General features: G+C 30.8%; 1 protein-coding gene across 1 annotated transcript; it reads left to right on the forward strand.

The window, feature by feature from the left end:
- The first annotated feature begins 16,925 nt into the window (after positions 1-16,925).
- On the forward strand, positions 16,926-176,301 carry LOC142334231 (diacylglycerol kinase theta). The gene is made up of 19 exons (XM_075382083.1): positions 16,926-17,324; positions 45,028-45,107; positions 74,120-74,222; positions 80,162-80,382; positions 81,657-81,813; positions 100,893-100,997; positions 103,110-103,244; positions 113,486-113,603; positions 115,003-115,196; positions 117,386-117,598; positions 120,907-121,041; positions 123,778-123,952; positions 127,643-127,791; positions 130,328-130,516; positions 135,838-135,973; positions 137,714-137,869; positions 157,025-157,181; positions 162,080-162,187; positions 173,956-176,301. Exons 1-19 carry the CDS (start codon positions 17,192-17,194, stop codon positions 174,073-174,075), a joined length of 2,784 nt encoding a protein of 927 aa, XP_075238198.1. The 5' UTR covers positions 16,926-17,191; the 3' UTR covers positions 174,076-176,301.
- The last annotated feature ends 26,653 nt before the right edge of the window (positions 176,302-202,954 follow it).

Genomic DNA, 202,954 nt, shown 5'->3' on the forward strand with positions numbered 1-202,954 from the left:
TGCAGCTTGTTGGTTTAATTTTATAATTACATTTATGGTAGTTTTTATTATTTATTTTTAATTGTGTTGTTTTTTAGTAACTGTGTATTTTTAAAATGGAAGTCTAGGTTTGTTTGTTAAATATTTTTAATGTATTTTGGACATAAAGGATTTCAAATCCACATTATGTAAAGGGAAAACTTCACAGCCAAGCCCAGAAAATTATATAGAAAGTTAATAAGTTGATATTGAAAAAAAATAATTTTGAAAGAATTGCTGTGAATGAACAATTACAGAAATCAAATAATATATGTTTTGGTGTTTCATTAAGCTAATACTCTTTTGTATTGGTTTTTCCTGTTTTAAGTTAAATGATTAGTATTATGACATATATCTCAAAAAACTGCTGTATAACCTTTCTGGCTGAAGCAATGACTTTGGCTTTTTTTAAGTTCTCCACAAGCTTTTATTTTTTATTTTGACTATTCTTTGTTTTCTGGTATGAAATATGAAGATTTGTTTATTGGTGATTATGATTTGAAGCAAAGATTCGCTTAAATTACGAACAGCTTTAAGCAATACTTAGAAGTCACATAATTTTTTTCACTAATTATGAGCAAACACAATACCCATCTCTATGAATGGCTTTTTTATACACAAATGTTCGCATAAGATATTGCGTATACATTCATTGGACATTTTTCATTTTCTTCTAAAATGATATAGATTTTTTGAATGATTTCTGATTTTATCTCATTTGGATATCCAGTGTGTGGTTTGTCTTTTGTGCAATTACATTTGAATTCATTGAAATCAAAATAAATGTTTGGTTTCAATTTTGTAGAATCTCTAAAATCGTTATTGAATTCTGTAATGATCCAGTTGTTAAGCCTTTCAGAAAGAAATACCTAACTGCTGCATGATACTTGTTTTTCGTTTTTAATAAATCAATAGTTATTCATCAAATGCCCCTAATTCAATTTTTTTAACAATAAAGTAATTAATATAATGTTATGAAGTTTTGATAGGAATTGAAATATGTATTGATCAGTATTATCATATTAGCTATTTGTGTTGCCATCCCGTTTGTGTTTATTAGTGTTGCAATTTCAGATAATTATTAAAGGATGATATTGCAATTTTTAGGTTCAAATGGAAGGTAGTAGTAGCTACTGATGAGAGAAATATTAACTGAAAATGTTGAATAAACAAATAAATGAATTACTGATTTTAAATTATTACTTGAACAGAGTTAAAAATGCAGATTAATATTATTAAAATCATTGTTATGTTCTTTCTTCTTATGTAATGCAAAAAGGATGTGTGGACAACAAAAGATTAGAAAATCAACAGAGGAAAGATAGCAACTATTATTCATACAGGAAATGGCAAGGGATTTGTTCCAGACACTTTGTTGATTTGAAAAGCAAGCACTACTTTCTGCAGCTGCTATCAGTTGAACCATGATAACTTCATAAAGTGAATTCTTAATTTCCCATCTTAATTCTTAATTTCCTGTCTGATTCAGGAAATTGAATTAGTTAAATTGTTAACTACAGTAGCTGTAATTAACAATGCATCCTACCATAATGTGGAAGAAAGTAAAGTACTGATTCAATAAGCAAAAGAAAAAAAATAGTTAAGTGACTGTGAAATCTATTCCTTAGAACTTTTAGATGTTAAAACCAGAACTTAGACATGATGATGGGGATAAAAAACTTTAATTTGATTTGCTAATAAAACAGTATGTACATGTTTTTGGACTACCTCATCTACAAGTGAATTACACAGCCCAAAAAAAATTATGGAAAATATAGATGGTATAATAAAAATATTTTTACAAAAAATAATAGATAAACATGTATAATATGGTTATAGATACAGAAAAAGAATATTATAAAAATGCATTAGTTACTGACAAAGTAAGTTATTATTGGTGGCAGTACTGAAGATGAATATAATTCAGAATGTGACACTGAAGAAAACAAGCTTCAAGAAATTTTAACTACACAATTCTAATGATTACATAACTAAAATATATAAATAACTATTCCTTTCACTGAAACTTACAAACTATCAAAAAATTTAATTATTCATAGCATGTTTATTCGTTTTTTTTTTTGTTTTTTTTAATGGCAGTGATATATGCTACATTTTGGCTGTAGGAAAATAAAATTGAAGTAGATTTAAGTATTTAATCAGTAAAAATGATTGTGGGGAAAGAATTTTTAGGATAGGTATTATATAATTTTATTCTCCACTTGTATGTTATGTGTAGGTCTAAATGTGGTGAGAAGAGTGGTAGTGCAAGGTTTTATTTTGGGTATTGAACCACAATTGTATTACAGTAAAGTACATACTGTAGGGGCATTGTTATTTTATAATTATTTGTATAAATTTTAATTCAGGTAACCAAGCCCTAATACACATGCACGTGTGTGTGTGTGTTTGTAAATACATATGTACCATAAGTATGTGTGTTTGTAAATACATATGTACCTTAAGTATATGTATTTATTGTATAGTAACATTTTTGTTTTAGAAGGATTAGCAGGCCCAGCTTTACCTGATGTAAGCCAGTTATTTCAGCCATTAAATTCACCTAACTGGATAGGATACTCACCTCCCAAGTCAGTCAATAGGCAGTCCCTATCATATACCAAGGATGCACTGGCTCTTCAGTCCTGGCATTCTCAGCATGGATGTTCTGGTAAGATCAGACCTACACCACAGAATTGATAGTGGAGAAGAAAGGACCAAAGTTAAGGAAAAGGGTTCAGTTTTAAAGTTAGCCGTCAAGTTAGTTTACTATTTTACCCAAGATCTTTCTTTTTATTAAAATAACCTTTATTATAATTTTATTTATTTATTTCTCTTCATATAGTGTAAGACCTTTATTGGTTTCTTTTAAATAGGAACAACAAAACTTTTTTTAAAGTATATTACAGTCTATTTTAATACAAAATTTGTAAAAGTATTCACAAGTAGTTTCTCAAAACATTTCAAATGAACATTAAAGGATATTTTATGTGAGCTTTTAATATTTTATAAAAAGTCTTATTCACATTCAGTTTTGTTTTTTTGGAGTGATGAATTAATTCACCAAAGAAGCTTGTATTTGTTGTAGTATTTTCACACAAAAAATTGGATAAAACTTGTCAGTGCTTCTATAATTCTGAAAGACTTGTTCTACTTATATAATTTATAGGTGCACTTGTGTAGATAATGTAATCTTTGTGTTTATAAAATCAAATAAAAACAACTTCAATGGAATTCAATCACAAAATTGAATATCTTGAACGGTAATGGTAATTATAGTGAACAATATTCACTGGATCTGTCATCAAGTAATAAATTATGAAGCACTGAATATAAAAGTTCTCAAACAAGACTACAAAGTGAAAGATAGAGTGAGAGCTATGTTCATGATTAATCCATGGCTCTTTTTCAAATGTACCATAAAATGGTTAAAAATAAATTTTTTTCAGTATTTCTTTAATATCTCCTTGATTGTTCTGCCTCTTTATAATATAACTTTTTCCAGAACTGCAATAAAAAAAATTATAATTACTTAATTTTTTTTTTTTTTTTAATGAATTAATTCATTAATTCACCACAAAAGCTTAGAACACAGGAATATGGAAATGGAATTTTGTAGCAAATGAAAATGTCATGCCTGACCAGAAATTGAACCTGGGACTCCCAGATGAAAGGGTGAGATGCTAACACTCCACCATGGAAATTGGTAATTGTAAAATAATCTGCCAAACCAAAAATGAATTAAATAAATCTGTATTCTGTTCCAATACATATCTTATTCCAACAGTTCAAAGAACATCAGCGTGGCTTAGAAATTTCTTTTCTGGAAACTGTCTTCTTCTTAGATGTTGTATGCTGCTGCCCTTCACTTCTGAACTTTTTTTAATTTTTTCCATAATTTAGTATCGAATTATCTTTTTTCTACTCATTCCAATTGTCATCTGATGTTTTCTTTAACCTGCAACAAAAGTAATTACAAACATATCTGTAGTGTAAGTCACTATACAGTCTTATTTTTTAATTGATATTGTGCTGTGACATAACAAAATATACATTATTAACTGTAATTAATACAAATTATTAAAAAAAAAACAAAAAAAAAATATATATCTATAATTTTTATCAAGCTATACATATAGCTTTTACTGTGCAATTTTGTTGCATAGTCTGAAAGTTTTGATGTATTCTCATTATGAAGAACTGTTCACTACAATTGTTGTCATTTATGATCTTTCATTTATATATATGTATGTGTGTATGTATTTTGTTAATAATATGTGATGACTAAATGAGGAACTGTACAGTATTGCTGTTATCCTTAAAGTTTAAATGATTGTATTATAAAATAATAAAGCAATTGTTTATTGAAAGAAGTTATTGTTTATTGTTAACTGAAAAAAAACACTGAATAGCTGAGAGAACTATTCTTTTCATATTTAAGCCTTATAATCTGAATTTAATGATATTCCATGATTAAATGAAAAAATAGATCAAAGATTTTACTGTAGATTCAGTTTTGAGTAATAAAAAATTATTCTTCCATTTTGATGTCATAGATTATCATATTAATTTAGAGGCCTATAGAATTGTAAGTATATTAGATTTTGTAACATAAGTTTAGAATTTAATTGTATTTCTGTAATTATTTTAATTTTTTTTTCAATTCTGTTATCGAACACTATATATATATATATATATATATATAGTATTAATGGCTGTTAATTAACAATTGTATTTTAAAATATGTATTTATAATAATACATATATACCTTTGTTGTTCTTTTGTGGAAAAATTATTTTTGTTGTGTAATTAATAGGTAATTTTATATTTTGTCGTGTTGAATATTTAAAATGTTTATGTCAGTGTTGTATTTATTAATTTATCTCAACATTTTATTTAAAAAATAATAGTAATAAAATTAAATTATAGTAATTATTTTTATGGTATTTGTATTATTTTTCCTTTGCAGATACTCACTAGTGGAAATGTGCCTGTACTGTAGTAGATTATCTAAGGAAAGAAACTATTCAAACTCTGAGTAGTCTTCTTTTTTCTTAATTTTTCTGTTTCTTACTCCCTAACATCAATATCTGTTGTTCCTTTGTTCGTAAGAATCTAATAAATTTAAACATGTAGTTAAGAATTTAATTTTTGGTGTAGCCTTTCATGTATTCTGTTAGTAATATACAGCTCAAAAAATTTTGTTTTGGAAACTTCTATTGGAGAAAAAAGTTCTTGGTGCTCTGATTACATAACAACTAACTGAAATCAAGTCAAATGAACCTGTTATTAAATGCATCGATTTTTCTTTTATTGATGTGATTTTAATTCATACAACTTACACTCTGAAAGATTAAGGTAATATTTGGAATTGATTTGAAATTTTAGTTTATTCAGGATATTACTGTAGCTGAAACTGTTCATTGATTGATTCCGATGATATATTGGAAGTCACAGCTATCACATATCTAAATTCTGTAAATATACTCGCAGAATTTTGTAGTAAATATACTTGCAATTTATTACATTCCTGGATTGTCAGGTCAAAATTTATACTTAAAACATAACAGTTAAATGGTAGTTATTGGATAATATCAAAGAGTAGGCAGCATTAAAATATAATTGATATGGCTGTGTCTTAAGTTTTGTGCACTTTCCAATTATGAAGGCAGTGCTCATATGAAGAACTGTAACAGTAACCTGTTACAGTTGCTACCTATTTAATGATGTCTTAAACTAGATTAACCTATTATTCTTTTCATGTCTCAAAAAAGGATTATCATTAACTTTCCTACAGAAAACAACTTATTTTACTTAACTATTAGCTTTTAACTCAGAAGAACTCTCAGTCTGTATTAATTTGAAAAACTTATTAGATTTCAGAGAAGACTAACAGGATGTAGACGTAAAAAAATGATTGCCTGTATATACAGATGTTTATATGTGCCATAAACTTCTTTTAATAACACTTATGAATATCTCCTAAAATGTATTAATACTAATTTGTATTTTTGTAACCTAAGAAATACATCTATAAGGAATTATATGTAATTAACACCAAACTCTTACATTTACTATACTTTGTCAGTTGTTTACATCGTCATTTAATTAATTTCATGTTTTTTTTTCTATTGATTTCCTTTCTATTCTCTTCCAGACTCAATAGACTGCCATGACATGGAGATACCTCTTGCATCATTCTCAGTTAACTTATATATTATAACAAACCACCTTTTTATACAGAATTCTTCTGTAATAAACACCATATCTCAAAAGCTAATACAAACTGAGTGGTTTGAGTTAGCAAGAGAATCAAAGCAAGGGTGCAGCTTATCCTAAATCTTGTTAACATTTATGTTAAATATATAATCAAAAATGATCTAGAAGAGAATGAAGGGTTCAACACAAAAAGGAAAATAAAATAAATTGCCTAAGGTTCACAGATGACCTTGTTGTTTTTAAGAAATGCAGCACAGGGGATTCAGCTGATAATTATGACAGAATGTGGAATAAAATGAGTATTAAAATACAAAAGTAATAAAAATAGAAGCTGATAAATATCTATACAAAATAATGAAGAATTGAACATGTAAAACAGTACAGGTATTCTGATTTGATATTAACAGAAGATTGTAGAAGTGAAAATTATAAAAAAACTAGAAAAACAATGGCTAAGAATGCAATATCATTTTATATGAAAGTGAAACCTGATCACTAAGAAAAATGGCTGAAAACCTTTGTGAAATGTGGGAATGGAAGAAGAGATTAGAGTAAATAAAACTTATTTTGAGGAAAGTGATCAACAATGTAAGCTTAATCAAAACAATTCAAAATAGAGAAGCTACTTGGCTGGGACAACATGAGAAGAGCATGATTAATTCAATGCTAGAAATATCCAGTAAAAGTTTCAAAGAAGATAGACCTGAAAATATTAAAAATTATGGTCAGTACAAAACAAAATGAAGCTATTAAAAATTAAAATGTTTAACTAGAAATGAACATGATGCGAAGGACCTGCCACAAGACAGATATCTTTATGGTGATGAAATAACAAAATTCTGTGACTTCTTGTCTATTGTGTTCTCCTTATTTAATAATTAATTCCTCATTGTTTTCCTTTTTATTGCAAATTTATCTTTGTTTTACTTATCCTAATTTGAAACTGAATTTCTGAGTTCTTTTGTAAAGTTTAACTCAAACATAATTTCATCCAAAATAAGATATATCCAGTGAATCGTAAAAATTAAATTTTTTACTCTTACTCTTTAACTTGTACTGTTTTTCATATACCAATTAAAAAATCCCTTTCAGCTTGCCAGAAGGCGGAGGCAGATTTCACCAGTGCTAAGTAGGGGATAAAAAAGATTTCCGCCTTAAAGTTGAGAAAAACTTCAAATTTACTCAATACGACAAAGGTGACATGTGAAAAAATTTTTCACATGTTTAGCATACGATACCCCTTACAATATCTTCTTACAATTCCAGCAACATTTTGGTCATCCCTTGCCGTAAGGGTTGGTCATATCAAAAATTGTTTCTGGCAAAAGTTTTAGGTAATGTAGAGAACTAACGACCACTCTAAACCGATTCGATACTGTACCTATTAAGGGAGGTATGATCATTTTTTGTCTTTGAAACCCCATTTTTTCCACCCCCTGAGCCAATGGTTGGTGATATCAAAAAACTTTACTTACTAAGTTTTAGGCTCTTATCCAAAGAATAGTAGGAACTTTAAATGAATTCAATATTTTACTTAATAAGAAAGTTATATCAATCTTTTGTTTTTTTGAAAATCACCCATCCCCATTTCCACCCCCAGACTCTGTGAGTTTCATCACAGCTTCTTAAGAGCTTTGACAACATTAGGCAGGCATTCCTCAGTATAGTACTTGTGTAACTGTCTTCTGAGTTTCCAACACAACTTACTCTGAACTGCTCTCACACTAAAAAAATATGGTCATAATTCTTCACTAATCTGGATTTTCAAACAGCCATGGAGTCTCCTCATCTTCAAACACCCACACTTTGTACTGAATCTTGGTCAGGACATCATAATACAGCCAAGTTATATTACCTGTCATAATACTGTTCACAAAGAGAGATCTCCCATTTTCAGACTTTTTTAGTATTTTACGACAACATAAAACAATTGCCATCTGATTGTCAATCATGTGGCACCCAAAGATTAAAAAGCTTTCTAACTTGAAGATGATCTCTCAGAATATCATGAATTGCTGGTGCATTAATACCCAAGGACACTTCTATTTGGTAGTAGGTCACACACCTGTTCTATCTCAAGCATTTTTCATACTGCAGCAATGTTTCCCTCAATCATAGACAAAGATGGTCAACCTGACCTTAGAATGTCTTTAAGGCCAAAATTTCCTCTTTCAAACTCTCAGTATCACGTAAATATTGTTGTATGATGAGGACAATCTGCTCCAATTAGAGGAGTCATTTCCCTCTAAACACTGACCAACACTCAACCCACATGCAAAACTTGCCCAGAATTCAGTTTTCAACCACATACCTCTTACATATATACATATATATATATATATATATATATATATATATATATATATATATATATATATATAACATCACTACCTCTTTTCAGTAACATATAGTTAAAAAGCGAATGACACTGAGACAGTGACTAAAGCGGCTACAGTGCAGGTTGGGACCTATCTAAATATGACACAGTCATTAACTTATAACTGCCTGTAATGAGCTGTTCCATAATATTGCAAACTTCTCTAATGCCCTTTATGTTGTGAAATCCTTTAAATTTCTCGATCTCTGCCACCTTTTGGTTCTACTCTCTTTTTAATACTTATTTTAACATACATATTATATTATAGTTTCATTTTGTTTTTAATATATTTTCTTTTTTTATTAATTTTCACTTTATACCCCATTCTCGTTGATACAATTGTTTACCTTCATCTTCTGCATTTTTATATGTTATATATTTATCATTCAGTGCAATCATATTTTTTATCCAAGGTTTTCTACTACTGTTATCTTTCCATCTTTAACCTTTCTTCTCATGTTTTAATTATTTTGTCTTTCAAATTTACAAAATTTAAATGTCTCACATTTACAAAATTACAGTAATAGGTAATGTCTGCTCCTCTTACGGGTTGTAGACCAAAATCTTGTTTTTAAATCTGTGCTTAACCATTATGTAGTTAATCTGTTACCTTTCTTACTTCCGGGCCTCACCTATCTGTATCTTTTTTTAAATGGATTTTTGTTTATGTTTGGTACAGAATTCTGAAAATGTAGTTCCTCTTTCATTTCTTTAACATAGCAGCCCATATTCCTCAACTGCTTTTCCTTTTGTCATTCCAGATTCATATAACAAACTGCCACCTCCTCCTCCTCCTCCTGCCACTCCATTTTATTTAATTGGATCACCTAGTTTTTCATCTAATTTTTATCTCTTCATCTTCTGTAGTAGGGTTGGCATACACAATGGCCTTTTATTGTAGGCTTGTCTTTGAATATACCCTGAACAATTTTTTTTTTTTTTTTTGCTTGTAATACATTGTCATAATACACACTCATTGTCACACCTCTCATACTCTCACTTTACCTCACTCATTCTACAACAGAATACTTTAACTTATCCATGTATTTTTTTTAATTTTCTTACATGCCATTCATACTTAAATTTCTGACATTCAGACACACTTTGACTCAAATAATGTCATAAGTATTATAAATATTTATAACCTTTTGAGTAGTTCTCTACCAGAAATTCAGTCAGGGGACTGTTTTACTTCTGAAATTCTTTACTCAAAATGACACCGTCATATTAATAATAATTAATGAAAAATAAATATTTCTATGGAAAATGCAGGTATAGTTTTCCACTGCTTTCAGTCACAAAGTAGTCATACCTAATACCCTTGCAGGTTTTGTTATTAAAGCCACACTTACACTTGCTCATTTGCGTACATACACTTGCTCATTTGTTCTCATTTTTCCAGTACATTTGAGACAACCATTGATCCTAAGTGTCAATAATCTGCACTGTATAAAACCAAGCTGTATGTAAGAACTCCCATAACCATTAGAAATCCTTTCAACCATTACAGAGATTGTTGATATTTAACTGTGTTAAAAAAAGGGTGAATATGAATGGTGTTGTCACAATAGATCATCACTTATAATATTTGGTTTTAAAAGTTGATAAGAATAATGAGACATGATTCTACTGTACAGAAAATATTCGTTTACTTGATACAGTGAAATATATTTTCCCCATACTATTTAATTATTATGTTTCTGAAGTTAGCCTCTTTTAAATCTGAAATTAATGAAGTCCACAAACATAACTTCATCAGTCAGATCTAAGAAAAATGTTAAATGAATTTTAAAGTTGCGGGTTTTTAAATTAAATAAATGCTTTGTTTTTACAAGATCATGTGCTTCAAACAAAACTTTTACTTATTTTGCAGGAAATAATTCTTCTAACTAAATTTTCATGTAGTCAAATTTTCTCAGTGGAATTGAATCTCAAATGAAATGCAAATATTTTGTAAAAGTAATTGCTAGATCAGTATTGATTTTCAATTCTGTAACATTAAGGTTGCAACTTAAAAAATACTTTTAAAATAATTATTCCCTTTGAAACGTTAACATACTCATTTGTAAGTAGATACATATAATTAATTTAAGATTTTGAAACTGGCAATGTGTTCTCAAATAATTATTGAAAAATATACTTGTCTTAGATTATTATTAAGGAACAAACAATTACAGTGGTGACAATGTTAGTTAAAAATGCTATTCATTATTCAAGTTTTGTAGGAAACACAATTATGAGTCTAAATACGATGAGTAACCATAAGACTATAATTATAAGTGGTAAGTAATCATATAGAGCGGGTGAATCTGCAACAGGTTGCTAGTTTATTTATATATATATATATAATGGAATGAAAACTAAATATGGTCTAAGAACTGCTTGAATTTCATTTTTTAGACGGGTGAGCAAATACTAATTAATATTTTATCATGAGGTGAAAAAATTATAGTACCGAAATCAAATGCACTTGTCCTCTTTGTTAGAAACAGAAAGAAATAAAATTTTTGTCTTATCTTCAAGTCATCATAATTTTTTTAGCCCAACTTCACTAATATAATGAATCATTAAGAATATGCTACAAGTTTACTAAAGAAATGGGCATGAGAATCTACAAATTCCTGATAGATAATGACAAAAAAGGAATTGTGTTTGTGTAGAGTTAGGATTAAAAATGCCCTACCATTGTATGAGGAGTGCTCAGTGATTTATTATTCTTTTTTTTCTGGTAAGATCATCATAATTTTTATATTGAGTGCAATTATCTGTTTTTCTTAGCTTCATCGTGATTAAATCACATGTTGATATGTTTCAGATATATTTAATTTTCAAAATTTTTGGAATACAGCAAATTTTGGAACATATATAAAACATGTCAAAATGTGATTTAATTATGACAAAACTCAGTGTTTTTATTAGAGAATCCACTGACATAAAGCAAACTTACTTTTGCTTCTTAATAACAAGGAAGAAGGATCAGAATAATTATGTAAAAATGACATACAATCTTTATCTAGGAAACTGTCTCCATCCTTCAAAGTTTTAACAATAAAACTAGATTCATTGAAAGAGCAAGCACAAATAAATTGACTTTTAAGGATAATAACAGAAATTCAAAGTGCAAAGAACAAGTTCATTTAACTTATTTATTACAATCATAAAAGACTAGAGGTAACATACATCAGCCATAGCAATACATTCCCTGGAAACTGGTCACAAAATTAATCAGACTAAGGTTTTAAAATAAGTAGGAAATGAATACTTGGGAAATTTACTTTATTTAAAATTCAGAAACTTTATTTTTGAATAACAATAGCTACTAGTATTCTTATTATCTACATTTAGAATGAGTCAAATGCTCCTTTGTTATGTTTATATCTTTCATTTATTTTCCCTTTTGTACTAAATTGTTAATACTATAGCATTTTAAAAATAATAACACAAAAAAAAGAAGTAATAATAATAATCATCATTTAATAGTCTTTCACAATTCTAAATGTATTAGAACTCTTGAAAGTTTCTATCATATACTAAATGGTTATTCTTCCATTCAATTTTGTTGAAGGAAGAGGGTATATCTTTGATTAGTTAAACGTTAATACCGTTTTTGTTTTTCTAAACATAATCTCTATCTTAGCTGTAATTTTTATTATTTAGCATAGTAAAGGATAAGTATTAAGCTTGGTAGGAAATTTTAGTTGGAAGTTTAAAGTGTTTTATAAAAAAGCATTCAATTTCAGGTGTGATTTTTGTTGAAATACATTATACTTCATTGTTCTTAGTCAATTTTAGTGATTTTTATTTTTAAATATGGATAGAAATAATGCATTTTTAGAGTTTTTTTAAAGTATTTGTATTTTTTTTTTAAATTTATTATTATTCACCCTCGCTCTCTCTCTCTCTCTCTTTTTCCTGTTTAGCCTCTGGTAACTACCGTTCAGATAATACTTCAGAGGATGAATGAGGATAATATGTATGAGTGTAAATGAAGTGTAGTCTTGTACATTCTCAGTTCGACCGTTCCTGAGATGTGTGGTTAATTGAAACCCAACCACCAAAGAACACTGGTATCCACGATCTAGTATTCAAATCCGTGTAAAAATAACTGGCTTTACTAGGACTTGAACGCTGGAACTCTCGACTTTCCAAATCAGCTGATTTGGGAAGACGCATTCACCACTAGACCAACCCGGTGGGATATTATTATTCACCCTATAATTATATTATACCACCCTATAATATTATATTACTACCCTATATCACCCTATTATATTATTATTTCACCCTATAATAATAATTAATAATTATTTCATCCTTATTATTATTATTTCCTTTATTTATATAAATTTTTTTTTTTTTAATTTTTATTTCTCATTATCTACTGTTGATGATTGTTTAACAATCTTAATGGCCATTAGTTTCAGATTTAATTTTTCTTTTGCTAATTTTTGTAAATTTTTCTTTTTGAGTGTTCTCTGTTTAAATGCTTTTTTAATAACTGTTCTTTGCATTCATTTTTACTGCTACCAATTCTAAACCATTCTTTCTAAAACCAGATTATATCCGACACTCTTTATTTTAAAAGAAATTCAAAATTTCAATAATTTTGTTCAACTTTCATTATTAATTTGTTTCAATTTTTCATGATTGTTAAGCGTAGTAACAAGTAAAGCAGAATGTTATGCCCTTCAAACCAAAGGGCATAATCTGTTTGATTCTATTAAAACGAAATCTGTAGAAAGCATTACTGCTTCGTTACTATTTAACAGAACAAATTTTATTCAGTTTATGAGTTTTATTCAGACATTATAACAACAGTTAAATGTGTAATTAAATCTCGTAATGTTTCATAAGTGTGAAAGTGAATTAGAGATTTCTGCTTTAGATGCTCTGAATTTACTATAAAATCATTTAAGAGAAATGCTCTGTAATAAATTACAGCTACATCTTAACCTAAAATTTAAAATTTTTACTCTGACTAAACTAGATAATCTAACCCACCGGAATGAAAGTTGCAACATTCAAATCCTAGTAAAGGCAGTTACTGTTCATTTGAATACTAGATCGTGGATACTGGTGTTCTTTGTTGGTTCGGTTTCAATTAACCACACATCTCAGAAATGGTTGACCTGAGACTGTACAAGACTACACTTCATTTACACTCATACATATCATCTTCTGAAGTAATACCTAATGGTGATTCCCGGATGCTAAACAGGAAAAAACTAGATAATCTAAATAAAAATATACTTCTCATAAAATAACTTTAAGTGATCATTATTTTTAGTTAACTGTTGTGTCAGGAATCCCTGATAAATCTAAGCATACTGTTCATTATCATACGCAGTTGTGTCTTTTCTTCATTTGAAGCCCTTTAAGTTCCTGACATAATTAAAACTTGTTCTCAGAAAACAGTTGTAAGAAACTGAACATTGGAATATAAGAAAATAATAATTTTGAATTACACTCCACCATATTATATCATAAGGTGAATCAAAAGACTTTAAAAGGGTTATAAAGTTATTAAAAATCAAACTGAATTTTTAAAATTACTATTACAAGATTAGAATATTTTTTGTAAAAATATAAATCTGAACTTCTTTAGAAGCTAACAAATGGAAGAGTCATGAATTCATGATTGATTCTTATTGTGAAATATTACATAATGAACCTTGTGAACATTTCCACCACAAAATTTAAGTAATAGAAATCATTACAAATGTAAGTAGAGAGTTAATGTGTTAGCATCAATCTTGGATATGCCTGAGGTAGCTTATAAAAGTTGAAGTCCTAACAATAATTGTTTGAGAAAATACCAATTAGGTATTTACCAAACATCTGGGATTGGACCAAACAGTCCTAGATTTGTAATCACATTTGGCACTCCAAAATCTTCTGAAAAAAATTTAGGATTTTTAAATGAGTGGTTACAGAAATTAAAAGAGTAAATTATTAATGTATGAAATGTACTAATACTTTAATGAGAATAGAGAGTAATTTTGCTTAAAATTAGGCTATTTTTGGTATCTTGGTTACTTTATTAGCATATATTAGCCATTCTGGTCAGCGGAGCTTTTCAATTATGTTATTTGAAATGATTTTAATTTGTGTATTTATTGGTGCTTATATGTTTACGGCCTCATGCCGTATTAAACGAACCACCATGAAGAGGCGGTACGAGAGTCAAAAAATGACTAACCAGGCTTAGGAGCCTCTATATTGCGTAACTTATAAATGGAAACCGCACAAAAATTCCGGCCATGAAAGTGACTGTTTTCGCAATTAAATTTTGTTAAAACTATAAAAAGCTAGACATCACCCCACACCGTCCCACAAAGAGACCACAATTTTATTTAGTCAGCATATGCGACTCCCTCCGGAGAATGGGGTGCATTTCTCCCTCCAATTAACCAGAGCTTCGGTAAGCGCACTCCTGCTAGCCCATAGGTGCTGGTACTGAAAGTACTTCAGCGGATGGACTGAAGGGGAATCACGCCAGGATTACTAGGCTCAAAAGCTTAGTCTATCACGGTAAGAACCAGTAAATAAATTACACCATGGTCCATACGGATAGGAACACAAATTACCTAATCTGTCCATAAATAAAACTTAAAATTTATAACTGCCACTAAATAACTGATGAAATCCGCCCGATAATAGAAAGATACAGCAACAAAGGACACTGTCCAGGCTCTGCGATCTGTATGGAGAAATAATGAAACTACCGCCATTCTTGCGTTCTGTTCTGTTATATGGTTAGTGATTATTAGTAATGCTCCTTGTGCATTCAAATTTTGTGTGAAAAAGAAAAATCATTTATAGCTTTATATTTGGCTCAGTGAAAAAGGTAATGAGATAAATCACTTTACTTCTCACTTCTTTAAGTCTGGGAGGGATGATTATTAAGAACTATGTTATTTTCCTGTGTGACTTGTGCCCCATGTGCAGTTGATACAGCCATTAACTAATGGCACTTAACATAAGATTTTATAGTTTTTACATTCTTTTTTTCCATAGAAAAGGAGAAAAGTATAATTTCAGTAAAAAGTTGAGTATATGTTTTTAAAAAATTGTTATGACAGTCCACCTTTTTATTATGTAAATTATTTCTTGTTTAATAGAGACATCTTAGTTACGTAGAAGGAAAGTGGCGATAAAGAAAAAAGTGCTATATAAAGACAAAAGTGTATGATGTTTCATCCTCAAATAACACTACTTATTCTAAACCGAAAGATACTGTTGATTATGACTTAAGAAATGCTGCCATGAATAACTATATTTAGTTGTCATTCTGCAATGCAAGAAATTTAATTTAAGGCAGACTTATAAAACTCAGTTCATTAGAAAGATATTTCAAGTATCCGGCCTGAATTGTCTTTCTCAAATAGTATATTTATAGTACTAATACAAATGTATGTGCTTGAATAATATACAACTACCTCAAACAGTAATTTTAATGATTTGAAATATGCAATTTTTTACTTTTATTTAACAGTAATAGAAAAAATGTATTAACAGTTTATTATTTCAAACTATGCTTTTAATGAGCAAGTACTATGTTTTTAAAATTTTATAAGCTATGTTTAATTTAATAAGTACTATGTTTTCAAAACTTATTTCATATATGTTCAGTTAGTTTTGACTGGATATTCAGTAACTTTTGATGCTCTCACTCTGGTATCAATTTATGTTATTGCTGGTAGCATTTATTAATTAGGCAGATATAAACTTAGCAAATCGGCGAAAAGTATGTTGGATTTAATCTGTGACTTTGCATTTACTATACTGCTGTTGAATGTTTAAATATTTCATAATGTCTGAGTATTAAAGATCTGATCTTTTTTTGTGTATGTGTTGAATATCAAGATTGTTGTCAATGCTGGTGGATTTATGTCTATGATTGGCAAACATTTATTTTACAATGCTAAGTAGGGTTTTTAAGTATTCATTGTATTTTATTTGAACGTGCATCTTGTTTAATGCTAGGATATCAAAATTGGAAAAGTATTAGTCATAGGCAGTTTCTGTAGGGTGATCATTTCATTTGTTTAACTTCCTTTTTCCTTTATTTATTTGAATTAAATTTATTACGTTTTCTAATATTTCGAAATTTGTTAAGTGGCGTTCATTTAATGGATGTGTTAACTATAATTATATAACAGCTATAAAAACCGTTTATAAATAATCAAAAGTACCGCCAAAACGCGCGAAGGTTCTAAATCTTGCCACCGGGTTATATTTATTCCCAGAGCAGCACGGGACGGTTGGAGTTATCCAGAGAGTGCTGCTGTTTTGTCGTACTCATCTTTTGATCATGACCGATCCGGTGCAGTGCAGCTATTCAACGCTGCGCGTCGTAGATGCGCGAGGTGATTCCTGCCAGTGATGGTCAGCTGTGAAAGAGAAGGTGTATAGAAATGCGCCTTAGGCATGTAACTCTGAATTTCAGGGATACCCTACGGCATCACAATGTTCGTGTACGGTTCCGAGATAACGTAGAAATGTAATATGAGTGTGCAAAGTGTGATTTCACGGTGAAAATCTGGCGTGAAAAGTGCCGCGGTGGGTCGGGGATCATGGCGTCGTCGGCAGAAACCCCAGCTAGCCACGGGCACAGCTTTACAAAGAAAACCTTTCATAAGCCGACCTACTGCCACCATTGCACTGATATGCTATGGGGCCTGATCCAGCAGGGGTACATCTGCGAAGGTGGGTTTACATTACTTTTCAAATTTAAAATCTAGTTTGCGAAATGCAGCCCGGGCTGTTTTGTTCTTATCGGACCCCCCTCCATCACTCCTGTTACTGTGAACCCTGCGTCTGCAAATTTGCTCTGATCGCCCATTCAATTTATTTTAAAATTAATATTATTTATACGATTTTGCGTTATTTATTACACATTACGCTCTTAAGATAAAGTTCAGGAGTATTTGCTTACACTGTAACCGTCTACTTCTTAATCAGTATAGTTAAAAAATTATTAAATAAAAAAAGAAAAAAATAAGTCGATAACTACATAGTTAATCTAATCTTGTAATCAAACTTGCATTTCTAAAATATTAATTAAATAATGAAGGTTTTAATATTTAAGGTTCTGATATTTTCCTGTATAGATATTTTATTTTATTACTGTAATTTTTTATGTAAACAATTTTGTATGTATTTTATATTAGCTATCGCATTATTATTTTATAAAGCCCCTATAGGCGTAGCAGTTAGTAGTGCATGTTAAATGTTACCAGTTTTGTAATTTTTCATTCATATCCTTGGATACTACAATGTTTTGCCGATGATAATGACTAGATATAATTCAGTAAACTGTTTAAGCAGTTGCTTTCAGGGTTAATAGCAAAGTTAGGATAATGCAACTACTTATATTTCTTAATTGCTTTGAATATTATTGTTTCCCTGTTTATGAACTTTGCTAATATTGTTTTGAGTTGCAATTATTCTAATGGTTAAATCTTATTAAGAGTTAACTTAATTTAATTGATTTATAATTTTCATATAGTTTAGCCATTCTTTCATTACTACTTTTTTGCTGTTGTAATCTGTTAATTATACAGTTCTGAAGTAATAAATAAAAAATAAAGTTTTGTAAAATTGATTTCTAAATGAGCAGACTTTCGGTTAGTAATGCCCAAGTAGTACCATTTTTGAATGCTGTAGATTAAATAGTTTAAATTTTAATATTTGATTGTATCTTGAATAGTAGTTTGGATAGTGATAAATTATGAAAATAATTTTTACTTATAAGCTGGATTATATTTAACCATATTTTTTTAAAATGTATTTTGTGAGTAGCCTTCACATTGCTGCAGGCCTGAATTTTTGATAGCGAATTAATTGATGGTTGTTTTGTATAAATTTTAGGCACATATAAAGGTTTCAAAATTTATAATGACCATGTTAGAGACCAAGGCTAAATTTTAAGTTGTTTACTTTTTATTTTGACTTATAACGCATTTGCCACTTTTCACAATAAGTTGATGTTGCTAAATTTGTACGTCTGTGAAAAAGGCCTGATACTTGCAGAAATAATATCTTATACTGAATTATTAGTTATTGAGAGTACTCAATAACTAATAATTTGGTATAAGGTATTATTTCTGTAAATTAAATTGAATACTTCCCTCCAATTTAATACAATAGTACTCTATTGTATTAAATGGGATGGAAGTATTCAATTTAATTTTCTCATATTATTGAAAATTTATTACCAAAGACTTAAAACAAATCTCTTTTTAATCATTTTCAATCATCAGGATTTGTAATTGTATTTGTTTAATAGTACATTAACATTGTTTAACAATAGTTGAGTATTAATTTACAATGTTCAAATAATAAAAACCTGCACTTCCTTAATCAACCTAGTTCCTTAACCAACTAAATGTCATTGCCCAAAAAGTCTATTTGAAAAGTTCATAATATGAGTGTTTGTAACAATGAACATTATATGTGAATGACTAATAGATAATATAGAAAAGGAAATTTATATTTATGGTTACTTACTATGTAATGTGGTTAGACTAAGAAAGGTTATATATTTTTATTTATAACGATCAATTACCGCATTACTAACTAATGTAAAGTTGCTGACACCCAAAAATCATTTCAATTCTGTTTTGTTTTCTGAAATAAAAGAAGTTAATTTTGTTTCATCATAAATTGCCTAAATTTAGCACATTTCAAAAATGTTTCAAAAGATGACAATAAAAAACGATGAAGAGATGTTACAGAAGACAGATCTGATGTGATTATAGTCGTGTTTAAATGCATAACATTACATATTGGAAAGGATTTGCAGTTAAGTATATACTGTCAAAAGTAAAAAAATTTGTTTACAAAAACCATCAATAGCAACATTACTCAATATGATTTATATCCAGCTGTCGAATGGACATCTAAAGTCTTTCTATTTTAGAATTTATAAGCTATTTTTAATCCTTAATAAAGTTATATAAATACATTGGACAGAAGTTGGTTAATGGAATGATCAGTTAAAAATTGACTAATGAGAGACTGTTATACAACTTTAGTAGTATTAGCTTATATCAGTTTGAAATATCTTTTAAACTATTTCGAGAACTACTTTCATTGTACTTTCTTATTATACAAATATTTTAATAAATACACTCAGACCTTAACTTGATTGTGATTAAATTTAGTTCTAGTACAGTGATAGAGGATTGTGAAGTAAAACAGCTGTCATATAAAATAAGTATGACTGATTTTTTTTTTTCTGTTGCAAATTAATAATTTATGTATTATAGACAAAATAATAATATTTATATTATTTCTTGTAAATACAAAAGAAAATTGGTTATACGTGATAAACATTGGATGTAAGCAGTAATTTTTTTCAGTTGTTTCTAATGGTAGTTTAATTATGGTACTGTTTAATATTTTTGAAATTATGTTTTGTTCTTGCATTTGTTAATTTATAAAAAGGGCAACATTATATCCAGCAGATGAAATTTATTCTTGTGATCAGTTACCCTTTTTATTTAGTTTATTGTAATATATGTACTTTTACAATTGAATCTTTTATTGAAACATACATATAGGTATGGTATAGGCCAGTGGTTGCCAAACTTTTCCGATTCGCGGTGCTCTTTTTCAATTAAAATTTTTCCATGGCACCCTACCTACCCTAAGTAAAAGTATGACTACTCATAAGTAAAAATTAAAAATAAATAAAACTTGTGTATCTTCATTATTTTTTTACTTTATTAACATTAAATTAATAATTTTATATATATATATATATATATATACTGGATTGTATAAAAAAAAAAAAATAATGTAAAATAAAACTACTCTGAGACATTAGGTTGTCATATAAAACTAGGTTGATCCATTTTTCTTGGTGAATAGTCGTGTTAGTGTCTGCTACATTTCATATTCCCAGGGTCATTACTTATGATTATTTGGATAATTTTTAGGCATATTTTCACAAAAATATGAATAAAAAGTAGTTATGAAAAGAATTTCTTGTCCTGTGTATGTCAGATTCTCATACTAATTTTACAACAGAACTGTTATTATGATAATTATCATGCCTTCTAGGATCATGAAAATAGACTGTTATATTTAACGCAATACCGTGTAACATATTGTAACTATCTAGCTTCATTTTGTCAGGCCTTTTTATAATTCGAATTCATTTTTTTAGAAGACAAAATTTTTGTTTTTGGTTTGTACCATATTGATTTCATACTTTGACTGCCAGTCTTACTTCAAAAAAAAAAAAAAAAAAAACTGCACTAGAAGATGAAAACAGCCAGGAAAAGTACAGAAATTGTAGAAAATTAAAAATGAAATGGTAGCTATCAGGATCTTAAAAGTCTAGTTACGTTTGGAAAAGAGAAGAATGGAGACTGATATGGTGTAAAGGATCTGCCTCAGGACAGATAATCATGTGAATGATGATGGTTATTGACAATAAAACTGTACAGAAGCTAATGTTAGAGACTTTAAAGTACGGTATTGTATAAGCATATTGAAAAATTTATCAGTTAAAGAAGAGAATGTAAAAAATGAAGAGCCTAGTATGTCAGGTATTGAGGTACTGTAGATACTCAGTATTTGTAGGTTTATTTGGATTGATATGTTGAGGAAAAAACATTAAGAGAAACAGAGATTGAAATTTGTATAGCAAATAAATAATATTATTTAAAATATAAGGAATGTGGTAACTTTAAAAAAGTTGTGTGAAAAATAGAAATAAATTTTTTTTGTCAAAGTATCGTGAGTCCTATTTACTATCATATCTGTTGATATCAGATTTCCTATTAATTCCAGATAAAATCTGTTAAAATGAAAGTAGATATCGGATGGGAATTTTTGCCATTGCTTTCAGTTTGTATATTAGGTGTAAGAAAGGTAAGTAGAAAGAAATCTTTGGTCTGTAGTTGTCATCAGGATCAATCGATTTAGTGTTTACCCTAACCGGCTTGTTTAAACATCGTTTGTACTATTTGTTTCATTACTGCTAACAGAAGACGTGCGGATGATAATGTACGAGTTTCATTTTAATTAAGTTCTTATGTTTTAATATAAGTTCATGTAGCTGGCAGTGGATTATTCAAAAGATATTACGGGTTGCCAGTCAGGCAGTTACTGTTTTAGGACATCATATTAATTGTGTTTTGCTTTTGGTTACCTAATTTTATCTTTTATCTTTAAAATTTTTCCTAATATAAAAAAAATGTTTCTCAAAATATGCTTGACAGGCCTCTTCAGAAAAATCTTCTTCCTCATGTTAGTTTTTTTAGCTTATGCATTTTACTTTTAAGTTATCTGATGAAGCCCTGTTTTCTCTTAGAAATGTCTTACAGACTAACCTTTTCAATTTTTTATTTTTTTTTATTTATTAAATAGAAGTAAATTGTCATTTTGAGAAAAGTGATTATTGATGTTAAGAATGTGGAGTCAAGTCATGTTTCTGTTCTAACTACGGCATCACATAGTTAGCTATTAGTCTTAATATACTATTCCCTTATTTAGTCTTGAAGTGTTGCCGTTAAGTTTCTGATGATTTGAAAAGGTACTGGAATTAAAATCTTGTATGTTTAAAACTTGCATATTTAAATTTTTTTATTTATTTGTATATAAGTTGCAGAGTAGAAATTTTTTGGAGAATTTCTGGTGGACCCTTCATACAATATAATCATGCTGTGTCACTGTTACGCTGCAGTTTATGAGTTTTATTTTAGTTCTGCTATTATCTTAATGCTTTGATCTTTTCTCTATTTCTACAAAATAATTGTAATCGGTTTCTCATGAATTGAACATTATTTTAAACAACGTATGATTTTTTTTATAAGCGTTTGGATTTTAGCCTCCTATTTGTATTTTATTGTTCAAAATTTTGACAAACTAAAATTTTTTTAAAACTGTTTACATCTTGAGTGGATTTTGTAAATTCCACTATTTAATTTTTTTTTTTTACTATAATTGTTTGACAGTTAGTTACTGTTAGTCTTTGTATTGGGAAATTATTACTGCATATGACTGCTGAACCTTATGACAATAAAGAGATGCAACGTTTAGACAGAACAGTAATTTAGAACAGACTGTTAACGATTATTATAGGTGAACTCAAAGTAGCCATTTTTTTTTGTTTTATCCCTAATTCAAGCTTTTTAGTTCTACAAAATTTACCTTTTTTCAGCTAGAAAGTTTTTTGCTATTTTCCATTTTAATTATATTTTATAAAAAAATTAAGGATAAAAGTATCTTAAATAATAATTGTAAATAAATTAAATATAGTTGTCGTTAACTTAGAACAACATTTATTTAAAACATTTCTTGTTACAATTTTTTTGCTAGTTATTTGTTATCCCGCTTGTGTATAGGATATGCGTAACACCTGTTAGTCTAAATGTCATTATAACCGTTTAAACACATGTATAGAAAGAGGAAATAAAAGTATTATGAAAGTAAACTAACTGGGATATAATGATTTCTGATATTAGGATTCTACTGATCTATAAGTGCAAACTTACTGATTATTCAAATTATTGTGAAAAGAATCTTTTGTAATTCGTTGAAATTTAAGAAAATCGTTAGAAATCTGGATCAGCGGTTTTGGTTTTTAAAATACGTTATTATCTGAACGGTAATTACCGGAGGCTAAACAGGAAAAAGAAAGTTTTTAAATTAGGTAATTATTTTTTTCCATTTTAGAACTCTTGAGACTGTAATTTGTTGCAGTTCATAAGTTACTGCCTTATAGAGTATTGGTTTTGTGTGTCAGTTGACCTACGAAAGTTGTTTAACTTTTGAACATATATATTAACAATGGACTTCCAACTAAAATATTACTGTAAAGTTCATAAATTCATTAGAAATTGCGGATGAATTAAATCATAGTTATTTTTTTCATTGTAGCAATTAAAGTTCGATAAAAAATTAATGTACATCTGTGAGTTTTTCATCTTACTTGTAAGCAATATTGCAAAAAAAAACCGGTTGGATGATGTCGATAAGAGCTTCCATAAAGGTACGAGCCTTCGAACTCTTCTACGTTGGCGAGAATATCAGGATAATATATTTAAATTTTAACATAGATTTTTTTTCTTGCGTGCGCGCAAGCGTATAGAATCGATGTTATAATAAATTGTAAAATATTTATTTAAAATTTTCTTACATAATCGATCTGTCGTATTGCTCGCTTTCATTACACAAATATCTAAATATTATCTATATTACACCTATGTATCTATATCGATATCTATCTACACATTGCATTTTCTAAAACTGGTTTTCTTAATTATTTTTTCAACATGTTCGTCACCAGCGAAGTTGCAGGCCTTGTGTTAACGTATTTGTGTTTATTTTCGTGAATGTTCCGAAAACATTACTAAGGGTCTCCGAAAATACTACTATTCGGATTTTCGAATCTGAAGTTCTTGATCTGCATAATCTTTTTATGTATGTTTTATTTCATTTTCAAAATAGAAAAAATGATGTAATCCCAGTGAATTTTTCAAGAAAATGTATAATAAATTGAAATCTAATAAAGAATTGTTAAGAAATTTCACTTTTAGAAATAACGAAAATAAAATTGGAAGAGTTTACACTCGGACATCGTGGAATATTATTTACAAATTAAATACAAAGTATTATTCGATAAAATATGTACGGTTTAAACTTGGTCGACGTCGAGTTGGTTGGTGAACCTCCAGTTGATTTTTTCTTTCTACTTTTTTTTTTTAATTAGATCTGATGTAAACTGGTTTTTTGAATTGCAAGTGTGGAAGGTTGATATCAGACGAAGAGATTTTTAACGATTTCGGTAGTGCAAGTTGCGATTAAAGTACGTTATACGGTCTTCCTTTCCCCAGTAACCAAGTTTCTGTAATAAAGTAATGCCATAAGGTCAACAGGTTGTATTCTGTCGTATCACCCTAACATCGCGCTGCTCCTCCACTGAAGTGTACTACATGTAGAATGAGCCGTTCGGTACCTAACGATCGCTCAGTTGTTAATAAAAACTTTTAGCCTTTGTACGAAACAGATAGTATCTGTCTAGTTCAATCTAGATTGTTGTAACCCTTCCGTTTAATTTTGATCTAAATTTCTATGTTTTGAGAGCGTACTATTTGTGCGGTAAATTTAAACCAACTTAATATTTTCGTTCAAAAAACTGGGAAGTCGACTTTATAAACTTCTGAAAATAAATTATAAACCTTAGAAGTTTTGTTTCATGAAGAGTTGGAAATTTAATATTTTCCGATCGTTTTAATTCACTACATTAAAACTGATGTTTTTTTTTTCAGGAAAAATATACGATAAAGTTTAATGTTCTAAATAAATAATTTTTTTAAGGAATTATGAACGACGAACGTTTTAAATCCGGATTATATTTCGCAACTCTTGTCAAAAGACTTGTCGACCTAGATTAGGGATATTTACGAGTAATATAAGTTCAGTTCAAAATTTATTTATATGTTTTCCTAAAATTGCAACACGTTCACTTAATTTACATTTGCTCTTTCCGTACGCTTTTGGAAAACCTGCATCAAGCTAAATGCTTGTTAAACATTTATATCGTAATTAGAGAAAAAAACCGTATTAGGTGAGGAAATCTTTTCCCCCGACTATTCCGATAGGATAATAGTGTTTGATTTGTATGTTATACGTAATTTGGAACCGTTACTCTAGTAGGGATCCATCGATATTCATGAAGTAGGCGTTAAGAATCGTCTAGATCGTAGGAATGACGCTGGGTGTATGAGATTTGAAGAAAACAATGTAGCGAACAGTAGATGCGATGTTTTCCCAGAAAATAATTTTTGAAACTTGACTGAGAGTTACGAGTGAAAAGTGATTATAGGAGTTCAAAATTTGTGCGCCATTACAAACAAATATAATCACGAATATTAGAAATAAAATAAATTTGTTAGTTTGATCGATATGAAAATTATAAATTAAATTGAACAGCTGGAAATTGTCTAATAAATGATTTACTTCGAAATTTCACTACAAAAAACCAAAAGTTAAAATACCCCTTGTATTAACTTAAGGTTTGAATATTGATTCTACAACGTTTAATAGATTTTGAATTCTCAGCACGACACTGGGTAGAAAAAACTACATTAAAAATTTTTTTTAAATAAATATTGTTAATTTCTGTCCAGTCCCTGCAGCCGTTTCAGAGTTAAAGAATCTTGCCATCAGGAATCGTATAATATTTAAATAATGTAAAAATGGGAAGGACAAATTCTAGGTCATCCGTCTCCACCGGGTTTGGTGCGGTATGTGTGATCTTCTCGTGCGAGGCTAGACGAGCACCTCGGGAAGCTCGCGCAGACTTTTCAAAAAGCGTTAAGAAAGACTTCGCGCTAGCCTGCAGCGCGCGCAGGCTTTCTTTTCAGTATTTTTTGTTTCGATAAAAAACTGATTTTTAAAGGTTTTTATGTACTTTTTATTGGCTTTATTTACATCAATTTTCTCAGAATTAAGTTCTCTACAAGTTTTATTATTAAATCTTCCGCATTTACGATATTAGTCATTTAACAAAGCTTTTGTATTACTAACCTGAAAAAAAAAATGTTTTTCGACACCAAATTTTGTGTTTTTACGTCGGATATCTTAAAACCTACTGGAGTTAACAGTTTTGGAACCTCCTTTATCCTATTTTCCAACTCAAATTACATAAGAAACCACCAAAATTTACTTCTTAATTTGGGCCCAAAAAATTACAGTAGGGCTTCTTTTTATTAGAATAACCGAAATCTGGGCGAAATATTTCGCTAGTCGTAACTCGAAAACAAAGCGTTTCCAGACCTACGTTTATATGAAATTTTTTCATTATTTTCACCAGTAGAACATATTCTGAAAGTTTCTCTGTTTCTTCGTGGGATACCTATATATATATAGATATGTGTGTGTGTGTGTGTGTGTGTGAGTGAGTGAGTGAATCCAAATTGCACGCCAGTCTCTCGGAAGATGATTCTATATCCAAATATAAACATAGGTTAGAAAACGGTTCTTTAGCAAGTTAGTAAAAACATTTAGCCATCCTTTCTGCTCCCTCTGTAAAATTAAACCGTACTAAAATTCTTGGGGTTCAAATCGAGGGGTTAATTAGGTGCTTCCTTACGGTTTTTGATCTAAGAAATTAAGTAGAGGTGGTCCCGGACCTCTATCATACTTAAGTTTTAAGAAAAACGGGGTAAAACACGAAAATATTTTGTCGGAAATTCACTTTTTTAGGTTCGGAATAAAATAAGCTTGTCAATTTATCAATAACAAACAAAAATTTCTAGTTAACTTTATAGAGAATTTAATTGTGAGAAGATCGATGTAAATAATTCTATTGAAATTAAACACTATTAAATTTGAGAAGTTCAACTTTAATTGGATTCAACACGCACAAACTGAATCGGAAAAATAGTTTCCGATCCATTGTTTTGTTTCAACATCTTATGTACAAATGCTAAAAATTATAAAAATAAATTTGAAATACATCCTTCTAAAACATATTAATTATTTTTTCATAGGTTGGTAATAACAGCTGATCAATAATTAAGTTTAATGTCTAGCATTTGAGTATTCATTTGAGCGGTATTGTGCTGTTATTGTTCGGTTAGTCATTCACAATGAGTGATACCATAAATTTGTTTTCATTTGGAGAGTTGAAGGATGTGTTAATTTATGGAAAGTAAATAAAAATGGATTGGCTGCTATGCGTGAATACCGGTAAAATTATCCGTATCGAAGAGCTCGAGACCGTAAAACATTTCTGGCTTTGGAGAGGCGAGTTCGAGGAACAGGTTTGCTTAAACCACAACGATTCTATGCTAGTCGTGAATATTTTGTAAAATACGCCAACGCTGAAGAAGCAAAATATTGAATGCTAATTGCGGCACAATTATTTCCCACTTCAAGCACCAGAAGGTTGTCACATCGCTTTCTAGTTTCGCAATCGAGTGTCTGGCGAACGTTAACAGTAGCAACAATTATATTATTCCATACAACACGTATACAAGAGTTATTACCATCTGATTTTGATAAGCGGATGAAATTCTGACGGCTAATTAGAAAATTTGAACATCATACCCGTTTCCTAAGTAATATTCTATTACTGATGAATCCTATTTTACAAGAAATGCCATTGCAAATTATCGAAACGCTGAAACTTGGGCAGAAGAAAATACCTGAGGCTGTTACAAGTCATTTCCAACGCACTTTTTCGTTTAATATGTGGTGTGGTTTTGGTGATAATCTCATAGGCCCTCTTTTCTTACCTCCAAGGAAGCCTCAGTGGAAAGCGGTATTTGAATTTTTTGCAAAAATTAATCTTATGGAACTCTACGAAGATATTCGAAGATTAAGTGTAGATAAATTGTAGATGTAGTTTTTCAATAATGGCGCACCTGCTTGCGTGCTCAATAATGAGCACCTGCTCAAATCTATGAACCGATGATTTAAATGAATCATTTAAATCAGTGGTTCACAAACTTTTCCGAGTCGCGGTGCCCTTTTTCAATTAAAATCTTTCCATGGCGTCCTACCGTAAGAAAAAGTATGACTACTCGTAAGAGGTAAAAATTAATAAAACTCGTGTATATTCATTATTTTTTTACGTTATTAACATTAAATTAATAATTATAAATATCTTGGTTCAATTAATTATAAAGCTTTTACAATATTTCGCGGCGCACAGTTTGGAATCACTGATTTAAATAATGCACTTAGTTAACAGTGGATTGGTCGAAACGGACCAGTAAAATGGCCACTACGATCTCACGACAGCGGACTTTTTCCTTTGGGGTTGGATAAAGTGAGACTATTCCTCTCGTATTGATGCACATCAAGAATTTGAGACAACGTATAATAGAAGCTGGAGCTACTATTAGGAATAATAATGATGCTATCAGACGTCCCCGGCTAGCGTGGATTATTCGCCGACCTGAACTATGTTTTGAACAGAATGGCGGCCTCATTGAACAATTACTTTGAAGAAATGTTTGAGCTTTATCAGAGACTGCGAGCGACTACAATTGCCTCTTTCATTAGTACGATTATGAGAGAGAGCCCACCGGGCTGGTCTAGTGGTTAACTCGTCATAGCAAATCGGCTGATTTCGAAGTCGAGAATTCTAAGGTTCAAATCCTAGTAAAGGTTTTACTTTTATACGAATTTGATCGTGGATAATGGTGTTCTTTGGTGGTTGGGTTTCTTCAATTAACCACACCTCTCAGGAGTGGTCGACCTAAGACTGTACAGTACTACACTTCAATCGCATTCGTACATATCATTCTCATTCATCCTCTGAAGTAATACCTTTCGGTAGTTCCGGAGGCTAAACAGAAAAAGAGAGTATGATTAGAGAGACTGGGGTCTTCACAGGCTAGTTCGCACGACTGTCAGTTGGCGTTTGTACAAAGCTTACATATTATTTATAGTATCGATGTGTATTTTTATTTTTGTTTACCTACTTTTCGAATATAAGTACGGCATTGCTTTTGGTGCATGGTGGGAGTAGTGGGTGAAAGTGAATGTTTATTACGTTTTAAGATTTGAGAAGTACGAAAGTAATAATTTTTGTTAATTTTAAAATTAATTAATAATTTTTAGAACAAACCTGAGTGTGTAATCTTTATTTTGTTAAATTATTTTTTATTCATTTTTTTGTTATCGATAAGTTTTCATTTACATTATGTTTTTCAAACGTTCATGAAAATTGTTCTGAAAAAAATCATATAAATTTTACGATAAGTTTGTTTATTTTGTTTCCAATTAAAGGTTTAACTTCTCAGATTTGTGTTTAATTTTAATAGATGTTATTTACATAGATTTTATCAGAATTAAATTCTCTACAAAGTTAACTGGAAATATTTATTTATTGTTGATAAATTAACAAACTTATTTTATTCCAACCTAAAAAAGTGTATTTTCGACAAAACGTTTTCGTGTTTTACCCCGTTTTTCTTAAAACCTAAGTGAGATAGAGATCTGGGACCACTTTTATTGAATTTCTTGGATCAAAGCACCAAATTATCCCCCTCGAATTTTACCGCAAGAAGTTTTGTACGGTTTAATTTCACTGAGAGAGCACAAAGCAGGGCTAAATGTTTCAGAGCCGAAATTCGTTAACGAACCATTTTGTGATCTATGTTTATATGTACTTTTTTTCTTATTTTTGGCTATAGAATTGTCTCCCGAGAGATTGCCGTGCAATTTTGAACCTGTGCGTATATATATGGAACGGAACGCAAAAGTGGCGGGAGTTTCACAAATTCTCCCTTCGAATCGCAGAGCCTGGACAGTGTCCCTTCCTGCTGTATGATTCTGTAATCGGTTGTGTTTCAAGGGTTTATTTTAATGTCGGGTCTAAGTTTCAAGTTTTGTTACATTTTATGGACGGAATATATATATATTTCTTTTTTAATTCACAAACACTAAATAAACGTGGGTTTACTACGACAGGTCGAATCTGATTAATTTCAGGGGTAATGATTTCTTTCAAAACCAAAACTTTCATAGCTATTATTAGTTCTGAAATTGTTTAGGCTATTGCTGAAAATTAGCAGAACGTTATTATTTAACACTTAAGAGTATTTTAACGGATATGAGAGTCAGTGTGTAGAAAGTATCGCCTCTAAATTTGAGTGATTTCACGTTGCTTCTGAATTTGTCTAATTTTAACTGTAAACAAATTAAGAAGTGAGCCCCACTGGAACCGGTGAAAAGAAACAAAAAAAGTGATTGAGAAAATATGATAAATCGTACCAAAAAATCGGTTTATTAGGCATTAGGTTGGACGAATCTTTAAAATGTATCCTCTTAAGTGAAGAATGCTAACGAGATTGTCCTTTCTGGGATATTGTTACCACCAAGACGTGGGGACTCCAGCAAAAAAGATATTGCCACTAGAGTTTGTTGCTAGGGCTCCACTTCGATTGTGAGGTTTGTTGAAGCGACGACAACCTTTATTAGTTTGAGTAAATTGATTTTCCTTCTGTTTATATTAATTATTTTACCCCTACCGTTTTATTTACAGCTAATCTCATGTTAGGTACTGATATGAATTTATTAATCATTTATCGCTTACTTCATATAACAGTTAGATTCATCTTCTGTTTCTGTACTTAGCATCATATTGTTCCTTAGAAAGGAAATTCTTATTCTACTGAAAAATTTAGTCTGTTTTCTAATATTTTATCAAACTATTTGTGTTTATTCCATTATAAATATTAATTTATCAACCAGAACGTGAAAGTCGGCTTGGAATTTGCAGAAAACCAGATATCTGTAACGTGTTTAATAACTTTTTGTTGACGGAACTTGTAGGATAATTAATTAGCCTGCAACGAAAGTCCGTGATTATCCTACTGTATATCCGTGAAGCGAGTGCCTCGTAGTTCTTCAGACAAAGTTAAGATTTTTATTAGAAACTGACAAACGGTGGTTACTGGAAAGGTGCTAAAAACTCTTACTGATAGGCTTGGCTTCTTAAATGTAGAGACATTCCACACGGAAGGGATGTTTATTTAATCCCTATTCTTTCAGAAATAAGGTTTAGCAGTACGTTTTTAATATTCATTAAAGTAAGTGCTTAGTCTGTACTAAGATAACTTTATTTTGTTCTCGATTCAGTTTTATTATCAAACCATCCTAGAATAAGAATTTTTTGATTGCGTATCGGTTTTGTTTATTATATTCTCTTGAGTAAGGTGAAGCACAAACCAACACAGGAATCATCAATTGTTTACGATCTATTTCAGCATATATTGTAATTGTGTAATTCCGTACGTAATCGCTTTCCTGTTCAACTTCGTCAAATTAGTTCAGTAATCCGTTTTTGCTTTGGAATTAATAAATAACATTTTCCTTGTTAATAGTTGAGAACCGTACATCGAAATTTTGGAGTTAATTTTACTTTAACAGTTAAAAGAAAGTATAACTGAATGAATCGGGACACGTTTAATGTAAAAAAAATTAACGTAATTTAGGTAAAAAGCAAAGAATTCACGCTATTAAAGAGCTTGTATATTCATTATTAGCTACTTCCGTGGCGGTAATTTTAGTTCCAGAAGCCACACAAACTGTTTAAGTAGTGAAACAAACTGTTTAAGTAGTAAATTCGCATGATTGTATGTTGATTGACATACATTCACATCACTTTCAGAATAATTTTTTTTATTGTTGCGTTTTGTTGGATTTAAAAAAAATTGTAACAGTTAACTTCGAACGACCAAACACAAATAAACTAATCTACAGTATATTTGATAAAAAATTAAAAACTTATGTTAATTATCCAGTATGTTCTTTAATTTAACGAAATTTAGGCTAGTACAACTGATGAGCTGCTCCGGTTCGATATTTATGTTAGACGGTTGTAGAATGTGTCGAATAGGTGAGAATATGTGTTTGTGAGAGAGAAAGAGAGATCGTCAAGCAGTGAAAAAGTTCTAGAATTTATTGCCGAATTAAAACTGGACTTCTGCCAATTAGGCGTAGATTCAGACTTAATTTTGAGAGTGATTATAAAGTCTTTTTATGTGGTTATCGTAATCTGTAATTAATGGATAATTTACCTCGTGCAGTGAAAGTGTCGTAAGGTATTTTTGATATTTTTGTCTTAAGAAAATCAGTTCTATTAATGAATTGCACATAGAAAAAACTCGTGTAACTATTAACATTAATTAAATAGGTGGTAGAAGTGAAATGCGTAAAAATACTGCGAGCTGCCGCGTGTAAATGTGAGGAAAGATAGCGATTCAGTAAAGTTTTACGTCTAAACTTACTGCCTTTACAGTAGCACCTCGCCCTAAGTTGTGTTTAGTAGGCGTTTGCGGTTACTACTTCACTGCGACGATGACGAATTTTGATTTTAACGATACTAACAGGATAGTGTACAACCAACATTACGGAAAAGTGCATCGTATAAGAAATTGAAACTGTTATCGCCAGCTTGGTAGATAACAAATTTTTATTTTTACCGAATTGAGTAGTTGCGGAAATTCTAAAATAGCTAACTTGTGAAAGTTGCTGGTAGTCCTTGTAATCAAGATTTTACACGCTGTATTTTTACGGCATATGGGGACTGTAAAGACCATATTCGTTGCAGCTTTTTTCGCGAGTTCAAATTATAGAAACAGATGAACATATTGCAACAAGAACGGGTTTGTCGAAAAGCGAATACGCGACAATATCTTCATCAAATTTTCACGCGCATCAGTCCATAGCTGGAGATTTACAGACGTAGTTTAAAAGTTCTTAATTATCTCCTTCGAAAATATTTAAGTACGGGTTAGGGTACAGTTTCTTTTTAAATTCTTTCGGTTTTGGTATAGTGTGTGTTTAAAAAAATTTAAGAGAAAGAATTAAAGTTCAAAAATTAGGAAACACTTTTATCGTACAGATTTCTTAAAATTTTGACCGAAGCTATCGAAATTTAAAGTTAAATTTTAGTAAAACGGTCATCAAAATTTCTCATTTGGCATATTATTCTTGTCAAGATTTCATATCGTTAATAATAAGGTTGAAGTTTACATCTGACAAAAGGAGCGTTCTAATCTAATGTATAAATGCCAAAGTTTGTGGCGGTTCTGTCCGTTTGCAACAGTACCACGCGGGAATCAACCGACCAATCGCTTTCAGATTTTCATTCGCGTTATCCCACGGAAGGTTTTAAACGATAGATCGAGGCCTTAGCCGCTTGGAGTGAAGTTGTGAATTTTTTCTCTTTGACTACGACCTGATACAGTTTTTGATTTCGTTTTTCGACGTAAAATAAATATACTACGCTTTCTGTAACATATCCGTTTTTCAGCCGTCGATGGTGATCGCTTCCTTAGATATAGGGTATTGTAGGATTAACCACACATCTCAGGAATGGTCGAACTGAGAATGTACAAGACTACACTTCATTCACACTCATACATATCATCCTCTGAAGTATTATCTAAACGGTAGTTACCGGAGGCTAAACAGGAAGGGTATTGTAGGATAATGGAAAATGCAATGATAATCATGTACAGCAGGAGCGTATCAGAACTTCTATGTCAAGGAGGAAGGTAACGTTGGAGGAAAGAGAGCTTTACAGTCTTTAATTTCTATTTATCAGTATTATTCTCACGAGGATAACGAACACAGTGGGGATCCAGGGGCGGAGCCCCCGGCTAGTATAATTATAATTCATCGGTTTGATCTCTAACAGTAATGAAGACATAAAAAATCATCAGTAAAGTAATAAAAAGTAGTGAACTGTTTATCTTGTGTTTATTTAGAGGAATTTATAATCTATGCCTGATAAACTATGAAATCCAGGATTAGAAACTAGAACTGTAGTTGTTTAATGATTGGGAAGTAGTGCTGGAAGTGGTAATTTCCTTTCCTCGCCAGTGAATCACACTTCTGAAAATATTTTGTAACTTCTCTGAAAAGATTTTATAACTTTCATCTAATTATAGCTGCAAACAATTAATACCTTCACTTCAGGGTATAAGATTCAGCTACCGCAAGGATTTATAATACGCAATAGTTACCCGCGTTACCTTCTGTTAACCTCAAGAAAAGTGTTTTCGTGTAGGTTGCAAAAAAATGTCTAGTAAAGAAAGAGGTGGAATAATTACATGACCTTATTATATAGTGCACATTTTATTATCCTAACAGAGTTTTTGTGCGCAGACATGTTTTGCAAATATGAGTCTAATGAAATTTTCGCTGTCTATAAGAATCTACTGAAATCAATTCCGTCGCAGTTACTTCTTATTGAACTAATGGAATTAAAAGACAAACGAAAAAACATTAATTTTTAACTATGTTTATTTTAAAGTTTGTTAATTATTAATTTCTTATTTTGTGTTTTTCTTTATTGAAGTCTTTCGGTTTTTTTTTTATTAGTTTTTATGGAGTTATAATCTGCCTGCTTATATAATAGATTCAAATATTTTTCTAAGATTTCGTATATTGTTATTTTTCTACGTCTGTTGTCTTCGTAAACTATACTTTTTGGTATTTCCTTTTTCTTACTGTTCACTTGCGCATTTTTTATTTTTTACTTTGATACTGCTTATATTACATTCCGTCTTTGTATTTGTAGTTTTGTCTCCCGTTAACCAGTTTATTTTCATCTTTTGCGTTAAACTTTCGGAAATTTAGCTATCTTTCTTATTAATAGTACGACCTAAAGAGAAAGACAGAAAATATTATTGTTTATTTTTTTTTTATCTGTCGTAGGATTTTATTTTGAGAATTGAGTATTGAGTTTTATAATGAATTCGGAATTTGTATACGCCTGACTTCGGATTATAGGTCGTCTAAAATGATTTGACGACATATAGATTTTGATAATTTCTTTTATGCGGTTACAAAGAATTAAATTGTGTTGTGTGTTGTCTGATGCGCTAATTTTGGGGTATTTATCGGATAATATTTTTTGTTTGTGGTGGGGGGGATATTATTTACGCATAATCCTTTAGGAGCTCGAGGATGATTTCGTTTATTTAATTTTAAGATCGTTCATATTTAGTAAGAACACGGCTGAAGATGCTTTCCTAACGCAGGAGATAAATTTGTAAAAATGTTATGTAATTGGGGATGCTAACTGATGAGGAAGGGTGCAGGAGAGAAAGGAGGGACGAGGGCGGTCGGCACCTGGATGCTGTGTGGCGGGGAAATGGGGAGGGGTGGCTCTGGGCATTGATCGGGCGACTGTCTGACGTCACAGCTTGCTCTTCTACGCTACATATCCTCTCAAAACAGAATCTCTTTCTCTCTCTCTTCTTCTTTATCAGGTCACGCTGACAAATTTGGGACAGTCTGTATTTATCCCCATCCCTTCATTTATTTGTGGGCTTTCTTAGTAATTTGCTACGATAATATTTACGGTTTTAACATTTCGTTGTATCTGTTAGGTCACTATTATTGGCGTGATATACAAAAATTCATGGTATAATTAACATTTGGATTATGAATACTTAATGCAAGAAAATAATATTTTTATCATCGGTAGATAGTCGACGGTATAAAACGCTAGAATACTAAACAAAATAAGTTTGTTTGACCTATTTGACATTTCATAAATATTTGAATCTGAAATTAATTAACCGGTTAAATCGCGTTTGAAATCGTCGGTGTATTTCTATTTTTTAATTAGTTTGTTTTTATGAAGAAGAAAAGGTTTTGGCGAGTTTGCGTTAAAATTTTACTGTCACTTGTTTTTATATAAATTTTATACGGTTTAAAATTACCAAAAATTAATTTCATAATTTCGAACTGCTCTGTTATAAATTTTTTTATTGTTATTTAACTCGTGCGATAAAACTTATAACAAAAACTGCAAAAATGTAAAAAAAGTATTTGAATTAACTAATTAAAAAACGTTACGGCAGTTTACGGAGAGTAGGAAGAAGCATGTTCACCGAATGGTTTCTGTTTTTTAAAGCAAGAGATTTTTAGCGTATCCGTCAAACATATTTTGTAAAATAGTGTTTTTTTTTGTTTATTATTATTACTGTTTAATTCGAAATGTGTTTGCAGTGTTCTCGGCTAAGAAGATTGTTTTTGTTTTTCACATTTCATAAATAACTAGTTAGTTGTAGAAAAACAGTGTAGTCGGTGAAGACATTAAAAAAGCTTTTTTTGTCAAAAGTTCGAAACGTCTTGAAATTTGACATTCTTAAATCTTTTTTTTTCTTAGATATTGTGCCAAGTTTTCAAGGGTAAAAGGAGAAAAAACACGGGAAGATATATGTTCCTCGGTTTTCGAATGTAAGCACTGATAGTATAGAACGCTCCTTTTTGTGTAGGAAATAGTCATTTTAGAAACGATTTTTTTTTTGCAGAGAATTTAGTACAGGTATTTTTCGTAGTGAGCTAAAATGAAACCAAAGCGATATATTCCTTGGTTTTCCAGTTATACAAGTCTGGCGTTTGTAACACCTATTTTCAAAACTTTTCGACGCTGCTTATATCTACCCCTCGGCCAGACAAACTTACCGTATAAAATATGAGTAAAATGAATGGATTTGCGACAGTGGATTCTTGTTCAAAAATCACGTATTCAGATTTTTCTCTAAAAAAATTAATTTTACACACAAACGTATGCCTTTTTAGGAAGTGATCTCTTTTAGTTAAGAACTTCTTCTGATCGATCAAATAAATTCGAACGACTTTACAGTAGCTTCTTCTAATTTTCCGTTTGGAGAGAAGTGTGTGTTAAGTGGTTACGGTACCAGAAAAAAATTGCCTGAACGGTAAAAATTTCATCCTCCATTTCGATAACTATTATATTATTTTCGAAATCTTCCAGTTATATTTACTAATACCTTATATACAGATCATTTTATATAGTGTTTCTTGTTCACGGTACAAATTTATACAATAAATAAGTAATCTTATTTTGACGGTACATATATCAGTGGAAATGGAAAACTCGTTCTCTAAATAATTGAAAATTATGTAACATTTAGAATAAATAAATGAAGATATGAGACGAAAATTTACATGTACTTATTGTTTATCATGTAGAGATTAGAAGTTAATAGAGACGACAAATATATTAATTATTGAACTGAGATTAGTTGTGAACGCTTATGCTAATGAGAGAAATGTGGATGGATGTAATTACAGATTGGGTGTTGAAAATCCCCGCTGACATATCCTCGTGGATGTTTGAGTGCGCGGATTTTTACATTTCTTAAATACGTGTATTTGTTAAATTCAAAATTTTGTCATCAGGATTTAAGTTTGTTACAGATTCAGATGGTTCCACGCAGTCGAAGGCTCTCAACTGGGTCGAAGAGAACGAGATTGATTGATCACTTAATTGATCGAATAAATGATTTAGTTATAATGGCAAAGGCAGTTAATACAAACTTATTTAATAGTTTTTTTTTTTTTTTAATTAAGAATTTCTACAATTAATATATTTAAAAAATATCAAATTTCTAAACGTACGTAGAAGTACCTCAAGTTTTGTTATATTATGCAATCTGCAGAAAACCAACACTTTTAGAAGGAATTTTATTTTTTTAAGAGTTATTAGTGTAATTATTTTTATGGTTTCATTAAGATTAATTTCTGAGAGGTTTTCTCTAAAGTAAAGACTGCTTCATTGTAAAAAAAATTATTCTGAAAACTTCATAAATATTTACTACATAAATATTGTACTACTTCTGTATATTATCGCCACATGAATTAAGACACTTATTGTATCGATGTGTCGGCTTCAGTGTACCCTCGTCGTATTCTTCTGCCGCCAGTCCATTTAGTCACTGATTAACAGCATTTTTAAGTTGATTGTCATTTGCAAATTGCTTACCACTCAAAAATTCTTTCAATTTACCCAAGCAAATGGTAATCAGAAGGAGCTAAGTTCGGACTACATGGTGATCGTAAATTTCCCATCCAAATGTTCTCAGTAAATCACCTGTCGGACCCGCAACATGTGGACGTGCATTATCGTGCAGCAGGACGACGCCGTCGGTCAGCCGCCCACGTCGCCGATTTTGAATGGCGCGCCGTAACTTACGTAGAGTTTCGCAGTAGGCTTTTGCATTTATACTTGTTCCATGTGGCATGAAATTAATCAGCAGTATGCCAAACCGATCCCAAAAGACTGTGGCCATCAGTTTCCGTCCAATTGGCTGAGGTTTGACCTTTGTTGGTCTGCTTGGTGATCGCGGTTGACGCCTATCACTTGACTGCCGTTTTCGTTCTGGCGTGTAATACGAAATCCGTATTTCATCGCCGGTAACAATTTGATTAAGGAAGTTATCATTTTTTTCTGTCTAGCGCATCAAAACTTCCAAAGCATATCCCATTCTTTTTGTGACGTTTCGTTAAGACGTGCGGCATCCTACGTGCACAAACCTTTCTGAAGCCTAAATGGTCGTGAACGATGCGACCAAATAACAGCTCTTACAACATAAGGTAAACGAAGGGTCAGATCGAAAATAGTTGAGCGACGATCGTTTCTGATTTCATCATCGACGGGTTTCAACAAGTCTTTGGTGATTATCGAGGGCCTCCCATATCGTTCTTCATCACGCACATTAATTTTATTTCTAAACCTTTCACACCATTTTCGGATTTTTCTTTCATTCATTACATTATCACCGTACACAGCAACCAACCGCCTATGAATTTCAGCCGGATTAACGTTTTGATGGTTTAAAAAACGTATTTCACAGTCTGCGGAAACATCGATTTTCCTTCGATATTCATTTTATAACGTAATCAAAGATGCTACAACGTGACTACTTACAGACAACAATGCAGTGCGTACATTACTAGCGTGGCCATGAACGACACAGATTCGCTCACCTTAAGGAGAGAAATTTCCTAGCGGTCTTTACTTTAGCGATATCATTCGTAAATAAACGTGGAACTTGTTGAATTGTCACATCTTATATCTTATTAAAATTTCTCATTATAAAAGAGTTTTAAAATTACGGAATCCAGTAATATTTTTTTCAACAGCATCTCTTGCAATTTGATTGATAATTCTAGTTGAAGTAAAATGAAAAGTTTTATTTTAAAATTCGGTTTTACGTTTAGGTGCTTACATTAATAAAGACGAGGGAGAAGCTGATTTGCAGGAACCGGTGAATATCCCTTAATTTATTTTATTTCCTAACAAAAGTATTTATTTTCTTTATTCGTCAGTGTGGGGAATAAGTTGTGCCAGTAGATATTCTATTCGCTTTCCCATCTACGATTTCCTCGGCTGCTTATATGAAGGAGTAATATACATATACATATTGAGATAATTAGTCGATACATTTCGTACTCTTTGCAATGGAATTTGATCAGAAGACCGAGCCTGAGATCAGAATTTCAGGCCTGAACTAATAAAACTAGGTCTATTATGAACGGAAAAGATTAGGGTGACCGAAGAGGGCTTTTTGAGCCTTACTTTCCGGTTATACTTACGAATTCTCTTTTTTTACAGATCTGGAATTGCTAGAATAAAGGTAGACTACACTATTATCAACAAAGTAGACGTAAGAAAGTGAATGGCATTACCGGAGTGTGTTGTTTGCGGATATTGTGTAGATTACAGGTCCGACAACCGCTGTAGGACCTGTAAGCATCAGAAAAGATATTCTGTAATTTTGTAAAAATTCTTCCCCTTATTAAATTAGAATTCAACCGATCGTGTTTCTTCCTGTCGGTATCATACATCTTTCTGTACCATACTTCTGCAGCTTACTTGGTTTAAAAGCATATTAGACCCTAAAGTGTAAAGGACATTTTACTCCAAAAAGTGTACGTACCCCTCCTGTGAGTAAACAAATCGGAGAATCTGCAGATACCTTTCTCATCCTTCTCGATGCCACCAAGTATGGATTTCATGAAACGTAAGACGGGATTGACCATGTATCTTAGCTTTGGAAACCAAATTGTTTTTAAAGTTTTAATTAAACGAAAAAGTTATTCCTTCATAAAAACCATTTAATTCACCAGAAAAGTCGACTCAGATACTCCACTGGCATCTTAAATTAAAGCAAGAGGTCTGAAATTGAGTTTCGTCGATTGCCTTTTTTGTAAGTAGGAAATACAAAAAAAACTTTTGGAATTTATTTAGATTTACCTGTTGTAAGAAGTATTTTATCTGATGAGGTTTCAGCAACAGATTGCGCGCAAGATTTTAAACCTTATATAAATTTCTAATAGTTCCGAGTTCAATTTTGGTTTTACGTTATGTATTTCTAGTGAATTAGTCGGAAATAAAGCAGCAGAATTCTGACACAATATTTAAAAAAATATCATGATTATTAACAGTCAGGAAAAAATTACTTCCGGAAATACCTGCATAAATCGCGACAGGCTTTTTGTTTTACTGATAGGATATTTTACTGGTTTTTTCTTTGGGCTATCAACTTTAAATTTTCGCATAGCAAAGATAAAAGAAGTTTGAAATGTCATGAAAGCATTTTTTTATTATAACCCTGCCTTCCATAAATTACTGTTTGAACATAATTTAAAATATTTATTAAGAAAACAGACGAAGAAGACCACCAAATACTTTGATGCCAGCCAGAATTCATTTTACCCGACCACGCCTATAGGAGGAGTGGTAATGTATTTAACTTTAATGAAAAACAAACACCTTTTGCTGATAAATTTTTTCGAAAAATCATCATTTTCGAGATATAAGCGGAAAATGTGTTCGTCAAAAGGAAGCAGGAATGCATCGTGGCTAGCATATACATGCGTTACATGCATGTGCTTTAACATTCAAATTTGTTTTTAAATAGCATAAAGTTTCTAAAAAAACAAAAAATTATACCAGTATCATATCTACATGATTAGTATACTGCACGGTAAATATATGGAAACAACAGAAAAGCGCTAAATAAAATAATTAAAAAAAAAAACAAAAAAATCCTACTTCTAATTGTACACTTCTACGTAGAATAATTATGAAAAACGAACAAAAACCAATTCCTTTCTTTTCTTACGGGCATATTTTTGAGACACAATAAGTTAGTCAGCTATTTGAAATTTAATATTACTTCTACGTTTTATGTTGTTGTCGGGTACCTGTGTTGGCTATGTGAGTTAGTGACTTAAATCGCCTCCACCTTATGGAGACTAACAGGCACCCGAATACAACATAAAATGTAGAAGTAATATTAAATTTCACTCGCTTATTAACTTATTGTATTCTGGAAAAATGTCTGTAACAAAAGAAAGAAAAACTTGTTAAACGTTTTTTGTTCGTTTTTCATAATTATTGTAAGTAGATATGTACAATTAGTAATCTAGTTTTTTGTTTTTTAATAATTATTTTATTACTGAAAGTGCTTACAGTAGCGTAATGAATACTAAATCTTAATTTAAAGATTCTTTCTTTCGAATCTGTGATACCCGTGACACTCTCAGGATTGAGATAAAGAATTGGATTACGATACATGAAAATCAGTGCTGTCGTTTTACTTATGCTCCCACCAATATATATATATATATATATTTGCAATTTTGTTTTGGCGTTTTATGATATTTGTTGTTTAACCCTTAACACATCATCTCCTTCTAGAATCTGATAAAAAGCTATTAATTCTCGTCAGTAATATGAGTACTAATAATGAATATTTAACAGATTGTATTAATGAATGTTTAACAATTAATGAACACTTACCACGTTTTTTTACGGTATTGATTTTTGCTTATTTTATCTTAGGAAAACATTTTACACAAAATTCCCTATCACTAAGTCGTTACGATAACGTTTCTTATTATAATGACAATCATATAATGAATTATTATAATATAAAGTAGATTAACAAAAGTAAACGTAATTCATTACCGAAAAGCCTGAAATTTAAATAAAATAAAAATAAAACTACTCATTAATCCGAGTAACGACATTGTGCTTTTGGCATTTTAGATTAATAAACATTGACTGATATAGACATTACTAGTACTTCTGTTAAGCGACGCTTAACATTTATTTTTACGTAAATAAATGTAAAAAACGCAGCGATTGTGGAATTTGCTATAGAGTAATATTTGTTACAGCCGAGTCACCGTGTTGTACGGTACCGAGTGGACTATCTTTACATTTTTCCCTACTACTCGTAAGCCACTTTTGGCCGTGGCGTAAAAATCTCCTTGTACGGATTTATAATCCTGGGGGGACACGATTCGGTTTGTTTGGAAACATTTTAATCAGCTGATTTCAATGAACGCTTCATTCTACGCAGTCATCCGAAGATTTATTTGTTCAAGCCTGTTGATAGGTTGCGATATCCTTTGTTTCGGTGCTTCCTATAGATTGTAGTGCGGTAAACTCAGACCGGTGTCGAAGAAGTAAAAGCCTTTGGAGATGATGATCTCTTAGCTACAGGGGTACAGTATAATGTTTTAGTAGAACTAACCGTAATTGAATTTTGCTTCTGTGAGTCGATCGTGAAATTCATTTCAAATAAACTCATTATTAACAATCTCCTCAAAGATGATAGAACTCACAGTACAACTTTATATAGCCTTACCCAGACTCCAATTTTTTTATCAGGTAACATTACTTTAAAGCGGGTTGAAAATTTTCCTCATTATCGCTATATGTTTGAACCGGTAAGAGTAAATACTCGGGATTTAGTTCAAACTCTTCGTGTGAAGATGTCGGCGGTTTGCTGGGATTCTGCGCTATCCAGATATACAATTCTAATTTTTGGAAATTTTAAAATCTTAAGCTACCTTCTACATCTTATATTCGCAAAAATATTTGTTTCATATACTTATTCCTTTTTAGTTTTGCATCGTGCAGCTTCTCTCAAAACTAAATTAACGTACCCGAAACACTTTGGCTCATCAAGGTTTTTTTGTTTTAAAAGGTACTGAAAACTTGTTTCTTCGGTAGTACCGTAAACCCTGTTATTTCGTTTGTTACGTAACAATATAATAAATATATTTATGCTAACATCTTTATCGTTTGTCTAAAATATTACATTACCTTGGTTTCTCTGGCATTCCTATTGCGAGTTATAAAACGTGGAGATATTCAAAACAGACTCCTCTGCTTGAAAACTTTCTTGCCTTATATCTAGGAGGTAGCATACGGCGATTGATTGATTTGATTTTTAATGTTACTATCTAGATTCTGCCAGTTTTGTTCTTTAATTTTATTTAGCTCTAATCTTCCTTATTGCTGCTTTTCTTGTTGAATGTATCCTTGTCTCGCTTCTGTCTTCGTTGCAGTTTTCCTTTGTCTTTTTTCTTTGTCTTCTACTCGATTACTCGAGGACCATTCAGAATTTTAATTGTTAATTGCTATGAAATCTTTTCTTTTGGGGAGTCTTTAGGGAGACCAAGGTAAAGAGTACATGATGAATGCGGCCTTGAGGAGGTGTGTAAGCAGTTCCCAGCCGATTTCCGTTTATTGTGTCGGTTAATCATGTGTTGTGAGTTGTCCTGCTACAGAATTCTAATTTTACCCGTTTCTTTTTTCAACGCTTTCGAATGGATGAGCTCTTGATTACGGACGACTGCAACATATTGCGATTTTGATGATTGTTTTTGACTGATACAACGGGGTATCGACAAGTTCCTTTTCCTAAAACACAATTATGGGGAACTCTACCCGGTGGATTTGAAAAGTTTCCCTCGCTGGTGATTCTAGCACCAATTTCATTAGGATTAAAAGCTATTAGAATAAAAACTTCGTCTGTTATTTTTTCTTCACAAACATAAAATTCGAAACTTCTGATTTCTCTAAAATTCGATTTCGAAGCCGATATCGAATCAGATACCAACCAACTTCTTAGGTACCTATCTCGGGTAACGTTTTTCTGTAATTCCTAGTTTTAATTTTAAAATGATTACTGACATTTACAGATATAGTTTCTTTAACACTTGCACAACAGTGTTAAAATTATGAAGCGCAACAGGGAGTAACTTTGTGGTTTTCATTTCTACTACTTTTTTAGGTAAATGTTCTTTTTAAAACTTCAGCGAGCGTCTTATATTTTAAACGTTTGTTTGAATTATGCGAATACTATATAGATTTTATGTTTTTTCCTGCCTGTTGACCCGTAGAGAGAGAAGGTGAATGTTATTTTTGAAGTCATGACTCGATGTAGTATATCTATCGTGTATCGATGTAATCGTTTTTGTAACCTGATAATCACCGTTTAACTATTACTGTATGTATAGAGTCTTCAAAGGAAGAAATAATTTAATAAATTGCTGTAATTTGAAACGTCACGTTGCGGATCTTCAGTATGTTGTAGATAAGAGAATCTGTTTTCATAGGTCGATCTCTATAACGGGCTGGTCCAACTTTTTTTAAAATTGAAAAATATTTTAATATAATAAATTGAAATCGGGAGTTTTAATACCGATCTTGTTATTAAGTAATCGGTTTATTAAATTTACTCGTTACTGAAGTTTTCTATCGGATTAGTAAATAGCATACGGAGCTATCCTCGTAAAAATCGTGCACTCCACACTCTTACGGTTAGCAGTTCTTTCGGTTACAATTTTAAAACGTGTACAGACATCAATTATGGAATTAACACAAAATTAACACACAGAATTAACACAAACACAAAATATAAATCGTTATTTGAAATTTAGTTGACTTAAATTATACTTCCATACTGGATATTTTTCTCCTACTTGAACGTATAACCAGTAGCATTCTTTTTTTAAGAACTGAAATTACCGGTCACCAAATTGTAAGCCGTTCGCCAGAACATATCGTTTACACGATTTAAAATAATTTACGTGTTCCATTTTATGTTTGATATAGTATTAAATAATCTGGAATCGGATTTTTTTTAACGGGTTCGTTCGAAAAGAACTATTCTTCGTATCAAACTCGCTTTTAGATCAAAGATTTAATTTTTATTTTAATTAGTAAAAGATTTTTGAAGTTATTTATATTAATGAATCGTAATACTTCAAATAGAACTTAATGTGTGCTTTTTTTATTTTACAGTATGCAACTTCGTAGTGCACGACCGATGCCTGAAGACCGTCATATCCCCATGTTCAAGCATAGCCGCCAGTCTCATCAAGGTAAAGTATAAACATTTTGATTTATTTATTCGCGTTTGTGTTTTTGAGAATAATGAACATTTAATAAGTAAAAATTAAAATAGGTGAACGAAGTTCTGTTGTAGTAACTCAAAGTACTGTTAAGGTTATTAACTCCTCGATTATGATAAGTTAGATAACAGTATATTAAATAGGGATACAGTTTTAAACACCGTACTGTAATATCTTCTGGAAATTACTGGATTTTATTCAATTATCGATCTAAATAATTGTCAAAGTGTAAAATATATTTAATACTATGTAAGTATTAAATCGTCTTTGTATAAAACGTCTGTGTATAGGGATTTTGTGCTGTTTTGATATTTTATTCCATCAATTTTATACAATTACTGTGCATTTTACAGTTTTATCTTAAAAGGCATTTTAATTGCAGAACAGGATTCGCCAATATCGCGTATACATTTTTATCATCTACCGTCATTTGTACTTTTTTTAATTAATCACGATCGCCCAAGTAAATCCATTTTCATTGTTAAAAATTTGGATTTCTTCAGTATCGTATCTTTTCTTACATCAGAAACGGAAATTATATCGGTTTTTCATTTTATTTTAATTTTTAATTAATGCTTTCCGCAGTCGGTCCGTCCACCGTTGTTTCTTACAGCTATAACGCATGTATCGCGTCTGTGATACAAACGACGATAGTTAACAGAAGCTTTATTCATTGCGAGGGGAGTGAAGGTGTCACTTCTACATAGTACTGAATACAGACTTGATTTTTGTGGGCGGCGTGCTGATACGCGACAGAAAATATTCGGGTAGTAGAAGAAGGCGACGAGAACCGTTTCCTCCTCTTTTCCTTCATAAGTCTAGCGTAGAATGTTTTTTTATTTTTTTGATTGGCTATGCCGTTTTCGTGAGCGACTTGTGTCTCGTTTCAGATCGCTTACGATCGTTGGGTTACAGTATCCGGCATAGGTAAAGATGAACGAGGCTTTTAGACGATGTAATTTTACGTTACGCACAGGAGTACGTTTTGGATAACAGTTTGTTCGCTTGTATGACAAATATTTTGATAGATTATTTTTTTCTGTAACGACTATTCTAACGTCTTTTCATTTTGATTTTTCGGGGATAATGTTTTTGACAACGTGCCGATTTCGAACATTCAAAATCTAATTACGAGGCTTTGAAACCGTGTATGACATCTTTGCGATTAGAAAGTTATTCTTCATATTACATTTTGTCTTTGTGTTAAGGTAATTTCGGAGATTAACGTCGTGCGGTTGTTAGTGCCACATATTATGTTGCAGTACTTATCGGAACGAGCGAAAAACTGAATCTTGTTTTACAGAGTTAAGTTTGAAGATTAGCCTATTCGGCCAGAATTCACTAGTTTGACGTAAAGTGTGTGTGTATGTAAAATATTTCTCTCTTCTGTCGATACGGAAATTTTTTATGGGGGAAAATCCAGTATTCGCTCAATTTAACGCTAAACTTTTTTATACTCGTACAATCCTTGCCGTTGTTCGATCGCACTCGCTCGCTTTTTTCCACACAAAGTTCAATGTTTATTTTTTCTCTGTTTAACTTAATGATCTTTTATTTATAATCAAATATTTATAAACTACTTAAGTTTTCACCTGTGACTATAAGGGCAAATCCTCAGACAAAAATGCTTCTGTTTTAGTTTTATTGCTCAAAAACTACGATTAAAATTTGGTTTGTAAGCTCCGAATCAAATCCATTGTTGTAGCTATGTTGTCTACACGTCACTAGCGGGTTTTCCCCGTAAAGGTAGAACCTGTTGGAAAACTTTATCAGCGTAAGATAATACAGAAGTAGGTAGAGAAGAAAGAACACACCGGGTTGGTCTAGTGGTTAACGCGTCTTCCCAAATCAGCTTATTTGGAAGTCGAGAGTTACAACGTTCAAGTCCTAGTAAAGCCAGTTATTTTTACACGGATTTGAATACTAGATCGTGGATACCGGTGTTCTTTGGTGGTTGGGTTGATTAACCACACATCTCAGGAATGGTCGAACTGAGAATGTACATGACTACACTTCATTTACACTCATTACACTACATATCATCCTCATTCATCCTCTGAAGAATTATCTAAACGGTAGTTACCGGAGGCTAAACAGGAAAAAGAAAGAAAAGGTAGAGAAGAAAGAACATTTTTAAAGGGAACGTGTTTTTCATTTCTTTCATCTATAATGAAACTTCAGCAAGATAATAATCGGTGTTCAGTAATCGCATTAATAAATATTTTTGCGTATGCAGTATCACATTAGTTTGGCCTTGTTTACTCGCGTTATTTCGGTGTTAATATACATATTTGTCAATAGGCAGCGTTTTAAAAATATTACGACTAACGTATTTAAAGAAGTATGAAATTTATGACTATTTTGATGAACAACTTATTGTAAATACTGTTGAATCCCGTAAAATGTGTTTGGTTTCAGTCACATTATCGATATATATGCACTGCACCAGAAGCAGTAAGTTCATTTAACCCTACGGCCAGTATAATACTCGTATATCATCTGTTACATTTTATTCAATTGTACGGTTTGTGATGTCAATATGAAAATATACTCGACCGTTTCAATCGGCCATTGTTTCCTCTTAAGTAGTCAATCTAGGATGTTCTTATCCTCATCTTTGAATTCGTCATCGTCATCACGTAACCCTCCGATTTCGGATCGATTACCATCACCCAGACTATCGGAAATGTTTTTATCAACCGGTAAATTTTAATCGATCCGTAACAAACATCAACTATTAAACGATAATTAAGTAAACTTTGTTTCCAAACGATCCCTTAAAATTAATGTACGGAAAATATTTAACCCGTCTGAAATTTTCAGCATGGTGTGAATTTACACCATGCTGTAATCGAACTTATCGAATGTAAAGTTCGATAAGTTATTTAAAGAAGAAAATGTAAATAAACAACGTACTTAAATACGTCACTCGTAATATTAACAATACCCGCAAAGAAAATAGACGCTCTACGTGAACACACAGTGTACTTTGCCTCGCTATGAGGCCGATTGATTTCAGTGAGGCTTACCTAAACTGTTATTGTAGATGCCTTCATCGTAGGAGAAACATGTAGGAAGTTTTTTAATTTTGAAAAACTGTGACTCGACGTTTTTATGTATTCAGTTAATTTTCCTAGCGTATTCATCCCGTTCGTGCAGTAACAAATGCGGTCGGTCTAAAACCGAATGATTCGATGGTTTTTTAAAAACGGTTCTAAGTCTTAGCTATTTCTTGTAGTAGTTTTAAGGACAAGAAGTTACACGATTCCCGTTTTAAATCTTTCGCTAAGCGTATTTTTAATGTTGAGATTGTGTAAGGCCTGCCGATAACAGAATAAAATTGGTGACATTATAATTATAAAAATATGCGTATTCGGTTTTCATAAATACTCAGATGTACAGTCATCTGCTGACAAGTCTGCTTCAAGCCGGTTTTGTGACAGCTGAAGTGTTGCCGTGCTAATGAAACTACCGGTTTCATTATTCGGTTCTGTGTGCGAGGCGTGCGAGAGGTGGCGCCTGTTCGTTTACCGCGCACGCGTTGCGATTACTAAATGTAGTGCAGGGGGTGTGCATACATTTAGTAACAGCCTTCTCGGGACCCGGGCTCTGACGACGTCCGTTCATGATGGACTTGCGCAGCAACAGATTAATCCGCATTTAAAAACATTGGTAAATTTAAAAGAGAATGAATAAAATCTTATAATATTACGCGATTTTTATGGAAGTAACCGTATTGTGTTATTATTTCACGCTTTTATGGCTGACGATGAAAATATTATTTCTTGTCCTGAAACCAAATCGAAATATAAGCTTGCTTTTTCCTCTTTGCACATATTATTAGATTACCGGATATCTGTGCTAATGTATGGTAGCTCAGCTGTTAAAAATAATTCTATCGTATTTTTTACTGAAAAAAAAGATTATAAAAATAAAATTTCCCTTAAAAAAATCGAAAAAAATTCTTAATTTTGTCAAAAATTATCGAGAATATTTTTCTTATCTTTTCTCCTTTTTTGATGAATGTTTTCAAATACTTAACTTATGGCCGCTCGTTGCTCACCGACCGTTTATTATTGAATCGTTTGGGAAGAGCAAGAGTCTTCTAATTTAGTCGATAATATATGTAAAGTAGAAAGGGTAACAAGTCGTTGTCTCTTTTTTTTACGAGAGGAAAGTTGTGGCTTGACTGGAAAAATAGTAAGGTGCCCCATCTGAAGCCATTTTTTTTACAATAATCGCCACGAAAACTTAAGAGCCTCAAGTTATGCACAGTATTTCAGAAGGTTTCTGTAAAATCTCACCGGTGTATTCCTAGGATTAAAATAATAAATCATGTGCCAAATAGCCGAGGATTGTCAAATATGAACATGTCTGCGAAACACTCCCTCCCCTGTTTTTTTGCCTGAAAGGTAAAAAAGTGGAATACTACACTTACCCGAATGCTGTTTATAACGTTGAATGTATGATTTTTTTATGTAATTTTTTCCCCCAAAAAAATTGGTCCCGATGTTGTGTGTCGATTATTTGAGTACTAATCCTGTAAAATATCGTAAAAAATCACCCAAAATACAACTTTTTCACATCTTTGTGAAACATATAAAAATTGGAGGACACTGCCAAACGTTTTGTCAAATATTCAATGCTAAATTAATTCCTTTAAAACTTTCAAGAGTAAATATTCCACAAAAGTAAATAGGTTGTATTTTCATTAAAAACTGTGATACAGTAAAATTACACTAATTTTGGTGTTGGAACCAAAATCAGTTACCAACATTTATATAAAAAAGATACATTAAAACGAAACGAGTGATATTATTATTTCATTATTACTCTACAAAATTCTATTTTTATATCAACTGTACGAATTTTTGACCAACAGCCTGAACGGTTGGCCGGTTACAGATGAAATTGGATTCTCCAACATTCTCGGATTGTTATTGAATTCTTCATCGGCGATCTTGATTCTTTGCGAACTGAATTACATTCTCCGACTTGAACGTACGTAAACGCTTTCGTATGTCCCCACAAAAAGAATTGGAGAGGATTCATATCATATGATATGAGGGCCGACCGTGCTTGATTCATCTCTTGTCAATCCACCGGTTGAGAAATTCTTTATTCAGTGATGACCGATAGGGAGATGAAAATGAACCGGTACTCCAATATGTTTGAAATACGTACATCGTTTAGTCATTATGTCCTTTAAAAATCGTGGTAGTTCATTTTTATCGCAGTATTCTTTAACGTTATTTTATTTTTGTTATATTAACGCCCCTGAAATAAATATTACACGTTATTAGGCTATATTTAATCGAGTGAGGAAATGTAAGGTATCGTTAGTTGTCCTCTCCCGTTAAATGTGTATTTTATTATACTCGTATATTTAAGAAATAAACTACATAATTGTTCACCTACATAGGTTCGTCGCTTAAATAAAAAATCCCACTTGTCAAAGGTGAATCGTTTAACTCGTTCGAGAATATAAAACGGATTAAGGAAAAACTTGTTTTAGTAAATGTAATATACAAAGCACATTGCACAGGAACCGATCGAAACGACTACCGCAAATTAGTATAAAAATTACTATTTAAAGTACGCATATGAAGTATCGACCCAGAATTAGAACATACAGATATTATATATCTTTACTAAAAACAGTATATATTTACTGAACGATATGCAAGTAACCGGAAGCTCGAAAGATATATAAATAAATAAACAGGGATGTTTAAATAGATATGTAAGGAAAGTTATTGTGATAGGTGTGAAAAGAGTTCCTGTTTAAACAAGAAATTAAAATGTGTAAGAAAATTTGTACCCTTCGTAACTGTTATCTTGCTTACATGAAATCTTCAGACACCTTGTCTATAGATTCTTTAAAATCGGTTATTTTTGCGAAAATAAATTTCCTGCCATAAATTCACCCAAAATTGTTGAACGAAATTAATGAACCGAGTCGGAGCGAGTGTTGTGAGGTGGCATCTTATCCTTGTAAATAGATGCGACAGAAAAAATCGATCGATTGCAGATAATCATCACCTGCTTTGATTTATTTGCACAGTTGGAACTAATTTATGGCGTTTGTTTTACAAATACGTCATCGTAAAATTTTATTAAGAACTGTTTCTTGATTTTCTGTTCTTAATCATTAACAACATATATTTTCGGTCGTTGCGTCTTACATTTTTTCAGTTGTATTTAATCTTTTTAATGACAAAGTATTATTCAATGAAATTTCAATACCTTACATTAATTTATCGTTCTTGTGCGGGTGAGTCTATGAACTTTAGATTATATTCGAACGATTCGTAATAAAGTGTGTTATATTTATAATATCACGAAAATATGACTCACAAATTTAGGTTCCAGTATTGTTATCACACTCGTTTTATAATTTTTTTTCTGTTTGTCCTTTTTTTTCCTGGTTAGCCTCCGGTAACTACCGTTTAGATAATTCTTCAGAGGATGAATGAGGATGATATGTATGAGTGTAAATGAAGTGTAGTCTTGTACATTCTCAGTTCGACCATTCCTGAGATGTGTGGTTAATTGAAACCCAACCACCAAAGAACACCGGTATCCACGATCTAGTATTCAAATCCGTGTAAAAATAACTGGCTTTACTAGGACTTGAACACTGTAACTCTCGACTCTCTGTTTGTCCTGTTATTCTTAAAACAATCTGATATTTGATCGTTTAAAATTACATAATTATTTTTTTAACCTTTCTTTTTTCTTTTTAATACTGATTTTTGATCGTTTAAAATAGTTTTTTTTAACCTATACGTCGTAAGCGAAAAGCAAATCGCATTAAATCTTTTTTTGTTGCCGTTACGATAAGTTTATTGACGTACTTAACTATTTTATGTACTGGAAATAAAATTTTGTCGTTTAAATACCAGATATTGAAATTATATATCTACGCCTTCTCAAAAGAAAAATACGCAGGTTAATATATTTTCTTTGTCGCTTGGCTTTTGAAAATTTAAATCCATAATTTTTTCTTGTTTAAAGACAAAAAAAATTAATTGTGCTTATCCGAAGTGTAAGTCCTTGTACTCACGTCACTATTTACATTCCTCCCGATGTTCTTCGTCTTTAAATAATCAATTTATTTTTTAATCTTTGTTTTCTTTAATAATGCCGAATATGAAAGGAAGAGAAGCTTATTTTCGATATATTTACTTCAGAGAATTCTTGGCTGACAGTAAGAAATTCAGTTTTCTTACAGTTTTGTAAGAACAATTTTGGCTAGTTCGAAGGAACGCGTCGTCTCACAAAGAAGGAGGAAAAACAAAAGTTTTTTGAAGAGAAGGAAAACTTTTGTAATAGTAATGTTTTATTCGACTATATTTATGGAGGCGGTAGCTACTACTAACATAATTATACGTATTCATGAATATATTGTTTATCAAAGTCTACTAAGTTTTATAGTACGACTATGATATTGTAGTAATGCAAGCACACGTAGTAAGAGGATAACGCACTTTTATACCTCGTTCGCCCATTCCGTATCGCGAAAGAGCTTGGACACGGACCTACACTCATATTATTCGAAAAGGTATGTTCATTCTTCTATTTCGTTATTATCTTTTTATTAAATGAGATCGATCGGTCTTTAATTTAATTTTCTGCTAAAACTTATGTTTGGAACTTGTTGACTTCTATGACGTCGCCTACGATACCTTTTTAAAAGGTATTCGACTCCCTGTAAGATTTCAGTACATAACTACATCTTTAAAAATTATCGTCGTAATTTTTTAAGTTTTTTTTAAATATATTTGTACATGGAGTTAAGCGTCTTATTATTTTTTATACTTATTCTTCAGTTTTTTAAATTAATAAAAAAAATTAATGTTATTTCGGTTTACGATCTCTTAACATAGCATGCGGTCATAAATTCGTTGCATCTTAACGGTCTTATGTGCTCGTTGAGTTAAAATACTTAATTCGATCGATGAGTTAATGACCGTAATTCTATTTTCACTCTCCGACTAGAGACGAGTTTTAATATTACCGCAAACATATAATGTATATTCGTATTCGAGATTTGAAACTGTTATTCGCTTCAAATTTGCCTAAATCGTGGGATATACTCGTCGACAATTCTTCGGTCCTGAACTCGATATTAAAAAGTGAATCCGAGTTATTGGTTACCTTTGGCATTTAACGACCGACCATCTAAGTCAGCGTTTCTCGACCTGGAGATCACGCTGATATGAAAGGGGGTTGCGAAATTAGCCTACAACTTTACGTAAACAATAATGAAGTGATTTAATAAGACAAAAAAAATCATTTATATAAACATTTTACTTACATTTATAAGTACACGTGTTAAAAAATTAAATTAATCAGATGGTCGCGTTTGTTTTTTATTTCAAAGTTTCTTCATTTAAAAGTTCCTCCATAGGTGGATTTATGTTTGAATCGCACAAAAGCAAATTGTTTTCAAGCAATAAAAGACGATTCCTACTTTTAGTTTCTAGCCCAATCATAGACAAGAAACCCTTTTTACTGCGGTAAGACGGTGTGAAATGGATTAATATTTTCAACGCTTATGCGACTAAATTTTCAATTCACTTCGACGAACAAGCCAAAACGTATCTAAATCTTCAGATGTGAAATATAGTTCTATCGTTTTATCGGCAGACATTTCATCGAGCGGGTCTTGAATCTCATTTCAACTGGTAACGTAGCAGCTGCAACAAAGTTTTCATTGATCGGATTCGGTATTCATATTTTCAAGAATAATTTTTATCTTTCGGGAATTACTCCGCCAACTGTATTTTTAGCTGGCGCAAATGCATCTTCATGCTATCCAAACTGTGGCAAATAATAGTGTCTTCCGTCCAAAATATTTTCAATAAAGTCGGTGGAAACATATCAAAATTTTTGCTTTGAAGGCTATTCGCCTTCAATCCAGATCCAGATATCAAGCTTCTTAATGAAAGTGTGAGCTTTTTCATTAATAAAATGTTTTTATTACGTTCTTAGAAATTCACATTCGAACGGTTTAAATGCAAAAATACATCGGCCAATTAATATAAGTAAGCCAACTAAAAGTAAATTAATATAAGTAAGCAATATATACTCATTATTCTGTAAAAAAAATTGAGACTGGCGTTTGTTTATTCTGGAAACTTATTATTAATTCATCTCGCAATTCCAATAACCGGGTTAACACCTTCCCCTGCGATAACTGTCTGACTACTGTGTGGAAAAGAAGAGATATATTTTCTCCTATTCATCGCATAATTTAGCAAACAGCCTGTTCTGTAAAGGTCGACGTTTAATAGAATTAATTTTTTACAGCTTTACGAAAATTTGTTTTGAGATTTTCCGGCATAATTTTTGTGACAAGAGCATGTCTGTGAAGGAAGCAGTGTGTCCATTCCGCCCTTGGTGTAAGACTGAGGCACAATCACTCTACATACTGCGATACATTTTGTCCGATCTATGTTATAGTTTTCAGTAGCTTTATAAAAAAAATATAAAAATGACATTATCCTGTCGCTTGACCAAGTATCGATTGAAAAACAAGATATTTTCGTTGATTGATTTGTCCCTAACGCATTCATATCTCACAAAACATAAGAACTGAGAAATATTCCTTCTTCCACGCGTATTAAAACATTGACCGTATCGTTTGCAGCAAGCAGAATGAAGTTTTCTGTGATCGTATGGGGTTTGGACGTCTTAGCTACTCTTACTGCTACGAGATAAGTCGCTTACTTTTATCAGTAACGCTTGATTTACAAATAAAAGCTTGTTGACTTCTCAAATTATGTAATTTTCTTTGGAAAAGTATAAGATTTCTTTTACGCTCCGGATGTTTTGTTTCCAAATGTCGAATTAATTTTGACGGCTGGAAAAAATAATTCGACATTTTTGTTTTATCATCGGCTTGTACAACGCACTGTGGCTTTTCATTCAACGAGGTAAAACCGTAATTTAAATAACTATCGTTATACTATCTTGACTTTTTACCGATCGATACACTGGATGTAGATGGCTAACTTCGTTTTTCACAAATTTACCCGTTTTGTATAAGAATCTAATTTAAAAAAATAATAATTTTGGTGTGCGGTCAAGCAGTTACACCGTTTGACCGCATACAAAAAAACCGAAATCTCGATTTTTATTGTTTTCAATGAAACTACGCTTTAAAAACTTAAAGACATCAGACGCACGCTTTTCATTCGAAACTAAACCGACGTTCTGCAATCCCTTACGCCCCTTTTATACTGCTGAGAGCACGATGTGTTAAAACGTATCTTATGCGTGTTTGAAAATGACACTCTCACAGCGAATATTATGCAAGCAGACCAAATTACATGGAGCATGCGTACATATCAAGTCGGAACCTGTAAATCGTAAGTGTTCGTGTACACTTCATACATGCATGTTCATACCCGTCGCTATTAAGGCAGTTAAATAATTTTAAGTCGTGTTCTGGTTGGAGGGGTCGTGAAATATTCATTATATTTTTTTACGTTTTGGGGATAGTGGAGCTAAAAAGGTTGAGAATCACCTTTCTAGGGTATGCGACAGACCTTTCTCCGTCGTGTGATTAACCTAATCTTTACGAAGAGTTTCTATTATCAGACGCATCAATAAATAAACGCTTATTCACTTCACGTTGTTCGATACTCGATAATCATCTTGCTCAATAATGTATAGTGCAAGTATACTGTGCAGTGCGCACAGTGTGTTTTTACTTATTTCTATGTTCTTCGAGTTAATGTGTCATGACTTTTACGATGTCGTAATTCTGATACGTCTGATTATGGAACTTAAGATCCGAAATATATAATTTCAATTAATTTCGTGAAACTTTCAAAAGGATAAAAAAAGGTTTGACTTTTAATAACGTGATGCGATTAGAAAGCCGTAAACTAAAATATTTACTAAAATGCATTTTTACTTTTACCAGTACCGTTATTATTGATCGGTCGTTTGGCTAACTTATCGGCTAGTTGTATCGGATTAAAAGTAATGAGAAAAATGTAGGTAGATCGTATTTCAGGGTTATAATTCTTTTCATAATTCTGCATTCATTTGTATCAAAATCGATGAACCTGGTTTTTTTGTATAATCGGCTTACAGATCTTAAAAATCATTAATAAAGATAGAGTTTCATAGTTTACGTATGCGATTCAAAATATTTGAACCTAAAAATATTTATTTCTTGCTTGTTCTAAATTTTTTCTATTGTACCGAGTGAATACATATTTTTTTGTTATACAAATCTTTTATTATTTAATATCTAGTTTCTCTTGTTAGAAATTAATATGCTGTATAGATTCTTCAAATTTTAGTCCTTTAAATTATATATTTAACATGTTGAATTTATTTGATACTTTTATGCGAAAAAAATGTGCTTGTTTTTTATTATAACTAACATTGTAACTAATATATCCCAACAAAATTTTACAGACGCAATAACTTTACATTGATGTTGGTAAGGTCAAAATCTAAATACGAGAATGATCGGGTCTTTCGAACGTTGTTGAAAGAGCAAGAAATTAAACGTTATAATTTTATTTAAACTTGTTTTTTATCCAATAATTTATTGTTAGTGCCTTTTTTTTTACAGATTTTCAAATCTTAAAGAGGAAGCCGTCTTTTTATTCACACACTGATGTTTTAGGTATACTCGAGCGTTAGATAATGTAATTATCGCGTAAATAACTTTGTTGCTTTAATAGCGTTAAAGGAGTATTTAAATCTTTGGAAGACGATGGCCGTTGAGCGTGTGGTGTTTAGTCGGTGGATAAAAATGGAGTGCGCCTAATAGGAGAAATTAACCGTGAAACAAGACAAATTATTTGGGCGTAAGATGTCAGTACGTTTTATTTTATCTTCCCTAGCCCGATTGTACGTTTTCGGAATTTTTTCATAAGTTATAAAATTGAATTGTTTTTCCTCTGCTCTAGCTTCAAACTTTTGCGGCGAATTATATTCCGCAATATCGAACTTGTCTTATTCTGTCTTAAAAACGTACGGTTTGTTTTTTGTAATTTTCTGCTGCGATTTCTTTTATGTTAAATGCGGTGCATTCGAGGTAAAGGAAACCTAGTGAGGCCGCCGTAAACTGTCTTGTCGTTCGAACTAAAAGCTAATAAAACTGTAATGCTCGCCTATTCTTTCACACTCCGGCTATCAGGCGTACTCTATATAAGCTGTCTTTTCTACCCGGATAAGGCGCTTTTCGGCAAAACACTAATCGTGATGATACAGTAATTATTCCTTCTTATCGGATAGTTAAATAATTAACAGTTTCTCGTTGCCGATCTATTGAATATTGAGTATTAGTTAAATTAAAACTGACAGTATACAATTTAAAGGTTAGCGTTTGTTTCAGTAAAATGTAATTAGTAATAATACATAAGTAGGAATAATTAATTAATTTAGTCGTTTGTAGATTAATCTTAATCGATTGTTAGTATTCATTAATAATAATGACGTTTACGATAATTATTTTTAACCTATTTACTAGTTTGCTTCAGCGATATACAAAGAGGTTACTTGTCCTCTTCGGTAGGCTCACTCTCTCCCTTACGCTCATTTTTCCTCTCTCCTTCCCTTTAAAATGATACGCGGAATCGTTGATTCTATTCACAAAAAAGAGATATGTCAAACGTAGTTTCCACTTCTGTCTAACTAAATTTTCAACATATCCTGTTGAGTGCGATCGGAGAAACAATGCTACCTTCTGATAATGAAATCGGTAAGATTTCTTAAAAGCAGTAAATTATTTTTATTCTTAAATATTACGTCTCTCTTTAAAAAATCGGTTAAAAAGTAAATTTTAAATTCAAATAATACGCTTTTATTCAACGTTTATAAAAATACATTAAAAAATGTGTATTCGTATTAAAACTAATATATCTTTTATAAAACTAATGTAATGAATATATTTTATAAAATAATATAGAAGATAAGCTCTTTTCCGGTAAAATCAGTGGTTTGGCGTGTTATTTTTAGCGGTCGGCAAAAAGATAACAGGAGCCGCTTCGTTAATCGCCAAGAAAGCAAATTAAACTGCGAAATTAAAAATAATAGTAGGAATTTGTTTAACTCTACAAAAATTATTTATTCGTAAATTATTATTAACGTCGTACATTTTATTTAAATAAATTCTAATCGTATCGGATACTGCTAGTTTAAACAGAAATCGAATATTCAATCGATTAGCTACAATTTACGTATTTGATATAAAGGAATACAATTATAGAAGTATCATTAAATGTATTTCTGAAAAATGTTCTTAGGCGAATTTAAGGGGCCGTTTATAATGCGCCGCTAGGCGATACTTTAATAATACGAAAATATTTTAAAAGTAAAGAATGTACCTTTATTTTCGTTTCGTTTAAGTAACATGAAAGTGATAGTGAAGTTATGGCCGCCCCAGTAAGTATTTTCTGTTCTCTAATCGTTGTTTTAAAATAATTATACTAGTCTTTATACCTTTACAGTGAATTTAAATTATAATTTGCTTCGTGATCTCCCGCACGGCTACAGTGAAAAATCGAGAGGGATATATTTTACTTCCCGGTACTTCCTCTATCGATCTCTCAAAATTTTATTTCATTTCTAAATTTGTCGCCAAAAACCGGGTTAAACCGCACAAACGTCCCTTTTTTATTAATTATAACCTAACTCGACTCGCCCGTGTAGAACGCATAAAAAATCTAAAAGTAAAGTAACTAATCGCATAACGAATTTCTCATTCTCTTTTCTCGGTTTCGATATACGGTAATCGTTATCCAATCAATAATAATGGTGGCACTTCGTTCAGGAAGAACGGTAATAATTTTTGGAAAGAAATGTTTGTGTTCGTTATCACGGCACGTACAATGAAATGTGTGTGATTTAGTAATTATAAAGATCACTATTACGAAGGAAAACACCGATGTACGGTGTGTTTAATGTTTGAATTATTACGTTAGTATTTTTTGTCACTTCTTAGTGAGATCTTTATTTTTATAACCTTTATTATCGAGTCTTATTTACTTTCTTCATTATTAGAATTTTTCCCGGGTTGTGAAATGTTGTCACTTCATTTATTTCAGGTTAATCGATATATATTTGAATCGGAATTTCCTTTTTATTTACAGTTTTTTTCACAAGAAAATTGTTTATTTATTATACAATACTATTTTTATGATAATAGTAATAGTGTTGTAATTTGTAAGTTTGTAATGTAAGTTATTAACAGTTTGTTTCATTCTGTATTAAAAATCCACGTAACCATTAATTTAAGTCGATAAGTAAAGATTTAGCTTGATGCTGATGATTGTTTTGCAGTTCTGATTATAGAAACACAGGGGGCGAATAATTAATTATACGCATTAACTTAAATTGCGAATTTTGTAGTTTCTATCTGGCGTAGTTTTATTTCTTATCGATTTCTTTGTCTTCATAGCGTGGTTTTATTTCGTTTCGCCTTCATTGTCTAGCGTTGTTTATAATGCGCTGCTAGACAAAGTGCATCGATGCATAACATCGATTTGTTATTTAGATTCTGTCGTATTCTTTTTATTAATACGTATTCGGGGTTGTGATGAGAGTAACAGTAATGATGCTCTGTGATGAACAGAGTGAAGTTGTCACCTGTAGGGCTGAATATCATTTACCGCTTAACCACCGGCCTGATTTCGGTGGGCTTGACTGCCGAGGTGCAGTAATGTGTATTCGGTTCAAAAAGCCGCTTTCCCTTCATATTTTAATTCGTATGGCTGGCACGGGATGCTTGCTAATCTTGAGCTGTGTCATTTCGGCACTAGATTATGTCTGGCTGGCTACGACTGTTGAATTATGGGATCTAACATTAATTTTGTGCTTAATTAAATCATTGTAGATTCGATCGGAATCATGTATCTATGTTTACTAATATTTTTTTTTTTTTTAACGTTCCGGTAAAGAAATGTACTTTCAAAGATGTCCGTGATTGTTTTTTAGGCAAGTCGCACTTGTTTTGGTTAGTTTTATTGACATTTCTGATTGTTTTCGTGGAAGTCGCTGCTTAAACGTCGACTGAATAGGCCGTATGGTGGTGCCGTTTAAATACTCGTACTTAGCGAAAAGTATTATTATTTAAAAATATATGTATATCGTTGGTTTGGGTTAAATCGCAAGAAAAACAGGAATAGTGACCGGACTAAACGGTAAGGTGTGCCGTAGGTTGGTTATTAATAGCTAAAATTTGGGTACTGTTCGGGCGGTAGCGGTGGTGTTTGTGAGATCGGGTGGTGGACCCCTCCCTACTCTTCATCCTCGCTACTTGCCACCGAACGCCACATCGATCTGATGTACGCGACAGCTCCTTCGCTTGCAGTGTTGCTATGACGACACGCACACCCTGTATCCTTATCACAGACCCTCTCAGATGATCACGTTATGTTCGCCGTGCGGCGCGGCAGCAGACCGGATACACCTTCTGCGTGTAATAGCATTTATTAAATGCTTGTATTATTGACCTTTTTTTTGTATACGTATTACTACAAGTAACCAAATAAATTTACAAATATATGTCTATGAATTTGTATTACGCTTACTTATTTGAATCATTTATCTTCACGGCCGAATATTTTTCCTTTACGTCTTAAGTAGAAGTCGTGTAACATTAAAAATGTCTTTTCTGCATAAACTCAAATAATTTGACACTTTTTGTGTGTATAGCAAAATTTTATTTCAGATTCTATCTTAAAATATTCCTTTTTAATACTTATAATAGACAAGATAAACTCCCAAATTCCGTATTTGCCTATTGAATGCTATGTGTGTGTGTGTGTGCGCGCGCGCCTATTTTTTTAGCTGCGTGTGAACATGCACACTCACCTTCATTGCATATATTTATGTATTTTTAATTTTATGATTATGTCTGTATAGTGTATTCAATTAATTGTGAACAACAATAATGAAATTGAATTTTATTTAATTCCATATTTAGTTTTTTAATGGCATTAAATAAGTTAAATATTGAAACCGAAGTAATTGAACGTAAAAAAATATAACTCATTTTAATTTGAAAAAATTTGGATCGTTTTGAAATTCTTTAAATTTCTGTTTAAGTATTTAGTAGCGCTAGGCACTTGAAAAGTATATTTTTTTAATTTTTATGCGTTCTATTAAAATATTAAAGAAATTGATTCCTCACAAATTGGATAAAAAGATAAAGCAGAAGTGCTACTAGAATATTAAATAACTAGAGCTCTAGAAATAAAAAGTTATTAAATTTAATCTGTGCCCTTAAAAAAAAACGAATCTATTGGCCATTCAACCTATTGATTTTATTATTGATCATTTTATGTTTGTGTGAACACATACACACGCGCGCGTGTATACATATGTAATGCTTACTCTTTAAATTCACATGTATGTAAAGTTTGTTTTAGAGGAACCTAAATAAATTTATATATATATATATATATGTATGTGTGTGTGTGTGTGTGTGTGTGTGTGTGTGTACACACACACACTTATAGTTTATCTTGACAACTATTTTGGTGTTATTATTTTAAACTTGTAATTTCAAAACTTCACATAAATGCATAATAGGTTACATTATTGCTTATAAGAAAGTTAAGAAATTGTGCATACAGTTAGAATTTCTTTTATTCTAGTAGTAAAATTATGCAATCAATTAATACTTGTTTTGAAGTATTGAATTTTAATATGTTAGTTAAATTTAGCAATACAACTTAGTTTCGATTACACTATTAAAATTTTTTTGAATTTCAAAAATATGCATGTAATTTACTTACTTTATGTTAGGTATGACTCTTTGGAATATGTCGAGGATTTTACAGTTAAATTTTCCATTTTATTCTTTGATGAATGCTTATATTATTGTATTGTATTCTTTCATTTTCAATACTTGTTAGCTTAAAGCTTCGTTTGAAAAGCTTGAACTGTAGTTTTGGTTTAGAGGAAAGATCGTGCTTAGTTGGTTATTGATTATAGGAGAGCGAATAGAAATAAAAGTCTTAAAATTATCAGATTTAAAATAAAATGTGTAGATGAAAAAAATAGAATTGCCTAATAAAAATATCTGATGTGGACAAACATGACTTCCTTGTACGTCTATTAAATTACATTTTCACATTTTTTTTAAAATGAAAAGTACATAGAATTTTATTTCATTAAAAAGTATATATTTTTCATACTTTTTTTAAAATTATTATTCATCATAAAAATTTGTTTACAATGAGAGGTTAATATTAATAAATCGATATGATTAAATAAAAAAAATTAAAAAAAGGAGATGAAGTCTGATTTGAGCCGATGAGCCTTTCCCTAACATCCAAATATTTCATTAATTAAAATTTTACTTGGCTATAACTCTGGAACCAATGAAAATAAGCACTCTTATGATGTACCGTTGAACAGCTCTCAATGAAGGCTTTGGATTTTGGGCTTTTTTTAACACTTTTGGTTCAATTGATTGCAATCAAAAGCGGAGGTGCACAACTAGATGTTACAACAGTCCTAAATCTAAAATTTCAACATCCTATGGCTAATCATTTTTTAGTTATGTACATACAGACGTCATGCTGAAACTAATCAAAATGGATTCAGGGATGATCAAAATGGATATTTTGGTTGAAATCTGAAAACCGAAATTTTTCATGAACACAGTACTTCCTTGTACTTCATACAAGGAAGTAAAAACAAACATACTGTGTGTAACATATGGTCCTAATGTAATCCTTTTTTACAAAGTCTTTTTCTGTATATTTTTGTTTTTATTCTAATTATTGTTATAAATCTCATTTACTAAATATTTTGTGAATAAATTTATTTTGTACGCAGTGTATTAATTTTCACCTTATTTCATTGTATTAAGTATTAAGAAATAGTTTTTTTGTAGTAATGTACTTTTCTTACTTAAGAGTATAATAAAAGTCAGCTACCCCTACAGTGGTTGGCATAGCCGACTTTTTCTATTAGAAGCAAATACATTTTTTACAGCCCTTGAGTATTCTCTATTATTCCAAAAATTATCCTAATCGCAGTTGATTCTCCATTCTCCAATAAACCATAGTTGAAAAAAAAGCATTCTTATAAATCTTTTATCTTCTGAAGTTGCAAATTTAATTTTATGATCAGCAGAGAAAGAGTTGTACTCTCTTTGAAAGGAAACAAGTTTATTGTACCAATTACAAAGCATTCAGTCAGTATGAATGCATGTGGATATGTGCAGTTATTGAATTTGTTTATAAAAAGAAATGTAAATAAAAATGTGAGAAACCCCTTTATACTGTAATTACAGTTTGATATAAGTAATGTTCAGATGAATTACTGCAAATAACTAAAAAAACATTAATCATACTCATTGGTAGTGCAGCCTGGGTTTAAATTTCAGGCCAAACAAATTTTAATCCAACAAAATTTTTTCATTGTTTTTTACATTTTGTAACTATTAGAGAAAACTTTCTAAAATAATGAATAAAGGTTTGAGAATTGCCCCGTAATTTTTGTTATGACAATTTTCTTAAAATTATAATTGTGTTGAATTAGTCATGTTTGTAAGAAGTTGTGTATTTATTTCTTTGTATTTTATTAATTTTCTCAGTTAATATAGAAAACTGTAACCCTTTTTTGGACATAAAATTTCTTTCTGGTCATCCTAAAAAAGTACTTTATATGTAAAAGTATTTGATGTTTGCTTTTTATTGTAAATTTTCTTATTGAAGGATAAATAAATCTCAGTTATTAAATAAATCTCAATAGTTCTTATTCTTAAAAACTATTTATCCACTTTTAATGTAATATGAAACTTTTTTAGAAGTTTGTAAATTAACTACAGTATGTTATTTTAAAGTGAACTTTTTAAAAGATTTACCTATGTCTGAGGTAGCTTTTACACTCTTACATTATAACCTTCTTCAGAGACTAGAAACACTGAGTGTTGGAGTACTGTTGATTATAGCTGAAACTCTGTCTATAAAAAAGCTTAACATAAAGTTAATTTGAAGGTGAATAAAGTTTTCTAGTGTTCATCTTAAAATCAATTGTAATTGGTTTTAAAAACTTTTTGTTACTTAAAATGCTGTTCATTGTTTTTGACAAAATTCAAACATGATTTGAAAATTGTCAAGCATTGATCAGCATTCAGCCGTAGAACCTACTGTTTTACCAGTGAGGTCATAAGCCGCCGGTGGTGAAATTCCTCAGTATTATTTATGTAGCAACTTTTTTTTGACATACATGGAAATGTGTAAAATTAGTTTTCAAATTCTAATCTGTTTGTTTTGTTGTTTTAAGTCTGTGTGAGTATAGTAATATTCTTTCAAATTAAATTGTAATAATTTGATTTTATATCATTGGTTATTTTTAATTTATTGCAGTTTTCTGTACTAAATATGCGTATAAGTTTCTTGTTTATTTTAAGTAATTTTTTCTAGTCTGACCAATTTTACTAAACTTCTCCAGTTATATACTGTCCTGTGAACTTCAAGTTTTTCTGTTGGAATAGATTTATTTCAGCATAACATTCTTTGTAATTTGTTGTCAGTTCAGGAGCATACAATTGTATTTATTTTGTTGAATATGTTGCTAAGAATCTTTGACATAATATTGATAAAACAGAAGATATAGACCACATTTTCTTTTCCTTTTGAGGATTTAGTTTCCTTTTTTTGTTTCTTTGATCAGATACTTGACCATTGTATTTTTTAACCGTTGGCTATATATTTCATTGTGTTTAATTTTCCTTTGTGGTTATTAATTTAATAACTGTAAATTAACATTGAGATTTATGGTTATTAATCTATTAATTGAGAAATTATATGGTGTAATTTTCTGAGAGCAGGATGTTGAACAATCAACAAAAAGGCTAAGGGAGATAAATTATATTTTTATGTTATATTTTTTGGATGTTACTGTAATAAAATACTACAGAATTCAAATTCAAAATATTGAGAAAATAAACAACAGTAGACAATATTACTCATGCTCTCTTTTCCCTGTTTAGCGGTAACTACCGTTTAGATAATACTTCAGAGGATGAATGAGGATGATATGTATGAGTGTAAATGAAGTGTAGTCTTGTACATTCTCAGTTCGACTATTCCTGAGATGTGTGGTTAATTGAAACCCAACCACCAAAGAACACCATGATCTAGTATTCAAATCCGTGTAAAAATATCTGGCTTTACTAGGACTTGAACGCTGGAACTCTCGGCTTCCAAATCAGCTGATTTGGGAAGACACGTTCACCACTAGACCAACCCGGTGGGTAATATTACTCATACTGACTTGACATAACCTTACTTCTCAAAAAATGGTAGCATGCAATAGTTTTATTCAAATTGTTGGTACTAAATCAAATTAAATTTGTTGCTTAATTTTGAAGAGACTGATTCAAAACTAATAATATATATGCAAAAATAAAAAAAGTAAGTAAGTATATATATATATATTATTATAAAAATTACCCCAGGAAAACTATTGAGAAATTTAAAACAGCAAATGAGGTTAATTTTGAAATGAAAAAAATGATTAATTATAAAAACAATTAAAATTGTAACAGAATAACTGGAGGAAAAGCATAGGCATTAAAAAAAAATTGCCTGAAGATATGGAATGTGTTTTACAAAGAGGAAAATATATTTAAAAAGAGGGAATGAGTACATTGAGGAACTATACAGATCCAAAGGAAACAAATGATCTTTCCATAAAGATCAGGTTGAAATGAAAGAGAATGAAATAGGAGTTTCAATTCTAAATTTGAAGTAATAAAAACAACAAAAGATATGAAGAGTGGAAAAGCTCTAGGGATAAATTTGCTTCCAGTAAAGCAATTAAATATCTAATTAGTAAGGATTACAGGGTTAAGAGGAGGTGATGAAATTGTGTAATGTGATTTATATTAATGGGATATAATCTAAAGATTTTCTTAAAGTAATCGTGATTGTATCTCCAAATATAAAAGCTTAATCTGATATTTCTGGAAGGAAAGCTTTCTTGCCGGGTTGTATGAGACTGATTAAAATCAGTCTCATTAAAATCAATGGGAGAATCATTTGTAAGTGAAAAAAAAAGCTAGAAAAGAGTAATAAGAATTATATAAAATGTAGAAGGAAATGGGAAGAACTTAAAACGTTAGCTGGAAATAGAAGAATGGAAGTGGATGTAGTGCTAGGAACTTGACCAGATATTGTAATGTGATGGTTAAAATTAAATGTCTGTTTAACAACTAGATAAAATTCCATTCTGACCACTCTACAATGCATCCTTATAATATAGCCAGATCATTGTTCTGTTGTCATTTGTAAGGTATATATCTATAATATTGCTTATGTAATAGTTTAGCGTATCTTAGATTTTTTGGTGTTAATATGTTTTGAGAACCTTCATGATACACTAATTCTGATTCATCTGATGATGGAACTTATGTTTCAAAAAGTATCATTGTAATGTCCATTTAATCAAAAAGTCACAATACAGATGAAAAATGTTATATAAAAATATTTTATAAATACAATTGTGGTGTATCATGAATATCGTATTTTAAGTCTTATTTGATATTTGATTTGGCAAGTTGATCAGTGCCACTTTTCTCCTGTAGATGGTAAGAAGAAAAATATCAACTTTATTTAGCGAAGTATTAACTACTGTATTTAAAACAAAAAGTCATTACCATTATATCATTATTTAGTAATATCTATAGCTGAGGTATACTAAGTTTCTTCCACGGTAGCCAGTTGTACAACTTTTCTTTTGTCTTTATCATTCTGACCCTTTACTTTCAGCATTTTCTTCTCTCAGTCGGTCCATCCACCTTTCATAATCTTTTTCTGGGTCCTGTCCTCTTCAGTTTTTTTAATTATATTCTTGCTATTCTGCTGCAATCTAACAATTTTCATGATTATTTTTCAGGACGTAGTAATTTTTTTCATTTTGTGGTTGTTTTTGTTTTGTATCTTGACCTGTCATTCCTTACTATGTTATATATTGTCTTTTGAACCATTGTTTTCATGAACTTCATTTCTGTACTTTGTATTCTGCTTTCTGCTTTTTCTTGGAGGTCATACAAGATTCTAGGCTGTAAGTTTGTAAGTTATTATTAGTACAGAGTATCATCTTTGTTTTTCTGTAATATCCAGTTAACTATGGGAGATGTTCATTCTCGTGATAGAAGTGAGGATCTTTATAAACTTTATTAACTGAGCAAAGTGGGGTTCCGTTTTAATTCAACCTTATAGCATTTCATGTGTTAGTGATGTAGTTACAGCCGATAAGACTCCTCACTATTAAGTGTATAATATGTGAAACAATTTTTCATAAAAGTTTTAATCTCAAAACTGTGATTAACATCTTTCTTAGATAGAGGTGTCAGAGGAGAAGATCCATCATCACTTCTCCTAACCTATTGAACAAATAGTCTCCCAACTTATTTTGACATAATTTATTCCTAATGCCCCACATTGTTTCCAGATCGTTTCTTAGTGGCTATATGTTGTATATTTCACAGTTTAACATTTTACAACTAATTATCGTTACGTTTATTTATTTTTTCTACTGCAGTAAAGAAGTATCCCTTTCTCAATATTAAAATTCATAATCTTATTTTTTAGTTTCCAGTAAACTTATTTTTTATCACTTTCTCCTCGAATGCTTTGTTACAAAAAAAAATTAAAAACATAGTCATAGGGATTTAGTGGAAATACAGATGATTCAAAGAAACGGGAAATTTTGAAAGTTGTGTTGGTAGCCGTGAGCGATTTTTACCACTTTATAAGTGGCGCCAGCCTCTCTAACCTAACCTGCCATTTAGTTGTCATGGATCCTTGGAGTGGTGCGCGACGTGCATTTGCTATCAAAGCGTTTTACAAAAACAATGACTGTGTGGAGGGAACGCGTAGAGAATTTCGCCGTCATTTTAATCTGGGACGGCACGACCGTGTTCCATCAGCAAATGCAATTAAAACATGGATATCTAATTTTGAGGAAACTGGTTCGGCAATGAAAAAGAAACCTCCAGGCCGTGAGCGAACCATCCGTACACCAAAGAATGTTCAAGCTTTACTAGATGCTGTCACACAAAGTCCACATCGGTCAATCCGTCGTCTCTCAGCATCTTTACAATTGCATAGTTCAAGTGTTCGAAGAACGTTAGTGAAGGACTTGCAATTCCATCCGTACAAGTTGCAGATCATCCAGGAACTGAAACCGAACGATGCAGTTGTGCGAGCACAATTCTGTAATGTAATGCTTCAGAAGATAAATGATAACGAAGAGTTTGTTCACGAACTGTAGATGTCAGACGAAGCGCATTTCCACCTTAGTGGATTTGTTAACAAGCAAAATTTCAGATACTGGGCACAAGAAAATCCTACGCAGCTACACCAGTGTTCGTTGCTCAGCCAGAAAGTGACCGTGTGGTGAGCTATGTCATCTTACGGTGTTATAGGCCCTTATTTTTTTGAGAATGACAATGGTCTGGCGATTACCGTGACGTCGGCTCGTTACGTAGCCATGTTTGAAACCTTTGTTATGGAACAACAAAAGAGATTTCCACCAATTCTTAACACAGCCTGGTTTCAACAAGACGGAGCAACGTCACATACTGCACGAATATCGATGGCAGCTGTACGCCGATTGTTTGGACAACGTGTCATTTCACGAAATGGTGACATTAGATGGCCTCCCAGATCGCCTGATCTCTCAGCTTGCGATTACTTTTTGTGGGGTCACCTTAAAAGCAAAGTGTTCCACAGTAGACCTGCTACAACGGAAGAACTGAAGGCAAAGATCCGAGAAGCAAAAGCGGAAATTCCAGTTGAGATGTTACGTCAAACTACGAACAATTTAACGAAGAGACTTCATGAGTGTTTACGTAGAAGAGGAGGTCACCTGCAAGATGTCATCTTTACAAAATAAACTAAAATGTATGTATCCTAAAATGGCAACATTTGTACAATTACATGAAATAAAATTCATTTTCTAAAAAAATTTTTTCCTTAACGTTATTTAATTTTTAAAATTTCCCGTTTCTTTGAATTAACCTGTACTTCTTCAATAGTCATCAGTATTGATCTCTGGTGTCTGAAACTACTGTTTACAAATTTGTAATACAGTATGATTATCTTTGACATTTGCTAAACCTTCCACAATTAAATATGACGATTCTGCTGTGTAATTTATTTTAATCTTCACTTAAATTTTATTTTTTTTTATGAAACCAAACTTGTAAAATCAGTATAAAATGAGCGATTGTCTACTGCTCATAGAAATACTAGTAATATCTTGATGAAATGGTTTGTCTTTGATGATAATATTCTCAAAGTACATAAGATGGTCTACTTCTTTCAGTTTTGTCCATTTTGTATAGGTTCTTTATTTTGTTTTTATTTTTTATTTACTGTTTTTGAAGTGAACAATAGTGAATTTTAGATATTCAGAACCTTTTGTGCCTCGTGATTCTATCCTGCTGAGAATACTAAATAATCTCCAAAGGTTTCTGTGCAAGCTCTTGTGTATCAATGATTTGGATATTTTATTTTGTTCAATGGAAAATAATGGTAATAGTTTACTGCCGTGCTGCACACACTTCTTAATAATAAACACTAATTTCTGTGCAATTTTAATAATACTTGTCTATTTTTTTTTTTTTTTGTTGCTTGGTTCATTATTCAGTCACTTTTCTAGGAGACTCTCCAAGATGTTATTTCTCCTGATTCTTTCAAATGATGGTTCAATGTTTAGGAACATAAATATTTTATTTAAGAGCAAGAGTATTGCCTCTTTCTTCCCAGTGTTTTTCAGCTTGTGTTGTGTTATGATCAGACGTGTAATAGGTCTACAGATTCTGAATCCACACTGCTCCTGTCTAGTTGTGAATAACCCCCTTTTTTATATTTTTTCATTTACCTTTTGGCCATGCAGCCATAAAGTTACCCTGTAAAATAGTCTTTATTTCTACTTACTTTCCTTCTAAATGTTGGATTAATGACTTGCTGTGTTGGCACCTGGGATTTTCCAAATGGTATTTAGTATTTTATTAATCCATTAATAAATACCTGTTGCTTTGACCTTGTTTCCATTAAAATCATTTTGCATTAAACTATCATTATCAAACATATTTTCATGGAATCTGCCCTGTTTAAGTTAATAATAACTGATCCAACATTTTGCATGCTTAATTTATTAGATTTATTAAATTAATTTAAAGATAGAATCATTTTATTAAATGTGAAGAATAGTTTACAATAACTAGGAAACAATTTTTAAAATTAGTTATTAAATGCAGTTATTCAAATAAACTTAATAGAATTTTCTGCTTCTGGTTATCCTTGTTTTTATCTTACAAATTAAATTAAACATTATTATCTTAAAATGGGTGCTGAGTACCTGTTTTAGATAGATGTTAGATAAAACAGATGTACAGCACCTGTTTCAAGGTTGATAAGCAGTTTTTATTATCACTTTTCTCATGAAATGTTTTAATGATATAAGGTATCACAAGACCATCATGTTGTTTATTGTGTTTTACTCTTTATTAGTTATAAGTTTTATAACATTTGCTGTCAAAAAAAAAAAATAATAAAAGTTAAAAATGTAATATTAAGCTGTTCTTACTTACATGTGTTTGTGGGTAGTGACTGATAGAAGAATTTAAATGCTACATGTTAATTGATTATAATTCTGTGCGAGTGCATGAATGAAGCTTGTTACTTTTTCTTTCATTTTGTTGTAGAGGATAAAGCCCAAAAATAGTATTTCTGTGCTGGATTCAGAAATATTTTATTTCATTTCCTCAAAGAAAAGAAATTATTTCCTTTAAGAGAGAAAGTTAAAGCTATTCTAAAGTAATTTTCTCATTCTGTTTTCAAATGAAGTGATTTAAAGTATATTAATTGTCAAAACAGTTCACTATTTGTGAATTACATGTGTTTTATGGATTTTGTAACTACACACATTTAGTATATCAGTTTTTGAGATTTTTCTGTTATATTAAATTTAAATGTGAGTAGGCATACATACAGACATAGATACATATGTTGTATATCTTTATGAAATGAATTAAAATTTTTTTTAATTACCAGAAAAATTAATTATATAAAAAAGCTCTGTCATACCTAAATGTTAGATGATTAATTCTTTCTCACATTTGTTGTTCCTTGTCTGAGATATTGAACTGGTTTTTTAGCTGTTAAAATATCATTGTACATGTCTGTAGAATTGTATTACTTATTAATGTTATTAGGTGTAAATCTGAGGAAAATATATAAAATTATTTAATTTTTAATCGAGTGAAAAGTAATAAAAATATATGAAGAAAAAAATGTTTCCAAACATCTATATTTATATTTATTTCTTTAACCATTTCACTTATATAAAACACTTAATTCTGGTGAAAATATTAAATTATCTGATTAGAGGCAGTCTGTCTGAAAGTTGGCTGTCACCTTCTTACATTAATTCTCCCTTTTCTTATACTTCATCCCTTTCTTCTTTGGGTAGGTACTAAGGGAATTGTATGAGGACTGTTGTTTTGTTTGTGATACCAAGCCAAAATATTTCTTTAGTCGTTAGGGCAGTTCTTTATTGGTGCACAGTAGGGTGGCAACTCTGCATGGGACTGTCTAAGTTCTGTTTCTTATGAAGGGGAGTTGAAAATAAAGCTAAATTATTCGCTGATGTGCATATCAGGTTTTCAAACCTACTGTTCTTTCTAAAATGTAATACATTCTATGTTAAAGATGATTTGTAATAATTGTTATTAAAGGACGCAAAGAAAATTATGAATTATAAATAGTATTTATAGTTTAGTTTTGTTTCATCGTATTTTATCACATTCAAGGTTGAAGTAAGTTTTGCATTTTAAGATAGGAAAATTACTGTTTTGATCGTCTTTTGAAGTAATGTTTTCAGAAATTTCAATAAATTGAAAATGTTTTCAGAATCAAATAAGTGCTTAACTTAAACCTATTGGTTGTTTGTTTTTCTGTATTCTTTATTATTAACCTTCATTAAATATGAACAGTATTTAAAATATTTTAGTCTTGTACGTAAATGAACTATTTTTAAGGGTTATACAGGTTATTAAAAAATTTTCAAACATAATTTAGAAGAGTTAAAATAAATCAAGTAAGTTTTTAGGAATTTATTTTTCTCTTTTAACTTCACCAATCATGAATTGATTGAAGGTCTTGGAGTGTGCTTCCATTTTGAAGGAAAAACACAGTATGCCCAAAAATGTATGTTTGCATTATTTTGCATGTTAACAAATAAGTATATATAAAGAACATTTGTTCTCACTGACTGGCTCTTTTTAATAACTCTTTGATAATATTGCATAATAACTAATGATAATATTGAACAACCCACTTTATAAATCTGGTAAGGATCTTTGTACAGAAATCAACATAATTTTTTATTTTATTAAACTTCATCCATTTAAAAATGCCAACAGATGCAGCTTACTGCATCTGTTGCCATTTTTAATTATTATGTATCTAAACTGTACATTCTGTTTCTTTTATTAAATGTTGCAAGTTCTGCTTTTTGTCAGGATTCAATAAGCCAGTTGGTTTCCTGTCAAATTTTGATAATCTAATTAGGATCATCTTAATCCCAAAAAGCATTATAAATGATATTGGTTTCAGAAGCTGTATGTTGAAAATTAAAACAGTTTATGATGGCTGTGTTTCAAATAAATACCTGAATCACTTGAGAAATTCAATCATTGTGAAGACAGAAAATCATGTTTCTTGCCAGCAGCCATGGTCACATTCTGCAGAAACTGCTCTTAGAGAAACTATAATTCTGACATGTTGAAAACTTTTTAATGTCAAACAGAAAATTAGAATCAATTTCGGAATTTGCTAAGTAGTTTTTATAAAAAAAAGTAAAAAAGACAAATTCATTTTATGTGTGTTTGGGGTAAAAACAATATCAAGTACGCAACTCAGTTTCAACTTATTATAAGCAATATTATTAAGCTTTGATATAAGCAATGTTATTAACAAACTGTCTTATGTAAGAGTTATGTTTTCTACATTGGCATACAGATTCTTGGATTAAATAATAATGTTATGAATCTAATAATAACAATAATGATAAAATTCCAAATAATTCACCAGCATTTAATAAATAGACATAAATAAATATTTGTGTTGGAAGCGCAAGTTTACTATGAACTGCATATGCAAAAGTTGGGAATTTATCTGCCCAGAGATCTAATTTTAAAAATTTATTAATAATATTAAGTTATTAACAGATAGCATTGATGTAACCGTTGTTGTAACTTTTAATACAACTATTATATATTAATAATTGTACCTATTACTACAATTACTTAGTGATTTCTAAATGAAGGTGATCAAAATAATTATGCTATTTAACAGTAAGTATATTAATAGCAATAGATTTACTGGGATTTACAACTGTGATGTAGGGGTATAATGATGACAGCAATCCTGCATGCTAATCTAAAATTAATTTAAATGTCAGTATTTTTGTTAATGAATTATTCTTTAAAAAGAGTAGATTTATTTGATGGCATTTAAACTGATTGTGATTTTGAGCAGTTTAAAATACGATTAATATTATAATTAAAATATATTACAGTTTTATAATTATATATTAAAATAAAGAGGTAAATTATTAAACTAGATAATATTTATGTTAGAAGTGAATGATCTAAAGTCTTTACAGTTTTTTCAGTTTTGTTTGAACTGTTTAACATAAATATATATTGAAGTAGGAAAATGTAATAATACAAATGAAACATTAATATTATTATTTAATGCAATATAATTATACTGCTGAATTAGGTTAATTTTTAAGCCTAAGAGATATTTTTTTTACGTATTTGTTATTTTTTCATTTATATTATTAGTGTTAAAAGATATGACATATTATAAAAATTTACTGTTAATTTATTAAAAAATTGTGTTTAAAGGTTGTTCAATTTTAAAACATTTTGATTTCTACCACAAAAATAACTTTTTTTCTTGTTATAGAACCCCGTAGCCCACTGCTGGTCCGAGCAAACTCACCACAAACGGAAGTTTTGCAATGTCTGCCGCAAGAGACTTGAGGATAGCCTAGCCACTCACTGTGAAAGTGAGTAATATATTTAAGACTATGAAATATATATGTTTATTTAAAGATTGCCATTTGAATGTGGTAAGTAGGAAGATAGTTATGGCTATGCTGTGTGTGTGTATGTATGTTCACGCACATGTGTGAATGCATGCATGTATAAAGAGAGAGGGTAGATTTTGAATAGACTCATCTTAGTAAATAACTAAGGAAAACATATTTTTGCTACCAGTTGTTCTATTGACTGCCTATAATCCATCAATATAGTTTCCAAATTAGATATGAGTAAATGTTATTATTTATGTTTATTAATAGCTATTCTTAAATGTTACTGTAGAATGATACTGCATTAGTAATATTAACTTGTTTTAATGTTATGGGTGTGAAAATTAAAATGAAGTGGATGAGAGAACGAGTGTAATATGTAAATTTAATTTGGAGGTATATAAATGCATAATGTATAAAATTACTATTTGCATTTTAAGTTGTTTGAAAGGTATATAAATGCTGAATAAGGTAAAATTAAATTTTTGGTGTGGAACAGCTTGCACTAGGCTCATTCCAAGAGGTTCTTTTGTTGAGAATGCTTCATTTTTTAAGGTGAACTCTCAAGGCAAAGAAAATTCTCATTACCTAAAAAAATCAGTGTTAATAAAATCCAGTTCATTTTTTTCAAAATAAATTTAAAAGAAACGTAGTAAAAAACCATAAAAACTTAAAATTCTTATGTAGTTATATAAAATGGTGTCGCTTGTTCGTGTCTTGATCAGGATATTGAGAGAATGACAATTGAAAATGTTTATATAATTACAATTTATTAGTTTAAATAAAATAAGATAAATCAATAATTATAATGATGATAATAGTAATAATGATAATAATAATAATAATAGTAATAATAATAATAATAAACGACAATAATAAACAACTCACAATAATAATCAGAATAATATCAATAACGACAACAGCAAACTATTATAATAATATAAATTATTATAATAAACAATTATTAATCACAACCACAATAATAATAACACACAGTGATTACTTACAACAGAATTTAAAGTAATCGTTAGGATTTATTCACCGGTAGTTAAATATTGAAAAGCAGAATTCAGTCTCATGACCGCTAGTCTTAACATTTTTAACTACTAGTCTTTGTATTAACAACAATAGTACAATAGATTAGACAGGGATAAAGTTCTTTCACTATAAATACTTTTGCTGTTCACAAATAAAACTACCCTAACAATTTATGAATAAAATTTTGTACATTATCTTACTTATAGTCTAAGAGTAACTCACCAAACTCACCATTTCTTGTTTTTGTGCACTGAAATTACTCGTGACATACCTGCACATCAGAAATTTGTCCTTCACTGATCTCCTCACAGAATACTCTCACTTCAAACTCGCATAATAACTCCTCTATTGTAGCACCCTTTTGCAGACTCACATCTCGCAGACTGACATCATAACATCTCACTTTTTTAAATAAATTACCACCCTTAGTTTTAAATAAATTACGCTTCAAAAAAAATTAAGGGAAAATATATTTAAGATCTGTAAAATTTATAATTTTGCATACGTTAGAATGATTTCGCTGATGCTTTTCTTTTATAAATAGCCTCAGGCACTTTGGAAATTAATGTCCAACAGTGATCAGCTAGCATGTTAGTATTCCATTTCCCTTTTTAGTAGCTTTCCATCACCGAAATGTCTTGGTGGAAACGTTCACCGTGTTCGTCACTTACGTTTTTGAGGTTGTCCAGGAAAAAATCCAGATGTGAGTGGAGGAAATGTATTTTCAAAGAGATATTTCGTCCCATAGCTCTGTATGAAGTAAGAAGTTGATTAACAATATTGTGGTAATTGTTGGATTTTTGTTTACCGAGAAATTTTTTGCAAACATTTTTAAATGAACCCCAAGCTGCACTTTCTAAATTATTTAACTATGAGTTAAATACATCATCTTTGACTACTAACTCTTATTTGAGGACCAACAAGTATTCCTTCTTCAATTTTTCCTTCACTTACATTCAGAAATTCCTGCCTGATGTACAAAAATCTGGGACTATTCTTCTTCATTGCTTTTACAAAATTTTTTATTAGTGCTAGCTTGATATGGAGAGGGGGTAAAAATATTTTTTTGGGCTCAACTAAGGGCTCATGAATAATATTTTTCCCATTTGGAGTTAAGTTGTCTCGTTTCTTTCACTCTTTGGTAACATAATATCTATCCCTAGCTCGGTTGTCCCATTTGCAAAGAAAACATATGTACTTAGTATAGCCTAACTGCATGCCTAACAAAATAGCTATAAGTTCCAAATCACCACATATATTCCAGCTATGTTTTTTATAATTTATTTTTTCAAGAATGTCTTTCATCACATCGTGTGTCTCTTTCAAATTAATACCATAAGTGATTGGCATCGAAGGATATTTGTTACCATTGTGCAGTAGAACCACTTTTAAACTATACTTGGATGAATCTATGAAAAGGCGCCAGTCCTCAGGTTTATGAACTTGTCTTAAGTGCAACATAAGCTCATCAATATTTGTGCAATGAACCAGATTATTTTCATCAATAAAGTACTTAGAAAGTTCTCTTTGTCGACTTCAAAAGCCCAAAATGTTTTTATTTTTTTTAAGTAAATTCCAACCTTGCAGTCTTGATCCTAACAGTTCACCTTGATTTTTTGATAAATTTAATCCCTAACCAAGTCATTTAATTTACCTTGTGATATAAGATATGGTTTATTGGAAGATAATTCAAAATCAAAATCATTGTTGTCTTCTTCAGTATTGCCTGATTCTTCATTGCTGCTTTCAAAACGTACATTCAGAGGTGGCTCAGGAAATGGAATAATTTAACTGTGAGGTACAGCCCTGACTGCAGATTGTAATGAAGGAATTTTTACAGTATGTTTAGATTTTTTAGAAATTCCAGACACATTTGTTAAACAAAAGTAACAATCAGTTACATGATTCTTTGGTTCACACCAAACCACAAGTACACCAAATGGCAAAGCCTTCCGTGTACCTTTCAGCCATCCTGTTTAATATATAGAACAATTATTGCATACTATATGAGGAGCCCACGTCTTATCCTGATCACCAATTTTACCCTGAAAGTACAAATGATATGCTTTTTTAATTAAAGGTGTAATGTTTCTTTATTTGATTTTATGGTAAACTCACCACATACATAACAAAAGGCATCCACATCATTTACACAATTTCGATGCATTATGACACTGCACTGCTAAACTTAAGACAGCAAGAAGCCTGAAGAAAATCAATTCATTCCTAAATCCAGTGCTTAATACAAACAACACAGTTGTGTTTTCAGCTACATGTTTTGAACAAACGTGATTAATCTTGTCCATGAAGCCTCATTCTTCAGTATTAGATATGATGTCATAATATGTGACTATGATATGATTTAATTCATTGTCTAGTATTTTTATTTATAGCTTACAAATTATGTTTGCACAGTTAAACAATAAAAATTGAGCTAACAAAATACAATATAGGAGCTTAAAATGCTAACTATACGTTGAAAAATGAAAAAAATCCTTTAATTAAAATTAAAAAATTTACAAAAATGTTGGGTGATAGAAAGATTGTGAGTTTATATTCGTTTTCAGCATCAAAAAACAAATAAAATCATGTATTGCATGTTAGAAAACAAAAATTATGTTTGTCAGTATTTTCTACTGGTCTTCCCCAGAGTATTTGTACTCCTGTCTTCTCTACCTGCAGGACCAGACCCCAGTTGAGCATGAGAACAATCGACTGAGCTCTTTCATTCTCATGAATTCCTTCCCTTGTCCGGTAACTCTTCTCACGAAACAACATCTGTTAAGGTGTGTCAGTAGGCAGTAATACAAAGCACGATAGTTAAACAGACCTGTTACCTGTACTAAAAGGGTTTCTTTTAGCCTTTCTGGATTCCTCCCATTATCTTATTTTCTATTACTTTCTTCTTAACTGACATGAATCTGTTACTCAGGTCTGTTATACCAATCTTATTACAATAGATAATTATAAATAGATGTTATAAAATAGGTAGTCAGTTTTATTATAGATAAACTTCAATTTTTACCATCGAGTATGATACCTTAATATAACACCTAACTAAGTTTTAGGAGGAAAGAAATTCATCAATTGAATAGAACGTTTTATTATATAAAAATATTTTTTCAATGGTTTTCCTTATAAAATGATTTTCATTTAGAAAAATTTTTCTCTCTTTAAAAATTGTTAAATTAATTTAGCCTTTGTATGTAAATGGGATCTTTAGAAATATATTGTTTTATTTGATGATTATCTTTAAATTTCTTGTATTATGATCATGAAATTTTTATTTTTTTAAGGTTAAAGCTTTTTTAATATGTGTTTAAACATCTACATCCTAAAAATCTTTCCCTAAGACACGCAGAACCTGTTGTGCTTTTTTACCATGTAAATCAGTGTCATATTAATTTCCAGGCTAATATTTACCAGCAGTAATTACTGAAAATTTACGGGTAATGTTTCATTTTATTACTTTATTGTTATTTTCGTTTATAATATCTATTCTAATATTCAATAAAACTTATTGATTTATTTCTACATAGATATTCATGAACTGAGTGTAAATCTATCTTAAAATTTTTATGAAGGAATTGAACTTTTATCATATAAATGAAATATTAACTAACTACAGTTGTACCTCATTGTACAAGGTATTGTCAGACATGAACATTTATTTGGGAACAGATTTTCCGCTGGGTACATAGATTTTTATTTATGTCACACAGTTAAAATTAGTAATAACATAAAAACGTAAAAAATAGTAAAATAATTTGATAGCACTAAATACCTTATTCTATAGTACTACTCTTAAGTTCAAATTTACTGGATATAAGAATAAAGGTCATATTTCAATACTGTAATTATTTTTTCAATTAATGATAACATTAAATTATCGCTGCTATTTTGTCACTGCTATGACAAAAGAGTGGATGTTAATCAAAGTAGTATGTTCTGCTATACTGCTCTTTGCTCTGCATGAAGCTTCAGTTATCAATTGCTTTAATATAACATACAGATAACAAATAAAATGTGAAGAAGCAGATGTACAATCTGCTTCTGTTCCGTGTCGCAAAGCATTGCACAACCACAATTCGCCAGACAGCACTTTTTTTGGTTCCTTATAAATTAGCATCAATCACCCATCTGGTACCACAACTACTTAATCTTAAGTTGTGGAATGCTACTTAAGGAAATATGCTTGTCAGAACATTGAAGTTAATTACCTTTGTAAAATAAATTCCTATCCTGTAAGTAGTCATTCCATTTTTTTAAACTGACTGCTGCAGAGCTGGTCATAGAAGCCAGACAACATTCAAATTTGTGTCTGAACAGCATAAAATCACTGCTGTTTTTCAGTTGTTGTTCCGGTCAATACTGGCCAAGCAAATGAGTGGCCAGACATCACTGTTTTCTATATAGACCAACCCAGTTATAGTACAGTTGAAACAGTGCACTCATTATTATTCATTACATTTTTGAGTAATCTTTTTTTAACCATTTTAATTGTAGTGTATTCCTTATAAGAAATACACAATTTTTATTGTGTATGTAGCTATGATTTTCCAAAATGAACATTTTTTTTTTAATATTAATCAAAAAGTATTGATGATTGTGCATTTCCTTTTTACTATCAAATTTTAATTAGTGCAGTGAGATGGTTTATTTGATATGTGATTATTTCTGGAGATAATATTGACTGATGAATTTAGATTGTGATATTATACTGTTACACTTCAAGGATTACTCTTGCCCTCAGAAAAGGTGAATGGCTTTAACGGTGACAATAGTTATGGGAGTTCTGTTTTTTTGTTGATTTTGGTGTCTAAATTTATAAAATTTTATCTTTAATCACTTATTTACATTTGTTTTTTTCTTTTCAGTTTGTGAATATTTTGTACACGGAGACTGCCAAGACTTTGCAGTTGCAGATTGTAAAGAGAATGCTACATACATTCCTGGCAAAGAGCTTTCTCTAGTTCATCATGAGCACCATTGGCGTGAAGGGAATCTCCCATCTAATTCAAAGTGTGCTGTTTGTAAGAAAACATGTTGGTCTGCTGAATGTCTGGCTGGATATCGATGTGAATGGTGTGGCATCACGGTGAGCATAGTAATTGATCAATATTTATAATTTTTGAACAAAAGCTGTGTTAATTAAAAATTTATTGAAATGATTTTTGAAGTTCTGTAAAATAACACTGTAGAAAATTTCTGTGTAACCGATTAATGAGCCGGTTTAAAACAAACTTTCATTAATCATAATATGACAGCACCAGTGATTTTGATATTTTTTTCATCATTTTTTTCTTTCTGTTTGTTGAAACAAAACTGGTAAAGATTATATTGTTTATGTGTACATGTTTTGCTAGCTATAACTATTAAATGTGCTGGCTAGCTGTAACAGCTGTTGACAGTAGTTTTCCTACTGTCCGATATGCTGATTTCTTTTTTTATTGTCTTTAATGTTCATTTGCTAACATAACTGTTTTTGCTGACCTCATATGTTAAACTGCTGGCAGTTTAAACTGCCAGTATTTTAAAAATTAATAGCGTTTTATAAAATTCATCCATCATTTCATAAAATCTATTATTATTATTGGCATTGTTGATATAGAGAATCAGTTCAAATTCAGATCGTGTTAATTTAAAAAAAAAAATAATAGAAAAAACAATGGATATTGCTTGAAAATATAGCCATTGGATGTTGGCTTCCAATTACAACTTACAAGATTATTTTTGGATTCACTTAGTTATTTACTATTTTGAAAAAATGTAGTTACATTAGTTTAATAAAAAAAAAATCTGTTCTCACTGAGTTAGGAAACAAATGTTAACATCAACAAATATAATAGTAATCATTATTTTGAATAGTATAGAAATTTACGCATTGTCTTTCTTTAAGAAAGACAATGAGTAAATTACAATTTGGAAGAAGAAAAATCACTATTTGAAACATCAAGCTGATGTATTATTTTAAATATTTTAGACTTTAATTCATTACTTTATCCTTCTCATTCAGGTCCATAATTTTTATACTTCTATTTCAACCTGCAATTAGAAGTTTACTATTCATTGTTGAAAAATTTAACCATGTTGGGAAAAAATTAAGTTGCTATGAAACATTTTTCAGTTTTAGAAACTCACATTTTGTGAGGTGAGTTTATGAGTTTATAAGGTGAGAAATTTTAGAAACCCTCTTTTACTACCTATATACCTTATAAAACATCCTGCTTAGATTCTAATTTCCAGTTTCTGGGAACTGTTGGTTTGGGTATTAAATTTTATAATCAATAATCAGTATTTTGTTTGTTAGGAATGAACACAATACCAATATTTAAAATGGTTATTACTAATATGAAAGTTTTTTTTGTTTAGTCGCATGCAGGATGTCGGAAACAAATTCCAAATGAATGCAATTTTGGGGTGCTAGAACCAATCTACCTTCCTCCTCATGCAGTCAGCATTCCAAGGACAGAAGTGCCAATGGAAGCCATAATTGGAGTACAAGTCCGTCGAAAAGAAACTATGTCTCGTAAGTAATTTGTAAATATCAGAAGCTTTTAAGTAATTCTTTGAAAATTTGTTTTTGTTGTATTTTATACGGTGAGTATTTCTAGGATAAAGTAGTCTTATTTGATAGTTTTTCTTTATGAATGCTCTGTGTTGTGGCGTATTCCTACTTTGTAGAATTTTTTCTTACATTATGGTGATGAAATATTTATTTATGCGTTTTGTTTTTAATTGAATCTTAAAATATAATACTTGCACATTACCTATTGTGTTCCTTTTCTATAGTCAAAAATTGCTTAACTAAATAGTTAACGGTTAACAGTCAACTTCATTGATCAAAAACCACCTGTGTGGGTTTTGAACACATTTATCTGCCGTTACAAAATTATACAGACAAAATAACCAAGTTGTTTGAACTAAGCTCTGGATTAGAACTTCTATTAGATTCTTTCAAGTTTAAGACTGATGTATTGATGGCGATTCCTAACTGCTGATGGATGTTTTAGAACAGTACAGTCTAATAACCTACATGAATTTATCAGTACTTTCATATTAAAAAAAAAACACGAGATTAAAAAAAAATCATGATTTTTACCCCCAGTTGTTTGTGTGCACTTCAAGATTGGTGGGAGAGTTAAAACAAAATTTCCAAATCTTTGAAGATAATGTCTTAAGTAAAGTGAATCAAATCAATAATTCACTCCTGCAGGAATGCAGGAATAAGGTTTGCTCATTCTCATATAAAACAGAAATATGCAATATCACATTAAGTTTAAATGATTAAAATTACACAAATTGCACAACAGCATAAGATCCCTCTGAAGTGTTTTAAAAGTCCTAAATAAATTGAATTGCAAAAACTTTACATATTTTATGCATTTCAAAAAGTAGATAAATACTTTTTTAAGAAACAAAATTAAAAAGGGATCAAGATTGGAACTGGGAAATCAGAATAACTTTTAAAGTACTTAGATTTTGTGTTTTTAAACAGGAGGAATTGTGCCTGTTACTAGTAGAGTAATTTAAAAATTAAAACAGGTGTATGTAAAAACATTATTGTATAACTGAATTTACAATTATGTAGACTTTCATATCAAGTATTATGAAGAAATTAAGTTTAAATGGTATCTACCCTCCTTTTTCTAGGATGCTTGTTATATCCATAAATGATTGGTTACATTAGATCAATCTTAGGGGAAACCAAACTGAAACTGAGCTTCCGAAACCCAGTGGTGAATACAAATAAAATCTAATATACAAGATCCTAATAGATGCTTTGGTGCAATATTTAATATAGATAACAGGCATTAATTAGTAATCAACTTTCCAATTACAGCTTTATAGCTTCGGTCCACTTAGATATTTCCCATTTATGTAGAACTGGTACTCTTTGGAGATAAATTATAAATATTAAGTAGCAAAAAACATTAAATATTAAAAAAGAAAAAACAAAAAAAACTAGTTTGAGTAAGCAGTCATTGGCTGTGAAATATTGTGCAGAGTTTTCTGGGTTTTAATCTCTGGTTTGGAAGTTTGACTTCTTGAAGTGAAAGTTATTGATTTGTTTAATACATAACTAAATTAGAAAATCAGTTCTATATATAGTGAAATTAGCCTGTGAATTAATCTATTTTTAGATTATTATAGAATCTTCATAATAAGGTTGAATTCGCTTACGTTGACAAAATTCAGAACATTTTCATATTTTGAAAAAATTTACCAGTATTATTAGTTTTAGAACAATGTTGCTCTTGAAAACTAATTTTTAGAAAGCTTAATATTGAAATATCTTTATGTCCTAAGTTATAATACATTTTGTTAACCAATGTATATTTCTTAGAACTTGTTTTTATTGTTAATATATTTTATTAATTCAATATTCCTTTTTAATTTGTATGATGCTAAGTTTATATTAATATTTTCCATGGTACATTTTAAGAAACTGGGAGAGTTGTTACAATGCTTTTTTTTCTACATGTCTACAAGAGCTTACAATTAAATTCCTTCCCAGAAATAAATAAGTAAAGATTATTTTTACTCTTACACTGTTAATTATTTTTTAATTTTTATCTAAAAAAAAATTTAAATCTTGATCCACTTATTAAAACCAATTAAGTTCATGAAAATGTTCACAGATTCAATTCTGTTAAGGAATACTATCTTAAAAAACCTTTCACTGTCATAACTGTCTTTCACATTACAAAACCTCACCTCCAATAATAATATCTTGGGCTGTAATAAATATATTCAATCACTTTTAAAAGAATTGAAAAATTTATCTTCACTGATAAGTGTTGAAATGTTTTCCCACCCGGATAACTCCTTATCAGCTCTTTATATCTTTAAAATATCACCCTTCTTCAGTGCCTCCCTGCTTTGAATTTGGTAATTTTAAAAATGTTTAAGAATCAATCTTCTGAATACACAAGGTACTACAGAAAATTTTAGTAATCTGCTAAATGAAGTTCCTAAGAATACATTACAACTTTTATTCTCAAATCTGTATCTACAAAATTTTGAACCAAGATTTAATATATTTGGATTCAGAAGACCCCCAGATATCAAGAAGTACAAGAATCTGAGGGTTCAGTGTGGGTTTTACAGAAGATATAATATATTTCTGTTAATATAAGCCTGAAAAGTAAAGTGAGTAAATTAAAATTTTAGATTTTTGTTATTTACTTCAAACTATGGAACTATTTATTTTCTACAAGATAAATGCACTTCTTGAACATAATGATAGAAAAATATTTATTTAAAGAGAAGAAAATAGAACAGATATGCAAGAGCATTTATGTATGTGTAGAGATATTAAATATAAACTGATATAGTTTAAGTAGCAGATATGCTTGGACTTATCAAATATTCAATAATAGTCAGTCGTATAACAGTTTTAAAGGATAAGTACATAAAAAATGTTGGTTTTCCATTTTTTCACCTTTTTAAAAGAGTTTCTTTAGACAAGACAAACCACTTTTGGGAGACCTTTTTAAAAATTTATATTACATGAAATTTAAAAATATAATATGGAATTTCATATTTCATAATTTTTCTGATGGTTATTAGATTAAACTGATTGTCATGTTGCTAAAAAGATGCAAAAAAAATGCAGGTTACAAAATAATGCAGATAATTAAATTTGGTGTGTGCATGAAGACCATATGATTAGCAAATTTTACAAATGTAAATTTTTATATACCTTATTATATGTATTTTTGAATAAAAGTTTTGTATAAATGGGTTATTCCATATCAGATCAACTAGCCTCACAATTTGGCAATCACCAATTTCAACAACTTTCACAGGATTGATCATATCTATGAAGTGATTTTTCAGTCACTCACTTTTTTTTGTGTAGGACCCCATAATAAAGAGAAAAAAATATATAAAAAGCAAGGTTCAGGTAATTACAAAAAATTATTTTCTTAGCTCCTATGAGCTCAATTTGGTATCATTTTAAAGCTCTTAGAATGGGCTTTCATGTGATATATCATGTGGCAAGAGTTTGTGGCATTAATAGTTCAAGCTACCCAAACATTTTATTTGACCTTGAATGTATTCAGAAGTATATTTTTTAAATTGAAAAAAAAATTTTTTTGCTTCGTAATGTGTTGTACATGTGGTAAACATTTTATTATGGGATTGCAATGAGATCATTGTGAAATAAAATAATGAACTTGTACATATTCAACACTTAACTGCAATTCATATAGCTTTCAAAGATATTTACAGTAGAATTGCATGTACACTTCTTTTACAACTTCTAGTTAGCATTATCCACTTCTTGCTTTGAGAGGTTACAAACTCTTCCTGTTGAATTTATCCTGGCATCTACTTTTGAAATAACATCAAAAAACCTATGTACATTAAGAACATCCTCAAAGTCTGGGTAGTGGAAGGAAGGTGAAGGTGAAGGTGAAGGTCCATGTGGGATGTAAAGCCTTCATCTTCACTGATTTTTTTTCATTTGATTCTAGAACACACCCCAACCATTAGTGTCAATCATATCTGCAGAGATCAAGAACCCAGTCATTTCTGTTTTTTAGATCATCCTCAATATTTGTTCTGCTTGCTGCTGTTGAGTTGTTACCCTTACTTACACCTGATTTTTGTTCATTGGAACAAAATAGTGGAGCTTCTGAGTATAATTCTTGCTGTGGTTACCTTACTCTTCTTTATGCTGTTAAATTTTACTGTAATGGAAATTTATCAACTCAAAATTTATCAAGTGTCCATTTGCCCAGTCATATAACTGTTGTAGAATCATGATCTGGTCATTGTAGGCCATTTGAAGACTTGCTCTAACTGCATATCTTTTAACAGTCTCCCTCACACAATTACATTCACTTTTGCCATGAGATGTGGCAAAAAAAATGCCACTTTGCTTTGATCCCAAAGTCTGATTCATGATAATAGAGGTTGAGAAAATTGAGTCTTTTTTGTACTGAGAGGCAGCACCATCACTGTAGTAATAGATCAGGCTTGGTTTTGTGGTAAAATGAGACTACATAAAACCAATTAAATATTTCTGAAAAAGGTACACTGCTATTGTGTCATGTGTGAGACAGTCAGAAATTATGACAAGAGATGTATGCATCAATGTTTTTGTTGTTGGATCATGGAAATAAGATTATGAAGGGGTGAGCTGTTGCCTGTGCATTGTTCCAGTGGAAACCTTGGGCTGCATCCTGGAGAATGCTCTCATCCACAAGAGATGCTCTTTTTTCAATCTGTATCCACTGTTTATAGGTGATTTTTTAATGCAGTTGAGCTCAAAAGCTTCCTCAATCCTTCCATTTACTTGTTCAAACCCAGGACAATTTTTGCAATTTCCAAAGTAGCAAGCTTCAGTTGGATTAGCACACACTACATACGTCATATTTTTGTAAGATTTAATTGGTCTATTACCTTCTATCAGTTCTTTCATTTTACAATGCATAATCATAATTTTTGCATTTTGGTGTGTTGTACATACACAAACACTGACGGTTCCACTTGCACCTGCAAGAACACAGTACTTAGGCCTGAATTCACAGAACTTTGCAAATCCTATTTTCAGCAATTGATATCTCTGTTTAAACAGTGCAAAAGCTTCACTGAGATTACACACAAATTTTTTCTGAACATGCTCTCGTCTACCATTTATCTTACGAAAAATAAAATCTCTTCTGGGAATCATTCGATTTATTTCCTCACTCTTATACAGATCAGTTACTTTTTCTGCTGTTTCAAAATCTAAAGTTCTACCAGGTTTAGGATCAGGACATGATGTGACACCTTTTTCTTTAATCAGACTCAGCTTTCCTTGCAGTATAGTCTGATACTCCAAATTCATCTTTTGTCTTTAAAGGCCAGCTTTTAGGGACCGTTGTCAATATTTGCATCTTCATGCTCTTATCTGAAGTATTAAATAAATTTATCCTTCATATAGTATTTTCTCACAGTCGTTTTTTCTTAATAGGTGATTCATTTAAAACAATCAAACTTTTGTTCAGAGTATTTACAACCATCTTTTTCTGGATAACACAAAGGATCTAATTGTTGACATTCTTCATCAGAAGTAAATTCCTCAGCATTATTTTGTAGCAGATACTTCTATTTGTTTGCAGCAAGTATCACAAATTTTGTAACCTTGTTTAAAAAAAGTTAATTTTGCATCAAGTTGTTACTCAGGTTTTTTATACAGGAATTATGACTTGACTTTCAAACGGATTGCAACAGTACATTTTACTTGAGCTGTAGAAGTTGATGGTTTCATATTGGTCACTGTATTTTGGTCCAAGGCTGTGATGAATTAGTCATAAAACTCCAAAGCTGTAGAGAAAGGCAAGCTCAGTTAACAAAGTACTGAAAAATCTGAAAAAAAAAAGTTTGCTTCACTTTATGGATATGATCAATCTTTTTGGGGAGAACACCACTGAATCTTCTGTTTCAAGAGATGGCCCAGACTGAATATTAATTTACTTGTCTCAACAGGATGAATCATATACATTCTTTTGCTGGCACTAGGAGTGCATGTCGTTCGGAGTGCAAATGTGTCAGTCTAATAGCATTCACAGTCATGCCAACTATTCTAAGTACTTTAAATTAAATAAAATGCTTTGATTCACTTGTTCAAATGATTTAAACAATCATTGTTTAGCTTTTTAGATATTTAATTATATTTTATATATTTTTACATTGTTGTGTTGTGTTTTTAATTAATGATATGAGATGAACATGGGTAGTTATGAAATACAATACTATTAAATTAATGCATATACTAACATCAGCTGTACTTAGGCTAACTAAATGTACAGCTGTAAAAAAGAAGAAAACAAGACTGTACCAAAATACATCATTAATATAAATAAATAACATATGAAGTTGAACATATTGCCTGCCAAAAAATCAATAATGATTTTTTTTCTTAATATTATAATAAAATATAAGTAACAACAGTTTTTGATCTATAATCTCACAATTATACAAGAAAATAAATAATATAATTTTACATTAATAGTAACAATTACAATTGTGCAAAGAACATATAATTTTACAATAATAATTATTAAACATAAGTTACAAAATAAATTAATAGTAATGCACGTGTAATTCATTGTAATGCAGGTGAACACTAGAACAATTCAAATACTAATAACTATTGCATTGAGTTATGATCAGCAGTGCAGTACATACCATTGAATGAATATACATAATATAATATTAATAAATAATTATGTTCAGTTACATAAAAATTGGTTTTGTTCCTGGGGCTCAACTAGAGTGAAGATGAATTCAATGGCCAAACTAAGTGTGGTGCTATTGACGATATGTACCTAGGATGACATGGATCTAGGATTTCTTTTAAAAGCTTTGTTCCTGGGGCTCAACTAGTATGAAGGTGAATTCAATGCCATGAATAATCGTGATCCATTGATGATCTGTACCTAGTATTACTTGGATCTAGGATTTCTCTTAAAAGTGTTGCTCATGAAATTCTATTGGAGTGTGTTCAATGGCCAAACTAAGCGTGATGCCATTGAATGTAAAAGTGTATGAGTAATGTCATGGGAACTTAGCCACATGACTTTGTGAACAAATCATCTAGGTGCATTAAAAATATTCTAGTATATATATATATATATATATATATATTTATATACGTGATATGTTTGTGTATGTACATGTTAGACATGTATGTATGTATTGTTTGTGTATGTGCCTGTGTATAGTGTGCATGTACCTGTAATACACTAGTAGTCTGTAAAGAGTTATAAGAGCAATATGACAATGTTATAATTACAACATAAATACATGTTATACAAAGCATACAATAATCAGAACATAATACATTAAGAGATTACAATGTACTGAAGTTACAATAACAATTGATCACAAAGGTAACAAATTAAATGAAATATAAATTTTATTATGACTAAAAAATATCTAAATAAATATTAAATAACTTAAATCATTGGAAATCAGTCTTCTGATTTGCCCTTTAGCAGAATTTAAATGCACAACCCTTACCAATTTGTCAGTACCTGGATGAACCTGGGTAACAATTCTGTGCTTCCAAAGCATGGGAGCAGAATCCTCGGTGATCAAAACTAAATCTATCAAAAGATTAGAGGAAGGAAAATGCCATTTATTGTGTTATTGTAGATAATGTAGACAATCTGTTACAAATTGAGTGAATACATTTTTTAATAAGTTGCCAGCAGCCTAAACAATTAACCTTAACCTGGGCATCCAATTAGAAAATGTCCTAAGAGAGAGGTTCTATATTCTTATGATCTGTGGAAACAGAGAACATAGAAAATTCAGAATTTTCTTTCCTATACATGATGTAAATGAAATTTTATGCTTTTATTGTGCTCTCCCATAAACCACCAAAATGGGGAGATATGGATGGTATAAATGACTCTTGTTTAGTTGAAAATGAATGTATGTCTGATTTAAATTTATCTGATTTTACGAGTTTATATAGATTGTAGAGGATATTTCTAGTGCAGCGAAAGTTAGAGGCATTTTCAGAAAAGATTTGAGTAGGAATACCTCTGAGATATAAATCTCTAAGACCGCAATAAATGCTTGTGGTGTGAAATCAGTCACAAGTTTTAAATGTTTGCTCTTAGTACTAAGGCAAATGAAAAGAGTGATATAAGCCTTGCCAAAGGACTTAGATCTCTGCCTGCCATAATGTGTTACCAGACCACTATTATCTACTGCACAAGCAAAGAAAGGTTGAGAAGATTTTGTAATTTTCTATAATATGGTAATATGGTAGTAGACAAAGTTGTTGAATTTGTGTTGATGCAGTAAACTTAAAGCAAGTTTAACATTTACTAATGACTGATGAAATAATTCTTTTAGCATTTAGTGTCCAATACCTCTGACGCAACGAATGGTGGGTTAACTGACTACCAGCATGTAGAAGTCTTAAATGTTCAGCAATAATAATTAATCTGGTGATATTAGCACCTGGATGCTTTGCATGGTAATATAATAGAGAATGTTGTAGCCTACCTCCTACATGTATAGTAAGCCCAATTGTTCAAAAAATGTGTCAAGAGAAATAAGTTTACTTTGTTGAACAATAGTTTGATTTATTATTATGCCAAAAAATCTCCATCAATGGATAATTTAAAAAATCCTTACAAGCATACAAATGATGATTATAATTACAAAGTAGACATTTATTGTGATTAGATTTTGAATAACGTTTAAGAGTATTTCTCTTATGTTGTTTATTAATATTTGAAGTGAATCCTTTAGTAATGGATTTGGTTGGATTGTTACAACATTGTCCTTTAGCGACAATGTTTGTTATATTATCTTGGTTTAATTGACGTACTTGGGTTGATATTTTCAAGAATTTGACGTCTTGAATCGAGAAATGCTAGGAAGTCTTGAAAGATCGGAGACTGTTAAGTTCATAGTTTCTCTTTCCATTTTTTAGAAGTGTTGTAATTAATTTTGTAGTTAAGAATTGAATTACAATGAATTTATGTTTGTTAATTGGAATTGGCAATGCATCTAAAGCATTTACATAAGAAGAGATTTCAATAATAAATTTGGGCAACATATCTTTGGACATGTTGCCCAAATTTGATCAAATCAAAAATGTGAAATCCCTTTAAAGAATTTAATTTTAAAATTCATTTGGCATTATGAAAAGCGATTATATATGTATTATCAAATCGCTTCTTCAATAGCTCTAGTGCTATAATATAATTGTCATTTGTAATGAACAAATTCTTAACAACTGTCAATGCATCGTCCTTCAATGAAGAATGTAGGTAATGCAATTTTTGTAGGTTAGTCAAATCTATTACTATGAACCAGATCATTGAAAATACTATAGTAATGTTGCCAATCTAATACATTGCCTTTAAATATTTGTGTATTAGTTGGCTGCAATTGTAGTCTGTTAATTTCTGTATTTATATTGGCTTCTCTAATTACTGTACTTTAGATACAGACCTAGAATCAGAATATTGAATCAGATATTGTAATCTGCATTCAATGTAACATAACTTTTCTTCAACTTGAGTATGGTCTGATGAAAGATCATAGTCATCATCAAATTCCTTTTCAAGGTGAGATTGTATAATTTCATATTTATTCTGTAAATCAAGAAAATTCTCAATTTGATTTGAAGGGTGTAAGTATTATCCATTGTAACATCAAAATTATCAATGTGTGTATTAATTCTTGTAACACAGATTTAATAGTCCATCTCTGTTTTAATAATTGTTCTTTATCCATTATAATGAAATTTTTAATGTAAATTAAGTAAAAATAAATAAAATAATATGTAAATCCAGGATAAATAAGATTTTTTTTAAATACTTTTATTTATAGTCGCATCAACAATTAAAGTCATTAGTGACTAAATAAGATGTTATAACCTCAATTCCAGTAGAATACAGCAAGTTAATCAAATCCTTTTTTATTTATTACACTGGATCCAATTGAAGATTAAGTGTAATTGTAATTTGAAGAACACTTTTAAATTTGCACTGTCACAAATAAATTTTCAAATCCGCAGAGGAGGACCAAAAAATGTTCACAAATGTCTTCGTCGAATAGCACCTGCAGTCATGCCCACTATTCTAAATACTACTACAATCCATATAATGAACATTAAATAAAATGCATTGATTCACTTGTTCAAATGACATTTAAAGTTTTGTGTTTAGCTTTTTACATATTTAATTATATTATATTTTATATATTTTTACATTCTGGTGTTGTGTTTTTATTTTTAATTAATGAGATGAGATGAACATGTGTAGTTATGAAAATACAATACTATTAATTAATGCATATATTAACATCTGCTGTACTTAGGCTAACTAAATATACAGCTGTAAAAAAGAAGAAAACAAGACTGTACCAAAATACATCATAAATATAATAAATAAATAACATATGAAGCTGAACACTAACTACTCTTCTGCCTCATCAAGTGACCTAGTCTGGAAGACTGGAAGGGGAGGGTTTTCATTGATTGAATCTCAATTAGCAATTGCCACATAGGGGGAACAATTGGAATATTCTGCTGTACTTAATTATTTACAAAATTATTTTTTAACATGATACCATTATTAAATGTTTACCACATGTACAAAACATTAGGAAGCAAAAAATATATATTTTTTCAAATCTAAAAAATACACGTTTGGATATATAGAAGATCAAATATGTTTGGTGACTTTGATCTACTAATATCACAAAACCTTGCCAAGTGTTATTATATGTGTATTATATGAAAGCCAATTCATTCCAACATCTTTAAAATGGCACCAAAATGAGCCCTCTATCTCTTATTGGAGTTGAGAAATTTATTATTTTGTAATTACCCAAACCTTGCTTTTGCAATTTTTTACTTTTCTACAGGGTCCTACACAAAAAACTAAGTGAAACCTGTAAAACAGCCAAACCTGTAAATTATTTGAGTTACTCTGAGAAGTGTATTTATTTTTGTTAATTTGTTGGGGAATAATCCATTATGTGACACATACGCATATATATATATATATTTTTTTTTTTTTATTTGCCAGGCTGGCTTTTGTAAAATAGTTAATATTTTTTATGAGTTTGTGTTTATTTTATTGCCTTATAGTCATTGTAGTTAGTCAAAATATATGGTTACATAATAATGCAATAGACATATTCTATGCCGGTCTGCGTGGTGCAAGTGGTAGCATCTTGGCCTTTCATCCAGAGGTCCCGGGTTCAAATCTTGGTCAGCATGACATTTTCACACACTACAAAAATTGTCATTCATCTCATTCTCTGAAGCAATACCTAGTGGTGGTCCCAGAGGTTAATAAAAAGATGTTCCACATTTGCTTTAAGCTTTCAATATTTTATTTATAAAAAATTTCAAAACATTCTTCATTACTGTATTTTTAATCATGAATCTCAATCAATTTAAACTTATTAGATTATTAGTAATTTATATACTTTGAATAAGTAGTTTTGATTTTGTTTATTAGTTGATTTCAGAGTGAGTTTTGTCATAATCTGCAAGTATAATATTAGCAGATAAATTAATATTTTTTAGTGTGTTAACATGTACATAAATATATAAATAATTTTAACAGTATGTCTCAATTAAATAATCCATGATTGTAAATTTTTAACTAGATAAATCCCTGCTACACTTCAGAGAGCTGTCTATTAATAAATCTAGTTACTCTTTAAAAAGAAAATTAATTATTAAATAGTTTTAATGGAAATTTTTAATAACAGATTTTTTTTATTTGCAGTAATGATAATTTCTTGTTTCCCAAAAATTAAAACCAACACAAGTGCAGGTGCTTGTGTTTATGGTTCAGCATTCATGAATTGTTGGCCATGCCTCACATCACCTGCTTACATCAGTCTGCCTCTCAAACATTGCATTATCATGAAATAAACGTTTTTGGTTGACTATTTGATCTGTGGGACAAATCCCTTATGAGTGACACCCTTTTTCATCAGTAAAGCATTTAACATGACTATGAGGTTAACATGACTTAGTCTTACTTTTTTTTCTGTTTGATAAAGGTTTTTTAAAACTGCTTTTAAATCATCATTTACAAACTTTGCTTCTACAACAATTTTGTAATGAGTAATGCCTTGGGTCTTAGTATAAATTTTTCTGTCCATTGGATTCAATAAAATTTCTAACGTGGAGTTGTTTTACAAGTCTCCTTTGCTTTTGCATTAGCAATATCCTATTCAGCTACAGCTATAAGCTTTAAGCTTGAGGAAATGTTTAGTTTTAGATTTTGAAATACTTCAAATTTTTAATTATTTTCTTCCCTTTGGTTTCATAGACTGTCTTTTCTTTTACCTCCTTTCTAATTTTTCAGAATTATTTAATTAGTTATGAATGAGTATTAGCAAATTCATAATAATTTTTTTATGATTTCTTAATTTAAAATTTGCATTTTAATGGTTCAATTTACTTCTTAAATTTATTTTGTTTTATTAATTTAATATACAATGAAAATGTTCACCCACTAAACTATAGCTGTCCATAGTAATTTAGTAATATAACATAATTATATTGACTATAGGGTAGCATGGTACACACAACTGCATGCCAGTCCTGCTATCTAATTTATTTAAAAATTTTGTTTATTGCCATTTTGTCATATTCATCAGTAGTATATGGTATTATTTGAATAAAACATATTAATTTGTTCTAAAAATTCTAATGCTCGTGTAATAAGCTGAATCTACTTTAAACACAATTAGAAATCTATTAAATAGTGAGTATTATATACATATGCATATTTAATAATTAATTTTAGGGGTACCATGAAAAAACATCAAGCAGAAATTGTTCTGCTTACATGTTGCATATTAAGTGGATTAAACTGGATTTACTGTTCCTGTGGATAGCAAAATGTGATTATCTACTATAAAGATGTATTTTTAAAATGGTGAACTTTGCGTTATAAGCGTTTTTTAATTAATTTTTTTTTATCAAATTTTTCATAATATAAGTATAGATTTTACTTATATATTTTGCATATTTATTAGTTAGTGATGTAAGTCATTTTTTTCTTGTTAAGCAAACTGGTTTTTGTTTTTTTTTGTGATATTAAGGTTTGAGATATAATTTTATTTCAAGTGTTCATTTTTCTGTTAGTTATTTTGTAAGCATTTTATTTTCACTTATTTTTATTTATTTGTGCATGCTGCATGATATTTTAGATGTGTTACAAAAGATGTCTGCCGCAGCCACATTTGCTTTTTATTGTGTAGATATGTGTGTCTGTCTTTGTATACTCTTGCTTTGCCTTCGCTCTGGTACTGGGGCAGTCATAGAGAAAAGCTGAATACAACATTCAAGTTATTCAAGGTAAAATAATATAAACTTAATGTTAAATTTTATACAGTAGTGATTGCAGTAAACGTGTTTATTCTATACCTTATCTGTCTGAGATATATTTTTAGTTTTTAATCACTATGGTTTGAGTTACCAACAGATATTTCTTGCAAATTAAATGCTTGATTTTGCAGTTAAAAGTTTGCAATGATACTTTTATAGAGTGGTTGTAAGTGTTTGTGTGTTTTTGGCTATCTAGAAACAGGAACTGGTAGAAAAATAAATAGTATTAAGAAAAATTGTTCACAAATCTTTGTATGCAAGTTATTATGTTAATTTGCAATTAAAATCTTTTCATGTTATGGTGAATTAATTTTTAGTGATGCCAAAATAAGGAAGTAGATGCCTGTGTTTTCACATTGGTTTACCCACTTTATTAATTGCCATAGTTAAACAACTCCTTTCTACAATTTTAAATTCCTTCCCTTTTTCCATATCATACAGTTTATTTCTGCATATATGTTCTCTTATGCATAAACTGACAGAGAGTAAGCATTTATTAGCTACATATTTTAATTGCCACAGTTTTCTTGTGAGAAAAATTTAAAAGGCCCAGTTTAAACCAGTATGATTCAGAATGCATCTGCTTCATTCATAGATTGCTTTTAATATTACAATAATGTCCTTCCAACCTTATAAAAGTTATAAATGTACTAATGAATTTTTGTCTTTAAGATAGTATTCAAGAAAATTCAAAGCGGTACCCATTAATTTATTTTCTGTCATATATCTTACAATAGACTTACCAAACAATACGGAAAATTTAATTATTGTATAAAGTCAATACAGTTTACTTTTTGTAAATTTTTATACACAGTCTAATGCTGATTAGATTTAGGAAGATAAAAAGTTATTTGAATAAAATAGAAAAATTGCTAATTGCCTATGATGGGTAATTTTTATTTGTTTTAGTTTAATAAAGATCGGTAAGTGCTGCATGAAGTACTCAGTTTTAGAATTTCTTTAATTTAGACTTTGAATTTTTTTAATTTTGAAATTTATACTTTGTACTTAAATTAGGTTTTGAAATTATTCAACCTCAATAAATCTCAATTTCAATTTTTATATGTGAATTTTTTAATGGAAAATTAAGTTTACAGAAACAAAAATTCATAATGGAACAAAAAAATTTCAACATGACACTTTGCTTGTATAATTTTGAAGATTATGAATGAGCAAGATTTTATAATTTAGATCTGGTGTTTCAGTATTGCATGTGTTGTTTTTTTTAAATCTAAATTCATTTTAATTTTAAAAATATTTTCTAGCAGCTTTGTTACTGTTTATTCGAAATAGTTTGTTTATATGCCTCATTCTTCAACAGTCGTGTCTACTTAAATTTAAACTAACAATAAATGTCAAACATATAAGGGAGTTTTTTTGTTATTGCATATAGAAATTCAAAGTGACCAAGACTTTGATATTCTTTGAGAATTACAATAAAAAATAGGATTAATTGAATCTGATGGATAAGACATAGGTCAAATTCATGATTGTAGAGACAGAGGAACTGCCCAAATGGTGGAAGCATACTTGTTTATCTAGTAATCCAGAAAACATTCAAATAGACACTATTAAACTGAAAAATGATGGCTACTATTATTTGAGAACATCGGGGAATTTTACTCGTAGATGTTGTGAAAACTGGAACCTAAATAACTCTGTAGATTATTGTAAAACATTAAAGAATCTTCAGAGGTTAATGACCTTCAGAGAAGTTAAAAAAAAAAAAAAATGGTGTGGAACACTCACGAAGATTACTACTCTTTTTCTAAGTGAAAATATACACCTTTTTCTGCAGGTTAGTGATATTCAGCATGGACTTCAGGGCCAAGTTACTAAGACCTCTTTATCAGTATGAAATTCTACGAGGGATATCTCTACAGTAAAGACTGCTGGGAAATATCTCTCCTTAAGGTTGGCGAACCTGTATCATTCATGGCCACACTAGTAATATACACACTGCATTGTCTGTAAGTTGTTGCATTGTAGTACCTTTCATTGTGTGTGAGTTATTACGTTATAAAATGAATAGGAAAATTGATGTTGCCGCCAACTGTGAAGTACGTGGAGTCATATGTTCTTAAACCATCAAAATGTTAAGCCAGCTGAAATTCACAGGCAGTAGGTTGCTGTGTACAGTAATAATGTAATGAACGAAAGAAGTGTTTGAAAATGGTGTGAAAGTTTTAGAAATAACAGAATTAATGTGAACAATGAAGCATATTCGAGGAGGCCCTCGATATTCACGAGGAGTTGTTGAAAAGCATTGATGAGGAAATCAGAAAAAATCATTGCTCAATGATTTCTAACCTGGCCCTTCTTGTTCCTGATGTTTCAAGAGCTGTTATTGGTGGCATTGTTCATGACCATTTCAGCTTCAGAAAGGTTTGTGCACGTTGGGCGCTGCACGTCTTAACGGAACGTCACAAAAAAATCCGAATGGGATCTGCTTTGAAATTTTTGATGCGCTACACAGAAAAAGGTGATGATTTCCTTAATCCAATTGTTACCAGCAATGAAACATTGATTTCGTATTACACGCTAGAGAGAAGACGGCAGTCAAGTAATAGGGTCTTCTGCAATCACCAACTATACCAACAAAGGTCAAGTCTCGGCCATTTGGACACAAACTGATGGCCACAGTCTTTTGAGATTAGTTTGGCATACTGTTAATTGATTTCATGCCACGTGGAATGAGTATAAATCCAGAAGCCTACTGCGAAACTCTACATAAGTTATGGCGCCATCCAAAATCTGTGACATCGGCAGTTGACCGATGGCGTCTTCCTGCTGCATGATAATGCACATCCACATGTTGCGGATCTGACAAGTGATTTACTGAGAACATTTGGGTAGGAAATTTATGATCACCCACCATGTAGTCCGGAATTAGCTCCTTTTGATTACCATTTGTTTGTGAAATTGAAAGAACTTTTTTGTGATAAGCGATTCTCGGGTGACCATAAACTTAAAAATGTTGTTAATCAGTGACGAAATGGACTGGTGGCAGAACAAGGGTGTGCTGGTGAACTACTGCGATAAATGTCTTAATTCATGTGGCGATTATTTAGAGAAGTAGTATAAGGTAAGTAGTTTAAAAGAAATAAAAAATATAAAGTTTTCAAAATAAAATTTTTTTTAATGAAATGGCCTTTATTTTAGAGATAACCTCTTGTAAGTTCAGTGCTTAGAACTTTGTAGTATTAATTGATTTAAATAACAAACATAATCTGTTACAATAATAATTGGTAATAAGATGATAAGATACATTTCAAAAAAAATTTTTTTTTATTGATTTTAAAATTACAAAATACATTTGGCATGTTTTTGCTTTTGAGTCATGTTTCTAAACTTTTAACTGCAAAGTCTACTCAAAATGGTAGTGAGGTTTTACATAAAATTGTGTTTTTAACTGGTTGAATTCAGTTTGCAAGTGATAATGAAACATACTCACCTCTCCTGCTCATTCTTAACCTCTGAATCTATTATTGTATTTTTATTGGTTTTTTTTACATCATCTTTTCCTCAATACTGTTGAAGAAATATGTTTTTGATTGTCTGTTATAAAACTGTTTACAATGAAAAAATACTTCTTATGAGTAAGAAATATTTCATTCCTTTCTGATTTTATTTTATATATTTTTTTGTTGCCACCATGTCAATACAGAATATTAGCTAATTACTGTTTTAATTTTAGTCCTGTTGATTTTTAGTACATTTGAGGTGTAAAAAATTCATTCTTTGCTGATATCACTACATACAGGTGTTTCTTCAGTTAAATGCTCATTTGTAAATATTTCTAAATAGAAGTAAAATTTTCACTCCGTTTGATATTTATTAATATTTGATATTTATTTAAAATAAAAATAGGTGCTAACATTGTGCCAGTTGTTATGTTATCAAACTGGTCATTTAACCATTTGTATTGATTAATCACTGATGTCTGTGATTTTCATTATCATTTTTTTTTTTTTTTAAAGATTAGTTTTGGAATAATATACAAAGATTATGTTGAACCTGTCTTGAGCATTTAAGTTTTGAAATATTTTAAATTAAGTAAGTTCAGGGAAAGAAATCTTAGATTTTTTTAAAAAAGCTGGTTATATTTCTTGCCAGTTTTGTTTCATGCTGCCTAATACATTGTGAATATCTGCATGGCTTTTAACAGAGTCGTAGTGCTACTTTTTTATTTCATTGAAATTATTTTCATTTTATTATTTATTTTTTTATTATTTTTTATTTTATTAAAGTATGAGCAATATAATTGTTCATACTTTTTTATTTGGTTTTTTTTTTGTTACATGTCATTTTTTCTTTCCACATTTTGTTTTAGTTACAGTTCAATGCAGCAGTAATATAATATCATTGTAATGATGGAAAAAGTGAGCATGAAATGTCAGTTGCGATTAAGGATTTTGATTTTACGTAAATGAAAATAGTTTGGTGAATAAAAAGCAATGAGATTATTAACTAAGAATAATTTTTTAATTACTCCCTCTCAAAGACAAGAAAATTTAATTCTAAATGTTAAAATTTCCAAAGATTTTATAATAATAATTTTGATTTATAATAAACTGTGAAATCAAGTAGAGCAGTGAGCTCTCCTTGATTGAGCTAATAATGAATGTAAATATTAAGACTGGGTGAAAATCATTCTTCTGTTTAGAAACATTTGCAAATGAGCATTAACTGAAGAAACCCTTGTACTTTCAGTGATATCATCAAAGGATGATTTTTTTTTTATTTTAGCTTAAATGAAATAATGATGTGATCTGTCTGGTGGGAAGGAAAGAGAGCTTGTTGAATTTTTTATCTAAATTCAACTAGTTTAATTTAGATGAAAGACAAAAGTAACTGTTTTGAAAAAGTAGATTAGAAAGCGCTAGAGGAAGACATGATCAATCATTTGGAGGTTGTTAATAGTAATGAAAGGAGCACGTACAGTCTTAAGTCACATTGCCTCTAAATTCTGTTATGTAAATGAAGACAATTAAAACTTTTACAAGTGCAAATAAATGTTGAAACGTTTTGTAGGAATGTTTAATTTAGATAGATATTAGATATATTTCCTAAATCAAAAACATTTTTTTGACCAAATCAAGTATATAATTTCATCAGTAGAAATAAAGAAAAAATACCAAACTTGTTTATTGTGTCTAATTTCTTTGATTGCCTTAATTAATATTAAATCTTGTCCTATTGAAAATAAAAATATCATGTTTAATATGTAACTATATGAACTTTTGCTATATTAGTCATTAGTTGCCCTATTTATTATTTCATTTCCTATAATTTCATGAGTTTTAACATTTAATCTATTTTTTTGGAGACACTTCATGTAGGTTTTCATACTTTTTATCACAGTTTTCCAGATTTTCTGTCATAGCAAGTTTTTATTAACAACAATGTAATTTTGTCTAATTTAGTACGAGATTAGTTGCCTCACCAGAATTTTTCTTTCTTTCCTTAAACTAATGAATTAATTGTGTTTATTTAAATTACATTTTTATATTTAAAACCTTTTTAGCTGCATTGCTGTTGTATACTGAAATTTTTTATTACTGCACTATAAAAACAGGAATTGTCATTAGTAAATTTTCTATCTCTGTGCGTCTATATATTTTATGTTTTTATGTTACTATATAATTATTGTGATTTTTAAAATTAGTAAACAATTTCTTGGCACTTTTTTTAGTTTTATTGTGCATTTGTAACTGTTTCAGCTCGCAGCATTTCTGAAGAGTTTAGTAGTGGAGACAAAAGCCATAAAGAAAAAGATGAAATGTCGTTGGGTAAAGAAAAAAGAGATAAAGAAGATAAGGATGAAGGTAATTGTGATGAAGTTATGCATTGTCATGTCCTCAATGATAATCTTTCTTAAGAGCAGCACGAGAGTTGTGGGGAGGATATGCAGTGACCCAGTGTAGCTCCTGCTGCGCAATTTATGCACTCAAGTTTGATAATTATATCACTAATTAAAAATGTATTTACACTCTTAAAGATGAGAATAATTTAAAGCAAGCATTTTTATTACAGATTTAAAATTATTTCTATTGAGTTGCTGCAGCAGCATAGCTCTGAAGAGAAAGTATAGTAATTGTCCAAAGTGTTGGTTATTGAGGTTTTTGCAAACATCAACATTTCAAGATCCCCTTAGTTAAATAACCACAAAAATATTTATCAAATTTCTAGATGATAAAATATGTACTTTTGTTGGCTTGTATATTGATTAATACCTTTAGGAATGTCTCAACATAAATACTTCAAAAAATATCTATATTGGTAATTGATACAGTTAAATTTTGGACAAAGTTAAAAAAGAGGAGGTATTGTTCACAATTTTTAATTTCTGACTTTTTGTACAGTGGTCATAGAGAATTGAGCTTTAGTTGTTAAAAAAAAAAGTTTTAAATTAATTGAATTTATGGACGACACTGGATATTCAACATTACTTAGAAATAGCTTTTGCCTTATATCTTGAAAATCTGTGAACCAAAAAAGTTGAAATTTGGCATAGATATTTGATTATATATATATATATATATATTTATACCAAAAAGCTTTAGCCTAATTTTCGAACCCAACATTGCACCTATTTGGGCAGAGATATTGAAGCAAACAATTACTCCAGTAAGTGAACTTTAAAGTCATAAAAAGGGTGGACTGAATTAAACCTGCATTTAAAATACATCTTTTTTTAACTTTAAAGATTTACATGATAGAAAATCCAACTGAACCTACTAATATAAGTGAAAATGATAGTGAAACTTTTTAGAAAAAGCGATACTCATGAGTCCCGACATAAAAATGAAAAATATTTAATAATTTTTTATACTTTTTCTGTTTTTTCATGTTGTGGGTTTATGAAAAATGATGCTAATGAGATAGCAGTCAATCAAGAACTCAAATTGAACCCAATTTTTTTGATAATTATATTCTAAATACACTATAATTTTTGATGATAAAAACATCATTTGGTCAAGGGAATCAGTTAGAGCCCAAAATTTTTTTACTAAGAATTTTTACTTATTTCTCAGTAATGCTTTTAATAGAGTATTATTTTTAAGTTAAAAACATCATTTGATCAAGGGAGTCAAGTCAGCCCCAAATTTTTTTTATTGATAATTCAATATTTTTCACAGTTCTCTAAATAGTCATTAAGTATTTAATATTTAAAAATATTGTGGTATATTTGAAATAAAAAGTTGTCGGTGGCAAAGTCAGAAAAGTTATGCAACCTTTTGCTGGCTTTTTTTTATTTTTATTAGCATATTTAAATTCTAATAAGTTTTATTACAAGACAATTGAAACCAGAGGTCATTTGGCACATGTTTTGATTTTTTAAATATGAAATTGTTTTTATTGTAAACTAACGGACCTGTGCTGCTTTGCAGCATCAATAAATAAATTAACTTGAGTTATAATAGATAATTTACTTTGTGGTTCATAAGATTTCCTTCTAGACAAAATTATCTGTATGTCGACCCTTAGGTTTCATCATCACTTTCACATCATTATTTAACTATTTAGTTAAATTTCTATTTCTTAGTATTTTGTTTTTATTTATCTTAATTGATATAATAATAACCAGTTGGAAAGGAAATAGTCAAAGAAAAACAGATACTAGGTACTAGGAAAAGAGGAAGCAAAAGATGATATTAAAGAGCTGTACCAAGATGCTTTATGGGAAATACAACCTAGGCTATGGGGTAATAAGAATAAAAGAGAATGGAAGCATCATTTCCCCATTTACAATTTTGTGCAAGAATAAATTTAAATAAAAGTGATGGTAGCATAATTATGAGTACTAAACAGATTAAAAGAATTAGTAAGGAATCACAAAAAATTAACAAAAGTGGTATGATGTCAAATTTATCATGGCCTTTACAGTAATTTTTATGATTAGCTTAATATTTAGACAATTGTAATTATTTTTACAGAAGTAATAAAAGTATATGATGGAAATAGCTCTTTAAGAAGAAGAATATTCCGTGTAATCACAGTTTCACGACTTGCTAGCACTGAGCATATTTTGATGACTGCATTACATGCATTTCATATTACCAAAGGTTTAAGTATGTATTTAATCATTTACTTCACTTACAAGTAATATTTTATTTATATATATATATATATATATATATATATATATATATATATATATATGTATGTGTGTGTGTATGTGTGTATGTGTGTTTATGCATGGATGTGCATATGTGTGTGTATATGTATGTACACAATCTGTCCAATGGAAAAGGTGACTGACTGACTGACTGAGTCTTCATGTAACTAGCAACACCATTTATGAATATGTTATATAACATATTTGAGCTTTTTACCACAAAAAAAAAACAAGGTGTTAGCATCTTTTGTTTAGTTGTAATGACATAACATTACATTTCAAGTATCGGTAGAAAAAACAACAATGGAACAATGCACCAACATTAAGTTTTGTTATAAGTTAGGTAAAAGTGTCAAATAATATTCCGCCTTGGTGCAATACCTTGGTTAAATTTAATTATTCAAAATATTTTATTATTCCCTGGTTCATTCAAATAAATATAAGTCTTTATTTTGTTTAATATAAAATATTTTTATTATAGTCTTTGAACTACTTGTAATTCATATATATAACATTATTGTATTAATTAATTATAATATGTAATAAACACATGTTGAGTCTTTGAAGGATGGAACAAGACTGTGTAACAATAGAGCATTAGACAAATTAATTTAATAAGAGTAACAAATAAAATGAGAATTTATAGACTAAAAGAAAGAGAGAATTTATAAAGAGTAAGAAAAAAGCGAAAAATTTTAATTTTACAAATAAAAAAGGAGGAAATGAAACCTGAGTCTTAACATAACTGCCCGCCAAAATTTATATGATTTTTTTTTAAAGATTTTAAAAATGAAACTGTACAAACAATAACATGAATCATATGATTTTTGCAATTATATTAAGTTACATACACAATACAATTCATAAGTTGCATTTCAACAGAATAACAAACAAGTTTAATTATGAATAAATGAACAATAATATAATTAATTATTTATAATTATGTTTAGTTGAAATGGTATTTACATTCATTTGTGATATAATATTAATAATACTCACATAAATGTATTTTAAATTAATTAAAAATAAAAAGCTCATTACAGTTTTTTGAATAATAATAATAATAATTAGCATATTGCTTAAATAAATAATAATACAATTGAATATTTTAATTTATAGTACTTTGAAATTACATTCACATAAATCTTAAATAATAAATAAATCTAGGGAACCATAATCCTCAAGGTCAATAAATTATTACTGGTTTCTTATTGCACCTAATATATAAATCAATTTATAATCATGTTATGTATAATATAGATGGGGAATCATAATTATATTAATACAAATGTGTAAATTAGGTTATAACTACTAATATTATACTTATGAGCACGTAAACAGTCATATTATAAGAATATAAATCAAATGAAATTACAAGAAAAATTGTATGAAAATAATTAGATCAATAAAAAATATTATTTAAATCAATCATTTGAGATTGGTAATAGGCATAATTTATATACAGGTCTTCTTAATGGTCCAGTTACTGTATATAAATCAACAATCCTCACTAGGTTGTCAGAGCCCGAGTAAACCTGGATGATAATGTCATGTTTCCATTGCATGGGTGAAGAATTTTCATTGGTAACTAATACTAAATCTCTAAGATTACGGGATGGAAATCACCATTTATTACATTGCTGTAAATAATGTAAATAGTCCTTAGACCATCATCTCCAAATAGACTTATAAATTTTTGGAGTAACTGGCAATGGCCTAATCGATTGATTTTAATCTTTTGGTAATTGGGTTCAGGTAAGGAAGTGAGTGAACATCCTATGAGAAATCGTCCTGGAGATAGAGATTCTGGATCTCTGATCTGTTGAAATAGTGAAGATAGGACAGGAATTGAGACAGGTTTCAATTTGTGTTAAAACTGTATATAATTCCTCAAAATTAAGGATCATTTGTCCAACTACACGATGCATATGAAATTTAATGCGTTTAATTGCACTTTCCCGTAAACCACCAAAATGGGGTGAAGCGGGAGAAATAAATGACCAGGTTATACCTTATGTAGTTGTGAATGCTTGAATGTCTGATTTTAGTTTTTCTGATATTAAAAATTGATACAAATTATAAAGTATATTTTTGGCATAATGGAAGTTGGAACCATTATCAGAAAAGACTCGAGTGGGAATACTCCTATGTGATATAAATCTTTTAAATGCTGCAATAACGACTGTGAAGTCAGATCAGAAACTAATTCTAAATGAATAGCTTTAGTATTGAGACATATGAAAAGTGCTATTTAAGATCTACGTAAGGTCTTAGACCTCTGCCCACCATGACAAATCATAATTGGACCACTGTAGTCTACTGCCCATATAGAGAATAATCGGGAAGGAATAACTCTGGAAGATGATAACTGAACAAGCTGTACCTGGCTTTTTGCATTATATCAAAACCATATCATACATTTACAAATGATAAAAGAAATAATTCTCTTATTTATAATTCAATATTTCTGATGTAAAGAATGATGTGTGTTAATTGAACACCCGAATGCAAAAGATGCAAATGCTCAGCATTAATAATCAGTTTTGTAATATTTACATTTGGATGTAAAATAAGAGGATGTTTAACATGGTAATGTAATACAGAGTGTTGTAATCTGACTACTACACGAAGTAAGCGTAAATTATCCAGCAATGGATAGTGATGTAAGTTTACTATGATTAGAAATAGTTTGATTGTTTTTAAGATTATTTATTTTGTTACTAAAATGCATGTGTTAGGGTTGTTGAATAAAAAAAGTAAAGAATATGATTCCTTGTAGTTCCTTTGTAGTTAGGGAACCAATGATTCATTTAATCGATTTAGCATTATGAAAAAATCTAAAACGAAAACTAAATGTGTGAATTAAAGTGTGTAGCGAAGAAAATCATTCTGTGTAATTGAATACAACAGTAGATACAATTGGTGTTACTATATTTTTGTGTTTTTCTATTAAACATTCAGAATTCATATTACAGTTATTAAAGTAACATTATCTTTTGGCCAATGGAAAGAAGATTGTGAAAGCCATTGAGGACCATGCCACCAAAGTGACATGTCAAGTAATTTACTTAGTGTACAACCTCTACACAATACGTCTACTGGATTATCAAAGGATTTGATGTAATGCCAATTATCATTTGAAGTATTTTTCTGAATTTCAGAAATTCTATTGTGGACAAATATTTCCCAATTAGTTGGTTGTCCATGAACCCAATGTAGTGCTATTGTAGAATCTTTGTATATCTCATCAAAATGTATATTTAAGGCAGTACCTACCTTTGTTAATAAACCAATAAGTAGTAAACAACCTCAAAGTTCAAGTCTTGGTAGTGTAATTTGTTTTAAGGGTGCTAATTTTGATTTAGAACAAAGTAAACTGGAAGAAATTGTATAGTTGGCGTATACAGTTTTTATGTAAATGCAACGGCCATAGGCTTTTATAATTCCTTTTATAGAGGCATAGGAGAATCCATGTATTTGAATAGAATTAATTCTATTATCAATGTTAGGTTTGGTGGAATGATTTATTTTAATTGATTCAATCAAATGGAACTGGTTGTATAGATTGAGCAACAATTGTGTTAGTAACGTGTTGGGTAATATTCCATCCCAATTAATTTTAAGTTGCCACAACAATTGCATAAGATGTTTATGTGAGAAAACAATAGGCCTAATGAGTCCTAAAGGTTCAAACACACTTACTATAATGGACAGAATATTTCTTTTAGTGTGTTTTTTATAATTATTAGAATGATTGAATCATTTTAGAATTTAAAAGTAGCATGTGTGAAGAATTATTCCAAACAACTCCTAAAGTACGTAAATTCTGTTCTTGATTTGAAGGAATGGAAGAATTATGTTCAGAAGAATAAATGGTACTATTATTGGAAAACTATATTGTAATAATTTAGAAATATCAATTTTCAATTGAATAACTTCATTTAAGTTATCTGAACCTATTATGAGATCATCAACATAAAAATCATTTCGAATGACTTTAGAGGCTTGTGGAAAATCATTCTCATTTTCATTAGCTATTTGAATTAGACATCTAGTGGCTAAATATGGTGCACAAACGGTCCCATACATTACAGTTGGTAATGCGAAGTGTTTTATTTCTTGATCTCTAGAATCATGCCAAAGAATATGTTGTAAATTGGAATCACTAGGTTTAACTAATACCCTGACGATTTTAGCTATGTCAGACATAATGACGTAATTATGAATTCTGAATCTAAGCAATATGGAAAATAGGTCTTGTTGGACAACAAGTCTGACTAATAAAATATCATTAAGGGATAGGCCATTAGTGGTTTTAGCTGAACTGTCAGACAACTCTCATTTTAGTAGTTGGACTAGAAAGCTTGAATACTTGATGGTGGGGTAAATAGCCCATATTTGATTTGTTAATTAACAAATCATTGGAATTGAGTAATGATATATGACCTAATTCTAAATATTCCTGAATGAAAGCAGAGTAGTGCTTTCTAAGGTTGGCATTTTTGATTAGTTTTCTTTTTAAAGATAAGAATCTATTTTTAGCATTAACAAAAGAATCACCTATTTGAATGTTATTTGTCTTTACATGGTAATGAAATGACAAATTTGCCTTGATTATTTCGAGTAGTGTTGGATTGAAAATGTTTTTCATGTGTAGAGAAAAACATTAACTGAAGCATCAATATTAATTTCTTCAATTTTCTAGAAATTCTCGAATATATTCAAGAGATTTTTATGAGTGTTACGAGCAAGAAAAGATGTGACGATATTGTTGCCCTTAACGGTATTAGGAAGGCGACCACTAAGTATGTATCCTAATTTAGTTTCCTGAATAATAGGATATCTACAATTTTAAATGAATTTCCCAGGCAAGATAAGACTCAAATAGAATTGAGCTCCAATCAGTATGTCAATGTTACTTGCTCTGTTGAACTTGGGATCTGCTAGAAATATATTATGAGGAAGATTAAGATTAGAAATATCAAATGTGGTTGATGGAAGACTGTCTGATATATCAGATAAAACAGCACATTGCACTCTAATGAAAAGTTCTTATATAGAGGGTGTAATGTAAGGGTAACACTGTATTTAGATTTAGATGAGTTATTTATGCCTGAAATGGGGAGATCATTTTTAATAAGTTTAAGTCCTAATTTTCGGGCAAATTTATATGTGCAAAAATTTGCCTGGCTACCAGACTCTAATAAGATTCTACATGAAGGGTAATTACCATATATATCATTGGTGTTACATATGGCTGTTGATAAAAGTATATTTTCGTTTGACTGATAATTAAATAAACAATAGGTATTACCTTCAGGCTTATTGCCATCTAAATTAGAATGATTAATTTTGTCATATGAACAAATGTATGTGTGTTGTTCAGTACAAATCATACATAAATGTTTTGAGTAACACTCATTAATAAAATGGTCTTTAAACAAATAAAACAACAATTATTGTGCCCCAAAATGACACTGTGTTCATTGATGGACAAATTTAAAAATTCTTTACGTTGTAAATGATGGTTTGAATTACAAAATAAATATTGCTTAGACTTAAATCTTGAATAAGATCTGACATTATTTCATTATTTATTGCTCGTTATGATTTAAGGGAAAGCGTTTATTAAAAGCTTTGGTTGAGTTATGATGTCCTTTTGTTTAATTTTCTGTTTTCACTTGCATGTTTGAAGTGAATGCATTAATATTTTCTAGATGTCATTTGGAATTAAGAAATTTGATAAAGCCTTTAAAGGTGGGAAACCTTTTACAACCTTTCTTTCCATAATCTTGAAGTATTGTAGTCCAATATTGATGTTAGAAATTGGACGACAATAAATTCATATGTCTTTACAGAAAGTTCTATTGCTTCAAGCAAATTCACATGAGGAAATTTCATTAATAAATTTGGGTAAAGTATCTATGGATTCCCTTTTTATAGAATCTGACCTTAAAATGTGTTCAGCATTATGAAATGCAATTATATATTTGTTATCAAATCGTGTTTTTAATAATTCTAGAGCATTAACATTATTTCCATTTGTTATTGGTAGATTTTTAAAGATAGCTAAGGCTTCAGCCTTCAAAGAGGATTTTAATAGTGTAATTTTTTAATATCAGATAAAATATTTCTATTATCTACTAAATCAATATATATATATTAAAATAGTGCTGCCACTCTAACACTTACTTCAAAATAAAGGTATATTAATGGGTTGTAGTTTGTTTAAATGTTGCATTTGAACTGAATTCTTGATTAGATGATTTTTTTAATATTATTTATTAAATATTGCAATTTGGACTCTATAGTACACAAGTCTTCTTCGACTTGTATATGATCCGAAGCTAAAACCTTATCAAAATATTCCAATTCAATTTCTGAGTGAATAGTGTTCAATTCAAGAAGATTCATTTTAATTTGTAAGGTGGGAATATCACCCTGTGAAGGTTTATAATTGTGAGTCAATGTGCCAGTCCTAGTTATAGCAACCTTTACTAATGTCGTGTTGTCTAATTAATTATTCCCTATCCATAATAATAGTAATAACTTAAACTAACAATGTGAATTATTAACCAAGTAGATTAAGTATGAAATAAATCAAATGATATTACATAAGTGATGAGAATGTAAATTAGATGTGATAATAAATTTTTAAAAATTACATAAATGATGTAGAGCAAATTGCTGGGAGCCCTTTTATTGTAGTAATTTATTGAACATTAAGATTCTTGAAAATTTCATATTATATCCACGATTCTGGAAGATAAAATGATGATTCTTCAAATTTTCAGATTTTATCCGCAGTTCTGGAAGACCAAAAATGATGATTCTTCAAATTTGCAGATTGTATCTGTGGCCGGAAGATCAAAAATGTTGAATAATATGTCACCTTGGTTTAATACTTTGGTTAGGTTTAATTATTCTAAATATTTAAATTTCATTACTTCATTCAAATAAATAAAAGTTCTTGTTTCGTTTATAATATAAATTATTTTTATTATAATCTTTGAACTTGTAATTCATATATATAACTTCATTGTATTAATTATACATTCGTAATAAACACATGGTGAGTCTTTGAAGGATGGAACAAGACTGTGCAGCAATAGAGCATTAGACAAATACATTTAATAAGAGTAACAAAAAAAGTGAGAATTTATAGAGTAAGAAAAAAGTGAAAAATTTATTTTTACAAATAATGGATGAAGTGAAACCTGAGTTTTAACAAAAGTGCTATAGAAACTTTTGAAATGATCCAGACTGTTTTTGGTAGTCAGGCAATGAGTCATAAGAACATTTTCAAGTGGTTTGCAAGATTTTGTGCAGCAGAATGAGCATTGAAGATGATCCACAGCCAGGTCCATCAATAACAGTTCAAACTGAAGAAAATGTTCAAAAAGTAGCTGAAATTTTTTGAAATGATCGTTGTTTGTCTGCGAGACTCAACAAAGCGCTCACTGGTATTTTGAATTCCACTGTTCCATCTTAATTTAAAAGAAAATTTAGGAAAACAAAAGGTCTGTGCTCGCTTTGTACCGGATACACTAACTGTCGATCAAAAAGATTACAGAGTGGAGCACTGCAAAGCTATGAAAAGAATGGCTGATATGGATCCAGACTTCATGTCAATAATCATAACATGCGATGAAACATGGTGATTTCAATATGAACCATTTACAAAATGTCAGAGCTGAGAATGGAAGAGTCCAGAAGAGTCCAAACTGAAGAAAGTGTGAATTCAAAAGAACTAAATCAAGACTTTTCTCACAGTTTTCTTTGATTCCAAAGGAATTATCCATAGGAATTTGTACCAGAAGGTCAAACAGTGAACTGTGAGTATTACTTCAGCATTATGAATTGTTTATGAGCCAGGATTTTTCAAGTTCAGCCCGAATACTGGGAGCAAGGGCCATGGTTTTTGTTGCATGACAATGTACCAGCACACAAATGCAACATTGTACACGATTTTTGGGGTAAAAAAAGAAGGTATTGTGGGGCTTGATCATCCCCCATATTCACCTGATTTGGCTCCATGCGACTTCTGGTTCTTCCCAGAACTGAAAGTAAGGTGTTTTGACATGATTTCAGATATCCAGAAGGCTTTAATTGCGGTTTTGAAGGTGATTTCTATAATTGCATAACAGAAATGCTTTGAACAATTTTATAATTTCCAGCATTGTATTGTCTCCGAAGGAGTCTATTTTAAATAAAGAAATAATGAAAATTAAAAATAAATATCACATCCTGTATTTTATTTTATTTCGCAGTGGTCACCTTTTCCATTGGACAAACTGTGTATATACAAGAAAAAAATGACTGTTACAACATCAGTTTCTCATACACAGAAGATATTCACTAGAATAATTTACAGCTGAATAGAACAAATGATAAAAGGTTTATTAGATTAAGATCAGTTCAGTTTCAGAAAGAGCATGAAGAAAATTTGACTTAAAACAATAGTAGGAAGGTCATTAAAATATAAACTGGAATTTGTTTAAATAGCTTTATTGATATTAGATAAAATTACAAATTCTAATAGTTTCCTTGAACAGAAATATATATATATTTCTCCACTGGATACGTAGCTTCCTGATCCCCTCATCAAAAAAAAAAAAGATAGCTCTCCCAACAACCAATTGCAGACATAATGCTCGACTATGGCATCGTCTTTGAATCTTTCCCCTTCTAAAGCTTCTTTCAGCAAGCCAAACATGTGGAAATTACATGGTAACAAGTCTGGTTTGTACGATGGATATACAAGAGGAGTCCAATGAATTTTAGTGAGTATATTGTGAGTCTGAGCTGCTGATGCAGCCATGCTTTGTCGTTGTGAAAATGGACTTTAAGAATTGGTTGCTGGCATCGTTTATTGTGATAAGCAGCACTGACATCATCCAACAACTGACAGTAGTATTCAGCATTTACCATCCTTCATTCTTGCAGGAAATCAATCAACAGCACACCATTTGAGTCCCAAAACACAGTTGCCAGAACTTTTCCAGCCGACAAGTATTTCTTGGCCTTGATTGGTGCCCCCTCCCCAGTTTTCCTTCACACGATACTTGTCTGTTGCTTTGCAGTTTATAGTGGTGGACTCGCATTTTGTCACAGGTCACAATACGGTCCAAAAGTCCTCTCCTTCTTCCCCAAAGCGATACAGAAGCCACTGACAGATGATTTCCAGACATTTCTCCGTTCCTCAACAAGAAGATGTGGAACCCAACTTGTCAACACTGCTGTATCCAGCATTGTCTGACAACATTGTTTGCATACTCCCAACACCTATGCCCATCTCTAATGTAATTTCACCCACAGTTATGTGATGGTTACCTTTCACAAGGTCAAGAACAGCTTGAATGTTATCATCATTGACACTGTTCTGTGAACAACATTCATGACACATTCTCCACAGCATTACAGCTTGTTAAAAATTTTTGAAATAATTTTTTATATATAATACTCCTACAAATAATAAAATTAATTATTCTCTCTCAAAACCTAACACGGATTTTTCCAAAGTAAATATATAAAATAGTATTTCAAATTATTTTATTATTGATTAAAAAACTGATGTGGACACCACATGACTTTCTTGTACACCTATTAAATTACATATATTATTTATTAAATTTTTTTTTTATTTTGAATTATTTATTGTAAAACTTTTTTTTTAATGTAAACTGATTTTATAATATTGATTTATTAATAAATCAATATATTGTACTTCATACAAGGAAACCAGTATTTTTACTTTCTTGTATTTTGTACAAGGAAGATTCCAATTTTCAGGGGGGTAAAAATGGGAGGTAAAAAACAAGCAACACGCTTAGGTATTATAAGTATAGGCTCGAGGCATACACTTCCATGCACTGATTGGTTTGATGGAACTGTGAATTTTATATTTTGTTGGCTAACGTATTTGCAGCTTTGATTTTGTTATATAGCTTCTGAAAGTTAAATTTTCTTGTAATTTACTTTTGTATTATTCTTATACTATATATTTATTCTTAAGTCAGACAAGTGTGAATTTATTAAGGAAATTAATATGTTAAGTTATTAATAACCACATCTTGAACATTTTACTTTGATGATCTTTTAAGTTGCTGAGTACTGATGATTATGTTTGTTGTGTAAAAAACTAATTTAATTTATTATTTTTACAAAACTTTTGTTTAATTAATTTTATTTTAGATAACTTTTATCTGACGGATTTATATGCACCAGAGGAGACTAGATTATGTGACCCCTGTCCTGTAATGAATCTTCATCGAAAAGAGGGCAAACGCCCTGCAGTTTTTCTTCGTTTCAAGTAAGTTATGTGCTACAGTAATAGTGGTTGGAAACTCGTGATAAGTAATTTGTTTATCTAGTGTACAGATCTTAATGAATATTTATTGTGGATATGAAGTTAATTTTTGAGGCATGCCTTAAGGCCTGCCATGAATCATTTCAGATAGACTATGACAGAATTACTTGTTCATATTTTTGATAACACTGTTAATGATAGTTTGCACCATTGTTTTATTCAATTAGAGAATAGAAGAGTAGAATTTGTTTGAATATGATATGTTTTTATATTGATATTGCCAATCCAAATCTTGCTGAATGTTAAAATTTATTCTGCAACATGTTTTTTAAATGCAAAAGTGAATCCTTGATAGAAATTGACAGTCAAATCATGTATATAATGATATGAACTGTCATAGTCTAATAGAGTGTTCCCTAAGGCAATAATAAATTTTTTTATAAACATTATGCATTTTCATAGTTAAACAAAATTTAAAAAAGTAAATTATTATTCCTTTGTTTATGTTTAGGATACTAAACAAAAAATCAAGTTAATTTTAAAAGGTCCTTTTAAAATTATTTTATTGTACACAAATATATTATTATTCATCATTAAAAATGATATGTCACAATAGTTTCATTGCAATACTTAAAACAGCTTTTTTCAATAATTGCATTTCTTTTGAATTAATAAAAAGAAATTCAGCATGTTAGTTTTGATATCAATTAAAATAAATAAAAAATGTTTTAACATTTGTAGTTTATTGTAGTATTTGCTTTCCTACCTGCTTTAAATATGTATTGTGCAATTCTTGAACACTGTTAACACTGTTAACTGTTAACATACATATAATCCTTCTCTATCTTTACAGCTGAAATTAGCATATGTTTTGTGGCACATACTAACATTTATTGTTATATTTTACTTAAGAAATGAGAATTAGTGTAAATTTGTTATGTAATCTTGGTTAATATCAGTTGTCTTGTGACATCTGGAGAAAAGGTAGAAATACAAATGACTATTATTCTTTTAGATATTTTTCAATTATGATGAGTGATTAATTGATAAATGATTAGTAAGCATCAAAATTGTTTTTGAACTGTTTATTTTTTGTAACTACAGTTCAGATACATCATTCATTTATTGATGTAACATCTGAATTATGAGTTAACATAATGTAAGAAGTGAGAGTTTTTCTTGAGTTTGCAAAACTGATTTGTAATCTAAATGATAAATTTATAAAATTAAAAATGATTTCTTAATGTATTTTGTATAAAATAATTCTAATATGTGCATTTTTCAGTAGTTTAAAGGTCTCATATAATTTAACAAGTCAACAGACTTTATTTTTAAATTTGTTTTTTTTAAAGTAATGATTTTTTTCGTAAGGCTGATTAATAATTTTTAGTTATGCTTACAGGGATCGTGATAATGAGAGTGGAGAAGTTCGTGTTTACCCAGGAAAACTGCAGGTTCCAATTCCTTTCTGTACTGTACAAGTTAATGGTGAGACAACTATTGATGACCTCATTCGAGAGGCTCTTAAGGCTTTTGGTTTAGAAAATTTGAGAAGTGAAGATTTTCGTTTGAGTGAAATTCTGCTGGATAGGGGAGGTATGTCATTCAGCCAGGTTATGGGAAGTTTGCTGTTGTTAACCATGTACATAGAATATTAAAACATTATTTTTATGTGAATTATATTATATTGGCTTGAAATTTAATTTATTCAAAAAATTATAACTATATAATTTCTTAAAAATAAGTTATTTAAGTTACAGTTTATCCATCTTTAATTATATGTTTGATTTGTGGTGCAGGTAGAACAACTAATCAAACGTTTTTGAACATTAAAAGACCTTTAATGGTAAAATCTACCCACCGCTTAGGTTATGTTTGTGCCGTGTGAAATCTCAAGAGCTGTGTTTCTAAAATATCTCTGAGTAATTACATTCTGTTTTCTTGGAATTATAAAATACTTGCAGTCAAAAACCAAGTTTCCATTCAGGAGAGTGCTTTGAAAATGTTATTATTAGAGATAGAAGTAAAACATAAAAGTGTACTGAATAAAGATTTTAGCATAATAGAGGTATATATATGAATTTTATACGAGGGCAATTCAGAAATTAACTTCTGGTCCTCGGTGTTGCGTGAAGGAGTGGGGATAGTAATACTGTCTTTGCACAGTTGAATAGCCTGGTTCAGTGTTGTTGTAGTAGTGTTATTGAAAATATCACTCGCTTCTTTGTTCCTGTAAAACTCTTCAAAATGGGTACTGTTATAGAAAATTCCGCCGACTGTGAAGTGCTTGCCATCACACAAAATCTTGTCGGCAGCTGAAATTCATTGTGAACTTTGTGCAGTATATGAAGGGAATATCATGAGTGATATTGCAGTAAGACAATGCTGCTATATGTTTTGGGAAGGTCAAACAAACATTCATGAAAATGAAAAAAGTGGTCGACCCTCAGTTGTCACAGATGTCCCCTTGTTGCAAATGTCAATATGAAAATTTGAGAACATTGTCAATTCACAATAACAGAAATATCCTAATTTTTTCCTCAGATATCGCAAATAGTGCTGTAGGAAATTGTAATCGATAGGTTAGACTTCCACAAATTTTGTGCTTGCTGGGTGCTTAAGTTTGTTGTTTCTGACGAACACACAAAATAGAGGTTGGTATCAACATTAACCTTCCTTCACTATTACCTTAATGAGAAGAATGAATTCCTTGATCACATTAATAGGCGATAATATATGGTTTACTCATAAATTTGTTAACATGAAACAAAAGCTCAATCAATAGAATGGGGGCACACCAGTTCTCCTCGGAACCCCATAAAGGCTCGTCAAACACAAGAAGCTGATGGCATCGGTTTTTGGGACTGTAAAGGTGTGATCTAGGTTGATTTTATAGAAAGAGGCATGACAATTAACTCTGAAACTTACTGTGTGATGTTGAAGAAATTGAGAAGGTCCATATAAAACAAGTGATACAGCATGCTGAATTAAGGTATCACTCTTCTTCATTACAATGCTTGTCTGCATACTGCGGTATGCACTCAATGCCAAATTGACAGTTTCAAATGGGGGTTGTTGAACCATCCTCCATACATCCCTGATTTGGCTCCCAGTAATTATCACTTTTTCCAAACATGAAGAAATGGTTAGCGATGCAACATTTTGAAAATGAAAGGCTGTTTAAAAATGGTGTTACTACCTGACTTAATTCACAGGTAGAGTTTATGAGGTATTCAAAAATTTGTTTACAGATATGACAAGAGCCTTGGTTGACAGTTATGTTGAAAGGTAAAATAATTTACCTTATACTAATGAGGAGTATAATAATAATACCAACTTATAATAATTTTTCTTTTATAATAATTTACCAATTTATTATATAAGGTGTATGTAATAAATTGTTTTTTATCAATTGGTTTTTTTAAATAACAAATCTGAAGTTTCTTTCTGAATAGCTCTCATATACATATAGGGAAACAGAGTGTGAAATTTGAGAGTTGATATAGTGTTGATAAATAAATAACATTCATATGCCAAATAAGTTTGGTTTTTATTTAAATTAGATCCATGTGAAGAAGCTATCTTTTTCACTTTGTCTACTCTTTAGAGAATAATTTTAATGCAGTTGTTTTAAGTATTGAAGTAACTAATTTCATCTGAAAATTTAATTTTTGAATGTTATGATTTCTGAGTGTGGTTGGTTGTTAGGTACTTTAATTGTATTAATATTTGATAATTTATCCATTGATTGTAGTATTTAAGCAATTCTTAAATTATGATTACAGTAACAGAGTGTGTGTTAGATCGCAAGGAAAAACCATGGGAAATTGTTAAACAGTTAGGAGCAGAATCTATTAGACAGATGGAATTAATGAGGTTCTATCTACAATTAAAGCAGGATCCACATGGTCCAAATTTAGCTCTTTTTGTTGGTAATCTTCCAACTGGCCTCTCTGAACGTAATTATGAAAATGTTCTCACTGCATTCCTTGGAAAAGGTATTTATTTAAATTAGTTTTCTGTTTGCTTTATGATAAGTTGTATTTAGTGAAAGTAATGAATCTATTTAATTCTAAGTAAGATGTTTGATATACCATATCAATGATAGTTAATTACTGATTTTTTTTTTATTCGTAGAATGACTTGCTGCTAATTATTGTAGAGTTGTTTTTTCAATGCTTGTTTTTTCATTTATTCAAACACACTCAAAAGCATAGTGTATATAAAATTTGATGATTTTTATTGAAGGTCGTTGTAATAAAAATAATAAAATAGAAATTGTCTTTGTAGAAAGCTTTTTTTATGTAGGTCTTAGTTTTTTAATTTTGTGCAAGTTATTTTTAGCAAATTTTAAACTTAATGCGCAGAAATTTGGCTTTTACAAAAACCATTAAAAACTAGATTTCTTAAACAATTCTGTTTTTGATCTAACTGATCAAAAACTTCTTTTTGTAAAATAAGTCATGAAATGAGTTAAATTTCCATTTTGTCTTAATCTTACTGGTCTACTATGATTCCTTATTAACGTGGCATGACTTTTCTAAGTATTATTCTCATTATATTCATTCCTTTTTCTCTTCAAAACATTTTGTTGACAAATGTTACTAATTATATTTTCATTATCTGTGTAATTGTCTTCACGTACAACTATTTCATGATGTAGTAGGCAAAAGATTGGGTTATAGTTGAAGTAATTCCTGCTTCCATATTTTTAAACAACGTTCAAGTATGTATAAATGTTACATCAGTCAGCTCAGAAGATCTCAACTTACGTGTGCAAATATAAGCAAATTTATGTAGAAATTATGTAAATAAAAATGACCATATGAAATTTAGGAAAAATTATTTTTTATGAGAAATTGTTTATGAAAAAAAAAAGTTAATAGCTGATTAAATAAAATTTCAAAATAATGATAAATGTAATCCATAGAATAAATGTGGAATTTATTTAAAGTTAATGATTTATATATAATTTAATATATGTATTTAAAAAAAGTAAAAATTAGTATTAGAATTTTTTTAAATTAAAGATATGGATTACAAAAAATTAAGTAGCTAAACTTAAGAGATAAATTAAAAAAACAGCCAGATAGTGTTTTTAATAAATAATTTTGTAAACTTACAAAACTTATATTTAGGTGTTATAGATTAAAAAAAAAATACATATAAATAAATCTCTCTAACATTAAATCTGTTAATAAAATGAAAATAAATAGGTCTTAAAGAATCAATAAAAAAAATTATAGTACATTGTAAGAAGGCCTTAACAAAGCAACAAAAGTAGAAGTAATAATTAACAGATTGTTACAGTATGTTACAAGCAACCATGACAATATCTGCTGTAAGTTTTAGAGAGAAAACTTAATGATTAGAGTTCTAAGTTTTTGTATACTGTAAAACCATGTAAAAATAAAAATTATGTAAATCAGTTTGAGTGATCATATTGTAATTCTTGGTGGTACTAACAGTATTGAGGGCGAGTGTTAGATATTTTATTCTTGTGAATAAACATTGAGTTAGGCTTATTTTCATATGGTAAAAAAACAACAAAATTAATCAAATAAATTAGGTTCTACATATGTAGAAAAAAAGATTTAAAAATAAAAAAATTAGAAGATTTAAGATAAATTTCATTAATGTAAGGCTCAACTCCCAGAATAACACTTATGATGCATTTAAACAAATCTGGCAAATATATTTGATGTGAAAGGTTAGTGTCATTGAAATAAGCAGTCTCCCATGTAAATCTACTACTAAGAACTTTTTCAACAAAGTGGCTAAATATGTGAAAAAACATAAGCTGTGCTGTGCTATAATCTTCATTCATTGAACAGATATAGTATGCAGTTGCATTTCACACCAACCAGTTTCAGACGAGGGAAGTTATTCAGTAGCAGGAAATAAAAAATTCACTAATTCTTCTCTGTGTATGCAGTTAACACATCCAATTCAATGAATGCAGTGAACTAGATAAAATTGACATTTTATTAAAGATGCCATTTATTGTAGGTTTCACAGAGCATTTACTAAAAACTGAAAAAATTTAATATTAAAAGTTAAAATGTATAATTTAGGATATTATAAAATAGCAGAGGCTTATTGACATTAATTTAAAAGTAGAAGAATTTTACCCTCTTTTTAGGATAAAATTCAAGTTAACTGCTCTGAAAAAGATATTGAAGCAAATATTTCACGTTAGATAGGCTTCTGAGCTTCTTGAGTAGTAGCATTCTGAACTGGCTTTTTGGATTTGTAACTTTTAGGTAGCTGAGATAGCTTTACAAATAATCTGTTCATGATTTTAGAAAAAAAGTAATTCATATGAACATGTATTGTTCTTTTGAACACCTGCAGTCACTAATTTATTTGCAAAATTACTCTGTGATCTTGTACGTGATTTTTATTAAAGCCTCTGCTTTATTTAATGAATGCTCAGAATTTGGATAAAATTCCCAGCAAAGTAAAATTACAAAAAAATAAAGCATATTGGTAAGAAAAATCTGAAATCAATAATTACAGACCAGTCAGTGTTCTGTAATGACTTTGTAACATTTTCCCCTCATTTGTAGAAAATGCAGTTAAAAGTTTAGCCAGTAGAAATATTTTCTATATTTTTAGATTTTACTAAAACATTTGACTTGACAAATTTTGATATGAAAGATACATTAAGAGTAGTTGGGGGTTGAAGATAATGAAGTTAAGTGGTTTGAATCCTAACTTAAGTAATATTTATCAAAAAAAGATTAATCAAATTTGTTTGGTATTTAATTTTTACCATTACTTTTATTCATTAAGAATAATTTTTTTTATAGTCCTGCTAAGGAAGTCAACAAAACAGAATTAGCAGTTAAGTTAGTTAATTGTAGATAGTTAAGAAACAACCCACCGGGTTGGTCTAGTGGTGAACGCGTATTCCCAAATCAGCTGATTTGGAAGTCGAGAGTTCCAGCGTTCAAGTCCTAGTAAAGCCAGTTATTTTTACACGGACTTGAATACTAGATCGTGGATACCGGTGTTCTTTGGTGGTTGGGTTTCAATTAACCACACATCTCAGGTATGGTCGAACTGAGAATGTACAAGACTACACTTCATTCACACTCATACATATCATCCTCATTCATCCTCTGAAGTATTATCTAAACGGTAGTTACCGGAGGCTAAACAGAAAAAAAAAATATATAAGAAACAATTTTTGTATTGTAAGATTTCTGTTTTCATTCTTAATATATATTGTTTTATATAGTAAGTTTTCTACAGTGATTTTTTTTTTTAAATGTAATTCTGAGTTGTATTTTTGTCATTATAGAAAATAGATTCTCATCAATTGGTCCAATATATTATGAGTATGGCTCAATGGTTATCACATATGAAGACTCAACCACAGCTGTTAAAGCATTGTATAAATTAAGGGAATCATCATATGAAGATAAGCATCTTTTAGGTAATGCTGTTAATTTTATGCAAAAGCTGTTTGATATTTTTGGGTGCTCACTTCGCTTATATTAGTTAAAATATAAATTCATTTCCTGGAATATACAGAGTTTAGGAAAATATATTTTATTCGAAAAAGAAAAAAAATAATGAAAACAATAAAAACCATCTTTGGAAACCGATCATTTATTAATAGTTTTTAAACATGTAGGCCACCATTTTCAAACTTTTCAGCATCTCTATTTTTATATGTCCTTCTCCATCCAGCTAATTATTACTAATTGTGATATAACTGGGTTTTTTTTTACAGTTGCCACACTTTTCAGTCATTTTATTCAGTTATGTTTAAAAATGAAGAACTGAAAAATGGTTTTTCTCAGTGTTACAAATATTACCTTTTGTGATTTAACTTAGAATGAAAAATTTGTCTCTAGTATTTTTATTAATTTAAATTATCATTATCATTTGCTTTAAAATGTAACTAAAACAAATTACAGATGAAATCACAAAAACAGTGAAAAGGTACTGCAAAGAAAATGCACTTCAATATCTCGAATCACTAGTTTTTGTTATATTTAATAATTTGCAATCAATGAGGAGGTCTTTGAGGACTAATTTATTTTAATGTAAAATTAATTAAATATACTGGATTTATGCTCAGACTTAAGCAGTATGAATAGTTATATTCATTTACTTAGCCTCAGACTTAGGCTTCACCATGTTAAAAATTTCATTCTGATATCAAGATGTGAACAATTTTGATCTCAAAGACTATTATATGATACCATCAATTAAAAAAACTGATGACGTGGCTGAAATTTACTGTAAAGTATCGTAGGGAAAATATCACATGTTAAGAAATAATGTTAAAACATTTTGCACGATATAAGTTGATATGTGTTATATCCATAATTAGCATGAGCCAGTATGTAAAGCTTTGCGTTTAAATAATACTCATTAAGATTTTTCCTCCAGACTCAACTTTTACTATTCAATTGCATCAACTGTTTGAAATCTAATTTCAGATAACATCACTTGTTTTCAAAACAAAAAATCCCTCATGTTGACTAGTTAAGAGATTTTTTTATTTAATTAATATTATAACCTCGGATATATTTCTTAATATGTATTTTAATGAATTGGTATAATAATGTATAGCTTGATATATTCAAAATATTTTTGTCTGAAAATTTTTAAAAAGATAATTTGTAAAACTAGAATTAAAAAATGATATACATTTCAGAGAACCCTCACACTCATTAATAATACTGTAACATTATTTCTGTGCATTCCTTTTCTTATTTCTACTAAGATAGGTTCCTTGCCTTTGCTTTGGCATTTTTCATACAGGAGATGGTTTTTTTTTGTTCACCACTTACGTTTTAAATAAAATAATCTTTAAGAAAATTGAAGTTACTTGAAATGAACACTTTTTGTAATGGAAAATAATTCTTTAAATTTCAAATAGTTTAAGTTTACATGAAATTAAGCGTTAGTAACTTACCTGTTAACAGGGTAGGGGCAGCCTGCTTTTTCATTTAGCTATCGGTCAATAATATTTATTAGTTTAATTTGATATATTTACTTATTATGTTGTATAATAGTTAATGTTGCTGGTGGCCAGAAAGTTGCCTACTTTAAAACCTAGCCACCCTGTTTATGTGGCTATGGACACTTTTTGCATGTAACTATTCAAGTCAATTGTGATGGCTGTACTCATCTTCAGTAGTGATTAATCACTGCAACAGTATATGAATCTTATGGTGGTAATAAAACAAATTTGTGAATTCAGAAACCAGTTATTGATATGCATGTTAACTTTTATCTGATACTCGCATAAATAACAGCACCACTGCATGTGATCACCATAACATAATTTAATGTTACAGCCCTTCACACATAAACTAATTGTTAGTAAAACATCATTTTCTTTGATATCTGGCAAACTCTAAATATTCATTTTTAACTATTTACTAATAACATTGTTTGCATTCAGTTGCGATGGTTATGTGGAATAGAATGAACAAACACATTTTAGATTTGGAATTTGAAATAGCATTCATTAACATTCAATCATTTTTTTTTTCAATTTTCATGTACAAGCAGTTTTATTATCATTGTGTTCTTTTAGTTTACAGTAGGGTGAAATTAAGAAGCACATAAAGGTTGGTGAATTGTACTGCAATGGAGATAATGAAACCAATGGCATTGTTAGTGAAATGCAAAAAAGAATCTTGTGATTAAGGCAGGAAACAATTAGAGTTTCTAATAAACAAATGTTAAACAAAGCATTATTTACTAATAAACAATAAATAAAGTTGTTAATAGTGTGCATTTAATCTGGTACTGACTTCAAAATTATGAGATTTAAAATAGATTGAAAGTCATAATTCTTATTTTATATGTATTTTAGTCTTTATTATTATTTTTTAAAGATAATTATTATTCTCAGAATTGAATCATCATCACTAAATAGGATGTACTAATTATCTAATTACATTTTTGAAAAAAAGAAAATGACAAGATTTCACTGCTAATTATTTATACATAATTTGGGGGTGACAGAATTATGAGTTAATTGTTAAAAGATGTATGAAGAAGAGTGGGCATGTGCTTAGTATATGTACACTGTTCGATTGAAATTTCCAGTAAGTTATTTTCAATTATTGGGATGACAAATTATCACATGCTACATTTTGAAGTTAAATATATCATATGTGTTAAGGAAATGTTTATTTATTTTCAGTTATGCTGCTGCCAAATGTAGAGCCTAGTATGGTACCTGCTGGTGTGCAACCATTACTAGTTTTTGTTAATGTTAAATCTGGTGGTTGTCAGGGCCTTGAGCTGATTTCAAATTTTCGTAAATTGCTTAACCCATACCAAGTGTTCGACCTCGACAATGGCGGACCTCTACCTGGGTAAGATGATAGTTTGTTGCCTAACTTGTTAATTATTTGAGGAATTTTGTTAATATTTATAATTTTAGAGTACGTAAATAAACACACCCTTAGAATTAAGCAGCTTTTCTTATTTTAATATCATAAGAGGTTTTTGCTTTTTATTTGTTGCTTTTGATTTTGATTGTTGTGAAGAAACCACAGGTGGTGGTATAAAACAGTCTCTTCAAGCAAAGTGGCAAGGTGACTGGATGGCTACCATTGATAACAAATTCTGGCACATTAAAGATTTTGTGTTGCCATGGGACTCCTCATGCAGAAAAATTTGTCATTAGGAAGTGGTTCTCTGTCGATTGTGTTTAGGACATACCAGAGTCACACACAAGTATCTGATGTCAGCAGGAAATGTACCACTATGCACATGATGTAACTGCCCCATGACTGTGTGCTACATACTTGTGGATTGCATATTATGTGGTGCTATGTCGTAAATTTAAATTATGTTGAAACATTCATCAAATTCTGGGCAATAATAAGGAAGTTTTAGACCAGGTGTTGCTATTTTTATGATGTTAATATGTTTCACACAATTTAAAATTATGGTATATATTTTTTATTGCAGTGCTGAAGAATTATTTTAACATGTTTTTCTGTTCATTTAATTATGATTTTCGTATTTTTTTATTCTGTATCTGAGAAGGGATCTTTTGCACCCCTCTCTGATTTTGTTGAATTATTGATGTGTATTAAAATTTTATATATTTTTTTACTGTTTCCTTTTAAATAAATTTTGCTGTATTAAGTTTCCCACGGTGATATTAGGTTTAAGTTTTTTAGTGATATTTTATCTGTGTTGTTAAGTTTTAGCATTTGTCTTCCCATTATCCGAGTTGGGCCCTTTACACACTTCTTGGATTTTATTAAACTCTTTTTACTTTTATTTAAATTAAAAATTTTTAGTTTTACACTTATTTTTAATTTTAGTTTTACATCTCTGATATTAGTTTTAAGTGTTTTTTTTTTTTAAAGAAACTTTTAGCTATGATATTAGTTATAAGTTTTTGTTAATTTTTTTAGTTTTTAAGGTAGTTCTAGTTTTTATTTATTTTTTTTATTTTTACTATTTATTTTCTTTTACAATATTTTATTCCAGGAAGTGATAACACCAAAGTGTTTTTTCCATAAAAAATATAACAAAATTGTGAATAATAATTGACTTACCCTCATATAATGATAACAATCATACTGGTAGCACAGATATAACTGAATTCAAATGCAAGATACAAGGGTGGTTCAGAAAGTAACCTCCATTTGGCTATAATTAAAAAACCTGCCTAAATCAAGATATTTTATTATTATATACAACTTAAAACTACAGCTTTTAACTATTTTTCAACATAGTCTCCATTTAAATTTAAGAATTTGTCATAGTGTTTCACTAATTTACAAATATCTTCTTTATAAAGTTCAGCCACCTGAATACCTAACCAGTCTTTCAAGGCATTTTAAAATTCATCGTCGTCATCAAAGTACACATTTGTTCATGTTAGTGACGAGTTGAAAATCACGTTGCACCAAGTCTGGACTGTAAGAAGATAATCAGAAATGTCCCATTGGAATTGATTCAGAAGTTCTTCAGTTCTTTGAGCACTCTGAGGACGAGCAAAATGTTGTGCAAAAAGACAACACCAGATGACAACGTACCACAAAGTTTGTTCTGAATGGCTCCCCTAACTATCTTCAAGGTTTCACAGTAGATTGCTGAAGTAATCATTGCACAATGTTCACAAACTTGACTAGAAGAACTCCCTTGACCTCAAAAAACAGTAGTTATAACCTTCCTCACTGACAAAGTTTGGCATGCTTTCTTTAGCTTACATGGTGAAATGGTACAAGCCCGGCCCAGGCCATCGACTTGTTTCGTTTCGGCATTCATGTACGCCACTCAAGTTTCATCCCCAGTGACAATTCTCTTCAAAAAACTTTCTCCTTGTGCATCATAGTGTGAAAGGAAGTCTAAGGGCAGAGTCCATTCATTTGGTTTGATGAATGTCTATAAGCATTTTTGGAACTCATCAAGCACAGAACTTCCAGTAGCCTAATTTATTGGTGACAGTCTTGTACAAAACTATACAAGAAATTTGCGGAAATTGTTCGGAAAGTTCAGAAATGGTGAATCTTTGATTTTCATGCACTTTTTCGTCAATTTCACTGACAGTATCATTACTCACAAAGAAGGCCTACCATTCTTCTTTTCTTCATGGATGTTTGTCCTTCCATTTTTAAAAAAACCAACCCATTGTCGCACTACACCGTCACTGTTTGGGCCATACACAGTACTCAATTGACGATGGATGTCTGCTGTCAAAATATTTTGTGCCTAAAGAAATCTTATGAGAATACACATCTCGCATTTTGTAGGATTTTCTGTTGCAGCACTCATACATTGAGTGCTGCAGGTTGAGAGTTTTTAGGTTATAAAAAACAAATGGACTAACGTATGTGGCTCACACTGACATAGCTGAAAGTGCACTAATTCAGAGAATACACCGATGTGTTAATGGCGGTGCTAATAATGCTGTGCTACTACTGTTATTTTGCTTTCTACTTCAAAGTATATGTAGAAATTTCAATCTACCACAAGCATAGATGTGCTCACAGAAATATTTTCAGGAATATGTTTTTCAATTTGGCTACTAAAATGTTTGCAATCTGTTGCTTTATATTCAAATTTTTTGATGTTCATAAATTGTTCTAGTAGACTCATAATGTTGCCAGTCAACACATATTAGTTTTCAAATCTTGGATGATTGTGTTGCACTTTTGCTTCTGCTTAGTAACAACCACTATTAAAACAAGATGAGTTGGGGTGGTGAGTCAGTCATTAAATTTTGCTTATTGCTTTTGTGTTCGTAAAATCAGTGTTGTAGGTTCAAGTTTAAGCTTGTTCAGATTTGTGAAATGATGTGCTTTCCATATATATATGGCAGATGATAGGTCCAGTGCATACTACTAAACAATCAGCCAAAGACCAGTTTTTAAGCGATAAAGTGATTTTTTTTTTTTTTTTTTTTTTTTGGTTTTTTAATATCTGTTCCATGAATTCTTTGGATTTAGTACATTGAAAAAGATATAACCAGACTTCACTTGTTGAGATAAAAAGGATTGAGCCCTGGCACTAACACTCTAAAAGCTATGAACATAATAGGCATTTATTTTAATCAGGTTCACTAAATTCGTGAATTTAGTGGTAATATAATCCAATAAGCTTGGGTAATATAACCCAATAGTTGTTAGGTAAGTCACTCACAAAATGATTGACTCATTGTCAATAATAAAAAGTTTTCATACATTGTTTTGATGGTATTATGAATGCAGAATCCAATAATTGCCTTGTAAGTTCACTTTTATCTTCCCATGTACGCTGAGAGTTCTTGAGCTAGTATTTATATAAATCTATTTTACCATAGTTTCTTTTTTTTTTTTTTTTTTTTTACCTCCATGACCACCGTTATGTATTGCTTCAGAGGATGAGATGAATGACATTGTAGTGTGTGAAAATGTTATGCCTGGCCAGGATTCAAACCCAGGACCTCCAGATGAAAGACCGAGATGCTACCACTTGTGCCATGGAGGCCGGCATTTTATCATAGATTAAACTTGATTAATATCACTACATAGTTATTAATATAATATTGTCTTATATTTTAGGTTGTATGTATTTCGACACATCAAAGATTATAAAATCTTGGTGTGTGGTGGAGATGGAACTGTAGGTTGGGTGCTTCAATGTCTGGACAATGTGGGCCAGGATAGCGAATGCTCATCCCCACCATGTGCTATTGTTCCATTGGGCACAGGTAATTATAACGGTGTAAAATTTCACTGATTTTATGCATATTTTTTTTTATGTCACATTGTTCAAGTTAACTTTACTAAGAAGTTAAGTGATATTCTGTTGCCTTCTTTACTGACCTGAACATACTGATGTATATCAACACCAACCTCACTGAAATGCAGGTAATAGTTGACTCTACAAGTGATATCTTGACTCAGTTCACCATATATACTGCACAATGAATATTGTTGCTCTCTCAGAAAGCTAATCTGACAATGCCACTTGCTCCTCAGATGTTTTACTTATACACCATGGAGTTTTTCAAGTTTTTTCTTTTGTTAAAAAAGTAAACTAATAGTTTCTTTTGTAGATGGTGTGATTACATGTAAAAAATTTTATTGCAATAAAATGTGTAATTATAATAGTATTCCGTTTTACCTGCAAAGCTGAAAAAACATTGACATAGTTCTAAATTCAAGCATTACAGCAGAAAACAGTGCTGCAACTTGTCTTTTGAAAGAGGCTTCTTTAGAGATATATTGATATAAATTGGTAGTTTGACTTGAGTTTAAGGCTTAATATCTCATAAATAGCTTGATAGGTCTTAACTATACAAGTCTATAAATAAAGTAACGAGACTGGTTCAGAAAAACTTTTTATTTACAATCCAATTATACATGGACTCTATGACCTTCAAAATAATTCCCTTGGGAAGCCACGCAATGCTTCAAATGGTTTTCCCACTCTTCATAGCAGTGCTGCAACTCAGAAACCGGAATATTCTTCAGATGGTTGGTTACATTTTTTTTTTTTTTCTACTGTTCCAAAATGATGTCCTTTGAGATGTTTTTTAAAGTTGGGAACAGGAAAAAGTCATAGGGGCTCAAGTCAGGTGAATAAGGTGGTTGAGGAAGTAGAAGAATGTTTTTCTTTGCTAAAAACTCATTAATTGAGAGTGCAGTGTGACAAGGTGCATTGCCATGATGCAGCATCCCGTTTTCTTTGATGGCTGGTTTCATGTGGGCAACTCTTTTCTGCAGTCTTTCAAGAATTTCTCGGTAAAGTAAACATATTGATTTACAGTCTGTTCTGTAGGCAAAAACTACTTATGAACAATGGCATTACCATCGAAAAAACAAATTAGCGTGGTTTTGATTTGCTCTATTTGGCTTTTTTGGGATGTAGTGAGTTTGAAGTGTGCCAATCTTTGCTCTGGCGTTTTGTTTCTGGATCGTAGTCAAATAGCTAAGATTCATCACCAATATGAACATTTTTTTCGAAAATCAGGATCAGTTTCAATTCACCCTAGAAAATCACGACAAACTTCACCTTGTTGTTTTTCTGTTCCAACAGTGAAGTTTTTTGGGATCAATTTTGCATAAACTTTTTTCATGTCCAATTCGTTTGTCAAAATTTGGTGGACTGTTGTAAGGTTCAAATTCAATTGTTCTGCAATCATTCTGACATTTAATCACCGGTTGTACTGTATCAAGTCTCTCATTTGCTCAACATTATTGTCACTTTTTGACGTTAACAGTCTTCCAGAGCATGGATTGTCCACAACTGATTGCCAGTCATCTGAAAATGCTTTAAACCACCTAAAAACTTGGGCTCTTGACAGAGCATCATCTAGATATACCTTTTTCAATTTTGAAAAAGTTTCTGTAGGATTCTCAATGAGCTAAACACAAAACTTGATTGCACAACATTGCTCATAATTAGTATCACTCATTTTTGTAATGCACAACAAAAACTCATTTCACAAAACATTTGTTTACGTCTCATGTGACAACAATAGACTAAAAATATTAATACCTAATGTAAATCAGCTTTTATATAACCATATGTTTACGAGTAACGTTTTTACAGTGCTGCCAGTTTGGCTGCCAAAAAAATCTAGTCTCATTACTTTATTTACCGATCTTGTATTTAAAAGTTTTTGCTGGTCAATTCCACTTTGTTTGATAACAGTAAAAAATATTTACGGTTGTTGTAAAAGTATTATTTTATTGCTGTGTATAAAAATGGACAATTTTTTGAACTCTGATTGGAAAGTATCCCTTTTTCAGCCTACATCTCACCAATACAGTTTACAAGTAATGATGCAGTCCCAAAAATACAATGGTTTCAAACTCTTTATTTCTTTAATGACATTAACTGCTGTCAAAAGCCACTAAATTTTAGCCTAAATCTGAAGAGTGGCTGACTTCCATTGCTATTTTTTCCTCTGATATATAATACTAATTTATTCATTGCTGCCTCTACAGTAAGCATTAAATCCTTACTTCTGGTTCTTTTATTTTTAAGATGCTTCTCTGGTTCATAATTGTGGAACTGTTTACCTGCAAGGGGATGCAGTTAACGGTTTTGCACAGGATATCCACTCTTCCATATTTCATTTTAAAATTTTATAAACTATGCTCACCGTATTAAGGAATTTAGTTGATGTTATTCTAATAATTACAATTAAAAGACTTTAGTAATACAGTATTTTAATTATATAATAATTAGAAAAATAGATTGCTTTCTATACAATTACCATTATGTAATTTGTTTAGGTAATGACTTGGCAAGAGTGCTACGTTGGGGTCCTGGGTATACAGGTGGGGAAGATCCTCTTAATCTGTTACGTGATGTAATTGATGCTGAAGAAATTAGACTGGATCGATGGACAGTTGTATTCCACCCTGAAGACAAGGGTGACAAAACTGATCCCAATACACAAGTTGCTAATGCTACTGGACAAGGTAGTAACTTAACTACTTTTATAACATATTTTCATTTTCATTTTGCCAGTTTACATAAAATATTATTGCTGGATGTTATTGAACGTTTATTATTGCTGGAAATATACATTTGGAATGAAAATATTATTCAATAAATGATTAATATTATTATTTGTATAATATAATGTAATATTATTATGAATAATAATAGAATTTGTTTGTTATAAAAAATTAACACAAATGTACTAAATTAATATACTAAATTCCAATAACACTGATACTCAATTTTTGTTTCTTAACATGTGATACATGAAACGAATCTGTTTTTTAATACTGAAAATGAATCTGAAGTCAGAATTTTTCCATCACCTATGTTTTTGAAAAATTGCAAAATTTAAATTTTGAAAATTGTTGATATTATACGATAACATGAATATACATGTATGCTTTTATTGTATATGATTACTGTATGTGATCATTATATATTTTTAGCTCTGTTATAATCAGTTCTTAACTATGAACACAAGCATCACAAATCACAATTTCATATTACTATTATCATTTGCTCTTCAAGGTATCATATAGATATCATTTGCTATTGAACCATACATTGATTCAGCATGTTAATGAACAATTCAAAAACCACAAAGCTTTTTGGCTTTGTTAGCCTACTGCTTCCAGGAGTATAACCTCAGTGTAAAAACTGTATTGAGTGACGGTGAAGTCTTGTAATGCATTATATGTGTGTAAATGATTCAAAGAGTATTTGTTACTGTGTGGCAGCGAATTCTCTATAAAATCACACAAAAAAAATATTACACCTTTAATTAAAAAAAAAATGATAAATTGCACTTTGACCGTAAAATTGAAGGATAAGACATGGGCTTCTCATGTAAGAGGATGACTTAAAGGCACTTGAAAGCCCTTGCCATTTGGTGTCCCTATGCTTTGGTATAAACCAAACTATCACTTAACTAATTGTTATTTCTGTTAAACTAAATGTCAGGAATTTTTAAGAAGTCTAAACATACTGTACTCTCTTCTTCATTGCCAACTGCACAGTGATGTATACCTCACAGTGAATCCATTCCAGTTCCCAAGGTTCTTAAACTTGTTTTGTGAAACAGTGATGAAGAAGTGACATTGTGGATGAAGTCAGTCATAATTCAAACTTTGAATTACAATCCAGTGAGCCTCATTTTATATTACAAGGTGATCTAAATATCTTTGTAAGAGATTTAAACTCAAGAAAAAATCAAGCTTAACTTCTAGGCTGAAGATAGCAAAATTGGAATTTACTTGAAAAAAATACAAAAATCTCTGGCTATCAAACTGGAAGATTTTTCTCATTACTTTCTTGAAGAAAATTTTTTAGTTTACTGTAAAGATATTGATGAACTTATGTTACAGTTAGGGCGAGTTCAAGAACCTGAGGAGTGACTCCTTTCCATTGATTCCTCTCAAGTATAGCTTAAAAGCAGTTTTTTGCTTCATAATTATAATGAATATCCTTTTGTTTCAATTTGTTATGAAATTAATATCAAAGAGACAGATGATATTATAAAAACTATAATTGAAAAAGTAAATAATAAAAACCATAGTTGAAACACATTATAGAGATTTAAAAGTAATAGCTCTTTTATTAGGTGTGCAGTTAAGGTATACAAAATAGTGTTATTTGTTAATCAGACAGCCAAGCTAGGAATCACCATTATGTAGTAAATCAGTGGAAAAAATTGAGTACCTAACTCCTGGTGAAAAAAAAAAAACTACTCATGTTTATCTAGTCGAACCAGAAAAAATAATTTTACCACTCCTTCATATCAAACTGGGATTAATAAAAAATTCTGTAAAAGTTATAAAGAAGGAAAGTCAAAGAATCTTGACATGAGGCAGAAATCCTCAAAACTAAAGAAGGGATTTTTATTGGCCCACAAATAAAGGAACTGATCAGAGACGAAATGTTAACTCTGTATTGACCAATGTAGAATTTATTGCTTGAACAGCATTTAAAAACACCTGCAAAAATTTTCTGTGTATCCATAAATCACAAAATTACCAGGATATTATAGATAAAGTGAAAAATATATATAGAACTATGAGATGTAATGTGTCACTAAAAGTCCATTTCCTGCATTCACATCTGAATTTCTTCTCACTAAACTTTGGAATATTAAGTTACGAGCATAATGAACATTTCCACCAATTCAGTGTTGGAAAACCATTACAAAGGCAAGTGGAGTGTTAGCTAGCCGATTACTGTTCGGCTTTGAGATGTAACTGAAGCTACTTAGAAAAGAAAATCTGCTAAGAAGTTTTAATGCAAGTATATGGCATCCCAATAATATTAGTTAAACTAACTTTTATAGATCTTAAATGTGCCATTTTTATTAAACTGAGGGTAATAGAAACATTTTATTACAGATCTGTAATTTATGCAAAAAAACAATGCAGAGATAGGTATCACACTTAGAAAAGAGAAGAATTTATTTTGTATATCAGTATTACTAAATCATTATTAATTGTTTGAGAAAACTGTGATTAATAATTACATGTGTTAATTCTATTATCCTAACTTTGCCGTGTTTCCTACTATTTTCAATGGATATGAACAGTTGTTAGTTATAAAATTGCTATACATAACAGTGTATTTCACTATGAGTTTGAATGTTATTAAAATAGAGACTCCAGTAGATATAAATCCATAACAACAAATGTTAACCAGTTTCAAGTAAAAACAAGCAAACTTTCATTGTACTTGTTCATTGTAAATTTAAAAAAAATATTTTCCACTTTATGGTGAAATGTTAAAAATACATTACCAATTCAATCAAATAAAGGAGATAGATTTGTTGCTTATTAATTGATATTCTGTAATTTATGTGCAACAGCTCGTAAGAGTAGATTTAGAAATGCTTGTGCAAATCTTTTTTACTAATCCTTTGAATCTGTTAGAAATCCTGCGTAGAAATCTGTTAGAATGATTTATTATTGAATTGTATGCATTCCCATGTTAAAAATTCTAGACGTGGGCAAGAATTCTCGTTAAGGAAGTCTGAACTTGTTGCATGGCTTAGTATCTGAAGGAAGTCAGTTTTCTTCATTGTGTGCTTTACCCAATAACCACAAAATCATTGAACCGTATATTTTTTCTCACTCTGGATAAAGCTACCCCAAAGCCTCAGGGATTTTAGGTGAGATAAATGTTCACTTTTGGTCAGTGTCTTAAGGCTCTTTCTTGTTTTATGGTCCCTCTGTGGGTAGATTTTTCTTTCTTACTGTCCACTCTTTCTTTCATTCTTAATTCCTTCCTCTCCATTGTGTTCTGCCTGTGGATTTTGTCTAGATGCTCACTGCATCTGTGCCAAGATTGTAAGAATTTGTTTAAATTACTACATCCTTTGTGTTTGTGTGGTTTGCTGACAGTTGTATTTGAGTCTGTAAAAACTCAACCCATAAGTCTAGAGATTATTGGGTATAGCTATTTTTCCTATCCTTCCTATACATATAGACTGACCAGGTAGATGATTTTTATTTTATTTTCTCATCATTAAATTTTATTAAACTCGCTGTAAGAAACTTCATATTATACTAAGCTCTTGTGTTAAGTGCTGCACAATAATTTTGACCAAATGGTCAAGAAAATGAACTTTCCATTTTATCCATCAGCTGTTTTTATTGTGTGTTGTAGGATTTATTAACAGACAGTTATACATGAGTAATAATTAATTTTTCATGTTCTTATTAATTTATTTTATTCTTAGTAATTTTTTTACTTTGTAGCTTTTGATTTTTAGCTTATTTAACTTTTTGATTTTTAATTTCTTTGATAGTTAATCGGTGATTTTAAATTTATAAATTGTTACTAAATGTTGGTATAATCAGAGAAAAACTCTGATTATAAGAAAAATAATTGTAAAAGGTTTCACTATTAACAACTTCTTATTTGACCACAATTTTTCTTATTAAAAGCCGAAAGTGTTAAGCATTAACATAAGTGCAGTTAAGTTTCTTTTAGCCTTTTAATTGGTGGAACTAAATATAAAATTCAATTAATACTTAAAAACTTAATTTTTATGCAGAAGCAAGTTGTAAATAATCACAAAATATTACCGTGGTTTTTGTAATAGTTGTGAAAACCTAAATCTTGATTAACTTAAATCATGGACTTGAGAAGAAAATCGCTGATGATTCATGATGTACAGAAAATTTAGATAAATTTCCTTTTAGATAGCAATAATGAGTACAGAAAAACTTTATGAAAACCCATATGATATAATCATTACAACATACCCCAAGTTGATGTATTGCTTTTTAAGGCATCAAACATCATCCAATTAAGCATAGTTTTAACCGAACTTAATTCCTGGACTGAATTGTAATATTTATACAGGCCCTTTTAGTCAAATTGCCCTTTACTTTATTCTCAGTGTATATCAATTTGTTTTACTGTACGTTGGAAGTAATTTCATACCTAACTCGTATGTTTTTCCTCTACTCCACCACTGACTTTTGTGTCAGTTCTTTGACTGCCTAAAACAAGAACTGCTGAAGATAGGAATTCAGAAAGAATTTCTTATTATAATTCAGTCTTCACATAAAATCATGGTAAAACAAAACATTTCCTGATGTTACTTCATTTCTTATCAAACAGAAATCTTTTATCTGTAGAAGAAGCAGTATTTGAGAAGTCATTACATTTTCTCTTTTCATGTAGTAAGATTCTCATTTTTAATCGGTCGGTTCATAAGATTGATCATGCTACTTTTGTAATTGTTTGTTTCAAGAACTGAATATTTTCTTATGAAACTACTTTCAGACTAAATATTTTTCATTATATAGTGAACTATTCTTACACTATATTCCCGTGTACAAGCTTCAAGTTTTTATTATGATACCATAGTGAAGTATGTAGGCAGAGACTAAATAGAATTTATTTTCTACTTCGTTTTCTAAAATTTATATTACGTATGAAAAATATCTACAAGAAAATTTTCAAATTAGGAGTATCTTAAAACTTTGTTTTCAGAATAACATTTTTAATTTTAAGATATAATGCCATCAATAGTTTATAGTTTTGCTATTTATTGTCTTGTGAAAATAATGTGTTCAGACAAAAAATAAATGTGTTCATTAATTTTTATATATTTTTTTTGCGTAAAAAAGTACTTGTAATTTAGTGCTGTATTTTTTCTTATTTCCTAAAATATATGACAATATTTTTGCTTCTTGTGAAAATGTTCTATTAAATGCTTTTCCAACAGTAACAGTCATGCGTAGAATTACAGATTTCATTCGTTGCACTGATGTTAGTAATATTAAATTATGTCAAATTTTTACAGCTGCAACTGGAACTACAAATGAAGACAATTCTCACATTATGGTGATGAATAACTACTTTGGCATTGGAATTGATGCAGACCTCTGCTTAGACTTTCATAATGCCAGAGTTGAAAACCCAGACAAGTTCAATAGCAGGTACTGTTAAATTCAGATATAATCGAATTCTCTTTGTATTTGTACTTTCATGACTACTTTTTTTTATCTTAGGTTGAAATTAAGGGATGATATTACCTTCAAAAGTTGCTTAAAAGACAAGTTAGCTATTGGTTTCTTTACTTCCCTCTTCCAGTCTTTTAATTTGATAATCTAAAGATAATTTGATAAACTTTGTAAAGATTTGTATTTTTATTATTGATATTAAAATTATTCTCTGTGTAATTTTTCTTGTATTGCTATTTTACCTCATAACCAGAAGTAAAGAAAAGTGTTGGAAATTTCAGTCATCCTGCCACGTGTTTAGTTCTGAAAGCTTATTTTAGTAGGCTATAACAACGGGAGACTGTATGCAATGCCAAAAGACAAGCGATTTAATTGTTGTGTCAGAATATTTGCTGCAATATATTTGAAAGATTTCCATTTATCTTTTCTTTTATGTTAACAAGTAAATAATTCACTTGAAAAGTTTTGTAATATTATTGTTTTTGTGTTTCTACGGTGACAAAGTGAAGGTGTAAGTTGTAGGGTTGGACCCTATATTTCAGGGGGCTTGCATGCTTTCAATACAGCTGTATACTCAGCTCACTGAAGAAGGGGATTAGAAAACTCTTCACACCTCATTTCTTTGTTAACCAAGCATGGTAACTTGTTATTCTTGAAAGTGACTGCCATTTTTGGAAGTTAGTGGCTTCTTGTGTCAGATTGCTAAAAACCATTGCAGTTGAAGCACCTATTATTTAAAAATAAAAGAAAGAAAAAAATATTTAATTTTTCCTTGATTTTTAAAGATGAAATAATTTTTTTTGAATATAATGAAACTCAATTTAAATGAATTTCTGGTTTATTTAGATCATTACAAAACTTACAGAAAATAAATAATTATGTATTTATACTGATTGCAGTCCTAAACCTTTTTGTTAGTATATAATTTCAATTTAAACATCTAGTTTTGTAGTTTTTGTAACTGTTAATTTTATTTAACAGTTCACTTTTGTTGAAGATTCTGAAAGGAAGCCATTTGATATAATTTTCTGAAAGTATGCTAAATTCTATTGAATTGTGACCCCAAATTCTTTTCCTGAACTTCATACAAGATTCATGCTAGAATTAAGAATAGATATCTTTAAAATGTTAATTTTTTGTGGATATAAAATTTAGCTAGAGAAATTTTCATCAGATCTATCAGACTGCTCTATCACTATCAGATTGAACATAACATATACCATTTTTGTCTTCATAGCATTTTATAAATTCTTCATACATTAGGTTGATGTGATTCACTTCTGTATTCTTTTCTATTGTGTGTTAATCTTGGCTTCAACTTCTGCAATCTTTTAAAATAGAGATCTGCTATTAAAAAATAACAAATAATTTTTTTTTTAAAATGCAGGCTAAATGCATATAACAATAAAAATTCTTATTTATAGATAAGGATATTTTATGGTATTCTATTTTAAAATAGTATTTTAATTGAACTTCATCAAAGAACTAATTCCAAATATTCTTCAGTAGATCTTAGCATATTTTAGAAGTGTTATCTCAGATAAATAGTTAAATGAATTAGATGTTACGTTATAGTGCAAATATTTGGTAACATCACAAAATGTTATGGATGATAAAATATATTGAGATACAGAATAGTTTTATGATCTCTTTAAGTTTTTGTGCATTAGCATTTTTCTTTATTGTATTATTCTTAACCATTATTTTTTCTTACAGGCTTCATAATAAGAGTGTTTATGTTCGTATGGGTCTTAAGAAAATGGTTGGCCATAAACTTTGTAAAGATTTGCATCGTGAAGTTAGATTAGAGGTTGATGGAAAACCTGTTGAATTACCCCCTGTTGAAGGCATTATTATACTCAACATACTCAGGTAAAATTAATTAACAGATTATTATTGTATATAATCAGTTGATAATATTTATTAATATTAAGAAAAGTTGTGAAGTTTATTTTATTTGGGAACATCCTAAATAAGCATTTTTGATCACAAGTTAATACCTAGCCCAATAATTTTACTATTACTACTCAACTGAATTCTGTCTTTGATATAGAACTATCTCCTTCCCCAAGTCTAAATTAGAGGATACATATGGAGTTTAGAATTTCCCAATTAATGTTAAATAATTTAATAATAATTTTAAATTTAGCTTAATACTAAATTATAATTTTCCTTTTTCAATTATATTCTAATGCATATAAATATATTGTAACAAAACCAGTATAGCGGACCTAAATAACGAATTCCTACCAATTAAGAAGAAAATATAATAATAGGAGAAATCTAGAAAGGGAATAAAAGGAACCCTTTAAGTAAAGGTAACATGTTTGTTTAATAACGGTCCTTTGTAATACTGCCTACTGACACCCGAAACACATGTCATTCCATGAGAAGAGTTACTGGACCAGGTTTGGAATTTCATGAGAAAATGAGAGGGTGGTCGATCATTCTCACACTTCAAGTTGGGTCCGGTCCAGCAGGTAAAGAAAATAGGAGTTTAAATACTCTGGGGAAGACCAGTAAAAAGTCATGTCAGTGAGGAGAGGCTACAAGATGTCAGTCAGTGAGAGCATTCTGCTAGGAGGACAGTGAAGGAGCGAATTTACAGTGTTAATTAACTTCGATAGAACTGAGGTGACGCCACGAGTAATTCCAAGTACACAAATACAATTAATGAAAAATAGTAAATACACAAATATATGGAATCATAGTGATCACACCCAAAATAATAATTAGAATAATGACATTATGGCAACAGTAAACAATAATAATATTGCATGTTTATATCAAACAAATAATCATAAATGTCAATAAACAGAGATTATATACAAAACAGAATTTAGAGTAATCATCCGGATTTATTCACAGGTAGATAAATAATGTAAACCAGAATTCAATTCCATTGACAAAAGGTGTAGCATGACTGCTAGTCCTAACACTTGTAACTGCTATTCTTGTAATAATAACAATAGTACAATAGATAGACAAGTATAAAGTTCTTTCACTGCAACTATCTTTGCTATATAAATAAAACTACCCTAACAGTTTATGAATGAAATTTAGTACATTATCTCTTTCACTTATAGTCTTACAGTAACTCACCAAACCATTTCATGTTAATGTAATTCCAAGTACTTGGAATTACTTGCATCACTTCAGTTATATCAAACTTAATTCACACACTGGAAATTCACTCCTTCACTGTCCTCCTCGCAGAATGCTCTTGCTGACTGGCATCTTACAGACTTATATTGCAGCCTCTCTTCACTGAACTGAATTTTAACTGGTCTTCCCTGGAGTATTTATACTTCTATCTTCTTTACCTGCCAGACCAGACCCAACTTGAAGCATGAGAATGATCGACTGCTCTCTCATTTTCTCATGAAATTCCAAACTCTTCCAGTTCCAGTAACTCTTCTCACAGAACGACATGTGTTTAGTGTGTCAGTAGGTAGTATTAAAAAGGACTATTGTTAAATGAACCTGTTACCATTACTAAAAGGGTTCCTTTTAGTCCCTTTCTGGATTCCTTCCATTATATTTTGTACAACTTTCTTAATAATTGGCAGGAATCCATTACAGGTCCACTATACCAGTCTTGTTACAAAATTTAACTAATTCTAAAATTTGTTTTAAAACTAACAGAAAATAAGATAAAATAATAACATATCTAATTATAATATGTAGGAGTTTATAAATTAGAATGCAGAAAGTAATATTGAACTAACTGGTTCTTAAATATTTAAGTGTAATTGTGGAAGTTAAAATAGTTACAAACTACTGTGCGCTGTTAGTAGTGGAAATGATATTAAAAAAGATTGAAAAAGGTTTGATGTCGTATTGTATAAATCTAATTGAAATCACTAGGTTATTTAGGTTCTAGTATTTTTAAGTTAAGTGAAAGTTTGCATGTTAAATAGAAAATAAAAAGAGAGGATGAGTTTATCAACAATTTGAGTTTTAAATGATTAGGAAGGCTCTTTAAGGGATATAGGTTTATACCTTTTTTTGTCCCTTTGTACCGAAAAAGACAGAATACGTATCAGTGTGTAGTAATCTGTGTAGTATTTGGTTATACTAATCTGTGTAGTAATTGGTTTATACTAATCTGTATTCTAATATTTAATTTTCGTTTTATGTTGTTATTAAGGGACCCTTGCTGCTCTGCAGCATCAGTAAATAAATTAGTTTAAATTATAATAGATAATTTACTTTGTGGTTCATAAGACTTCCTTCCAAACAACGTTAGCTGTACATAGACCTGTAGGTTTCATCTCCACTTTCACATTTTTAAAAGATTTAGCTCATGAAAGGGCAACGCACAATGTTTCTGTAGCTAAAAACTGATTTAGAGAGGTAGATTCCTACTCAGTCCAGAGTTTGCCTTGTGCCTTTTTGATGGACGTGCAAAATGGTTCCATGTAGAAATTGTCTTTGTTCAAAAAAAAAAATGGGACAGTAGTGTCAGATGTCATTAAATCAACTCAAGATAGAAGTACCTGTCGTCCAACATTCACAGCTGTTATAATTTCCATGTCTAAACTCTTGTCATACATTTTTCTGACTATCAGTCTTGTTCCATTTAATAATCTGTTCACTGGATTTAAATTTCACAGCAACATTACAATGAATGGTATCTTCTTTTAAAGTCAACAACATGTGGGATACCAAACCACTCATTTCGAGGATATTTAAAAATTCAGTGGAAAACTGCAGCAGTTCACTCTCTTCCTCTCTTATCAGTGTATATACACTCATATAAGTTCTCAATGCTTCTGGAATAAAATTTGAAACCTTGCTGTTGATTTTGTTCAATGCTCATTTTTCTGGTGCAAGAATTTCAATAGTTGAAAGATTTGAAGTGTCTGGGAAATAAGAAGAATTTCTGCCATATATTTCAATAACAATATCTGTGTTTGAAATTAGGAGATAGGCAAGACAATTAAGTCTTCATTGTTGGAATTATATTCATCATTTTCGATTTTTAAGAGAAAGTTTGCAAATTCCATTCATCTACCTTGGACCGCATAGTTTGAATACTTTAAAAAGTGGCTACAAAGGCAAAAATCTAATCAAGTTCTCAACTGTAGCAGCTCTTGATGCATGAGGTACAATATGTAATATGTGTCAAAAATCTTTTCTTAAGATAATCTTCTCACCAAATGACATATCAGTACTCATTATATCTTTCAGTAGGCTATTTATGCGCATCAGAAAATTTTTATATGCTATGGGTGCTTCATCCCATATGACCAACTTAGTGGAATGAATAACATCAGGTTCTTTACTGTTTACCTTTAAACTTGATACAGAATGTTCATGTAAATTTAATGGTATTTTGAAGCCACTATGAAGTAACTGTTTGATCATGAGGGAGCAAAATTGTAGCAATTCCAGTCCACGCTGCAGAAACAACTTGCTGTTCTTAACCAAGTACAATTGTGGGTTAAACAATGATAAACAAATGTTTTCCCTGTACCACCAGGACCATCTAAGAAATATGCATTGCTAACACTTAATTTGGTGAATCAAGTTGAGGATGTCATCAATAACGGCATGTTCTGGATTGACATTAGTCATCAACTGCATTTGATCCATGATTTGAATTTCTTCTTTATTCACAGTGAACATAATTTGTGGTAATGATCGAATCTGTGGCAGGTAAATCAAAAGATGGAAGAGAGAAACCATGAAGTTTTGAGTGTTTGTGAAATATCTTGAAGAGCTAATTGGAAGGCTTTTTCAGTGCCTAATAGATATAAACTATTCAATGCTATATGCATGATGTTCAATGCTTATTAGTTCTGAAAAAATCTTCAGACATTGATCTATATAGAGATTCCATAAATTCAAAGCATCAGATAGCAATCAAAATATACATATTAATACAAGTAATTTTTGAAGACATTTGAAAAAGAGAGGCTCTTCCGAACAATGTTCCCATTCAATATCATGTAATATTAGCCCTCGTACCCCATGGCTGCTGCTTTGAAGGTAGAATATGTAGCATTTTTATAAGTCCTCATATCCTCAAAACTGGTTGCATCTATACATGAAGAAATAATATGTGCAAATGATACTGCTCTGGATCCAATATAAAGACTTTGTAGCTGAATTGTTGTTCAACTTGAAACCAGGCAACTTTTTGTGTATTACTTACTCAGCTTTAATTAGTGCAACCTTAAGAGAATCATTTTTGAAGAACACATTTTGATAATCAGACAAGCAAACTACAGTGTAATAGAGTACTACAGTAGTAATAGAGTAAGCAAACATCCTCCATGCAGTTTCAGTTGGACAAACTTATTTATCTGGCATTCGAGAATAAATTGATTTCATCATGTTCAATCCTATTACCTTTGTAACTTTGGCTGTAACTTCCACATTGCAGCAGCACCTTTGTGCACCTTTATACCCATATTTATGAATGTATTGATAGAATATACACTTAACAGATTTCCACATTTATTAGGGCATGAAAGTAAAGTAGAAGGAAATTATTATAGGAAACAATGAACTGATTACTTATTTTAACGCTCTCTCCTTGAATATGTTTAGTTATAATTCTACTATAATTTCTCTGTCTGTATAGTGGATATCCATTCACATTTTCTTTTGCTTTCTCAATAAACAATTGGGGAATTTTCTTTTTTACTTAGGCCATCTTCCATACAAACCAAGAAGGATTGAGTTGACTGCATGGTCTATGTACCATATGAACCTTAATTAGTTCAGAAAATGTTTCATTAGAAAGGTCAGAGATTTAAGCAGATACAATTTTATCATTATCATCTGAATTTCTAAATTTACAGTTATCCACCAATGTTAACAGCAAATGAAGGTAGGGAAAACCACATTTTTGGAATTCCAATGTATACAGAATGCCTTTTCAAATATACCTTTCCAAATATTTCTACTGCAAAAATTATTCATTTTAGTTCATTCTTGCTTGGAAAACTCGTATTTCATATCTGGTCTTTTATTAGCTATCTTCTAAGGATGATTACTGTTCACTATATCTGGCTACCCATCATGCATAATTAATAGAAATCAGGTTTCCCAAACTTTCAAACTAATGTCATAGTACAAGGATGAATCAAATATGAACGGTAATTTTTTTTAATCGATTTATTGATAAATATTATACACAACAAATACCTTCATCATTTTTCTATACAGTCTCCTGCATGATCTGTACACTTTTGCCAACAATTTGGAAGCTTGAATATTTCTTGTTCATAAAAAGTTTGAGGACAATTCGTCAGTTGTCAACCAATTGTGCACGTGCTCCTTGACATCTTCATTGTCTTTGAGTTGTTCCCCTCCAAACGATTCTTTCAAGGACACAAACAAAAAATTGTTACAGGGGGGATAAATCTGGACTGCAGGGAGGGTGGTCAAGGGTTTCCCAGAGCATTTTTTCCAATTTATCCCTTGTCAAAATTGCAGTGTGCGCCTGGTGTTGTCATGGAGAAGGATGACATCGCTGATGGACATACCCCGTCTTTTGTTTTGGTAGGTTTTTTTGTTGACTGTAGCAGCTGGCAATAGTAAGCCACCTTAAGGTTTCATTGATTGTAGAGAAAATCAATGAGTAAAAAAAAAAAATCGTTATAAGAACTTTTCCAGGTGACAGACAGGTTTTGGCCTTCACTGGGCATCCTTCCTTTGTCACTTTTTACTCACCATTTTTGGGAGTGTAATGATAGACCTATGTCTCATCACATGTGATGATGCACCTCAAAAAATTGTCCCCTTCTTGCCGAAATCAATTCAGAATTCCAGATCTCCAACCTGACCTGTTTTTGATTTTCAGTCAGCAACCTTGGAACCCATAGAGTATTAATTTTTCTAAAGCCAAGATGATCAGTGATAATGACTTAAGCACTCCCATAGGCGATACCCACTTCTGACACGATTTCTTCAACAGTGAACCGGTGATCACCATCAACAAGCTCTTGAGTGTATGGATGTTGTGAGCTGTGAGACGTGACCTTGGATGTCGATCATGATTTTCATATTCTACACTTTCTCTCTTTCCCTTAAATTGTCTAGCCCTTATATACACTTGGTTCTCGGACAGTGTAGCATCCCCAAACTGTACCTTTAAACAAGTTAAAATTTCCGCGATCTTCATTAGTTAAAAACTTTATGATTATATGTTGTCCAACAGATGACAGAACCTCTTGCTCACTCATGGCTGTATTGACAACAGAACAGAGTGGAGGAGCTAACCAAGCTGGTTCCCCCTCTCTAATACACCAAACCTTAACCCCCCACTCCACCATCCAACTTGGAACTGCTTGCTGCGTAGAATAGCAGAATTACCAATTAAATTTGATTCACCCTCGCACCTTGATAGTATCATCATATTTCTCAGATTACCAATAAAAGAAGATGGTAAATCAACTATTTGACCAACTATAAGATTTTCTTGCTCAGCCTTGACACATAATGCATTCACTAAACCTACAAAGGTTTCTACATGCAGTTTAATTTGTTCTCTAAAGATACTCTCTCTCCTTTGTCTAACGACAGCCAGTCAGAGTAGAATTTCACTTGGACATATGCCTATCATTACTGTTTGCTAGCAGGATTTCATCTCCTTTGTTAATTTCTGTTTCATCCACCCCTTGTGGTTCATTTACCTCATTTAAGACATCATAACGCCCATTAAAACCATCTCCAGCCTATAATAAAGAGAAACAGTATTTTCCTCTACCTCCTCATTTCATAAATACTGCACGCCATTATTTGTAAAAACTTTTATATTCACCAAGTAGATGTGAGTAACCACATCTAATTCAATATGACTACTGTAGGTTCCATATTTCAACATATAATTTTCATACTTAGCCACGAAGTTGATCTAAATATCATATGACCAGTATTTCTAATAATGAAAGTTGAATAATGAACCCAATTCTGTTTAACGTACGACCACTATTTGTTACTTTACTAAAATAGGATTGATTTTTGTATGTAAAAAATGACTATGCTCGGAACATTCATTTCGTTCAGTTTTCATATTTACCACAGAATGAGATATGTTGAAGTGAATTCAAATACTTATTTCCTCACTAAAGTGCTTTTTATTTTTGAAAAGTCAATATTCTTAGCAAATTCTTTTTTGCAATTTGAACATAACTTCAATATTTTCAGTCATGGAAGTGATTCCCTTTTTAAGATGTCAGTATTTGTATTATAAGAAATTGTCTCGATTTTGTTTTTGCAATTTGAACTTCTTCTGTTGTAGGTAGCATAAATTTACATGTAACCATATCAGATTTATTGATCCTGATTGAGGAGAATTTTTCATGAATTCCTTGATTGGACTTGTCACTAAAGTACTTGCAATATTTACTGGTTTTCTTTTTTTAAATATTTTATTAGCTTTTTGCATTTTTCTACAGAGAGCCATTTTAAAGTTCTAATAAATATTAATAGAAAATTTGTAAAAATAAAATTAAATCACCATTTTCAACAGAAAACTTTGCTCGACAATGGCAAGATCGCTCCTGAAAAGGCATGTCACTAACAGTCATAATTACCTTCAGAATGGAAAATTTTAGAATGGTGTAATCAATACAACTAATTAGAGAAAACATGGGATTAACAGTAAATGCTTAAATGCTAACTCGCTACTAACAGTGGTAGACAAGCTACATGTTTTAGCCATCATTATTCAGATTTCTTGCTTCGCCAACAACTCAGCCTTTCATATCCTTCAATTCCAATGTTAGATAGTATCATTAAAAGGTAAATAAAAAGCTAACTTCATCTAATCTACCAATAGACTGCCTAATTTTAGATATTCTTGACATTATTGGGAGACAAAACTGCGAGATCCTCTTGGAGAGCAGATTTAGAATTCAAAAGTAATACTACTTTGTAATTTCAGATCTGGCCAGCAGCTGGTTTAAAGCAAAGATAATTGCCTTTAGATCAATCAAAATGAGTGTGATGTCATGCAGATAAATGAAAATTGAAAAAAGAACCAAAGATACAAACTCCAGTGTACCCTCCATCCTCCATCAAAGACCTGTCAGTATAAATATGATACCATTCTGGCTCGGGATAGTGATTTTGTATAAATTTTTGCACGATGACTTTCAATAGTATCCCATCAGTATTCGATTTCCTCAATGGCTCACCTAAGTTCAGTCTAGCTTCAGTGTTCAATGTACATATTGGACATTCTAGAAGTTTAAAATTTTCTATCTTGCAAGGAGGAACAAACTCATGCTTTATCTCCTTAACCTGCTGTATATACAACCCTTTTTATGTTTTTAAACAATGTTTATGTGGGACATATCTGTGCCAGTGGTTGTAAAAAGACAGTGTAGTTGCTAATCATTCTATTTCTACTGCCAGTGGCAGATTATTCATAGTAGCTTGCAATGCCAGGATCGGTGTTGCTTTCACAGCCCCAGTAAGTCGCATGGCGTGGTTCTGCACCCATTCCATCTTGGTCAAGTTTGCTGATGTCAGCACCTCACACCCATACAGCAAAAGAAGTTTAATATAAACATTGTATGTTAAGTTCTATATTGATAAAGAGTATGTTTCCCAGCCAGTCTTTTAAGTATATTTAGTCTATTCCTTACTTTTCACTCAAGACATCTTTTCAGCATGTTTCTTTCCCGTCATCTTTGTATCCAGAAACAGACCAAGGCACTTGAAATTACCACACTTCTGGTATTGCTCGCCCTCATACACTAAATTAATCTCTGGAAGAGAGAAATATGTTGCAAAAGGTCTTCCCTGTACTAACCATCATGCCATTCTCATAGGATCAGTTGGTAGAATTGTAAGGGATGCAATTTTGGTAGATAGTTTATTTATTTTGCTTTTCAGTAATGAAACCCACATATCAAAGGTCATCTGCATAAAATGCTGTCCTGATGTTCTCTATTTTATGTAGGGCAATTGGCAAGTCATTGAACATGGCCGGGCTCCCTGAGGAACACCAACATTTTGTTTCCTAAAACCTGATAATAGTCTGTTGACCCTTGTAGCACAGAACCATTAGTTAATGAGCAAATAAAATCAACTTAACATATTCCACCTAATATTACAGTTGTATAGCCTTTTGTATATCTTCATTCTCTATATAGAATCATATCTGCACCTTTCTAAATCCACAAAACCTGCCAGGATCATATCAGATTTATCCAGAGAGTCCTTAATTTCCTGGATAAACCATAAAAGTTGTTGGTCAGTTGATATTTCATGAAGCCTTTCTATTCCTGAAATAATGTTCCTGCTTACCAGGAAACAGGTGAACCGAGAATTCACCATTCTCTGTAGCTTTACCCAAAATCCTGGTCAGAGAAATTGGACAGAAGCTGGAGAGTGGGTCAGAAGATTTTTTGGGTTTCAGAATTGGTACTATTTGTAGCCTTCCTCCAGGGTGCCTTGGACATTTGATTAAATATTAGTGATAGTAGCATTCACAATACAATCGGCCGAGGGTTTTGGAAGAATTCGGTTACTATCATATTGCAACTAGGTATCTTTTTGTTCTTCAGGAAGTGGATGGCCCTTTCAACCTCCTGCACAGTGAACTCATCATTGAAGATGTCTCAAAATTTGTCATTACAAGCACCTAATGTTTGTTGCTTTATATATTTCTCCTTCCCCATGAGTTCTTTTGGCAGCTGTGTGTGCTTTGTAAAGTATTAATGACTGGGTGCTTATATGATTCTCAACTACCATCCAAGGAAGATATAAATTTGGAGACTTTGCTTGACTTCTGTAGTTTAGAGTACCCAGAAAGTTGGAAAAGCTTCCTTTTATGATATAATCACCTAGTCCCATTACTGCTGCCATGATGTTTGCCTCCACTCAACCCCATCCTGCCACGATTTGGTTCTCCCTACCCTTTTATTGGCTTCCTCTCTTTTAGTCCTGATTATTGACAAGAACTCAGTCCAGAAGGGCTTATTATTGCAGACCTTACTCTTGGGTGTATGCTGTGCAGCTGCCTTCAGTATAAGGCAGCATAGTTTTTGTGCATTGTTATCAGCAGATGCTGTATGAAATCAAAGTTGTCTTGCGGCTAGCTTTTCTTCCAGTTCTGTCTTAAATTTTTTCCAGTTTGCTTTCTTGAAATTCCAGTTGCACTTAGTTTCTCTGATATATGTCGTGTTCTCTTCCTCCTATCAACCCGTAATCATGTAACTATCTTGCAATGATCGCAACCCATTCTTCCAGTGATTTTTCTTTCTGCACTCCAATGGACATCACTACAGACCAAAGTTAAATCCAGATTTGTTGTTGATACATTGTAGTGCAAGTACTATGTTGGTGTATCTGTGAACTCTTGAATTGTCTTGCCAGCACTGTTAGTATCTTGGTATCCAATGTGCATTGAAATCACCTACAATTAAAGCTATCATCTAAATTTATAAAATTGGTGTTTGGCACATTGTTTGGTGGTGGGTTGTGATACCATCTATATTTTTAATAATAAACTCATTTACTAATCCTCTTTGTACACCAATTAGGATTCCACTGGCTACTTGAGGAGATTTTGGGAGAAGGAACATCTGGTAGTTACTGAGGATAAAATGTTTTAATGTGTCATCTGTAATGTTAGCTTCTAGGTAAATACAGAATGTGTATTTATTATAAATACAAATGTGTCTCTTATAATGTTTTCTGCAATTCTGTCTTTCTAAAGCGCATGTACCTTAAGCATGTTGTAGTGTGTCCTTGGTTCAACCAGCATATTGAAAGACTAATAAACTAAAAGTTTCTCATAAATAATTATCCTAAAGACATACAAACTAAATAATAATGACAGTAAATAGGTATAACATACGTACAGTAGTAATTCAAATAAGGACAACAATTATTTAGCAATAGTTAAATTATAAAAACCAGAATACAGTCCAATTTACTATAAACATTACAATGACCGCTAGAACCTAATATTGCATTAACATCAAGATAACACTAGAAAAGGCCAAAGTTCATACAGTTCAACTTTTGCAAGTATTATTTATTACCTTTACTATTAATAAAAGAATTACTGCACACTTTAAATGAATGTAATAATGCTGTCACTTTCACTACTGTTTACAAAAACTCTGCTAACAAATTCCTCCATTCACGCACTGTCCTTGCTGAAATACTCTTGACGTATTCTTCATTTATCACTTGATTACTGATCGCCATCATTGCAACTGTCGAATTCAGGCTTGCAAAACTATTCTGTTATCGCTTGTTACCATGACTACATCAAACACGGCCTCGCAGAACTGCTGACTGTTTCCATTGGTCCTTGGCAGTAGTTATATCCCCTAACCTGCAGAACCGGTACCCACCTCATAATACCTTTAATTATTGAAGTGTACAAATTTTCATTGACTGCGCCTTTACATTTTTCTATAAATTCTTATTCCGGTCCAAGTAACCTTTCTGGTCAAACAACAGCTATTGGAGGTGCCATTATCTGTATTACAAAGAATAGATTGTTAAACAGACCCTTTACTCTGAAAAAAGATCCCGTTTTGTTCCTTCTGGATTCTTTACATTATTACTTTCTCTTTCTTCTTACTTGGAAGAAATCTGTTAACCTTTGCGAGTTATACAGCTAGTGAAAGATTTTGCTTGGATTTCAGCTACCCTGGTGAAATTAGGTAGTTCTGACATTTTTTGGTAGTAATTAAGAGGCGGAGTAAGTGATTTCTTATGTTTTTTGACCTGAAAGATCGAATTCAATAGGTCCCAGAACGGTATATCTGCAGTTTTGTTTGAGAAATCTGAAATGAAAAGAGGGGTAATAAACCCTCTTTTTTATGTTTGACATACAATAACTGTGTTAAATGGGTAATAAACAAACACATAAAACATTTAAACCAAACTAGTAGAGAATTTAATTCTGAACAAAAAGGTGGAAGATAAATTGAATAAAACATAAACACATTTTAAAAATTTGAATTTTATTTAGAAACAGTACACTAGACCAAAGTGCATTATATGTACCAGCTTATATAATAAATGTTCAGAAATGAGCTCGCCATTTTCAACACATTTCTTGACACATTTTTGTTGTTTTTCTTAGTTCTTCAGGGCTGTTCTTAAGTTGCTCAGCCACATCCATAACGCAAACAATTAATTCCTTAGAAGAATGTATTTTTGTTTTGTATTATATATTTTTCATCCATCCCCAGATGCAAAAATCTAAAGCTGTTAGATTAGGTGATCTTCTTGGCCAAGAATTTGGACCTCCATGACTGATCAATTTCTCAGAGAAATGATGATTTAAGTGAGTGGAAATAGCACAAGAGATCTGGAAGTATACTTTGCGTCTCGGTGCTAAAGGAACATATTCAAAGAAGCCATAACAATATTTCTTAAAGAAAGTGCAAGTAGACCTGACCAAACTTGTTTTGTTTGTCCTTCTAACCATCAATTGTGAAATTCCAGTCCCATTAGAAAGATGTGACACCTGGAATGCGCTGAACTGCGTTGATAATAATTTCATTAATAACAGTGCCGTGTTGGACAGATCGTTTGTAGCTGGTATGAATGCTAGGTAGTGAACCTGATTCCCAAAGATTGCAGAAAGTCACACTAATTGTTTTGTGATCTGGAATCCTGCAATTCAGAAAACGTATTTCATATTCAATTGCAACAGCTGTAATGGCATTGCCATTACACATACCCAAAAAGAATTCCATATCACCTTATTCCTCTGTTGTAAATAAGTATGGCATTACTTCAATGGCAAACCAACCACGTTAAAACTAAAATTCACAGAAAACCTTCGCTAATGACAGCACAGTTCGCAGTACCCAACATACGTAATGTACCTTATAAAATTATTTAAACACTAATGTATTTTGTGCATTGCTGATCAGGTGTTGTTATTTTATTATCAACTTTGAAATAATAGTTTTTCAAATAGTTTATTATATTTACCATTAATAAAAAAATTATTATCTAATTGATTTTTATTTTACATTTGTTGTGTAATTTCCAATTTTTTCTTAATATTTCAACAGCAATTTTCAACAGTAAATTTTGTTTTAAAAAATTTTTCACATCAGCATAATGAATAATTGGTTTTTGTTTATATTAAATAAGTACTTTTCTGACAAATTTAGTAATGTTCTGTTTTTAAATAAAATTCTAATTTTTCTTTGTTGTAATCAACTTATCTTACACTATTTTGTTCAGAATTAAATTTTCTACAAGTTTGTTTTAAAAATGTTATGTGTTGATTGTAATTTAACAAAGTTAATTGAACATCAAACATAAAAAACAGGGTTTTTTACTTCAGTTTGTGTCTCTTCCAGATTTCTCAAAAAGTACTGCAGGTATGATTCTGGTACGATTTTATTCAATATTTCAGATAAAAAACCATAAGAAATCACTAATTTTGCCCCTCAATTAAATCCTAAAAATTTCAGTCTGACCTCAGTTCACCGGAGTAGCTGAAATTCAAGTAAAATCTTTCACTAGCCATAACTCAGATGAAGCATTTTAGGACATATATTTATTTATAGAACATTTCCATTATTTTCATAAGTAGAACAGCTTAAGAAAGTCCCGGGAGAACTTTGTGACACACCTGTACATATATATATTTATTTATTTTATTAGATCAAACAGAATAAATAATTTTTTTTTTTTTGTTGCTTGTGGGCGAAAAACGCCTGGGTGTTATCATCGCCCGGTAGTTATTATTAAAAGGGTAAAATAACCCCAAAATAATAAACCATACAAGGTGTAAACATAATATTAATCATATAATAAAAATTTACTAAAACAAACCAAGAAGGCAAAATAAAACCCAAAACTAATATCACAGCTAAAGTTGATAAAATATAAAAGATAAAATAATAGAATAAAGTAAGTATAAAAACTTACCTGACTCCGATGGGTTGTCCAAAACTCCTCTCCCCGGATATTAAAATTAAACACATAGAACTAAAAAATCAAATCGAAAATAAAGGTTAAAATTATTTAAAAAACTCTCTTTACAGAAAAACATATATGAGTATATTAAATCCTTTGCAGTAACCCAGTACTATGCAAAAAGAGAAACATCCGTTCCAAAATCCCGCCATCATTGGACAAGATATCACGAATGCTGCTGGGTATATTAAACTGACACCGCAACGCCGCATAACATATGCAGTCCACGAGAATATGGTGTACAGTCGTGCGGCAGTTGCATCGTGTGCACAGGGGGTGGGTCTTCTCCTGACATTAAATATTCGTGTGTGATCCTCGTACGCCCCAACCGTAACCGGCAGAGGACCACTTCCTCACGACGAGAGTTCCTGCAAGAGGAGCCCCATGGCAACACTGAATTTTTAATCCGTCGAAGTTTATTATCAATGGCAGCCGTCCAGCCACTTTGCCACCTTGCTCGCAGTGATTGTTTTATATGATTGATAAAATCAAAGGTAGTAACTCGGGTGGTGAAAGGAGGCTGAATACACGCTTCTTTCGCAGCAGAATCTGCCCTCTCGTTACTTAGAATTCCACATGGCTAGGGATCCAGCAAAAACCTATCCCCCTGTTTCGTTTATCTAACTCAGCGATTTTATCATAAATGCCCACGACGACAGGATGTCCGGAATAAAGGTTTTCCAACACCTGGAGAGCCCTGTACGAGTCATTGCAAATAAGAATGCTCCTATATTTAGGGCCAACGATACTTAGAGCCCTATCCACAGCGGGTAGTTCCGCAGTGAACACACTCGTAACACCGGGTAGGCCAAACAAATAAGTGTTCATTGAAAACAAAAGCGCAACCAACGTTACCGTCATGTTTCGACCCATCAGTGTATACCACCACGTCTGGGTTCGACTTGGTGATGAGAAACTGAAACATCTGCTGGAAAACAATAAATAGGTGGCGTTGATTGTTTATCATACGTTGTAAGATCAAACGTAAAATTTACATGGTTTATTCTCCATGGGAGATTCGAGCACAGACATGATGGAAAGAACGAGGGAGTGCCAACATTCATACGCTGCAGCAGACGTCGTGTATGGACATCCACAGGCGCATTACAACGTGGACGGTCCTCATACTTCCTCAAATTAGGGTTCTTAAGAACTGGGTCAAAAGCTGGGTGATTCGGCTGTCCATTGAGACGGGCAAAATAAGACAACAAAAGCTGGTCTCGTCTATCCCAAAGTGATGGCCGCCACTGTCCACAAGTAAGCTTGCGATAGGGCTCGATCTAAACGCACCCGTGGCAAGCCGAAGAAAAGAATGATGCACACCGTCCAGCATCTTAAGTACAGTTTGATGAGTTAGGCGACACAAGCATAATCCAAACGGGAACGAGCAAGGGAGTAGTAAAAACGTAACATACATGACCGATCGGCCCTCCAGTTGGTGTTACTAAGGACCCGCATCATATCCAAAAGTTTGGAACACTTTGTCCTCAAATCCCTCATATGTGTGACCCAAGTAAGACGGCTATCAAAAAGTAAACCCAGAAACCTGACGCTAGTAGAGTAGAGACAGCAATAAGCTCTCTGTTCAGAAAAACCCGCAGATTAGAAGGGTTCCATAGCCGAGAAAAGACTACACATTTCGTCTTGTCGGGTGAAAATGTGAAACCAGTAGTCCCTGACCAAACCTCAAGGCAAAATATAGTGTTCTGTATCAGTCGCTCTGCAGTGGGTGTAGAGCGGCTCGCAACGTAAATAACAAAATCATCAATGAAAAGACAACAAGAGACAGGAGCCTGTACACAATTGGTAATGCTGTTTATGGCCACAGAAAACAAGGTGGCACTTGATACACTACCTTGAGGTACCCCATTTTCTGAGATGACACTGTCTGAAAGTGAATCGTCTACACGAACACGAAACGTCCGGTGATTCAAGAATCCCCGGATTAAAGCAAGCATATTGCCAGTGATCCCCCACCTCCTAAGGGTGTTAAGAATCCCACGTCGCCAGGCCATGTCGTGCGCCTTTTTTATATCGAAGAAGATAGCAACGAGGTGTTGGCGGTTCAGGAAGGCGTTTTGTATGGCTGTCTCCATCGACACCAAATGGTCAATGGAAGATCTCCCCTGTCAGAAACCACACTGTTCCGAAGACAGAAAGCCATGTTTCTCCAAGTACCATGCAATCCTGCGGTTCACCATCCTCTCCGTTACTTTACACAATACGCTTGTCAAAGAAATAGGGCGGTAGCTCAAGGGATCGGTTTTCTCTTTGTCAGGCTTTAGCACTGGTATAATAAATGCTTCTGACCAGCTGGGCGGAAAGACTTGTCCGGAGAATAAACCATTGTAAATACTCAAAAGATGTTGTAGTGCTGAGTCAGGAAGGTGCGAAAGCATACAAAGGCGAATCCGGTCCAGGGGAAGTGTCACGTGAGTTCCCAAGTGCGTGCAACAATTCGTTAAGTAAGAATGGAGTGTTCAATTCACCAACCGAAACACCAATATTCAACGCCAATACTTCCATCCGTGCTTTGTACCTCTGAAAGTCGTTACTATATGACGAAGTGAGAGACACCGAGCGGAAAGATTTCGCTAAAGTATTTGCTACAGCCGAAGATGACGTAAGGAGTTCTCCCTCATCGACGAGACCGAGAATAGATTGCCCTGGCGACCTGAAAATTGCATGGATTTTTCTCCACACAGTAGACGTGGGAGTAGTACATAAGATGGAGTTCACATACTCCGTCCATGAATTCCTCTTAGCGGTCAAGAAGACCCGACGGCACACCGCTCTAGCCCTGCGGTACATATCTAGATCTTCAGTTGTAGGTCTATTATTGAATTTGCGTAGTGCTCACCGTCGATTCCAAATAGCATACTTGCATCCATCATTCCACCACGGAACAGAAAGACGTTTAGGATTACCCGATGTTTGTGGGACATTTGCTGGCAGTTTCAAGTATTTTGGACGTAAGAGAGGAAAGTTGCTCAAGGATGTTCGCACCGACGTCACATTGCGATTGAAAGGCCATACGATATCCATCCCAATTCGCTTTTTCAACAATCCACCTTCATGGCCTTCTCCGAATCTCGTGGTCCACACCGAAACAAAGAACAATTGGTTTATGGTCGCTGCCATGAAAATCATCACAAACAGACCAATCAAAACGAGGGAGTAAAGCCGGCAAGCACATGGAGAGATCGATATTAGACACAGTACCAGATGATAAAGATATGAATGTATGAGATCCATCATTCAGCAAACAAAGGTCCAAGTCCTGTCTCACATTGTATAATAAATAAAGTAGGATGACTTATCTTTTTCTACTATATTTGCAGAAACACTTTCGCAATTTACTCGCATCATCAGATGCATTATATATTTATCTCAAATTAAATTACAAACTTTGTAAAATATAATATCATGCATTTATTAATTTTATTTAACATTTAAAACCTTTAATCTTTTAATTTTAAACTTTATTCAGTTAAACTAAAAAATTAAAACAAAATTTAAAAATATGAAAAATTAATTAAAATTAACATTAAAAATTAAATACATACATAAAAATTTCACAATTTAATTTTGTATTATAATTTGAGATGAATATATAATGCAGCTGATGATGCAAGTAAATCACGAAAGCGCTCCTGCATATATAGTGGAATAAGGTAAGTCATCCCACTTTATTTATTCTGTACTTTCGTTGATCTAATAAAATAAATATATTTGTTTATAATACAGAGAAGTATGATTCTTAAAAGAATTGATTTTTAAAAAATTACATATATATATATATATATATATATATATATATATATATATGTAATTTTTTTTAAATTACAATAATTAGGTATATATATTACCACATGTATGCCTAATTTAATATTGGTGGGAAATAATGGTAGCAATGATGTGAGCAAGCGCACAGTATACCGACGCTCTCATACAAGCATTACTCCCACTGCGCACTTCTCTCACCATAGCGGCACTGCAGCCCCACCACTCTCAGGCTCCTATAAAATAGCGTGCATGATAGTGAATTAGCAATTCATTGTTGACCACCACCTGAAGAAGAAGTTGGAAGACGGAAGAAGTTCCATGGCCAGCTCAACGTGGGACCTTCTGGCAGATGCCAACATCCCTGCCGGGCTCAGAAGCAAGAGCCGGCCCAGTGTGAGATCACTCGGGGAGAACCGCCTTGGCTGTGCCGGTGAAAGACGACTGACGCCGAACTGACACTACAGGGTTCTGGGGGCCACCACTGCCACACTGTAGTGGAGACCCAACTGCCACTGAGGGAAAGCCCAGTCGGACTTCAATGGACGAGCCACAACTCTCCTTCTTCACCAGAAACCAGCTTCTGGACCCAACAGCTCTTCTCAGAGCTAATGCAAAAACGGCCCCTTTCAGGGCCACCGCAAGATTATAAATTACGTACCTTCGAAGCCATTCGGCGACAATATATATATATATATATATATTCAATTGATGGGATTTGTTGTGGTGAGTGTTCAAACAAACTCTGTATCTTAATTAATAACTGAGGTATTTCAGTTTGAATGCTATTTAGGTAAGGCTTTGAGTATGAGGAAAACTGTTCTCTTAAAACCCTCACGTAACAATTGAGTGAGTGTAGTTGTTGCTTGCTGGTTATCTGTAGGCTGATGTAATGAGTGTTTTAAGACTCCAAAAAAGTCTGTAACTAAATTAGTTATTGAGTAATTGCAGAAGGACTAAATCTGTTTAGTTTGTTTACCAAATTTTTTTAATGTATAGATGTTGATCAAGATTATGTTACAAATCAAATAGAAGAACTTTACTGTATTTTGCTAATGGTAATCATACATTTTCAGTTTTCAGATTTATGCAAGATTTTTTTTTTTCAAATGATGTAGCTTGTATTTTTTTTAGATGGTTGATGTTTTTAGGGCTAAGTTTATTTATAAATTAGATAATCGTGTATGACAGCAGAAAAACAGTAAATTTTCTCCACTTTTGTAGAAGAACAATAGTTACTTTCTTTAAAGAAGTCTTTTGTAAAGACTTAGTTTACATTTTAATCAAATTAGATTTTTTTTTTTACTATTATAGTTGGGGATCTGGAGCAAATCCATGGGGTCCAGAAAAGGAAGATCAATTTTCTAAACCCAATCACTGGGATGGTATGTTGGAAGTAGTTGGTGTGACTGGTGTTGTGCATCTAGGTCAGATTCAGTCTGGCATACGATCAGCTATGCGCATAGCTCAGGTGAATGATATAGCAATTTTGACTATTTAGTGTTATTGTTAAACTTTAGTATAAAATGATGGTTTACTTTGATTACTGTTGTACAAATTGATTGTAATAGCAACAGTGTAATTTTTATAAATTTCAGAGAATATAATTCGTAGTATAATTAAATGGAAAAACTGTTGCAGGTCATTTGAAAATTTAATTTTTAGTTTTATATATTTCAGTTTTTCAAATCATCATATTTACCATACATAATCAAAAAGTAGATTTTATAAGAATCTATGCAGACAAATACATACATCATATTCAAAACATTGTAGTAGTTATGTTATGTATGAATTCTAAGGTGTGTTTTTGATATGCTCTTTATATAATTATATTAAGACAATTTGTAGGTAAAGAATTTAAACTGCATGCAATGCTGTTTAAATAGTGTTCATATGAAATCCTGGTTGGCTGATTTAACTTAAAAAGGCCCCATCATTCAGTAGTTTATACTGAATGCATATTTTTGTTAAAAGGCATATATTGTGATATAGGTAAAATAATATAGATATTGGTATGACTGGAGCTGGAGCGGGAAGAACTGTTTATTGCTTGCACATTTGAGTATTGCCAGGCTGTGTCAACCACATGAATTTGCAGTCTCATGTTTTGTGTTGTCAAAAATTCAAGGAGAAATTTGAAAAGGAAAAACTGCTGAAAAGTGTTATTCAGAAGTTAGTTAAAAAATTTTGTGAAACAGGTTCTGTTGTCAGAAATGTGTCCAACACAGGTTGTTCAGGACATTGAAGAGGCAGTTACAAAATCTCCTCATAAATCTGTGTGAAGACTAAGCCGGGAAAAGAACATTTCATAGGTTCAGCCCATACTGCAGTGAGGAAAATGATGAAATGCTAACCATACAAAATGCAAGTTTTCCTTGAGCTAACTAATGCTGATTAAAGTTGATACTGTTAATATTTAAAAAACTTCATTAGAGGCAACATTGGCATTTTAGATCAAGTGGTTTTTTACAGATGAAATGTGGTTTCACCTTAAACCACCTTGTACTTAAAAGAAATTTTTTATAGGAGCAATCTACAGACCCTGCAAGAATTGAAGACAAACATTACCAGTGCAATCCAGGAAATAGACAGGTAGCAAAGAACATGGTCAAACATGTTGACTAGTGCATAGAAGTGGACAGACATAATTTTCAACACCGTCTGTAAATTATTACCTAAGTGTTTGCCAATAAACTATTATTTATAGTCTAAACTAAGTTATGGGGCCTATTTTAAGTTGAATATCCTATAGTTTCTTATTGTGCAAAAAAAAAGGTTATGTTTTTAAATTGTTTTATTGGAATTTAATGACAGATGACATGTCTAAAGTGACTGCAGATTTTTGTAGAAATGAAAGCACTCCATTTTCCTTGATTCATTTTTAAAGTACTCATATGTCTGTGATAATCATATTGCTGTATCTTGCTTTATATAGAACCATCTCGTGCTCAAGAAATCTTATTCACTTCTAGTATATTAGGGTGAATCAAATATAAACTGGAATTTTTGTTGTCATTGACACATGACTAATGGAGAGGGGTGTGACTTCTCAGTATTGTACGTAGGGATGCATGGAGGGGATCCCACTCTTAGAAAGCCAGCTCACTACTTTTTCCTAGTCAATATCACAGGGTCAGAGTAGGAGGTATCATCATATGTTGCACAACGTATTATTAAATTTCTTATGGTAAAGGATGTGAAACCATCCAAAATTTTGAGAAGACTTCAAGCACAGTTTGGGAACAACACACTTAAAACGACTCAAGTGTATGATTGAAATAAGCAGTTTTCAGTAGAACGAGAACTAGAAAATGGCAGGTCACCAATGTCGCCCAAGGACAATTGCTTCTGAGGTTGAAATAAGGTATGGTAGGGCGTAGGCAATCATTATTGGTGATCTCGCACCCATTGTGTGGCAGCACAATGGGTCTCATCTTCTCACCGAAAATCAGAAGCTGTATCGGCTAGAGGTGTGCCAGCAGTTGTTGAGTCGTTACCAAGCTGAAGGAAAATTTTTTTTTTCATCAAATCCTGTGATGAAACTTCGGTGCACCATTGCACCCCAGAATCAAAACAGGCAAGTATGGAGAAGCGAAAAAAGGGAGAAACTGCATCCATTAAAGTCAAAACTCAACTATCAGCTGGAAAGGTTCTGGCCACAGTATTTTTTGATTTCAAAGGAGTTTTGCATGTTGATTTTCTCCATGAATGTCATACAGTGAATTCTGCATACTACTGCCAACTTTCAGACAGAGCAGAACTCGCAGAGTATATCATCAAAAAAGAAGTTATTTTCAATCCAAGACGTCATTCTGCTTCACAACAACACTCAGCCCAGCTCTCAGAGTTTGAGTCAATATTGACTCAAACTCAAGAAAAAATTGCATCCTTATTCTGGACTACACTGGAGCACCTTCCATACAGTTTGAACTTATCGCCCTGTTTATCATTTGTTTCATCAGTTAAACTTATCATTTGTTTGGGCCACTAAAAGAAGCACTTGAAGGACAGAAATTTGAAGACGATGCTGCTGTTGAAGCGTTTGTGCACAATTGGTTTATGTCACACTTACCTTCATTTTATGATAGTGAGATCAAAAAGCTACCTACCGCTGGGAAAAATGTGTTGCCAAAAGAGGAAGTTATGTAGAAAAATAATGTTGTATGTACTTTTATTATCCTTCAATAAATAATTATAAAACAAAAATTCTGGTTTATATTTGTTTACCCTTGTATATAGAAATGATTCATTTCTAACATGTGATTATCTTGAACACCGTAATATCATCTAACCACCAACACTTCTTCACGATATATTGATATCTAACCATTTTTTTAAAGTAAACAAAATCTTGTATCTTAATCAATATTTATGATGCAGTTACCTTTATCCAGTTTTTCTACTAAAAGTTTCCTTTTACTACAACATTGTCTTAATTTTAAACAATGCTCTTCAAAATTCTGATTGATGATCTTTCACCCCAAGTAAAATGAATTCTATCTTTTATGGTAGGAAGTAATTTTTGAGCAGTTGAATATACTGATTGTATTATATAGAATTCTTGGCTATAATTTGAGAAATGCATTTACCAAAAACATCTGCTCACTTCTTCCTGTTACAAATTGTTACTTTCTCCTTCTTTCCTGAAATAGATCTTTTCTAAGCTGGTTTCTTATTTAATTTAGCTTCTTTTATTAATTTTAATTAATTTTAATAATTTTTTTCTTTTATTAATTTTTTCTGACATTTGATAGTAATTGCAACTTTTTTATAACATGTTTTAATGGTTAATTTAAGGTGTTTTACATCACTTCTCAATTACTATTCTAATTAAAGTTCTTGCATTGTGTGCAGAAAACATTTCTGCAGATTAATCTGAACCTTTTTTTAAGCCTCTAAATAATATGATTATTAGACATATGAAATAACCACAAAATTAAAATCGCAACAGTAGTAGTTATTCACATCTAATAACTACAAAAAGAAAAAGGAATGGCTAAGTACTTGGAAACATACAAAAGCATTTGACAGCAATACAAGGCAACTCACAGAGTGCACTTTCGTATATCATTAATCAAACATTCACAAATTTTTAGAATATTAGTAGTACTAGTATAGGTAGTTTGTCAAAATTGTTTATCTTGCCCAATCCCTTATTCTACATAACTCAGAGCTTGGACTTTGGCAATTCTCACTAACTACTCACAAGACAATGTGAATATCTATTAACATAAACAAAATAAACCATATAAATATAAACACAATAAAAAAATCTTTTTGGTCACACCATCACAAAAAGCAATCATCAGAAATATCTTTCAAAATATATAGAAAAGTAAAAATGTCAAATAAATCACCCAAACTTTGGACTATCTAGTTGTAGATGTACGATCCCCAGACTAGTCAGTACACACATCATAAAAAAACCACTAATAAGAATGAAACAATATACTACCTAGTACATACAAACAGATGTAACAGTGTACTCATAAACATACTCATAAATAAATAAAAATAAAAACAACGATAAACAAAACAAAACAAAATTGTATTTATATACATAAACAAAGCTTTAGAGAAATTAACTAATACATTTTTTTTTTTTAAATCTTAACCCAATTTAGCCTTTAAAACAAATCATTTTGTACAGAACACTACTGACTAAGCAAACATAACATCTGTGAAATACACAAACTGAAGTACTTCAACCCCACAATGCTCTACAATGGTGAAATCAGACTCATCTTCTAAGATACATTAAACACGTTTTTAACAATAAAAATTTAAAGCACCTCAAACAATCAAAATATAAGGGAACCAACAACCCTCCATAGTAACATACTCAATGTTTGCAGCTACATAAAACCAGATCACAAATACACAGACTTTGATATTAGTCTTGATATTATATATATACAAAAATAGTGCCACATTAAAATCACTAGAGCACTATGAAATTTATGTAAATACACAACAGTGTACTGACTGCACAGAAAAATTTCAAAAAAATAAATGCACTTTTCTACCATGTTCTAAATACATGTCTGCCTTACGCAAAGAAACCATTATTAATGGCCTCAACTGATGTCAGGTAGGAACAACAGCCACCAGTTACGAAGGTGATATAAGAGTGACTGTAAATGTTGTACTTGTTAAATCTGGTCCTGTTTATCTTTTTAACAAGTAAGTAGTTTTAAATAAGAAAAATTGTATAGCAGGATACAATCAAGGATTTGTTAATCTAGAAAATAAAATGCTTATTCATAGTTCCTTTAAAAAAGTTATATTATTGTTGGCAGTGTTAGTATATATTTTGCAAATTTAATTTTCTAATTTGATTTTTTAAATTTAATACAAAAATTGCAGGGTGGTCACATCAAAATATATCTCCATGCAGATATTCCAGTGCAAGTTGATGGTGAGCCATGGATTCAGGGTGCTGGCAATATAGTTGTACTTAAATCTGCATTAAAGGTGAGTTATTAGCAAAGTAAGATTAATGTGTTTTAAATGATATAAACTAATAACTGATGATTTCTGATAAAAATACTGATACACAAAATACAGCAATTTCCTTTGTGTGGTCTGTTTGTAGATTTTGATTGTTTATTAATAAAAAAATAAATTTTTTTGACTTTCTTCCTTTAAAAGAATTAGTATTATATGTATTTTTTTTTAATTTGTGAGAAGAATAGTTCCTACTTTCTGTAAGTCTTTAAGCAGTGATAATTTTTATTATTAATTGTAAACAATAAATTTCTTCCATGCTGCTTTGTTTTGCATCAGTTGGCCTAGAATATAATTCCATTTGGCAGTGAATAAAATATTGACTGTAGTAAACATGTCAGCGCTTGATTTCTTTGTAAACTGTTTTTCAGTTTTGATAATTATATTTTTATACAATAGAACTATGCATTCTCCATCAGTTTTTAAAAGCAATTTTTATAAAAATGTAAAAACGTTTTTTCAGAATTATGTTGAATCCTCTTTTTTGCCATGATTATTTTCTTAAAATAATTATTTCCCTTAGATAATTTTTTTTAAAGATTTGAGAAAAGAATGAAGATCCAAACTGAGGTGCACAACATTAGACTTCCATGCATAATCAAATTTTATAAATATATTTAATTCTATTAATATAAACCACCTAGTTCAGAATATTGAGATAAGACGTATGCTATCTTACCTGATATGTTATCTGACCAACTTGACCTGAATATATCATTCCATCTGCTGCCTGTCATAAGAGAGGCACTTGGCAGGCTGTTCTCAGGGTGCCTAAGCTGGGGCTGCTTCCCAACTTCTTGGAAAGTGTCTTTGGTGAGGGTGCTCTTAAAACCAGGAAAGGATCTTAGTGAGGTCGGCAGTTATCGACCCACCAGCCTCTTGCCGGTAATCAGCAAATTGCTTGACAGGCTGTTTGTGGAACTGTTCTGGGAAAGCATTGAGATGAACTGTTTTCTAAATCGAGACCAGTATGGCTTCACAAAAGGAGTTGACACTGAGGATTGCATCTTAAATGCTCTTGCCAAGGTGGAAAGTGCCAACTGTAAATATGTTTTGGCAATTTTTATAGATATAGAGGCAGCATTTCCTTCCTTGTGTTGGAGTTCTGTCCTCTATGAGTTGGAACGCCGCAGTGTTCCCGTAGCCTTCCAGGCCGTGGTACATGACTGTTTGTCTTACCGTATGGTTCTGTTTAAGGATGCGCACCTAGTTGTGGAAAAATCCGTCACCAGAGGAAGTTCGCAGGGTTTCGTTCTCGATCCCCTGCTGTGGAACCTGGTATTCGACGGATTTCTGGGATTGACATTTCCAGAAGGGGTCATGGCCCAGACTTTCGCCGATGACTGTCTCCTTTTAGTTCGTAGTAATTTACAACCACAGCTAGAAGACCATGTGCAGGTGTCCTTGTCAACCGCAGAGAGCTGGATGAACATTCAAAATTTAAAGATTTCTGTGCCCAAGATGAAGTTCATGCTTCTTAAGGGCGTAGACAAATTATTGTACAGTCGTAACCCCCATATTGAATATAAAGGCTGTGTAATCAGCCGAGTTAGAGTTCATAAGTACCTAGGTGTTTTGTTTGATGAAAAGTTGCTGTTTAGCAACCATATTAGGCAAGTAGTGGTGGACGCCATCTCAATGATGCACAAATTTACGAGGATTGCTCAGAAAGACTATGGGTTGTCAGGCCATCAAATGTATATGGTGTATCGAGGTGTCTTCAAAACCATGACCTCTTACATGGCGCCCATTTGAGTGCGTAGGTTGGATATGAATAGAGCACTTCAAAATGTAAGAGGGCCCAGTGCTTAATTGTATGCACTGATATTTTTAAAACAACCTCCTGTAATGCTACCACTGTATTGGGAAAGGCTCTTCCAATCGATTTAGTGGTGAAAGTTTGGGCAGCCATATCGAGATTGCGAAGAGGCCGGGAGGCTGAGGTATTTGGGATGTGGTTTTGAGCCAAGCCAGTACCAGAACAGAATGGCGATCACAATGCACCAGATCTAAATTTTGTTCAGTTGCCCATCTCCCACCTGCGAAAGAGGCTGCAGAGCCTTGCGATGGAAGTATGGCAGCTGGAATGGGACACCATGGCTAAGGAAAGATCCTTGTATAAGTTTATACAGGATTTGGGGGGATGGTATGCCTCAAGCTTGTTTTTAAGTGCAACTTGTGCCCGGGTGCTCACAAACCACGCTAATTTGAACCAATATCTGTTTTGGTTCCGCCTAGTAGCTGATGAGCTGTGCGTCTGTGGGCTGATGTTTGACTGCTCTGCTCTTAGGGGGGCCAGAGACCGGGGCCATCCTGGAACGTAGAGGTCAAGGGGAAAATTGGCCACTCATAAGCGGCGAGTCAATGTGGCGAGAGCCGCATTGTATGGGAGTTCCTAGATGCGGTTACTTTGTTCAACCGGCATTCGTAGTTTGTTTAAGGGAAAGACACTTACCGCATTGCCATGGGAAGCTAACCCTGAGTATGGCTGGTCACCAGCCAATTATTATGGCTCCAAGCGCTATAAAATGGTGGACAGGTATGTGCTGGCATTCAGTGACCTAGGCATGGCAGCAAATTGCTGGCTAGACAAAATAAATTTTATTATGGATGTCATATATATTTTAAGTAGTTGACGGGGTGCGCCTACCCATTTTAGCAAATATATGACAAGTGAGCGGTAGGGATACATAAGCCGATGGCATATGGCACCAAGCTTAGTCCACTCGTGCTGTTAGGTAAGCTCTAGGAGCTATATTAGCATACTGTTCGCTAAACTGTTCGAGGCTCAGTTGCCGTTTGTGGCACAGACATTTGGTCTTATGCTTTAGGGCGACCGAATGGGTTGATGGCTGGAGAAATGCCAATGAAACCAGTATGTTATCTTAATTTTACCATGAAAGTACTTTCGCAGAATCCTGCATCCTCAGTCATTGTTGAAATATCTAATTAAACTGAAGTTTAATTAAATGTTTAAGACTGAAATAGATGTTAAGTTTAAGATTGATATTTAATTAAATATTTCAATTAAGTTAATTATTTTATTTAAATATTTCAATCGTGACAGGATGCGGGATCCCATGAAAGTATTTTCTTGTTAAAATTAAGGTAAGATATGTGTTATCTCATTATTCTGTATTAGGTGATTATATTAATATAATTTAACAGTACATAGGAATAATATGAATATTAAAAAGATAAATTTCAATAAAATAATATTATATATATTTAATATTATATGAAATACAAACCACCGAAACATAATAATTAGATAAGTTAAACTTACCATATTAATTTCCAAGAATCAATTTTCACAGTATCCCACACTTTCAGTTCGTATTGAATTATTTAATTACATTATATACAGAGTGAGTTAAAGGTATGGAAACCCTTCAACAATGTTAAAACCATTCCACATAGAATACTGTAACTTTCAGGATTGGTATCAATCAGTCAACTACTTTACCTTTTGACAAGAAATAGAATTTCAACCCCTTCTTGGAGGGGTGGCCCAGGGGTTGCAATTATGTATTTTAAATGGTAACATCCTTGTTGTGATAATCATTTTAAAGGTCTCTTTTAGTCAAGAAAAATAATATAAATTAAAAGTTTTTATGATGTTTGTACTCAAAGTGGCAGCAGGATAAAGTTCAGATTTTGAAAATTACTAAATTTAGTTAGTAAGTTAAGATAATAAAATGAAATAAAAAGAACTTAAACTGAATTAAATAAAAATTTTATCTAATTTAATTATAATGCATTTTAAAGTTAAATATAAATTTAAAAAACTTTAATTTTTAATACAAAAAATTGTTTTTGTTCCAATTTAATGAGTAAATAAATAAAAATATTGTTACCCAATCATGCTGATCACCTATTCATTAATGAATGGTCTCTTAACATTGCTGCAAAAATGAAGCTTACTTCATCATGGTGTAACATTCCATTTAGAGTGTTTCATTACTACACTGTTAGTTTCTTATGAGAATTTATTATGATCAGTTTTTGTAGTAGTTATACAAAATCAGTAATTGATTTTGTTTAATTTTACCACATCTGTAAGTTACTTTTTGTTATTTATACTTTTTTTTACCTTTTTTGTTTTGTTTTTTTTTAATAATTAATTTTTTCTGTGCTACTTGCTAACATTGCTGTCAATATGTCACTTAGTGAACAGGAGAGGGGTCTCTTCTAATGATGAGGGGCTTTGGCGATAGAGGTAGATTGTATAATGAAATTGTGAGTTATTCAACACATTATTTAATAATTGTAACCCTATTTCAAAAGGGGTGCAATGTCAAAAACCATCAAAACAATTTGAAGAAACAGAGAGCATTAATAATAGGGGAAGACTAGGGAGGCCTAAATCTTCAACAAATAATAAAAAATTGTTAGAGATTATGCAAGAATTTATTGAGAATCCTCACTTCTCGACTCGAACAGCAACAAAAGAACATAACATTAGCCAAAGTGCAGTAAGTCAAGCATTAAAAAGTGAAAATTTCAACCCTTAAAAATTCTTTGCAAGAACTTAATGAAGATGACTATGATTAAAGATTTAAGTTCTGCAAAATTATGATGAACAATATTTGTGCAGATCCTAATTTATTAAATAACATAGTTTTTAGAGATGAGGCCACTTTTTTTTTAAATGGCTACGTAAATTGCCATGATTGTTGATAGTGAACTGATATTAATCCACACTGGTATGAGGCGCATACACAGTATCTAGTCAAAGTAACTATGGGCAGGTATGTTATTGAAAGACTGATAAGACTTATATTTATTGATGGAAATTTTAACATAGTGAAATATGGTGCTTTGCTTTTTGACCATATTTCAAACAATCAAGATATTGTTGGCCCCAATTTCCAAAACATTTGGTTTCAACAAGATGGTGCCCCGCCTCATTTCAGTATTCAGGTACGTGAAATTTTAAATGAATTTTTCCTGATAGATGGATTAGCCGAGGTGAGGGTCAAATAGAATGGCCAACGAGATCACCAACTTGTCATCATTGCATGGGACCACTTTAAAAGTATTGTTTTTCATAATAACTCCCATGATATCAAGAATTTACGAAATAGAATTTGAGAATCGCCCAAAATATCACTAGGGATTTATTGAATAATGAAGTATCATCCTTTTACAACCGACTGGCGTATTTTCAAACATCAGAAGAAGGACATTTCAAACATGCAATAAAATGAAGTGTAAATAAATAAGCAAATGTTATGCTTAATAAATTTTGATAACATCCATTTAATCAAATTTTTATAAATCTTTATTTGTGATAACAGTTTCTTAAATTATCAATGTAATTTTTTACAAATTCCAAACTTTATCCTGTCTTCATTTTGGATACAGACAACGTACTAACTTTTTATTTTACCACTTTTCTTGTTTAAAAGAAACATTTAAAATGATATATCACACAAAGGGTGTTACCATTTGAAATATATGAGTTACAGTCTCTGGGCCACCCTCCAAGAAGGGGTTGAAATTATGCTTCTCGTCAAAAGGTAAAGTAGTTGATTGATACTGTATCCTGAAAGTTACATATTCTATCTGGTACGATTTTTAAGTTGTTGAGGGGTTTTCATATTTTTGTCTCGCTCCATATAATCCTTTTAAACTGTTTGCTATTTTAGATTGTTCTCTTTTTTAAAAAACAAAATTTAAGAAAAAATTATATGTAGTGTAATTATAGAATTTAATACCAACTGATGATGTGGGATCCTGCAAGAATTGATTCTTGGAAATAATATGGTAAGTTTAACTTACCTAATACTGTGTTTTGGTAGTTGTCATGTAATATTAAATTTTATTAACACAGTGATCAATACGTTAATAAATTATTTAAATTTTCAACAAACAAAAATATATATATATATTTATATTCTAACCAATCAGGGCGCATCGTGATTTCAGTACAGATGGACAGACAACAAAATTTCAGCATTATATATAAGATTTGGACATGTGTGTATATTATATATATGTATTTATATATTAATATACATATATATATATATATATATATATATATATATATATATATATACATACACACACACACATACACACACACACACACACATACACCTACATTCAAATCTTATGTATATTAGGGACTCATTTTACAAGAATCTTTTGTAACTTGGATATTTAACTTAAACTGCAGTTTAATTCTATAATGAATACATTCTATAATCAATACATAGAAGAATATAAGTTCTACACCATACTTCAGATTCATTATTTTTTCATTCTTTGCAGATAGGTACTATCCTTTTTTTGTATTTTATTTAAATGCATCATTTATTAGAATTAAGATCAACAAAGAAGTCACAAATTTTTGGAGAGGCTAAATTTTGATTTTATGATATTAAAAAATAAGAATTAATTAGTACAATATTATATAATTAACAGCCACATTAATTTTAATTCATTAAAAAGTAATATCCTGTGAAAAGAAAAATGTATTTGCTAAAAGCAGATTACTTAATTATCAGCTGAAATATTTTTATCTAATAAACCTAACATTTGTTTGTCAAGCACAGTATGTTTTCACAAAATGTCTTAAATTGAGAAATTGTAATAATAGCTAAATTTAAACTCTTATAACCATCTAAAGCCTTATAAAAAAAATAGTAATAATAAAGTTTGTTTATTATAGGAATGGAAATAAAATTTGTCAGGCTTGTATTTCATGATAGATCATAAATTAATAGATTTTAAATGAGTAGCAATAAATTACATATTTTAATTGCATTAAAAAGTGTGCTTTATACAAAGAAATTGCAGTAATATGTAAATTGAACTTTACTGCATATTATTAATCCACAACAGAGTTCAGTCAATCTAAAAAGTAAAGTTATGAACTTAATTTTTATCACATGTAAAGAAACATTATTTTGTGTATCGATATAATACTAAAAATAAAATGACCCCATTTCATAGTTTTTATAAAGTATCTATTCAATAGTACTACAACAGTATTCATATTATGAATAATTATGTTTTGTGTAGTATTATTTTGACTAAATCCTGAAGTCTGAAAATATAATTTTATTTTATTCCAACATATCTCATCTTATATATTATCTATCACGTATCTTACGTGATAATTGTAAACAAAATAGATCTACAGTAGTCATAGATATGTTGCTGCAAATAACCAGTCATCTTCATGCAGCCTTTGTAAAAGTCACAACAAAGTACATAAACTTGTTATAATGCTGATGTGTTACACGGTTTAAGAATGTACTTTTGTGTCTCAATTTCAGAATTTAATTATAATTTTTAAGTTTTATTTAATTTTTTTTATCGCTCACTCTTTTTGTTTGCAATATTTGTGAAATTGTCCTTTTTTTATCCATGTTCTAAAGTGAATTAAATTTCAATCAAAATGTTGTTTCTTTTAAGTTTAGAGCTGTTTTTTTCTTTTAAGGCTTTATCTTTAACTTACTATTTATCCTTATGAATTTTATAAAAACTTTGATCTTATTTTAGTTGTTTATCATCAATCTGTTTTCATCTGTTTGCTTTACATGTTGTAAATATGTTATCTCCCTGATTACAAATGACGACTTCTGAAATTGTTAAACAGGGTGTAATACTGTTAAAGAGTTTTTTATATGTATTAACTTTTTTTATTAATTCAGTGATGTTGGCCTTGTTTATAACAATTTCCATAAGATCATGCGCACTAAAATTAAATAATATTAAGCATGTGGAGATATTATATTGATTTATTTGAGGCAAAATATTACATCATTTGCTCCTGGCATGGACTATAGTATAAAACCTTAAAATACTGCTAAAATAATCCTTTATATCTTAGCCCAAAATAACAGGTAAATTGGTCATTAGAGAGAAAGCGTAAATTTATTTAAATTACTCTTAAAATTGAATGACTGATTTGATTTTAGATATTAACTTTTAGGTGGTTGAAGATTTTTTCCAGTATTTGCACACTTCTTTATAAAATCTTTGCATCATATTGCTTAATCCGTATAAAACTAAATAAAAGGTAAAACATTCATTCCTTTGTAATGTGTTAAGCCAGAATGGCTTGAGTAAGATAATTTGGTTGTGAAAGGTTATATTATAGTTGAAAAATTATATCAGAGAAGTGATTTAAATAAATAATTTTAATTTAAATTTGGTGAACAAATGACTTAAATGTAAGATTTCATTTGTCATATACCATCACTTCTGTACTTCACACATTTCTTCCATACAGTAATAAATCTTTTTCTCAAAATCTAATCAAACACTAATCTTTTCACACTAATCTTTTATTTTATCAAATGATTAGCCTGGCAAAATAACTTAACAAAGTATTAAAAAACCTGTTAACAAAATTATGACCGGTAAATAAATTGTTAATTTTTAGTTTCTGAACCATTGAAAATGAATGTAAATAAATATTGTTCAATACTTTACTACTACCTGATAGTTTTAAATTGGTTGTCATATTGACCGATTTTGGATTCTCTGATGTTTTGTTTGCTTGAAGTATTATTAGTCATCTTAGTGAGTGATGGTCAAATTCATTTTACATGTTAGGAGCACATAAAGATTGTTTTAGTGATTATGCCCTTTTATGAAGACACACCTCCATAAAATGCTCCACATGCTGTTATATGAATTAATAAATTTGAGGAGGGCATGCCTAGTATTAATGATGTTACACTTTCTAATTACTCAAACAGATGTTTATTTAATCAATCTGTCTTACACTTGCATCCTACACAAATGGGCAGATACAATCTTTTATTAATTTTGAGCTACTATGTTTAATAATTTGGACGAGTATTAATGTTCAAGAAAACTCTTGAGTCATCTACTAATTATCCCTTAGTTCACCCACAATGTGTGCTGTCTGCTCTAACCAATGAATTTTTTCTGACTATTCAGAAATTTTATACTTTTTACTTGTGTTTGTTTGTGTGTGTGTGTGTGTTTATAAAAATCCCCAAAATAATGAAAATAGTAGTTAAGGATTTAAGTAAGCTGAATTAGCTCATAATTTGAAATTTATTCAGTATCATTAACACATTTGTTTCCTTCAAAACTGATATTTTACATTTATTATTTAATGATATAATAATTTGATTGTAGTATGAATAAATTTGTAAAAAAGTGACAAGTATCGGGATGTTCCCTCGCAGGCAACCATGCTGAAGAAAAATAAGATCAAGCGCCGGAATACGGAGCCAAACATCTTACCTGCTAACGGGGAGGGGGGCAAGAACGACGACTAACCTCACATACCTGATTTGCAAGCACTTAGTCATTAGTGAGGCTTCACTTGCATGTGCTCTGCACGAATGACAGAAAGTATTAGGGGTCCATGAATGTCACAGAATACATCTGGTCCCGTAGGAACTTTTAATCATTTCATTTGTAAAAATTTTAGTATGTAGGATATAGCCCCGCTTTTCTGCATGATTCAGATTGCTTTATCCAGCTAATTTTTTTTAATTTATTTACATTAACACATTTTATATAGCTTACGTTTTGAAGAGGGCAATAATTAATTGAATAATGATTATTTTGAGAAAAATTTTTAAAATAATAAATTATTCTGCTCAGTCTAAAGTCATGTTGCTTTCTCATTTATTGTATTAAATAAACAAAATTTGAAAATTTAATTATTTCATCCGTATACTTAGAGCAACAATTTTAAATTGATTAAATACATTTAATATGATTCAAATATCAAATAATTTCAAATCTTCCTTATTAGTACTTTTTCAAAATTTACTTAAGGTGTATCATTGTTGTTTATTTTTAATATATAACATTTAAGACCTCTGTAACAATTCTTTAGTAGCATTTATGATGAGAAATCATTGAACTAATTTTTGTTATAAATGAAGATTCTGAGTAAGACTAGAAAAGTCCAAGTAGAATTAAAAATAAAAGATTTGTTTAATATTTCTCTTAAAAGGAACATTATGTTAAGTTTCAATCATTTTTAAAGCTGTAATTTATTAAATCACTAATATTACATTTTTTAGGTATCTTATTCAAGAATTAGTTAAATCCACTTAATAAACAGTATTTTATATAAAAGTGATCCATTCCTGTATGTGTACCTGTAATTTAATTTAGTAAAAGAATTTTAAGTATTTTTCAGTTGCAAGACCTTACCTGTTAATAATTATTTTTTCTTAAGGCCTTAATGAAAATAATAATTATTAATACATCAACACAATTGTTTCATATAAAAGTAAATAAATAATATTTTTATCTCTTCTAGAGCATATTTTTATAGTTGATATATTATTTATTAACCTTTTAGATAAGTTATAAATATAAATTATACTTTATTAATTTTTTTTTAGATGCTTATTTTAAATGCAGGATAGAAATTTAATATAAATTTTTGTATAATAGTTTTCATTATTGATAGCTTGGCTGTCAGATAAAAACTAATGAAGGGATCAACAGTTCAACTGTTTAATCAGCATTTATTTGTTTTATTTTTTATAGGCTAGAGTACTTAGTTAATTCTGTGAATGAAGTTTTTGCTCTTTCATTGGACACAAATGTTCTTTACTTTGTTTTTCATTGGTTTTATCTAACACTTACTATTCTATCAATTCTATTTATTGTAGGGAGCTTATGTTGTAAGTAAATTTTTCAAACTGTTAGTGTGATTCTTTAGTAGTCGTTATTTCTTGTTATTATAAAATAGGGGCTTCTTCCTATCAATATAATATAGCAAAGTAATGCGTTGAGCAAAAGAAAGGTGATAAATCTGTTATCTTTTTCCCCTTGATTTTAAATAAGTTAGTAAAATATTGAATATTCTTTGTATAATATATAATATTCTATGTTTTAAGAATTTGTTTTTTTAAATTATACTTTTTAAAACTTGTGTTAATATCATCTGCAAATGCTTTATTACAAAAGCATTGTCATTCAGTGTGGTGTCCAAATCCCAGTAAATTCAGTGAGAAAATTTATCTAGCAAATTAGCACATGCTGAAAAGTGATGTAAATAGGGGATATAAGAATTGTTACAGCATGGTTTTATTTTTTATAGAATTATAAATTTTGTGTAAATTATAAAAATTATCTTGTTAATAAAATCAATTATATAAGTAAACAGCTTTCGACAGTAAAATATTATTACAACTAATTACTTGCAATAAAGAATTCTTTCTATGATTAACAGATTAATCCTTTTATTAATTATCAATTTGATTCTATAATTTTGCTGTTGTAAATGATAAAGACCTAAGTTTTAGCTGTTTTTTGTTTCTCTTTTAGGAGACTCATTGATTCATGTTTTTGTGTTTATTTCAAATTACACAGTTCAGGCTTATTAAAATCACCTCAGTTCCATACACTTATAAGTGTTTCTTGCCAGTAGCTTTTATGTTGTACAGCTGTATGACTTTTTATAATGAATTTTAATTTTTTCCTTAAGTGGTTAATGTATAGGGTATTTTATTCCAAATTTAGTAAACTAACTGTTGAATTTTTATTTATCATACGTTAGTTAATAAAGCACGTAGTTCATATTTAACAAAAGTTTCTTAAATAATATTTCTGCAAGCAAGTATTTAATCTGCAGAATGAATTGCCCAGTAACAAATTGAAAAGAAATGTATATATTCTGTTAGAATTTAACCTCGTATGCCCTCTTTTTTTTTGCACTTACTTTTGTTTGTTTTTTCTTTCCCTGCCATTTTTATCCCATGATCAACACCTAGGCGACAATGCTGAAGAAAACAAAAGGAAAAATGAAGCGGCGGAATACTGAAACATTCATGGTGCAATCTCCAGGGAACCAGTTGGCACTGCGCCTACCAGAAGAGAATGCTGCCTTCTGAGGGTGGTGTTGTCACCTTGTGAACTGTTCTTCCTGATCTCATGTCTGCAGCAGACCTCATTGTATCTAGTCTTTCCTTTCCTTTATTGGGCATGGGTTTACACATCAACATAAACTGCATTTAGCATAACTGCAGTAATGTTAAATATATATATATATATATATATTGTTAATTTTCACTAAATATAAATTAGACTTATTTAAGAGTATGAATGTTAAACTGTAATGATTAACTTATTACATAAAGTATGGTATTTTTACCAAATGACGGAACTCCAGTTTTAACAAACTGGTTTGTTTGTGATGTGAATCATAGCTGTAGTGAGTTGTTACTGTGTCATTACTGTTTCGGTTACTACTCTTAGAGTTTATTTTGTTGATGATGTAATATTTAGTGCTTATTATTTAAACTGTGAGCGACCTGCTAAATTAAATGTTAAAAAGAAAAATAAGAAAAATGCATTTCATTTAGATTTGTATCAGCAGGTCGCAGTGTTAACTTCCATTGTTTTAATTGGAATTATGTAAAGTTTATATTATTTATCAATTGTTAATTGTTTCTTATGAAGTTGAAAAAAATTGAAAAAGTTGTTAAGTGTGTATTTGCGCACATTATAGGAGAAATACATCGTTTGTCTTGATTGATAGTCAAATGGTTATATTTCTCTGAAAAGTACGCATTCTAGTCATGTTTTATTTTAGTTGATGTCATACCACTGATTGCTGGTAGCAGCAATAGAATGAACAGTATTGTTTTCTGGTTCTCGTTTAAGAGTACAAGAAAATATTTAATCATTATATTAATAATAAAGTGGCATTGTTCTTTGGGGCAATCCTTAAATGAAATTATTCGGCTTAAACTGTCTAAGAGTCTTATCTCTTAGTAAAATGTTTTCATGATCATGACATTGTCGACTCAGTACTTTAATGTACTAGAAAAACAAACTTATTAACCTGAATTTGAAAAAAATAAAAGTCTTGGTGTCATCCCTACTGTGTTGGTTGTCTGAAGTGTTGCTGATCGCAGAATGCAAGTAAAGATCAAAATTTCAGCTTGTTAATGCTTCACTGCTGCTGAAACTGGTAACTGGACCTTACTGCGCACTCTGTTGAGGTAACATTGGAATAGCACAATGGGGAAGCACATCAGCTCTCTGATCTTGGTTTATAATAGGGCACTGAAGGTGAAATGACCTTATGAGACTTAATGAATGAATTACATTTACTCCAGTTGTTCTGTAGATATAAGAAAATAAGTGTATGTGTGTATATATATATATATATATATATATAAAATTTTAATTGTGAATTTTCTGTGAAATAAGATTAGTGCTAAATTATTCAGTGTGTATCCATAATAAGTATATGGATGGACTAAGTCACATTGATTATTGTGTTAGTGCTGTGCTGAAACACTGGAGGGATTCTGAGAATGTCATTGTTTGTTGAAATGTATATGGATTTGTAAGCCCTTATAAGCAAAAGTCAGGAACTGATGATAAGACCAGCGTAGTAAATACCTCTCTCCTGCTAAATGTCTTATATCTAATTATTTTTTATCAGATGCTGAGCGGTCCATACTAGAAACAACAGTTCTGTTCACTCTATGGTAAAAAAAAAAAAATAGAATTGTTGTTTCATGGCTGATATCGCTTACTCTTCTAATTTTCTTTGCGGGAGACTACCTCCTCTCCGGATATGGATGTGAGCCTCCCTTTTCCTTACCAGCCATTAGTGTTTGGGGCTCAGTCTTTCACAGGTCGCTTATCCGGGGCAAAACTCGTGAAAGATACACACTAGTGGCGGGTATGTGAAGCTATATGTTTTAATTGCTTAGCCTCATAATGAAAAGTATTTATTGATTAAAAATAAATAAAAGGCTCTGTACAATCTTTTTTCGGTAAAAGAAGATTTAATTGGTGTGATATATAATATATATATATATATATATATATATATATGTAATATATAAATATATATATGAAAGTGTTACCGTTTCAGCATTAATTATGTGACCACATTGCACGAACTCACAATGACTTCCCGAAAGTAATCAACTGTATTTGTGTAGCTAAACCACTACACAAAGAATTGAGTTCAGCTGCAATACGGTGTCTTTAACATATTATATTTATCTTCTCAGATTATTATATGTATAATTATGATGTCATTGAAGATTAATAGATAAATAAAAGTGTGCGTATATAGGCAAGTATTAAATGTAATTCTTGATGAATTTTAGTCTTTTTATTTAAGTCCTTTACATTTAATTTTAGTTGATCACATGCTATCTAATTAAATTACTGTTATGATCATACTGGAAATTCATATTATGATTTTAATAGTTTTTCTGCTTAACAGTTTTGTAACAGGTAAGTATTTCTTTAATTTTCAGTTCAGGTAAAATAAATTTCAATTTTTTTTTTTTTAGTGTATTCCAAACAGTATTGCTGGAGGAAAAATAATGGAAAATTATATACTACAAATATACAGTCAGTTCTGGTTTGTATATCAGAGGAAAGAGTTACTAGGATATTACCACCAAAGATCCTTAACAATATAAAGCATTCCAATTGAGCAGAACTTAATTCACCAGATTTGAAAGAAATAATCAGATTAGAAACCCCTCATTTTACTCCCATCAATTTTTGAAAATTTGAATACTAAATGAAACATTTAATACGGAAAATAAATGAAATTTGAAAAATTTTTGCGGGGGAACATTGTGTGTGTAGACAAATACAGAGTGATTATAAATTATTAGCACATTTTAGGTGTTAATAAAAAAAATATCAAAGTAGTGTACTTAAATGCGGGTTTTATTGTTGAATTGGGTAATTAAAATAGTTTTTTTTTACAACACTTATTAATTTCAGATAAGTTCCACATAAGCACCTTTTGTGGCATGCAAAATTTATAGATTATATTCAGTTTCAAGCCAAACACTTAGAATTATCTAGAGTTATATTAATTACATCTTTAATTCTTCTTTTTAGTTTATTAATGCTGATAACCTTTGTTGCGTATACCCTGTCTCTGTTATCCTGTTGCGTAAATCCCCAAAGCAAGAAATTGAGTAGCTTAACATCAGGGGATTGAGATGGCCAGGAAATTGTTCCACCACAGCCAATCAATATTTGAGGAAATTGTATATGTAAGTAGTAGATGTAAACCCCAGTGTGGTGTGTACACCATCTTGTTGGAAGTAAATATTGAGTTGCTGATGTTCAATTTGTGGTACTGTATACTCTTGTAACATGTCTAGTTAACTAGTACTAGTAACCATTTGCTCAGCGAAAAATAATGGTCCAATCACTTTATAAGCAGTCAACATACACAAAATGTTAATTTGGTGTTTGTCAACCGGCATGAAGATTCTCGCTACCCCAAATCTGGCAATTATGGCAAATAATGTGACCAGAAACATGGAAGATAACGTCAAAGATTATTTTTTCTAAAAACTCTATTAAGAATGTCCACAGAAAAATATAATGGTGTGGTTTATAATCATCTTCAGTTGCATGTACCACTGAATTTTGTATGCCTGAAGTTTTAGGCACTTGTGTAGAACCTTCACGATTGTTTGTTGTGGTATTCTCAGTTCTAAACTCGCATTACAAGGCAACTTATCTGGGCTTTTCTGAAAAGTTTCTCTCACTCAATTTACTCTTTAATAACTTCCTCAGAGACAGGAGCTCTGCCAAGACATTTTTGTATAACTATATTTTCTGAATCCATAAACTGCTATTACCAATGGTTAATAATCTTTATTAGGATAATCATGGCAGTACTAATGTCTAAGAATTGATATCTAAGTACTGAGAACTGTAATAACAAATCCACTTTCATGAAACCAGTGCTCAACTATGAGCATTGCAATGCTGAACTTAGTGGCTCATGGTAGTCGTTGCTCAGCTGAGATCCCTCTGTCATTACATCACGCCAGCATGTTCATTCAAGGTATCGGTAACTATACTACCTACACTAATGTTTGAAAAAAACGTGTACTACATTGCTTTGTTCATTTTTTATGAGCCCCTAAAATGTGATTAATAATTTATGTTCACTTTGTATATTACAAACTGAGGTATATTTGTCCAAATTAATAACAGTAATAAAATTTAAAAAAGGAGAGAATACTGTATTGTAGAATTATGAAATTTATAGATTCAATACTTTATATACATCAAAACTGATTGAGAATTAAAGCCGATCTCTGTGGTGGTCTTTGTTTCGGCCTTTCATCCAGAGGTCCTGGGTTTGAATCCAGATCAGAAATGTCATTTTCATATGGTATAAAATTTCTGTTTCATTTCCCATGTATAAGCTTCAAAGCTTGTTTGGTAAATTAATCATAAAAAAAACCGTATTTATATAATTACAGTAACATCACAATTTCATTTTATATGTATACATGCATATTTTAACAGGTCCAGAAATGTATTCAAGATACAACTAGCAAAAATTCCAGCCTGATTTTTGTTGTTATGGTAAAAATGATACTTCATTGAAGTTCTTGGAGCACAATTTATAGTCAAAATTAGTCTTTCATAGGCTTAACAGTTACTTTTTCTTTTAATAGGTCCTAGAACAGTATTTGCAGTAGTTTCTGAGAAAATGTTTTGTTAAGCCCAAAAAATTGGGATTAAAAAAAACACTTTTTTAGAACTGATGTAAATTTATTTTGTTTAAATTGCCAACAAACAATTGCAACTTTATAGCGCATTTTGAAGAAAATTTAATTCTTAGAAAGTTGGTGCAAGTAAATTCTACTGAAAACAAATAAAACTGTTAAAAGTAAGAAATTTAACTTGTATTCAAGATAAAACATGGCAGAGGAATGTTGATTTTTATGCTAGACCAAAACTCTTTTTGATGTTTCTAAAAAAATGTAGAAACAGAATTAACTTAAAATAAATATGAGTAAAAAAATGGAATAACCTACATAAATTGTTCATTTACATTTGTCACACCATTCACATAACTCATTCTGAAATTCTTTGGGTGGTTCTCCAAATTGTATCAGGGTTATTTCATAAAAAAACTTATATACTGAAGTTTTCATAATACTCTAAAATTGGTGATCCAATAGCATTAGGTTAGATAACATTTCCTACCAAATTAACAAGGGATGGGTGGGGATCCACCACCTCGTATTCAGTTGTTTAAATAAGTTATATTCAAATAATTCCAATCTTCTTTTCAAAAGTGTGAAATCCTCTCATGTTTGAAAATCATTTGTCATCTTGTTTATAAAGGAACATATTCTAAAAATGATGGTAAGTTATTTTGCAGGAAATCTTTATACAATTTTTTTTTGTAAGGCATTCATAAATAATAAATAATCCAATAATTTTTCCCAAACTAAACAATATTAATATAGAAACTACGTTGGAAGGGTTACTTTGCGCCACATTAATTTTTGAACTCATTTGATGAATTTTTAATTCATTTCTTGAAGAAATTACCTTATCGGTAAATGAAAATAGAACTTATACTTTATGATTTGTGTTGAAGCTAATGACAGAAATTTAACTAATGCGAGATCTGTGGATAATAAATTTTCAACCATCTACAAGCAGAAAGAATAACAGATGTACTTACAAAATATTTGTCATATTTTACTATATGAACAAGCAGACTAATAAGAAATTTGGTTCTCACAACTTTGTTTAACATGCTGAATCTGTTTCTTCAATGCAACATTCATTATTGTGTTAACAGAATTTGAACACTATGAAAATTAACAATGAAGTTCCAGAGTAAAGCCTGTGGAATGCAGTATAATTGATTTTGTGATTGAAAATAATATGAAAATCTTCAGAGAAATTTATGTAGATAGCATTTATTTGTTGAAGATCCTGAAGAGTGTTCTTTAGAGATCAAAGAGTCTGGGAGAATAGTATCTATCGTCTATCCTTTTAATGCATTCTGTTTATTTTAATATCCACATTAGTTGTTTGATGGAAGTTGTAATATATGAGATTATATTAGAATATAAGAAAAATCCTAGTAGTATTAACTGAAAGTCTTAAAGTTAATTTTTGAAAGCATTTCATAACATTTAGTTAATGTCATTAACTAGTCTGTACAAAAAAAGATGACATAATAATTTCACCTTTTCAATGCTTTCTAGGTTTGAATATTAATCAGTAACATTATTTAGTTGTAATCTATTTCACATATTATTAAGTTTAATAGATGCAAAAATCTATGCCAGATCCTCTCCAGATACAGGCTACATGCATTGTAATCAAGGATTCTACATACAAGAGCTATAATCAAGCCTTGTGAACAATCCAGACTAACATTGTTTTAATTGCATTAAAATTTTTAAAAGAAGTAAGGTTATGGTAGATGAAACCTATTGAATATCTTGATCGTTATTTATGCAAGCTGCAAAAGGAAATCTCTGGTCAAATACTGCTATCAAGTCATGGATAGCATGTACAAATTGGGTGTTGGAACTGTCCAAGAAATACTCAGAACTGAGATACTTGCAGCAATGAAACTATTTTTGTATGAAATTCCTTTAAGTTCTCTTGTAAAATAACATATATAATGGGATGTAAATTAGTATATCTAATTAGATCATCACTAAAAGTTAAGATGTTTACCTCTGAGAATATAGTAAATGATGGGATTGTGGTATTCCAAATAAACTGAAGGCTGTCCAAGAGATTCTTGATGCATACAATGCACAATCACCCTCCAATAAATCCTTTGTAATGAATGGTCCTTTTGTTTTATTAATTTATTCCACTATTTTACAATTTAATAGTACACGTAAGTCATATGCCTTTTTTTAAGCTGTATATGTTGAGCCTGCCTGATTGCAAATTTTAATGGCAGTATTGATAAATATATAAATAGTCCATTGATGAATTTTATTAATGGTATTATGATGGATATCAAAAAGTCATAATTTTATTTTCTCAAATGTTATTGATAACGTGAATAATTGTAACAGTAGTACATCTATCTGATTAGAAGATTATTTCAAGTAGATGAGAATTTCATCAGGTCCTGTTCTTTCATTTTCCTTTACTGGATTTTGTTTCTTCCTTTGTTGGATCAAGGGTTATGCCAACATTCCTTGATTTCAGTTGAATCCAACTTTATGAAGTTAACATCATTACTTGAAATGTAGCAGTAATTATTATTTAACACATAAATGTTCTTAAAGTTCTGTGCAAATAGTTACAAATTTTCTCGTGGTCTTTAGAATGCTTCATCCAAGCATATAACTGCCTGAAAGATATGATGGATTCATCAATGAGTAATATACTGTTCTTAACCTCAATGATACTCCTCATATCCTGTAAATTTGAAAATCTAATTTTTTTTTAAATGTTTTAAATACGCTTTTATTTAACTAATGAAAATACAAAAAGTACTGAAGTTTCACCTTTTGGAAATTATTGAATTAAAGTATAAATTGTTCAGAAAAATTTTCCAATATAAATATTTTTAAAAATCCACTAAAAAAGCAAACTTAGCAAATTATCAATGAAATGATTATATAATGTAATACAATGAAGGGTACCTGACGCTTTTATTATTCATAATATAAAATATGATAGAATTTTGTTAAATTCATTCAATGTGCATTATTATAATTAAATGTAGCTGAAAAATGAAATAAATAAATGTTCACGTAAAGGTATATCTGCTACTATGAATAGAAAACAAATTTGTAGATCATCATCGATATAAAATTTTATTTGAATTAGAGTATATTATAAACATTTATTCTTGATTTAATATGAAAGTGAAATTAGTTTTCTTTTTCTAGTGCACCATTAAATAAATTTTTATTGGAAAATTTTTTCAAACAATTTTTTACTTATTCAATAATTTCTAAATAGTGAAATTTTGGTACTTCTTTATAACATTTTAATTAGTTAAATAAAAGCATATTTAATTTTTTTTATTTTATACTTTTTAGACTAAAAATAATTACTGCTACAATTAGACAGTGTATTATCGTTAAAACTTTTTGAACTCAATCTCAGGGAATTGTGTTAATTTATCACTTTTATAAATTTTGTATAAATGATTACATAACTCTTCACAATTGTGTACAATCAGATGGATTTCTTCTGAAATATAATGTAGCAGTATGAATCATAGACTCAAACATATTTATACATAAACCTAAGAGCAATGATTATATCCCATCTTCGCATTATAGGCTATTCATCTTTTTGGGTAACAGAAAGCACTGCATACTAGCACTCTGCATCGAAGTCTTCTGTACACAGTGTGGTTGTGTACAAATTTTCTATGAAAATAGATTTTTTATGGAATTTTTTGTTATCATTGACAACAAGCATGTTTGCAGAATTTAAGCCTTCAATCTCTTATGGAAATAGGTTAAATATTGCTGACAAAATTTGACTTTATAAAACACATAAAATGATTTTATTGTTATTATAAATAACTTATTATTTACTTCTATCTTCTCAAGTACTTGAGACAATAGAAATTAATCCTCAGATTCATAAATCAATATGTAATCACCATCAACTTTGTAAGATCCATGACAAGACTGTAAACAGTATTGTTAATGAGACCAAATTCAAATATTCTTAACCAGCTTGGTCATAATGATTGATATAGTCTAATGAAAGTAAATTGTAGTGAAATAATTTTTGTTTATTTATCATGCAAATGCTTTATGCATGATAAATTATGAAATTACTGGCAAATTATTTGCATGATGTAGAGTAGTTTTAGAGCATTTAAGGTGATCCATTCCTGTATTAGAGATTTTTCTGTTTCCATTTTTTCTTCATGTTTTTTCTTCAGTCCATTCTCCTGTGTTGTTTTTTCTTTTCACCTAAAGGAACCTTTAACTGAAAAATGTACTTTCAGTATTCTTTTTGATCTTGACAGTCATTTTCTGCAATGTTGAATTTTTGTGCTCCTATTTCATCTGTTTAACATAGCCACTTTGACTTTTACAGTTCCAGATTTTATTGAAAATCTGTTTGTTTAACCTTGATTGGTTCATTCGGACCTTGTGTCCATAGAATTTTAGTTGTCATTTTCTTATTGTTTCTTCCAGGTCTTCAGTTTTATTGTATATCTCTTTATTTGATCTGAGTCTGTAGCCTTCTTATGTTATTCTTGGTCTATAAATCCTTCTTAAAATTCTTCTGTGTATCTTGAGAAGATTTTCCTTTTCAGTTATATTTGTCGTTTCCATGCCGTACAAGATTACTGGTCTTACAAGTGTGCTACAATACCTTAATTTTGCATTTATAGAAAGGTTCTTTTTATTGTAAATATTTTTTGTAAAACATTTAGTTCTAATTTGTGTTTTTTGGCCTCAATTACTAGTTTATCTGTTCTGTTTCTACTAATTATTTCTCAAAGATATTTAAAATGGTCCGTAATCTTAATTTTGCGATATTTTATTTCTATTGTTTTTTTGGATATTTACTAGCATTTGTAATCATTTCTGTCTTTGAAAAGGAGATCTGCAAGCCTGTTTTTTTTTAACTACTTTCAATTGGTTTATTGCTATTGTTCTGATTCTCATTCTTTGTTCCTATTTTTGCAATTGAGTCATTTTCCCAGAAGGTTTTCATGACTAAAACAAAGTTGAAAAGCATTGGTGAAGACCATATCCTTGTCTTACTCCTGTTTTTACTTGGAATGGTTCGCTGACTTCACCTAGAAACTTGACTTTAGATACAGTATTGGTTAAAGTGAGTTTATTAATTGTATGATTTTTCTGTAAACTTTGTATTCTTTTAATGTGTCAAATATGGGTTCTCTACCTACTGAATTGTAAGTCTTTTGAAAATCAATGAATGAAATAAAGATGTCTTTTGGCCTTGAGTTTTAATATTAATTTTAGACTTAGGATTTGTTCTGCTCAAGATCTGTTTCTTCTGAATCCACCTTTACATTTACCAAACTTTGAGACGAAATGTGGTTAAAGTCTGTTAAGAAGTAGTTTGGAAAATAGTTTTAAGTTTTTTACTACTTTTCCAGTTTATTGATGATCTTTTTAAAATAATCACACTGAACTGGTTTATTCCGATCAAGTATGCTTTATTTCTTGTCAGTTCCTTTTAAAATATACTTATGATGCAAAGTATGTTTCCTCTTGCTTGAAATGCAAAGTTCTTTTATTGGATGAGATTTGTTTATTTTCAGTTTCGGCTTACCGTATTCTTATTATATTAATTACTCATATTCTTATTTTATTTTGGCAATATCATTATTACCAACAGCTGTTTCAGGTACAGTTTTCACAAATACCTCAAATCTGAACTCATGTGGATTGGATCAAGGATTCAGGTACATGAATACATTACTATCTCTAAGCTCTGACAGGAAATTCTCCATTAAATCATTGTGATTTACCAGATTTAGAGTTATTTTTTATTTTAATACTTTTAATCTCATTCAACAAATTATTGATGACCAGTTTCTGTTGATGAAATTGATTAAGGTGCGTATTAAAAAGAACTATACTCATATAATTGAGTTCAATAGAATTACATTCATATCAATAACATAGCAGACACTTTTCATTATCATTTCTTAAATTGAATAAAAGATTTATCAAGCTTAAACAATTAAAATTTCACAATGAATTTGACACATGTATCTATCCTAACAAAACCTCCAAATATTCTCAGATTTATTTTTTCCACATTTTCATTTACATACAATTTTCTATAATTACAAAAAGTATACATTATAATAGAAAAGGAATTATTAATAATTTTAAAATAGATGCAGGCAGCTTAAATAGTAGTTGCAGGGTCATTCCATGTCAAGTGGACCAGGGGTCCCCAGTCGACCATTTCCGAACTTTATCAAATTTTGCATGGACATTCGCTCTGGTTTTAAATGCCAGTTTACCAAATTGTAGCTCTATATCTGCTATTGCTGATTTTCCATGATCTCTTGAAAAAAGGTACTTACTGGTAGTTCACGTATACATGCAAAAAATTCTAACTTTGACTTATAATTTTGAAGGCAGTAATTAGGCTATAGGTTTTAGTTTTAATACATTCAGTTAACATTTTATGCTGAATTCAAATATGTTATTCACAAGTTTCTTTTAGCATCTGTTTTTGAGTTATAGCAGCTGAAATTCAGCTAACAAGTTGTTGCAACATTTTTTAAGTCAAATTTTGAGCTTATGTAATTACTTATCTAATACTTTAATCGAACGAGACTTTGTAACCTGAAAAAGGGCATAATTGTGTGTAACATCCTAAAGTTTCAAAACAATGGGAGGCTTATGTCAGGAGATATTCATCAACAAATTTGGTCAAAAATGTTTTAGCTCAATTTTTTACCTACGTTTGAAAGGTTAGATCTCAGGTATAGCTTCTTAGATTTTGTTAGTTTTATATTAATTAGAGAGAGCAATGTTTAAATCACAAAATCCATGCAGTTTGTTTTTTAATACCTGTTGTTTATAAGTGGCAGAAAAACAGTTGAAAGATAATGTATTTTTCACACAGGGAGCAAGTTTTCCATAATGTTTATGGATTAAATGAATACTGTAGTAGAAAGTAATTTTTTATTAAGTAATACCATCCATCCGTTTTGCTGTATGTTAATACAAAGTTGTTAACTATATTAGCTTTACCTTGCCTCCTAGTGAATACAGAGGAGACAGTTTCAACTAATTGTATCTGTTACAGCAAGCATAATTTCTTAAAATATTTATTACAGAAAAACTAAAGTGATAAACAAAATGAAATATAGTTGTAGTAGTAATAACAGAGTGCAATAAAGTATTATAATATTATAGAACACAGTAATTTCAAAATAAAATAAAAATATCTAAAATAGTCAGAAACATTTTACCGCAATATTTTTAATTCCACTTAAGCTTAAATTTTTTCTCAATCATAGACTGGAAATATTCTGGTTACATATATTGTCTTAATAATGTCATTGATAGTGCTTCAAGAACAGCAAAAATGTGCTGTTCTGGATCCAGCAAGTGTACTTTCTATGGAGCCAATGATAACGAGCTGCACCATGAGGGTGCATAAAACTAATGAGGGCATCATGTTCTTCAAAAGAATATATATATATATATATATATATCACATATGTTTCCAATCCACCAAGTATTGTCATACTTCACTATGCAAGCCATATTGACATGGTTGCAAGCTGGTAAGCTTTGAGTAGGTTTATCAGCTTCAAATACTGAACTACCATTTGAAACTCACCTGACTTGGATTTTAGCTTTGTTAACTGGCTTGAACTGGTGGTTCTCTCTTGTTCCAGCAGTTGTGTGACCACTACTAAACTGTCTCTTGTTCAGGTTGGATTCTCTCAACTTATCTTGGAATAAAAGTCCTGGTATATTTTCTTTAGAAAATTCAAATAAATCTCTTGGTGTCAATATCTGGTTGTCTATAGGTCGCTGAAGATTGGCATGTGCTGCTAATCATTTTGTAGTACCTCCAATTTCATCACAAGGTGATTTTCCATGTCCAGTACCTAAGAATTTCCATTTAGCTTTTATCTCATAGTCTTCTTCATTGTGGCACAAACTGATAAAATTCTTGTGCTGAGCAGAATCACTGAAGTAGTGTGTATGCTTTATTTCAGTCTGTCTTCAAGTATTTGGTTAGTTCAGTCAAAAATATATGAACAGTAATGATATGGCGTAGACAATCACTGACCATGGAAATGCTAAAATTTTGAAGCTTGTTTTTATTGTAATAAACCATGAATGGATGCAGTGTAGCTTGGCTGTTTTCCCAATGGAATTCCTGTATAGCATCTTGCACAGCAAACGAGTAGTTCTCAGCAAAATCCATCAGGATAATGGTATGATTATCATTTAAATTTTCCTTCAGTTGTTTTAAATATGAAGTTTGATGTTTTGAAACAAGGTGGTGGATAGTCAGGCAAAAAACCTTAAAGGAAAGCTCTTCAATAAAGTAGTCACCTGTTACGTCTCCAATGTGCCTTTGTCTGTATGAATGCACTGCTTATATTGTATTACTTCCTCCAAGTCTCATAATATTTAAGCTTATCTAATAAATAGGACTCCACTTCAGTTTTCCAGGATGCTGTTCACAATGTTGTAGCATGCAATCCTTAGATTCTAAGCTGCAGACAGTTTCTCAATTGATACCTTGTAGTCATCCTTGATGCATATTGCAGCTATCGTGAGCTTAATATTTTGATGAATGGTACAAACGCAAACTGAATGTATGCCAACTGCACCATTTTGGCCTAAGTTCACAAAATTTTGAGAAGCCAGTTTCATGGCCATAATGTGTGCAGTAAACTATGAACATTCTTTTAAATTGCACAGAAGTAGACATTTCTGCACGTGGACGTTTTCACCATTGATCCAAACTGAAACAAAATCTTTCCTGAACAGATTTGGGAAAATTCATCATCTTCAAAAAATTTAAGGGCTTGTTTATTATTTTTCCTTCAATTTTTTTCTAGTATGCCAAAATACCAACTTCAGATTTAAGCTTCCTGGCCTGCTTTACCATTTGCATTGAAACCTAAAATTTCAATGCTCCACTTACTGGGTGCCAAAGTCAAAATCTGAACTTGTTGTGGGCAAGCTAAGATCAAAAGTTTGGCTTTGAGCTCTTCACATCAGGATATCCAGATCTTTGCATCCGTGACACTGCTTATTCTTTAATGTTTGCATTACATTAGTAACACTTAAACCAGCAGCAGCTGTTGCTGTAGTAGCAATAGCATCATCTTGTGCTCTTCTTACCTTCTGCTTCAGTTAGCCTTTTGAATCCTGTTTGCTGACAAATTTAAGTTTCAAAGGAGAGATTGCAAATAGTGGCAGTAGGTATCCATTTTTCCAAAAGCCTCTAGCATTTTCACATCACTAGATTCTGATTCTGGGTTTGGTTGATCATCCTTTGGGTGAATCTCTCTTTGAGCCAATTCTTGCTTACATCATGGGCATAACTTTTGACCGGCTTGAAATCATAATTTGTTAAAGCTTTTAATCAGTCAGCAGAATCAATATCAATAGGCCATAAAACTTTTCTGGCTTTCTGCGACTTTTTTCCAAATGGATTACAGCAGTCCTTCTGTAGGAATTCAAACTTCATCAGCGAAACAGTTTTATGTTAGGAACATATGTCAGCATCTTCATTAAAGCTAATTCCAGAGTTCCAATGTAAAATTTCTTTGTCCATTGCTAATAGTTCTTTCACAGGCATCAAAAAAATGCTATAATTAAACATTAAAGACTTGTGGCATTCAGAACCATCAGGCTTTCCAAAATGGCAAGGCCAAGAACCTTACTCATTTTAAAACAATTCAAAACAAAGTTGGAGATAACAATAAATGTCTCAACTGATTATAGAAGTTATTCACTAACAACTATGTTAATTCACAAAAATTTGATGCTTATATACCCTTTCTTCAAAATAAAGAATGTTCTAACAGAAATGGGATATTCCAGATATTTCTAGATTATTTTGGAGAATGGAGTTTTCCAGAATATTCCTGAACTTTCTATAATGTTCTTAGAATGGAGTTTCCAGAATATTATAGAAGTTTCTAGAACATTTTAGAAAATTGATTGTTTTCAGGTCAGCCTATAAAGTTCTAAAATAGTCAAAAGTTTGAACACTGCAAATTTTTTCAAGATATTGTAAATTTTAGATTCTTTAAAAAGTCTAATAATATTCTGAAGCATTGAATATTTTTCCAGCTTCAGCTGTTTTAATTAACTAGAAATGTCCACAGATTAAACATCTGTCACATGCAAAAGATTAATCATCTTTAAAAATCTTTCTTACCTAATATAATATATGGGTCAGAAAACAAAATGCATGGATTATGTTTAAATTCTGCCCTTTCCACCTATTATAAAACTAAAAAAATCTGAGGTGTACCTGAGATATAAGCCTTCGAAGATGGGCCAAAAGTCATCATAAAAATGTTTTGACCATATTTGGTGATGGATTTCTCCTGACATAAGATTCCAATTGTTTTGTAGGATCCTACACATAATTATTCCATTTTTCAAATTACAAAGTCTCATTCCGATTAAAGAATTAGATGAGGAAATATATAAGCTCAACCTTTGACTTCCAAAATGTTGTGACAAATTTTTGACCGAATTTTAGTTATTATAACCCAAAACCAGGTTCCAAATGACCAACATATTCAGATACAACATAAAAAGTTAACCAGCAGTACCAAAATTCAAATCTGTATCTTTATCATTGCTGTCAAAATTGTTAGTCAAAGATACAATTTTTACACATGTCCACAAACTATAAGTACCCCTTTTTCAAGAGGCCACAAAAAATCAGCCATAGCAGATAAAGAGCTGCAATGTGGTAAAATGGCATTTCAGACCATGGAGAACCTCCACCAAAAATTTGATGATATTTTGAGAATAAAGTAATTTTTTTCATAATGATGTTTATCATTTTTATGATTTCGATATGTCTTCGCCAATAATCTGAAAAAAAAAACATATTCTAACTGCAAAAGTCTAGACTTTTAAATTATTTTATAACTATAAGTGCGGCACAGCTTGATTATTCTAATCTGAGCATGAGCCCCATCTAAAACCTTACTGGTGTTCAAGAATCATTTTCTGTTCTAAGCAGTTTTAAAAATTTATTTACAATAATGTATAAATACTTTAGAAAAATTCAGAAGAATTTTAATCTGCTTGTGTTTTCCCTTGTGGGTGGTTTCCTCACACCCTCCTTAAATAATGGTTTTAATTCAAAATATTTAATGCCTCACGAACATCCCCAAAGAATTAATTTATTTAAGTACTTTATATCATGTAACCAATTTTTTATTTGAAGACAACTCCACTGTCACTTGTTTGAGTTTGTTCAAGTATTACATTGATAGTTATTCTTGGTCAGCTTTAGCCTCTGAACAGCTACTTGTATCCAAGCTAGTATTTCATTTTAAGACATCCATTAAAAAAAACTAATTGAAGGAACCTGATAGATTTTAGGCTTTGATACATACAAGCTGTTTAATTTTAGAAATATCAAGATTTTTTCCCTGATTTAATAGCAGACCATAAACTGCCTTGAAATTATTATTTTTTTAAATAAATTTATTGTTTGCCATTTTTCTACTCTTGTTTCTTGAATATATTTTCTATACCACTTATTAAATGAAAGATTTCAATCTGGTATATCATTCAGATCATTTTATGATCTAAAATAGATCATAAAAAAGGAGAATTATTAAATTCTCCTTTTTTATGATCTATTTTTTTGTTGGATTGTTCTGTTTCAGTTTATTAATTATTCTGTGAAAAGATGGTTTAAGGGAGAAACGCTAATTAAAAAGTCTAGAATTTTGATACAAAATTATTGAAATACACGTATAGTCCAATTTAATTTACCTACTTTATCAGGAAACATTTTGTGATACACCAACACACCCTCATATATTTATGTTTTAAAGGGTTAGGGTGTTCAAGAAACAGACCAGCAGGGTCTCTAGGTTCTCAGTTCCAAACTCTAATATGACCCATTTCATCATATTGATAGTTTGTAAGATTATTATCTTTTTCCCTATTGACTGTTACCCTAACCCAAATTCTTAGAAATTTAATTTACAACATCAATTTACAAAATTACATTAACATTTAATTAAAAAATACATTAATTTACAAAATTTAATTTTTTTATCATGCAAATAAATTCAGTGGAAGTAGGCTACTGGTTCTATTTTCTATATTAAAATTTGTTATTATAATTGTCACATTATATTGGTTAGTTAATATAATTTTTCAAAAGAGTTGACATTTTTTAAGGATAATTTAAAAAATATAATGTAATCTTAACTAGAAATGAAAACAGTATTTTACTTTGTAGCTTTTAAAGCTAGCTGTTTTACTCATTTAAAAAATCAAAATATCTCTGTAGTTAATAAACAATTTGATTTGTATACATGAATTTGGTGATTTCATGCCAAAAATTATTAGCTAGTTTAAAGTTACTTACTAGGCGATGACTTCTGCCAAGATCTCTGAGTTATGAATTTTTTTACATTTGGAACATAACATTAATTCATTTATGTTAGTACTAGATTTGTTAGTTTAGAAGTTTTACATGTTTTTTCAACTTATCAGCCCCTAAAATTCTAAGTAGTTTTCCTAGTCATCATCAGTTAAAATTTTGGTTAGCTTTTGATATATTTGGCTCATTTATAGAACCCAACATGAAGAAAAAGATCATTTACACAAAAACTGGTAGTATCTCGGGCACCTTTTAGAAAATAGTACTTAGTCATACAGGTACAAATTCTCTGCACTTTTGTGAAACGATTCTCTTTTCTTCACATTGTTAATGATTTTTTTGTAGTTGATGATTTTTTTTCATCCCATTGTTAAATAAAATTATGTCACTATATGTGATATGTATCATAGTAGTGTTATTAAAACAACTAGTTCAACACCAAAGATACTTCCTACCTTTACTAAAAGGTGAAATATAAACTTATAAGAAAAAAAATCCATTCACTTTAATGTTCAGCTCTGTCAGTGTTATGTATTAATAAAATAATGATCATGATTTAAAATGTACATAATGGGTGGATGGAAGTTCATTACTTCCTGGATGAGAGCAGGCAACAGGGGTTATATTAGGTATGGGTAGAACATGCAGGAATTTAAAAAATACGTATTTCATTACAGAACCAGAATGTGAATTTTTCTATGAGTTTTTCAGATTGATCTAACGATAGAGTTTTTTTATTCTTAAATATAAGTATAAATTTTTTATAGCAGTTTTAGCCCTAAGAGAAGATACTGAAAATAAAGCAACTTGGTATTAGCAGATTTTGAAAAAGCAATCAATAATTTAGAACTAAATAGAATGTTTGAGATGTTAGTTAAAATAATACTTAAATATAGAAACATTAGTTTTTAATTTGTACCTGAAATATTTTCTAGATTCAGTGATGTCATTGTTATTTTTGTTAAATTTATGATTAAAATAACTAATGACTGGTATGTAATCATTAGTAGAAGAGAAATTTAGTTTGAAGATTAACAAGGTAAATTAGATTTGATAGGAAAGAAGATAGTGAAGAATTAAAAATGTTAAAATGGAAGAACTTTATGTACTAGACATTGAACTAGTAGAATTTTGTGATTTTGGTAAAAATTTACAGAAATTGCTAAGCAAAGAAAATAAATGCAGACTGTATCAGACATTTATGACATTAGTTAGTAAAACTTTAACACAGAAAAAAGATCAGTTGGTATCAAATTTAAATTTAACATTTAGAAATTCTTATGAAAATATATAATTCAACACATTCTTATTAAGTGTAGAATTTTCTGGCAGAAGAAATGGATGAACATAAAAAACAAACAATAGAGGCACTGAGTTTGCAGTAGAGCACTGGTAGTTTGAGTAGTTGCAGTAGAATTTGAAAATTAACATGGTAAGTAAAGTATGAAATGATTTATTGAAAAGAGAACTTTTGGCAGAATTTTGCAAAAAAAAAGTCAAAGTTGGTGGGTATATGCTAAGGTTAGTGTATTTCGTTCTAGAAGGAGATGTAATCACAATAACTGAAAAAACAAAGATGAAGTTGTTTCGAAATATTGTAAATGATAGCTGTAGAAAGAATGACAGCTAAGATATTTGGCTCTTTTTTTTTTTGTCTTCAGTCATTTGACTGGTTTGATGCAGCTCTCCAAGATTCCCTATCTAGTGCTAGTCGTTTCATTTCAGTATACCCTCTACATCCTACATCCCCAACAATTTGTTTTACATACTCCAAACGTGGCCTGCCTACACAATTTTTCCCTTCTACCTGTCCTTCCAATATTAAAGCGACTATTCCAGGATGCCTTAGTATGTGGCCTATAAGTCTGTCTCTTCTTTTAACTATATTCTTCCAAATGCTTCTTTCTTCATCTATTTGCCGCAATACCTCTTCATTTGTCACTTTATCCACCCATCTGATTTTTAACATTCTCCTGTAGCACCACATTTCAAAAGCTTCTAATCTTTTCTTCTCAGATACTCCGATTGTCCAAGTTTCACTTCCATATAAAGCGACACTCCAAACATACACTTTCAAAAATCTTTTCCTGAGATTTAAATTAATTTTTGATGTAAACAAATTATATTTCTTACTGAAGGCTCGTTTAGCTTGTGCTATTCGGCATTTTATATCGCTCCTGCTTCGTCCATCTTTAGTAATTTTACTTCCCAAATAACAAAATTCTTCTACCTCCATAATCTTTTCTCCTCCTATTTTCACATTCAGTGGTCCATCTTTGTTATTTCTACTACATTTCATTACTTTTGTTTTGTTCTTGTTTATTTTCATGCGATAGTTCTTGCGTAGGACTTCATCTATGCCGTTCATTGTTTCTTCTAAATCCTTTTTACTCTCGGCTAGAATTACTATATCATCAGCAAATCGTAGCATCTTTATCTTTTCACCTTGTACTGTTACTCCGAATCTAAATTGTTCTTTAACATCATTAACCGCTAGTTCCATGTAAAGATTAAAAAGTAACGGAGATAGGGAACATCCTTGTCGGACTCCCTTTCTTATTAGGGCTTCTTTCTTATGTTCTTCAATTGTTATTGTTGCTGTTTGGTTCCTGTACATGTTAGCAATTGTTCTTCTATCTCTGTATTTGAACCCTAATTTTTTTAAAATGCTGAACATTTTATTCCAATCTACGTTATCGAAAGCCTTTTCTAGGTCTATAAACGCCAAGTATGTTGGTTTGTTTTTCTTTAATCTTCCTTCTTCTATTAATCTGAGGCCTAAAATTGCTTCCCTTGTCCCTATACTTTTCCTGAAACCAAATTGGTCTTCTCCTAACACTTCTTCCACTCTCCTCTCAATTCTTCTGTATAAAATTCTAGTTAAGATTTTTGATGCATGACTAGTTAAACTAATTGTTCTGTATTCTTCACATTTATCTGCCCCTGCTTTCTTTGGTATCATAACTATAACACTTTTTTTGAAGTCTGACGGAAATTCCCCTTTTTCATAAATATTACACACCAGTTTGTATAATCTATCAATCGCTTCCTCACCTGCACTGCGCAGTAATTCTACAGGTATTCCGTCTATTCCAGGAGCCTTTCTGCCATTTAAATCTTTTAATGCTCTCTTAAATTCAGATCTCAGTATTGTTTCTCCCATTTCATCCTCCTCAACTTCCTCTTCTTCCTCTATAACACCATTTTCTAATTCATTTCCTCCGTATAACTCTTCAATATATTCCACCCATCTATCGACTTTACCTTTCGTATTATATATTGGTGTACCATCTTTGTATAACACATTATTAGATTTTAATTTATGTACCCCAAAATTTTCCTTAACTTTCCTGTATGCTCCGTCAATTTTACCAATGTTCATTTCTCTTTCCACTTCTGAACACTTTTCTTTAATCCACTCTTCTTTCGCCAGTTTGCATTTCCTATTTATAGCATTTCTTAATTGCCGATAGTTCCTTTTACTTTCTTCATCATTAGCATTCTTATATTTTCTACATTCATCCATCAGCTGCAATATATTGTCTGAAACCCAAGGTTTTCTACCAGTTCTCTTTATTCCGCCTAAGTTTGCTTCTGCTGATTTAAGAATTTCCTTTTTAACATTCTCCCATTCTTCTTCTACATTTTCTACCATATCTTTTTTACTCAGACCTCTTGCGATGTCCTCCTCAAAAATCTTCTTTACCTCCTCTTCCTCAAGCTTCTCTAAATTCCACCGATTCATCTGACAACTTTTCTTCAGGTTTTTAAAACCCAATCTACATTTCATTATCACCAAATTATGGTCGCTATCAATGTCTGCTCCAGGGTAAGTTTTGCAGTCAACGAGTTGATTTCTAAATCTTTGCTTAACCATGATATAATCTATCTGATACCTTCCAGTATCGCCTGGCTTTTTCCAAGTGTATATTCTTCTATTATGATTTTTAAATTGGGTGTTGGCAATTACTAAATTATACTTCATGCAAAACTCTATAAGTCGGTCCCTTCTTTCATTCCTTTTGCCCAGCCCGTATTCACCCACTATATTTCCTTCCTTGCCTTTTCCAATGCTTGCATTCCAATCTCCAACTATTATTAAATTTTCATCTCCCTTTACGTGTTTAATTGCTTCATCAATCTCTTCGTATACACACTCTACCTCATCATCATCATGGGCGCTTGTAGGCATATAAACGTTAACAATCGTTGTCGGTTTAGGTTTTGATTTTATCCTTATTACAATGATTCTATCGCTATGCGTTTTGAAATACTCCACTCTCCTCCCTATCTTCTTGTTCATCACGAAACCTACTCCTGCCTGCCCATTATTTGACGCTGAGTTAATTACTCTAAAATCACCTGACCAAAAGTCGCCTTCCTCTTCCCACCGAACCTTTGTTTGGCTCAAAGTAAGAAAAATATAGAATGAAATCCAACTAGCCTGACTGACTGAGTATGACATTTTTAATTTTGTACTAAACCACATATATGTTATACAGATATAAAAAATATATTATGTATATTTTATATCACATAATTTAATTAGTTGAAATGTTTACCTGCTGTAAAAATTGGGCAACTCATTGTAATGATTTATAAACTGTAGTTATATTTGTCAGTAGTGTGTGGTGAGTATACTTCCTAACTGGGTATTCATTGAATGTTATTTTGTATTTCTTTTTAATGGTCAATATATTTTGAAAATGTAATTCTTGGTTTTGATTATTCTCTTGTGCATGTTTGTGTTTTTGTTTACTGAAATTAAAATGTCAGATTAGATTTTAACAGTTATTTAGAGAGAGCTCAACATAAAAGGAAATATGGTACATGTTTGGAATCAGAAAGTTCAGAAAAAGCTTTAATATTAAAGAATTTTATGAAATATGCTATGAGCATAAAAATAGCAAATGGTGAATTTATAAGAGGTACAAAAAAGAGTATTTTATGTCTAGAAGTGCTTAAAAGTTATAACTAATGCTATTATAGATATAAACCATACTCGCAGTTATTATCCTGAATTTCTTATAATATCAAAAAAAAAGCCTAAAGGGAAGTGATGTGATCTTTCATAAAAGTGGGTTGTCAGTGTTGTAATAAACATCCAATTAATTTCAATATATTTTTACTGATGAAGAAAAAACATAGAAAATATTTAAAATTACAACAGAGCATCAACTTGAATATATCATATTTATTGAATTACTAATCTGTAGTTATGTAACTAAAAATCAATTTTTTTATTGACACATAATTTAAAATATAAATAAGAATATTTATATAATTTATCTGACATTCTCAAAAAATATTTGTATGTAAATATTTTAACCAAAAGATTATGTAGTGATAATATCGATAAATTTTTTTATACAATCATAATTTATTTGATAATGCTTTAATGAAAATATCTCTGTGATGGATGAGCCTGTAAATCACTGCACATTTTCTCAAATAGTGAAATTAAACTGGACATGGCCTCCCTTATTTCCTTTTACATGTTGATTTTTGCTCTATACTTGCTTTTTATTATAGTAACCGCCGAAAACCCAGCTACAATGTCAAAAATGGAATTAAAGTAAGCTCAGCCGCCTTATTACTTAGAAGGGGATATTCATCTTTTATTGAAATCAAAAATTATGTCAATTCCATGCCCAAATTTTGCTTTCAAACTGTTGTCGCAAGATAACTTGATAAGATTCTCTTCTTCTGCAGAAGTAAATTCAGATGGAGCATTAATATTAAATGTATCTTGAATCCATGCAAACCTATCGAAATTTTCATTTTGAAAATACTTCTCAAACCAGATAATTAGCTGTGATAAGTGGCCTTCAGATATGGTTTTTATATCTTGAGAAAGATCAAGTTCATTTGACATCAAAAATTGCTGCAATATTAAAAAACAATCTTTGCTTGCATCTTCATTCAATTTTCTTCTCCATAGTTTCGAGTTTTTTTTTATAAAATCTGATATTTTTTCCGTTGACTTCAAAAAGTGCATGATTTTTCCCTGCATAGAGAGATTAAGGGAATTCAGCTTTTCAAAAATGTTGCATAAATATATCAGTTTTATTAAAAAATAGGCATCAGCCAAATATTCTGCATCTTTGTATTCTTAGTCTTTAAAGAAAATAAAAATTTCTTGCTGCAATTCAAAGGTACGTGATAAAACATTACCATGAGAGAGCCATCGTGCACTGCTATAATACAACAATGACAATTGTTCGGCTCCCATATCCTCACACAGTTTTTTTAAAAAACCTTGCTTTCAGTGGACAAGATTTTAAAATTTACCATATTCACCACACATTCTAACACCTGATGCAGTGCAGGACTCAGATGCTTTGACGCAAGCACATCTCTATGAATAATGCAGTGGGTCCACAGTGCATCTGGTGATTTGCTTCAAATAAGTGCCGGTAATTCTCCATAGCATCCAGACATGAAGTGAGCTCACTTAGGCCAATCAATACAGACACCAACGCACTTAGGCCAATTCAAATTATTTTCAGATATGTAATAAGAATCTCTAACAGGTCCTGAGCCTTCGCTCCTGCAATGATATTTTTACAAAACAGTAGATCTTTAATATTATTACCATCTATAAGCCATTCATAGCATATCAAATGAGCATCCTTATTATTCGTAGCCTCATCTAGCTGCAATCCAAATTCCTCCTTTAATTTTTTTCAATTAATTGATCGTTGACATCCTCCGCCATATGTTGTATTCTCTGACTAATTGTGTTATTGGGCAGAGGCACTTTTAAAAGCAGCTTTCCAGCAGACTCACCAACCATGATGTTCACCATATCTACAGTAGCCGGTTTCACAATTCTGTAAGCCACCTTGTAAGATGCTAGCAAAGCGTGTTTGGTATAGATCCAGTCTTAAAAAATGTATTTTTTTCTTGTTTCAGTCCTTTTAACTTCCTGGCAAAAAAATCACGAGATTTGCCTACCATGCTGTGGTGATTAGCTTCTAAATGACGCTTCAATTTACTTGGAAGCATACACTGCCAAAACTTTCATACACATACACATTGTGGTTTCTTTTCACCATTAATTTCTAACTATACTACATGAAATAATTTATATCACTATTTAATTATATGATGTGCTGAGTTTAATTTCAGTAGATTTAGATTATAAACCGACTGACTGAATCGAGCCAGCAACGCTTGCTTATATGCTTTCCGCAAGATCTTCCAGAATAGTCCAAAACTGTCATGAATGGTCTACGCACCTTGGCGTGTCTAGCACGATCGAGTTAAAAACTATTATTCAAAAATAGTTTTTATAATAATTCTCCATGTAATAATTCCAAAATTCTTCACCAATGAGCTTCTCTACTTATTACTTATCATCATTCACCATAATAGGTGTATTGTTGCTAACCTTGAAAAAATGAATGTACAACTTAGTACAATTGTACTTTTTAATGAATCAACTGTCACACGATGAAATATAAGTTCAACATCCACGTTGCCTTAGTCTTTCATTCTTTCATTAAAATTCTATTTATCAAAAAAAACAACCACACTCTGCTACCATGTTGTATAAAACATCTAATTAATTTGAATATATTTTTATTGATGAAGAAAAACATATAAAATTGCATCATAACAATAGAGCATCAAGCTGAATACATCATATGTATTGGATTACCAGTTGATATTTATATAACTAAAATGTTATTGTTTTAATGATGCATAATTTAAAATATAAATAAGAATATTTATACTTACTTGTGTTCATGATAGTCAGCAACCATAACAAATTTTCATTTCCAAATGCAGTGGGAATCAAAAGGAAATTTATATATCACAAAATTTTTATATCTAGTCGAAGGAATTTTCTGTCTGACAAATCAAAATGTGCTGTGACATCAACGACTTAACATTTATTTAAATAAAGTTTGAAAGCATTTGACCTTCCGTATGATTTTGGAGTTTGATCATTAATTAAAACAAATCTGATGTGGAGACTCCATGACTTCCTTGTATGCCTATTAAATTACATATACACATTTTTAAAACTACATAAAATTTTATTTTATTAATAACTTCTGATTTTTTTTATTATTGAGTTATTATTTATTGTAATTTTTTTTACAATCACATGTTAATAATTATTAATAAATCAATGTATTTAAATTAAAAAAAAAGGAAATGAGTCAAATTCGAACCAATGCCTTCCCCTTGTAAGATCAAAATATTTCATTAATTAAAATTTTATTTGGCTATAACTGCAACCAATGAAAATAAATACCACTTATATCATTGGGCGGTATATTACTTTGGTTAAGAAAAAGTTCAAAATCCAAAAAAATTGGATTTTGGGCTTTTTGGTCAAGTCGATTGCAATCAAAAGGAAAGATGTATTATCATTCGATCACTGATGATTATTCACATTTTGTTCAAGTGTATTGAAGCACAACAAAATATTAGAATTATGTTAGAGAATTAAAAGAAAAGGGTCATTACTGTTAAAAGATCAGGTCAGGTTGTGGTGGAGAATTCTCAACACATGTTTTTATAAACTTCAGCAAACAAAAATGAATCAGAATTGAGCAGTCACCATATACACCCCAAACGAATGAAATGAGTGAATTTCACTTTCATGAATAGAGTATTTGCATAAACAAATTTACCAAAGTACTTGTGAGAAGAGGCAATAATATGTGTTGCATACCAGCTTAATTGTTCTCTAACAAACAGCGGCGGATCCAGGGGGGCGATCATCCCCCTCACAAACAACCCAACCCAACCGTAATCTAATTTGCAGCATCAATGCATAGAACTCTTAAAATAGAATTACCGTTATGGAATATATTTCTTTATATTCATTTAAAATTATATTTATAATAATTTTATGTATTGTATTTATGAATAAATAGTTTAGTTAAATTTATTAAAAATTGTTGTGTATTTTGATATTAGGCCATGTATTTTTTTAATTTTAAATATAATCGTCCCCTCCCTTATGAAGCTTCTGGATCTGCCATTGCTAACAAACAGGTTAAATGGAATAATATCAGCATCCCCTCCCTTATGAAGCTTCTGGATCTGCCATTGCTAACAAACAGGTTAAATGGAATAATATCAGCACTAGTGTATCTAGGTAAGGTCAAGTATGACAAGTTAAAAGTCCTTGGTTCTAGAGCCTGGGCATATAAGCTACCAATACCAGCCAACAAATTGGATACCAAAGCAAGTGGGAGTATTGTGGTTAGGCTATGCCAGTAATGAATATAGATTATGGATTTCAAAATCCAATCAAATCATTGTCTCAAGAGACGTCACATTCGATGGAGGTGATTATGTTTATAAATGTGGGAAATTTTCAAGAGTCCAGCTACAGATTAAAATGCAGAAGCTGAAAAATCTCTTAAAGTTACTAACAATGAAAACATAGAATTAAGTGATTAACTCTTTCTGAATCTGCAGATAATAAGGAAAATAAAACTATAACAAGTGCCATAAGAGACACTTAATAAAAGCAACAGAATTAGAGGTTTTCCAGAAAAATTAAAAAAAAACTGTAATGTATAAAGATAATGAAGAAGAGAAGAAAGTGAAAATGATCTTCATTTAGTGTATTGTCTGTGTTGTAGAAGTGCCATATACTTATGAGGAAGCCATACAAAAAGAAATCTGTGCACTTGAAAAGCTCAAAACCTGGAAGCCAGCAAGTTTACTAAAATAACCAAGGCAATAGATATACAATGGATTTTTAAAGTTAAATCTGATGGTATTAAAAAGGCTCACTCAGTAGCTAAAGAATTTGAAGAAGTGCCTTAAATTTATATGCCCCTGTAGCAAAACTTCCCACAATACGAAACTATTGTCTGTTACACTACAAAAAGTTTGGGATATTAGACAACTGGATATTCTAACAGCCTTTTTGAATCGAAAACTAGATATGGAAGCATACATCAAATTACCTGAAAAGTTGATTACCAAAGTAATCCCTTAAAACTAAGAAAGGTTTTTGTGAGCTACGTTCCACACCCAGAAAATGAAATTAATGAAGCTGTAGAAAAATACAGACTAGTCATTTGGTTCAATGACTTGTTTGTATAAAGTAAAAATATATATTTACTTATATGGGTCAAATACATCATACTAGTGATCGAGAGTGCAATAAACTAATCAAATTCTTAAAGAATGAATTCCAGGCCAAAGATTTTAGGATCATAAAGATCTTTCTTGGGATGGAAATTACAATCAAAAAGGAATATATAATCATATCTCAAGAAGATGTTTATACAAAAAGTAATAAGCAAGTTTGGTGTGGAAAATTACAATACATTAGTACACCCATGGATCATAATCTTCAAGTAGATGGAATTCAACCAGTTGACAATTGCCCTATAGAAAATTGGCTGGTTCATTGATATATATCAACTGTAAGCAGACCAAATTTAGAGTATCAGTTTTGTGTAGGTATTTGGATGAGCAAACTGTAAAAAGCTTTGGAATACTGACTGGACATATCGCATATTCAGATGCTGACTGGGCAGCTGACATCATGGATAGAAAAACCATGAGTGAATGTGTGGTATATCATTGTGGAAATCCTATCTCTTCGAGCAGTATGTGTGTGTATTTAAGCAGTCATGTGTCTCACAGTTAACAGCACAATTAGAATATATAGCCTCTGCAATAACAGGAATGGATGTTGTCTACTTTCAAAGAATTTTATTGGGTTTAAAGTGTGAATTTACAGTTCTTTTAAACTATACAGACAATCAAAGTGCCATAAGTATGCGTAAAGGTTATGAGAACAGTAAATACACCAGACATATTGATATTAAATTGCATTTTATTAAGGATCTTATCTCTAAAAGATTGAGTTAAAATTTATAGAAACTAATAATATAGATGGTATTATTACTAAAACTTTGTACAGGGTAAAATTTCTGAAATTTTCGGAAAAACTTTTTTTTATTGTAACATTTTTTAAAATTAAAGTAAACTTGATTTTACAGAATTTAAATTGAGAGGGAGTGTCAGAATATTGCATATTTGTACAATTTAAAATGATGATCAGTAGACCTGATCATTTTTTTAGGCATACATATATCTCTCATACTTTTTGTTTACCTCTCTTCTCTTTCAGCACTCATATGTACAATTTTATATGCCTTTATAATTCTCATCTAACTTAATTATTTGTCAACTTTGGCCCATACTTAGGATAAGGTATTCCACTGGTTGTAGGATGAATTGCAAAGGGGAAATCTATTAAGACACAAAGGTGAAAATATATTGGTGTGAAAAAACAGTTAAAATATTAGTGTGAAATAGGAAACAATGGATTTGCATAAACCATTTGATTGGCTGATGATAAAAAGTCTGACAATTTTACTTCACTGCCTAAAATGACTAAAACTATAAAACATAAAATTAAAATAAATCTTCTGAACATCATATTTCCAGATACTGCACATCGTAAAAATTGAACTAATGTAGTATTTGTTCTATGTACAGAATTAATATATAACACTTCTTTTTTTTCAGTACTAAAAAATGGTATCTCCAACATATAATTACACAATCTAATTAAATCAGGCAATGTAAGACATGTGAATAATTCTTATCACACCATAAATCAAACTTTACCACTTAATGCAAACTTAATAAATAAATAAATTTCTTTACATCAATACCATTAACAGGAACCAACAAGAGCATTGTTTTAAAATACAGAGAAAAAACAAAAGACATGTATTTACAACACATGTAACCTTAAATGAACACTCAGATTTTAGAACCATGATTAATATACTACGTAACACCATGGGCGAGTTGAATTTGTAGATTATGAAACTCTTTGATTGTTTTAATACTATATGATCAAGTGGAACTCAACAGTATAATATACAT

The sequence above is a fragment of the Lycorma delicatula genome, chromosome 1, assembly GCF_047948215.1.
Source record: "Lycorma delicatula isolate Av1 chromosome 1, ASM4794821v1, whole genome shotgun sequence".
Taxonomy (NCBI): Eukaryota; Metazoa; Arthropoda; class Insecta; order Hemiptera; family Fulgoridae; genus Lycorma; species Lycorma delicatula.

What these genes read in the sequence shown, in the direction of transcription:
- LOC142334231 (XM_075382083.1), top strand. Translation starts at nt 17,192, where the DNA reads ATGGCGTCGTCGGCAGAAACCCCAGCTAGCCACGGGCACAGCTTTACA. An exon ending in TGAAGATAAGCATCTTTTAG is followed by an intron (nt 121,042 to 123,777) that starts GTAATGCTGTTA and finishes ATTTATTTTCAG; the next exon opens with TTATGCTGCTGCCAAATGTA. An exon ending in TACTTAAATCTGCATTAAAG is followed by an intron (nt 162,188 to 173,955) that starts GTGAGTTATTAG and finishes ATCAACACCTAG; the next exon opens with GCGACAATGCTGAAGAAAAC.